This window comes from Mustela nivalis, assembly GCF_964662115.1.
Source record: "Mustela nivalis genome assembly, chromosome: 20".
NCBI classification, from domain to species: Eukaryota; Metazoa; Chordata; class Mammalia; order Carnivora; family Mustelidae; genus Mustela; species Mustela nivalis.
Window position 1 is genome coordinate 15,345,013 of NC_139039.1, and position 288,358 is coordinate 15,633,370.

General features: G+C 40.6%; 2 protein-coding genes and 1 long non-coding RNA gene across 12 annotated transcripts; 1 reads left to right on the forward strand and 2 right to left on the reverse strand.

Moving 5' to 3' along the window:
* Positions 1–27,682: 27,682 nt before the first annotated feature.
* On the reverse strand, positions 27,683–54,306 carry MTNR1A (melatonin receptor 1A; the record flags this gene model as incomplete). The annotated part of the gene is made up of 2 exons (XM_082715636.1): positions 27,683–28,551; positions 54,081–54,306. The coding sequence occupies 2 exons, from the start codon at positions 54,304–54,306 to the stop codon at positions 27,683–27,685; spliced, it is 1,095 nt and encodes a 364-aa protein (XP_082571762.1).
* Positions 54,307–71,937: 17,631 nt separating this feature from the next.
* FAT1 (FAT atypical cadherin 1) lies at positions 71,938–198,924 on the reverse strand. 10 transcript variants are annotated; one of them, XM_082715044.1, is made up of 30 exons: positions 198,063–198,921; positions 180,779–184,061; positions 143,241–143,555; positions 120,256–120,317; positions 116,643–116,972; positions 116,082–116,292; positions 114,868–114,936; positions 113,769–113,908; positions 109,166–109,441; positions 108,830–109,040; positions 99,515–103,582; positions 98,756–98,952; positions 96,138–96,291; positions 95,070–95,303; positions 93,682–94,071; positions 91,909–92,123; positions 91,518–91,655; positions 89,267–89,410; positions 88,500–88,697; positions 87,280–88,081; positions 87,013–87,144; positions 85,094–85,251; positions 83,999–84,461; positions 82,370–82,523; positions 82,149–82,259; positions 80,053–80,684; positions 78,691–78,828; positions 76,257–76,316; positions 74,167–74,202; positions 71,938–73,380 (listed from the first exon to the last, which is right to left on the reverse strand). In XM_082715044.1, exons 2-30 carry the CDS (start codon positions 184,041–184,043, stop codon positions 72,752–72,754), a joined length of 13,932 nt encoding a protein of 4,643 aa, XP_082571170.1. In that variant the 5' UTR covers positions 184,044–184,061; positions 198,063–198,921; the 3' UTR covers positions 71,938–72,751. The 10 variants fall into 10 exon arrangements, 9 of the variants coding, with proteins under 9 accessions (XP_082571170.1, XP_082571171.1, XP_082571172.1 ...); XM_082715045.1 differs by lacking the exon at positions 198,063–198,921 and adding an exon at positions 195,306–195,517; XM_082715046.1 differs by lacking the exon at positions 198,063–198,921 and adding an exon at positions 194,744–194,762.
* Positions 194,841–196,700, forward strand: LOC309855130. The gene is made up of 2 exons (XR_014306631.1): positions 194,841–194,943; positions 195,929–196,700. It is a non-coding gene; the product is annotated as an uncharacterized lncRNA (long non-coding RNA).
* Positions 198,925–288,358: the final 89,434 nt, after the last annotated feature.

Sequence of the window (288,358 nt, forward strand, 5' to 3'; positions counted from 1 at the left end):
AGTAGTCTATAGTAAGTTGATGGTTCCATAAGTTCAAACACAGTCTGAAAGTACTAAGTTTTTACTCCCCCCATGAACACATTTTATGTACATGATGTCATGTTTTAAATCTTTTTATTTTGTGCATCCCTTGACTAACTTTTATCAATATAATAGATTTTACTACCTTTGTGTTTTAACCTCCATACTGACTTTATAAGTAATTAATCTACTATCTTTGCTATATGTTTGCTTTTATCTGGGAAATTTTTTCCTTTCATACTTTTGGTTATTTTCTTTGCATGTAAATAATTTAACATGTATTATAAGGGTGGATTTGTGATGATGAACTCCTTTACCTTTTGTCTGAAAATTTCTTTACCTCCCCATTCTATTATGAATGATAATCTTGCCAGGTAGACTGTATTGTTATTTGAAGGTTTTCCTTTCAGCACTTTGAATATTTCATACCACTCCTTCTCATTTGCAGTTTCTGTTGAAAAATCAGCTGATGGTGTTACAAAGTTTTCCCTTTATGTAACTGTTTTCTTTTTTTTTTTTTTTCTCCCTGATTTTAAAATTAACATCTTACCAAGGCATTCTGCCATTTTAGTTATTATATGTCTTGATGTGGACTTCTTTGCATTCATCTTGTTAAGTAATTCTTTGTGTTTCCTGGACATGGCTGTCTGTTTCTTTCCCTATAGGGAATTTTTTAACTATTGTCTCTTCAAATAATTTTTCTGGCCCCCTCTGTCTGTTCTTTTATTGAGACTCCTGTAAGTTGAATATTATGCTTGCTGATGTCACAGAGTTTCTCTAACCTCTTTTCTTTTTTTATTAGTATTTGTTTGTTTAGCTCTTCAGCTTGACTGCTTTCCATTACCCTGTCTTCCAGATTGCCAATCCATTCTTCTTTATTCTCTAATCTGCTATTGATTTGCTCTAGTATATTTTTCATTTCAGTTTTTTAAATTCCTCAACTCTAGTTCTTTTTTATATTTTCTATCTCTTTGTTGAAATTCTCACGGTGTCCATCCACTCTTTTCTCAAGCCCAGTGAATATCTTGATGATCATTACTTTGAGTTCTGTATTAGGCACAATGCTTATATCCATTTCATTTAGCTCTTTCACTGTAATTTTGTGCTGTGTCTCAGGCTGTTACTTAGTATTCTGGCTTTGTAAGGATGGGGACTCAATTTCCTATTACCCTGTTGTTCTCCCAGAGCTAAGTCTCACTGTTTTTCAAAGCCAGACATGATGAAGACTCTGGTACAGGTCACCAGTTCTAGGAGTATATAGCCTGGTGTCTGATCCTCTTCTCCATGCTTATGGTATCCCTCCCATTTATGGTTAGTCACTCTGGGGTTTTGGTTCCCAACTACCTCTGCCAATCTTACCCCTTTCATTGTGGCCTAATCTATGATGAGCTCTGGAAGGTCTATTCTGCCAGTCTTCAGATCTTTTTCAGAATTAGTTGTATAGATGGAGCTCTTTTCTCCATGTGTCTGTGGGACAAGGTAAGCTCAGGATACTCCCACTCTGCCATCCTGCCTTAATTTCACCATGATAAAACATTTTTGGTTAAATAAAGTAGATATAAATAAATGAAGAGCAATATTATGTTATGATTAAGAGGACTCAATATTGTTAAACTTCTAGTTCTCAAGTGAATCCATAAGTTGAATTGCAAATCCAGTTGAAATGTCAGTAGGTTTTTTTGGGGTAGAAAATAGCAAACCGATCTAAAATTGGTATAGTCCTTATTTCGTGCCATATCCAAAATATAACTCAAAATGAATAATAGATCTAAATATAACACCTAAAATTATAACCTTTGGAAGAAAATGTAAGAAAACTCTCTGTGACTTATGTGAAACCCATTGGAATGTAAAATAATACAATAATTTTGGAAAGCAGTTTAGGCAGTTTATTTAAGTTATTTTAAAAAATTCCTATTTAAGTCAACTGTTCCTTTCCTGGGTGTTTCTATTCAAAGGAGCAAATAATTACAGGTTTAATTACATTTAATATTACATATGCTGTATGTTTGTACTCTAGAATATAATTAAACAGCAGAGAGAATATATAACAAAAATCAAAGATTGGCTATTTAACACAAAAGGCCTTGCTTTCTGCCTATCTCAGCTTTGACATAACTTTCTCACTAAGCTTAAACATTTCTAGCTTTTGATTTAAAGTGAGAGGCTTTCATCTCTAAAACAGGGCTCCCACCTTATTCATTTTTACATATTCAGAAATGTATTTTATCCCAGAATTCTTCCAAGGAGGAAAAGACAAAGAACAAGAAGCATCAAACAAGGAAAGGAAGAGAGTTCTCTTTTAATAAAGAAGTATATTCTTTCACTCTTAAGTACTGAGAGCAAGGATATCTCTTTTGCTCATCTTTATTTCCATGAGCAATCACTCTTCCTGTGAGAACCATATACTTGCTGTTGAAACATTTTGAGGGACATGTCAGTGAACTATGTTTAGAAAGGTAGTATGACTTATTAAGGTTAATATCTAGAAGCCTTTCATTCCTTAGGAAGCAAAAGAAGTGTTCTATCTCCTGACTGCAACCTACAGATTTTCCAAAAGACAGATAAGCACTGATAAATGGTCAGTTAGTCAACTAACAGCTTTTTTTATATGCTGAGTAGTGCAAGAGTTCTTTGAAAGAATGATATTTTTCAAAGATGTTGAAATCATATCACATTTGAAAGAACAGATATCCATTTTAATGGATAAAACCACAAGAGAAGGAAGAATGTAAACTCCATGAAGCAGGGCTTTACATTGTTCTCTGCTGTAACCCCAGTGCCTGGCACATGTTAAATAGTCCATAAATAGTCTATGATGTGAGTACAGGTAATGGTGCAGACAGAATTGGAGCTTCCATGCCCAGTGTCTTTAAATATAAAAAGATAGAGAATATACTTAATCCTCTGCCCCATAATTTTATGTTAATTATATCTACTCTAAATCTATAAACTTAAAAAAACACATTTTGATGGGTGATTTTATTATTCAACCTCTCATGCACAGTGCCAGGAAGAAAGCTGTCAGTTAGTATATTAGATAGGGGACTACAGAGAAGTAGGATGTATAGGATGATTAACTGTGTATCAACTTGAGTGGGCCAAGGTACCCAGATATTTGACCTCAATGTTTCTGTGAAAGCATCATGTTTGCATGAGACTAATATTTAGATCAGTAGACTTTGAAGAAAGCAGATGACCCTCCATAATGTGGGTGGGCCTCATCTGATCAGTTGAAGGCCTTAAAACCAAAGAGCGAGGTTTCCTGAAGAAGAAGGAATTCTGCAGCTTTACTGCAGAAAGCTTTGGGACTTGAACTGCAAATCAGCTCTTTCCTGGCTTCCAGCCTGCCTGCTGACCCTGCAGATCTGGGGCTTTCCACCTTCCATAATCACATGAGCCTATTCCTTATGATTAATATATTACCCCCTTCCCACCTACTTTATAAGTCAGGGTTCTTCGGAGTTTCTCTTCAGTTTCTCTGAAGAACACTGACTAACACAACGAGAGAGAGTGTGTGTGTGATTGATTTTGAATTGGCTCATGCAATCAAAGAGGCTGTCAAGTCCAAAATCTGAAGGATGGGTCAATAACCTACAGACCCAGAGAAGGTTTTATCTGCAGTTCAAGTCCAAAGGCAGTCTGCTGGAAGAATTCTTTCTCCTTGGGACAGTAAATTTTTTATTAAAGTCTTCCACAGATCAGATAAGGCTTACCCCACATTATGATGGCTATCAGCTCTATTAGGTCTACTGATTTAAATGTTAATTTTATTTTAAAAATACTTTCACACAAATAGCTAGAATAATGATTGACTTCATATCCGGGTACCATGATATAATGAGGTTGACACATAAAATTAACTATCACAGCACACATTTTTTACCTCTTTTAAAAAAAGTGCAATTAGGTGTCAAAGGCTGAAATCTGCTTTTTATAACATCTTATTCATTAGCACCTGAAGCCATATCATATAAACCTTGTCTGCCTAGACTTCAATTTTTTCCAAAGAACTTCATTACCATTCTAATCAGGTATGTTCTTCTCCAAACTCAGTAATTTGGTCTTTCAACACTTCCTTATCCATCACCCTGGGCTTTTCTACCCTGGAAATTCTTATCAGGAAATTAGAATATCTGTGTGCCTCTAAAGATTTAGCATCTAAATATGATAAAAATCACTATTTTCACATTTTCTCCACATGCCTTCCCATCTCTTTAAGTAATTCCAATAAAACCATCACAGATTGAAATCTATCATTGGAATCAGCTGCCTTCTTAATGTAATTGAAAGTTCTGGTTCAAAATGGCATCCAGCTAACATTCTCAAATCCTTTTTCATTTAACTTCTAACTAAAATGCCAAAAAAAAAGGCAGGGAGAAAGGTTGAAAATCACAACACAAAGTGGGCATCCTAATGTTTGATCGAGCAACATGTTAACAATAATCATGAAAAAAGGATGAAACTGAATTGAGAAGAATCCAAGTCAGAATTTAGCACATCATATAGAGAGGTTCACTCCATAAGAAATGGGCCACTTTGAAAAGCTGAAAGGTTTCTGTCTTCTAAAACTGAAGTATATGTAGCAATGGATCCAAGTTTCTAAAAAATAGAATTAATAAAAGCAGTCAAATTTACATCACCTTAGAAAGTTTCTTTATGAACTCTGCTATTGACGGAATTTATGTCCCCTAGAAATTCATGTGTTGAAATCCAAGGCCCCAAGGTGATGTTATGAAGAGGTAAGGGGCCTTGGGAGGTGATTAGGTTATGAGGTGGAGCCCTCAGAAATGGGATTCATGCTCTTGTAAAAAGATATAAAAGAACTTGAATTTTGTCTTTTTCTCTGCTGGTTAAAAAAAAATGTATTCCAGTTATTATGGCCTTATAACAAATTATATGAAAACTCAAATAGTAAAATATGACAACAGGAATTTAGGTCAGATTTTTAGAGAGGACAAAGCTAGAAAGGCTTGTCTTTGTTCCACAGTGTTTGTAGGTTCATCTGGAAGACACACAGGCTGAGGGCTAGAAACTTCCAAACGCTCTTTATTCACATGTCTGGAGATTGATGCTGGGGGCCTCAGTTGGGCTGTACTTGAGACTTTCCAGATGATCTCTCCACACAGTCTAGTTTGGATTTCCTCGCAACATGGTGGTTGGATTCTCAAGATCAAGTTGAGAGAGTGTGAGAGAAAGATGGTATCATTACTTTTGTCATAATTTGTCAAAACAGTTGCAAAATCTTGGTCAGAGGAAGGAAAATAGACTGTTTCTTTTTCTTTAACTTCCCTTCACCTATCCACCCCTTCCCCCAATCCCCGGTAATCATCAGTTCCTTTTTCTCAGTATTTATGAGTCTATTTCTATTTGTTTGTTTTGGTTTGGTTTTTAGATTGCACATATAAGTGAAATCATTTGAAATTTGTCTTTCTCTGCCTGACTTACTGAACTTCCCAAAATGCCCTCTAGGTCCATTAATGTTGTTGCAAATGACATGATCTCATTCTTTTTAAGGATAACATTCCATTGTATATGTATACCACATCTTTAACTATTCTTCTATCAGTGGACACCTGGGCTGCTTCCAGATCTTTGCCATTGTAAATAATGCAGCAATATACATGGACATGTATCTTTTTGAATTAGTGTTTTCATTTTCTTTGGGTAACTAGCCAATTGGGCAATTACTGGGTTATATGGTATTTCTATTTTTAATTTTTTAAAGAAGCCCCATATTGTTTTCCATAGGCTATACCAATTGGTATCCTACCAACAGCCCATAAGGGTTCCCCTTCTCCACATCCTCACCAACAACTATTATTTCTTATCTTTTTAACGGTTAGCTATTCAAACCACTGTGAGGTAATAGCTCATTGTGGTTTTGATTTGCATTTCCCTAATGATAGTGATATTGAGCATCTTTTCATCTCCTTTGATTATCTGTATATCTTCTTTGGAAAAATATCTATTCAGGTCCTCTGCCCATTTTTAAATCAGATTATTGTTATTTGTGTTGAGTTGTATGAATTCTTCACACATTTTGGATATTAACCCCTTATAAGATATATCATTTGCAAATATCTTCTCTCATTTAGTGGATTGCATTTTTGTTTCTTTTTCTTTTCTTTTCTTTCTTTTTTCTTTTTTTCTTTTTTGGTTGGTTGTTTCCTTTACTATGCAGAAGCTTTTTAGTTTGATGTAGTAGGTTCTGCCTCTTAATAGGAATGAAAAAATTATGAGAGAACATGTAGGACTAGAATTCTTGCTGTGATTTTTTTTTTGGGAAAATGCAACCTTCCACATAATCCATTATTAACCAAGAGGATAGATAAAGACATTTGGGGACATGCAGGAATTTTGAAAGTTTACCACAAATAGCTATTCTCTAAAACATAATTTCAAAAAGTCATTCATAGCAAAATACATGAATTAGGTCTAAGGAAAAAGAAGTTGGACATTTAAAAGAGGGGGGAAGGTAAGTTTAAAAAAAACAGTAAATGTACAGTAATGTCTAAATAATTGTTAAAACCAATAATCTGCAACTAAAATTCCAGATGATTTTAATGTAAACATGTTAGAGTTTTCCTTGATTGTTTTAACATGAATTTCAGATACTTATGGGAAAATAACATTAAACTATATGTTAGAAAATATAAGAGTGACTACTGGACAACACAGCATCATAATACAACAATAACAGGAGAAGCAGTGAAAATTGAATTAATCCAAATCAGCTAGAAAGGGGTTTGGGGAGTGGAAACAAACATGATGACCCTGCTTGGAACATTGCTGCAGAAGCCATGCCATCTGTCAAATAAGGTCTGTGGGCACCAGCAGAGGTTCCTGAGCTGTGTTTAGCAGTGATAGTGTTGACAAGAAATACAGTCAGGAGGCTGGGTTTCTACACCACATGCACAGTCTTCAGAATTCAGAGGAATTACATTCGAAAGGTGCCCTGGCTAGCAGTGGAATAAATAGCCTGTTGACAACCCATACCATCATCACTGTGTTTATTGTCATTTGGATTTTAAGAAGAAATGCCATCCCTGAAAACAAGATTATATGTACACATAAGTGGGAAAACACAACCAATTTCTGAAGACTATTATGAGAATGAGATGATTTTTTTAAAGTCTTGGGACAGGTAAGAAACACAGATGGTCATCATAATTTTTGTAGCCAGCCTCACAGTCTCTGAATTACAAGATTTCAGGAGTTTTTCTTTTTTTGCCTTCTTTCTAATTCACATAAGGAACACATCGTGCTCTGAGAAGGAATATAATAAAAAGACATAAATTGTAGGGAAGAAAAGAAACAGAGTAAGTCAAAGACATGGCAGGACAAGCTCAGATACTGGAGTGTTAATAATTTTAACATTGTTTACCTAAAATAGCCTTACCTGTCTCCTGGGCTTGTTTAGGGTTTAACAAGAAAAGACCATTTAGGTAGCTTTCTTTGTTCAAAGGTATCTAATTTTCTTTTTTCAGTTAGATGATTTATGGTCAATTTACTTTATTTCATAAAGGGCCCAAACTGCCTCTTGAAATTTAGGCTGTAGAAATAAATGCAGCTAGGTATTATGATAAAAGACTGACTTTGAAAGCACTTGGGAAGTAAACCATATTGATTATTATGGTAAAATGTCTTGTTTGATATATATCCCAGAAAGAGCCAGGCTGACATTACTGTATTACGTTCTTTTAGAGAAAGGCATTAGTTGAATTCCAGAGAAAGAAAGAGAGAAATGAGGAAAGAATATATGGCTGTAAATTGATAAACTTTTAACATTTCCTTTTGAGAACTCCGTGCAGACCTCTATCAACCTGTAATCCATCCACCTTATCTTTTCTTCTCATTCCCCATGGGAACTGTTCCAGGCTTTTTGCTGACTCACTATCCCATCAGCCTATCACTAAGGCTCATCAGGCTCTCTTTTCCTTCGGAATTCTCTCCCAGTCCAGCTTATTCTTCAAGGACTAGCAAAAACCTATCTCCTATATGAGTTTTTCCAGACCACTCAGGCTTTCTAACAATAAGGGACAGTTTGCAAGCGCACTCATTTTGCATTTGTATTAATTTGCTAGGACTTCCCCAACAAATACCACAAGCTGAGTGGCTTACACAACAGAAATTTATTTTCTCACAGCTCTGGAAGCTGGAAGTCCAAGAGCTAAGTGTCAGCATGGTTGATACTATTCTGAAGCCTCTCTCATTGGCTTGCAGATGGCCATCTTCTCACTGTGTCTCCATACAGCCTTCCTACTGTGTGTGTGTCTGTGTTTTAATCTCCTTTTCTTAAGGACACCTAATCATATTGGATTGGGTCTCCCTCCCCCAACAATCCTCTTTTACCTTAATTATCTCTTTAAAGGCACTATCTCCAAATAAAGTTGCATTCTGAGATATCGGGGGTTAGGGCTTCAACATAACGAATTAGGGGAGACACAATTCAGCCCATAATAGTTCTTTACTACACCTTGCCATTTCACCTTGCTGTTTTGTGTGGCTCCTAAATGTTTATATTCTGTATGATCCTTAAGAAGATGCAAAGCTTGAAGGACTAATATCAAACATTTGTTTCATTTTACCCTTGGCAGCACTTTGCACTAAGAAATGGACATCAGTGGGGCACCTGGGTGGCTCAGTGGGTTAACCCTCTTACTTCGGCTCAGGTCATGATCTCAAGGCCCTGAGATCGAGCCCTGCATTGGGCTCTCTGCTTGGCGGGGAGCCTGCTTCCCCCTCTTTCTCTCTGCCTGCCTCTCTGCCTACTTGTGATTTCTGTCAAATAAATAAAATATTAAAAAAAAAAAAAAGAAAAGAAATGGACATCAGTGCTTTTGGAAAGAATGGTTGGAGTTTTGGCTAGTTCCCAATTATTCCTTCAAATAATTGTCAGCTTTGGTGATGCTCTTCTTCTGTATTAATGTTGCCCCCTTTAGACCATTACTGACTCTGTGGGTGAGAATCATAGAATGGTGAGGGGGTGGGGAGTGGCCAGAGCTTTATCTGGAGGATGCAGAAATGAAAGAGGACGGTGCACTCATAGAGCAAAGAACTATTAGAATGGGTATATTTCTTGGTAGTGAAATCAGACTCACCAGTAATGATGTTCTCAATTGATTTTATCCTATCCTAGTCCCAAAAGTATCTAAAGAAGCTATCAAAGACAGCCAAGTTAATTTCTTAGAATGGAATTCCAAGATCTAGAGGAGGTCTTTTTTTTTTTTTTTAAAGATTTTATTTATTTATTTGACAGATAGAGATCACAAGTAGTCAGAGAGGCAGGCAGAGAGAGAGGAGGAAGCAGGCACCCTGCTGAGCAGAGAGCCCAATGCAGGGCTCGATCCCAGGACCCTGAGATCATGACCTGAGCCGAAGGCAGAGGCTTTAACCCACTGAGCCACCCAGGTGCCCCATTGAGGAGGTCTTTTTTAAGGTAAAGCTTTAAATGTTTATTTTTATTGTTCTTCTATAGTTTATTTCTGTTGGAAACTGAGGCCAGGAGACTTTAAGCAAAACCTTAACAATATTCTGTGGCTTATCTAGTAGGGTTTGGGTGATGGGGGCCACTTGGATAGGTCAGGAGCTGAGAAAATTTGGTGGTAGGTGTTCTCTCTTGGTCCCATTTTTCCATCTGACAAATTCCTATTCATTCTTCAGTCATCCAAAACCTTTAGCACACCTCTGTGTGGATTGTAGTTTAAAATCTGCAGCCCTTAGCAGATTATGAAATTCCAAGGGCAAGAACAGTCTTACTCATGGTCAAATGAACACAGTGGAATGATGGGACTCTGAAAAGGGTCAATGGATCAGTAAAAATAATTGATTAATGGTAGACTGCATTCTAGGGCAGAGCAACTCAACTGCTTAATCAGTTGCTGAATTATTTAAAATACAGAACACTTTCCTTTTAGTTACTTGGACATATTTCTAGATAATCTTAGATTGAGGTCCCATTCTATCTAATAAAATATACTTCTTTCAATTTCATATTATATTTACTACTAATGCCACTAAATATTTTATTAATATTCCAAGAAAAGCTCAGTGCCTTTATACACAACCTTGTCACCTACGGGTCCTTCTCTCAAAGTGTATAGAAGAATGCCTTCCTGTGGATCCTGCAGATACTCCAATTTTTATGCAGAATAGTAGAATAAGGTCAGGGACTCAGGAGTGTGACTGCTTGGTTTCCATCCCTGCCCCCATCACTTACTAGTTGTATGTCTCTGGTAAAATTACTTACACTTTCTGGCTCTCAACTTTTTCACAAGTAAAATGAGGATAAAAATAGCCATCCATGCCTCTTAGATTTGCTGTGAGAATTAACTGGCAGTAGATGGGACAGAGGCACCACTTTATTTATAAGGTGATTATTTAAAATGCCTGGTACTCAGCAAGCCATAACAATTCTGTCAGAGACCTTTTACATGGATGATAATCTATGTATACCCAAGCCTTAAGACTTTAGGCATCAGTTCCTCCTTGTTCCATGCCCAAAGAAGCCCTAACATTCTTTCTTCCCCAGAATCAGCTCTTGAGACCATAAATTGAGTTGGACAAGAACTCTACAAGTTCTAATTTCCTCATTCAGTACCTTGTTTCCTATCCTGCTCCCTTTCCTTCTTATCTTCATGGTTGTCTTGTTATGAAGCCTAGGAAGCCGCCTAGGATAGAAGGCGGTGTGAGGGTTGGGAGATAGGATAAGATAAGAGCAGGGACGTTTGCTTCAAAGTCCAGGAATTGCCAAGGGTCTCTTTAAGGCATTGCTCTTGCTTTTGATTCTCCCAGATTTAGGCCTGGGGTCTTACATCTATATTTTAACACTTCTTCTGTATTAACTGCCAAGAGAATACTTTCTGGATGATTTTTAAGGTAGAGCATAGTCACCATTTTATGTCAAATCTCTAAAGATATTTATCCTTACTTTTTTTTAAAGGAGCTTCATTGTGGGGTGTGTGTGTGTGTGTGTGTATATATGTGTAAATGGAATATTACACAGCCATAAAAAGGATGAAATCTTGCCACCTGTGACAAAATGGATGGATCTAGAAGGCATTATGCTAAGTAAAATGGGTCAGAGAAAGACAAATACTATGATTTCACTTAAATGTGGATCTAAAAAAAAATGAATAAACAAACAAAAAGCAGAATCAGTCCCATAAAAATAGAGCGCAAACTGATGGTTGCTGGTCTGTGGGGGTGAGATGTACAAAAAGGGTGACAGGGAGTAGGAGATATAGGAATATAGTTATAGGAGTATACGGTTATAGTAATAACTTAGAGGAATAAGTTACAGGAATAAAAGGCAGGGCATAGAGAATAGAGCTGATGATACTGTAGTAGCATCATATGGTAACAGATGGTAGCTACGGTAGCTACACTTGTAGGGAGCATAGCGTAACACACAGAGTTACTAAATCACTGAATTGTACACTGTTGTACATCTGAAACTCATATAACATTGTATGTCAACTATATTCAAATTTTTAAAACACACTGAAAAGAAAAGGAGCTTTAAAACCTGCGAACTTGGAAGGGCCAACCAGTGCTAACTGAATAAATAATGGCCTATTGAATTAAAATAATAAATTAAATTAAATCAATAAAAATTAATTTGATTTAATAAAATTAAAAATTAATAATGAAATTAAAATAATTTCATACAACATAAGTTCATTTAGATTTAAATTTTTTTCATATAGTATTTTATTTATTTATTTTTTTTTTCAATTTATTTATTTTCAGAAAAACAGTATTCATTATTTTTTCACCACACCCAGTGCTCCATGCAATCCGTGCCCTCCATAATACCCACCACCTGGTACCCCAACCTCCCACACCCCTGCCATTTCAAACCCCTCAGATTGTTTTTCAGAGTCCATAGTCTCTCATGATTCACCTCCCCTTCCAATTTACCCCGACTCCCTTCTCCTCTCTAACACCCCTTGTCCTCCATGATATTTGTTATGCTCCACAAATAGTTGAAACCATATGATAATTGACTCTCTCTGCTTGACTTATTTCACTCAGCATAATCTCTTCCAGTCCCGTCCATGTTGCTACAAAAGTTGGGTATTCATCCTTTCTGATGGAGGCATAATACTCCATAGTGTATATGGACCACATCTTCCTTATCCATTCGTCCGTTGAAGGGCATCTTGGTTCTTTCCATAGTTTGGCGACTGTGGCCATTGCTGCTATAAACATTGGGGTACACATGGCCCTTCTTTTCACGACATCTGTATCTTTGGGGTAAATACCCAGGAGTGCAATGGCAGTGTCATAGGGAAGTTCTATTTTTAATTTTTTGAGGCATCTCCACACTGTTCTCCTAAGAGGCTGCACCATCTTGCATTCCCACCAACAGTGTAAGAGGGTTCCCCTTTCTCCACATCCTCTCCAACACATGTTGTTTCCGGTTTTGTTAATTTTGGCCATTCTAACTGGTGTAAGGTGATATCTCAATGAGGTTTTAATTTGAATCTCCCTGAGGGCTAATGATGATGAACATTTTTTCATGTGTCTGATAGCCATTTGTATGTCTTCATTGGAGAAGTGTCTGTTCATATCTTCTGCCCATTTTTTGATATGTTTGCCTGTTTCGTGTGTGTTGAGTTTGAGGAGTTCATTATAGATCCTGGATATCAACCTTTTGTCTGTACTGTCATTTGCAAATATCTTCTCCCATTCCATGGGTTGCCTCTTTGTTTTTTTGACTGTTTCCTTTGCTGTGCAGAAGCTTTTGATTTTGATGAAGTCCCAAATGTTTATTTTCACTTTTGTTTCCTTTGCCTTTGGAGACATATCTTGAAAGAAGTTGCTGTGGCTGATATTGAAGAGATTACTGCCTATGTTCTCCTCTAGGATTCTGATGGATTCCTGTCTCACGTTGAGGTCTTTATCCATTTTGAGTTTATCTTTGTGTATGGTGTAAGAGAATGGTCGAGTTTCATTCTTCTACATATAGCTGTCCAGTTTTCCCAGCACCATTTATTGAAGAGACTATCTTTTTTCCACTGTATATTTTTTCCTTAAGAAATAGTTTTTATAAAGAGAAAAATTGACTCAACATTTCCTAGCAGAAAAAAAAATGCTTATATATTTTCAGTCCAAGAATCATGATCTAAGTGCTAAAAACAATAATAATGATCCTTCATATATGAACCCTTTATAGTTTCAAGATGTTTTTTCATAGTTGCCCTAATTAACACTGAACACTCCTTACACAGACAAGGCAGCTATCACTCTTGACATTTTGCAGATGACACAACTCTAGCTTAAGTTTACAGAGAATTAAATCCCAGGTCCTCTGACTCCTGATCCACTGTTCTTTCCAATAAATCATACTCAAGTGAGATAAAAAATGAAGTAAGATCAAGAAAAAATCTCATTAATGGCATCACTCCCCTCAAAGGTGAGATCCTAAGAACTCAATATGTAAGTAGTCTACTGGCACACAGACAAGAAAGGGCTTTTCGGAAGATCTTGAAAGAAACACTTTCCATTACACAGTTTCCTCCCACCTTGAAAAAATACAGGCTTCTAGTGACAATCATATCATTAGAAACATCTACCCTACTCCAATTGTCCATGGAAATTATAAGGTCATTAGAGAACATTGTGAATATTATCAGTGATTGCTTGAGTTGCAAAGTAAGAAATCATGTTGGGCTGCTTTGTGCTCTGGGGGATGGGGGGGCTCTTTATGAGGAGTCATTAGCTCAACAGAGTCCTTTCAGATAATACAAGACTTTAAAAGCCATGTGCACTCATATTGGTGAGGGGAAAAAACCCAGATGAATAACAAGCTAGGAAGAATGCAAGACAAGAAAATTTTCCTTTTTAAGAATTATCGATATATTTAAGAGTATCTTCACTTTTAAATTAGGAAGTGCAAAAATGTGTGATGTGTTTAGAAAAAAAAAATTATCTTTTGGAAACATCTTCATCTTTGCAACTAATGGAGCCTTTCTGAATATGGCCAGAGATGTATGTACTCAGACTTTTTATGTCATTTAATGTTTTTAAACAGACTTTTAAAATAAACATAATAATCATATTGAGTTCAAAACCACAAATTCAGGAAAACCAGCCAAAACATGAATCGTGCACAACCAACCTAGATGCTAGAGATATAGAAGCAAATAAGATACTCTCTTTCCCTTCCTGGAATTTGCAGGATTCTAGAAAGAAGACAGAAATAGAATAAGAAATTGGTGTTACTGACATTGGAGCTTGGTTAACAACCCAAAGTGTACAGGCTGCTATGGAAATCAAGGACGATTTCACAAGGAATAATGTCTAAGCTGAGACCCCCACCACCACCACAGGAGGGGTCTGATGACCTTTTGAAGATTGATGACTTTCCTGTGATTATTTTTAATCTTAGCCCTTTATTTTCTTCCAGCTATAACAGTGTGTATTGGAAAGAGCAGGTGGGCAGAGGACTAGCCAGAGATAGCATGGGCATGATGAGAAGCTGTAGACTCAGAGTGAGGGGTCCTGTACTTGACTCCCTTAAGATCAAGTACTTAGCCTGGTTTAAACAAATTTGGATATAGTTCTTTTTAAATATGACATAGCTTCGTTTCTAAGAGCGTTTGTTTGTTTGTTTGTTGGATTATCCCTCTCTCCATACATTTGTAGAAATGGGTCAGGGGGGTTTTGATTCGGTTTTGTCTCCAAAATAAGACATTTTTCACAGTTGTGTGCCAAAGCAACACTATTAAAACAAGGGGGTTTAATCTGCTGTCTTAACACAGCACAGTGACTTCTAACCTCTAGGCAGAATGCCTTTACAAGCACCAAAAGAACTTTCACAGTGAGAAATCAAAGAATCCACTATTTGAAAACAGCCATTAATTTAGTTAGCATATTTTTTAAAATCAAGAAATAGGGGGTCTATACCATTTCTCCTTGCTCTATGATTTGTCTGGTATTTGAAGCACATCTAGGAAGGAATTCAACTTTTCCTCACAAAATTGTTAATGTTTTATTTTTTATTGTGGAAAAATATAAAATTTTCCTTCTGAACCATTTTTAAGTATACAGTTGAGTGGTAAGTATGTTCACCTTGTCGTGCCATTATTCTCCAGGACTTTCTGTCTGGCCAAACTGAACCTCTGTACCCATCCAGCAACTCCCTACCCTCACCCACTGCCAACCACCCTTCTGCTTTCTGTCTCTATGAATTTGACTACTGTAGTAGTTGTATAACTTGAATCCTACAATACTTGTCTTTTTTTGTTTGTTTGTTTGTTTGTTTTTTACGATTTTATTGACTTATTTGACAGAGCTCACAAGTAGGCAGAGAGGCAGGCAGAGAGAGAGAGGGAAGCAGGCTCCCTGCTGAGCAGAGAGCCCGATACGGGACTCGATCCCAGGACCCTGAGATCATGACCTGAGCCAAAGGCAGAGGCTTTAACCCACTGAGCCACCCAGGCACCCCAATACTTGTCTTTTTATGTCTGGCTCATTTCACTTAGCTTAATGTTCTCAAGATTCACCCATGTTATAACATGAGTCAGAATCTCCTTCCTTCTTAAGGTTGAATGCCGTTTCCATTGTAGGTATAGACCACATTTTGTTTACCCATTCAAGTGAATACTGGGTTGCTTCCACCTTTTGGCTACTGTGAATAATGCTGCTGTGAACATGGGCATTTAATTATTTAGGACACCTACCCCAAAGTGGAATTGCTAGATCATATGGTAATTCTACTTTTAATTTTTTGAGGAACCACGGTCCTGTTTTCCACTGGAAAATTTCCAAGTAAAACTGTCAGTGAAAGTAGAGTTAATAAAAAGTATATGTATGTACATATTATATGCACAATTTTTTGAATAATTCTGTGGTCTCTAAATTATTCTAGAGGAATAATTAAATAAATTATATAAGACCCAAGCAATCATGTCTTTAGGGGGCACAGTCATTTAAGCAAATCCTACTTAAAAACAAAACAAAACAGGGGCACCTAGGTGGCTCAGTGGGTTAAAGCCTCTGCCTTCGGCTCAGGTCATGATCCCAGAGTCCTGGAATCGAGCCCTATATCGGGCTATCTGCTTAGCGGGGAGCCTTCTTCCCTCTCTCTCTCTGCCTGCCTCTAGGCCTACTTGTGACCTCTCTCTCTCTCTGTCAAATAAATAAAAAATATCTTAAAAAAAAACAAAAAACAAAACAGAATGCATGGATTCCAAGAACACTAAGATTCTCATGCAGATGAGTGGAACAGCAAAGGTGCCTGTTTGCTACACTGGGGGATTATACATGAGTGGGTTTCTTGGGAGGTGGAGATTGGTATGCAGGAAATCTTAAAGAAGTACAGTTAGAATCAATACCTCTGGGTAAATGAAAGAAGCAGTAATGTGCACTGAATTAAATTGCAGTGACATCACAACAAAGGCCTCAGACAACCCCACGGAAGGGGGATAGATCCGGGACAGGCCTTTTGAATTGGCTCAAGTTGGCCTAAGGGACCCAGCCTCTGTCCTCCGAGGACTTGGGCTGTTCTTTGGGAAGAAAGCATAATGACGGGTGAGGCACCTCTCCTTAGTCTATGGCATGGGCCCAAGAGAAAATCTGCTGAGAAGTGTCGGTTGCTACACTGCAGTCTCCTGATGGCAAGATGGTGGCGTCCACCTGACCTTAGGACTCAGTGAGTCTCAGTTCTTGACAAGCAGTTCTGGGGGCCTTGTCTCTGGAAGTTCCATGGGTAGGCTCCATCGTTACTGGGGATTAGCAACATGCCAGGAGCTCTTTTGCAAAAAGTATATAGTTTTGCCCTGGAGTTAGCACGGATATGCTCCAGACCCCAGGGGTCTAAATTGTAATTATCCTCCTGGGGCTGCCATAAACTACACACACACACACACACACACACACACACACAGTTGTTTTTTCCACACCTGCAGTACTTCTGCTGTGGTGTCTGCCAAGTTGTATGACCCTCCCAGCCTGGATCTGCTGGGGAGCCATTTTCTGCCCTAGAAACCACACCAAGCTGGCAGGCTTATTTATCAGCTTGTGTGTGGGGTAGAGTAGGGTTCCCAAGTATAAAGTGAGCTGTCTCCAGAAGTTGGAGTTGTGTTTTCTTCTTAGTGGTGAGAATTGAAAAGTGTAAATGTGGCTTGTATTATTGAGGGGATGTCCCAGCATGTATTGGACCACTGGACCACTAAAACCTTCCCTTCTGTGGTCCTCTGGCATGTGTGGCTCTTGTCCCACCACCCAGTGTGCTTGCCGTTTTGTGCTTACTTGGTCCAATTAACGTAATACATCAACAAAGAAGATTTAATAGACAGACGTGATGTTCTGTAGGATGTCCAAGTGATCCCAACCACCTAGATTATATTATGGGAGGGAGGGGAGATGATCCCTGGTTAATGCAACCTGTAAAACAGCTAATGCAAACTGTTTCTGATCCTTTTTTAGAGTAGGAATAGGGAAGTTTACATTGATTAGATTAGTGGTGACTGACCAGGTCCCTGAGCCATGTCACTCTGTTCCACCTTGAGCACAGCTGGTGCAATGGGCTACAACTAGAGTTTGTAGTAGTCCATTGTCATCTCCTTGAACCCAGCTGGCTTCTTGAAGGGTCTGGCTGGTGAGTTTAGGATATATTGTGCATTTCCTGCATCCTTTAGGTTTTTAAGGCTGGCTCTAATTTCTATTTTATCCAGAGAGTTCCTGACTTAAGAGAATTCAACCTAAGATTTATTGACTTTACAGGGGGGTTAAAATATTCAGTAGAAACTGTACTTCAATCTTTTGGCCTTTACCCAGGCTCCCAACATGCAATACAATCTTCACTCATGATGCTGAACTGCTGCTGTGAGCTGTGGCACCCAGTCACGAGAGTCAACAACCGATGTCCGTACAACCATTCTACATTGCTCAATCTTTCTATTTTTTACTTTCAGTACAGTATTCAATAAATTACATGAGTTTTTCAATACTTGATTATAAGTAGACTTCTGTGAGATGATTTTGCCTGACAGCAGGCTAATGTAAGTGTTCTGAGCACGCTGAAGGGCTCTGCACTTAACTATGCCTGACCTACTGACCTCACAGATCACATGTTCAGTAGTACGTATAGTAAACGCATTTTGGACATGCTATTTTTTCAACTTGTGGATTTTTTTGGATGTCACCCCATTGTAAGTTGAGGAGGATCTGTATTGTTTTGAATTAGTATTTTAGCTTAGGGGAGGAGGGTCATGGACTGTTTCAGAGTCATCTGTTTTTCTTTTCACACTATGATAGCTCTTCTCACTGACCAAGGGACCAGTGTTGGGTTTCTGGCAATTACAGAGTCTGTCCATTCCAGGTGTATGAGCAGAACAGAAAGAAATGACCACTTGGTACCCCCCCCAATATGTTCACCTCCCCCCAACATGAGCACTTAGGACCCTCTGATGACACATATAAATGTCAATATTTCCTTTTCCCCAGTGCACCACTGATGAAGTAAGTAATTACAGGTCCCTTTGGGAAAAGAATGGTAGAATCATTACCATATGTACCTGCTGAGGTGTTTCATGTTTGCTCCTCCCTAGAATTTAGACTCTCCTTTAGTCGGTGGGTTCAGAATCTGCGTATCATAGTGTGGAAATTGAACATGGCTTCTTGTTGAGGCAGCTCCCCTTCATCCATCTTCTAATTTCTTTTGATGTATAGATTGACCAATACTTTGGGTCATTTTAAACAAATCCATTTGTTACAAGTCATTGATAAATCTCTTAAGTCTCTCTTAATACTATTTTATTTTAATATTAAATTAATTTTTTATATTAATAAAAATAAAATTAATTTTATTTTATATTAATCTCTCTCTTTTTTTAAGATTTTATTTATTTATTTGACAGACAGAGATCACAAGTAGGCAGAGAGGCAGGCAGAGAGAGAGAGAGAGAGGGAAGCAGGCTTCCTGCGGAGCAGGGAGCCCGATGCGGGGCTCGATCCCAGGACCCTGAGATCATGACCCGAGCTGAAGGCAGCAGCCCAAACCACTGAGCCACCCAGGTGCCCCAATATCTCTCTTAATATAAAATGTTCCCCCACGCCTTTTTTTTCTTTCAATTACTTGCTAGAAATGGTATTTTCTTCTGTAAATTTTAGCGTATTTTGAATTTTGCTGATTGCTTCCTGTGATATTATTATGTGCACCTGTTCCATATATTTCCTGATAATTTCTAATTACATCAGATTTACTTTTGAGTTTTGGAAGACAAGACTACTTCATAGGTGATATTGTATATATTTAGTTGTCTCTTTATGATGTTAGCTGCTGTACTACCTACTAATTATGTGTTACCATGCCCTTCCATGACATGGTGAGCCCTTTGGAGAGCAAATACATTAGTATTCATCACTTTACCCCTACAACCTAGCATGGTTTCTCAAATACAATAGGTGCCCAATATTTCCTAAATGTTTAGTGAATCTAGGAACTGACAGTTCTGTTCAGCTCTAACTCTTTGTAGATCATTGGCAAGACAGTTAATTTTTAATGAATCGCATTTTCATTGTCTAAAAAATGAAAGGATTGATTTAAACCTGGCCTCAAAGTTTCCTTCAAAAATTATATGAAATGGTCAAGAATATAAACGACCTTGCGCCCACCAAAGGTTGTAAGAAGAAATAACGCACCCAGCCCATGAACACATACTAAGAAATACTGTTTTTCTCTTTTTAAAAAATCTTTTTACAGGAGTACATTTGCTAAGTAATGCAACAAATTTGGAATAGAATATAATTTGTTGGTGGCATCTATCAATCTGGGCCAAATAACATTCAATTAAATTAATCCCTTCTGTGGTGGGTAAGAATATACAAATACATGATCTGTGAACACATATGAATTAACAGTTTCATCTGATGTATTCTATTGCTTTTTTTGTTTCTCTCTACCATTATTTCTACTCTAAGCTTTATTAATTTCTTTCCTTCTGCTGGTCTTCGGTTTGTTTGTTGTTACTTTTCTAGCTCCATTAGGTGCAAGGTTAGGTTGTTTATTTGAGACTTTTCTTGCTTCTCAAGATAGGCCTGTATTACTAGTGTACACTTGCCTATTAGGCCCACTTTTACTGCATCCCAGAGGTTTTGAAATGTTGTTTTCATTTTCACTTTTTTCCATATACTTTTTTATTTCTTCTTTGATTTCCTCATTGACCCATTCATTGTTGAGTAGCACGTTATTTAACCCATGTATGTGTGGTCTCTACAGAATTTTTTCCTGGGAATGACTTATTTCATAGTTTTGTGGTCAGAAAGGATGCATTGTAGAACTTGATCTTCTTGCATTCGTTGACCTTTGTGTTTTGGGCTAATATGTGACCTATTCTGGAGAATGTTCTATGTGCTTTTGGAAAGAATGAGCATTCTACTGTTTTAGGATGGAATGCTCTGAATGTATCTGTTAAATCCATCCATTTCAGTGTGCCATTCAAAGCCATTATTTCCTGGTTGATGTTCTGTTTGGATGATCTATCTACTGTTTGTCGATGTAATGACGTAGACAATATATTATTTATTATTGTATGGTGTTCTTTGTCTCTTCTTACAGTCTTTGTTTCAAGGTGTATTTTGTTCAATATAAGTATTGCTACTCTGGCTTTCTTTTGACATCATTTGCATGACAGATGTTTCTCCATGCTTTCACTTTCAATCTGTAGTTGTCTTCAGGTCTAAAATGTGTCTTTTATATGCAGCATATAGACGGGTTTTGCTTTATTATCATTATTCAACCCTATGTCTTCTGATGGGAGTGTTTCATCCCTTTACATTCAAAGTGACTATTTTTTTTTTAAGATTTTATTTATTTATTTGACAGACAGAGATCACAAGTAGGCAGAGAGGCAGGCAGAGAGAGAGAGGGAAGCAGGCTCCCTGCTGAGCAGAGAGCCCGATGCGGGACTCGATCCCAGGACCCTGGGATCATGACCTGAGCCGAAGGCAGCGGCTTAACCCATGAGCCACCCAGGCGCCCTCAAAGTGACTATTGATAAATATGTACTTATTGCCGTTTTCTTATTGTTTTGTGGTTGTTTCTGAAGATTTTCTCTGATCCTTTCTTGTCTTCCTCTCTTTCATGTTTTGTTGATTATCTTGATTTATATATCTGGATTTCTTTCTCTTTATTCTACATAAATTTATTAGTGGGTTTGAAAGATGCTTACCATCTGTTTGTGTATAGCCTCTTCTGCATATAACAGACTATAGTAAGTTGGTGGTGATTCAAGTTTGAGCCCATTCCTCCCTTCTCTCCTCCTCACATTTTAGGTATATGTCATCATATTTTATATCCTTTTTTGTGAGTTCCTTGACTAACTTTTACAGAAATATTCATTTTTACTGCTTTTGTGTTTCCTATATCTATACTGTCACTTTTGGTCTCTCCTTTCCATTCAGAGTCCTATTTAATATCTCTTGCACAGTTCGTTTAGTGCCCACAACCTCCTTTATCTTTTGTTTGTCTAGGAAACTCTCTCTCCTTCTATTCTGAATGATTGCCTTCCTGGATAGAGTATTCTTGGTTATCGAGTCCTCCCACTCAACATTTTCAATATATCACAGCACTGTCTTCTGGCTTGCCTAATTTCTGTTGAAAAATCTCCTGCTAGCCTTATGGGTTTTCCCTTATAAGTTAAGGTCTTCTTTCCCATATAAGTTAAGGAGTACTTTTGCTGCTTTAAAATTTTTTTCTTTTTCACTGTATTTATAAATTTAATTACTGTATGTTTTGGTGTCTGTCTGCTTTTATTGTTTTTGTTGATTGGTCTCTGTTCCTCCTGGATCTGGATGTCTGTTTCCTTCCACAGAGTAATAAGTTTTTAGTTATTTCCTTCTTTGAGTAAGTTTTCTGTCTCTCTCTTCTCTCTTCTTCTGGGACTCCTATACAATGTAAGTTACTACATTTGATGGAGTCATTGAGTTCCCTAAGTCTATTCTCATTTTACATAATTCTTCTTTCTCTTTTTGTTTCACTAATTGCTTTCCATTACTCTGTCTTCTAAGTCACTAATTAGTTACTCAGCTTCTTCCATCCTTCTGTCCATTCTATCAAGTTGTGTTTCTCATTTCACTTAGTGTGTCCGTTGTCTCCACTATGTTACTAATGATCTATTTTAAAGGTCTCACTCATGTCTGCCACTCTTTCCTCAAGTCCACTGAGTATCCTCGTGATCATTGTTTTCATGTCTTTTTATATAAGGCATGTTCTTATATCTGTTCTGCTTAGATCTCTGGCCATGGCCTTGTCCTGTCCTTGTGGCTGGTGGTTGCATGCCAGTGCAGCCAGGGACATGCAGCTGAGCATGATATGCTGGTTTGGCTCATATTTAACTGTTTTGAATTATCTAGACATTTATTCTCTAGCTCAGTGGTCACAGAGTCAGTGAGGATATTACAGCTTCTTGGCACCAATACTCAAGAGTCCTTAGAGATTGGTTGAACTCATTTTGGAAACAGAAAGTTCAATTCATTTTTCTGTTCCAAACAAAACTATTTTTCCACCCTATGTTAAGAAACCAGATACATGTGCATCACTCATAGAAAGTCACAGTTCTGTCAGAAATTAGAGCACCCAATGAGCACAAGAAAAGACAGGATTGGTATCTAATATTTAAAAGCAACAATAATCAGGACGCCTGGGTGGCTCAGTTGGTTGAGCAGCTGCCTTCGGCTCAGGTCATGATCCCAGCGTCCTGGGATCGAGTCCCACATTGGGCTCCTTGCTCAGCGGGGAGCCTGCTTCTCCCTCTGCCTCTGCCTGCCATTCTGTCTGCCTGTGCTCGCTCTCTCCCCCTCTCTCTCTGATAAATAAATAAAATCTTTAAAAAACAAAAAGCAACAATAATCAATTGGTTTTGAAATGGGCATATTAATCATAGACTTTCTGTCACCACAACACAGAAATGTGTCCTTGTAATAAACTACTCCCTAGGCTCAGAGCATTATCACTAACAATGTAGCACAACATCTAAATAATCTTTTATACTTTAAAGCTGTGTACACTGTACATTCTCTTAAAAATCATCAACATTAAAGATAACACTAAAAACAGCCTATTGGCCAAAACACACAATATACACGGGTACACACAGACATCCATACATGAAATTGTCCTCCCAAGTTAAACTCTCTAATGGCAAAAAATACTGCTAAGTAATTGCTTTTATTAATTTAAGATGTTTCTATTCTAGAGAAGATAAATATTATAAACATGATTAAGGCTTATGATTCTAACATCATTGTATGTTCCTTTATGATTGATGTCCCATAGTTGAATTTAAATTTCTCTCTGCCACCTTAAAACCAGGTGATACACATGTGACTCTATTATCCTTTGGTGGTGGACAAGCATGCGTTGACCCCATATCCAATTAGAACATGTTCCAGTGGGGCACCTGGATGGCTCATTCATTAAGTGTCTGCCTTTGGCTTAGGTTATGATCTGAGGGTCCCTGGATCGAGCCTCTCATTGAGCTTCCTACTGGGTAGGAAGCCTGCTTCTCCTTCTCTCCCTCTTCCTGCTTGTGTTCCCTCTCTTGATGTGTCTCTCTCTGTCAAATAAATAAAATCTTAAAAAAAAAAAAAGACTATATCCCCAGCCTTTTAAGAATTTGGCACAGCTAAGATCATATTTCTCTAAACATTATAATTACTGGACAATCTCCTGGTACCCATTTAGTATGTTACTGAATTTTTACCATTTGTTACTGTTACATTATATGTACACTAAGATTTTGGTTAAATGTCCCACCATTTTGGCCTTTTCCTATATCTTACAAATCGAGTTTACATTCAGAGTTTGGTATTCCAAAGACCTCAGCTAAAATAAGAACTCACTTATCAGCAACATAAATATTAAATATGATTAAAGTCACTTTCTTTTCTTCTCTAGATTTTCACCAACACACAGTTTTAGGAGATTGACAGAAGTGATCAATATATGCCATTGTGGAGAACATAAAACATTTTGTACTGTACAAGATAATTTTTTTAATGGAGATTATTTTCTAAGTGTCAAAGTAGGGAAAAGTAAAAAGTGGGGAAAGGTAAATTATAAAAATTATTTTTAAAAAGAAAATGCTGCTTATGCTCAGGCAATTCTTAAATATAATAATTTAGTAATTTAAACTGACTAGAAATATAACTATTTTATTCCAAATATCTTTTCTTATTCACAATGAAATATTTGATGATGCATCAGAGACAGTCCAAAAAATGGTCAAAATTAGTATTCATTACATAACATTGAAGCTGAATTTGTTTACTCAATGAGCAATTATGGATTTAATATCCAAGAGTGGTTATTCTCTCATATTACTTGCCAGAATATTTAAAATCGGGTAGTTCTGCTTTGTGAGACAAAAAGTCATATTTATACATGGAAATGATTCAAACATAAACATTTGGAAAGGAAATATACAATAGAGTAGACAAACTAAAATTATTCCTCCCCCAATCTGTTATTAGTTTTAAACAAATAAAATCACATTTTATGTGATTATGTAGCTTACATAATAAAGTATAGGCAGTATGTTCCAAACTAATCTGTTCCAACAGGTATAAAAAATAAAATAACATATATTTAAAAGTGACATTATCTGGTGATGAAAAAAAAAATTCTACGTGACTTAAATTTTTTTTAAAAAAGAATACGATTGAGGCAGTCCTTCCAGTGTTAATATTCAAATGTTTTATTTAAATTAGGATGGTCAAATTCTTTGATCTCTCCACTTCAAATGGATGTTAGTGTAGGGACTTAAATTGCATAATGCTAACAATTGCACATAATTCTAGCAATTGATTTTGGAAAAGACAGTGATAGATGTTATGCTATTCTTACTCCAAATCAAATGGTCTTGTGTAGATTTTGCCTATCCAGAATTTCAGATTCCACTGAGTGCTTTGGAAAGAAAGGCGTTTCCCCCTGATGTTATCATAGATACTGTTTGCAGCCTTACAAAGCCTCCAGCCTATGCAGTGGAATCTAAGATACAGGCAAGTACAGATGTTCATAAAATTTGTAAATGTGCCACTCCAAATATTATTTCTTTTCATTTCTTTCAAGATTGTATTTATTTATTTGACAGACAGAGATCACAAGCATGCAGAACAGCAGGCAGAGGGGGGAGAGGGGAAGCAGGCTCCCTGCTGAGCAGAGAGCCCGATGTGGGGCTTGATCCCAGGACCCTGGGATCATGACCTGAGCCAAAGGCAGAGAGGCTTTAACCCACTGAGCCACCCAGATGCCCCATTTCTTCTCGTTTCTAACCCTCACATCACCACTAGAACTCTGATAGACAGAGGGAAGGCTAAAAAATTACTACATTGGTAAATAAATAACTCTGATAGATTAAAAAGGTTTAATTTAACAGAGGTTTATAGCTGATTAACACAACACAGCAAATGTCATTGAATTTGTTTCCTTGAATAAGGCAGCACATGTTCGACCATGCTACCCACATACCAATTTGTACTAAGCAACAGTCATTTGACAAATAGTAATCTCATAGTCTTGAAAGAGTTAATATTCCACGGTACAAAACAGTTTGTCCACTGGAAAACCAAGTACAACTGATTACATATTTGAATTTTGGAAGGGAAAAAAACATATCTAGCTAAGGACTTCCTGCTTATTAATATTATAGTGAGGAAGCCAGCAATAATATGTTGAATGTTTATAAAACTTCTACAGTGAGATTCCATTATGGAAATCTGAGAGTTTGACTTTGGTCTTCATGAGATGCTTTTTCATTGTCAATATTTTAATAGATAGTATTCTGGTGTAGGGAAGAACAACATTTCAAGACTTTGTTACATATCTGATTTTAAGGTGAGATCCTCTACTTGGCAGACAATTTTTAAAGGGCAGAGTTTCTATTAAGTATTTTTGCTATTGTATAAATTAAACAAAATTCTATAAAGAGCAAAAGAATATACAGTTAGCAACATAGTAGTTTATTCCCAGCATCAAGATAAAAGTATCCTGCATTTTAAAAAGTTTAGGTTAACATGGTAACTTTTTTAAGGTTTGGTTATCTGAAATTTGGAACATAGTTTTAAAAATTATCTATACTATTTAGTGTTGGTTCTGATTAGAACATTTACACATAAATGACTTGATGGGCAAAGTTTTAGAGAAAACTTACATACACACACACACATGCTTGCGCACGCATGCAGACCTTTCTCCCAGCCACAAACCATAATTTAGTGTTTCCCAAATATGCTTGATGAAAACCGTTATCAGAGGAACCTTGTAAAACATATGGTAGAACTTTCCAAGGTGATTCTGATCTAGATCTAGAGATATTCACAAATATATCCAGCTCACTTTTTACCTTGTATATATACACCTCTGCAAATCACCAACTCTTTCTACTATGTAATAGTTTTGTTGAAGAACTTGAAAACACAAGAAAACATGGCTCTAATTTCCTGTAAAGCATTCCAGTAACAAACTTGACAGTGTCCTAAATAGCGTTCTAGAGTAAACCAGAGCCATAGTTTCTGAAACCATACTTTATATGTGCACTTTTTCTTCTCCTAGACTTTTAGGATTATTAGGGCAATCAAATACTGAAATGAATTATTAAAGAGTATTGCTTCGAAATATCTATAAAAGAAAAAGTATCTGGGTTAAATATTTACTTGCCCCACTAGATTATCAATCTAGGACACATTCAGCATTGTATATAAGGATCTACAGCTCTTTGATCCTTTATCAGTTTTAACCAAACTGATTAGATGACTTCATAAATTAACAGATCAATTCAAAACAGTTTGTCAGTGTTAAAATAATACTTTTATTATAAAGAATATTATTATAACACTTCAGTGATAAAATAATAAAGCCAATGTCTAATAAAGTCAAGTAGAGCTTTATGTTTATGTTTGTTTTATGTTTTATATTTATGATAAAATAATAAAGCCAATGTCTAATAATAAAGTAGAGTTTTATGTTTCGCTATTGTTTTCAAATACTATAGTTATTGGCATCCAAACAAGAGTTCCGTCATATACTTAGCTTTTTATCTAGTTGAATGTGCAACTTTTAGTATTAATGGAAAGAGACCACATTCATGATCCTGACTGTAGTTACCCAATGCTACCAACTCCCAACTGGAAACTTTGTTGTGGTTGTTGCTATTATGTCAAGGTGTTCCCTGACTTATTTTCAGCCTTTCACTGTGTAATGAATCAATCATCTTACTTTTCTCTTTTTGTCCCATTTGCTTGTTTATAACTATGATACATCATTTGTTTTCCAATGAGAAAGCCTCAAAAAGTGGAGGAAAAAGCAATTCCTTTGTGATATTCATTTACAATAAAAGTCCGCACACTCTTTCTCTACTTGAATACATTTAGCAGTTTTAATTAAAATTACTGCCCTACCCTTGTCCCTGAACCACATTCTCGAATGAACTTGTAGCTCTCTGTACGTTCTGAATTTCTTTTCATAAGCAGAATTAGAGACTTATTCAAAAGGCTGATAACATATGAGCTCATAAACTAGAGGCAACCTCTTAAAGTGTGTGTTTTCTCAACTATGCTGTGTTTCTAGGCATCTGTCAAGAAGGAAGCAAACATGAAAATGAGTAAGACCTTGGGCAGTGTGTATATCTTGCCAGCAGAGCTTTGTCTTTTAAACAGAGTCCACTTTTATTAGGTTATTTTTGGTCATTAATGGAGAGGGTTTGCACTTAACCCTATGTGCTGCATCATTTGAAATATCCACAAAGAATATTCTGACTGAACACAGTGAGACTATAATCCTTCTGTATTCCTTTCTGAAATTTTTGTTCAGTAGCCCATATATGATTGCATTGAGGCAGCTGTTGAAATATGCCATGTAGTAACTGGCCACAAAGAGCCACTCTGGTATCCGGGGCCCCATCCTGGCAGGGTCTGAAGCCACAGCAAGACCAATAAAGTTGAGAGGAGCCCAGCAAATGGCAAAAAGGACAAAAACCACAAACATGGTGACAAAATTCCTGAAGTCCTGTGGTTTCATTTTGGGTTTATTGTTGGGTTTCACCCTCTGTCTGACCTGAAGAACCAGAATCCATATTCTTAGGTAACAGAAGATGACTATCGTCATGGGAACGATGAAATGGAAAACCACCACAGCTATGGTGTATGCTGAACTGATAGACTGTGCAAAGGTGCAGGAGTAGACCCTTGGGTCATACTGCAGGGTTCCGGTACGCAAGTTGGGCATGACCGCCACGAGCGTCAGCATCCATATCAGGAACACGTAGCAGAGGGAATTCTTGTTACTGTACAGCTTGTCATACTTGAGACTGTGGCAGATGTAGCAGTAACGGTTAACAGCAATTCCAGTGATATTGAAGACGGAGCCAATGACACTGAGGCCCATCAGGAAACCACTGATTTGGCAGTGCAGGTAGCCCAGGTTCCATCCATTGTTAAATATAGATGTCAGCACCAAGGGGTAGGGGTAAACAGCCACCACCAGGTCTGCAACTGCAAGGCTCACCACAAATATATTTCCTAAAAGAGAAAGGTTTAGAAAGTACAGGTTACCCCCAGTTTTATATGCATTGCATTGGTTTTCTTTCACAGTTCTTATTTTTTTAAAGAACTGTTTCTGCAACCCCATTAACCTGGCATCACAGTCACTGCCATGCATAATCCATGCATAATGATAGTACCCTCTTCATAAGGCTATGATGAGGCCAAGTTGAGGCATTCCACATCATCTGTCAAATAAGTGTTCAATGACTGTTGTTGGTTGTTGGTGTTCAATAACACTCTCACCTCAATCTAAAGGAAAAGGTAGAAATACTTCTAGATTTCATAAAGAACCCAAAGTATAAAAATTAAACCCTAAATATTTTCTGTGTTAATATAGTAACTCAACACATTTGAAAGTATAAAAACAAGGAACTCCAGTCAAATTTTGTAAGATCTCTGCAAGGATGTTCTTTGCTTTTGCAGCTCATTTGCCTTTGTTTCTTACTATTCCTTCTGCCTTCAATGGCTCTTCTCTCTAATTTTTAAAATGCTACCCATTTTCCCAAATCCAACTTAAATGGAAATGCTCCAAATCTTTACTTATTTGCCCAACTACAGGAAGACCTTCCTCCTTCGTAGGCTTTTATTTTATTTATTTTTTTTTTTAAAGATTTTATTTATTTATTTGACAGACAGAGATCGTAAGTAGGCAGAGAGGCAGGCAGAGAGAGAGAGGAGGAAGCAGGCTCCCTGCTGAGCAGAGAGCCCGATGCGGGGCTCGATCCTAGGACCCTGGGATCATGACCTGAGCTGAAGGCAGCGGCTTAACCACTGAGCCACCCAGGCGCCCTCGTAGGCTTTTAAATAACTTTATTTTATCACATTTAGTTGAGATTAAGTTGTAATAAATTACATTCAATAAAACCTTATTAACTGTATTTAATAGGTACTGGCTAAACAGGAAGGAACAGCCAGGGGTCCTATGATCCTCAAACTTAGAAAAACAAAATTAAAAGAGAGAGAAAGAAGTATAAGAGTATGTGTAGAAAAAGAGGCAGCAAGTAATGGAGTGAGCTAGGAAGAAGCAGGGAAGAACATTCCAGGTGGAGTAACTATATATTTTGCCTTTTATTATATTTATTTGTAAAGTTAGGTTTCCTTTATTTCTATACAGTAGTGCCCTAAGAGTGTGTCCTCCTTATAATAGGATCTTGAATAGTAGATCCTAGTCAAGACTTTTGCTCAACTGCTTGATGACAGATACTAAAATGTGATTTCCCAATATCTGAAATAAGACAACCTTTGTATTTTAGGTTCCTATTTAATTAATTTTATTCCTATTCCTCCAAAAATTGCAAAGAAGTGAAGTTAAAGAACGGTTGTGGCTAAAAAAAGGGAAGGTTTTGTCATAGAGGTAGGAATTTCAGATAAATTGCTGTAAAAACAATTTCTTTGAAAACTGGTTACATGAGGCCAAATTAAAGCAATAAAAACAAATTTATTTTTCCCCAAAGAACAATTTCAATCACCAGTGAAATATTTGAATTCCAAAGTGGGCTTGTTTTAATGAATTTTTAACTCAAAATGCATAATACTTTAAAAATATGTATAATATATGAAATTCAGCTACAAATTACCATCAGAGCAGCCCATTTTTACCCACAACATCACGATGACAAACCGACATAAATAGAGTTATTTTTAAAGAGCTTAAGTATAAGGTAATAAACAATGTCCTAGACTTCTTTCATAGCTTTACTCCTCTGCTCCATTTAGTTTAGAGCAATTATGCTTCTTTTTGTTCATGTCATTACATTAATTAAATCATTAGTTTAGTTTTCTTTGAACTAATCCCCTTTCACAAGTGTCTGGAGAAAGAAAAATTAAGCCATGGACTGTACGCAGATGTGGCTATCAGGTAGCTCAACTGGAAGCTTTGCCATATCTGCTAGGGGTGTGTGTGTGTGTGTGTGTGTGTGTATGTGTGTGAGAGAGAGATGGGGAGGAAGAGGAGTGATAACAGTAATTAAATAACTTCATCCTGATTGTACACATTATAAGATCATCTCTTCCATCTCAGCTCTACGTACCTCCAGAGAGACAGTGATCTATCCTTTTTACAGACACCCGACACTCCCTACAACCAGCTCAGCACTGCATTCTGAAACTCAGAATAATTCCTGTTAATGGCTAGCAAATTGCTTTTCTGTTGGATTCACTTCCACTCCTTACTGCAGAGCAATTATGGACTCCTAGGATGTTAAGATTGAGAGAAATATTAAGAATATGAGTGATCACACAGGGTAATTCCCACTTTTTAGACGTGAGGAAAACAGAAATACAGAGTTCATTTGGATGAAGTCATACAATTAATGCCAAGACAGCACCAGGGCTGTTTCTTTGTTATCATAGTGAAGGGGTAGGAGCACACACCTCTTGGAATGGGCACTGAGTGTGAAGATACTTGTGTGCTTACAAATACTCACCAAAAAGCAATCTCAGCAGAAGAGGGTTTGTTTTCATTTTGTTTTGTTAGCAGAAGAGGTTCTTAATGACACAGCTTGTGGACATTAATCTTTCCTTGGCCATCACTGTCCCTGACCAACAAGCTCAAAAAGTTATCATGCACCAGAAATAGAAGTTACAAATGGGCCCAGCCACATAGACTACAACTCGTGAAAATGATCTGCTTATAGCCACTGCTGTCCTGCTGAATCCCCAAACTGTCTAGAACAGAGACCAACACTGATATGCTGCCATTCTCAGAAATATCAGCCAGACAATGGTGGTAGATTGACCGCATTGGACCACTTCTGTCATCAAAGGGGGAGTACTTTGTTCTCGGTGGAATAGAAGCATATTCTGGGTATGAATTTGCCTTTCCTACCCTTAATTATTCACCAATCAGATATCCATAGAATCCCAAGGTGACTTTGTCTTTGTTTATGATAAAAAACATTGCTTCTGACTGAGTAACTGAATTTGTAGCAAAGGAAGCAAGGCATTGTGGTAGAATGGCTTATGAAGGTTTAGTTTCAGCATCAGCTGAATGAGCATAGGGTAATGTCACCCAGGGTGTAGTATGTGTTATAAATGAAGGACTGGATTCATAGATGAGATAATCAAGTGTGGAAATGGTCATTTTTCCTCTCAGAATTATGCTAGTGACACTCTAGCAAAGCATTTGTTTCCTGTCTCCACAACGAGTTCTGTCGTTCTCAAGTCTTGGTTTCCAAGAGAGGAATGTTCTTTACCAAGAGATATAATTGTGGTTTCCTTAAACTGGAAGTTGAGACTGCCACCTGGCTACTTTGGACTCCTCATTCCAGGAAATCCATAGACTGTGGGGTCACTGTCCCAAGTGAGGTGACTGATGCTGATTATCAAGGGAAAATTGGGTTGGGACTACACAGTAGGAGCCAGGATGGATATGTTTGCTATGCAGGAGCTCCCTCCCCTGAAGTGCCTTGGTACCACCATGCCCTGTGATAAAACCCAATGGAAGGGGCGCCTGGGTGGCTCAGTGGGTTAAGCCTCTCCCTTTGGCTCGATCATGATCTCAGGGTCCTGGGGTCGAACCCCACATCAGGCTCTCCGCTCGGCAGGGACCCTGCTTCCCCCCCTCTCTCTGCCTGCCTCTCTGCCTGCTTGTGATTGCTCTCTCCCTGTCAAATGAATAAATTTTTAAAATCTTAAAAAAAAAAAACCAAACCAATGGAAAATGAAGCATCCCAATTCAGGCAGGAATGCCAATGTGCTAGAGCCTTAGGAAGGAAGGTTTGAGTCACCTGGACAGACAAGAAATATATCTCCCCATCTAACATTATACAAAATTTGGGCCTTGAGTTTGTCTTCATAAGCATGTTTCTGTGGCTCTTGCTATCTTGTTCCTAATTCGGTAACAGTCGAATCTGTTTGATGATTTCACCTGAGGAGAATTCATTTCCTTGTGTGGACTCCCCTTAGTACTCTGGCCAGGGGTGCCCATTACCATGGCAAGCTGGCCTCTGGGTTATTTCTCACATCCTGTCTGTGTCATAGGCCTTTGAGTAGATGCTAGCAATACCTTTTCCAAGTGCCCTCTGCCAGGCTGGTGCACTTACTCCTGAATTTTGATGGGTGTTGGGTGCTTCCTTTTACTCACAGCTCCCTCTTCCAGGGAATTGCCCTCGGTTGAGTAGACAATGAGCGAAGAGTTGACAGTGGAGTATAAAAGCCCCGCCCCTTTGCCTTCAGCAGTTCCAACTTTGTGGTTGGACTTAAACCTAGAGTCCCCGGCTTGTTAGATCTGGCCAAGTCTAGGCTTCACCTGAGATCCCGTCTTTGCTTGACGCTTCCTCTGCCCTAGGCAGCTTCTCTTGTCCACTATAGGTTCCTCCTGAGAGCAATCCCTCAATAAAGCATGAGTAGCAAACCTGCCAGCTCCCTTTTAGGTTCTGTTTGTAGGCAACCTCACGTGGACCTTCAGCTCTGTGATGGGGTTAGGTGGTTTTCTAAAGTCTGCCACTTCTTAGGAAAAAAAAAAAAAAGAAGAAGAAGAAGAATTACTTACTCTGCTATCTGATAGAAAAAAACAAACTAACTAGCCACGTTGGGTTCAAATTCCAGACTTAAATCCTTTTTGGTCTTGTTCTTTATTCTTTTCATCCTTGCTATGTGTATGTATGCTCCCAACATCAAAACAACATGAGACTCTGTGCATGTGCACAGAAGTCTGTCTCCCTCTAAGACCTCTTGAGGTCCAGGACTCTGGAAGCACAGTATCTGGCACATTGCAGGTGCTCAGGAACAGTTTGCTAAATGAACGAATGTACCCGTAAGTCTCTATACTCCACTCATGCAAAGGTAGAAATTAGTTGCTTTTTTGTTCTTATTTGCCAGGATGTTGGTTGGAGAGGCAAAGTAACAGGCAATGTCTTGCACTCTTAAATTTTAAAGGACTATATTTGAGAAACTTGTCTTTGCAGATTGTTAGCGGCAATGCAGACCTTAAGTTTAGAAACAAACATATCTGCATTCAGATCCCGACTCTGACACTTGCTAAATGACCTTGGGTAAGTCATAGCTCCCCGGAGCCTTCATCTATTAATATGTAATAAATCAAGATAATAAGGACATGGTGAGAATTTGAGAGAGTGCATGGAACACCTCTGGCTCTGGATAAATACTCATTCCTTCTCTTCTGCCGTGATGGAAAGCGCATGTCAGGTTTCACAGAAGGCTCCTCCCCTTGTCAGAGAGCCCTTGCTGAGGCAACACGTCTGCAGGCAAGGACTCCTCCCCTAAGCCTTGTCATCTTGCAGAGCTCTCCTTTGGCAAATAAGCCTCCTTCTATCCTCCTGTCCTTCTGGCTATCAGCCCTTTCCTCTCCCTTCAAACAATCAGACAAGGCTGTGCCTCTGTTTCCGTCCCCCATGTTTTAAATTCACCTTCCTGTAACACCTAGGTTCTACTCATACCACATTGCTGAAACTTCTGTCTGGTCATCGGTGGCATTCTTGCTGAGCCTTCTCTCAGCCTTCATCCTCCTTAAAGTCCTGAAACATAATATCCTGTTCATGTAACACCTGTCCACATACTCCCACCTTGTGTGAATAGCGGAAGATACTATCCTGTGGTACCTGATCACATCTAGGAACCTCGCTGTGTTGCCTCCTTCAACCCACTTGCTTCCTTAGCTCTTTGGTCTCTTTGTCTCACTTTGTCTTCCCTGTCCTACTCCTTAACTTGGCTTGGCGGTGACTCCCTAATACTGTAAACATAGTTGACTGATGTGTTGTCTTGACTGTTCTGGTACTGTAGCATGTATGCAATTAAAGAGGCTAAGAAGACTTTATAAGAAACTAACACATAACCTCTTGCTCTAGTCCAGTTCTCAATCAATTTGTAGAAGTGTGAAATCCTGCCAGGAATTCTCATTATCTAGATCTGGTTACTCTTTTCTCATAAGGGTGGTTTAGGCAGATGCCTGTAATATGTAACCATCCACATTACAGCCAGATTGATTCAGCCTTTCCTCTGTAAGCTAAACACAAACTACTGATGTCATAGGGAGTTTGGGAAGATGGCAGAGTAGGAGAACCCTGAGCTCAGCCTGCACCGTGTTTGCAACTAGATACCATCCACATCCAAGTCAGTAAACCAGAGAGCGACCTCAAGACTGGTAGGACCAACTCCACAGCTAAATATGGAGAAGCTGCATCTGAAAGGGGATAAAGATCAGAAAGGCAGAGAGAGGCTACCTGCAGGAGGGAAGGAGCTGCGCATATGCAGAGGGCAGAGAAATGGGCCCTTGTGGCAGGGAGCTCACACAGGGACACCTAATCTCCCCTTTGGTTTTAAAACCAAAGGGGTTGAAAATCATAAGAGTTTGTAAAACCAGCGAGACTTGCAGCCCGGGGCTTAAAAGTCACCTTACTCAGCACTGGGGGAGCCGGGAGGGCAAGTGATAACCAGGTGGCTGCCCTTAAAGAGACAGCAGCCCATATGGAGAGGCGAAGTAACAATAGCAGTTTATACAACACTGGAGGCAAACGGGAGATAGCTCTGTTCATAATGATTTTGGAGCATGTTGAGGGATGTCTTTGAAAACAAAGAAGCTGCAAGTGCCATTTTCCTCCCTTGCCCCCCAGCATAAACACAGAGTCTCTATCATGAAAAGTTATCATTCAGAATAGTTCAGAATTTTCCCCAGACAAACAAAAGCTCAAGACCACTGAACCAGTCCTGCATGAAGTATTAAAGGGGACTCTTTCTTTTTTTTTCTTTTTTTTCTTTCTTTTCAGCATAACAGTATTCATTGTTTTTGCACCACACCCAGTGCTCCATGCAATACCTGCCCTCCCTAATACCCACCACCTTGTTCCAACCAACCTCCACCCCCCCCCAGCCCCTTCAAGACCCTCAGGTTGTTTTTCAGAGTCCATAGTCTCTCATGGTTCACCTCCCGCTTCCAATTTCCCTCAACTCCCTTCTCCTCTCCATCTCCCCATGTCCCCCATGTTATTTGTTATGCTCCACAAGTAAGTGAAACCATATGATAATTGACTCTCTCTGCTTGATTTATTTCACTCAGCATAATCTCTTCCAGTCCCGTCCATGTTGCTACAAAAGTTGGGTATTCATCCTTTCTGATGGAGACATAATACTCCATAGTGTATATGGACCACATCTTCCTTATCCATTCATCCGTTAAGGGGCATCTTGGTTCTTTCCACAGTTTGGCGACCGTGGCCATTGCTGCTATAAATATTGGGGTACAGATGGCCCTTCTTTTCACTACATCTGTATCTTTGGGGTAAATACCCAGTAGTGCAATGGCAGGGTCATAGGGAAGCTCTCTTTTTAACTTCTTAAGGAATCACCACACTGTCCTCCAAAGTGGCTGCACCAAAAGGGAACTCTTTCAATGGAAAGGAGAGACCCAAAGTAATAATGTAAAGGTAGGAAACACAAAAGCAGTAAAAAAGAATATTTCTGTAAAAAGTCAGTCAAGAAACAATAATGTATACCTAAAATGTGGGGAGGAGAGGAGAAACAAATAAGTTCAAACTTAAATGACCATCAACTTAATATGGATTGCTATATGGGGAAGAGGTTATATACAAACCTAATGGTAACCATATATCAAAAACCACTAATAAATATGCAATGAATAGAAGTAATCCAAATGTATCATTGAAGAAAATCAGCAAAACATAAAAGAGAGGAAGACAAGAAAGGATCAGAGAAAATCGTCAGAAACAACCCCAAAACAAGTGATAGCATGGCAATAAATACATATCTACCAATGATTACTTTGCATGTAAATGGACTAAACACTCCTGTCGAAGGAGAGTGACAGAGTCACAGAATGGATAAAAAGAAAAATAATAACCATCTACATGCTACCTCTAAGAGACTAATATAGACCTAAAGACACCTGCAGATTGAAAGTGAGGGGATAGAGAAACATCTATCAAGCACATGGATACCAAAAGAAAGCCAGAGTAACAATACTTATATTGGACAAAATAGACTTTAAAACAAAGACTGTAAGAAGAGAAAAAGAAGGAAACTATATAATAATAAAGAGGATAGACCACCAAGAAATGATAATCGTAAACATTTATGCACCCAACATAGAAGCACTAAAACAGTTAATGACAGACATCAGGAATTAATCAATAATAATACAATAATAGGGGACTTGAACACCGTGTTTACATCAATGGACAGATCATCTAAACAGAATTAACAAGGAAATGATGGCTTTGGATGACATGCAGGAAGAGATATGGATTTAACAGTTATATTCAGAACATTCATCCTAAAATAGCAGAATACACATTCTTTTCAAGACTTTCTTTTTCAAGACACATTCTTTTCAACATTATCCAGAATGGATCACATATTAGACCACAAAAGTAGCCTCACCAAATTCAAGAAGATCCAAGTCATACCATGCATCTTTTCTGACTGACCACAATGCAATGGAACTAGAAGTCAACCACCAGAAAAAATCCGGATAGACCACAAATGCATAGAGGTTAAATAACATGCTACTAAACAGTGAATGGGTAACCTGGAAATAAAAGAAGAAATAAGAAAATACATGGAAATAAATGAAAATGAAAACACAATGATCCAAAATCTCTGGGATGGAGCATATGTAGTTCTATGAGGGAAATTGATAGCAATACAAGTCCAGCACAAGAAGCAAGAAAAATTACCAATAAACAACCTAAAGGAGCTAGAAAAGAACAAACAAAACCTAAAGCCAGCAGAAGGAATGAAATAATAAAAATTAGAGCAGAAATCAAAGATACAGAAACAAACAAAACCACAGAGAAGATGAAACTAATAGGTGGTTCTTTGAGAAATCAATAAAATTGATGATGTACCTCTAGCCAGACTTACCAAGAAAAACAGAAAGAGGATTCAAAGAAAATCACAAATGAGAGAAGAGAAATAACAACCAACATGACAGAAAGACAATCAGAAGAGAATATTATGAAAAATTATATGCTAATAAATTGGACAAACTGCAAGAAATGGATAAATTCCTAGAAACACTGGAACTCCCAAAACTGAAACAGGAGGAAATAGAAAATTTAAACAGACTGATAACCAGCAAAGAAATTGAGAGTAATCAAAAAACTCTCCCAAAAAACAGAAGTCCAGGATCAGATGGCTTCATAGGTACATTCTACCAAACATTTAAAGAACAGTTCATACCTATTCCTATACTAGTCCAAAAAAAGAGAAAAGGAAGGAAAACTTCCAACTTCTCTCTATGGGACCAGCATTGCTTTGATACCAAAACCAGATAAAGACACTACTAAAAAAGAGAACTATAGGTCAGTATCCATAATGAACATAGGTGTAAAAATTCTCCATAAAATACTAGTAAACTGAATTCAGTAATACATTTAAAAAAATCATCCACCACAATGAAGTGGAATTTCTTCTTGGATTGCAAGGTGGTTCAACATTCACAAATCAAACAACGTGATACATCCCATCAACAGGTTAAATGATCAGAACCATACGAGCATTTCATTAGATGCAGAAAAATCATGTGAGAAAGTTCAACATCAATTCATGATTTAAAAAAAACCCTCAATGAAATAGGTTTAGAAAGAATACACCACAAGATGATAAAGTCCATCTATGAAAAACCCACAGTTAACATCATCCTTAATGGGGAAAAAGTGAGAGCTTTCCCCCTAAAGTCAGGAACAAGACAAGATGTCCACTCTCACCACTTTTGTTCAACATGGTACCAGAAGTCCTAGCCACAGAAATCAGACAACAAAAAGAAATAAAAGGAATCCAGATTGGTAAAGAAGTAAAACATTCACTATTTCCAGATGGCATGATACTCTGCTTTAGAAATAAAAATATATTCACCCATCTTAATTCTACCCAAATATTAAATAACAAAGAATAGACTTTCCCAGAACGTTGTATTTAAAGCACAATGAACTTTAAGTTTAGCAGTCCTGTAATCCTTACAGTATTAGTAGTGTCCTAAATTTAAAAGTGAGGAAATTAAGCAAGTAATTTGCCCAAGGTCACACCCACTGGATGACAGAGCCAGAATTTTATACCAGGTCCATTGGTCCCAGAACCCACATTATTCAAAGGGAACATATTGCCCCCAGAACTTGAGTCTGTAATAGAACTAATTTTCTAGAGATAGGAATGTTTTATTTATAAAGTGTTATATATAAAATAACTTTGTATATATATTGTATTTATATGTATTGTATTTTATAACCAATATAAAACATAACCTGTTTTGTAAATAGGCTTTTAAAAAAAACACTTACATGGTAAGGGGCACCTGTGTGGCTCAGTCGTTTAAGCAACCAACTCTGGATTTTGGCTCAGGTCATGATCTCAGGGTTGTGAGATCAAGCCCTGTGTCGGGCTCCACTCTCAGAGGGGAGTCTGCCTAAATTTCTCTCTCCCTCTGCCTCCCCCCAAAATAAATAAATAAATCTTTAAAAAAACCCAAAAAACAGTTTGTGTTGTAAAAGAATGTAATAATACCTATATACATGGCCCAAAAATGAAAATAGCTCAAGGTATTCTAAACACAAATATAGGAAATAATTAAAGGTAAACTAATAGGATGAATTAAATAACAAAGGTATACATGCAATTTAAATTATTTTTTAAAGATTTTCTTTATTTATTTGATAGAAAGATCACATGTCACAGGCAGAGAGGCAGGGGGGAGGGTGGGAAGAAAGCAGGCTCCCTGCTGAGCAGAGAGCCCGATGTGGGGCTCGATCCCAGGACCCTGAGATCATGACCTGAGCCGAGGCAGAGACTTAACCCACTGAACCACCCAGGTGCCCCTTAAAATTATTTTTTAATTGGAAAATGAAACTCTTAAAAGTAAAAACTAAAATTTAAGCCAAATCTTAAAATAAGAATGAATTAGCTGGAATAGTGTTTGTCTTGCCACAGAACTCTGTCTCCGGCTCCAAAATCATACTAGACCTGGCACAGAGGAGATATCCAACAGACATTTAAAAAAAAAGAAAAGAAAGGAATTAATGCATGAAGGATAAAAGCACATTATCCTTTTCAAGAAAACATAAGAAAAGAGTTTTATATTTTGAAGTGTGTTAAGAAAATTATAAAAGATATTTATCATCTTCCATTTAATAACTATGAGAGAAAATGTTTTAAAATTGAAGTTAGCAGGCTGGTAGTCAAATTTCCAAGGGGTATTTTTCCAGGCTGTATTACTTCCTTCATAGATGCAAAGCCAATGTATTGTTTGCCAATAGCTATGCTTTGTCTCCATTATTGACAATTTTTTTGAAGTTCTCTCCTTGATTCTGCCCCATGTGTGAAGTAGCTTTCATATTTCCTTATTTTTTTTTTACTTATTCTTTCACCTGATGTTAATACTAACATTTTATTTATGTATTTTTATTTTTTAAAAGATTTTATTTATTTATTTAACACACAGAGAAAGATCACAAGTAGTCAGAGAGGAAGGCACTGGGGGGGGGGGCAGGCTCCCTGCTGAGCAGAGATCCTCATGTGGAGCTTGATCCCAGGACTCTGAGATCATGACCTGAGCCAAAGGCAGATGCTCAACTGACTGAGCCACCCAGGCACCCCTATTCATATATTTAAATTTGAATTTTAGCTACACTACAAATAACTTATTTTAAAAATTATGTTAGTCACCATAGTTTTTGATGTAGTATTCCAAGATTCATTGTTTGCGTATAACACCCAGTGCTCCATGCAATATGTGCCCTCCTTAATACCCATCACTGGGCTAACCAATCTCCCCCACCCCCCTCCCTTCTAAAATCCTCAGTTTGTTTCCCGGAATCCATAGTCTCTTATGGTTCATCTCCTCCTCTGATTTCTCCCCCTTCATTTTTCCCTTCATTCTCTTAATGTCCTCCACGCTATTCCTTCTGTTCCATTAGTAAGTGAAACCATATGATAATTGACTTTCTCTGCTTGACTTATTTCACTCAGTATAATCTCCTCCAGTTCCATCCATGTTGATACAAATGCTGGGTATTCATCCAAGGTGGTAATCTCAGTGTGGTTTTGATTTGAATGTCCCGATGGCTAATGAGGATGAACATTTTTCCATGTGTCTGTTAGCCATTTGTATGTCTTCTTTGGAGAAGTGTCTTCACTTCTTCTGCCCATTTTTTGGCTTGATTATTTGTTTTTTGGGGTGTTGAGGTTGAGAAGTTCTTTATAGATCTTGGATATCAGCCCTTTGTCTGTAGCATCATTTGCAAATATCTTCTTCCATTCCGTGGGTTGCCTCTTTGTTTTGTTAACTATTTCCTTTGTTGTGCAGGAACTTTTAAAATTATTTTATTTTATTTTATTATTTTTTTTTAAGATTTTTTTTTTTTTTAATTGACAGAGAGAAATCACAAGTAGATGGAGAGGCAGGCAGAGAGAGAGAGAGAGAAAGGGAAGCAGGCTCCCTGCTGAGCAGAGAGCCCGATGCGGGACTCGATCCCAGGACCCCAAGATCATGACCTGAGCCGAAGGCAGCGGCTTAACCCACTGAGCCACCCAGGCGCCCAAAATTATTTTAAATTTTTTCATTTTCAATTGAAGTATAGTTGACATACAGTTTTAGATTCAGGTGCACAATATAGTGATTCAGCTTTCACATACATCACAAAACACTCACCAGGGTAAGTTTAGTTACCATCTGTCAGGCAGTGTCTTTTAAAACAACTGATGAGTACTTCATCTACCAACCAAGTTTTCAAATATATCTTGAAAAATTTTTCTGCTAAATAAGCATGTTTCTAGTCTTAAACATTTACAAATGCCTTAAATACAAAAGTCTTAAACAAATGCCATGTCTTATTTTTATTTGAAAAGAGAAGAATTTTAAGTGCCATGATTGAAAGTAATCTCTTTGAAACTAGGATCCATGTTTTACGCAAGCTTAGTATGTTGTCTTGTATTTTGACAAACCAACAATAATTTGCTGACAATTTCTATTCCATCTTATGCTGTAAGTATACAATAAATATTTATTTAAATAAATATTCAATCCAGTAAGCTCCAAAAGCACTCCAAGATCAGAGCAGGTAAGCGTCCTTTTAAGCCAGAAGCTCCACAACTCAAATTCAACCTAGGTAGCCTGAAAAAATATTCAGCATGAATATTTATTTTTTTTTCTTATTCTTTTCACTTTTTCTGAGACTGCATTCAATGTGATTGCCAAAGCGGATAGCTCTGCAGAAGAATAAATCCTAGAGAACCTCAACCAGGAAATCCAGAATTTTATTCCCCAATTGTAGCATCATTGAATTTCACTGAAATTTCTTGAGATGTCAATAGAGCTGTCACATGTCAGATCAACTTGGTTAGGCAACCTGTTTGAGAAATTCAGGATGCTGATTAAGGAAGTATCTTTAGACTCCTTAGGAGAGTCTAAAGTGGATGATAGCAGAATGGATGATACTGGTGATGCCATTTCTGAGCATGAACAACTGCCTCCTGAAAAGCAATTAATTGGGGCACCTGGGTGGCTGAGTCACTTGACAGTTGGACTCTTGATTTTGGTTCAGGTCATGACCTCAGGGTCCTGGGATCGAGCCCTGTGTCAGGCTCCACACTCAGTGGGGAGTCTACTTGAGATTCTCTCTCCCCTCGCCCCCGTCCTTGCCTGCTCACACATGCTCTTTCCTTCCCTTTCTCTAAATAAATAAATCTTAAAAAAAAAAAAAGTCAGTTAATTGCCTCTGGTAGCTTAGAAAATCCTGAGAGTGTATGTTTTTCATTTTTAGGAAATAGGGCATTTCTGCAAGCTAGGCAACTTAAAACTCCTTAGGAAAAGGAAAGAAAGTCAAGCTACCTTATGAAGACCTTAGTATTCACCTCAAATATTCCAATTATCTTTTTTTTTTTAAGGCCGCTAATAAAGAATGAGCAGAGCAAGGTCCAGAGACTATAGATATTTTTCAAAAGAGGTATTTTTTCAATGGAAAGTGTAGCTGACACACAGTGTTACATTGGTTTCTGGTGTACAGTATAGTGATTTGGCAGCTGTGTAAGTGATGCTGTGTTCACCACAAGTGTAGCTCCCATTTCTCCCCATACACTGTTACAGTACCATTGACTACACTCCCTATGCTGTACCTTTCATTCCCATCCTCTATTCATTCCATAACTGGACTCCTGTACTTCTCACTTCCCCATCCCCATCCTCTCTGACAACACAAGTTCTCTGTATTTTTGGGTCTTTTCTGTTTTGTTTTGTTTAGATTCCACATACAACTGAAATCATATGGTATTTGTCTTTAACTTATTTCACTTAGCATAATACCCCCTAGGTCCACCTGTGTTGTCACAAGTGGCAAGATCTCATTCTTTTTTATGACTAATATTGCATTGTGTGTGTGTGTGTGTGTGTGTGTGTGTGTGTGTGTGTATCCAGATACACTACATATTCTTTATCCATGCATTTGTCAATGGACACTTAGGTTGTTTCCACATCTCAGCTGTTGTAAATAACGTTGCAGTGAATATAAGGGTAGATATCTTTTCAGCTTGGTGTTTTTTGTGGAATTGCTGGATCTTATGGTAGTTCTATTTTTAAAGTTTCTGAGGAAACTCCACACTGTTTTCGATAGTGGCTTCACCAGTTTACATTCCCACCAACAGTGCACAAGGGTCCCTTTTCTCCACATCCTTGCCAATACTTGTTATTTCTTCTTTTTGATAATACCAATCCTAACAGGTATGAGGTGATAGCTCATTGTGGTTTTGATTTGCATTTTCTTGATGATGAGTGATGAGTGATGTTGAGCATCTTTTTATGTGTCTTTTGGGCATCTGGATGTCTTCTTTGGAAAAATGTGTGTTCAGTCAGATCTTCTGTCCATTTCTTATTCAGATTGTTTTTTTATGTTGAGTTGTATAAGTTCTTTATATTTTTTGGATATTAACTCCTTTTCAGATGTATCATCTGCAAATAACTTCTTGCATTTGAGTTTATTTTTGTATATAGTATAAGAAAGTGGTCCAGTTTCATTCTTTCGCATGTAGCTCTCCAGTTTCCTAGCACCATTTATTGAAGAGACTGTCTTTTCTCCACTGTATATTCTTGCCTCCTTTGTCATAAATTAATTGATCATATAAGTGTGGGTTTATTTCTGAGCTCTCTACTCTGCTCCATTGATTTATGTGTCTATACTTTTCTGGTTATTACTGCATGTATTATATCTTGAAATCCGGGATTGTGATACCTCTAGCTTTGTTCTTCTTTCTCAAGATTGCTTTGGCTTTCGGGACCTTTTGTGGTTCCATACACATTTCAGGATTATTTATTCTTATCTTGTGAAAAATACTATCGTGTGAAAAATACCTTAGCAAATACTATGGTGTTTTGCTAAGGATTGCATTGAATCTGTAGATTACTTTGGGTAGAATGGACAGCTTAGCAATATGAATCATGAGCCTGGAATATCTTTCTATTTGTGTCACCTTCAATTTCTTTAATCAATATTTTACAGTTTTTGAAGTGCATCTCTTCCATCTCAGTTAAGTTTTTTCCTAAGTATTTATTCTTTTTGGTGCAATTGTAACTAGACTTGTTTTCAATTCAGATATTTTTGGATATCAGATATTTTTAAAAACAGAGATAATATCAGATATTTTAAAAACAGAGCCATCAGATGTTAGTAAGAACTAAATGCAGGAGGTTTAATTTAGAACATTTTATCTTTGGTTAACTTTCAGATTTGACAAGAGAAAAGTTATTATGATAAGCTCCATCTTATCTGTAATTAATTTAATGCTAGAAACTGCTACTTTTTTTCCTTTTTCTTTTTTTAAAGATTTTTATTTATTTATTTGACAGAGACACAGTGAGAGAAGGAACACAAACAGGGAGACTAGGAGAGGAGGAAGCAGGCTTCCCACAGCAGGGAGCCTGATGCAGGGCTTGATCTCAGGACCCTGGGATCATGACCTGAGCCCAAGGTAGATGCTTAACGACTGAGCCACCCAGGCACCCTGAAAAATTGTTACTTTCTTATGAGATGAATCTTGGAGGATCCAAAGATCAGATCCAAATTTAATCATGTAGCCCTCCAAATCAGTGATGTATTTAGGAGTCTTAATCCACTGCCATAAGGTTTCCAAGCAATTCTGAGGATTGCTTTGGCAAATTTGGCAAAAATTTAGAGTTCGTTAATAATATACTACACAGACCAGAAAAAAAGGTCATGAAACTTTAAACAGTGGCTAAGAATGCAAGGGTAAAAAGTCAATAAAATGTCTTTAAAAATAAAAAATTGCCTGAATCAATAATTTCGAATCTTAGAAAGAGCTACAGGAGGAAAATGTCAACAGTACTGACAAGAACTCTGTCAGATTGAGGATTATATTAAACATTGATTTTGTTAGCTTGAAATCATTTTCCAAGTCTGTACATACAGTCAGGTCATAACTTTTTGAATGTCAACGTACTTGTCTGAGAAATTTCTCGTAGCTTCCAGAGCTGATTCATTTTAAATTAGAGAACAGCTTGGATATTGAAATTATCAGCCTCTCAAAGGTTGGATATTAAAACAGTCTTGAGTCACAGTCCTACTTGCTATGGAGAGAAAATGTTTATTATGAAAGGGAAAATTGTGACATCAGAGAATTTGTGTAATTTCCATAATGCCGTAAAAGAAATTTAGATCCTATATCTTTAGTTTCTGATTGATTTCACTTCTTACTGTTAATATTGTCCATTTACTTAAAAAAAATTAAAAAATTACATAAGAACTACTAATTATAGAATATATTAATAATGGGCGCCTGGGTGGCTCAGTGGGTTAAAGCCTCTGCCTTCAGCTCAGGTCATGATCACAGGGTCCTGGGATCGAGCCCCACATCGGGCTCCCTGCTCAGCGGGGAGCCTGCTTCCCCCTCTCTCTCTGCCTGCCTCTCTGCCTACTTGTGGTCTCTGTCTGTCGAATAAATAAATAAAATCTTTAAAAAAAAGAATATATTAATAATAACATTATAATGTCATTATTTCTGTGGTATTTTACCACTTCAAAGTCATTGGTTGAAGGACAGGTGGATGGATGGGCAAAATCTTAATCTATCCTCCTAGCAACCCTGTGAGACGGGTACTCCACTGGACAGATGGAGAAACTAAGGCTTGGAGAGATTGAGTAACTAGATCCCACACATAGCACAAATAAAAGTATTGCAGACATGAAAGACTCAGCCTGGGTCTGATTTTAATTCCTGTGCTCCTTGCACTGTCACACTGGGTGGGTCCCTGGAATAAGAAGTACTGATCATTTATCTGTGAATTTGGGGTTTTTAGTTTTCTTACATACCTGAGGAGGTTTTTAAAGGACAAAATAAACAAAATGTGGGACAGTGCTTTGAAAACTGAGAATTGCCCTATGTGCATAAATACAAAGCACCAGACATTCCAAACAGGAAGTTATTTTTCTGCTTCATCTACAGAAATCAGATCAAAATAGCTGTCTCTGAAAAGTAAACCACAGACTACAATTTCACCAATTTCCTACTTTAGTTTTCTCAAGCTTGAGAATGTTTCAGACACAAATCAATAAATTTTTAAAATAAAATCATAGGGTTGAAAAACTAAATTCCTTTAATTATTAGGATTAGGTTGATAAGGATGCTAAAAATACTCATAATTTCAAGTGGAAATGTTCACCAAAAGATGACCAGCTTTTGTAAAATCAGTTATGGATGGACCAGAACAATTAAAAAAAAAAAAAGACAAATTTTATCAAAAAAAGTTTAATATTTTCAATCATTACAGCAGAGTAGATCATTGGGGGGGAATATTGTCTGTTTCAATTGCCCATGTCCCAGAAGTTAGACCTTTGTTACAGTTCTATTGACCTTATAGCTGATGTCCATGGATATTAAGTGAATCACAGGAAAGCATCACTTTAAGAAGAGACTATAGGATGCAAAATGAATCTTTATGGAGAAAGATTTCTGAAAAGATAAACTGCCTCAGTAGAATTGTCCAAAATGCATTTTCTTTTTCTTTTGAGACTGGGGCAATTGGCGCATATACAGATGTTTTGTTTTATGTTTTCGGATGTAACGATCCCACGGAACACTGGTTTTCAATCGCCAGTAAATCATGTAACTAGCCACCTTTAGGACCTGGATAGAGACATCATGAGTTGATTTTGCAAGAGACATTGTCTGATTCTTTAATTTATAACGTGGTATAGGGCTTATCTTCCATCCACTTTTGAACACGTAAGTGAGAGGGATGTGCTCACTCCTGTGAACCCCCCTGTTCTTTAGATGTGTGTTACCACAAATGGAATGGCCAAGCTGGCAGCCAATTTAGGCTGTTCCTCCTAACAATGTAACCAAAATGTGGTTACATTTTGAAGGGGGCCCTGCTGACAGACCTAGAAGAACCTGACTCCAGTAATGCTCCGTGAGGAGGACTGTTCACTCGCACACACCACACATTAGCTCACCACCTGTGTCCCCAGCTCATCCCACCCGAACACACAAGAACATGCCTGAGTCACAGAGGACCAACCCATTGTTTCTGTGTAGTTGGTTTCTTCATTCTCTTCCAAGAAGGGAGAAATCTATATGGGAAATTTCTAAAACTTGTGTACATGTGTTAGGAAATAAAACAGGGAAACCAGATGTCATACAGAGGTCTTTTTCTCTAGTAGATATACGACAAGTGACCCAGGTAGTTTAGGACAAGTGAGGCACACTTTCACGAGGACACCGTTTCCTGGTGTCTGAAATCACTGCCTGTGTCTGTCATTGCACCCACAGTTCTTATACTTCACAGGGAGTTTACTAACCCTGTAAACACAAGGCTACCAGAATCGGAAAGGAATCACAGATTTTGCGCAGCCCCATCATTTTACTGATGTGAAAACAGTACAGGGAAATTGGGGGATGATTTAGCTACAATTGTAAATCCATTCTGTAAAGAAGAACTAGAGTTCGGTTCCTGGATCTATTCTCCTTGCAAGCTCCTCCTGGACGATCTGCTACATTTGTCCCCAGCACAGGAGCCCTGGACTGTGTGTGCGTACATGTGCTTGCATCTGTTTCCACCCCATCTCTGATGACTTGCCCCTGAGCTCTGTCCCGACATTTCTAAGTTAGGAAAGGAAACTTCCATCTGTCCCTTCCACACCACTCTTCCCCATTCCCACAGGATCCCATGAGGGTCAGAACTTAGAACTTGCTTTCAGGAACTCGTGAATATCAGATGACCCAGCAGTTCAGAAGACTATTTCAGTGGGCCAGCCCTGAAGCCAAGTGTCATATCATATATTCTTTTAAAACATTTATAAGTGAACTTCTAGAATATGTTTAAGTTCAGGGCTGTCTTTTTTGCTGATGCACAACAGACCCAGGAAACAGATACACATGTGACCTCTACTAAGGGATCAAACCTAATGATGATGATTAAACGGTACTGAAGAACAGGGAGTAAGAAATAAAGAGGAAGAAAAAAAGAGAAGGCAAAGGAATAAAAATGAAAGAAAAATGAAAGCCAGGAGACAGTGAACAGAATGGCCAAGGGCTCAGTCAAGGTAGCTGGGTCCCCTTCACTGAGACCCAGCCTGGAGTACTGGTGGACTGATGGTGAGAGTGGCCACGGGTCACGGAGAAGGCAGTGAGCCTCAGCCTTCAGTATCTGAGCAAGGACTACAGAGAGAGAAAGAGCCAAGTTCAGTACAGACAACCATCTGCTTGTGGAGAGTAGAGGAGGAAAATGGACATCGGTGGCCTTCCGTACTTAGACAAGGCATAAGTTCTAGTTCAAGTGGTGACTAATAATAATACTACTTCTATCAACAGCCTCATTTCATTTCTCTGAAGTGATGGTCACATGTATGTACATAAGGAAAAATACATTAAGCATGGTCTTTGAGTTGCGTACTCAATTGTGTGTCTTTTGCCTCGATTTAAAAACAGTCTTTTTTCAGTAGGCATGCACTCCTGAGACTGTAAGCATCTTAAAAACAGGCCTGGGGCATCCCAGGTTGAAACTCAGATCTCTGGGCCCTAAGTTCATGTCTCTTTGCAGCTTCTCTGAGTAGTAATGCAGAATGGAGAGAGAGAACATTCCATGTAGGCCTAAAAGAAACAAGTGCAAGCGGTCTTGCCGCCAACGAGTTATACTCAAGCCCGTCGTGCAGAGCTGATGCTCCATTCTTATAGCCATTCTGGGGAACTTCTTGATTTCAAAATAATAATAAACTCCTTTAGGTAGGTATCCTCCTAAAATCTTCTGGCCCTGTATTCTTAAACAGAACACAGTGGATGTGACTGGACCTTTCCTTGAATACTCAGGATCACAATGAATAAATACATTATTGAACTATATGTTTTCAGGAGCAGTTAATGGTGAGCAGTTATTTGCTTTATGACTTGCCTCCCAAAGATTGTGCTTGTTTAGTTTTTCTTTCTTTTCTTTTCTTTTCTTTTTTTTTTTTTTAAAGATCTTATTTATTTATTTGAGAGACGGAGATCACAGGTAGGCAGAGAAGCAGGCAGAGGGGCGGGGAAGCAGGCTCCCTGCTGAGCAGAGAGCCCGATGTGGGGCTCAATCCCAGAACCCTGGGATCATGACCTGAGCTGAAGGCAGAGGCTTCAACCCACTAAGCCACCCAGGCACCCCTGTGCTTGTTTAGTTTTTCAGACTAGCTTTTATTGAGTTTATTTCAACCCATGCTGTTTGCCGCATGTACTGTTCCTTTAAATGTATCAGTTATCTTCCTAATTTATGACATAGTCTGGACACTAGCCTCTCTCTGCAGGGTACTCTAAAAACCAATCAGCTCTGGGAGAAAGCCCACTATTTTTGGTTATTTTTATTTTTATTTATTGGCTATATTCTAGATAGGTTTGATTGCCAAATAATTGAATTTTGAATACACGAGATATGACCATACTCTAGCTTAATTTTTTAAGTAAAAGTTTTAGTTAAGCATGATGTATATAGAGCAAAGTACACAGATCATAAGTCTACAGTTCAGTTGTTTTTAACAGATTTCAACCAAAGAAAAGGTTCTTTGTGAATGTCTGGGTGGCTCCGTCAGTTAAGCATCTGACTCCTGATTTTGGTTCAGGTCATGATCTCAGGTTCCTGGTATTGAGGCCAAGGCCCAGCCTGACTTCAGGCTCCATGCTCAGTGGGGAATCTGCTTGAGATTCTCTCTTTCCCTCTCCCTCCGCCCTCCCCCTACACACACACACACACACACACACACACACACACACACACACACTCTGACTCTCTAAATTAAAGTTCTTTTGGGGACACATGTATGGCTCAGTCGGTTAAGCATTTGCCTTCAGCTCATGTCACGACCCCAGGGTCCATGCTCAGCAGGGAGCCTGCTTCTCCCTCTGCCTTCTTCTCCCCCTGCTGTGTTCTCTCTCTCTTTGATAAATTAATAAAATCTTTAGAAAAATAAAGTTGCTTTTAACATAGCTTTGTTAGATATACCTAGCAAAAAGAGCACATAACATTACCTACTTTGTCAGTTTCAAAGTATGCATCGTTTTCCGTATGCAAAGTATCCTTTCCCATATGTGTGAGGCTAAGAAATAGATACTTTCTGTATTTAACATACGTGTAAAATAGAGGTTAGATAACTGATTTCTCAGATCACAGAGTAGAGAGCAAGGATGGTAATCCTCGTGTGCCAGTGCAGGAATCTGCCCATTACTATTGCAATGAAATTTACTCAGAAGGAGCAAATAAGGTATCATCGATTCTAGTATCAAAATTTGGACAGGAGGGAGCAGACATTCTGCCAGCACCTAAGATCATGGTGGACGTTTGAAGCCTGTGTCTGCTCTGACAGACCAGGGTCCCTGATGTACAGCTGTTAAAGATCATGAATTTCTTCTCTGGGAAGTCGAATGTCAACGTGCTCTCTTGGCAGCAGTGTGGGGAGGGAGCGTGGGCATAAGTGACCCTGCCATTACACCAGATGGCCAAAAGAGAGCTCAAAGCTTAAGATGCCTTAGCATTCTTATTTCCTTATCTCATTTCTTCTATTTTCTTCTTTGCATCTTTTATCCTTAATGCCCACACAATAATGTAACTGAAAGGGAGGGATTGTACAATTGTAAGAACTTTGGATAAGCATCCCAAAACTCAAGTGAAAATCAGCTATTTCTCTTCCCTGTTTCAAATTACCATCCATTCTAGAAAGCCTCACATGGTTTGAGCTGGAACAGTGGTACATCTGAATAAAGAGTCCCAATTACATAAATATGAAAGTTCAAAAGCTTCACAAACTAAAACTCACTTCAAGTCTCCCCATTAGCTACAGAAAGGCGTTTATAGACTGCCCTGCTGAAAAATTGCTTAGCACCTGAACAGAATACAAAATACAAAGTTGCATAGAAGGTGCATTTCTTCTAACTCGTTTTCATAAAACAGCAGAAGTAGAATTATTTCGGGCATGTGAATATTTTTTGAGAGGAAAGTTCCTGCAAGCTTCAAACTTGCCAAGTGTTGCACTTGTTGCTACTAACAAAGCAGAATGAGCTCTAGGGGCAAGCTCTGTGAATTTTATGCCCCACTCCACCACTTAAAGGATGCCTTCAGTTCCTCCTTTGTAGAAGAGACTAACAGTGGCATCTCTCACCACAGGGCTTCCCTGAGAACTCGGTTCACATAGCCTTCAGAACTGTGTCTGGCCCACAGACAACTGCTTTTAGTGCCAGAAGGGAAAGAGACTCTTTTTTGTTTGTTTTCACAAGGGAACAAAGGAATGCAACAGACAGGTCAAAGCAAAAGTCCTATTATCAAACCCTTATCCAAGGAACCAAAATAATCAGTAGTGCAACACAGAGATTACAAAGCAGATTAACCTGTCATAACGGAGTCAGCTTCCCCGGACCCCAGAGATAGAAGGGACAGACTTCTAGACTGTCAAGAAATCAGCCACGATGAGAAAGCAGCCTTCCCCCACAGCTTCTCTCCTGGGATGAGACAGATAATTCTTCTTAATTTTTTTTTTAAGATTTTATTTTTGAGTAGTCTTTACACTCATCATGGGCCTTGACCCCAACAACCCCAAGATCAAGAGTCTCACGTTCCATCCACGGAGCCAGTCACGTGCCCCAAGACAGATAATTCTTCTACCATGCTCCTAGCACTGCATTCTCTCAAACCCTTCTTTATTCCCCCATCCAATTTATTTAAATTAAACCAAAAGCAAAAATGACTCACCCATTTTTCTCATCCTCCTGTCCCCCCCCACCGACCCTCTGGCAACCATCAGTCTATATCTATGAGCTTGTTTGTTTATTTATTTATTTATTTATTTATTTAAGATCTCACATCTAAGAGAGATCATATGGTATTGGTCTTTCTCTGACTTAATTCACTTAGCGTAATACCCTAAAGGTTTATCCATGTTGTCAAAATGGCAAGATTTCATTCATACATACAAATATGTGTATAACTTCTTTATATATGTATTCGTGTGTGTGTGTGTGTGTGTGTGCGCGCGCGCGCGCAACATTTCCTTTATGCATTCATCTGTTAGACGCTTAGGCTGTTTCCATATCTTGGCTACTGTAAATAATGCTACAATGAACATGGGGGTGCAGATACCTTTTTGAGTTGGTGTTCTTGTTCTCTTTTAATAAATACCTAGAAGTGGAGCTGCTGGAATACATGGTAGTCCTGTTTTTAATTTTTTGAGGAACTTCCAAACTGTTCCACAGTGGCTGCCCCAGTCTGCATTCCAACAATTTACAACAGTGCACAGGGTTCCCTTTTCTCTCCACATCCTCACCAACACGTTATTACTTCTTTTTGATGATAGCAGTCTGGTGGGTGTGAGGTGGTATCTTATGGTTTTGATTTTTATTTCCCTGATGATAAGTGAGGTTGAGCATCCTGTTATGTACATGTTGGCTATTCAGATGTCTTCTTTAAAAAAAAAAAAATTGTCTATTCAGGTCCACTGGGTAGCTCAGTTGGTTGAGTGGCCAAATCCTGATTTTGGCTCAGGTCCTGATCTCAGAGTCCTGGGACTGAGACCCCAAGTTCTCTACACTTAGACACAGAGTCTGCTCAAAGATTCTCTCTCCCTCTCCTGCTGCCCCCCCTCCCCCATTCAAGCTTGCTCGCTCACTCACTCTCTCTCTAAAACAAAAAAAATTCTCATTCAGATCTGCCCATTTTTCAATCAGATTTTTTTTCACTACTGAGATGTTTGACTTCTGTATATATTTTAAGTATTAGCCCCTTATCAAATGTGATTTGCAAATATTTCCTCCCATTCAGCAGTTTGCCTTTTTCATTTTGTTGATGATTTCCTTTCCTGGGCAGAAACTTTTCACTTTGGTGTGGTTTCCACTTCTTTATTTTTACTTTTGTTGCTTTGGCTTTTTTTCAAAAAAGCATCATGTAGACTGTGTCAAGGAACTCACTGCCTGTGGTTCTTCAAAAAGTCTCTTTTTGAAGGCAGAATTCCTCTAGTTTAAGCCAATCATATATGAAATGAGGTTATTCAATGGACTAACTCAAATTCAGTTCATGGTATCAGGTGATAATCAAGTTACTTCTTAAACTACTCACTGTCCCAAGCATTAAAATGAAAAGGGGTCCCTCCCTGGAGAGAGCTAAAGAAAATCACAGCATTGATCAACTACTCTATTAGAGCATTTTTCCTTCCCCTCCTCTGCCCACCTCCAAAATGTCAGCTTCTAAATAAAGAAGTAGGCACTTAATCTAAAGATTTGAACATCCAGTGTCCTCTGGAAAATCATCCCAAGAGAAAGCTTCATTTCATTGCTTGGAGGATAAAGCAAGATTAATTAACTCAAACACAAAATTAGCTTGAGTAGCATATTATATGTAAGTATACTCTTTACTGTAACATTTCCTGTTTTAAAATGGAAACTTGTTTAACTTGGAGGAATAGGAATCATGTGTAGGAAGCTTGGAAGTCCTTTTAAATTGCATGCTAAAAACTGAAAACTACTCCAGGACAACAAAACTAAAGAAAAGCTTCTCATTTCACAAGCTTATTATTTTCTCCTATTTTCACAAAGGTGGGGAGAGATTATCTGAAAAAACCAAGCAACTGATAAGTTCATTGATCTGATTCGGCAGGACTTCAGGAGGAACTTTCTGCATCCTGCATCTGATGTGTCTCAATCCAGTAAACCTCACAAATTGACCACTGTGCAGTGGGGCTTTCCCCCAAAGTAAAGAGAACCTGACTTGGGCAAAGTGTTTTACCCCTTAGGGACTTAAGATTTTTTGTTTCATTGTGAGGGGTGGGGAGGAGGGAGAAAAAGGAAAAAACCAAAACAAAACAAATTAAAAAAAAAAAAAAACAAACCCAAAACTTACACAGGCAGGTTAAAGGAAAAGTAAATTGACAGGACTTCTCTGTCCGGTGGGAAAAAACTCAAGTCACCTTTTTTAGAAAAAGCTAATTGACGGCTAATGAGGGGACTGTGTTCTGCAAAGGGGACAGAAAGGGGAGAGGCGGCCGCCGGGTGGACGTAGTGGGCTGCCCGGCCCCGGGAGCCCCTACCTGCGTTCCTCAGCTTCTTGTTCCGATACACGGACAGGATGACCAGGAGGTTGCCCAGGACGTCCACCACGATGGTGAAGATGAGGATGAAGGCAAGGGTGCAGGCCACCCAGGAGGGTCGCGGCCCTGCGTCCTCCCCGCCTCCCGGGGCCCGCTGAGAGGCATTGAGCAGCGAGCTGTCATTGCCCTTCGGGGTCCCGCCCGGCGCACCCCACAGCCCGGCCATCGCACCCTCCGAGTGCAGGGCCACCCACTCCACCACGGCTAATGGCTCCTCCTGGTGCCACTCCCCATCGCAAGTGCTCTTTTCCCACGACCCCTGGCTCCGCCAGCTCCCTGCAGCGGGACTCCGCACCTGCACCTGCACCTCCAGCCCCGCCCGGTGACACCTGGCATCCGCCGGGAGGCTCCTCGGCCCCGGGGCTCCCGGTGCAGTCCCCGCAGCCTGTGCCAACAGCGCCCCCGTGCGGCGGGCCTGCACCGCGCCGTCTGCGCTCTCGCCAGGCCGCGCGCCCAGAGGAGCTAGAGTGGGAAGAAACCAAGGAACTTTCTCAGGGAGGTATCGCACCATTCCTGGAAGAGAAATCGCTTCCCTCACTCCCCCCACACCCGCTCCCGACCCACAGAGTGAGGCGGCCAGCCACAATTTTCATATTCTTCCCCCAAAAGCTACTTTTCTTTTGATATTTCCTGAACACGGTCCTTAAAATTTTAGTGTATCAACTATATTTCAATTAAAAATAAATTTTCCAATTTAAAAATTCCAAGTTCTTGTCCTCCACCTCTCTGCATGCCTCGGGTTGCTGGCCCAGGTAATCAGAGGGAGAACGAAGACACTTGAAAATGTCGGCTTGAAATGACAGAATGTGCCACTGAGAAGCTGATGCAAAGCATCTCTAAACTTGTCATTTCAATTTCAAATGTCAGTGGATTGAGTAGTTTCAAAGTAGCCACAGTCTTGCTTCACACCCTACACAGGCGGCTACTCTCTGGCCGATTTCTTCGAGGAGCAGTACAGATCCCAGAGACCTCCAGCCGCCACACCCTGCTGCTCTCCCTGAGGACATTCCGGCTTCTGTGGGGCCCGAGCTCACCCTATAGCTCCTCCTCCTCTCCTTCCTCCCCTCCAGGTTTTTTTTATGAACTGAAGATATTTTTCATAGGAACACCAACACATTCATCTGTTTGTAATACTGTACACATTAATCCAATGCATGTATTCAGGTAAATAAAAGACCCCATAAGATCAATAAAAAAAACTAGTACTTCTATATGCAAATTTGATATAAATGACGCTCTTTAATTTTGTATTTGTGAGTGGAGGTGAATGAGTTTTTTTAGAGCCCCGCTCTGGAACTGAAGTTTATTTTACTTTTCATTTACAATGCTCTCTCTCTCTCTTTTTTAAATAATAGCTTTATAGAGATACATTTCACATGCTGTACAATTCACCCATTGTTGAATTCAGAGTATGTGACCGTCATCAGAATCAGTTTTAGAACATTTTCATTAACTCTTCCACCCCCCTGGCCAAATTCAGTCTCTATTGGCTGTTACTCCCCAGCCCTCGCTGCCCTAGAAAACCATTTTCTGTTTCAATAGACTTGCCTATTCTGGACACTGTATATAAATAACTGCAAAATATGCGGTACTTTGGGACAAGCATCTTTCACTAAGATGTTTTCAAGGTTTGTAGACCGTGAAGCATCTGTTGATATGCCCTCTTGTTTATTGTCATGTGAGAATTCCATTGTATCGATATGGCACATTTGTTTATCCATCAGATGAGGGACGTTTGGGTTCTTTCTACTTCTTCTACATGGAATGTTAGTTTTGCCATCTTGTGAACTTTATATGGTGGGTCCATACATATGTAAATGTTTGCTTTTATGTCCAACTTCTTCTGTTCAATATTAATTGGTGAGATTGGGGGCATCTGGCTGCCTCCGCAGAGCACGTGACTCTTGATTTTGAGGTTGTAAGTTCCAGCCCTCTGTAGTCACCCTATAGCTCTTAAAAAGTTTCACTTGATCCCTGAAGGTGTCTAGGAAATCTGCAACCTCAGTATATAACTACCAGCCACCAGCTGCTGGAAATCATTCCAAAAGAATCTGAAGTGTGGCAAGCCGAGTACAGTCTGGAACTTTTCAGTAAAGCAGCCAAAGACTGGTAGGATATGTCCCAAGGAAATAAATAAATCCCCACCTACCCAAGGGTATCCAGCTTCTACTTTCCCTTTTAGATCTCTCCTGTATACATGCCTGAGCAGGAAAGTCCTGGGTAAAATCAATTCCCTTGCATTAGTGAACGTACTTGTTCTGGAAATTCTTTATGTACGTGGCTCTATGCTCAAACATAGTCCTTACCTTCTAAATGGCAGCGTGGGTTGGGGGTGCAGATGTGAGATGCAGAAGTGAAATGCAGAGTCCACAAAAAAGGAGGGCATGGAGGAAGGAATTTAGAAATGAATACATACATTAAATGACTGAATAAGAGGGTTTTTAATTAATAAACTTTACTTTTTAGAACAATTTTAGGCTTACAGCAAAATTGAGAGAAATTACGGGGAGTTCCCGTATATGCTCCTCCCCACACCTGCACAGTCTCCCCTGCGCACTAGATCCCACTCCATGGTGGTGCATCTGTTACATTCTGTGAACCCACACGATTCATCATTGTTGTCCAAAGTCATAGTTCACATCAGGGTTCGTTACGGGTGTTCTGCATTCTGTGGGTTTGGACAGGTGTATCGATGACATGTATCCGCTGTCATAATACGTCCACTGACTAAGAATCCTTTGTGTTCTGCCTGTTTTTCCCACCCTCTCCTCATCCCTCAGAACCAATGACCTTTTTAGTGTCTCCACAGTTTTTGGCATTTCCTGAATGTCCTCTGGTTGGTATCACACAGTATCGGGTCTTGTTAGTTTGGCTTCTTTCACTTAGTAATCTACTTCTGAGTTTCCTCAGTGCCTTTGCATGGCTTAATAGCTCATTCTTTTTAGTCCTGAAAAATATGCCATTGTCTGGATGTACCATAGTTTATTTATCTGTTCACCTAGTGGAGACCATCTTCATTGCTTCCAAGTTTTGGCAATGAAGAATGAACCTGCTCTAAATATCCATTGTTGTGTGGCTATAAGTTTTCAGCTCCTTTGGGTAAATACCAAGCTGCACCATTGCCAGAGTGTATGTTAAGAGTATGTTTAGTTTTGTAAGAAACCACCAAACTGTCTACCGAACTGGCTGTACTATTTTTGCAACCCCCGCACCTCACCCCCAAGTGATAAATCCACATCTCCATCAGCATTTGGCGTTGTCAGTGTTCCAGATTTGGACCATTCTAGCAGTAGCGGTATCTTACGTTCTTTTAATTTGCAGTTCCCCAGTGATACATGATGTTGAAAATATTTTCATATGTTGACCTGTCATCTGTATGTCTTCATTGATAAGGTCTTTTGCCCATTTTTTGTAACACATTTTTGGTTTTCTCACTGTTTTCAGTATTCTTTGTGTATTTTAGGCGACGACCCTTAATCAGATGAGTCTTTTGCAAATATTTTCTTCCAGTCTGTGGCTTGTCTTCTTATTCTTGTCACATAGTTGTTCACAGAGCAGAAATTTTTTTATTTTATTAACATGTACCTTATCAATTATTTCTTTCATGGATTATGTCTTTGGTGTTGTATCCAATAAGTCACCTCCATATCCAAGGCCATCGAGGTATTCTTCCACATTATCTACAAGAAGGCTTAGCATTTTGCATCTTACATTGAGATCTGTAATCCATTTGAGTTGATTTTGTGAAAGGCATAAAGTCTGTTGTATTGGCAGGTGAAAAGGCTATTTTTGTTCAGTTGTATCTCACTTTTGCTCCTTCTCAAAGATTATTGATTGTATTTGTGAATCTATTTCTGGGATTGCTGTCCTGTTCCATTGATGTACTTGTCTGTTCTTTCACAAATACCACACTATCCTGATTACTGTAGCTCTATGGTGAGTCTTAAAGTCAGATAAGTACCATTCCTCTGACTTCATTCTTCTCAGTTAATACTCAGTTGGCTTTCTATCTTTTGCCTCTCCATATAAATGTTAGAATTGATGTATCCACAGACATAAAACAAAATCCACATTGCATTGAATCTATAGATAAAGGTGGGAAACTGACATCTTAACAATACTGAGTTTTCTAAAGTACAAACACAGACCATGTCTCCATCATTTTTTAAGTTCTCCTTGGATACCTCTCAGCAGAATTTTACAATTTTTCTCATATAGATGTACATTTTTTTTAAGATTTGTACCTAAGGATTTCTTTTTTTTTTTTTAAGATTTTATTTATTTATTTGACATAGAGAGCAATCACAGGTAGACAGAGAGGCAGACAGAGAGAGAGGAGGAAGCAGGCTCCCTGCTGAGCAGAGAGACTGATGTGGGGCTTGGTCCCAGGACCCCAAGATCATGACCTGAGCCAAAGGCAGAGGCTTTAACCCACTGAGCCACCTAGGCACCCCAGGATTTCTTTTTTTAAGGGCACTAATAAAAATGATAAAGTATTTTTTTTTATTTCCAATTTTGCATGTTCATTACTGGTTGTGGGAAAGCAGTCTAACCTTGGAGTCTGTAACCTTGTTATAACCACTTATTAGTTCCAGACATTTTGTGTGTGTGTGTGTGTATTCTTTTGACTTTTCTACATAGGCGATCATATCATCTGTGAAAAAGACAGTTTTATGTCTTCCTTCCCAATTCATATACCTCTTATTTCCTTTTATTATCTTACTGGATTAACTATGATTTCTAGTATGATGTTGAAAAGCAATGGTAAGAGGTCACATCCTCGCATTGTTCCTGATCATAGTGGAAAACTTCAGGCTACTTACCATTAAGTATGATGTTAGCTATAGTTTTTTTGTAAATGTTCTTTATCAAGTAGAGAAAGTCCCCTCTGTTTATAATTTACTGAGACTTTTTATCATTAATAGATCGGATTTTGTCAGATTCTTTTTCTGCATCTATTGATATGATTGATGGTTTTTTTTTTTAGCTTATCGATGTGGCAGACTACATTAATTGATTTTCAGATATTGAACCAGGCTAGTATACCTGAGATTTATTACATATATATGCTATAAATTACCCTCCTCTAAGCATTCCTTTCAGCATATTTCACAAATTTTGATGTTTTCCTTTTCATTTGCAATTATTTTTAATTGCTCTTAGGATTTCTTCTTTGACTCATGTGTTATTTAGAAAGGTACTATTTAATCTCCAAGCATTTGGAGATTTTCCACCTGTCTTTCAGTTATTAACATCTGTTTTAATTTCACTATGGTCTGAGAGCAGATAATGTATAATTCCTATTCTTTTAAGTTTGTTAAGGTGTGTTTTATGATCTTGGTCTAACTTGGTAAGCTTTCCCCCTGTACCTGAGAAGAATATGTAATGTGCTCTTATTGGATGATGTAGTCTGTAGATGTCAATTATATCTAGTTGATTAATTGTGCTCTTAAGTTCAATAATGTCCTCACTGATTTTCTGCATGCTGGATTTGTCCATTTCTGACAGAAAAAATGTTAATGTCTCCCACTCTAATAGTAGATTCATCTATTTCTCTAGTTTTGTCAGTTTATGCCTCATGAATTTTGAGACTCTGTTGTTGGGTGCATACATGTTAAGCATTGTTATTTCTTCTGGACAGTTGAACCCTTTATCATTACATAATGCTCCTCCTTACCCCTCAAAAGTCTGAAGTCAGCTTTAAAATTAATATAGCTACTCCTGTTTCCTTTTGATTAGTGTTAGCATGATATATCTTTAACCCTTTAATTTTGATCTATATATGTCCTTATATTTAATGTGGGCTTTTTTTTTTTTTTTTATCCTCTCTGGCAGTCTCTTTTAAGTGGTATGATTTAGACCATATGTGTTCAAGGTAATTATTGATACAGTTGGATTAATAGCTACCCTACTCATATGGTCTTTCTAGTTTTTTGCATTTGTCCTTTGTTCCTACTTTGTCATTTGCTATTTTTTTCTGTCTTTTGTTTTAGTTGAACACTTTATATGATTTCATTTTCTCCTTTCTTAGTATCACTGCTGCTGCTGCTCCTTTTTTTTTTTTTTTTTTTTTACTTTTTTGTGGTTTTCCAAGAGTTCGCAGTGTACACTTATAACTAATCCTTGGAGTGCCTGGGTGGCTCAGTAGGTAAAGCATCTGCCTTCGGCTCAGGTCATGATCTCAGGGTCCTGAGATTCAGCCCCATGTCCAGCTCCCTGCTCAGTGGGAGTCTGCTGCTTCTTCTCCCTCTACCTGTTATGCTTTCTCACTCTTTCTCTGTCTCAAATAAAAAAATAAAATCTTTAAGCAGAGTAACCAATCCAAAGTCCACTTTCAAATAACATGATACCACTTCTGGGTAGTATAAGTACTTTATAATAAGAAAATATTTCTAATTTCTCTCTCCCATCCTTTGTAACATTGCTGTCATTCATTTCATTTAGATATAGGCATACCTAAGTATGTATATGTACATAAGCATGCATAATCAAATACATTGTTGCTCTTATTATTTTGAACAAACTGTAATCTGCTAGATGAATTAAGAATAAGAAAAAAAGGTTGTTATTTTACCTTTATTCATTCTTGGATACTCTTCTCTTCTTTGGGTAGATCCAAGTTTCTGACCTATATATATTAAAGAATGTCTTTCAACTTTTCTTTTTCTTTCTTTTTTTTTTTTTTAAGATTTTATTTATTTATTTACAGAGATCACAAGTAGGCGGGGGTGGGGTGGGGTGGGAGCAGGCTCCCCACTGAGCAGAGAGCCTGATATGGGGCTCGATCCCAGGACCCTGAGATCATGACCTGAGCTGAAGGCGGATGCTTTAACCCACTGAGCCACCCAGGTGCCCCTTTCAACTTTTCTTATAAGGCAAGTCTATTGGCAATAAATTCCCACAATCTTTGTTTGTCTGAGAAAGTCTTTCTTTTGCCTTTGCCTTTTAAGAATAATACCTCAGGGTACAGAATTCTAGGTTGGTGGTTTTTTCCTCTCAACACATCTGATATTTCCCTGTACTCTCTGCTTACATGGTTTCTGAAAAGTCAGATGTAATTGTTGTACTTGCTCCTCTATAGGCAAGGCATTTTTTCCTTCTTTTTATCTTAAATTTCTGCAGTTTGAATATAATATGCCTAGATATTTTGGGCAAGTTTGTTGTTGTTATTGTTTGCTTGTTTGTTGCTGGGGGTAGGGGAGTGGAGTTTGTGGGGCGGCTGTTGCACTTACCCTGCTTGCTGTTCTCCAGGTTTCCTGGATCTATAGTTTGGTGTTTGACTTTAATTTGGGATAAGTCTCAGTCATTATTGCTTCAGGTATTATTTCTGTTCCTTTCTGTCTTTCTTTTCTTTCTGATATTCTCATTACATGTATGTTATGCTTTTTGCAGGTATCTTACAGTTCTTGGACATTCTGGGTTTTTTCAGGATTTTTTCTCTTTGCTTTTCCATTTTAGAATTTTCTCTTTTCATATCCTCAAACTCAGAGAAACTTTCTTCGGCCATGTCTAGTCTACTAATGACCCCATCATGGACATTCTCCTCTTCTATTACAGAGTTTTTGACAGCGTTTCTTTTCTATTCTTTCTTAGAATTTCCATAGCTCTGCCTACATTATCCATCTGTTCTTACATGTTGCCTCCTTTATCCATTAAAGGCCTCATATTAATCAGAGTTTTAAAATATTCCGATCTGATAATTCCAGCATTCCTACTGTCACTGACTCTGTTTCTGATGCATCTTCACTTCAAGCTGGTTTTACCTTTTAGTATGCCTTGTAATTTTTTCTTCCAAGGTGCACGTGATCTATTTTTATTCAATAGAGAAAAGGAACTGTGGTAAATATGCCTTTAGTATATAGCAGGAAGGTGTGGGGGGAGAGAAGTGTTCCATAGGTCTCTGATTAAGACTGTTACGGAGCCTGTGCCCCTGAACTGTGAACTTCACTAATGTTTCTGTCCCCCCCAACCCTTTTGTGGGACAGGATGGCTGGGAGGGATTGAGGACTCGTATTTCCTTTCTCCCACATAGAAGTCTAGAGCTGACTGGAGTGGGTATTTCTCTCCCCCCTCCCAGTTAGGTAAGGCTTTGATAAACCCCCAGCAGCTTAGAATCTGGGTAAACAGTTTCTCTTGAGGGCAGATCTTATTAAGAAGAATAGAATGCTCTGGACTCTTTCAAAATGTTTTTTCCCCCTCTGCCTGCTGAAAGCAGTAGAGAATTTTCTGTGATACTCTCTGTGAGGGCCTAGAAGGGCTTCTCATGGTAAACTCACAGAAACGTGAGGGCCCTCTCTAATTGAGTCCTTCCAGGGTTTTTAACTCTCAGACTTGTCCACACTGAGCCTCTACTAATTCAGTTACAGTTCAGATTTCCCTGTCACAGCTGGTGGGTTTCTGCTCTGCTGAGTTGTGATTCTCTGTATCTAATGTCTCTCTCTTCAGTTTTTGGTGTATTAGTGTGCCTGTGCCCTCACTTCTCTTATGGCTCTAGGAAGAGTTGCTGATTTCTCGTCTTGTTTAGATTTTTACCTTGCAGTTAGAATGGAGTGGTGACTTCTAAGGTCCTTATATGCCAGGAATAAATACGTATTTACAAAAATAGTTTATTATGGTCAAATGGGGTTAATTCCAGAAACCAAGGGTTTGTAGAGCATAAAATATATTAATATAAATTACTGTATATATAGATCAAAGGAGATAAACCACCTGATCATATTTATACATGTTAAAATGGTATTTTATTTTATTTTCTTGTTATGTTTTAAAGATTTTATGTATTTATTTGACAGAAAGGAAGTACAAGCAGGGGGAGCAGCAGGCAGAGGGAGAAGCAGGTAGAGGGAGGGGCAGACTCCCGCTGAGCAGGAAGCCCGATGTAGGACTTCATCTCAGGACTCTGGGATCATGACCTGAGCCGAAGGCAGCCACTTTAACTGACTGAGCCACCCAGGCACCCTAAAATGGTATTTTAGAATTCCCTATCCATTCCCAATTTTTAAAAGTTTCTATAACTTTAGTAAGAGCAGAGTGAATACTATAAAGAATATTTCAAAATAATTCTCTTTAACTTAAAAGAGAAATGCGAGAGTTATTTTCCTTTAAGTCGGGAAGAAGTAATGCCTGCTAATATCACACCTACTTAGCATTGTGGTAGGTGTTTCTGAGAATGAAACGATATTAAAAGAGAAAAATGTAAAAATCAATATTTGCAGAAAGGAGTATATGTACTTTCTTAAATTCCAGGAAAAATGAGAGCACCTAATGAGAAGGTCTGATACATAATAGCAATCAATGTAGAATTACTAGAAACTGGCTTCATCAGCAATGTGCAGGGCAATGTGTAAAGAAATTTAAAAAAAAAATAAATACCTCAAAACTTCACTGAGTATCTTGAAAGAAAACACAAAGGGAGAGACAAACCATGCTCCTGGATTGAAAGCTTGAAAATTAATTTCCCAAATACTTTTTGCCAGCCCAACAAAAATAACAATAGCATTAAAAAAAAAAAATCATGAAGTTCCTTGAAAGAATGTGTAGAAAAAAGGATTTGAATAAATGAGGGGGAGAGGGTATTAGTTGCCAATGTTAAACCATCCATGAAAAGTTACAATAACTGTGGGGCACCCGGGGGGGCATAGTGGGTTAAGCCTCTGCCTTTGGCTCAAATCATCATCTCAGGGTCTGGGATGGAGCCCTGCATTGGGCTCTCTCCTCAACAGGGTGCCTGCTTCCCCCCATCTCTCTGCTACTTGTGATCAATATGTCAAATAAATAAATAAAATCTTTAAAAAAATTACAATAACTGAAATCATGTCAACATTAACAATTGAAGATAACACAAGATCAAGTTTTGATGATTTCCCATCAGTGAAGGAAGGTTACATTATAAAAGCAAAGATTCATTTAAGAAAATGTAGGTAAAAAATATATGTATATAGGTTAAAAAATAAAATAAAATGTAGGTAAATACTTCTGTAACTTTGGTGTGAAAAGAACTCCGGCATGAAAAAGAGGATAGGACAGACAGCACTCATAACCATAGAAGGAACAGTAGTAGCTACTGTATGCTGCATACTCAACACGTCCCAGTTCTGGGATAAGTATTCTCCGTGCATTCTCCCACACAATCTGCTAGTGGTCCTAAAAGGTTGGGTATGGCTGGGAGTATTTTATGGACGAGAGACTGGTGGCTCTAGAAGGTCATGTGATGCACCAAAGGGCCACAGCAGGTAAGGGATAGAGGCAGGAATTGCACTGTGGCCCCTCGGGCTCCTGAGAGGTGGTGTTTCTCAGCCAGGATAGATTTGACTGCACAAAAGTTAAAAGTTCTTCTCCTTTTTTTTTTTTTTTTTTTTTTAAAGTGCCATCAACAAGTAAAAGCCAGTTTAGACCAGGGAAATGATTTGCGGCCTATCATATAGAATATCAATGCCCTTCATTATGTAGAGGATTTTTTTTCAAATAAGAAAAATGATAGAAATATATTTTAAGGACATAATTAGAGAATTAAAAACTAAAACCTATATGCAACTTCTCATTGAGAAAATAAAAACCAAATGTATGGGAAGTTACCATTATAGTTACCAGCTATCACTTTTAAAAACATTAAGAGGAATGGTAGGTCCAAGTGTGATAAAAAAAATATATACATATTGAAATCTGAGAAAAATTCCTGTGCACTACATAAAAGTCTTAAAACTGCATATTCATTTGACCTAATAATTCCACTGGTAGAAAATAGTGTATGGACACGTGGTTGTGCCTCACAGCATTGTCTGTGAGATTTAAAACCTAAACCTCCTATAATTGGGGTTTGGTAAATCAGTATAATCAATAGGTGAATAGAGCAGCGCAGATGGCTGTCTCCCACCAAGGGGATGGGTGATGGGGGAGGGGGAGAGTGCATATGGAAATCTTCACAGTCTTTCTGGCTGGGAATGAGGGAAGGGAATAGGAAAACCATAAATAGGCAAAGAATGGGAAATTCCCCAAGAGGAAGGAGCCAGAGGGGGGATTCCCCAGACTCTGACTGCCCCTGTCAGAAAGTGAGTGGTGTCTAAACCCACACATATAAGGAGTACACTCAAAGCAGTCCTATAGACAAGGGCTAACTCAGACTGGAGTGGCCACCCTTCAACGATGCCCTTTGCTCCTTGACCTTCTTGACCTTGGCCTTTCCAGCCTTGACCTTCCTAACCATTCTTTCCCTCAGCCAGGGCGTCTAATCCAGCCTCCAACCCATGAACTTTCTCTCATTCCTCAAACATCCTATTGTCGGGGACCGCCTCCGGCCGGGAAAGTCCCCGCCATTACAAGATGGCGCTTGGCTCACTGACAGCAAAACAGCTGCAAGTAAACAAGGAACGTTCTGGTGAAGCCTGCCTAAAGGAGGACATAGTCATTGGCTGTTTCAAATTTAATCAGCATAGTAACAGCACTCTCATTGGCTCTCCCCATTGCTTGGCCCCTTATTGGTCACCCTGCCGCATATAAGCTAAGGAAGTTGATGGAATGAAGCATTAACACCATACCAGGCTGATTGTCGTTCTTGCGGGCCAAGGGCGACACCTATTACCCACTTCCTGTTTTCCATACGTTCCTTCTGCATGGAATGCTCCTTCCACACTCTTCTCTGGAATCGCTTTGCTTTCCCCATGAAGTCAGGTCCCACATCTTGCTTCTCCTTTCCTCCTCAGTGCTCCTGCAGGTCACAGTATGCCCTTTATCCTAATACTTACAAGCCACACGTACCTCTTTTCTTGCTGGAGTCCCACCACATGGCTGGGAAGCTTGGGCGGGGGGCTTGTTCTCAGTTGCATCCCCAGGACTGAGCATAGCATCTGGGCTACAGTAGACACCAACAATTTTTTGTTGAATAAAATGAGAGAATAAATGATTCCATTATTGCCTGCTGGCTTTAAGCTGATGTAATTTCCATGAAATTATGTCTTTCATCATATTTGGAAACTTCTAATTTATCAGAAAAAACATTGCTATTTGTCAGACTAATGGATTTTTAATGCATTTGTCACCCTCAAGTCATGAGACATTTTCTCTGTTTCTTCCGTTAATAAAAAGGAGAAGTATATTTTTTCAAAGAATTTTTATGTTGCATTATAATAGAGGAGTTAATATGGATTTTATTTGCTGGCCTGCTTTAAGAAGAACATTATAGTTAGGTACTCGAAAAGTTTGTAAAACAACACAAGAATTTAAATTTTATTTAGAGTATATATATTTTCACCAAATGTAAATGTATCCTAATTTCAAGAGCTAAATATACCATTAAAGAAATACTTTGTTTTTTACCATTACTTTATACAATTTACAAAGTTTCATTTCATACTAAGATGAGAAAGATTGCTTGCAGAAGAAAATAGTTCAAGGGATATTAAGAATAGTGGACATTTTCCTGGTGATACATGTAAAAATACACTGCAGAATCATAAGTACATGCACCGTGGCAGGGGTTATAAAATATATGTGCCCATGATTTTGGCTGGAAATCAGTGAAGTAAAGGGACAGATACGTGCTTATATGAGAACAGACCACCTGGAATTGGAATTGGCGAGTGAGGGGCTGATTTGGCCAGAAAGTCCTGAGACTTCCCTCTTGGCTCAGGGACCCCATGTGTGGACCCCTGGGGTAGCTATGGTCTGAGGCACCATACCTTTGTGTTTCTTGGGTCTTCAGGAGACATGCTGAGAAGGCAGAAGAATGCCAGTCAGTTCGTGATCAAGTTCCAAAGTATGTATTGTGACATTTCCAGTAGCAGGGATGAAGGGGAAACTGCATAGAACTAAAAATGACTGCTATTTCAGCACTGACATAGTCTAGAGTGCTTTAGGAGTTGGGAGAAAGAGGGTTCAACTTCGCAGTTCAGTTTTTAGTCAATATACATTGCTGCATGGAACACAACCCTTGACCACACTGAAATTTGTTTTTCCTCAAAGGCTACATGACCGCTCATTAGCAAGTTTTGCCCACTTTTATGTGTGCAGGGTATAGCAGAGGGTAGGCTAGACCAGTGTTTGTTAATGCAACCCAGGAGATAATTTAAACCGAATGAATGAATGAATGAATGGATGAATGAATATATGGAAGGAAGGATGGAAGGGAAGAAGGAAGGATGGATAGAAGGACGGCGGACGTACAGACGGAGACAAGAGACAGTGTGAGGAGGGGCACCTGAGCCTCAGGAGCACTACAGTTTGAATCCCAGGTGAACGGAGAGGATACTTTACTTTGTTAAATGAAGCAGGTGGAAAAATAAGACGCGGGGTGGCAAGCTATAAATGTGACCCCAAACACTCATCTCATTACTAAGAGTGGGGACTTAGTCTTGCCCATCCTTCACCGAATGGCAAACACAATGCTTCTGGCCTTCACTGACTAGAGCAGATACTCAGAAACAACTTCTGGATGAATGAGCAGCAAAATTGGCATTTTTTTTTAAAAAGATTTTACTTATTTATTTGACAGACAGAGATCCCAAGTAGGCAGAGAGGCAAGCAGAGAGAGAGGGGAAGCAGGCTCCCTGCTGAGCAGAGAGCCCAATGTGGGGCTCGATCCCAGGACCCTGAGATCATGACCTGAGCTGAAGGCAGAGGCTTAACCCACTGAGCCACCCAGCGCCCAAAACTGGCATCTTGAGACTTTACCTGGCCCCACGGCGTCCAGTCTCCAGCGTGGAATGCTCTGACTTCGTAGAAAACAATGCAGATGCAAATGGCCCAAACTCTCTTGGATTCGAGGTCCTTAGTCAAATCTAATCTAGGTTAGGAAGCTTCTTTGAATTAGAGCATGTTCTATAAAGGCACTAAGTCAACGAAACTTTCAGGGATGCCTGGTGGCCCAGTTAGTTAAGCATCTTGATTTTGGCTCAGGTTCTCAGGGTTGTGAGCTTGAGCCTGCGTGAGACTCTGCGCTGGGCATGGATTCTTTCTCCTCCTCTCCTTCTGCTCTCCCCCCCCCCAAATATGAAACTTACATATGACACATCTTTTTTTTTTTTTTTTTAAGATTTTATTTATTTATTTGTCAGAGAGAGAGTGAATGAGAGCGAGCACAGGCAGACAGAGTGGAAGGAAGAGTCAGAGGGAGAAGCAGGCTCCCTGCGGAGCAAGGAGCCCGATGTGGGACTCGATCCCAGGACGCTGGGAAGCCGAAGGCAGCCGCTTAACCAACTGAGCCACCCAGGCGTCCCTACATATGACACATCTTAAAAATAAGCTATTAAAATACCTGTTTGAAGACTGGGGTGGCAGTGAGGGAGGAAAGAGTACAGCAGCGAAAGCATTTGGTGAACATCTACTTTGCGCCAGAATGCTGGTGAGGACTTGTGCGTGTGCAGGCCGGTTCGCTTCAGTGATGCTTCAGAGGGAAGGCTGGGGATGGAGCTTTGAGACCAGAGTCAGGGCGCTGGATTTCAGTCCCAACACGGACCTGTGGAGTGACCTTCAGAAAATGATCTCTGAAAGTGGGAATGGTTTCCTGATCTGGAAAGTGGGCGTGCTAAAGGGGAGGGGGTCACTGGATAGATTCAAAGAGTTACTAACTGCAGAATGGAAGGTAAGCAGGTCTCCTGAGAAGCCTCATTTCGATCGCTGGTTTGATTCCGCGGAGCTCCTGTGTGGCACTGACGGCTCACACCTCCTTTTCAAAGGAAGCACCTAAATAAAAGTTGGTTCTTCATCATACAGCTAATGAGCGGCAGGACACAGCTTAGAACTTTGAGGTCTGTGGCTCAAAAGCCAGCAGTTTCCACCTGCCACCGATGCCAGAAGGCACAAGAGTTCGCAAGTGTACCCCGAGAAACCACAGTTTTAAAAAGGAGCCCTCCTGCGAACGGAGTTAAACTGAACCCGAAACTATGCAGAGCTACCTTAGCAGGGGTGCAGACTGCGGTCTGAGCCGGTCCTGGAATGCCCTGTTTCCCCGAGGCAGGGCATTCGGGGAAGCAGGGCACCTGCCAGGTGGGGTAGCAAGTCTTGGTGGGCTCTGCCCTCAGACCCCGCAGGCTGAATGGGGCTTTACCGCTTGCCAGCTTCGCAGCAGACAGATGTCTGTTTCTCTTACATAAACTGAACGATGACAAGAGATGAATGAGATCCTCCCCCGTCCCCCTACATGGGGGTTGTAAGGGTTATGTAGCCACAGCTCTTAAAGCATGGTGCAGACACAGGTGTTCGCTGCTGCTCTTAATAAAGAAGAAACTGAGCTCTGACACTCATGAGGAGGGTAGCTCCAGAACCCCAGTGTGACTCAAAACTATGGCACAGAAATTAAAGGTCAGTCCACTGTTTCCAATGACCAGAGGGTATTTTTGAATCTTTTTCAAAACTTTTTAAATCTTGGGAAATTCCCCATTAGAAGTAAAAACTTAGCATTTGAGATCATTATTAGAAACAATCTCAGTCCAGTAAGAACTTTTAGTTGGAGAACCTTTGTGCATTTTACACATGTGGTTTAAAGAAATTTTAGTGAGGTCTACAAATAAATTTTATTTTTTTCCACCCTATCTTAAAGCCTCTACTGAAAGTATACTTACCCTTGAAAGAAGGGAAAGGCTCAATTAAGGTAATTACCTAAAAACACAAATCACAAGAGCATCATTGAAAAACGTTTGCCGTCTTCATTGGCAGGGACTAATATTCCGTATCTGGCGAGGAGGTGGGGCTGTGCTTCTCAGTCTCTGACAGGCCTGAAGAGGCGGACACAGCATCGGGGTGGATGAGGGTTTGTTCCTCCTCCTGTATTCTTCCTGTATCCTAAACTGTTAGGTGGTACTTACAAACATTACAATGAATTGAAGCAACCATCATTAGACATTATGAGAATTTCTCTTTACTCCTTGAGACAACTGGGTAATGGCTCTGGTTTAGAACCACTGAGCTATCTGTCATGTCTCCTAGAGACCCTGCTCTCGTAGCTCTTTGTTAGATCTATTAGGTCCAATGACAATTGCATTCAAACGTTACACATTTTCTGTGTCTAGCATCCTTTGAAAACCTAGCCTCTTCTAGAGCCACACTTTCTGACAGCATGGGGACAAGCGCACTCATTCCCTAAGGGTTCACATAAGTAGGGGTTTTCTTGGGGGAAAGAAAAATACTTGTCCTTTCCAAGTGGCTCATTCTGTTTGCAGTAGAGGCAGTGAACTGCTGTGAAGAAATGAAATTGTGAAAAATAACTGGCTCTCAGCTGGTGCACTAATTGAAACTGAACCTAATGCTTCTGATGAAGAGTGATCATTAAGTCCACGCCAGTCTGCAAATCAGAACGAGCAGCCCACGTGGACCTTCAGAAGGTTACAGAGCGGAGCCAGTGGGCTGGGAGAAGGCAGAGGTGGCGCGGAGGGGAATCTGGAACTGGAGCAAGGCTGAGGGTGGTGGATGGGCGCTGGGGTAGTTTTCCAGGTCTGATTACAACCTAACTGCTAAATTTCTGTGAAGTTACTGAAAACTCCATAGGAATTCAATCTAATTTTGTGAAGATGATCCAGTTCCTGACTACTTTATTTTTCACAGAAACCAACTCAGAGCAGGAGGAGACAGAGCAGGATTTCCCAGAGTTCTACCAAAGCTTCCTTGCATCCAGATGCTCACTGTGCAGCCCTCAGGGCGGCAGGGAGGAGCCTGGGCCTCACCGCACGCAGCGCAGCGCAGCGCACACCTGTGGTTTTCAGCAGCCTCCCCTCCCCCCCACCACTGTGTATATGCCGTGACGGGGAGCAGACAAGGTAGGGGTTTTTGTCTTTTTGTGAACAATCACATACAGTAGGTGACCAAAAAATTCTTTTGGATAAATTAATGAAATGGCTTCAGATTTTGAAAAGTAAAAGAAAAATTAAGGCAACTGTTTCAGAAAAAGGGAAAGTAGCAAGGTAATTGGAAATAAACATCATGTACTACACTTAGTGCAGCAGTGAGTGTTACCACCACCAGAACAGTGCGAACCCTATATGTGCATTAATCCGAAAGTCAGGGTTTAACTACAAGGAGGTGGGTTAATAGTTACAAGGCCTTCCTTGAACGTCACGCTGCATTAGTACACAATTCCTAAAAAAATTAGTGACCCCAGAAGCAATACAGAGACCTAAACATATGAACAGGGAAACAGGAAACTGCTCAGAGTTGCACCTGGATACAGCAGAAGGTATGACATGAGGGTGCTGTTTCTCCGTTATCACAGCCAGCTCTGATGTTTAGACTTTGCACCTGATCTCCTCTGGTAAAGCAAAGAAGGCATTTACTTCATGTACTTAAAGGAAAAACGTAGCTTTCTGAAGTTCTGAGAGCGCCTGAATCTGTCCTGCGTGTCATAGGACAGAGGGCAGGTAATAAGTACCGATTTCACTGTATCCACATGGCAAATAGCTTCTTGGTTTCAGACTAAATCATACACAAGTAGGTGTTTCTCGATTACAGAAGATAAAATGCTTTGTACTTCGTTTTTGATAAAGTCAGAGGGGAAGACCATAGGAGCCTTTAAATGATACCCAACAAATACTGAGAAAATGTATAAAGGAAAGTTTTCTTAAAGTTTTAGTTGGAAAACACATAAAAGAGCAGGGTCTTGGGCCTACACCTGGAACTCTGAGCAGGCTCCAGTGGCCGTGTACTGCCACCTAGTGGCTACATCTGTAAGTACCACCTGGTTTGGCATCTGGGCCCTTCACACCGAAGGCCCCAAAAACCTAAGGTCTCTACACCCGTCCGCGTTCTTTGTCAACTCCTCTTTAAATCCTAAACAAGGGCCTAAACACAGGAAAAACAGGCAGTAACGCTACAGTATTTTATTAATAATTTATTGTCAGTAAGAAAGACTGGCTAATGGTAGTTTTCAGTAAAAACCTTTACATGACTGTTGCATCACAAATATACAGACACTATAAAAACTGTGTCGTGATGGTTTTGGTTCTAAACAGGTAAGCAGAAGGTCCCCATTACACTTTCCAGTAATGAAAAATGTTTATAATTCTAAAATACAGTAACTCATTTAAGACATGTCCATGTGGAAGATCTTTCCTCCTCCTATGTACAGCGAGAACTCAAAGACTATATTGAAATGTCTTAATGAAATGTCGTACTTCAGTGGAAGAGGACAGATAATGAAACCCTGGTTATATTAAAAAATCAGGGTGCTAGGTAATGACGCTAACACCACCAAATTTCGGTCAAAAACAAATGCACCAAGTATTTGGAAAAACCTAGTTAAAACTATAAGAAATCAAATCTGTACATAAAATTTACAAAAAAAAATTAAAATAATCAAATCTATATAAATACATGAATCATGCTAACAAGGTGATAGGACTGATTTTTTGTTTCATTATTTTAACAGACACATGTAAATGCAGACAGAGGTTTGGAAATGGCACGGCCAAAGGAAACCTCCTCCCGTTACAGTAGGTTCGGACACCGGAAATGGCTAACTTGTCCAGAGGTGCGTGACTCAGTGCAGCCATGCCCATCGTAGCTCACCCAAAAAGACGAAAAGGAAAGAAAAGCGCTGAAGCACTGCTGCGGAGAACGATGCGGAAGATCACGTACAGAACCAGCTCCAGGTTCGGTCGGGTCCAGGCACTTTGGGGGGAGGCTGAGCGTCACACCTGCGTGTGTTGCTGCGCATCCAGCGGGGGCACCGTCACCTCCTCGAAGTGACCGTCCTCCCCGCTCTCGTAGTCACTCATCATGACCTCCGACTCCACGTCACAGCACGCCGACACGTCAGAGCAGGAGGCCGTGGAGGCGTACACGGACAGGGGCATGGTTTCTGCGGGAGGGGCTTCAAAGTTTCTGGGGTACCCCGGAGGGAAGGGGGCATAGGGTTCTCTGCACGGACTGTTCTCGCCGGCGCCTGGTTTTTGAGGTTCAGACATATCGACGGGGTAGAAATTGGGCAGATACTGATTCAAGTGGAACCTCTGCCGGTTTCGCGAGGAGGAGCCCAGACTGCCCGCGGCGGGCATGTCTCTGGGAGGGTGTATGGACTCGAACTGGTCGCTGAATTCCGGAGGCAAGGGCGGCAGTTCGTCAGGGGCGGGGAAGTCTTCTGGTGGCGGTGGGAAATCGCTCTCGATGTCATAGCCTCCGGGGTAATAGTCTGTGTCGATGGCATTCGGATCTGCTGAGTAGAGTGGGGTCTGCTCGTCAATGACCTCGTAATTGGGAAATTCTTGTATATCTGGCAGAGGAACGCTCGGCATCCAATCCGACGTATCCCAGTGATAGCCTTGGTAGGAAAGAGAACAGATTTCAGTTTCTTTCCTCCCTGCTATCTGTGCCATCGCACAAAGAGCTCAGCGTAGAACAAGCGCGAGGGCGTCCCACGGGTTCCTCCCTGCGGAATCCGCTGCTCGATGCTTTGAGGGCCTCCCGCTGCCCCCCTCACCCCGACTGAGTTTTGATAACTCTCTGAACTAAGCTCTAGTTCCAAAAGGGGGACCGAGAGTTTCACGTGGGTGCCTGACTTTCAAGGAAAGCAAACAAGTCTGAACAGAAGCAGTGTGCCGGCATCTGAAGGACAGGTACTTTCCAACAAGCGCTTCCCAACAGCCCTTCAGGACCCACTGCTCTATCCAAAGGGGATCAGCTCAGGCTCAGGACACAGTGACATGCTAACATTACAAAAGAAAATTCCTTTATAGACATTAATAAAGGTACGTAACAAAGCATGCTTCCAAATCAAGCAAAATGCAACCCAAAACTGAAAAATAGCCCAAGTTTGGATCGATTACAACACCCAGTTTTTGTTACATTTACAAGGACAAAGAATCATTTTGGACTATAATTTTTTTTAGAAACCCCCCGATATGGGGATGCTCCCTCCGCCCTGGAGATTACGGGACTCCTCGGACACGCAGGCGAGGCGACAGGTTTAGAATGCAGCACAGACAGCTCTGGACTCAGTTACTGCGGCATCCACGGAGCAGACAAGTGAAGCAAGTCAGCCGTGGGGGCAAACCTTTACCAATTTTTTTTAGTGAGTATCAATGAACAACTGGCATGCATAAGTCACCTCTTGATTTGCTGAGGTCAGGAGCAGCCAAAGACTCTTTTGGTGGCAGAGTAGAGAGAAAAGAAAATATTTATAATTAAAACAGAAAGATGACTGGAAAGGCAATCACGATCAGTACATAACACAATGCCCACTGTCTATCAAGGCCCATGCAGCCATGGACCAGCCTCGGAGCCGTGCTCCCCAGAAGGTCCGAATGGCTGAGAAATGCACGCGGCACAAATGAAATGGGACGGGGAGGAGAGGAAAAGACTGGGATGATGAACTCTGCCGGGAGCTCCGCAGGAGTTTACTTTCTTTTTCTTTTTTCTGGCTATCGGAACCTGAATGCACCCAATTTGGTTAGGAATAGTCTATAAGCCCCAATAGCACGTAAATTGAGAGGGAACTTAAAGGACACCTTCGTGATACTGAACAGTATGATGACACAATCCAAATACATCTAAGACACACTTCACAGCACAGTACAGCCCTCAAAGGTACGTTACATTCAGACAAATCCACTATTGCAGGAACTCATGAATGGACAGAAGAAACTCTCTACAAACCCTGCCCATTCTGAACGTGACTCGATCTTCCCATTGTTCCCTTGTCCCGGGAGAGAGCATGGGCTGTGCTGACTCCTGCCCACACCCCAGAGCTGCAAAGCCACTCGCTCCTTCACGACTCCGGGTTCGTACACAGAACTCCAGCATGGAGGCCGCAGGCCCCAAAAGATGTAAATCCCACTTTAGTAAGGCCCCGGCCCTGGGCAGGTTGCTTACCCTGGCTAAACTTCAAGTTCTTATCTTTGAAAGGCAAGTGGAAATCCCTTTAATAGAAGGATTAAATCAGATAATGTAGGTCGAGCCCAAACTCTTAGCTGTTGTCATGATTCTTATTCTTGGAAAGTAGTAATCACAGTAGAAATAGGGTCATTTCAGAGCTTTTCTGAATGCTTTCCATGCATTGTACAATTGTTCCCGAAAACCCATGTAATAAATAAAGAAATCTGGAGCAAAGAGGACCTGACTGGTGGTTCTCTTCTAGGAATTTAAAGCTAAAAGTGAACCACCATGGTGACGCTAAAAAATAAGCCAGTATTTAGTCAATGTGTAACTACAGAATTGTTTCTAAAGTCTACAAAAATGTAATTTCTTGAAGAGAGAACTTGACCACCTGTTACTCCAGAGGCACTAGATTCTTAAAATGCTCAAGCAAGCGGTCAACTTTAAATACAGTTTCTATTACTTTTCAGTGAAGGAGAACCCATGAAAGAATGGTTTTAAGTTCTGCTTTCTAAAATTCCATCCATATTTATAACTAAAATCCACGAGACAAAATACAGATCACAGTACCTGTTCCTGGGGAAGTTACAAGCTTCCGCCTGGCCTGCCCTATCCTGAAACCATCCTCTCAACTCAATCTTAAAAACACACCTCTCTTCCCAAAGACAATCCCCTAAGGGTAATGCACTCTTGATTGTGTAGAGAAAGGCAAATTCTAAGCCCTCCTGGAGATGGGATTTACAATTTAAAAGCTACTAGGCTGTGCAATTTACATGTGATTACTCCTACTTCAGTGCATTAATAAAGGGCTTATTTAAAGAAACGTTAGGTGCTGATCAATGCCCTTTCAGAGAATTTTAAACAGAGATAAAGCTTCATATTAATTTTCACTACACCATATAATGAAAAGAATTACTTTCTGCCATGTTCTATCATTATCCTTAATCACACTCAGGTAATTATAAAAGCTGTGTGTTAGTGTTATTCCTATGAAGAAGATTGAAAAAAAGAAATGTTCAGCTAGAATGTAACTACTAAGCCTCTTAATACCATGTCATGTAAAGCCAAGCTGTCAAGATCCCACAGGTCACTTCTGATGTCTATATAAATTCACGACGAGTGGCAAAGAGTGACAAAGACGTAACATTACGTAAGGATATTTTTGCAACATATCTGGATTACGAATATACATACACCCCATGCACAAAAGTACTCAACCCCCTCAAAACCACACTTTTTTTATACACTACAACAGGCGAAAGCACAGGATTCGCTGTGGCAGGGACTATAAACACAAACACAGCACACGTATTGTGACTATACCTTCTTCATTCACCGTGTCAACGACAGCGTTGACAAGGTGGATTACAGTCACTATGGAAGCTTGTAAAAAGGTACAAAAGGAGTAAATTAGGAAAACCTTCAGTTAGAAAATAGTGCATGAAATAGGATTTCTTTATATAATTTCTACTTCCTAATTTAAAAATGTGAAAACTTTAACATAACACGTAATATAATTATGCATGAGCCCTGTACTCTTGCTATTATGTATCTTAGATATCTTTCTAGTCCAGCTATACGCAGTCGTTGTTAATCAAAGGGCTAAAGTAAGCACACTATACTGTAATTTAAGACATATTTTAGCTCTAAGTTTTCTCACTTGCAGATCTAGTCATGACAAAACAATCCTTATTTAAACATCTCATGGGCATAAGACTTCACATTTAAACAGTAAAGTGCTTGCTAAGCCAATTTTCTGGGTTTATTTAATGAATTTGTACCTTCCAAGAAAAATTTAGTATTACATAATAAGATTAAATATGTAATATAAATACAAAACTGGCTTTAATTCTGTTCTATATACTCCCAACTACAAATTTCTTATCTTTTTTTTGCAGACGGGCTAACAGCTGGGGAGCTAACATACCAGCAGAGAAATGCAGACTGTCTGCCTGGCTGTTTCCTAGGTAAATTCCCTTTTATTTATAGATCAGATTGTTTTAAAGCATCTACGCCAAGATAAACATGTGTGCATGTAGTAAGCTGAACAATGGCCCTCCAAGATGTCCCCATCTAATCCTGGGAGACGGTGAATATGTTAGCATCCCTGGCAAAGGGACTGACTTTGCTTGTATGATTAAAGGTCTGGAGATGGGGAGATTTTCCTACATGGTCTGTAGTGGGTGGAGGGAGTGAGGACTACAGAAGAATGGCCAAGGAGAGAGGCAATGTTGTCTTTGCAAGGAGACCATCTTCTAGAAGCCGGGAAAGGTCAGGGAGGTTCTCCTCTAGAGGGGGCAGAAACACAGTGCCCTGCCAACACTTTCATGTGAGCCCACTGACCTACGGTGAGATTTCTAAACTACAGAACTGTAAGATGATAAATTTACCTTGTGTTTAGCCACCACCTTTGTGGGGATCTGTTATGAAAGCCTCAGAAAACTAAAAATATAATTTAAGTCCACGTTTTTTATCTGGACTTTCTGACTGATAAAAATTAAGATACAAACACTCCTGGATATGTCTTCTTTCTCATGCTAAATTTTCCAGCAATTAACTTTTGTAACTGATGGGCCACAGTTTATTAAAAGCCGTTAGCAGTATTAAGAAGAATGATGTTCTGAGGAAAACACTGACAAGATTCTGAAATTTATTTATGAAGAGCATTTGAGGAACCAAAATGTAAATTACATAAACTGGCAACACTAATGTTTTAAATTAAGCCTAATGGAAAAAAGAATTCATTCTGTTGGTTTAATAAGCAAAGCTATGCTCATAGACTCCGTCACTAAGTAATAAGTAATAAACACAGGTGGACTCTGATCTGACACATAAGATGCTTGAAATCATATGAATGGAGTAAACTGGCCATCTTTACTTTGGGAAAAGACTGAAATATATTATGAACTATTACTCTGGGTTTAGAAATTAATAATAATGGGTTAGTTCTTTCCACCAAATATTTGAAATGGCTAAACACATTACATTTTTATGCAAAAAAAAAAGTCAAACTTACTAATTCTGAGCTGCAAAAATTTCCACTAACAACTATTTTATTACTGAATATTGACCATTTTCTCTCCTGCTCTGTGTTATCATGGCAAAGCTGTTACAGATGCAGTTTACCTAGAGAAATCAGATCAACAGAACTGGCATCAAAGATCCCACTGTCAAATTTTCTTCATTAGAAATATAATCAGACTTACTAGCAGTCTCTTAAACTGTTCTCTCAGTCAGTACGCTCTGATCCAAATGGGAGCTGGGGCCGCAGGGGAGTTGGTGGAAGAGACAAATAAAACCTTGTAATAGTGAAGGAGCTCCCGGAGCTGAACATTCCGACTACCCCATCGCCTCCCAGGGGTGCAGCAGGAGGAGGGTGGGTGGGGGGCTGTGGTCAAGAAAGCTGCTGCAAGCATTTTTTTAAAACCCCACAAAACCTCTACAACATTTACTATTGTGGGGGGGAAAAAAAACCCAACAATCAGAAAAAATCTTTCAGTTAAGTGTATTTTCTTCCCTACTTCCGACAGGCTGCTGCAGTTCAAAGACCTGTCCCATTAGGAAGGTCTGAAATACTCTGCCCGCTGCAGACGCTCATGCAAGTTGTACAAGGGGCTGTGCACTGGTGGTCCCGAGTGGGACGTGAACAGTCGCAGCCTCCACAAGCGCCCCGGGCACACCCACGACACTCCACACGCAATGCCACGCCCACAGCGTGGCAAGCAAGCCTGCGCCGCGTTTCAGACTGTTCACTCACCATTGTCATCGCAGGACTCGGACTGGAAGGAGCTGAGGGACTGCACCTCTGACAGGCTCTCCCGGGCGCTGTATGGATGCGAAGGCTTTTCCTCCAGGGGTTTCTTGGACAGGCAGGGATCGAGGTCCACAACTTTAGCTAAAAGGAAAAGGACAATGGTCAGCTCCAGGAGGGTGAGGCCTCCGCTCAGCTCGCTGCTGTGTCCTCACACAGGGCAAGCACACCCGAACGCTGCCTGAGCCTGCCGGCCTACAGGCACAACCGAAAGAAAACGGGGGAAGCGACTAAAAAACTGAAAACCTTCAAACCTGCAGGTATTCCCGCAGATTCCCAGAACAGAAAAAGTCTCCACAAACCTAACTGCGGAGATCATGAGACAGTATGGGGAATTAAAACCTCCTCTTATAAAAGACACATACAGAGGCGCCTGGGTGGCTCAGTGGGTTGAGCCGCTGCCTTCGGCTCGGGTCATGATCTCAGGGTCCTGGGATCGAGTCCTGAATCGGGCTTTCTGCTCAGCAGGGAGCCTGCTTCCTCCTCTCTCTCTGCCTGCCTCTCTGCCTACTTGTGATCTCTCTCTGTCAAATAAATAAAATTTTTAAAAAAAGACACATACAGCCATTTTTAAAGCATCAAATGATACAGACTGCTGTTATAAACACTATGCTTCTCTTTTTAAAACATCCATCATACAGGGGTGCCTGGATGGCTCAGTGGGTTAAAGCCTCTGCCTTCAGCTCATTATCTCAGGGTCCTGGGATCAAGCCCTGCGTCCAGCTCTCTGCTCAGCGGGGAGCCTGCTTACCTCTCTACCTGCCTCTCTGTCTGCCAAATAAAATCTTTAAAAAAACATTCCATCAGGGGCGCCTGGGTGGCTCAGTGGTTTAAGCCTCTGCCTTCAGCTCAGGTCATGATCTCAGGGTCCTGGGATCAAGCCCCACGTCGGGCTCTCTGCTCGGCGGGGAGCCTGCTTCCCCCCCTCTCTCTGCCTGCCTCTCTGCCTACTTATGATCTCTCTCTGTCAAATAATTAAATAAATAAAATCTTAAAAAAAAAATCCATCATACAAATACTCTTCCTAATTTGTCCTAATAAGCCCCCCAAATCCTGAGAGCCCATATCTATCCAAGAAAGAGCTGCTCTCTCCTGAATATTAGTATGAGGTCCTTGATTGACAGACCACCACGGCTCTCGGCCACGACAAGCATCTCACATCACACCCCCAGGTCTGGGAGCCCGAGCGCACTGATCCCTGCTGTGGGCTCCAGCACGTGACCGGGCCCACCGGCTGCTTTAGCAGAAGGTACAAGGTCACAGTTCAGCTCAGTGACATTTGATGCAGGTGCAAAGGGCCACGCTTACTGTCGTAGTCGAAGTCCCAGCTGGGCTTCTGTATGGAGTCACTGTCCGACGGGGAGTTGGAGGGCGGCGGGGGCGGCAAGTTTGGAGCCACGCTGCAGACGGCCACGGCTTTCCGGTGTCCGTGCACGGCTTCGGGGTTGAAGGTGCTGAACTCCGGATGCTCCGGGATGGCAGATCCTTCAAAGGAATTGCGGTCCAGGTTGTTCCTCGAGTCGCTTGGAATGCTTGGAGTGTAGGAGATAGGACGGACAGGCACCTGGGGTGGTATGTCTGAGTAAATGTTCTTATTGAGCTTGGCATCAAAATACGGTCTTTGCAAGAAAGCGGCGCTGGGGCCCAGGTGCTTGTCTTCGGGTTCGGCCTGATGTTTCTTCTTCCGACTGACTATCTTGCGGCAGAGGACAAACAGCCCCACCAGCAGGAAGATCCCCGTTACAAACACGAGAATGCCTATGCCCTCGGCCAGGCCGATGTTCCACGGAGTGGACACGTACTGATTGGGCATGGCGTCCTCGCAGTGTCGGCCCCGGTACTCACGGCTGCAGTTGCAGTGGTAGGAGCCGTGCGTGTTCTCACACAGCGCCCCGTTGCGACAGGGGCTGGCGGCACACTCGTCAACGTCACTCTGACACCTGCCAAGAGCGAGGACAGACACTTGCCACACAAGTCCCTAGTTCCCAGAGCCCAGGGACTGAACACAAACACAACAGCATGAGTAACCACCAAAAAAACGCTACCAACAAGTTATTACAACGAAAAAACCCCTCATGGAGTAATTAGTCACGTGAGTCTACACGGGGTCCCTCGGGGAGAGATGCAGGACATCACTCTGTATGTAACTGATGCCACAGATGATTAACCCAAACCCACCGGCTAAGCGTTCAGTCTGCGTCTCATTCTCTTTGTTCAGAATGCACACTGGATAAATGGCCTGCTGGCAACTGTTCTGAAAGGCTAGCTTAAATCTCTAAGAAAATCTTCCTGTTTAGAAATAGGATGGTTGCAGAAAACATGTGAAAGATTAGAAATTTTCCATTTTAAAACAGTTCTCCTGCTGAAAACCTCCCACAGCCCCTCACCTGAGTACTCCCAGGCTGCTCCACCCCTCTGCCTTTCCACACGGGGGCAGATGTGCCCGACGCTTCTCAAAGCCTCCCCACTTTTATAAAATATATCTACTGCCCTTCCCTGTACTCAACTGCCAGTCAATAGTGGAGACATTTTTGTCAAATAAATTATCAACTGACTGGAATTAGGAAAGTCAGTTTAAGAACTAAGACCACAGGGTGCCTGGGTGGCTCATCGTTAAGTGTCTGTCTTCAGCTCAGGGTCATGATCCCAGGGTCCCAGGATCAAGCCCCTCATGAGGCTCCCTGCTCAGTGGGAAGCCTGCTTCTCCCTCTCCCACTCCCCATTCTTGTGTTCCCTCTCTCAGTCAAATAAAATCTTAAAAAGGAACTAAGACCATGTGACTGATGGCAAAACTCACTACTACAACCACCGCTGAAGCAGAAGCGTAGGCAGACGCCCACAGGCCGCCGGCCCTCACAGCCTGCACACAGGACGGGGCACACCTCAGTGAGGCGGGAGGCACTGACAGACAATGTGCAGTTACTTGGTAAACCGAACAGTGACCGGGCATGCGGGAACTAACACGCCTGCTGCTTTCAAGGTGTACCACGAGCCCCCCTGGGCCCCATTTTTCTCCCCCAGAAAGCAGCTGCTAGATACTAGATAGACGTGAGTTATGACATATTCTGAAGAGGGGTCACTGCTGTCCCACTGCAAAGACAGGTAACAACTCCGGGTGCATCTGCCGTAACAGAATTACTACCGCTCCCCACACGGGTCCTGCCTGCGAGCACCTTGTGCGTGAAGACCTCTCGAGGACGGAAGTAGGCATTTTCAAGCACGACGTTGCAGTTACCTGCTCCGTCTTTTCAAGAGTGAAAGGATAACAGCGGCCAAGACCTCAGGGTGTAGAACGTGAGATTCTAAAGCAGCGCTGCCCCACATGAACAGAGCTCTGCTACGTCTGCGAATGGATGTGACAAGACGGAGAGGTGCAAACACAGGTGCTAGAAGAAGCCAGTTACCTTTCTCCCCTAAAACCCGAATCACACTGGCAGACCGCACCATCCAAACTGTCAAAGCACGTGCCCCCGTTCTTGCAGGGCTCATCCTTGCAGTAGGGGCTAAGCTGGCACCTGCGGGGGGAGAGGGACAGAGGCATCAGTGTCACACTTGTACTGCAAAGGACACAACAGGGAACAAAAGGAGGCATTTCCAGGACTCTCACCCCGAGAGCTACACTGACCTCTGACCGGTGTATAAGCCTCTGCACTGACACACAAAGTCCCCGTTGTCCACGATGCATGTGCCGCCGTAAAGACACGGGTTGGAGGAGCACGGGTTAACGCTCAGCTCACAGGACGCCCCAACGTACAGGGCACTGCACTTGCAGTAATAACCTGTAGGTGCGAGAGGGGAAAAAAAAGCTCATTCAATAACTCAAAATATCTTAGTATAATACTGGTTTTTACTTTTAAGAGAAGCCCTCGTTAACAACCGCGAGACCCGCAGAAGTTCGTACAGTTCCCGTTCTCTCTGGGTACAGTGTCGTCTGTATCAACAATCTCTCACTTCTGCTGTTGGTAAAACCAAACCAGAAGAGCTGCACAGAGAACCCATAATTAGCTTCAGTTAATCAGAACTTGTGGGCCAAGGACAGACAGCAAAGAAAGTCCCTTCTTTGAGTGACCATGCGGACTGAGAGCACTTCCGGCCGAACACATCCCCGTTTGTCCGCAGCTCCCAGACTTTTAAAGGCTGCGATAGTAATGTGAAAGCCCTCGGGAGACTATGAACTACCATCGGGGAAAGGGACTGTCACATGTGTCCAAACGAGCATAAAGAATGTCAGATTTCTTGCAAAGACTGTGACATGGGACAGCTCATGTGGTAGACTTTTTCCAACTGTCCCTGGGGCAGGACTGCACTTCCCCGCTGCCGCTGAAGGTGGGCACGGCTGTGAGAGCTTCTCTAGCCAAAGACGCGCTACTCTGAGCCCGAAGCTTTATGAGCCTGTGTGTGGCACCACGCTCTCATCCTCCTGCTGCTATAGGGATCACGGTAGCCCGTTTCAAGAAAATGCTTCTCAGCCCCATCCCTGAGTCAAGGAGGATGGTGTCCCTGCTGACCTGACGTGGGCATGGAACATGAGCACAGGATAAACCTTCACGCGGCATCCTTTGGTGGGGATAGCCTGGCCTGTTCTTTGCATGCATAGGGTATGCACAAACATGTCCCCAAAATAACACAAAGCCAAATCCTCTGAAATCCCACTGAAGCGCCATTCTCATTTTTGCTTCATTCATCACACACAGCTCTACTGATCAGGCACTGTGACTGTCCTGTCCTTTCACAGCATTACTGGGAAGGGGACAAAAAGGGGCCAGGTTAACAAAATGCCACGGAGTCCTCTACTACTCTACTACTACTTCGGGACAGGACTGGTTATACTCCAAGAGGGTTCGAGGCATTCTGAAAAACCAAACCCCATCTGTAGCAAGGCTAGCAGTCCCTACATGCTGAGCCATCAGACCTAGGGGGCCCTCCGGAAGGAAAGAGTGCACAGTTCTGAGTCCCGGTGGGTCAGCACCGATGTGACTGGAAGAAGACTGTGCAAAATAAATACCACAGGGAAGAGGACAGAGTCAGCTGTGGTTCACCAGTGCTTACTGGTGCGGAACAAGGAGGAGGTTCTGCAGCCTGACTGGGGGGGAACCCTCCTGAGTCCAGCCCTGCTCTGGTTTCCCTCAGTTCCAACACTGACTGCAGGATCCGACACCATCGTTCGCATGGGAAGGGGAAGCAGAAAGACCTGAGGCTCTTCTCAAGTGTCTCCACGTGTAGCGCTCTGAAGATGACTAGTGCCGAGGCCTACCTCCAGCAGGAGACGGGTGGCAAATGCCTCCATTCTGGCAAGGGTTGCTGGAGCAGTCTTCGGTAGCTGTTAGTAAGCACCCAGGAGAGACGTCCACCCATTCTTCAATGTGTGCATAGCTTCTCGGTTTGTTGTTCAGAGGGAGCTCCTGCCCGTTCAAATAGATGGAGTCCATACAGCCCCGGAAACCATTCCCGACTTGGGGGCTTCTCCCGTGCCTGGTGCCTTGCTGACGGATGTGGCCACCGAAAAACACATGGTTATCCAGGTTTAGGGTTTTCAGGGTCCCGGGGGCTGTGCCTGATGCAGTATGAACTTGGTCTAGAACCAACCTAGCATAGTTTCCATTCACTTCTAGAGACACGGCATGCCACAGCCCATCGTTGACTTGAATGCTCTGAACAGACACGATGCCAGGACCACTTCCACAGTCAAACTTGTACTGCAGCCTTCCATTATGAATCTGTGTCAAAGACAATTACCATTCACATTACTCTTACAGGACCGTCCACGAGGAACTGGTCAAACATCCAAAGGAGAGGTACATTTAGTGACTGAAGGGAAAAGTGAGTGAGACTGCCTTTAAGCACTGCAGAACACACACTCGTCTCATCAGTGCCCGGAGTAAAAATGAACCTAACACAAGTTCAAGTGCCAAGTGCACCTCCGAAAAGCATCATGGAAATCACCCACAATTAGCTGTTAACCGAATAACAACCAAAAATAGCATCAGGTAAAATCAAAAGTGAATTAAATGCATTAAAAAAAAAAGACGATGATTAGCACTATTTAAGCAGTTACGAATGCTCTCTATAAACTGTCTCTGTAACATTAGTAAGATGTAATACCACTGAGAGTTTGAATGTTAACTGTCACGTGACCTATAGATGCTGTGAGAAACAGAAGTCAATCTCTGTATTATGGAAGAGCAAAAAGAGCTTTTTAGCCCCAACGTCAAAAACTTAAGAGAGGTATCAAGGAACTATTTAAATGTGGAATAAAACCATGTCCCTTAATTTTTTTTCCCCCAAAATGGACAACATGAACATAAAACAGAATTTCGTGTTTTTAAAGTCTTCAGGTACAAAAACGTACCTCTAAGATGCTGTAGTCGGTCCCGCGGGCATACATCACAACCGCGTGAGCAGAGTAGGTTCTGAGCCTCATGGTCAGCTTCATCTCCAGTCTGTTTTCATTTTCCATTAGACGGTATTTCACAAAGCTGTTTCCAGTAAATGTGACCGATGAACTCCCTGAATCATGAAGAGGAAAACATGAATCAGAACCAAGTTGAAGCATATTTATAAAAGTGAGATTTCCCCCCAACAGTGATCCAAGTTTTTATCTAAGGTTACAACATTATAAAACTCAATTCAACGGAAAATGTTTATTTGCTTTAATAAAAAGCACAGCATAACTGGATTTCTTTTGGAAGAGAACTGGTCTACTATATCAGAGAGAAACCAATTCTATAACAATGAAAGATCTAAGTATAAAAAGGTTCAGTACAAAATTATTAGGAGACAACTGAGGAGAATAGTCACACAGCCATGGTGGTCTGGGGAAACTTTTCACGCAAAGTATAATCCCCAGGCTCCAAAAATGATGAATATCACTCTGCAGAGGTAGTAATGGTTATGTAAAATTACACAGAACTGACAAAAATTAAATTTCAAAATGACAAGAGACACTTTAAACAAATCAAAACACCAGTAACAGACAGTGGGATGGAGGTAACATTCACGCTCACAACACACAGAATGTTCTAAACACTGAAAACATGACACAGATAACCCCGACAGGCAAGTAAAGCATAGGAACAGGCCAGTCCAGAGAGGAAATGCTAGGAGGAGTAAATAAAACTTTCACAGGAAGCTGGAGCAATGCAAACTAAAACAACTAGCTATCATTTCATGCCTACTGGATGGGGGAACTTGTTTTTTAATTGAAAACCTTATACTGACAAGAGAATGGACAGACGGTCACAAAGGACTGTAAGTAAGGAACTGGTGTGACTTTCTGGGAAACTAACATAATAGAAATATTTAAAAATTAAAAGTGTAGTTAATCTTTGACATAGTAAATCCTAGTTTTTAGAAAGCACCAATAAAGGCTCTATGTATAAAGTACTTTTTAAAAAAATTAAAGTACAATTAACATACAATGTTGTATTAGTTTCAGAACTACAACGGAATGACCCAATAATTCTGTCCATTCTCAGTGCGTCACCATGATTAAGTGTAGAAAAGGATTTGTTGTTGTTTTTTTTTTTTTTTTTAAAGAATTTTACTTATTTGACAGAGTGAGAGGAGGAGAGAGAGCACAAGTGGGGGGAGCAGCAGAGGGACAGGGGGAAGCGGGTTGCCTGCTGAGCAGGGATCCTGAGATCATGACCTGAGCCGAAGGCAGCGGCTTAACCCACTGGGCCACCCAGGGGCCCCCAAAGGATTCGTTTTAACACGAGAAAACATCTTCACAACCTCAAGCTCATTTATAATTAAGGACAAAGCTGACCCAAAACAATCCAGCCCCTCAGAAGCATTAGGTTTATGGGCATGGACTTGGGAAGATGCCCACAACACATGTTAAGCCACAGAAAACCAAGCAGGAGACTGTGAGAGGTGGGGAGTCCAGTTTTTCTTTTTCTTTTTTTTTTTTAGTAAAGAGAATGTGGGGAAAACCACTCTGAGTATGTACTCGTGGGACTGTGAGAGGTGGGGAGTCCAGTTTTTCTTTTTCTTTTTTTTTTTAGTAAAGAGAATGTGGGGAAAACCACTCTGAGTATGTACTCGTGGGACTGTGATGTCGGCACGAGCAGTCAGAGGGAAGGAAGGGCGTCGCTAGTAACTCAGCGGTACACACAGAGAACGGAGAAGTGACTACGGCTCTCGATTCGTCTTAAGCCCGACTTGTTATAATCAATGCGCTTTACATCTGTCAACTCCAATAAAGAGAAGGATGGCAAGAAAAAGTGACTTCTATGTAAGAAGCATGCTTCATCACTGAACTCTTACCCGGGCACGGGCCAAACTTGCCACCCGGGCAGACGCAGGAGTGTCTGTTGTCTCCTGGATCCGGGACACACTCCGATCCCTCAGGGCACGGACTGTCTTCACATCCACGATGGACAAGTGGGCATTTTCCCTCTTTGTTTAAAAAACAGAGAGGGAGGGGAAGCTCATTAACAGGAATTTCAGGAAAACAGTCGTTACTGTGTAGACTTCGAAGGCTGCCCGTGGAATGACCTGGACCCCCCGCTGTCAGGGACTTGTATGTGTTACCTGTGCAGAGACACACGGCTGTTCGGTGGTGGCGCGGGGTCACAAAACTCAGTCTGGCCGTGCTATGCGTTGACATGACGTTTTCATCCATGGTCACCTTCTCGTCACAGAATTTCCACGGGCAATCCAGTCCTGCACAGAGCTTCTGGAATACGTCCAGTATCCTGACACCAATGATTTCTTCAATATCCGTCACGGAAGAATTAACCTTGTGCAGGAGCTGCTTGGTTGAAATGGGGGCGCTACCCGAGTTCTCCACGAAAAGCAGGACCTCCAGATGTGGGGGAGGCTCAGAGGGCTGCAAACTGACCATCTGTACGTCGTTCCTCCTCACCCCCAAGATGTTCCGTAAAGCCCGCTGGAAGTTGCGCCAGTAGTCCCCAACAAACTCCTCCGGAGTGAGATTGGCGAAGCGCAGTGTGATGCTGTGGTTCAGCATCTCCTGGGTCACCTGCCGGATGTGCACAGTGATGTCTGCCCCCGTCGTAAATCTCCCATCGGTGACGCTGACGTTGAGGAGGTACTGCCCCACATCCAGCTTTTTGTGGGCTATCAGCTTACCGCCGGTGCGGGAAACAGAGAAGAGCTTGTCCATTTGGGGATCCAGACTGTAGGTTAAAGTGTCATACACATCTTGGTCTGTGGCGTGAATCTTCCCAATGACGCCACCTGAGTATTCCTCTCCAAAAGCCGTAATGAAAATCTCTAGTGGCAAGATCGCAGGTGGATAGACGCTCTCCTCAATGACCCGGATGTCAACATATGTCAAAGATGACAACGGAGGCTTTCCATTATCTGCCACCTGTGAGGAAATTAAAACAAACAAACAAAAAACCCCAAAACTCCTTTGTCTTTGTTTACAATTTCTTACTAAAATATATTCACACTGTTCATGTTTCAAAAAATTACCAATGACCAGATACTTATTTCTCTACATAAGAAGCCTAGCTAGGAAAAGGAAAAATATTTCTTCACAGCCTTTTTGCTAACTCGTAAGGAAGCTTAGCTCTGTCAAGGTCTATGAAGTGACCAAATGAATAAATGAGACCCCCTCAATGTACACTGGGATCAAAACAAAGGTATGGCAAAGAAATAAAAACAAATAAAAAACCCCCACAATTCTCATTTTGTTTTCTCATGAAACGTAAGCTGTTCACACAGGAGACAGCTTCCAAAGGGGCTCTCCTCTAGGAATCCACAACAAAATCAGACCTTCATACCTTCACGTGCAGGAGGTAATGATCCTTCTCCTTCCTCTTTACGGCAGCGGACGTCAGCAGGACCCCTTGCTGGTTCACTTCGAAGGCCCCGTCCTCGTTCCCACTCACGACAGTGAAGAAGAAGGGCGGGCCATTGTGCGAGGAGTCCCTGTCGGTCACAACCAGCTGCAGCACGCTGAAGCCCACCGGCTTATTCTCCTGCAGGACACAAGGACCAAAAGACACAAGACTTTCAACAAGACCGGATCTATATGGTACAAGACACAGGCAGGTTTTCTGTAACACGAAGTAAACAGAACACAAAGCGCTGCTGTGTCCCACCGGACAGGACAGAGAAGAAGGGGTGAGGGTGGGGCAGTGATGTGGAGGGGGAGGGGCAAAGGGGGCGGTGGGGGCTGGGGGAGGGCACGCGTGAGAGGAGAGGATGCACGGGCAGAAGTGCGAGGGGGATGGAGTCGGGGAGTCGGGGAGGCGGAACACGGAAGACGTGGATGAGAGTCTCGGACACTTCTCCAATACAGGACAACAGAAAATAAGATTAAGGATCAAGCCAGTGAGAATGTCTTAAAAAGCACAAAAAGAGAGAAAAGTTTAGCTCCATCTTGAAAACACTCATTCTGTAATACTGACAGACGGATTTTACTCTCCCTGTTTTTCTAAATCGTTGTTTTTGGAAAAGAAAGCTGTTTCCAACAAACTGAGGCCGAAAGAAGAGCTCACTTCCAAAGGCAGGAGTTCGATGAGCCCTCTAGCATCCCCGAGACTACCTGGATGATGACGCTGTAGTTTTCCCTGGAGAAGACCGGGGCGTTGTCGTTGACATCCGACACGTCGATGTTCACGGTGGTCGTGTTGACCCGGGGCGGACTGCCGTTGTCAGACGCTTGAACTGTCAGTGTGTAACCTGAAATCTGTTCAGACACAAGAGAAAAAGAACACATGTCCACTTCACAAAGCCCAAACACGGGGTTTCATCAGACGCGGACTGGCAGCCCGGAAGGGCAGACCGGAGTAACCGTCCTCACGTGCTGTGTCTCGTATGCGGGCAATTCTCCGAGCGACGACAAGCACGCTGCAAAGACCTACACATCCGAGTGTGCGCTCAACAGAAGCGACCACTGGTGGTTAGAGTCTCTGATGCACGCTAGACCTTCTCATTCCGTGAAAGCATTCCCACTTTAATAAATAACAGATTAATGGAACTTGTAACAGAGAAGTAATACAATGAGAGAAACGGAACAGAGCCGGAAGGCTGCTGCACTCGAAGTAAGAGGGATGGCAGCTTTCTCTAAGGCCCAAATGGGACCGTCTGCCGGAAGCCGAGGGAAGCGGTCTTCTGGCCCCAAGGGTTTCCTCATCTTCAACACCTCAGGACACTCCAGATCACCCTCCCCATCCCTTTTACACTCAGATTACAGTCCCTGTCCAAATCCCCTAGGGTGAGTTCTTTGTGACCCCCCTCCCTACAAAGGAAACTACGTCAAGTGAGGTGGATTCCGTTCGAGGGCAGGCCCCGTGAAGCTCTCTTCCAGAGGGAGAGGTGGAAGATGCCAGAAGTGGGCTAAACCCCAGAGTATGTTCTGCAGAACAGGAGTCCTGGAGGGTGCCCCAACAGGAAAGGGCAAACGGCCTGGGACATACCACACGCCTTTGTCCTGAACATCAGCACATTAAAGGAGCAGACAGGCGCGTCCGTCACAAACACTCCTATCTGTTCAGCCAGCAGCACGGCAACCATAAGCCTAACATCGGGCTTCCTAAGCTCTTGCAAAGTCCCTGCTCAACAGTAACAGGTCACAGAAGGAATGGAAGAACTGAGACTTGAACGAGGTAGCTCATCACTGTATTCCCAGATCCCTCTCATCTTAGCTCTACCCGCTAGTGTTCTGAAACTATACTCCACTGTCACCAATGTCCTTTTAATTCACTTCTGGACTTTGGGACCTCTCCAGGCAGCTCCCTGAGTGTGTGAGAGGAGGGACAGAGGGACGGAGGGACAGCCTGGCGTTGCTCATACGAACTCACTACGTCAAGCTGCTTCTATCATCCTCTTCAGAGGCTCGAGCCGTATCTGTATTTCCAGCTTTCACATTTCTTAAGTTTGAGTAAAATCTCCAAATACTGGCTGAAAATTTCTCCTCACATAAGCCACTCTCCTCTAAAACTCAACACATCAAACCCCACAGGCCACTGCCTCTCCTCTCGGAGGGCAGTCCCCAGGCCCAGGTGGCGAACGACAACCGCCGTCTCGGACGCGGCTGCCTCCCACGCAGGGCCTTATCTGAGCTGTGCAGATTCGGATTTCTCCCTCACGGAGCCTCCACAGTTGTCTTCTCACTTGCTCGTCGGCACCTGCCAACCGGGCTGCTGTTGCGTCATGGTAGAGTACTGGGGGCTGGTCTGCCCGCCTCGCTGGCACCACTCACACCGACCGCGGCACTCACCTTCCCACTGGTCTCCTTCGAGAGTTACACCAGGCTCGCAACTGCTCACTAACTCCCGCTGCTTGCGGCATCCAGTCTGAGCCTCGGATGTGTTCCTCGCACACCATTCTACTGCGTCCCTCACTTCTTGGTAGGATTCCTCTACTCCAATACAGCCCAATACAGTCACCTGAATACTACACACACCCTCCTGTCCCCGTGCCTCGGTTGACGAAGTTCCTCACAGGGCCTCCCCTTCTCTCAACGACCATGGTTTTCTGAAGTCTCTGCCATTATTGAAAACCTAGTGACTAGCTCCATGAAGTGTCTCCAAACAATGGAGCCAAGAGTAGTTTCTTCCTGAAGATAAGCCTTTATTATTTAAACTTCTATCCGTATGAAACACATCTCTTACACTCTCGAGATTTCCCTACTGGAATTGCTTTTCAAGTGTTTGTACCTTGCTTGTCAGTGCCTGAACAAGGCTGGTTCTACCCTTCCCATACTTCCCATCATGTGACAGATGTGAGCACAAGAACTTGTACGTACGGATTTGGTGATTTGTAAACAATTTAAACCAAACTTTTGCACATACCGTTTCCCGGTCCAGAAGCTTGGTCACTTTCACTTCTCCCCTGGTAGGGTCAATCGTAAACGGACTTCCTTGGTTACCATCTATAATCGAATAGCGGATGTGGCTGTTTGAAGGTCCATCGGTGTCATCAGCCATAACCTAGAAAACATCAGACTCCTGCTTAGGAGACAGCTAAGGAAGGGGCAGGGGTCTACTAAGCCCATTTCTGGTATCAATAGCTAGCTGTTATAAAGCAGTAATTTACAACAGACTTAATAACTGACTGGGATAACAAAAGACATTTCCACATCTTCCAATTATTTTTGAGTAAGGCCACAACAAAAATAACAAAAAAAATTCCTCCGAAATTTCCTCCAAAGATCCAGAAGAACATAGTAGAGAAGAGACACACCGTGATGACGGACTGCTCGAGAAGGGCGTCTTCACTGATCACTGCCGTGTAGGTGTCTTGGCTGAACACAGGGGAGTTGTCATTGATATCAGTTACATTAATGTTCACGGTTGCAACATCACTTAAGGAAGGCGTGCCTCCGTCAGTGGCCTCGACAGTCAGGTAATATTCATGAGAGCTTTCATAATCCAGATTCTCAATGATAAATATGGCCCCTAAATGGAAAACAAAATGACTTTCAGGACTTTTAAGTGCTACCGCTTCCTTCCATGGTGACGGGAACACACTTCTACACAAACCATTTCTGCCCCAAAAGTTTGCTTATTATTTATGTAGGTTTTCTAGTATCTTAACTCAGCAATTACAAATTATAAATCTGCCCACTCATGGATGCTCATTTATTTCTCTGTGGTATTTAAATTGCTTCCCTAGTCAACACTACCCACATCCCACTAGAAAGTGATTATATCTCTTCTCTCTTCCAAAACACAGTTTACTATAGACATCTCTCTAATAACATAAAAAGGAAAAAGAATTCTACTCTTCAGCTTTTATTTTCCCTTTCCTTCTCATAGATGTTTTCCTTTTAAAGAAATGTACATCTTTTTTTTAATCTCCAGAATAACTATTCACATCCTGCCCCTCCCCCAAATCACTTTTTGATTTAACAATTCCTTTAACACCCCACTTCTTCAGGGTGACTGGGTGGCTCAGTCGGTTAAGCAGCTGCCTTTAGCTCAGGTCATGATCCCGGAGTCCTGGGACTGAGTTCCATCCACATCAGGCTCCTAGCTCCATGGGGAGTCGACTTCTCCCTCTGACCTTCTCCCCTCTCATGCTCTCAAATAAATAAATAAAAATCTTTAAAAAAAACAAAACCCAAAACAACACCCTTCTTTATAGACCATCCTAGGAAGGAGCCCTAAAAACAGTAATTCTTTGATATGCATTAAAAATCCATTTTTAGGGTGCCTGGGTAGCTCAGTGGGTTAAGCCTTTGCCTTTGGCTCAGGTCATGATCTCAGGGTCCTGGGATCAAGCCCCACATCGGGCTCTCTGCTCAGCGGGGAGCCTGCTTCCCTTCTGTCTCTGCCTGCCTCTCTGCCTACCTGTGATCTCTCTCTGTCAAATAAATAAAATCTTTAAAAAAAAAGTTTTTAAACAGCATCATCACACTCCTACTCTTCATCTCAGTCACACACAATTAAATATGGTTTGAAAGGAGTGACTTTTTACAAGGTTTGAAGACTTACAGCGGATTCAGACCACGGTTAACAAGACAACAAAAGTGTTTACACAGCAAGAGTCACTAGCTGCTTCCACTCTCGACCTTGCTGATAGCTGCCACTCAGTTTGATTCAAGGACTTCGACTATTCTATATAACTAACATAATGAAAACGTCAATTTTAATGAATCATCAGATGCCCCCTGTGGAAACTAAGATCAAAGAGGTCGAAACCACTGTTTTGCCTAAGAAGCTACTTTCACGTGGGAGAGAGCAAGGGACTAGCACGCAAGGTCCTTTTCTGTCTTCTACTCTTTACCGTTATGCCATCCTGACTGCATCACTAGAGTGGGCTTCTTTAATTTTTCACTTAAAGGTCTAAACCACTCTGAATCCCACTTAAAGTAACAACACAAAGAAAACTCAAGTTTTATCTTTTCAGAGTAGCCACAGCCGATTTCTGATCTCTTTGTAGCAGGTAAAGTGCTGGGGGAGCAAGCCTTTGGGGCAGAATCAAGGGCCTCCTCTCATTCACCGGGTAGGTCACCTGTTTTAGAATCTATGCTGAATTTTCCATGTTCATTTCCACTTATTATCGAGTAGGTGATTTCTGCATTTGCTTCAATATCCCGGCTGGCCGCATACACTTGAAGAACTTCTGTTCCGATGAGAATGTCCTCGGACACGGTGGCACCATATTCACGGTATTCGAACACAGGTGGGTTGTCATTTATGTCCAAAACCGACACAACGACAGTGCTCGTTGCAGTCAACCTCCTCGGCAAACCTTGATCCGTGGCTTTCAAAGTCAGGGTGTACACGGCCTGCTGTTCTCTATCCAAGGGCTTTTCTAACTGAATGATTCCAGATAATTCATTAATGGAGAACTGCCCATCAGCCGAGTCGATGAGTGAGTAGGAGATCTTCTGATTCAGTCCTGGTGATACATGACCATATGTGAGACTTTTATTTGAGAAATTTAAATTTTCTGAGAAAACATGCAGCGTATTTTTAAAAGGGAAAACACTCATACGCATTACTTAGACATTCTTATGACTATCGCCTTTAAAAAGCAAATGTTTTCATTAACAATTTACTAACTTAAACATGATTTCATAGTCACCTGGCTTTTTAAGACGATACTCTATAGGAATGTATATTAGAATACCCAGCAGCGCTTTTAAAATGAAGTCAAAGATCTGAGAAGCAACATTTTTGTTATTGCTCTAATTCTTCAGTACTAGTCTGACTTAAGAAATTATTTTTATTCTCTGCTATGCAAATGTTATAAACATGTGTCCTAGAGGATTGTACTCTCTATAAAATTATGGGAGGTCTGTTAAACTATACCAATGTAACATTTGCTTCTGTTCTGCTTCCATATTAACATCTCTATGGTACTAATGGTTTATTCACAACATAACACCTCAGTTCATTAATTCAAATGGATATACAAAGATCTGTTAATATAGTCACTAACCATAATTTTAGGGACACCACAGATGTCCTACAATAGTTAAGTACATGGGGCACAATTTGGGGACTTCAAATATTCATTAAAAAATGAATTCATGGGTGGCTCAGTGAGTTAAGCCTCTGCCTTCAGCTCAGGTCGTGATCCCACAGTCCTGGGATCAAGCCCCACATCAGGCTCTCTGCTCGGCAGGGAGCCTGCTTTCTCCTCTCTCTGTCTGCCTCTCTGCCTGCTTGTGATCTCTCGCTCTGTCAAATAAATAAATAAAATCTTTAAAAAAAAATTCATTATTCTAAAGATTCCATTCCAATTTTAAAGCTGAGAAATAAAATAATACAAGTTATTCGATATGCCCAAGGTGAGGTTAAGTCAAAGAGGCTGAATTTGGGATGTGTTCTGGACAGAGGTCCCTGTAATCCTTGAGCACATCTTAAAGCCAAAAAGCATCACCTAGACAGTACCTGCGTCTGCGTCCGTGGCCTGCACCCTGGTCAGCAGCGTCCCAGGCTCTGTGTTCTCAAACACGGTGATGGCGTATAGGTCGGCGGAGAACTCGGGGGCATTATCGTTCACGTCTTCTAACGTGAGCACAAGATTAGCCTGACAGAATCGGCCCCCTCCGTCTGTGGCCTTGACCAGGAGGTTATAAATTGCTTGCTCCTCACGATCAAGAGGGGCTAATGTTTTCAGTTCACCTAAAAACAAACAAAAGTAAACGGACTCATTTGAAATGTTAAGATGCGAACTGCAAATGCACATCTTACCATTTCTCCCCCTTTTCTCTTACGATGACAGAACTGGGGAGGCACAGTGGTATCAGTGACAGGAGTCAACAGCTGCAGGAGCCCAGGGAGAGCTAGGTTTCCAGACCCTGCCGCCTGCCAGCTCTTCAACTCACAAAGATTAAAATTCGAGGCCAGCGCCTCTCAGATTATACATAATATCACAAAAACAGAAGAAGAAGAAAAAAAAGCACTACTTAATTTACCAAATCTAAAATATTTTTAAATTGACTCATAGCTTCATATGTTTACAATTAGTTCTGGGGCGGGGGAAGCTGCCAGAAAATTGTAATTTTAACAAAATACAAATTATAAGAGGGAAAACACTTTTAGAAGATTTAAATACAAATAGAATACTACTAATCATTTTAAGAAGTATGCTAAATAATTTATGTCCACGGATTGAAGAAAACAAACTATATACAAAATAAAGCAGAAAGTTTGAGAGATCCTTCAATTTTTGAACTATTTTTTAAAAAAACAAGTTGATACTAATCTCAATTTTAAATCCTTGGTTCAAGTAGGTGATGTTGTTAATTTTTTAAAATCTTTAAATCTTTTTTTTTAATCTCAAATTTTACACAGTAAATTGCTGTGTAGATTTTTAAAAGATGCCAATTTTGTAGTATCAGAGTACATTTTATAGGAACAGAATGTAATTTCAAATTTTACATGGGACCTAAAATCACCCGGATATAGGAGAGGACTTTATTGGAACATAGTTAATTTTGCAAAGCCCGTCTTTACCTGTGTCTGGATTTAGTTTGAATTTTTCTGCGCCTGGACCAAACAACGTGTAAGTCATGTCTGCGTTGGAGCGGATGTCCGCATCTGTAGCGGACACCTGCAGGATCAGCTTCCCAGGAAAGGCGTCTTCTGGAATCGTGTCCGAGTATAAAGTCTACAACGATTTTAAGTAATGTCGTGAACATAAAACATGAAGGGTTAACATGACTTCCAAGAGAATAATGGGAAAAAAATCATTTAACTTTGGTCACAGAAAACATGGGACATGACGGAATTTAAAATCCAAGGAGCTTTGAAAACTATTTTTCTTTTAAAACAAAACAGAGTCGTGTAACAAGTAACTCCTCTCTCTCACTGAGAGAGTCTAACCTGACATTTACGCACAGAAATCTGAATACTTGACATCTCTGAGTTGGGTTCATGTTCAACTTAAGTTCTTATAAGAAAACATAAGTAGTATTCCATATTTATCCAAAAACTGTAGAGTAAATGCCTGTTACATCATGTCTACTTCTTTTCAATACAGGAAATTCATTAGTTGCAATCGTTCCCAACACATGACCAGCTATAATTGCAGCTGAGACACCAGTGATCCCCATGTCATGAGGGAAAACAGAGAATCCCCAAGGTCCGGGGGGCGGGGGCTCTGGGGCTCTTCTCCTCCACCCCTCCCTTCCCAGCTGACCGAACTCTAACATAATGAATGGTTAGTTCCACTTCCAACTAATCAGAAACTTCCACCATAAACCAAAGCATAAGACAAACCGGTTAAGATTTTGTTGACTTTTCTCTCTTAATGTGAGCTCAGTTTTAGGTAAACGACATTTTATGGCTCATGAAACAGGATATTTTGCAATACTGATGATTTCAAATGATCTAATGTCCTAATTTTATTATTTCCAAAGATGACAAGGCATTGTATCCAAGTCATATGCCAAGTATTTAAAAAAAAAAAAAAAAAAAAAAAAGAGGCAAGCAAGCAAGCAAGCCAGCAAAACACATTTATTTTCTGTAAGACACACAGACATCCTCCGCTCCCCCGCCACCAACCCACTCAAAACGCTGCTGCCAGAAAGTCCGCATGTGGACTGAACTCTTCATTCCTCTGCAGCGCCCTTCCCTCCTGATGGCACTGTACTGTCCGGAGAACGGCTCTGTCCCCTTCCACTGCTGCGACACTGCCCCAGCTCCTGTGCCCCTCTTCAAGGCCACTGTCCCCCACTGTCCCTCACTCCCCCAGCCTTCCCTTTATCTGCCACTCTTCATCCTTCCTCGGACTCCCCTCTTTCTTCACTGGCCAAATCCGTGTGTGTGTTCACACACACCCTCTCTGGAGTCCGGCGTCCGTCCACCTCAGTACACAAAGCCCGTGGTCTCCAAGCCAGTCTCCAAGTCCCAAAGTCCCAATCCACATCTCCCTCCTCTGCTTGGCCACCAAAGCTCCACTCGCTGGCCTGCCTCCTAAAAATCGTCTCCTCCTGGGCTCTCAGTAACACTGCCCGTATGGTTCCCTCCACCCGCCTCTGCTTCCTCCTCCCTCTCCCCAGGAAATACCCCTGCGGACTCTCGGTCCCTTTTTGTTATTATCCTCTCAAGTGGATTCCAATGTTAGTTCACGGTAGAAACTGTCAAGTTTACATCTGTCCCGAGTCCCCATCTTCAGTCTTACTGTCTCTCTCAACGTCTACAAAACCTATTCCAGACTGTCCCACTACCTCACACCAAGTCCGACCTGGACACAACACGCTTCCTTTTAGACCAATGCCACCCTATGCTGCATCTTTGGTCTCTCTCCCTCTTCTTGTAGCAAACAGCAGTCACTCCTGATCCGACACATCTGCCGGGCTGTCCCACGCAGGCAGCACCTAGGACACCGGCTTGTCCTTCTTCTCCCTTGGCCCCCTCTGCCTACCCCCCAACCCGGGCTCTCACGTGATCACCTACGTGCACCTGATCCCAACACACTCATCGTCTTTAAGGAACTCTTCCTTCACGTCATCGCCACCTTCCAAGTACAAATGGGGGAGGAGTCCCGACCCCCATGCTTATCTGAGCACCACGTCCCCGAGGTGGAGCTGCTGCTCCCTCCCCGGCTGCAGGGAGCACGGCCGCTCCAGGCCTCCCCCACGGCCCCGACGGGAGTGGCTCCTCTCCAGTGCACTTGTTCTCCTAAGTCAACGGGCTCTACCGCTGTAGCAAAACCCTCATCTGCCTCTTCATTTCTCAGGTGTGTGCGAGAGCAGGTGCCGCCCAAAACCAACTTATGAAAGCAAAATGGAACTTTGCAGATGAACTACTGCTCGGGTGTCTTCCCAGAATAATCGCATCCCCCAAGACAGGGAATGAAAATTTCTCAGAGCTTGTTTAGAGTTAAACTGTAATCCTGCCCATGATTTCCAGTGTTTTTGAATGAGACTTTGAAACGACTTAGCATTCCCCCAAATAGTTCTGGAGCCACTCCAGTTCCTGCTCCACTGAACACTCACCTTCGCTTAAACCGTCAGAGGTTATAATGTGAAACGCATCTGAATCACACCCAGCATCCCATGACAGTCCTACTCAGAGGGTGAACAAGGAATCATAATATAGAAATTCATAATATAGGGAGAACAGCCCACCTTTTCACAGACTGGACTGTTGTCATTTGCATCAAGAACTTTCACTTCAACTATGGCTTTGGATGAGAAGGTCCCATCAGTTGCTGTGATGGTCAGAAGATAATTGTCCCTTTTTTCCCTGTCTAGAGGTTTCTTCACATAGACCTTCCATTCATTCTGTATGTTTTCAATAGCAAACTGTCCCAAAGGATCTCCTCCTATTAAATCAATGGAAGAAAAGGACAGTCAAGTTTATTGAAATAAGGAACGATCTAAGTAACAGGAGAAAGAAACTGCTCAAATATATATATAATGTTATACATTATAACAGGAATTTTTACATTTTTACAAGAATCACTTTAAAAAAAAAACTATTACATTTAAATTTGGTATATTAGGTTTCCGACTTACCACCCCTTCCCCAAATCACGGCATTAAAACGTGTACTGAAAAACAGTATTAAGCTAAGTAAAAATGCAAAGCCTACTAAACAATACTTCAGCCTATGCTGAAGCTATAGTTAATTATAATGTATCTGTCATATGCTAATTCAACAGAATGAATCATAAAAATCAAAAACAGTCAAATGAAACAAGTGTTCACTTTCCTCAGGCAGAGAACTTGAAATGTAGCTTAACAGATGTTATTTCTACTTATTTCAGATATAACGTTACTAAAATCATCCCCATAACTCCCCATTTTCCCAAAACATGCACTTCAAAATGTGTACCTCTAGCACAATTTATTTTTAACTTACACCCTCGCATTGAAATATTTTACCTGTGATGTAATATGTAACTTGTCTGTTAATCTCCTCAGAATCAGCATCCGTGGTACTTAAGATGGCGATGACACCGCCTGGGGGATCATCTTCACTCACAGTCCCCTTATAAATCTCTGCCGTGAACTGCGGGGGGCTGTCATTGACGTCAGTGACTGTAACATCCACAATGGCTGTGGAGGACAGCTGAACCTTCTCACCGTGATCTGAGGCAACCACTCGAATCTGGTAATTGCCTCTCTCCTCATGGTCAAGTTCCTTCAGGGTCGTAATCCAGCCTGTCTCCACATTAATGGCAAAAGATTCGATGACTTCTACACTTTGTGACTGATCTAGACTGTACATGACTTGGCCATTGGTTCCCGAATCGAGATCGGATGCCCGGATCTGGATGACTCTACTTCCCCCTGGCAGGTTTTCAACAATAAATGCCTCATACGGGTTCGACTCTAACACAGGGCTGTTATCATTGGCATCTTTCACTTGGATGCTGACATCCACAGAAGCCACCACTTCGTAGTCCTCATGAGTGCACTTGGCAAGTACAGAAAACTGGTACCACTTAGTTGTCTCATGATCAAGACTCTTCTCCAGTTTCAGTCTGCCACTCTGCCTGTCGATCACAAAGAACTCATCCCTGTTACTTTCGGGAGTATTCCCTTTGACTAGGCTGTAAAGAATGGTCCCACTATGTTCTGCTCGGATGAGATCAATCTCTGTCCCAATAGGCATATCTTCTGAAACCGTGTAGGTGTAAAATGGCTCTGAAAATTTTGGAAGTTGTATTTCTGGTGGAAGTATTTTTACATAGACAGGGACAACAGATTCTCTGGATGGAGACCCACTATCCACAGCTCTCACGAAGAAAGTGAAGAACTCATTTTCCAAGCCAATTAAGCTTTCTTTTGTAGTTATTACACCAGAGAGCTTGTTAATTTCCAAATTCTCTTTGACACTTTCAGAATCTGCTTCGATGGCATAGGTGACATCAGCATTGGATCCCTCATCAGCATCACTTGCAAGAACTTTAATGACTGATGTCCCTTTGGGAGCGCTGGAGCCAATGTCCACTTCATACCTGGTTGCTCGAAACTGGGGTGCATTGTCATTGTCATCTGTAAGGATGACGTTAATGGTGCAGAAGGCAACCTTTCCTCCAGCATCCTTAGCCATTAAACGAACCGCGATCACTTTCTCCGCTGGGGTTTCTCGATCGAGTTTCTCCAGAGTGAATATCTGTCCTCTCTCATTTGTGTAAAATCTGTCTTTGGCAAAGTCATTGACAATATGGTAAGTAATGTGACCGTAAATACCAGAATCCCCATCGGTTGCTTTGACCTCAATCACCAGGGTGTGTACGGGAGCATTTTCAGCTAACTCCACTTCATATTCGCTCTGAAGGAAAACAGGGCTGTGCAGATTGCCTCCAATTACAGTTATGTGAACCTGAGCCGAACCCCTAAAAACTCCATCGGAAACAGAAACGTTAAGACTGTAAAACGGCTTCAAGGTGTGCCGGCGCAGGTTTGAGAGTGTGATAATCCCCGTCTCACTGTCCATGACAAAATTCTTCTGGTCGTTGCCAGACAGAATGGAATAGTCCAACTTGTCTACGTCTGAACTGTCTGCGTCATAGGCTTTGACACAGGTCACGAAATGCCCGTGGCTGGCATGCTCGCTAATTCTGGCCTCGTAAATCTGCTGGTCAAACAGCGGCGGATTATCGTTGAGGTCTGTGACCTCCACGGTGACGATGACATCACTGCTCAGGGGGGGCATACCACTATCCACAGCCCTCACAAAAATCCTGTGTTGCTGGAACTGCTCATAATCCAAAGTCCTGACGAGCGAAATGAGGCCAGTGCTGCTGTCGATGTGGAAATGATCATGGCTTCTGCTGTGATTCCCGAACATGTGGTAGGAAATTCCTCTGTTGGGTTCGGAATCTGAATCGGTCGCTCTGACTTGAACGACAGACGTGCCGATGACGGACGCCTCCGACAGTGCTGTGGCGTAAGCCTGCTGACTGAAGACGGGGGCGTTATCATTGACGTCTTCCACGATGATGTCGACAAACACCTCGGCATGGGCGCCGGTCAGGGAGTCGGTCGCTCGGATGCTCAGCTTATACGCTGGGTGCGACTCAAAGTCCAGAGGAGCTATGACACTTAGGACCCCGGTGTTGAAATTAATGGTAAACTGGCCGAAGGGATCTCCATCGGTGATGCTGTAGAACACTTTCAAGCCTTCCGGACTGTTGGCTTGTACGTGGACGACCGGACTGTGCAGCTGGATGTTCTCTGGCACCTCGGCGCTGTAAAAGGGTTTCTCAAACACAGGCATGGCTTTATTCATAACAGTGATGGGCACGATCACTTCAGCGGAAAAGGCTGGGTTCCCTCCATCTTTTGCGACCACTGTGATGAGGTATTCTTTATTTAAAGTGTCAGGTTCAAATTGCTTTTTCAGGGAAATTTCGCCTGAGGCTCCAATCTGAAAATGTTCGTGGTGCTCCTTCAGGTAGTAATTCACCTCCCCATTTCTGCCGCTGTCTCGGTCCACGGCGGTAACGTAGCGAATCACGTGGCCCACCACGGTGTCCACTTTGACAACGGCATAGTAAGGGAGGTTGATAAACACTGGTGCATTGTCGTTCTGGTCTTCTATGGTGACCTTGACGACAACGTGGGCCACTGCCGAAGGCTTCTGTTCTTGGGTCACTTCTACCACCACATCAAATGCCTCCTGCTGTTCGCGATCGAATGGTATGCCCGTGGTTGACAGCACGCCTGAAGTCCGGCTTATCTTAAATCTGCGGTCTGGGTTGAGGATCTGATAAAACAAGGGCTCATTGATGGGGTTCCCAATGGCAGTGATGACAGCTAACGTTCTGGCTTCAGTGGAATTCTCTTTCACTACTGCAGAGTAGAAATCCCGGGTAAACTTGAGCTGGCTTTCTTTGCTTTCTTTCACGTTAATTTTCACAGAGGTAAAGCTTACAAATCTGCCGTCAGAAGCTCTCACGGTTAACTCGTACCGGCTCCTTAACTGAGCTGTGTTCTGTACAGTTATAGTCCCTGTCTGGTGGTCCATAGAAAACTTCTCCCCAATGTTGCCTTCGGTGATGGAGTACATCAACTGTGAGAATGCACTTGAATCGGCATCTGTGGCATTTACTGTGATGACTTTGACTCCTCTGTATGTTGGCAGCAAGAGAGATGCTTCGTATAACGATCTGGAGAACACAGGAGGGCAATCATTAATGTCGATTACACGGATGGTCACGTTAGCCGCATACGCAGCAAATAAACGCGGTGTACCCATGTCGTGCACTTGTACGGTAAAGTGGAAAGTACTTGTTTCTTCATAGTCCAAACTCAGCATGGTATGAATAGCACCAGTGCTAGAATCAATAGCAAAGTATTTGTGTACAGATGGTTCAACAATGTGATAAACGAGCAAAGCATTAGATTCTTTATCAGCATCGGTTGCTCGAATCACTAACGGGATGTTCTTGTCAGTTAGCACCACACTGTTGATTGAAGCTGATTCGCTAACGAGTCCCGTATACTCTGCCTGCATAAAGACGGGCAAGTTGTCATTTTCATCTTGCAGGTGCACCAGAACAGTTGTGTTAGTAGACAAACCAGCCATGTTAGTTCCTTGGATGATCAATGTGTAAATGGGCAAAGTTTCAAAATCCAGGGCTTTCTGAGTGATGATACTTCCAGAATGTGGATTAATATCAAAAGCATCGGCTACATTTCCATCTTTTATTTCATACACCACTGATGACTGACTGTGGGCTGTGACCATCCCGACGAAACTCCCAATGCTGACAGTTTCACTGATTTCCACAGAATATTCTTTTGATGTAAACTTAGGAGAGGCATTGTCCGCAATCGTGACAAAGATATGCACAGAAGTTATTTCACTCATAGGTGGACTGCCTTGATCTGTAGCTTTTACCATTAAGTCATATTCCACTTGGCTGTTTCGATCTAACTCTTTGGCAGTTTTTATAGAGCCCAAGACGGGATCAATTGTGAAAGAATTTCCAATATTTCCTGGGGGTGTGTGAAAAAAAAACATGTTAGAGAAAAATAAGGACCAATACAAGTCACAGTTGGAGATACAGAGATAAAGCTATCCTCAGAAGTGATATTCTAAAATGAAACAGAAATTCAGGAGTTATCAATATTTGAATGGAACTCATTTCATTTTTAGCCACCTATAATACAGTAGATTTTTCTGAGTTTTGTCCATAAAGTATGAAAAGCAAGAAACAGAAGAAAGATTACTCTATAACCTAAAGCCAGAACTCAACTTGCTATTGGTTGAGCCAGATACTTGTTGTGGAATGTATGGTTATCCTTTTGTAAGGTAAGGTAAGAATTTTCCATCAGTCCCCAAAAAACCCTTTGGAACATACTTCTGGTTTCAGCATGTATCTCCTCTAAGTTCTCAAGATTCTTATTCATTATGAAAGGGAAGACGTCAATTCACTAAGAAAAACTTTAACAAGCTTCAAGAGAGTTGTCCCTTATTTTAAATATTCAGGAAATTGATGAATTACCTTGTGTATAATCTGCCCCACTATGAGGCTTCAAAGATTTCAGTCCTACTCCCTTCTTAATCTTTTCCGCGTGAATCTGCCCTCTGTGTCCCTGGTTCTCTCTACTGGGGGCGATCTCGCCTAGATGGACAGGCAGCCATGTCTAGACACATTTTTGGTTATCACTACCTAGAGTGTGCTGCTAACACCCGCTGAGTAGAGACCAGGGATGCTGTTAAACATCCTACAATGCACGGACAGCTCCCATAAGAAAGGATTTTTTGCTCCCAAGTATCAGTAGTGCTGAGAGAACAAACCGCCCCCCCACCCCCACCAGAACAGACTGTGTTCCTTGCTTCTCTTTGAACCTTTTCTAGCTATACTGTATACATATATTTAGCTTCAAATGCAATTCCGTAACAGTTCTCAGTTTTGTATCATCACCGAGATCTTTCTGGAGACACCAGCAGTTTACTGAAGTTTAGCAGTTTACATCTCTGGATAGATTCAGGCAGTGCGGTGGGGTCCTCAGATCGATCCATCCACCCACACTTCATGCCTTTTCTGTTTCACACCAGGGTCCAGAATCCATTATCCAAGCCACAGAACTGCATTTATTTTCCCCAAATGAACTATTACACTTCCCCACAACAAAGCTGACTTGCCCCTTAACTGCTTTTTTAAGTTTTGTTTTCCTCTAGGTTTGCAACTGTGCGGGGTACACTTCAGAGGCCAGAACAACTTACCGAGTGATGTGCAAACCGGGAGACTGACCGAGCACCCCTTTCCCCACGTCACTACTAGTCAACACTTCCTCTGTAGCCTTCATTTCCTTCTTTTAATAGGTTTTCCCAAAATCCATGATACCATCTTTTCTGAGGCCAGATCCAGTCTGGTTTTCATTAAGCCTGCCTGGCTCCGCGTCTAGGCACCGCCGTCTGCAACACAGCAGAGGCCCAGGCTGTCTTCAGGCCCCCAAGTTCCAAGCTGAACCCTCATGCACAAATGGGGTCACACTGCCTCTACCACACCTCGCAGACCTCTAATTTCTTCCTGTCTGCATTTATGAATCAACAATCCCAGATTCTCACGTTGTGCTTTAGCCAGTCACCGAAACTCCAAGGACCTCTTTCCTCCTACGTGGGCATCACCCCATCTTTCAAAAGCATGACCGGTGGCCTGGGACTGGTAGGGTGACCATGAAAACCTGTGGACGATGGTTTTCACCTGCACCCCTCAGGCTATCCTATGTCTGTACTAACAGCAGCCGACCTACCACAGTTTACATTTAACCGTCTCATCCCTCTCTTATTTTATACAGTGAAACCTTAAAGCTTCAAACACGCAAGGCCCTCCAGAGCGGAATAAATACATATTCTACCTGCGCTAAAGCAAGCTGGTGGCGTTATTAGAACTTGCCATCTTCTGCACAAAGTACTCGCTGCCCTCCGGCCTTGCTAGCTCCTCACACCTCAACCGGGAAAGCACATGCTCACTGCAGCATGACTGTATTTGGGGGGTCCTTTCTGGAACTGTCTTCCCTACCTATTCTCATTGCTTCTTCATTCATTCATTCAGGTTTTACCCAAATGTTCCTCTGCTCAGAGAATGCGATGGTGAAGCCTCCCTTTACCTCCCTAATCAGAACGGCTGTTTCTGCCCTCATACCCTCTTCTTTTCTTTATAGCACATATTGCAACCTTCTTATTCATTCTCCCTCTAGGACATAAGTCCCCATTTAAGCATGGCTTGTTTTACTATTTATCATCTGTGCTTAGAAAAATGCCTGACACATAGGAGATACTCAGTAAGTGTTGAAGTTGTTGTATGGAAAGATAAGGCACTATTTTTATCTGATTTTGTTTTCCTGCGTTTTACTTCTATCATCTCCAGCAACGACTTGTTAGATTAAGCACTACAGTTGAAAGTATTAACAAAAAAAAGGTCTACTAATCGGAAATTCCTGAGAAATTTTTACCAGCATGTAAAATTCAGGAACATTACTACCTGGAGTATTATCTTAACAAGAGGCTAAACAGGAACCCAGGCAGTCAATTAGCAGACAGCTCCTGCATACATCTCCACTGTGGCAGAACTCCTTGGGTTTGCAGATGAGCAAGCAACATGTTCCTGTGGCAGAACACGAAGGGCCGCTGAGTGGCTTACGCAGACCCCTGTCTGACCTAGTAACAGCTACATCAGATACTGAGACACACACGCAGTATTTGTAAGGGAACTCCTAGCACAAGCAGCAGAGTCTGCACCAGCTTGGGGGCTTAGGCGTTCACTTTAGCTGAAGATACTGGTGATTTCTAAATAGTCTTAGATTATTGTTTGAAGAAGGCGATTATCCAAACGTGAATCTGTACTCATTAGCAAGGACTGTACTACACACATACACCCCAAAGGGCATGTCAGAGCTGTGCACAAAAATCCATTTCTCCCCGCTGGGCACACGCTGCGGATGCTCAGTAAAGTGCTGCCTGCCTGACCACTGGCGGCCTCGAGTAGGAAACCTCCAGTTTCTATTGCAATTATATTTAACCTAACTTTGGGGAAGGAAATCAATTCTAGTTATTAAGTTCAATTACTGACTGTCTTTTATTTCTAGGCATTGTGACAGTTTTGAAGTTACAATAATTTACCTAAAAAAAAAAAAAAAAAAAGAAAACACCAAACAATCCAGAGTATGGCCCTGATTGTCTCTAAACACACAAGTCAATTGTTACGGAAAATTTCCTTTAATTAATTCTTTTCCCTAAAGACTCCTAATCAGACCAAACTCTTTGCTCAATAAATTGCTGCTAATTAAACATGCAGTGTTACAGCCTGAATCTATAACTAGTTTTTTGAACTTTACGAAATGTAATCTGACATCAATGAGAAGCAGGTGAATATAATAAGTAACTTAAATGAAAGGAGGTACGACCATTTTACATTTCCTATTATTCCAACAGATTCACATACACACGCTTCTGCATTTTAATGGTAGCTACTGCCTACAAATGCTTTTTGTATTACCAAATCTAGAAAGATTATCTTCTTAGGAGTCCAAATTCTGTATTGAAATAGGTCCTTGGTATCATCTATTCTTTGAGGGGAGATAGAGTTCCATTCTTGGAATACCAAATTACTAATCCCATCAGTCATTACAAGCATTTCAAGAATGTACATGCCTTCAGTCAGGCACCAACAATCATATTTTAACCACCCAGTTGTTGAAAATTATGTGAAAGCTAAGGGAAAAGTTTAACATTTTCTCCTACACAAACCCAGGCGGTTTGTCTATGAGAAAATTATTTTGCTGAACTGTTCAGGCATGCACAAATGGAATGCACTGTTTTTGTTTTGTTTTGTTTTGTTTTTAACAGCTAAATTTCTAAAGAAGTGGAAAAACCTGCATCTTTGTTCAAGGCGCTAACTATACTACATTTGAATCCTGAACCCCAGGGAAGTATAGAAAATCTTATTTTGTAATTGACTAAATTTGGTTGTTTTCAGTGAAACAAATGAGGCTTCAAATGTATTAAGAAATAAAAATAGTTTAGTCACATAAAATACATCGATTGTTTTTTTTTTTTTAATTACTCTTCACGCTCAGGTTTTGACTATATGACCTAGAACTGATGCCTCTACCAATTCTAATGTGTAGGAAAGGCACAATTTTTAAATATGCAGAGGAACGGACTTATGCAAATCAAGTTAAGTGCACAATATTCTAAAATCATTGTAAAGACAAAAGAATGAGAGAGACTATATTCTTTGCACTAACGATTACCTTGAGAAACATGGAAAAATGGAAGGAGGCTTCTTGATCCTTCATCACATACTCACTGCATGTGGCACGAGTAGGGAAGGTCCCCAAACAAAATGAATTCTGACTGTACAAATCATATGCTCTAAAGCAGATCCCTATTTCAATCAGAAGCTTCCTTTTTGCATGAACATATACAACTGCGGACCAATGATGGCCTCTACCTACATCCCACTCCTAGCACGGCACTTGACACAGATAACAGGCTTCATCAGTCCATGGAATGAGGAGAGGAAAGACTATGACTAGCATCATAAAAGAGAAGAGAGAACAAAACATTTTACTTTGATCCTCTTTGTATCTACCAGCAAGACTCGGGATCTCTTGCCCGATCATATGAAGAAGAAATGTTCAAGGCCTTCCTTGCCCAACTCTCCAAAAGACTTATTGCGCTTTTCAACATCTCAACTTTGGGGGGCCTACATAACAACCCAATTCCATGAAGGAAACCAAACTGTTAAAGATTCAGGAGGGTGAAAGGGGCAGAAAAGCTAACCCTGGAAGGGGCAGCGGAGGAACGACACCCAGCACTCTGTCATGGAAATTCCTACTATGCCCAAGAGAAAATGCTCTGACTAAAAGTGAAATCACTGAAGCCAGTGGTTTCTTAAGAGTGTTTCACAGTTAACAAGTATTATAAAGGAAAATGTTGTATGGTTAAAAAAAATTGTGGAAATATCGAATTGAATCAAATACAGCTTTCTTCACTCTGGAACTTCTCAGAGCCTTGAACTATGCTAATAATGTGAATCTTTTTATTTAACGTAAGACTTTTTGCTTTCTATTGAGTTAAAAGCTTAAAAAAAGGTCTTCTTTCTCCTAACAAGAAAAATGGTAGCTAAAGATTAATTTAAGCAATTTTTACGGCAATACACAAATGTTTCTACATACAGAACTAGTTTTAGAAAATAAATGTACTTTTTAATCTGAGTGCTCCAAAAATACCTGATTCGATGGAATACAGCACTTCAGCATTCTTCCCTTTGTCCTTGTCCAGAGCTGTAACCTGCAACACAACTGAGCCGACAGCCGCTGATTCATAAACCCGCCCTTCATAGGAGGAACTCGTGAACCAGGGGGCGTGGTCGTTTGTGTCGCTGACATTAACAACAATCCGAGCAAAGTTTCGCTTTACAGGGACATCTTGATCCCGCACCTGAAAGAATCAATAGGTTATCAGTGCTGTCGGAGGTTTCCCGGTCGTTGATTCAAGATCACTCGGAAAGACGTGAAACCCTTCAGAAAACAAACGGTGGCCAATGAATGAGCAGAAAGCCATACCATGACTGTAAGAATGTGCTGGTGGATGGCTTCATGATCAAGTGTTTCAGAAGTCGAGAGAGAGCCTGTTGCAGGGTCAAGACGAAATTTCTTGAGACTCAGTGGATCAATGCTGCTCTGCAGAGTATAAATCAGCTTGTTTTTTTCATCCTTATCCATTGCACTGATTTGCAAAATTTCTGTTTCTGGCACTGTGTCTTCAGGAATAACAACTTCATACTTTGATGTAGAAAACTGAGGACGGTGGTCATTTGTATCTATTACTTTGATGAATACCTATTAAGGACATAAAGACTCACATTACAGTAATATCCTTAACTGTGATATTTTATTATTTACCGAATCAAGGGGAAACATGAGATGCACATTGAAAAAAAAAACCTTTTTTTTAGCAAATGAAACAATGAGAAATAAAAGAAACAAAAATCTAGAATAAAAAAAATCTTTAAAATTTTCCATTGATATATTACCCAGATCTGTAAAATAATGAAGACCTTTCTAATTTCTTGAAACTAACTTTGAAGGGCAAATGTAACATCCTTCAAACGCTTCTTTCTGACTGCACACTTCATTTCTCTCAGGTCTCCACAGGAGAGAGATTTCTAGAATACTCATGTCAGGATAACACAGAATTTACTTCAGCAGGATTTACAGAAGATAATTTCCTCTATCAGATCTGAATCTGCAGCTACCAAGCAAACGAGGGGACTATGGTACTAAATACCGTATTCAAATTTCTTGTTCTAATTATTGAGACTCCAAATTCCTACCAATAAATTAGAAATGTGCTTTAAAAATCTTTACTACATTTTTACAATCACAAAACCTACAAATAAATAGTAAACCCATTCATTTCCTAAAAGCACTTTAAATACACTAAAGATAAGCTCTCTTAAATACCTCAACACAGAATAACAACCTTAAAGGGGGAAAAAAGCCAATACTGAAAAAAACTCAGCTGAATTTAAAAAAATATGTTTTTTTTTTTTTACTTTAACGCTAAGAGGATTAATTTTCAGACGGAAAAGATGTGTGTGGAGATAAGGCATAGTGAAAATCACTACTGACTACAAAGATGGTTTATGGTTACAAACAAGAAATCTGAGCTTCGTTGGCACGTGTGGAATAAAGAGGTTTGCTAGTCCTGACGGCCCAGGAGGCCGCAGTGTCAGGAATGCACAGGTGAAGCTATTATCCACCCCGGTGCAGGCATATGAGCTGCAGGTCTTTCCATGACGATTATACCAGCGTTCTCATAAAACACGACAACATCAGTGATGGATTTGTAACATTACACTTTATATACATATTAAATGCATTTGCTAAACCCAAGAAAGGTTTTATGTGGAAGTTACATAAACATTTAAAACCACAGACCGTTTTTAAAGGTCGACGATGATCCACAAGCGATGGTTTTATAATTTCTCTAAGTTTAATCATTACATATTCATTTCCACTGTACATTTACATAGTACTTTTCTAATGGAGTATTGGGTAGAGGTAGTTGATTCCTGCTCTCAAGTCAATTAGTCACAACTCGGTAGGAACAAGGAAGGTAAAAACCACCAATTCTGATACAGCGATTCAAAGGAAGCACACTCACAGAGCCCTTATCCACACAGCACGCACCCCCACGTTACCAGGGAGCAAGTACAATGAACGTACAGCAGTCCCTGCCCTCGGGAAGCTCTCAGGCTCGGCCGGTGAGGTCGTACGCACTCCGCGAACAATCAGGCTGCACATGTTACCAAGCGAGTTATCAAGGAAGCCTTTAGGAGTCCCGAGATGGCGAGGGACATTCTGAAAGCTTTTAAGGAGAAGGTAAGGCTTTGCTTGCATAGGTCTTAGGTTGGTAATCAATATTTACTAGGATGGGGCTTGGGGGGGGGGAGACCTTGGTCAGAGACAGGAAGGCAAGAAGTGGCATCAAACACCCTATCTCCTCGACACTAGAGAGAAGGACTTGGAACTAAGGGATGGTAAGAGCGGGGAGAAGGTGGCATCCAGTGTGCAGAGCCTGGACTCGCAGGCAGAGGCTGGAGAGCTACAGGTCGCGTAGGCCCTAACCAGCTGATCAGAGGAAATTCACCTTTACCGCCTCTTCCCAACTGAGCAGACCCCTGCAGTAGTGGGCACAGCCAGGTGAACCGCAGGGACAGAGGATGGAGACAGGGAGGGGACTGAGGTGTCCAGCAGCAAGTGCACACTAGCACGGCTGCGACCTCACTTACCCCTCAGAGGGCCTTGTGAGGACAAAATCACTATGTCCCTTTCCCGGTGACAAATGGAAGCCAAGAGGGTTACAGCCACTTGCCCAGGGACAGGGTAAGAGGCAGAGCCAACATTCAAACCAATCGACCTGTGCATAATGCTGATGCTCAAGAGAAACAGAAGGAAACATAAAAGCAAAGCTATTTCAAAGAAGAAAAAAAAAGCCGTAACTGGATTTGGTTAAGTAATCTTGAGATAGGAGTAAAGTGAAGCAACTTGAGTGGATATTGGTCAGATCCCAAACAGCAAACAGCAGGACAGGAACGCAAGGAGCAGTGCTGTTTCAGCAGAGCATTGGGACCCCCCACCTCCCCTCTGCTGCTGATGCACCGTGGCCACGCGACAGTGCTCCCCAAACCTCCGACCTGCATGCAGCGACGTCCGCCCTGGTGCTTCCAGAGTTTTACCTACAAGCCCAAATCTACCCTGTCCTCCCGTTCCTCAGCGATCCAGTTCTCATCTCCGTGTCACCCTCCACGTGCGTTTGCTGCTCCGTTCTCATCCCTGTTTGGATAGCCCTGTCCTGGGCCCACGTGGAAACTGAAACCTAATTACTGCCTGTCCCCTTGGTCCTGTACCTTCACAGGGGAGTCTGGGCTCTGGGACCATATCTTTGAGACTCAGACTCCCCTTTCCTGCCAGCAAATCATGAGGATATTATCAAGACTCCCTGAAAATAACTCAAAAGAAGTTTTTAGGTATAAAGGCAGCACTACAACTTAAGAGATTTGTGTCGCTGGGAAGACTGCAATTTATTTCCTGGGTTTTACAGGAAATTTTAGTCAATCGACTTCACATTTCATATGAAGTTTTTAATGGTACTTGCTAAAAACTGCAATTATTTGGGAAGGGGCATACTGCTACTCATTCATTTATGTCACAAGCAATAAATGCTACAGGTAAATAGATCGTCTTCATTAATGAGAATGGTTGGCACGGACGGCCACTGCTACTGCTTCTTAAGTTCCTTTTGCTGGATTTCCACTTAGTAGATTATTTGAACTGGTCCACGTAGTTATACTCTTTAAATCTTTCAAAATTCATCCTGTTAAGTTTATTACAACTCCATGTTTTTATTCTCATTTTCATGCTCTAAAGTTTAATTTCTATAATGAGAATGGTTACTGACAGAAATGAAATTTTAATACTGTACTAAAACTTTTACATAACAATCTCAAAATGACCCCAAAGCATGGTACATATGTCAATTTTAAATACACTAAAAATCACAACCATGTGGAGAAAGAAGGTCTTTTTCATAACTGGCTCTGAATCATCTACTCATTTATTAATTAAAAATACATCACAGACTTTTATTCTTCAGCGCAACTAAATGATGTAGCAGACGATCTCTCTCATTTGAGATTTAAATTAGTATCATCTAAAGATAAAAAACTGGAATTCGGAAGCATTTTCTCTCCTAATATTTAATTTCTTCCTTTGTCTTTTAGGACACAGCAGATATACATGTAAATCTTAGCTTCCACCATCCTAAGGTGAGCTCAACGAGGTTAGGACTGTTTCCCAGTATTCAGTTTCTTGAACAATACCTTCCACAACAAATGTTCAACAAATTCTCACAGAGCCTACACTAAGAATCAAAGAGAATTTAAGGTATAGGATTTTAACATTTAAAATTTGAAAACCAGGGCGCCTGGGTGGCTCAGTGGGTTAAGCTGCTGCCTTCGGCTCAGGTCATGATCTCAGGGTCCTGGGATCAAGTCCCGCATCGGGCTCTCTGCTCTCTCTCTCTCTGCCCGCCTCTCTGCCTACTTGTGATCTCTCTCTGTCAAATAAATAAAATAAAAAATCTTTAAATTTGAAATCCCAATAATCTGGCCATCTCTTAAATCACCACGTAGGAACAAATAAAGATGTTAAAGTGATTACAAGAACAATTCTATCAACCATTTTATACAACCCTCGTTAAAATAGCCAAAAGGGGAAAGAATTTAAAAAGTGATTTAGAACATGATTAATCACTTTAATGAGCTTTAACGAAAAGGACTTGGACACATTCATCCTCAAGAGCGATACAATTTATACTAATGCTGTTCAAAAGTCAGTATAAAATTGAAAGATCATGATAATCAAAAGTGGGTAGTTGTTTCTAAGTCTTCTTTCAGAATTTCCAAAACTGGTTAATTACAGTCCAAACCTACATTTTCTTTCCCTAAATACAAATCCTTGGTGTGCATCTATGTAAGCCCTATCAATACGGTAGCTGTACTTGGGAGTCTTAGAGAACAGAATCACGTGGCCTGCGCACCCTAAAATCAGAAGGTCATTAGCAGCCCACCTCTGACGAACGCATCATCAGTGATTCACTTACCTGCGTGAGGATAGCGGTGGTTCCGTCTGTAGCTTCAACTGTGAGGTTATAGCTTGATTTCTGTTCCGCATCAAGAGGTTTGGCAACAATGATGGTCCCAGTGCCCTTGTCCACATCAAAGTGGCTGTCGTAGTTGCCACCTAGTTTAAGTTAGGACATACAGAAAAGTATGAAAACCTCTCACTTCTTTTGTGGCTAATTCTTCATGACAGAGGGGGGAAAAAACCCCACTTCTGATATACTGCTCAAGGTGATCCCAAGAAGCCTTCATTTTGGAAGACAAGAAAAGGGCCAATTAAAAAGACAGTGCCTACTAACGCAAACTTGAGCCCGAACTGTCAAGGGAAGCTACTGAGAGGAAAGCAAGAAAGCAACTCTGAAGGCAGAAAAACACTGCTAATGTTGCCAATGAGTTACTTTCCATTCGCTTTTTCGGGGATTCTGGATAGGTCTTTAATTTATATAACCCAGTAGCTATATATCAAACATCCTTTACTGAACAGAGTCAGCCATTCAAATGCTTAATTACTCAAAAAAGATTCGTGATGCCTGAAGCACACTGCCCTAAAAAGTGAACTATTAAAAACAAATGTTAACTCTGAGAAAAATCATGGCAGTTAACATCAATTAGTTCTGCCTCTTATACACTTAAAAAGACATTTTCCTCATTGTTGCCAAACACAAAGCTTAATGAATCAAGTTTCTGTGCTGCTGACATCAAATGCATTCCCAGTTACGTTCTAGGTAGAACTCTTCCCACATCCACTGAACCGGAGATACTCTTATCAATGAAGTGATATGGAATGAAAATATAGTCTTAATGTCACGATGAGGTTCTACTACTAAATCTTACCAAAAAGTAAAATGACACGCACATTAAAACAAACCAAAAAACTTCAGTGAAATCTAAAACTAAGGATGATTTTGGGATGTCTTAGAAGTCAGCATGATGTGTGCAACTGGAATGGGTGACCATGGGCGCGCCATGAAAACACGGGGCAATGGAAAACAGTCACTAGAAATAAAAAAGGTTTTAAAAACCGATGCTTTTCTTTTAGATCCCATAATCTAAGGCAAATTATGGGATCTCAGCAGATACCTTCTGCTGTACAGTTCGGGTCACAAGTCATCTGAAAGATGGAAAACACTTCTCTAGCGAGTGTGTCTCCTGGCACAGCCACAAAGAAGCAAGCAAGCATGGAAGGCAAGCACAGAACAAGGAAGAGCGTCAATCAGACCAGTTCCAACGGCGGCCAGCGTCACACACAGCCCAGTCAGGGCCTGGCTCATCTGGAAGTGTGACAGGAGTTAACAGGGAGCCAACAAACGACTCTGATTGTAGTTCACTGTGAAAATCATGTTTCTTCTTTAAAACTGAAAGTGAGGGTTTTGGAGGTGTGGATGACCTCAACGATTTCATACAACGCCCGGAGCTGGGGACGCAGCCGAACCGCGTGCTGAGGGAAATGAAGAGGTGAAGCCCGCGCCGCCCACGTCGCAGCCGCCTCACATGCTGACACGACATTTCGTGGGAGGGTGGCTATGGGCTGAAAGAGGGAAGCAGGGATCTGCGGGACCAACTGGAGAGGAGTCACAACCCATACTTATGCTTTTCAAGATCCTGATGATTAATAGCACATGAGGAAATACCATTGAAAAAACAAAGATGTCAAAGTTTAAGGTGAATTTCTTTCCTATGTACAAGAGAGTAAGGGAACACGTTCTCTGTCTAAACTCAATTAAATGAAAAACAAAAAACTCAAATAGGCATATAACCTTTATTTTAGGGTCAATGAACCTCCTGAACCCTGCTTCCCACATTCCCAAAATGTGGTAAATAAAACACAGAAGGCCACAGATGGCATTCTCATTTTTAAGTTATACAATTAAATTTGTTAACATTATTCCCTATAAATACTGACATGTGACAGTCACAGTTATTTTAAGCATTCAAACCATATTCGCTAAAAATAGCAATGTGCCATATGTTATGTAACAAGAAGGAAAATTAAAAAGTTGTGCTTTTGGACCACAACATTCAGGTTTCTAACTCCTTCATGCACTTCTGAAAACCTTATTTTAACATTAAGGGTATGGTACATGCATGGCAGCAATTTTAAACAAGTTCAGAACACGGCTAGGTGTTATAAAACCTTTTGTGATCAAAATACTACAATTTAAGACAAATTCTCCACTTCTAAGTCTCACTTAATAATTTTAAATCCAGAGATATATACAAAAATCAGAAAACCAAAGATAGGTTCTCCTCAGTGTAACCTATGCAGGGACAAAAAAACTCTGAGGAAGACTCACCAATGATGTCAAACCAAAGAGGCGTGCCAGGAGGCTCCACAGAGATCACGCCAATCATGTGAGCCACTGGATCGCTTTCCATGACAGTGAAGGAAAAAAATGGTTCTTCAAATGAAATTGGCTCCACTGATGGCTTGGGTTTGGAGATCCATTCAATATGGAGTCGAGTGGTTGATGACTTTTGGGGGCGACCATTATCAACTGCCTTAATCTATAAAATATAAGCAGAGGGGACGGAGGGAGCAAATTAGAAGTTACATCCCACAACCGAAGCACAGACTGGTTTGGTCTCAAACTGAGCCAATTTCAAACACTTCGTTTCTGTATTTGCATATTCCCCGTGTATAAGCCTTGATCCAAAAGAGTGACCTCTTCATGCCACACTCAACATACATAGTAACTGGAGTGATGGCTGATAATGGAAACCCGAAGCAAGATTTCCCAACTGGACACACACACTGAGGCCCCTTCTTGAAGAGAGAGAAAGTTTTCAGAGAAGTGACATTAAGACCAGATGAACCAAAGTTATGTGAGAAATTCAAAGATGAGATCCTAACTTACTGAAAGAATATCATATTCTCCAGCTCCAGAAAACTTCTTGGATGAAACCACTCCGGTTTTGGGCTCAATAAAAAATTTGCCATGTTCATTTCCATCTTCAATGCTGTAAGAGATTTCCGCATTGGGACCTTCATCTTTGTCTGTCGCTATAACACGATAGATGGGCTCCCGCTTGGCATTTCTTTCTCGTTCTGGTCTTTCCCGCTCTGGGAGCCTGATTTTGTAGAACTTCTGCAGGAACTGAGGTTTGTTATCATTTTCATCAAGGATTTTCACAATCACTCTTGCAATAGTGGATTTGGGGGGAATACCGTTGTCAGTCACAGTAACCTGTTTTTGAAAGGTAACAGATCAACAAATGTTTTTAAATATAACTATATAAAAAGTGACTCTCTTCCTAATTAATGATAAGCCACATTTGCACAGACCTGCAGAGTTCACACACACTATGATGCACACCATGTTCTCTCCTTTGACAAGAGCCCGTGAGGAGGCAAGATGATGATGTGTCCTGTTCCAAACAGGGATGGGGGAGCGACAAGGGCCCAGTAATAGGCTCTTTCCTCCCCACACCACCTCTCCCTGCACTACCGCACCTATAACATGAATGTTGCCAAAATGGGAAGCTATCAAAAAGAGCTTATTTTAAAAAAAAAAAAAAAAAAAACAACTTATTTTTATGCCAAGAAAAGATACATGAAGATTTTGCTTTTAAATAGAGTCCAGTGACAAATAACATACACTCCATGCACTTAAAAATCAAATCTCCACATATTGCATTAAAAACCTTCATTTTTAGGCCTCAACAATAAAGCAAGCTAAATCTTCAATTTAAAATATATGTGAAGGAGCATGCCTTTTAATACTAGCTGTCATCATTTTGTTCTGACTCTTTTCTCGTTCAGAAGTCCTCCACGTTTAGGAACAGCAGATATAAAAATTTCCACTTATTAAGTAAGATTTTCAGTAAGAACAATGTGAAGTAATGGTCATTCTCATTATTCATGTACTCAGCTGAGGAACAGAAATCGGAGTCTTTTCCCCCCGAACCAAATGTCCACTTTTACTTTGCTGTGGACATTAAAAGCAATGGCCTTAGGAATAGCTATTTTTCTCTCACCACATCCTCCAAAAATAATGGTTGAAATACTAAAAATATTAAAGTATACTGAAGTTTTCTGTGGAACTGTTTTGTTAGGTTTTTAAAAAGCTTGGTGAATATAAATCCTGTTGTTTATAGAAGCGTAAATATATCCTAATGGTACTTGCCAAGAATATTTAAGGAGTTGCTTAAAGTACATGATTTACAATCCCACACTCTAAAAATAAAACAAAATATACACTTACTATTAATTTTAATCTCTCAAAACACTCCCTTTTGATCAGTTCTCATATGGTCTTTAGGGACAAGAAAAAAATCAAAGAGAAATATAAGTGGGCACTATGTTTGTGGTAATCATACCAAAATGTTAAGGCTGGGTTTAATAATCAAAAGCCAGTAACATGGGGTGCCTGGGTGGCTCAGTGGGTTAAGCCACTGCCTTCGGCTCAGGTCATGATCTCAGGGTCCTGGGATCGAGTCCCACATCAGGCTCTCTGCTCAGCAGGGAGCCTGCTTCCTCCTCTCTCTCTCTGCCTGCCTCTCTGCCTACTTGTGATCTCTCTCTGTCAAATAAATAAATAAAATCTTAAAAAAAAAAAAAAAAAAGCCAGTAACACAGTTTTTTAACATGGGATAGGGAAAAAAAAAACCTCTTCTTTAAGACCGTCAAATCAATGCCAGTGTTGGCCCTCAAATCCACCACCAAAAAGGATTACAGAAAACATACAAGGTATGTAGGTCACAAACCATTACAAAGGCTTATTTCCCATCAACATCTTCATATTATCTACGAAGTCCTAAGTATCTTGTACTTGTTCCCATCCAGCCTTGGACTTTACTATAAAAAGGTGGCTTTGGAGGGAGGGACACGGCAGACAGGTGTCCACTGTAGTTCTAACCAGGGTGCGGCCGCAGCAAGATGTGAATGCCTGGGACCTGCCACCCTGGAAAGCAGGCCACCTGCTTCCTTTCTTAGGGAACCACAGTCTCATTCTCAAACACTGTAGGGACTGAATCAAAATTCTGAACTCTGATCTAACAGAAGGAAAATGAATTTAAGGGAACTGTACGACCTAAGACTAACACTCAGATGTAACACATGAAGAGATTTACGAACTATAGGGAGATCTGGGAGCGCAGTCAGTTAGGCATCCCACTCCTGATTTCAGCTCCGGTCACGATCTGGGGGTCCTGGGATTGAGCTCCATGTGGGGGTCGGGGCTCAGCAGGGAGTCTGCTTGAAGATTCTCTCTCCCTCCACCCCTCCCACTGTTCACATGCTCTGTCCCTCCCGCTCTTGCTCTCAAAATAAATTTAAAATCTTAAAAAAATAACAATAATAATTACTAACTGTAATGGTGGCTGTGAAACCACATTTTCTAGACAGGATATTCACAAGCACACACACACACTACAGAGCTATAAAAAGTATTTTCCTGACAAAGAAATTTGGGCAAGGATAAAATGAAATTAAGCAGGCAGCATTATGAATAGCGATAATATAAAATGGGAGACATGAGTATTAATAAAAACAATCAACCACCGTTCAGGCCTTTCCCAAGCACGCGCACTGGAAGAATGGAGGACTCGTGTGGGTATCTCACAGGTCAACAAGCACTCAGTCTTCCCCAGCTCCAATGACCAACATTGGCTTTAACGTGTGGTAGTGGTTACCATACGAAACCTCTACGTGTGGTAGAAACCTTTCTACGTGTGGTAGAAAGTCAGCAGAGGTTACGTGTCCGCTCTGCTCAGTTTTCCTCTCCAAGAGAAACTCTCCCAACTGCCCCTTCTCAGCTTCTTCCTGACCTAGAGGCCCTGGCACCCAGCAATCGCCTGTGGCCTCACCTCCACATGACCCTCTACCTTCCTCCTCCTATCCCTGCTCCTGCAAGGTGCCTACCATCCACCAGCACGCCAGTGTAGGACAAGCCGCGTGTCTTTCAGGGACTAGACATTTTAAATTACCCATGAAAACAAGAAGCCTGTCAGAAGAGATCATTTTAGAAAAGCACACATCAGTCTTTAATCTTTTATTTCAGAAATGTTTAAAAATCACAAAACTTTCTCCAGTTCAGTTTAAAATGCAAAAACAATGCAATTATTTGAGAACAACACAAAAACCAGAAACAAACCACAGTTGAATGAGATCAATTAATATCATATAAATATCCTGGAAACAGAATACTAAGGAAAAAGATGTAGAAGGCATAAAGAAAAAGTATGTCTTATGTAAATGAAAAGGCAATGTAAATACTATTGTTTCCAGTTTGTTTGCTCTATATGTACGCACAAAAATTAGAAAAGAACTTACACAGTGATCTTGTTTTGGGGAGAGACGGATTTAAGGGGACATGAACTACACTAAAAAATGTTTCCTTTCCCCTTTTCTTTTAGTAATGACCAGAAGCTAATACAACAAAATCATAACACTTATGAATATTAATGTGAACAAGAATGCTTTCCCATATTTCCAAATCTCTTAAATAATTAAAATAAAGAAATGCTTACTTCTAATATATGTTCATCTTGCTGCTCTCGGTCTAGTTTCCTTGATGTCGTTGTGATAAGACCTATCAAATGAAAACAGTTCATTAATCCTTATGGATAAAACCAATTACAAAATACTGTCATTGAAACCACACTGAGTATAAGTCTGAGCAAATCTTTGGATTCCCAAGGGAAAAAAATGATTAATCCAGGTTCAATTATTTTATTTACAAACAATATACTTTCTCATTTTAATGATTCTTCAACAGCGGATAAATGACAGAGGATGAAGAAAATGGCAAAATTGAAATCAGTTACATTTTTTTGTTTGTTCAGTGGTTTGAATAAACATTTTGTCAGTAGAGATTTTTAAAAACTAAGATGAAGTTACCCAGGATTTCAAACTCCTCTAACTGCTGCAGTGATGATTAAGAACTAACAGAAAAATCTTCCATAACTGTATTAAATAGGACCACTAGAAAATCTAATGTTGACTACGATTTATTATCTTTAAATCATTTACCCTCAGAAGTGAAGAACGGTTATAAAAGTAATGTAATTTTCCAGGAAATACTGTTCAAGTATCAATTTCCAGTGAAAGAAAAAACATAAGTGATCCTCAAAGAAACCCTATATTCTTTGTTTCTTTGATCTTTCTATCAAACTAGAAAATCTATAGTTTCAATCTCTCTCTAGAACTTTAATCAAAGTTGGCTGAACTGTCAACACACATTGGATCGTGGAAGACCATTAAAACTGATTAAATATATTCTGTACTTCACCAAACACAAAATTCCCAACTGCTAAAATATCTGCTGCAGCCTGTGCTGAATGACTCTGATGTCGATCTGAAGCTCAGGTGAAACCTTACATAGCAAGACAACTGCAAGGACCCTTCTCCTGCCCAGCTTTTTGTGTGCCCCCACCCACCACAAGGAAATACTTCAAATAATTTATATTTAAGAACAGACTTTATTGCTATAATTGATTTTCCCCTATTAACCTAACTAATTTCACACAACTACCAATTAAAGGCTATTCGAAATGCTTCTCTAAAATTTGTAAGATTTGTAAATTTCATGTAATTTGAAGGTTTTTTTTTTTCTCAAATAGTTAGGAAGGATCTCAATCAACATTATCTTCCCCACAATTCAACGAAGCAATGCGCTCTTGTTAATAAGAACAAAAGACTATATTGTAGACCAGAATCGGGGGGGGGGGGGGGTTCCCAAACCATACTTCTAGATTAAAAGGGGTTCCAGGAAATGCTTTAGAATGCTTAATGGTGTGAAAACACTGCTTAATGTGGCAGGGGTTTGATTTTCATTAGTAAAAACCTTTTAAAATTAATCCCTCTTTTTTCGTATCAAAAGTCTACAGTTTCTGATTGTAATTTTACATAGTTCAAGAAGGACAGGAAATCACTGTGATTAGTCCCATCTAACTGCCCTAGTGTGCCCTTCAGAAAGTTGTTATCAGTGGTGACACTGCAAGGGCAACACCTTAGCATGGTCACAGCAGAAGAGTGTCCTACTTCCATAGAACATAATCATTCCTTGCACGAATATCTGTTAGCAAATAAGCTTCCATAGCAAATAAATAACTCCGTTAGCAAATAACATTCGCGACTGTCCAGTTTCCTTACAGCACACCAGACAGCTCACAACGGATGTGCCTGCCTCCCTGCTACTAACTCAACAAAGACAAAAAGCAAACCTAGGTTACTTGCACTCTCCACGTTTCAAATTAATTCTCCTTTGTTAAAGCAAATGGAACATTAATTTCATTCGAGTACAATGAATTCTAATGTTCCTTCTACACATTTTCTTAGCCTGGTCACTGCTAGCCAGTCCTTCGCCTCTTAGCTTGGACACCACTTCTGATGCCTGCCCTGACAGGTACAGCCTGGCGTCCTGCTGCGGAGTTCAGGGCTCTGAGGTTTGCTCCACCATAACACACCCCCCAGGACTACAGGCACTCATCTCACGGTCTTCAAGAGGACAAGAGACTCTGCCCTCCTTGTCCATCTTGGTTATCCTGCTCTACTTCCGTTGGCCTAAAAAAATACGTAAATGTGTGAACACAAGAATTCTTTAAACCCAGAAAACAGCGGCATTAAAAATAGGTATCTGAGTGACACAGATGCCTAAACTACACCTGGAAATAATGACACACATTCAAGGCTTATACGCGTGCCAGCAGAAGACCACTTATCATGCATCTGGAGACGGTGTGCCAGGCGGGCCCTGGGACAGTGGCGGACACGGAGAGACACAGGTCCCAAGTGCAGGTGAGCAGCAGATCTAGACCCGAGCTAACCGGTACGGGAGCCACCGGCCTTGTGTGGCAACTGGAAGTTAAGTTCCATATAAAATTGCTCATGAAAACAAGACATTTCAGACTGACAAGATGACCTTTCTTTCTAGATTCACAGCACTCCTGCCGAAATAAATCCTACCAAAAGTGCCTCAGTGCTTTCTTTTCCTAATACCACCCACCTGGGGTGCGGTGGGGGGGCTGCGCTTGGGGAGTGGGATGGTGGCAAGAGGTGCTGCGCCCCCTAAGTGAAGGGGAAAATTCATGCTTCTTGTGGAATTTGCATACAAGATGAACCCTGACCAGAAAACAGTTTCCTAATGAAGCAGGACAAGGTGAGGAAAATTGCAGATAGTCCCAGGAGGTACCCTTTACCTTAGAGCAGTGGAGAAAACCCGGAGCTACCCAAATCCACCGTGGTCTGACCACACCGACTCGGCGGTGGAACTCCTTATCCATCTCCTCACGCTCACTGCCCCCGGAATCCGGTACCTCTCAGTCCTGCCAATCCTGCTGCCTGGCCTACTTGACAAACACCTGTGTCAAAAGATGGACCCAAAGTGTACTTTTCCTACATACCCAGGACGTATTATTAACCCTGTATGTATTAAATAGCCTAATAAGTATATCCATTTCTTTCATTTTAAACAGTTGTGCTCATCTGTAATGTTTATTACAAAATCCCAGGAGGACATATATTTAACAGAAACAGCACGGATTATAGAAACAGCAGGATACCTCAGAGCTAGAGAGAAATCTTCAAGATTATTGAGCTCAGCTGCCTGAGTCAAAGAGAAGTGAAACTGTCTCAAGGCCACCAGCAACTCATTATCAGAGCCGGGATTAGAGCTCAGTTTTCCCGAGGCTCAGATGAGAGTGTGTGGGATTTCTTTTCCTCCCCATCACCCTATGCTGCATAATTTCCTGCACTTTGCTATTTCAAGTCTCCACAAACTCTGAACTGTGACTTACATACAGTTTAACACCACACACACACACACACACACACACACCAGCAAGAGTTCATCATTATTCATTTAGTAGGTCAAAAAAGCAAGTGAGAAAGTAAAACAGAGTGGACAAAAGCAAGAAGTTTATGTAGGTGCTTGCCTTTTGTAATTCTGTGCCTTATCTTTTCTGCACAGCACTATTAAATTAAAAATGGAAATGAAAGAAAGTTTCTCTCCTTGGCATAGAAAAACACCTCACTATGCAGACCAATACTATTATAAATAAAGGCGAACTGAGGTAGCAACTACATTACATTCTCACCCAGTAGCAGCTACCAATTTACCCCACATATGTAGGTAAAACTAAGAAACCAACATTTCCTGTGTTTGAGGATCATTAAAAAAAACTCTTCATAGGGGCACCTGGGTGGCTCAGTGGGTTAAAGCCTCTGCCTTCAGCTCAGGTCATGATCCCAGGGTCCTGGAATCAGGCCCCACATCCGGCTCTCTGCTCAGTGGGGAGCCTGCTTCCTCCTCTCTCTCTTCCTGCCTCTCTGCCTACTTGTGATCTCTGTCTGTCAAATAAATAAATAAAATCTTGAAAAAAACAACAACACACAAAAAAACCTCTTCATAGCTTTCCAAGGCCGTATTAGAATTTAGAGGAGAATCCTTGTAAGAAAAGAATGTTAGATTAACTGTTTCCCTATAAAACTTTACTCTTTGACATTCCTTTACATCAATACCAAAAACTACCTCCAAACTTCCCAAAGAGATCAAACGGACGCGGCAAAGCAGGTAGCACAGAAAAGCGAGCATCAGAGGATCAGCAGGTGAGGACTGCGGGAGACAGTACGCAACGGCGGGGCTGTGTTTCGGTGTCCTGTCAAGTGTTCTGCGCACTGCTCTAAGAACGCAGACATGCGTAAGACAGAGTCTTGTTTCCAAGAAACAAGGGTGAATGCAAAGGCCACATTCAGGAAACAATATGGAAGTTAGACTAGAGTGGAGGGTTCATACAGAACACAGGGGGAGAGCTCTGTATTCCAAGAAAGCTTGAACTTGGCAGGATGATGAGACACCTATCGTCTAGCCATCTACTGTTTCGGCAGACGACCAGCGCGTTGCCCAACATGCAAGTGAGGCCACCCAGGACCCACCAGCCCCAGCGCCAGCCAGCCAGGGGACCACCATTGCATGAAAGATCCATCAAGCCTGGAGAAACCAGAACCACCAAGCAGAATCCTCCACTCAATGTGCTTGTTTTCAAGCCACTAAATTTCTGGGACAGTTTGCTACACAGCAAGAGCCAAATCATGCATCCAATGACCTCATCTCCAATTGTTACCTGACTTACTACATGCCAACGTATTGTGCTGGAGATTTAAGTCCATTACCTCATTTAATCCTGATGTATATAAATGGTGGTACCTGTATCATAAAAAGTAAATTCTAACACTTTTACAGGCTCAGAGAGATGAAATTGCTTACTCAAGGTCTTTCAACAAGATGGGGAGTTGGAAGTTCAATACTCCCGGGGCATCAGAGTCTGAAGTCTACAGTAAGAATGAGAGAAATGTGGAGAGGGACTGAAAGATCTATCTGGGTCTATTAAAAAATGGTCTGAAACGTCAGGGCTGCGGATATAACTAGACAACAGCCAGAGAAGGAGGGGGAAAAAATTCTGAATAGGATTAAGGTCCAACCACAATGAGAGAGCAAATACTGGTGATCAGTAATAGGAGTTTTTAGAGAAACAAAATGGGGTGGTGGGAGGGAAGAGTCTTGGTTTCAGAGGCAAAGAAGTATGGCCTTGAGTTCACCTTGCTTGGCAGGAAATTTACTTTGAACCATTTTCCAATTACTCTACTTGAGAATAAGCAGAGGAAGGGGAAAGGCCAAGGAAGGGGGAGGAAAGTCTACTCACCTAATTCACATTTCCCATTACTCTGATTGTTTTCCTCTAACCCCTGCAACTGTTTTGGCTTTTGCATCCTTTTGCTCATTTTATAATAGTGCACGAACTATAGCAACATACATTGTAGAAAAACACGTGTCCAGCAGAACTTTCTGTGATAAATGCTTCAATGTGTACTGTCCACTATGACAGCCCCCCAACTTATGTGGCCATTAAGCACTGGAAATGTGGCTGAATTTTTAAGTTAACTTAAATCATTTAAATAGTCACAAGTCATTTCTGCTCTTTTAGGGAAGATCCAATTTTCAAAGGATCCCTGTCAAAACCAAAAAATGACACCTACATCCTCAAAATCTTTTTCTGTGGTTAGAATCTGAAGCAGTCTTCAATGGCAAATATATTTGCTATCAAAATCTACGTTCTGTAAATATCTGTCTGAAAGAGTGAAAACCAAACGTGTCCAAGATTCGGACATGCTGCTGGCTCCACAACGCTCCCTTCCCTACACTGTCCCTTTCCCCCAGTCTCCTTTCTCACTGGGCTCAGGTGGGGACGAAGAAACCTGGTCCTGGCTGGTAGTTTACAGCCTCACTCAAACACCTAAAAATCAAGAGCCTCTGTGATTAAACACTTTGGGGAGGGGGGGAAAAAAAAATCAATATTCTACCAACCTATATTTTTGGTTTCTGATGATTTCTAAGAACTAAAAATTAACCAAGGACATGTGTGTTCATGAACAGTGATGACGCTGTCATAGGCTTAGGAACTGAAAGTCACCCACTTGTTCAGTCCATTTTAAGTTATTCAACCTATTTTTTTCAGAACGTTGTCCTCCAACATGGCACTCCGAGACACACATGTAAAAGCCTAGGACAAGGCCCACGTCCTCAAAGGTGTGCAATTCATTTAAGGAAATAGCTCTCAGACCTAAAAGGTATACACAACTATTAAACTATGGTCTCGGGGCGCCTGGGTGGCTCAGTGAAAGCCTCTGTTTTCAGCTCAGGTCATGATCTCAGGGTCCTGGGATGGAGCCCCACATTGGCCTCTCTGCTCAGCAGGGAGCCTGCTTCCTCCTCTCTCCCTCTCTGCCTGCCTCTCTGCCTACTTGTGATCTCTGCCTGTCAAATAATAAAATGTTAAAAATTAAAAAAAAACCCCACTATGGTCTCATAGCTCACTTTTTAGGCAATGCTAATGGTGTGCTTCTGAGGATCCCACTCTGGGCTAAGCACTTTATAGAGGTGAATAATCACAGCAACACCACAGGGGAGCTACTAACAAACTATCTTAAGGTATTTGAGGCTTTTGAGGGAGTAAAGTCACAAGACTAGTAAGCGGGCAAAGCAAAGATGTGACCCTAAGTCCATATGACCCCAGAGCCCAAACTCTTAGCTCACACAAATAACTCTCGAATGTGTAGATCATAATTGCATATTTAATATGTATAATGACCCAACCACAAAATTATTCAGTGAAGACACAGGAGTTTCCTACATTATCTAGGGTTACCTCTAAGCAGCCAGTCTAGTGGATGTCCTCAAGACTCCGTATCCTTTCCACAATGCTTTACTAATCACGATTCTATTGTGAGGAGCCCTTGACTATAGTCATGCAATTTAGGTCTATTACTTTCAACCGTTTGCTCCACTGATTTTGCTGAAACACTTTAATATATATTCTGTTCTTTACTAAGTTTAAGAACTTTTATTGTGGCGTATTTGGTAGTAAAACAAGTATTTAGTTTAAGACTTAGGCATCTTCAGTGAGGACAAGGTGATTTCTCACATGGAGTTGTTACGATCTGGAAGTGGGATTGCTACCTTTCTACTTTCAATCCCTCCCTTAGCAAGGATTGCTCCCAGGACATTCAATGTGCTTTAATAATCAGCAACAGTCAGGACAATTACAATAAAACCATAATACCCCAGTGAGTAGGCAATAAAAACAACATCGCTCAAGCCAAGTGTCAGACAAATGTTATAAAAACTAAAAGGGTAAAATATGTATCTATGACACGTAATATGCGTACACACCTTCATAAAAGGCTAAACCTCAAATTACTAGTGGGTGACCTCTGAGAAATGGAACGAGAGAGCCAAAGGAAGAGGAGAAGAAAAGGTACTTTCATGTTTTACTTAATACAGTTCTTTACTGGAAATCTTTTATTTTTAACAAGTACATTGTTTAAAGAAATTTAAACATGAAAATAGTTTAAAAATCAGCGTGAAAAGACGAAAGTGTTTATTGATTGAAAACTAATCTTAGGCTGGAAGGACTTAAATAAAGGATTTTCTTTTTAAATCTGGAGTCTCTAGCCACATATATAATAAAAAATTAAGACTTAGAAATATGATAGTAGTATATCTTTTACCATTTTTTTCAATACTACTTCTTTTCATACAGAGAGGGGAGAGGCCAGAGGGTAGAGGGACAGGGAGAATCTGAAGCGGCCTCCACACCCAGTGAGGAGCCGGATGCATCGGGCTCAATCCCGTGACTCATGAGATCATGACCGGAGCCCAAATAGAGAGTCGGAGGCTCAAGCCACTGTGCCAACGTGCCCCTCTAACATGTTTTTTAACATTAAATTTTAAAATTTAATGAAATATGTCACATGTTCTAAAATGTACTTACTGTAAAAACTAAGCTTGCTAGAGCCAAAGAGTGTTTGAAAAGGAACAGGAAGCAGGCTCTCTCCTAAACCACTCTGTTTGAGAGCCACACATGAGCTAAGTCTTCTTTTTAATTAATATATAAAATATGCAATATAATACTGTATATCAGTTGTATCTTTAATATATTATTTTTCGTGTTCTTTCTTCCTCCATAGTAAAACAGTGAAATACAAAAATGCCTAAATATTTTTCAGTAACCCTATTAATAACTACCTTAATGACTATAAAATGTAAAGTCCTAATTAGAAAGTTGTTTCAACTAAAAACCAAGACAGAAAAAAACCTTTTATTTTGAATAAACCGAAACAATTTCTTGCTGCATTCCACCCTCCTCACCTTTTTTAATCTTCCTCGCTGCTCTTTTAAGAGTTCATTAAACAAGCACCACAAGCCTCAGGGTACCATGAGAATAATAAGAAAAAAAAGTTTCAAAAACCATTTACCCAGTAAAATATTCTTTGTCAGAAAAAAATTTACCTGTGCTTTTCCTACATTTGCCATAATGATCTTTTCCAGTTTAACCATAATGACCTCTCATTCCTCTGACATACATTATAGGTTAAGAAAAAAAAAAACAAAACAGTAAAATGCCTACTACCAGGAAAAATTAACATTAACTCTACAAAATAAATAGAGAAGATATGAGAGGTCAGAAGTTAAACAAAAGCATTTCAGAACTTTATGGGGTATGTATTTTAAATTCTGGGCTCCTGAATGATTTTTTTTTTTCTTTTTTAAATGTCCATGATGCACTACAGCCTGCTCTAAGTTCATTAAGCTACTAAAGAACTATAAGGACTAATCACACGTATGGAGCATCAGGGAGGAAACACAATTAGTGCTTACTTTCATTTTTAAAATGAAGTATTAAAGCCAGGCAAACAGTGAGACAGGGAAGCAGAAGACAGTAACCGTATAATGCCATGTAGCACACGCCTGTCTCTCAGTAAACGGCTTCCCGTGGGACACTGTATCTGACAGATTTGTTCCCGACCAGCTTTAGGGAAAGGGAAATGTGGGTGCCTGGGTGGCTCAGTAAGTTAAGCATCTGTCTTTGGCTCAGATATTAATCCCAGGGTCCTGGGATTGAGTCCTGCACTGGGCTCTGTGCTCAGGGGAGTCTGCTTCTCTCTCTCCCTCCTGCTTGTGCTGTGTCTAATAAATTAAATTAAAAAAAAAAGAAAGAAAAAGAAAATGAAAATGTTCTCAGGTCAAGGCTGATGACTGTAATTTACAAAGATCCCAGCTTGAGCCCTGAGGACTACCATGCGGTAGACAGAGGGAGGGAACCTACACCAAAGACAGCATTTCTCTGTTCAAAACTTTAAAGACTCTCCTTCCAACAGGTGAAATGAAAATCATATGAATTCCACCATTTTTTAAATCTTTGTCAACTGTAAAGTGACTCTTAAGCAGGAACCACAGGTACCATGTGTGGTTCTAGGACTGGATATAGGAAATGAATATGGGTTGGTCCTGGCCCTCAAGCCCTAAGCCAAGACTGAATGCCCACCCAAAACAGGAAGACAAGCACTTGTGCTGACAAGGCAGAGAGGACTGGCCAGGAAGCTGAGCTTCGCTACCCCAGCTCCATTCTAAAAATACAGATCACCTCCCAGGCCAAGAGAGAACTTTCCATTTTTCCTAGACTTATCACTCAACATCCATCCCCTTGGAGCGTCAGACTATGAGCTCAGAGGCACTCTGAAGGACCGCGCCGTCTTTATTTAGGTGGTGTTCGAAGAACATGTGTAACCGCAGCCTGTCGAGAGCCCCTCCGGCAGCTGTGGCCATCTGAGCGGCTACTGTTCATCACTGCGGTCCTGGTGCCGGCAGGATTAGGCTGAGAGCCAGAAATGGCATTCTATTCATAGGCTGTCAAGGCTGCAAAGGCCCTCGGTGCTCACTCAACTCAAGTTTTCAGAGTCCCAGGGAAAACCCTTATAAAATGAATCAAACGACCAATCTAAAGTCACACACAGGCAGTGGCTGGCTGGGAATTTATACCCTGACGTCTCCAAGACGTCTCCAAATCTCTACTGGCTTTAATGCTTTTTACTGGCTGTTTCTCGTTGAAACCTCATGGTATTAAAACCTAAGGTAAACACAAGATCAAAAGCCCAGTGCTATTCACTGGGAATTGCCCCGACGTTCCTGTGAATGTCAGATACAGCAGAGGTAGAGAGGGAAAGAGTCCATCTCATAAGGCTCACATCATGTTGACAAAAAAAGTCCCATAAATGGAAAATCTTAAAATACAGGTCTGTAACACATGGAAAAAAATCAAACAAACAAACAAACAAACCAGAATACCCCTTATTAAAACTTAATCTTAATGGGGCGCCTGGGTGGCTCAGTGGGTTAAGCCTCTGCCTTCGGCTCAGATCATGATCCCAGAGTCCTGGGATCGAACCCCGAATCGGGCTCTCTGTTCAGTGGGGAGCCTGCTTCCGCCACCTCCAGCCTGCCTCTCTGCCTACTTATGATCTGTCAAATAAATAAATAAAATCTTAAAAAAAATAAAAAACAAACTTATACTAAGGACTTAAGATGAACAGATTTTAGGAGTATCTACTTCAACGTGGGCAAAAAAGGCAGTGAATACAACCTTACTTCAGTCTCTTTTTTCATTTCACTATAAAATAAAAAAATAAACTCGGGGAACAGGTAAGAAAAAAATCTAAAGATTCTTCTTTAAAATATCTGCTCCTTTGGCAAAAGACTACACATTGGTAAACTTTTTCCCCCTCCTTAAATAAATTCCTGCTTCTGTAAAGTGACTGGCCCTTTATTTCCTTCCTTTGTGGTTATCAAATGGTACCGGAAACCCTTGGAAGTTGTTTGCAGCTGTAGCTACTTCCTATTGCACTTTGTTCGGCCTCCTGTTCCAGCCACATAAAATGCCATTGGCTTTGAGAAGAAGAAGATAAAAACAAAACAAAACAGTGGCCGTGTGCTACTGGACTAAAACACAGATGAGTACCCAGCTTACCTGCAAACCTGGGAGTCACAGAATTTCAAGTCTTTACCACACGTTAGGGATTACTACACATCAACTATACACATACACAGGCATATATATGTACCTAATTTATATAAACAGCACCAAATCTATCTGTAATCAAATAAATCTGTCTCATCCTGAATTTAAAATAATTCTACATTAAATAGTCCATCCTACATATAAATAAATGAATGAAAAACAGGGCCCTGTATAAAGCTGTCCTCTACAAAGCACAAGCCGTCATCTGGTACTTGGGGCCATGAATATCTTAACTCAGAATGAGGGAAAGGAAACAAAAACGGAGGAAGTATTCAAGATTTGATACGTAAACATAATAGTCAATTGTGAGAGCTGGAATTTCAAGCTCTGAAGTACTTCTAACAGGACACGGCAGCATCAAAAAAAAAAAAAAAGTGTGAAAATCTCAAAACCTGGAAATATTTTCTAATGAGAAATAGGCTTTTTTTCCCCCACAGAGGAGATCTCATAATCTGTCATCAACTTGCTAAATCGTACCTGAGACTTTGACCGTGATAACAAATATCCTAACTACTATTCTTTGAAAAATAATTTTAATAACACAGAGAAGAAAAACACAGATTCTGTTTGTAAGTATTCATTGCTTAGCAATGGGAAAGATTCTCAAGTTTTACTTGATCAAATAGTCTACCCTGAGAAACAAATCAACAACTTAACTAGTCCAACTAGTAAATACATCAACGTATCAGGAGCCAGAAATCTACCTCAACTGGATTTTGTTCGGCTTGCAAGCTAAGAATGGCTTCTACCATTCTTAAAGGGTTGGGGGAAGAAAAAGAACCCACAAGAAGAATATATTGAGACACATGAAAAATACATGAAACTCTAATTTCAATGTCCATAAATAAAGTTTTATTGGAACCCAGCCGTGCCCATTCATTTCCATTCTGTCTAAGGTTGCTTTCACTCAGTGACAGACTGGATGGTCTACAAAGCCTAAAATATTTACTCCCTCGCCCTTTACAGAAAAAGTTTAACATCCCCTGCAATACATGGTTAATGAAACTAAGTTTAAACATCTAGTGTTATTTAGAAACTTCATGCCTTTCAGTCTAAAAATATCACAGAAGTAAGATCAGCCTCAAAACCAACCATTATGTCATGCAGGAATTCCTCAATACAAAGAACAGAGAAGTTACAGAAAAACTGGCTCCAAAGCACATTTACGTCCCAAACCCCAGGCCACAGCAAGTGAACGAGTGAACATGGGAGGGACTGTGCTTCCAAAAGCAGCAGTTAGGGGAGATGTGCCTTTCTGGTGTCAACCCCCAGGTGTCTTTACCTCTCTGAAGTCGTGGGATGATGTGTGAAATGGGAAAAACACACATGGGAAAGGCAGCCGACTCCTGGTACTGTTTGCACTCTCTGGCCGTCTCACAGGGCTCCTTCTCAAGAAGTATGTGAGGCTCCCTATAACCTCTAAAGCACAAGGCACCTAACACATAATGAGCTACACTCATCACTGGCCCCTCTGACTTCTAACGAAAGTTTTGTCCCGGCTTGATCTAAAAGTGAGGTCAAGGGATGGTGGCAGGGTGGAAGAGGGGTCCAGGAAAGATCAGAGAACAGCACAGAAGGGGGCAAAAGAAGGGAAGCCACAGTTTGCTGGTTTCTCTTTGGCGGTCTTTTTCAAGCTCAAAGCTAAAAGGCAACAGGCATGAGAGAGCCTGATGGAAATCAGCCCAAAGAGAGAGAAGCAGCAGGACTTACAAGATTCAAACTGTGGTTTGTGCTCCAGATCCAATAATGAGATGAGATCAACCTCCAAAAGACCTGAGATTTTAGCTCTACAGAATTGATAAAGGAAACGCTAAGAAAATAGCCAAAAGCCTCAAACTCTTTTTTTTAAACCATTTAAAATTCCAAACAGATCCAACACCTATCAAAGAGCCTAAATCCTTCTATTATGCACATGTAGACATACAGTAATTACATAAGCTCACATGCATATATTAAAAAATAATGCCTCTAGTTTTACTTAACAAACTTTTCTGATGCATTTATTTTTAACCATAAAAATTGTTCTCAATAAATAAAATAAAATCTTTAAAAAAAAAAAATTGTTCTCAGTTTATTTGTTCCCAACAGGAAGACGCATATCAGCAGATGAGAAGATCTAAAAAACATATTTACTAGACAGCGTAAAACCACTGGATCAGCAAAATGGGTGTTGAAATTGATGTGGATATGCACATATATTCCTATAACAATGTGGCAAAGTCCATCCATAAATAAAACCACTTTCCTAAAGCGCAGCATCACCTACTACAGATAAGAGAAAACCCAAGAGAAGTATCACTATGTGTCTTATGCTGGTACCTGTTTAGAAAAAGGAGAAAAAAATAATAGGACTTCTTGGTTGTATAGAAGGGAAAGAAACTGCAAACACTAGTTTCCTCTAGATGTTTCAAAATGTAGATTTTATCAGTCAAGTATGATGAGGCCAAAAAGTCAAGAGACCACGGTCACTGAAGAGGTCATCTATTACAATTCCCAGAGAGAGGACACACCAGGCCACACCATACCACAGGGCGGGCACCCAGGGACCCACCACATGGGCCAGGAGGAAGAAGGAAGGAGGAGAAAGCATGGGCAAGAGATTCTGTTGCGGGTTCTACAAAATAAACAAAGCAGCACCAGCAGGTCAACTGGCTGGTTTCAATTATTTCAGTGGGCTCTGGAGCAGAGAGGGCTGCCTGGAACCTGAGCCTGGGAGATGAAGGCAGGTGGAGAGAAAGGGCTCGGGTACAGTGCAGCTCTGTGAAGAAGGGATTCCAAGCAGGGCTCTGGATGGGCTACTGTGCATATGAAAAGTGGATCGTTTGCTTTCTCTAAAGCTGGCTAGTCCGTGGGGGAGTCTCTGCCCAGGTCAGGGGGGGCCCTAGACACGAGAGCATCAAAGACATAGAAAATATGACATAGTTAACATACTAATAAAGGAAACAGAATGTCTACGGAATTTAAAAGGAACAAAAATTTTCACTGGATTTTTTTGGGTACCTTCTGAATTTTGTACTCTGAATGCATTACCCATTTCTAACCAGTAATTTAGGAAGTAGGTTATACACACACAGGCATGCATGCAAGCACAGACACTCAAACACACATCTGCTTTCCATTCTTAGTAAACAGAACACAGAGAGAATGACTGGTACCAGCCAGAACTTGAGAATCACCATTCTGGGCATTAGATACAATACTGTGATGCAATTTTGTGGACCAAAGTGTACAGTGATCTGTATCTCTACAAACTCTAGAAACATACCCCAAATGTTGCTAAGTTTCTGCTTAAGATAAATCTAGAAACTCAATTTTCACTCCTTAAAACACACACACACGGCTAAGAAGACTCCTACTACTTATTACATGAGATTTAATTTAAAGGTACAGACATATTTATGGCAGTTCTAAATTAAGTAAGCCATTTTTCCCCCCAATTAAAAAGCAATAGTTGAACTTCCACTTCCAGCCAGGGGATCAGATTTACCCTCCACCAGGAAATATACAAACAAAACAGACAAAATAAATGAAGTAAAGGTTTATGGGAACACCAGGTATCAAACAAAGACAGCAAGCCATCCCTGAGATGGGAAACAAACAAGGCAAGACCTACAAACATTCCAGCTTACAGCCTCAAGACAGTTTCTAGACGACTGTCCACGCCCAGAGGAAAGGGGCGAGAAATGGAGGTACAGATCCGCAGGAAGACTTAATCTCAAATGTTCCCAGTAGCTCTATTTGCAGCAGCCATAAAGTGCAAGGACACAAATGCCCATCAACAGGTGACTGGGTAAATTATAGTGTGTCTCTGCAAAGGATATTCAGCAATAAAAAGAAACGTACTTTTGGTACTCACTCCCACATGCATGAATCTCAAATATGCTAAATCCAAGACACTTAACCAAGAAAAAAAGAGTATACATTCTCTTTACCTAGTCTATTTACCTAAAGCTTTAGGAAATGCACACTCATACACAGTGACCCAAAGCAGATGAGCGGTTGCATGGGGATGGGGGCAAGGTTGGGGCGAGGGTTATAGAAAGATACAAGGAGGCCAGGGAATCTTCTGGAAGAGTCAGACGCATTCACTGCTTGCGTGTGGGAATGGTTTCATAGTTGTATTGCTATGCCAAAATTTATCGAATGGCTGACTTTAAATGTGTGTCAGTTAGACTTCAGTGTAACTTTAAAAAAAAAAGAGCACTTCTTGCTTCGTATCCAAAACTTGAAAATACCAAATAAACAGATGAGAGACTATAACTTTGGTCTTTTCTAAAGCACACCCATGCACAAAAGTAACACTTCAAAATTATGTGCTGATTATGAAAGTAGCCTTTCACTCCTCAGAAGTAAAATTGTTAACAATGAATATAAAGACATTTTGCTCTGCTCGGGTGGTTTCCGTTTCCTGAGGCTACTCGTAAATCATGAAACCTGTGAGGTGCACACTAGTTCCTTTTGTTCAGGACCCCCTTCTTCACTGTCCTTGACACAAGAAGCCATGAAGGGTCTGCAGGAGCTAGGGCTGCCGAGGCTCAGACAATCTAACATTCTCTGCTCTTGTCTGTCTCCCACAAGCAATGGCAGGATTTAAGTTAAAAGAAGCAAATTTAACAAAGTCTCTTGAAGACAGAGAACTGACTGTTGCCAGAGGAAAGGTGGGGGTCAATTTGGGGTGGGGGGGGAGTGAATTTACTCTGAAATTGGACATATTCAAACAAAACATGTTACATAAATTCATGGCGTCAAAGAAGTGTGTGTGTCAGCAAAGGAAAACAGAGCAAGTCTCTTCTGCTTATTCATCCTGGGAAAGAAAAGCTCTGCCCTCCTACTTAACGTAAAAACCATCCGAGATGGGACGCCTGGGTGGCTCAGTTGGTTAAGCCGCTGCCTTCGGCTCAGGTCATGATCCCAGGGTCCTGGGATCGAGTCCCATGTGGGGCTTCTTGCTCAGCAGGGAGCCTGCTTCTCTCTCTGCCTCTGCCTACTTGTGCTTTCTCCCTCTCTGACAAATAAATAAATATATAAAGTCTTTAAATTAAAAAAAAAAAGAACCATCTGAGATGCAGAAGACAATTCCTGGTATCATAATCAAGCGTGCGCGCACACACGCACACACACACAAACAAACAAAAAAAAACAACCAACAACTTCAGAAGATTTAAAAAAAAAAATTCAGGGGCGCCTGGGTGGCTCAGTGGGTTAGGCCGCTGCCTTCGGCTCAGGTCATGATCCCAGGGTCCTGGGATCGAGTCCCGCATCGGGCTCTCTGCTCAGCAGGGAGCCTGCTTCCCTCTCTCTCTCTCTCTGCCTGCCTCTCTACTTGTGATTTCTGTCAAATAAATAAATAAAATCTTAAAAAAAAAATTCAAAAATGTTGATTCAAACGTGCTATTTGAACCTAAAATTCAGAGTATCAAATCCAGTCCTAGGAACGGTTTTTTTTTGTTTTGTTTTGCTTTTCAAAAAAATATTTGTCCTACTCTGACAAAAGGAGAAAAAAAGCACTGCGGACACATTCCCTTCCTCTCCAAAATGAGTTGGTGAGGTCATCTGATTCAGATGTTATCAAAAGTTCCGAAGAATTACAGCCACATTCTTGAAAATAGGTCATTATTTATAAAAATAGCATAAATACTGGGATGCCTGGGTGGCCCAGTTGGTTAAGCATCTGCTTTTGTCTCAGGTCATGACCCCCGGGTCCTGGGACTGAGTCCTGCATTGGGCTCTCTGCTCGGCAGGGTGTCTGCTTCTCCCTCTGCCTAGGGTTCCCCCTGTTGGTGATCTCTCATTCTAACAAATAAATAAATAAAATCTTAAAAGAAATTTAAAAAAAAAACCACAAAAAAACCCACCATACATCTTGTCTTTGAGCTGTTGTTCTGGTTTGAAGGTTTTCCAGCACGCGCAGCCACTCTCCCACACACTGCTCTAACTTCATCGTGTGGCTGCTAGTCATTATCACCATCAAAGTGCCCCCCACCAGGACAAGCACCCCGTACCTCTTCTCCAGCCACCCATTTCCCCACCTTCAAAACCAGCGCAGTAACCTGTTCCGGGGGCCTCATCCTCCTAACTACACTTACCCCATCACTCTGTTTCTCACCTCCTCCGGAGGTGTCCATCTGAGCTTGGGGCCACGCTATCCAGTACCCCACAGGTTCCCCTTTGCCATTTCACTCATGCAGATGAACTTTCAAAGCATCTCTTAAGGTGCTGTATACAGAAGAGAGGCTCAGGAAGGACTCGATGGAAAAACAAATGACTTGGGACACCTGGGTGGCTCAGTTGGTTGAGCAGCTGCCTTCAGCTCAGGTCATGATCCCAGCATCCTGGGATCGAGTCCCGCATCGGGCTCCTTGCTCGGCAGGGAGCCTGCTTCTCCCTCTGCCTCTGTCTGCCTGTGCTCGCTCTCTCTCTCTAATAAATAAATAAAATCTTAAAAAAAAAAAAAAAAAAAACAAATGACTTGAATAACAATGAATTTAGGCTTTCTTGAGTCTGTTGCACATTCTGATATATCACCAGGGTCCTAAACTGATGTTTACCACTAAGGAGCAGGTAGATTCATTTTATTCCATCAAGTGTGTTTATCCTGCATCAACCTACCAAAACCTTGATTATCTTATGCACAGTGAACAGGGCAAATGTAGCCCGTGCAAATGGAAGGGGCAGAGACCTCTCTCCCATGAATGATTCTGAGTGGTCTGCACTGTGTGTAGACGTCCCTCAACAGGCGTGCAAAAACTCATCACTAATCACAAGACGGAAGGACCTGGAAGCAGTTTTCCCCACGATCCCAGAGGTGAGAGCCTCACTGCCGCCCAGATCTCTGGATTTCCAGCCCAGTGACTTTCTCACTCAGCCATTAATTATTTAGGAACATGATTTAGGGTCTCCAGGTGGTGTTATGGTCGGTAAATCAGGGGAACTTCATTCTACTAGACTCTTTCATCAGCTTCCACAATCTGGCCTCCAATAATACCGATCTACCCATTAAAAACAGGTCTGCTTTGAACGTTCTGAGCAAGATGTATACTTTAAAGCACTGCAGTTTGGGCCCTGAGGATCAGGCTCAAAGTTTCTGCTGAGTTGGGAGAACAGAATCATCTGGAGACAGGCCTTGCAAAGTTAGATTTAACCTTTAGTAATGTCCGAGCTAAAATACACTTACTTCCTGATCTTTAGAGACTTTACTCAACTTGTAAAATGGTTAGACTCTTTTACTAACCATGCAGTTTGTAATATATTTCACAACAAAAACATCCTTGTGTTCTAACTATAGTTATTCCCCACTATTATCTATCTTCAACTCATAAAGAAATAAAGTCTCCTTGTAGTCCTCAATTTGCTCCTGCCGTGCCGACAGCGGGATGCACAGCTTTCCACCCACGGGCTCCGGAGCAAGCCGTGGACTCCCGGAAGGGGTCTATTCTCCCTGAAGATCAAGAAGTCTCTGCAGACAGCCCACCTAAGAGCTGTCAGGAATGAGAGCCGTAAGAGGAAGCCGCAATGCCACATTAATCACATTTCCGCGAGACACACCCGCAGAGCAGTGGAGCGGTCATTTCGGAGGCCCGGAGAGAAGCAAGGTTTCGAAGCAGCTCTAACCGACACCAGCAATTTCAGCGTCTTTCTTCTTCTCCTTAATTACACACTGTGCCCAGACCCAGAGTCCTGGCTCAGAGATTCACAAAGACATTTACTGCTCGTTTGTTTGCCTGTCTCTGCCCAGAGGACTCACCCTAATCTAAGAGAGAGAAAACAAGACAAAAAGGAAAGCATTTTAAAGTCGAATTCATGGAACAACTGTAAAATCAGGGGTAGTTCTATTCCTGAATCATCACCTCAAAGGTTTAACTTCTAGATTTCTTGTCTCCCAGTTTGACTCCAAAATCCTGTGAAATTTTTATAAACTTATCTTTTTTCTTTGATGTTTCATAGTGCCTTCTAATTTTTTGGCTTCATTTTCTTTCATTTTACTTCACCAAAACGAAGCTGAACTTGGTTACCACTTGTGCGGTGAATAACCAGTCCGCAACTAGGCTGCTTCAACAAGCCTCTGGTGAATCATTTACAGATGTGAATGCCAGTCTCCACGTCTCCACGTCCCTGTATAATCTCTTATTCCAGCCCTCCTCCCAGCGCTTCCAAACAACTCTCAGATCCCCCTTCTCTCTTCTGTAATTAAATTCGTAGACGGCTCAATTATTCTTTTCAATTTATTTTTCGGTCTTCATTCTGTTTCATCACGGTAAGTGTACTCTTTAATCCCTGTCACCTGTTTCACACATTCCCCACCCCCCCACACACACCTGCCTGCCCTCAAGGAACCATCCATTTGTTCTCTATAATTAAAAGTCTGTTTTTTGGTTTATCTCTCTCTGGCTCTTTTTTTTCTTTGCTTATTTGTTTTTTTCCCCTTAAGTTCCTCATACGAGATAGTACAGTATTTGTCTTTATCTGTCAGACTTACTATATATACTATATATACTCTCTAGCTCCATCCATGTTGTTGTTGCATATGGCAAGATTTCATTTTTCTTAACAGTTGAATAATATTCCTGTGTGTGTGTGTGTGTGTGTGTGTATACATATCACTTCTTCATCTGCTTGCCTATGGATGAACAACTGAGTGGATTCTGTTGTTTGGCTATTGTAAATAATGCTGCTGTAAACATTGGGATGCAGGTTTCCCTCTGAATTAGTGTTTTTGTATTTTTTGGGTAACACCCAGTAGTGCAATCGCTGGGTCATAGGACAGTTCTATTTTTTTTAACTTTTATTTTTAAAGATTTTATTTTCAGAAAGAGAAAAAGAGCACACAAGTGGGTTTTGGGGCGGGGGCAAGTAGAGGGTGAGGCAGGCTCCCTGCTGAGCAAGGAAGCCTGAGCAACACTGATCCCAGGACTCTGGAATCATGACCTGAGTGGACGGCAGATGCCCAACTGACTGAGCCACCCAGGTGTCCCTGTGTTTTTTTTTTTTTTTTTTCGTTTTTTAACTTTCTGAGGAAACCTCCATACTGTTTTCTAGAGTGGCTGCACAGTTTGCATTCCCACCAACAGTGCAGGAGGGTTCCTTTTTCTCCACATCCCCGCCATCACCTGTTGTTTCCTGTTTAGCCAATCTGACAGATGTGAGGTGAGGTATCATTGTAGTTTTGAACTGTATCTCCCTCATGAGGAGTGAGGTTGACCATCTACTCATGGATCTGTTGGCCATCTGGATGTCTTCTTTGGAGAAATGTCTGTTCACGTCTTCTGCTCATTTTTAAACTGGATTACTTGTTTTGGGGATTTTGGATACTAGCCCTTTATCAGCTATGTGATTCGTAGAGATCTTCTCCTATTCTTTAGGTTGCCTTTTCGTTTGGTTTCCTTTGCTGTGCAAATGCTGTCTATTTGATGCAGTCCCAACAGATTAGTTTTGCTTTTATTTCCCTTGCCTCGGGAGACATATCTAGAAAAAAGCTGCTATGGCCAATGTCAAAGAGGTTACTGCCTGTGTTCTCCTCTAGGACTTTTATGGTTTCAGGTCTCACATTTAGGTCTTTCATCCATTTTGAATTTATTTTTGTCTGTGCTATAAGCAAGTGGTCCAGTTTCATTCTTCTGTGTGTGGTTGTCCAGTTTCCTGACCCCAATTTTTGAAAAGACTGTCTTTTCTTCACTGGGTGTTCTTTCCTGCTTTGTCAAAGATTAATTGATCATACAGCTGTAGGTTTATCTCTAGGTTTTCTACTCTGCTCCACTGATGCATGTGTCTGTTTTTGCACCAGTACCATACAGCTTTGTAATAGAACTGAAGTCTGAAATTGTGATGCCTCCAGCTTTCCTTCTCTTTTTCAAGACTGCTTTTCTTATTCAGGATCATCTATGTTTCCATACAAATTTTAGGACTGTTTGTACTACCTCTATGATAAATGCTGTTGGTACTTTGAAAGGGACTGCATTAAATGTGCAGACTGGTTTGGGTAAATAGACATTTTAACAGTATTTGTTCTTCCCATTCATGATCATAGGATATCTTTCTATTTCTTTGTGTCATCTTCAATTTCTTTCATTAGTTTTTTATAGTTTTCAGAGTATAGGTCTTTTATCTCTTTGATTAGGTTTATCCCTAGGTATCCTATTATTTTGAGTGCCATTGTAAACAGGATTGTTTTCTTATTTTTTTTCTTTTTCCTGCTTCCTTACTGGTGTATAGAAATGCAACAGATTTCTATACATTGATTTTGTACCTTGTGACTTTGCTAAATTCATTTACTAGTTCTAGCAGTTTTCTGGTGGAATCTTTAGGTTTTTCTGTATATGTCATCAGCAAATATGAGAGTTTTACTTTCTGGTACCCATCTAGATGCCTTGTATTATTCTTTTTTGTTATCTGATTGCTGTGGCTAGGACTTTTAATACTATGCTGAGTAGATATGGTGAGGGTGGACATCCCTGTCTTGTTCCTGACCTTAGTAGGGGAAAAGCTCTTACTTTTTCACGATTAAGAATGATATAAGCTTTCATATAAGGCCTTTATTATGTTAAGGGATGTTCCCTCAAAACTTTGTTGTTGTTGTTGTTTTTAACTTTGTTTTTTTGTTTGTTTAACTTTGTTTTTAACTTTGCAGGTTTTTTATTATGAACGGATGTTGTACTTTGTCAGCTCAATCATTCTTAAATCATTTAAATTTTTTTAGAAAGAGTGTGCATGCATAGTGGGGAGGGGCAAAAAGAGAATCTCATGCAGATTCTCGATAAATCTTGCACTTAAGTTTACTTTCAACAATCAGGACGGACTCTATGAATGACAAGAGGTTTTAAAAAAATCAATATTTTAACTTTTTTTTTTTTTAAAGAGAAAAAACATGCACACTGATTTCTACCCAGTATCTTTGTACAGCAGCTTTGGTACAGAGATACTAACCTCAAGCTTCTTTCTATCTCAAGAATTGCTTGAAGAGTTGCCAAGAGTTCGACAAAGAACATTACAAAGAAAAAGGGGGAGGCAGCAAAGACTGGTAAGGAAGTAGGGAATACCTCCTTAATTCTGATTTTTGTATATTACTTCCTTAATGTATGAAATAGACAACCCAGTAACTAAACACACCAACTCCCCTAGAATTATGAAAAAGACAGAATTAGCAAAGACATGACCGGGGAATGTACATGCATTTCAGTCAATCTCCCTCTTCAGAATTTTCTGTTAACCAGATTCTACTGAAAAGTACCGCATCACTGAAACATCCCTATGTTCATAGGCCAGTGATCTATCTGATAAGTTTTCTTTCCTACAAATAAACTGTCCTCTCAATGTCATACGGCGATTCTGCCTTAACTGTGATCAAGAAGTCAAAGAGTATGATATAAATGGTTGTTACAGGGAAGCTATGTGTTGGGGTGGGGGGGGTGAGAGACAGAGAGAGAGAAAGAGAGAAATGAAGCAAGATTGGAGGAAAAAAATCAGAGGTGCTGTCAAATGTAAAAGAACAAAGATTAAAAGTTGATAAGGATTTTGGAAGAGGATTTTGGAGTCGAGGAACTCTCCACTTACAAGCAGGCGGGAAACAACCTGGGGAAATCAGGAAAACTTGATGCGTCAGTTCAAAAAAGTAACTGCTCCCAATTTGAAAAACGTTTAATCTTGATCCCCTCTAGGTTGTAGAGTCATGGCACTGCTTTATGAAAAAATGCTAAAACCACACAGAAAAATACTATGAATTGTGAAATAAATTCCTTTGATAATTCTTCATAAAATGCAGACTTCAGAAAATTGGAATACTTAGCAGCAGTAGAATTTGCAGGAAGTTTAAGACAGACCACTAACTTAGGAGCTATTATTAAAACACTGTATTTGTTTTTTTCCCCTTAAGTAAAATTCTACTAATGAGCAAAGCGATAAAGTAAGCTCTATAAAGACAACTTCAAAGGGGATAAAGAAAAACATTTGGACTTAATTCTCATCTGGAAATAAAGCCTTGTTCTGAATAACTCAAGAGGGAAATGATTTATCAAAATAAAGAAACGTGGTAAATTTAGAAAATTCTTAACTTCCCCGTATCAAGAAGTGTAAGCATAAACATTTCACACAATACCATTACCACATACCTGTTTTAGGATGTATTGAAAAAAATCCTTGTGGATTTCCACTCGTTATTTTGTACATCAGCTTGTCATTAGAGCTAGAATCTGGATCAAATGCCTCTATTTGCACCACAGATACATCCTTGGGAGAATTTTCTATTACTTCTGGATAATAAACAGGCTCTGACGTCTGTGGTGCGTTGTCATTGACATCCTCAACCTCTATGTAGATCTCGATAAACGAAGAGAGAGGCACGACACCCCGATCCGCTGCATAGACCGTGAGCCAGTAGTGGGAGGTGGACTCCCGGTCCAGTCGCTCTGAAGTCTCTATGACACCTGTAAAGAAAGACGACGACACGTCAACAACAATGGACCCAGGGTCAACCCAAATAACAATTTTCATTTCTCAAGGGCTTATGTGTCGCTTACAGCTGAGAGACCTTGGACAAGTTGCCTAACATCATTGTGCCTCTGTTTCTTCCTAGAACATGGAACGCATGTTTACAGGTTGATTAAATGAGTGAATAGACATATTAACAATCAGAAGAGTGCTTGGCAAATAGTATCAGCTGTAAAAGTGTTCGTCGTTATTAGTGTTAGGGGTCAGGCACTATGCAGAACACTCTATGAAGAATGTGTCATTTAAGTCTCGAGAAAAGCAGTGAGATGGGCACTAAGAGATCAGCTAATGGCCCGACACTCTGTGCTTCCGAAGATGAAATTTGCAGGTTTTCCTGGAGGTCCATCAGGGACCTCTAAATCAAAAAGCCGTGTCCCAGATCAGAGTCCCCATGGCCTAGCAGCCCCTGCTTCCCACACTGCATTCCCATGGCCACCGCCAGAGTTGAGATACGGAGGCTGCAGCGATGCTGCTCCACACATGGCAGTCTGGTCTACACACCCTGCAGAGCACGACCCCTCCAAGTCCCGAATAAAGGTCTGCTCAAGTCTCTTGTGTACAGAATGAAACCGTTTAATCCCCTTAAGCTAATGGCAAGACAACCAGTGTGCTAAATAAAGTGTCCCAGGACAAAGTAAGATCCCCAAGGGCAGAGGTCACATCCTTCTTGAGTACCAGGACAGCACCTGACCCAGGGCCAATAATATTAAATGAACAAACACGAACAGATGCCTTAACTGAAGTTGGTACAGAAAGTCCCTCCACTGGGACCCAAACTACAACACATTTCCTACTAAATTAACCAGTAAAAGGTGAATTACGGGATTACGAAGAAGCGGGTTAACATGTCTGTCATGTTCTGGCCCAGCCACTAAAGCCAGTCAAAACCTTACTTCATCCCAGGATTAACCACTTCCAGGGTGATGATAAAATGAAAGTATCCATTACTCTTGGGCAAATCCCACCTTTTTATTCAATTTATCCTGTTATCCTGTCCTTTGGCTTTCCCAAAATATATCACGGTATTTTTTTCCTTGTGCATTAATCATTCTGAATGAATGCTACTTTTGGGGTTTCAACACTATGGTCCAGGTTGGACTTTGGAAATTCTACAACTCTAGCATTACAGGTGTCCCACTTAATGCAAAATAGTACAGGAAAAAGAACAAACGTCAATTTAATCTGCACTGAGAAATGAAACAGTATTTATCTCAACCAAACATAAATCTGTATGTGTTACTTTTTGATCACTGCATAAATGTAAATCTTTGCTTATGTGAAGTAATTAAAATCTCAAAAACTCATTTGTTTTGAATGTCACATCATTATATCGAACATTTCCCAAAGGTTTATAAGTTATAAATACCAAACTTAACTAAATATTAAAATATGAAATAAATGATCATGAAATGAGTACTGCTATTCAGAAAGCATACTTAGTTCCAACTGTTTCATTAAGTCTTATTAGCAAATGCCCAAAATGGATCTGTAATACTCCTAGAAATAATGAACAAAGCCTCACAACTCTTAAATAAAAAGGAGCTAACTGGTTTCCCTGTGCAACAGAGGTAATGGTCAGAAAAGCTCAACATGTTTTCCTTTTTGTCTGTACCAAACATAGTCTATGCATACCCAATCTGTTCACTAAATTAGTAAAGTTCTACTTGTCTTTACCCTGAAAGAACAGCGTCCTTAGTGACCAAGGAAAAATAATCTCTAGTTTCTCCTTTCATTGGCCCCATCAATGGATACACAGAAGTCAGGGAATAACAGAACGCTCTCTCTATTAGGATTGCATATTAATAAATGAGTGTGCATATGTTCCTCTGTGTTCTGCCATTAAAATGGAACATAATTCATTTGACAGGAGAAGTGTTAGCAAATCTCAGGAAGACAGCTACATGGTGCTGTATTCACTTCTTTCTGGTTCTAATACTCAAATCATTCATGCTGCTACTGACTTTTTAAAATTGTGTCTCACTAAATGTGATCTGTAGGCATTTAATGACAATGATCACTACAGAAACAAGTCTGCTCAGTGCTTACTATGTGCCAGGCCCTATGATAATGGTCCCACACATACTACCTTATTTAGCCGTTATAGCCAACCTGACTCCACATGTGGCCTTATTATATCCATACCACAGATGAAAACCTCAGATTAAGAGATGAGGACCTTTCCCAGAGTCATAATAAATGTCAGAGCCAGAGTTCAAACTCCACGAATCTCTAACATCAGTGCCATCAGTCTGTGGTAGTTTGACAAAGTGTAATAAACAAAATTTAATGTGAAAACTCTAAACAGACAAGAGTGAAACCTCTTACTCATTTGTTTACACATCAGGATTCAGATGCAAATGTCCATTTGCATATAATAGCTTTCTCCAGTTTCAAGGTAGAAGAAAGAAAAAGAAAAAATATATTTGCATTTTATAAATAAGTATAATATAAAATGCAAATACAAGGTTTAAATCACAGACAAAAGTAGGTATTTCTTTTCCATCAGGTTCTGCTTCAAATCTAGTCTGTGAGCACCCAGACTGTAGTGTTCCAAGACGCCTTCTGCTGTGAGCTATCCTTCTCCCCCTAGAGGACCAATGATCCCCTTCTTTGCATGACCTCCTAGCCACCATTAGGAGGGGGAATTTTCCAAATCTCAGGTAACTTCCAGATATTACTAAACATTAAAAGTTAGAGAGAAGGGGGCCTGGGTGGCTCAGTCAGTGAAGCATCTGCCTTCTCCTCAGGTCCTGGGATCGAGCCCTGCACCAGGCTCCCTGCTCAGCTGGGAGCCTGTTTCTCCCTCTCCCTCTCCCTCTTACCCCTGGGTGTGCTTGCTCACTCTGTCAAATAAACAAATGGAATATTTTTTAAAAAGAAAGAAAAGAAACAGCCCCGGTCAAGGGTTCGAGGTAGAAGTGGGATCTGAGATGATCTGACTGCAGAACTCAGGATCTTCACCACAGGCTATACTGACACGATCAGGCCCAGGGTTGCGGTTACAACCCCAAAGCACCAAGGACACTGGTGGCCACCAGGAGAGGCTACAAGTTTTCAATTGATTAAGTAATGGCCCTCCCCACACTTAAAGGATATTCAAAGAGAAGATTCAAGGCCTCCACTTGGTCAACAGACGTTCAGGGGCAGTGCCCAAGTACTATTCTAACCACTGATTCGAATTCTAAGCACTATTTTAAAAGCAGAAGGTAGGTGGGAAAAGACTACATGTATGCAAAGCTATTTTATGTTCTGCTTCTTCATCCGTCTGCTCAGTCGCGAGATGCATCCACGGAAGTCTCCCAGGCAGGAACTTGTGGAGCAGGCATAAAGCACCGCAATGAGTTCCACCGGGAACCTAGGAAGAACGGACTGCACTGGTCCAGGACCGGCTACTGCCTAATACAGCAAGAAAGACGGAGCAGATCTAGCCATGGTGACCTCAAAAATCAACAACAGTAGACCAGCAACCCTTCAGCAATCCAACAGTGCAACTCCCTTGTTTTTACAGAAAGGTGGAAGGATTTGCCACGGGCAGGAAGCTGAGCAGGTAGAGTTCAGAATCCAGAATGAGGCACCGCCTCGGTCAGCCGCTCGTCACAACTGTTCATTCTTTACAGGGGTCCTGGCCTCTGAGATGACCCTCAGACCCACTGTCAGGAAGCCTGACCACAAGCAGGGTCCACTCTTACAGTCACGGTGTCCACCGTCCTACCCATGCTCCCAGTCCTTCCGGGAACACAATCAGTATGGACACACGGATGTCTTCTGCAACCTTCATTCATTCACAAAAGAGAAATCTTCAAAATTCCACATGGGGACTTCTAGTTAGTTCCTTTGACACTGGTAAGCAGTAGCTAAGGTTCCCAGCCGGCCGAGGAAATGAATCTATGGTTTATTCTCAAAACCACCTCACTCCTCCTTCTCCCATGAACCCGCTTCCCATAACCACTTCCAATAACCAGCTTCCAAGAACCACTGATTCCGCACTACGTTATAAATTCCCTTTTCCTGAAACAATTCGCAAAGGAACCATCAACAATTACAAATATTCAAACTCCAGTGTTTAAGGTACTTTTCATTAACACATACCACAGTAAAACCGTACTGATGGGCACATACAGACACCGGCACACTAACTCTTCCCTGTGGTCTTCCTCGTGTCTTCAGGCTTCTTCCCTTCTTTCTCTGCCATCTCTCCTCTATTTTTTGATTCTGCTTTCACTTCCTGAGAGAGCAACAATGCACGCAACCAGATGTAAACCCAGGCTGTTAGAGTGGGAGGTGGGAGCCCAGAGCTTCCCCAGCAGTCCCTCCAGCCAGAGGAGGAGTGACCAGTGCTCCAAGAGAAAGTAACAGTGAGAAAGGCAACATGAGAACAACACCTTTCTACTGATCATGAGGTTCTGGTACACAAGCAGTGGGTAAAGTGGGGTGCTGCTCTGGGATTTTGGGATGTATATTTTGAGCATGGAGACAAGTTTAGACAAGCCTGTTATATGCAACACTCAGCAATGTTACAAGGAATCATTCCTTTGCTTTAATGAAACATGACGGAGGCAATAAATGACCTGGCTTCCAACCTCAAGAGTACAATGAAGACATTTTCAAGAAAGGTTGTTAATAAGCTGAAAAGTTAGAAAGAAGCCGGAAATCTGGAGCTATTGAAGTAAAAATATTTATCATTCCAAACATACTCTCCAGGATTTCAAAGCCACCACCAGATGTCACTATGGAAACTGACTTTAAATGTGCATACAGTGGAACAGCAAGACTGAAAGGGGAAATAAATACAATGTAATTGTTCAAAGAGCTTGACCAGTGTGGCTGAAAATGGAGCTCACGGCAAAAGGTCTTTTTGGAAGATTCACGCCTGACCATAAATAATTATTAGACACTGATGCTGTCTTTCCATAGTCTGATTATTCCAAGGTCACAGGGTACAGTATCAGTTGCTCAAGTAAATGACCCAAAAGTAGAGAAAGGTTTCCAAGAATAAGTAATTCCTACTATCCACCCCTGACGGCTAATGATGTTAACCCGAATATCGTCCTTGAATAGCAAAGGCCAGCATGTCCTCCAGCTGACACAGGTGGATCAGAATGCTTTCAACACACTCATTTTTAAGGCAAAAGTAAAATTATACGTAGCCACTATACTGCCAAAAGTATTTTAACTAACTCAAATTTCCATGGCCACAGAACATCTTTCTTTCTGGAATTTTCCTATTTTCTTTGTTCAACAGGTCTTGGCCCCTTATCAAGCCCCAGTGCCAGAGGTTTCAACAAAACCTTGCTGCTATTTCAGATTCTGCAGCAACTCCAGCTCAAAAATACGTATCAGCAGTGGCCTAGCAACATAAATTTGCAAACTTTACTCTCCTTTCTGGTAATCATGCCACATTTATTTATTTATTTATGTTTAAACTTCTCTGGAACCAAACTTAGGACCGCCTCTTCAGTCAATCAGGAGAAAAACTTAAACACGAAAAGTAACTGTGTATAGTACTTTTCCTACAGGGAAGAAACAACTGACTACTTCTTCCTCCAGTTCTGTAGTCTCATACACAGAATAACTCTTCTGGAGTTAAATGTTTTCCCAAATATAAAAATAATACTTACTCTAAAAAAATTTTTTTCAACAATATACACTTTAAAAGAATAGATACCTTCTACACACTAGAGATGCAGTATCTGTCTATAATTAATCCATAAATAGTTACTCAATTTTTTCCTGCTAATTAGGGAAAAAACAGAAGTCCCACAGTTGTCACACTCAATATTAATGTGTTATGAAATAAATTTTTAAAAGTAGACTATAAGCTCCCTCTTAAATGCAAACCCTCAAGGGCAGACATGTTTTGTTTAGGGCTTGGTAACCGTAGGAGCTTGTTAAGCATGTGTTGTTGATAAAAGGATGTCCATCACCAACCAGGTAATTCAGAGAAACAGTCACAGCAAAGAGGAGTCCAGGAGGCAGGACTCAATGTAATGGACCAAGGTGCACAAGATCCTGGACCAGAAAAAGAACATTAAGAAAAAGCTAAGGAAATCTGAATGAACTATGGGCTCAATAAAGTACTGATAAGAATATATCGATGTGTGTTCATTAATTATAACAAACAGACACACTAATGTATGATGTTACTAGGGTGAATCGTATGTTACATAGGGGCACTATAGGAACTCTGTACTATCCATTCAATTTTCCTTTTAACCTATTTGTTTCCTTCTTTAAGTGATAAAATTGTTCTAAATTTGTTTTTATCTGATTTTCATTATGTACTAAATTTTATATACATAAAATTATAAACTGTATTTTACAATTTTAAATTTAAATTTATATATATATATAAGATATATATATATATGTAAATCAATTTTTTTTAAAGTAAGCTCTACACTCAACATGGGGCCTGAACTCACGACCCCGAGATTAAGAGTTAAAAGCTCTACTCCATGCTTTTGATAATAAAAAGAAAGGTCAAAATCAGTAAGATGAATCAAATACATAGCACCCTCCATGGGCCAAGCAAACTGCTGGGCAGTATATGGGCACACTACTCAGTTCAACAGATAGCTCTTTGCCCTCTTACAGCTAAAGACCGAGTAAGTCATGCTGTAAACGTCTTTCTCCAGTTTAACTAAAGACAGTGTACTGATTATTACCATGACTTGATCTTTCAAAACCAATGACTTGCTGTGTCATTTGATGGGAAGCCACTTGTAAGTGGAAACATAGCAAGTTCCATGAAATGTTACTGATACTGCTGATACTATTATTACCAAAAATACATATTTAGAGCTCATGATACGCCAAATACTAAACACTTCTCATACGGGAATTAACTTCATCTTTCCAGCAACTCTAAGAAGTGAGGTAATAGGACCAACCATATTTCACAAGAGATGAAACAGTGTCAACAACTTGCCCAAAGTCACCGTTTGCTCTTGGTGGAACTGGGATTCAATCCCACAGACGGGCTTCAGAGAATCACACCGCAGCACCTCCCAGTCTCTGGCTGTGTCCTCTAATTAGAGAGAAGCATGAAAGCAACTGAACACAGCTTGCAGTTTCCAGAGAAAAACTCCTGGCTACAGTGGAATGTAAAAAATGTAATGACCAGATGGAAAACATTGTTTCTGCTGTCTTCTTGACATTTGGGGATCTAGGTAAAGTATCTGAGGCTACAGAAACCTTGTTGTTCTGTGCCATTAAGACAGTAAGCACATTTCATAGTTTCAGGAGAAAAAGGAAACCATTTTAATACATAATAGTATATATATGAAAAGGCTTAAAAAAAAAAAAAAAAGGTATGAATGGGGTCCCTTGGGTGCCTCAGTGGGTTAAGCGTCTGCTTTCAGCTCAGGTCATGATCCGGGAGTCCTGGGAATAAGGCCCACATCAGGGTCCCTGCTCAGCCGAGAGCCTGCTTCTCCCTCTCCCCACTGCTTGTGCTTACTCTCTCTCAAATAAATAAAATCTTAAAAAAAAAAAAATTGTGTATATTCATGACATACAAAAATGTCAGTAATATACAAGTTAAGAAAACAAATGAAAAACCTTTATAGTATATAAAGTATTACTTTGGTTTTTGTTTAGTTCTGTTCTAAAAATAAAAACCACACAAACACATAATTACATGTGCAGGGAGGTGGGGAGGCATATAAATAAACACGATGATGGAGGGACAATTAAGAAAAATCAACCCACGAACCAATTTTTTTAATCCTTAAATTTCTTTAACAATGAATTTTAAGCCCTATTTAAAATGCACATGATAAAAAGACAAACCGTTAAGTACCAGCAGTCCTTTAAAAGTTTTGCTAGTATCACCTTCACATTTTATTTTCCCTTTCTATTTTTACATATACACTTTCTTTCCAAGTATTTATCTGTTCCATTTAATATAAACAGATGTGTAACAATGGACAATGTGACAGCAGCAACAACTAAAATTCTAAAGTATTTATATGTCAAACAACTGTATTACAAGTTTAAGGTCTAGGAAATTCTGTAATTATACAGCCCAGAGTTAGGTCACAAATTAATGATTAAAGGGAAAGTGTTTTATGCCGTAACTGCCAATCTGTTTTTTCATTATTTAAACTGCCTATTTAAATCATCTTAATTAAAATGTAGATCTACCAACTCTTTCAATTAAAACTGTTGCAATAGCTTTAAAATTAGCTGAGGAAGCTTTCTGACTTGCAAACTTACTAAAACATATTAAGTTCATAATCAGATTTTAAGCATCATGTTTCAAGTCCAGGGATTTCTTCAGCTTTGCAGAGAGTCATTCCCATGGCAAGCTCTGCTAAACCATGTTTTCATGCCTTGTTGAGAAGCGATTTCAAGTTCTGATTTCCAAGTCAGAATCATTAATATTGTTAATGAGGGCTTTCATGGATAAGCTCTCTTTAAGAGGATCATCCTTAGATATCAAAAGTAACATCTGAATACACATTAAATGGATAAAACTACATACATAAAACAGCCTCTGGAGGCATTAGAATTCAAAGGCTATATTTCACATACTTAAGGAAATGTTTCTAGTGGTTTGCTGTGTATGTTAGATGCTGTCAATGTTGATTATTTTTTCCACATTATATTTACTGGATGCACATTGAGCAAATGCTACATGCCATATTATTTAAGATTTTATTTATTTAGAGCGGGGGAGTAGGGGGAAAGGCAGAGAGACAGAGAGAGAGAGAGAGAGAGAGAGAGAATGAATCCCAAGCAGACTTTGTACTAGGTGTGGAACCCAACTTGGGGCTCTTTCCCAGGACCCTGAGATCATGACCTGAGCTGAAATCAAGAGTCGGACACATCACCTACTGAGCCATATAGGTGCCCCGAACCGTATTATTCAATCCTCACAATTACTCTGTAAGTTTGGTGGTCTTTCCTCATGTTCCAGATGCAGGGGTTTTGAGCTGAAAAGTCACTTGTTCAAAGTTGTTTATTCACCATCATAACAGAATACATTAATCAATGAATTAGCGAATTCCCTTACCAGTTACCTATCTTATCACAGCACTTATATTCAATAACTTGTTTAAGCTTCAAAAGTTAAATTGCCTTAAATTACCCAACTAGCTGCAGAGAAGAAAGAATCCAAAATGTGGCCTACTACTAGCTCCAGAGCCCAAACTCCTAAGCACCCGGGTGCTTTCCTTGACTTTTCTTATTCCTATGGGGTAGCAGAGCTGTGACTCAACAGGAAGGTCTGACTCTCAAGTTTGGCTATTTTCTTGTAAGCCTGTGTAGGTGATCTTCCTTAATCTACCGCTATCAACGAAAAGAAAAATTGACACATAACAAAAGATTACCAGCATTTGCCCATGGAAGAAGGAAGTATAGGACTTAAAGTATAAACCCAACTAAACGTGGGCCAAACAGATCCCTACACAAAGTAAGAATCTCATCTGACTACGTTTAGGATAAAAAAGGAAAAAGGACATGATAGCATTCAACACTGTTCCAGATTCAGAAAGTTACTATACACAGCTGACCTCTGAACAACACGGGTTTGAAACGCACAGCTCCCCACTTACAAGTGGTTCTTTCTCAACAAATGCGCTCTAGTGCTATAAATCTAGGTTCTCCTCCTTATGATTTTCTTAACATTTTCTTTTCTCTAGGTTACTTTACTATAAGAAAGCCATATAGAATACGTGTAGCACACCAAGTACGTGTTAAATGGATTATGTTACTGGTAAAGCCTCTGGTCAACAGTAGACTATCAGTAGTTAAGCTCTGGGGGAGGCAGGTTATCTTCAATTTTCAACTGCCAGGAGGCTGGGGATGCAGCACTCCTAAGCCCCACATTGTTCGGGGGTGAACTGGGTTCTTCCTATCGTTCTGCCAACATAAAAATTCAGACTGGATTTATATTACATGAAATCTAATAGGTGGTATATAAGGCGTTATATAATACTGAAGATCACTGTGAGGTCATAATTGAACTGTGAATGCAGTTAATAACTTGAAAATACTGAGTGGTGGGCAGTAGATCCAAAATGCTGAAGGTTAAGCCATCTAAATAAGTTTGGTATCAGATAAAAACTGGTATTTTAAGGAATACCCCTCTTCGGAAAAGAAATCTCAGTGGCTTTTTAATCTATCCCAAAATGTAAGAAACAATTTTTTTAAAAAAACTGTATCTTGGGGACGCCTGGGTGGCTCAGTTGGTTAAGCAGCTGCCTTCGGCTCAGGTCATGATCCCAGCGTCCTGGGATCGAGTCCCACGTCGGGCTCCTTGCTTGGCAGGGAGCCTGCTTCTCCCTCTGCCTCTGCCTGCTATTCTGTCTGCCTGTGCTCTCTCTCCACCCCCCCCTCTGATAAATAAATAAAATCTTAAAAAAAAAAAAAAAACTGTATCTTGTAACACCCTCTTCATTAAAAAGGACTTTGATGTTGCTTATAGTGGTCTAGATCTTCCTAGAGATTAATGTTGAAATTGGCATTACTGACTGACACTTTCTTTAATTCATTCAACAGAGTTCCTACATTTTTTTAAACCTGCATGTATAAAAGATGAATCCAAAGTGTCCTCAACAGAACTTAAGAAATGTCAGCAACTAGAGTGAAGAGTGATGGACAGGTTTCCATAAGCCAGTGGAACAACTGCCCGAAACATTTGTATTGCAAAGTATGTTTTAGCTTGAAGAAGACAAGGCGCTATTCAACGATTAAAATGTCAGTTGCAATGAGGAAGCCTCATGCCAAAATCCTTCCAGCACTCCCTGGCTAAAGAAGGAAAGGAATGAGCTCCCGCTGCTACCATCGAGGATTACGCGGGCCACTGTATAAACACAGCTCTTTCCAAAAGAGACAGTTGTCTCCCAAGTCCTAGAATGCATCAGGCTGGTAGAAGAGCAAGTTTTCCTTTTTCTAACGTTTGTTTAGGCTGCCTATAAAACAGATTCTAAACACAGAAAACTGCACCTATTTCTTTTTCTTAAAATAAAACCTAAGACTCACGTGGTTCAGCTCTGCCCAAAGGTAGGTGCGTTTCACATGAACTGAACACCACCAGCTGAAGCAAATACAAATCTCCCCTCCCTTTCCTATCCATTCTAAAGTCACATTTTCCCTCACTTTCGATAAAAAAAGAAAAAAAGTTCTGTATTAAATTCTATTTTAACTCCAAAGCAGTTTTTAAATTTTAAAAATTCAAATTATTTTACAAATTTAAAAGGTGCAATTTAGAGGCAATATTAACTTTAAAGATTTACTCTGCTGCCAAACCCAGTACCTTTAAGAACTCAGAAACTCACGTTATGCCTCAATTTCCTCATATATGAAAAAGAGGAAAACAAGATGTATAAGATGTATTATAAGGACCAAGAGATTAGCATAGAAATAAAGGTAATTAATACTAATAACCTATTGTGATGCTTGAGAAACTCAAAGTCAAGATTGAAGACGACTCTTACCAGAAGTGTAACACTTAATTCCTAACCTCTGTCCTACAAGGATGCTACTATCAGTCCAGGGAGTAAACTGGCTAACAGAAACTACATTATGACAAAGTAGTATCTGGAACAGAACTACGAGAATCACTTAAGAACCAGGTGACCAAAATACTCCTAAGTGTTCTGAACTGAATCCTGCAGAACCAAAGAAATTTAGACCACTGTGGCAACACTTTCAACAGACATAAATAATTTCCACTGAAGGTATAAAAAACACGTTATGTGTGCACACCATGCATTAATGCATTTCCTGAAGCGTCTTTGAGATCTGTTATTAACTCTCCCCCAAGCCCCAATAACGTATAGAATGACTTTTATGAGACACTATTAAGTCCCAATTTCAAATATGGCATGATAGTCAAAACCAGGAAGAATCAAATTAGATATGTCTGGAGCAAAGAAAGTACATGTCTGTCTTTGCCCCACGTACTATCTCCTTCCCCACTTATTTTCATCAAATTCTGATCAAATTTCAGGAAGGTTCTGACAGTCGTCATAGATTTATGAGTTAAAACTAACCAAGTTCAACAGAAGTCATTGCTAGAATATACTGTGATCACTAAAAAAAAATTATTTGAAGCACAAGCCTTTTATCTATATATAGTTAACCCTTAGTGACCATATGTGGGAAATTATTAGCATCACATGGAGATGAGACACATCTGAGTGCCCCCTTAACTAAAACCTGGGAAGAAAAACCCAAGACCCACTCAGATACAAGAATATAAATCATATACTCCCCAAGATTTCTCTCAAAAAACTTTAAGTGTCTCTAACTCGCAGTGTTTTATGACCTGTATGTGCAAAGACTTTTTTTTTTAATTAAAAAAAAAAATACATGCTTCTGAGAGAAAAGAACTGGCTTTTAATGATTTCCTTTATACATAGTTAAAAACAGCACTCCCATCCAAGGGTTTTTATCCAAAAGAAAAAAAAAGTCTATTACCAAAGGGGAAAATTGGTTTGGCAAACCATCAGAACTGACAAGCGTGGAAAGAAAAAGAAAGACTTTTCCTTGCTTTCTGCTTGTTACTAGAATGATTACCTGCTATCACAGGGGTCCCCAAGGAGCCAAGTGTAAAGCCTGGACTGGGAAATAAAATGAACAAGAGGGCTTGCAGGACAGTAAGACATCAGTGGTAAGGGGGAAAAAAAAAAAGAAAAGAAAGCGGAGCATCTACCACAAAATCGGAGGGAGACAAGCTGCTGGTACCCCTCCCCTGTAAGGCAGGGCTACTCCCTTCCCTGGGACTGACCGCCCTGACTCCGCATGACTGGCTCCTGCCTTTCTCACCTACCTCATCTCAGCTTCTAGCCACACAGGCCTGATCATATTTTGGGGGCTGTTCTTCCTAGGATCAAAAATTGCCCTAAAAGGCTGGCTCTCCACTCTCCACTCTGTCATTCAAGTCCCAGCTCACACTGCCTCCTTAGAAGTCCTTCCTTGACAAGACCGGTTCAAAGAAGGTCTCATCAGTAGCCTACAGAAAACCACCATCGTGCTGCCCTGTTTAATGTTCTCCATGGCACTTCTAAGCTGAATGTGTGTGTTTGCATCTTCTTTGGCATGTGTTTAATCAGCGGTCTCCTCTTTCTAGAAAGCCAGCCCCACAGAGTCCACAGGATTATGTGTGTACCTTGTATGGTGCAGAAACCCCAGCACCCACATGCCAGTGTGTGGAAGGCAGTTGCTAAATGGTCACTGGCAAAACAATAAAAAATAAACATAAATAAAGAAATGGTTGTCAACAAGTGAATGAACGAAGAAATTCATCAAGGCCTTTTTTCACTGTCTGAAATCTTGCTTCTGTGAAATTCTCCCAAAGTTTCACTTGCAAAGGCCACTGGGGACTTCCCCAAAGTCCTCATCCCTTGGGGAGCCAAGCAGGAGCTGAGAGTGCTGCCGCACAGACTCTCGGGCCACAAAGATGGTCCTCCCTCTCCTGTTCTCCATCCCCACAATCTCCTGCCAGGCTTCTAGAAGAGTCCAATAAACTGGTTCTACTCCCAAACAAGATCACGGATCCACCAAAGATCATGAGGGCTTGTTATCTGGTTCCTCATTCTCTCTGCTCACCCTTTAGAGTTATTAATCCTGCTAGCAATCAGAGAGTCCCTCTGAAGATGGTCATATTCCCTCAGTAACACCCAAAATCTTCACTGAAAAAAAATTTTAATATAATTTAAATAAAATTTAACAAAATATTGCATATAGAATTTAATAAAACTGTATTTTCCTGTTGTTTTCAAGAGTTACAGCACAGTAAAATGACTATTTAATTAATTCAACTAAGCTAACACACACGCATTCCATGATTCACTTAAGCAAATAATTGAATAAGCAAATTAATAGTTTAGTAAAATACTGATATATACTTACCTTCTTAAGAAAATACGCTAAAATTAATGTTTATTTTTATTTAAAAATGTATTAAATCTAGGAGTGCCCAGGCAGCTCAGTCAGCTAAGAGGTCATGATCCTAGAGTTGAGGCCCGTGTAGGGCTGCTTCCTGTTCAGCCTAGAGTCTGCTTCTCCCTCTGCCCCTTCCAACCTCCCCCCACTCTCCGCACCTGTGGCCTCTCTTTTGCATGTTTTTTTCTTGCTCTCAAATAAAATCCTTAAGGAAAAAAAAAATGAATGCATTAAATCTATAAGAAATTCTTCATTCCGTAGAGCCTTATCTACTCCACTCAGGTCGTTAGAACCATGGGTATTTGACAATAATAAACTAGATCATCTCCTTCAAAAAAAAATAATAATTTTTAAAAGATGTTTTTAATTACATTTTTTTTTAAAGTCTGCGATCTGGACTGAACCCTCTCTCCAATTACACTCTCCCCACCCCAGATGGGAGGTTCTACCACACAGAGTATTCAGTGCTTTGTGCTGGACACTGGAATGACTCTATAGAAAGGCCAGAGTGTTTTTGCAAATTTCCTGCTGATGCTCATACAAGACTCACTGACTACTGTTAACTGTGCTTTGTCCCGAGAAAAAGGTGCCTGCCCTCCACACCTGAACATTCCAATGCACAGAACGTAGAACTGACACTTGGCCTCTTTCCAACAGGATGAAATAACTACAAAACTTCTTAGGAAACTTTCAATAATTACCATGTATTTTCCAGAGCAATCAATATTTCTTTTCACAAGTCAATGACTGTATGTTAATCATCAGTTTGGGGTTAGCAAGGGGAAAAAGAAATGAGGAACACAGGTCCCTTTACCCCATCACTATTAATCCCTTCACCTCACCAGTATGAACTGCAGCAAGTGACGCTTTCAGATACATAATTTAAATAGGGTAACAAAACAAAAATGTAGCAAATCTAAACTTAAAGGGTAACCCTCCAGATAGTGTAACATAGTAAATATAAGAGGTGCTCAGTTCTGTGTTCAGTTGGACTAACTGAAAATGTTAATCTCTTATTGTTTTTGGCAACTTTCTTTATTCCAAAAATCAAGTCATAAATTTCAGGAATTCGGCAAGCAAAGCCCCATCTGTGCATGAAACACTGTATCTAAAAAGAAGAAAAATCAACCAGTGTCCTAATCCCTTGGGAAAAAAATAGAGACAGCCAAAGTCTCGAAACCAAAATGACTGAGAAGTAACCAAGCAGCATACACCCTTCTCATGTGGCCTGTGATTCACCTCACCTTTCTTTCAGTCCTTGAAGGGCATTCCAAGGGCATCAGCCTTAGATGAAACAAAGCATTCCAAAAAGGCACGGGCATTCACATGAAGCACTTTTCACAGGGACAGCAAGAACAAGCCTTACATTTCATGAATGAATAAGCTGTAATGAAGCATTTCTGTCTGTCCTTAAATAAAATTTCAAATAGCTGATGGCGCGTGGGATGGCAATCAGAGAGCGTTAAATGACCACGACGATGAGAAAACTAATAGGAAAGCCAAACTTCCCTATGTTTTAGTTAGAACATAAATTATATGAAGACCTAGAATTTTACTTCAATTGAAAACTCTTCACTGAGATGTTCTTTAAATCACAGATTGACAACCAACAAACAGAGGTCTGGGGTTGCTTCAGAGCGTCTAGTTATTCCTCAAGTAAGGACTATTCATTTAAAAAAAAAAAATGTTTTTAACTTCAGTTAACTTTGCCTTTGAATACATCTCAGAGGTTCTTTTAACTTTCTGAAGGATTTAGCCAGTCATTTCCAACCTGAATAATGCTTTCTATATATGGGATTCTGTAATTAACACAGATCTCTGATTTCCATAAAGCCAACCTACATTTGGTTACTTTAAAAAACAGGGAAAACTTTGTTAACTTCTGCAAGAAACTACTTTACTCCCTCCAACTTAGGTAAGAAGCATGGTACTCTCTCCTAAAAAAAGAACACAAAGGCAGACCCTGTTCTGTCTGGTAGGTAGGCTGCACCATCAACACATCCAAGTTCACCGGATGTATTTGTAGACAGGGGTCCATTTCTAAGCAACCAGGCTGGAGGAATCTGCTGCTATAAGGAAATCTACTTCCCTTAGTTAAACAGTCTAATTGTAATGTCACAAAAAACCAAAATTAATCAAATCCCTACTCTAAATTCTTTGACTCTCTGACTCACTTTTAACAATCCCTAAAGCTTGAATTCAAATATGTACAGGAAGTAAGCACTGGAAGCACTGGGGAAAAAAAGCCCTAAAGAGCTGTAATCAACCAACTGTTCCATTAAAACAGACAACCACTGTCTGGTTTAGAAAAATAATGGATTTCTTACTTCCAGATGATTAAAGATGCATCCATTCAGTACGGCTGCCATTAGAATGAGTCCCCCAAGGCAAGTAAGGCAGAAAGTTTGTGTACCATAATTATTTGTGAATTTTCTTCCCCACCCAAATTTGGAAGAAACCGTGTAGATAGAGATTTTTTTTGTCTCCATACCTCCTCCCATCTTCATCATTTTACCAGTGAATTGGACTCTAAAATATCAGTTTTTGTAAGTTACTGCAATTTTAAGTATGCAATATGAAGCAAACTAAAATAAAATATTAGTGGATTTCTCAATGAAGATTCTTTTTTCCCAAGGGCTCAATAAAATTACCTCAGTATATTGAAATCAATGTATTAACCTCATAATATCTGGGCCTATAATTTTAATATTTAACTGAGATTCATTGCCTAAATCATCAAAAGTTCCTTTTTTTTTTTTTAAGCTGTTATTTGCCCAATTACGTTTTGAATAGAAACCTGTGTGTTTTACCTGCTTCATACTCTTTCCTGGGTCCTTCCTTAATAGCTGTCAAGAATTGCTTATTGCCCGATAAAAGATCTTTGATAATTTGTTCTGAAATCATCCCATGAATAAGATAATTTGTCTCAATTCAATCACTGTACTGCTGAGTACATATATTAGCTATGGACTTGGGTCATATCAATTCACAAGGACCACTTAGGGAAGAAAAAGATAAGAAACTGTATTCTTGGTTGTAACAGTAAAAATTACTTTTTTTAAATTACTTTACTCTAGTTGACATGCTCATTGTATTTTAGTTTCACACGTACAACAGTGACTTGACAATTTCTATGCTTACCACATTAAGTGCAGTCACTGTCACCATTCAACACTGTTACAATATCACTTGACTATATTCCTTATGCTGCACTTTTCATCTCCATGACTAATTTTATAACTGGACGTGTGTACCTCTTTACCTCATTTTTAATCCCATTTATTATTTGGAAACCCTCACAGCAGCTCAAATTAGAAATTCATACTAAACAGAGGCTTTTATGAATAGTAGCTAACCGAGTGAAATAAAAAGCCTCCAGTTTTAGAGGTCCTCCCCAAAGGACCTTTCTCTGGCACACATGAGACACCTTTTTTTTTTTTTTTAAGACAAGTTAAAGAAATAAGCCCTATGACATCACCGCCCCTCCCATAAAAGCTAGGAAATCAGAATATGGTCTCAAAAAGCTGGTTGTTGTTTTTTTTTTAAGATTTTATTTATTTATTTGACAGATCACAAGTAGGCAGAGAGAGGCAGGCAGGGGTGGGGGGGGGGAGCAGGCTCCCTGCTGAGCAGAGAGCCCATGTGGGGCTCAATCCCAGGACCCTGGGATCATGACCTGAGCCGAAGGCAGAGGCTTTAACCCACTGAGCCACCCAGGCACCCCAAAAGCTGGTTTATAAAAAAATAAGAATTTTCAAACACATAACCAGACACATAACTAACAACCACCATTTCAATTATGACAGTTCCCTGAATGAAGCAAGTTTTCTCACCAAAAATACTGGCCCCTTTCTGGTTTCTTATTTTTAAATCTAAACAGTGTCAGCAAGAATGCAGAGAGATGAATATTCTCAAACTGCTAATGAGACTTTTGTTTCTGGATAAAAATGCAGCAATTTGTCTTGTATCAGAAAGCTTTTTAAATTTTTATTTTCTCTGACCTGGTAATTCTGCTTCCTGAAATTTATGTGAAGGCAAAACAGAAACACACCAACAAGGAAACAATTTAAATGTTCTAAATTGGCTATTATTCTAGATAATAAAGTTTTTCTCTCTCTGATGACATTCCATATAATCAAGAATCACGTTCCGTAAGAATACTTAAGAATCCTAAAAAGCTGTGGATATGTTAAAAGGATGTCAACATTATATATCCACCATGTATTTACTTTTTATTTTTTAATCTAGTATCTGGAGCTGTAGGGTGTGTGTGTGTGTGTACAGTACACACAATTTAACAAAACTTCTTAAAATTCTACTGTCCAGAGCACCCTAGAAGTTTCTTCCTTCTTTATAATAGTCTACATTTTCCCAGACTTCTACAGTGGTGATATATTGTTTTATTGGAAAATAAAGCTCATTAAAAAAATATTTTTTTAATTTGACTGAGATCACAAATAGGCAGAGAGGCAGGCAGAGAGAGAGAGAGAGGAAGGGAAGCAGGCTCCCTGCTGAGCAGAGAACCCGATGCGGAGCTTGATCCCAGGACCCTGGGATCCTGACCTGAGCCGAAGGCAGAGGCTTTAACCCACTGAGCCACCCAGGCGCCCCTAAAGCTCATTTTAGAATGTGGGTTAGGTCTCTGCCCATTTTGCCCAAATGCCTGAACAGAAAATCAACTCTTCAAAGAAAAAAAGTCAACATTATATAATCATTTTCAAACTCCCCTTCCATGACCTTTAATGGGACTTCTAAAGCTAACAGACTCCCCAGCAGGAAATAAAGCTGCTGCGGAAGGGATGCACCCGCAGAGACAGGGCAGGGCAAGCTGTCAGTGGCTTTGGCAACAATTTCCTTTTATTATTCCTTCGCTCCCAAGTGCTTTTCAATTCCAGGAGAAGCCTGAGGAAGTTAATAGGTCCTTAATACGTGCTCTGCTGCCCGAACAGATTCCTGTTCAGAAGGTAATAGTTGCGACCCCCACTGGGCCCTTTCACACGGGCTTTAGCAAATCCTCCCCGCAGTGAGGTGGCCCCAGGGCATCTCTGTTTTCTGCAGACCAGGCTGTGACCTAATCAATGAGGTCCCCAGCAAGACAATCCCTACATTCAACAGTTCTGAAGAAACGAACAGGGATGGGGAAAGAGTTCAGGCTTTACCGAGGAATGCTATTTACCTGTCACAGTGATGGTTCACCCGACAGGGGTTTAAGGGGGAAAAAAAAAAGGAAGAAAGAATAAAAAGAAAAAACCTCCAGGCATTTCAGCAGATTTCTGGCCAGCAGCACAAAATAAACATATTTACTTAAGCTTCATTCACAACTTTTGATGTGAAACCATGGAAGCCCAAATGGAAACAGGTAGATCTGTGATCTCCAAGGGCAGGAGTGCAAGGACATAGTAGATTTTAACAGTCTGTGTCCATTAAAATGCCAATAAAAATGGTCATGACTAGAATAAATACGACTGCAAAAGTCATTTCGGTGTTCACGTCCCAAAATTTACACAGAAAATTCCAAAATCTAAAAATATGACTTTTTAACTCAGAAAAGGACAACATCAAAACAACACAAAGAGAAGTTTACGTAAGAGGGACGTCTCTTGACTGGCCATATTTCCAAAGAGAAGTATAAAAAATAAGGGCTTTGAATTACTTATACAAGGTTAATAATTCTGTAAACCCACAAGAACTTATTTGTTAATGACTGAAGGCTGCTTTCACTTGGAAATGGCAGACAGCATCTAATCAATTCTTTTGGAAAATAACTGCAAATCTGTCTTGAGACACCATACTTTCAAAGAAAGATTTATATCTCATAGGTCAAATCAAATTAGATTTTCTACCAATCCCAAATACGCCTGCAAAAAAAGCAGTATGAATAGGCAAATTAAATAACAGATGTATATCCTGGAAAACAAAAAAGGCACTTGATTCACTCAGAATTTTATAAAAGCTATCACTGGACAATTTTTAATTGAAAACAAAATTCTAATTTGAAATTAACTGTTAGGTTGTTTTAAGACATCCATTAACACAAAGCAAGAGAAAGCCCGAGTCAAGTGATTACAAAATGAGTTTCCATCTGCCTCTGACACTAGTTTAACATCACAAGAATTGCTTTACTGTAATATTTTAAAAGCCATGCCAGGATCTAGGCCATCAGCATCTTTGACAAAGAAATTTTCTGCAACACCAGCATAATGTGTTTCTAACATCCTCAGTGAATGCCATTAGAAGAGGGTATCTGCCTCCCACCAGCACTGAACTCAACGTGCAAAATCACTTAACCCTTTCCACCTCCCCATCCTGCAAGGGCACGCCAGCCAGTCTTGCCAGAAGGGACAGACCACGAGGGCCACCACCTCACCCAGGTGACTGCACCTCGCTTTACATCCACAAATATTCTTTAAAGTGGCTGAATTCTACACAGATCTCTAAACCTCTGCTGTGGTAATGGACACTGGAAAGGAGGGGTGTTCCTAAATGCAAGATACACACTGATTTAAAGATGTCACGTGAATACAAGAATGTAAAAGATCTCATTAGTACTTTTCTATGTTGATTTCAGATTGAAATGACCCTCTTCCATCTGCAGGATTAAATAAAATTTATTAATAAAATTAACTTCATCTGTTTCCTCTTTAGTGTGGTGACTACAATATTTAAAATTACATATGTAGACGGTATTACTGAGCAGTGCTGCTTTAATGTGTTAGCACAACTCCTTTGGAGATTTGAAAAATAAAAAGCAAAAGTAAACACTGGCAGAATTTATACAATTGTGCTAATATAAACTGAAAATCAGCTCACGTTTTCACATGGATACTCATATCTAACTAACAGAATCTAAACAATGGAATACTTCCAATAAACGGTTTTATGGTACATTCTGGAACAGGAAGTGTTTTGTTGTGTTTCTTTTCATGTATACAGGTTGTACGGTTTAGGTACCTATAATTCAGGATCATCTCTAATTCCAAAACAGAATTTATGACTGTCACTCTCTAAGATCAGTGGTCTTCTGTAGACCATATTCAAGATTCACTATTTATTATTATTAAAGTATCAAATTTTAGGTCAGCACCTCTAGATTAGGTTTCTCATGAAACCTACATTTCTGTTATAGAATCTCTATTTCATTCCATGAAAGAATTTTACTTTTTTAAGATTTATCTGAGAGAGCATGTGCACACGGCAGGGAGGGAGAGAATCTTTACACAGACTCCTAAGCCCAGGGCAGAGCTCAAGCAGGATCCTGACATCATGACCTGAGCAGAAACCAAGAGCTGGTCACTTAACTGACTGAGCCACCCAGGCAACCCGCCATGAGAGTTTATTAGAAACTTGACCGTTTGAATAATGATCACTGAACTCTCTTAGGCAGTAAACAACGGCAAACACTTACGCTTTACTGAGGTGGCTTGTTTTTCTCATCTCTAACAATGATTTTCACTTGCTTGTTTTTCTAATGTCTTTGAGGTAAAAAAAAAAAATACTAACTGGGGTTTCCTCACATCTTCTCTAAATGAACCCTGTGAAAAATACAAGTTTCCTTTTCTATATACAGATCAATGTGTTCAAAGACATTAACTCTTCCAAAATTCCCAGACAGAAACATTAGAATATTTAGTGCAGCAGTATAACTAGGAATTTCTGTTTCAAATCGTGATTTCTATTTCAACTCATCATGGAGCCTAATTTCCTATTTATTCTGTTGCAAATATGTCCCCTAACAAATCTCATATAAGCCAAATTTAACATAACAGTAAGCAGCACTACAAAATACATCTTTATTTTTAATACATTGCCATTGAAGCTGAAACTCAGCAGAGAGAACAGGGATGTGTACGAAGCCCCAAGACACCAAAGCAACACGTGTCCTCCCCTCTATTCCCGCTTCTATCTTCACTTTCACGTTCCCCAAATCTTCCACCTCCTTCTCATGCCATTTCCCCCACATCTTTCCTCCTCTAAGAAAAAGCAATAAATGAGTGAAAGAATTTGTGACAAATTCATTAGCAAGAAAGGTGGTATTAATGAGCAAAAATAAGATACGGAAGCAGAAAGCCACGGTGGAGAACTCCCTGCTGCCTTCTACTCCTCAACCCACCTCTTCCTTCGGCATTAAAATGAGGGTCAAGAACTGGGATCCTCCCAGGAGGCAAGAAACTTAAGAACTCTTTGTGATCGAAACTGAAATAGAGAAGGAAGAGAGGGATAGTATCTAGGTATCTTCAGACCGCATGCAATCCTCCTGGTATCTCTTAAAGATCTAGCTTAAGTAGAAACGTATTAAAAATAACTTGAAAAAGTACTTTAATACTAGTAAATGTTTTAACAGCATTAAGAATCTGAATATATAGCTGAGTAAGGTATAAAATTTTTAAGACACCACAGATATTTTCCCAATTTTCAAAAGCCTTTAAATTCTTGTGCACATTTTCTTTTTTTTTAAAGATTTTATTTATTTGATAGGCAGAGATCACAAGTAGGCAGAGAGGCAAGCAGAGAGAGGGGAGGAAGCAGGCTTCCTGCTGAGCAGAGAGCCCGATGTGGGGCTTGATCCCAGGACCCTGGGATCATGACCTGAGTTGAAGGCAGAGGCTTTAACCCACTGAGCCACCCAGGCGCCCCAAGAATCTGAATATATAGCTGAGTAAGGTATAAATTTTTTAAGACACCACAGATATTTTCCCAATTTTCAAAAGCCTTTAAATTCTTGTGCACATTTTCTATCCAAAGGGAATGTCCTCATCAACGGGGGAAAATAAAATCTGATAAAGTATCTCTACAGTACACTAAAAAATGAATCCCAAACTTTGCAACTCCTCCCATCAAGACGGGCAGCCTATTTTCTTACCTGCTGAATCACCTTATGTGGACAACAGGATGGGGGAAAGGAATATGTAGGAGTTCTGAACCTAGGCCACGAGATCTAGCTACTTCTCTCATCTAGCTCTTGGAAGACTGACATCCAGGCTAGGCAGCTGAACAATGACAGACACAGGCCCCAGGAGCCCCTGCCTGCAGCCAACATCCAGCCAACTCCCAGAGCCAAGCCACCAAGCTTATCAGCAAGGGACCTTATGGGAACAAATCCAGCCTGAAACTAGCAGAGGACAAAGCCGGCGTGGGTGCGTGGGTCCAGCCCAAATTGCCAACCAAATGAACTGTAACCCAAATAAATGGTGGCTGTTTAAAGCTGCTACATTTTAGGGCAGTTTATTTCCCAAAATAATACAATTCTCTATAATGTCCTCCACAGTGCTTATTATCAGCCCATATGTAATAAAAGTTACAACTGAGCTTTGAACATCTTTGCACTTGACCCACCACATTTTCTAATCTCCCTCATCTAATCTAGAACCCAGAACCATTTGTGTAAAACTCACCTGTTCTCAGATGTCCAATGTGCATCCTCAAACAGATCTCTACCCAAATATGCAGAGAGAACTTCCACAAAGGTTTTCAGACCTTCCTTTAGTCATCCAAAGAATTCTTTATAAATTAGAAAAACAGAATTAACCTAAGAAGCCACTGCTGTCTATTCACATGGATGAAAGGTTCAAAGAATTAGAGGCCAGGGTAACAAAGGCAGACCAAGGCCAAGCAAGAGTTTTTAAAAAAATTTGCTATTCAGATGCATTCCTTTATGTGAGAAAAATATTCTTAGTTTTCACATACTTTATTCTCCTTCAAACAGCCTCATCACTGGATTTCCCTTAATTCAACTAGGCTTTAAAAGAAGGTCTGCTTATCTGTAAATAGCACCCCATCAGCAGAAACAACCAAAGACTTAAAATAAACACAAATAGCTTTTTAAAAGGTTACATTTATACCGCTCAATTTAATCCAGGAAATGGACAGTTTCAAAGACTCTGTGAATCTCTAGAGGTAATTACTTCTTTGAAGCTTTAAGAAATTCACCAATAGTGATAATAACAAAAATAAATCCTACTGAGAGTCTTTCAAAAGTCGAAAATTTTGCCATATCATGTATAATGTAAATGGATATTCATCTACTATACTTAGAAGTAGGGGCAACTGGGTTACTCGGGCGGTTGGGCAGCTGCCTTTGGCTCAGGTCATGATCCCAGGGTTCTGGGACTGAGTCCCACATCAGGCTCTCTGCTCAGCCAGGAGTCTGCTTCTCTTACTGCTGAATCACTTTATGCAGATGACAACAAACTCCCCTCCAGCTCTCGCAAGCACACCTGTGCACTGCTCTCTCTCTCTCAAGTAAGAGGATAAATAAAATCTTAAAAAAAGGAAGTAGTATTTTCCATTCCAGGGGATGCTAGAGGCAATAGCCCACTCCACAGTCCAAGAAAACAGCAAGGCCTCACCCACTATTATGCACCTGAAAAGTCACAGATTTTAAGATTTCTAACTCTAGGCTTTGGTACTCAATCTGACATATTAAGTTGTTTCCTCACAGAATGAAATATAAACAAAAGGAAACTGCACTGCTACTGAAGTGTTATGGGTGTTGTTGTAATTTTCTTGTTTTTAGCTACTTCAGAGGTACAGAACGAGAGGGCATTTGAAAGGGAAGAGCAGGTTTACTGCATTGAAGGAATAGGCAGTCCTCAGGCACGTACGACACTTCCACTGGATACAGAAAGGAAATTCTAATTGGGAGTAGAGAACAAATTTAAAACGTCTTTCCCAGTAATAGTTACTTATGGGTTTCCTTTTAATATTCTGGAATAATCGAACTCACGTTCAAATTGGACCCATTCGTCAAGTTCTAGCTGGGGGCCTCCCACGCATGCGCCAGGAACAGTTCCAGGCACCAGCAATCTAGAGCAAAACAAAACAAAGTCCCTGCCTATGCTCATAAGGCTTAGATTATGAAAGATAATGACCAAAACAGATTTTTAATATGCTAAAATCATTCCTGACATACACTACATGTAAAACACCACTGAAAAAATTATGAGCCTTAATTTATAAAACTTTATATTCTGTAGATGTGATGATCCTTAGTTTGACTTATTTTAAGAATCAACAGCACTGAGCTAATTAAAACCAAACATGGGTATTATTCATGTTCATGCTTTCCTAATCAATCAGCTTTCATCTTCTACATGAGGCTCACACACTATCTAGAAAAGATACTTCTGAAAAAGAAAAAAAAAGTATTGAGATCAAGCCTTTAAAAGAAACTGAGTTCTATTCTGATGCTTCACCCAATAAACTAACTCAGTATTACACAGCAAATTCATCTTTTTTCCATTAAAAATGTAAACACCTTCAGCTGAGCAAAAGATCAAAAGAACAACACTATGTGACAAACTTTTCCTGGGTTTATCAAAAGATGAACATCACTGAGTAAGTATTTACTAAATACCAGCTTTGTGCCTAGCACTGTCAGAAGACAAAGATGTACGGGACTGCCTGATGTCAAGCAGCTTTAAGAGTAAAGGTGCAAATAAAAATATTAAGAATTAAAAGCAAATGAATTTCAGAGGAACTTTTAACTAAGAATTTACAGTGGGACTGCTTTAAAACACTTTAAAGTTGACTCAACTTTAAAGTCCTTTTCCAAAGAGCTGTTCTTGCTTTCAACTAACCAAATGTCTTCAACTTACAAAATAGAAAACTTCCTGAAAGATTCCAGAATAACTGTTTACAAAGACTCATCTCCATGGGTCAAAAAACATACTGACTTGAAGGGATAGGAGTATAATTCGCAGATCAGAACATTTTGCCACATATACATCTATTCCAACTGTCACTGTAAAGTTGTTCACCGCTCCTTTTACAATAGGAGAAAACCTTTTAATTATGAGAAGAGCAACTGTTAACAATAGGCATTATTTTCCATTTTTTTCTTTTGTACAGAATAAGGGACTCTTGACACAAAACTAAAATGGTTTATTAATTCCCAAATGCTCTGATTTTTTAAGTCCATTTAAAAAAATCCAGTCTGTGAAGAAAGTTAACGTTATGATTAGAAGTCTGACAGATTATTCTACCTTAATAAATAAAAGCATGCTAGCGGAGCAGCAGAGGGTTTCCATGGTAAACTGCCAACACAAGAGATCAGATCCTGGCCTAGAGGGCTGCTTCACTTAAAAATAGATGTATTGTTAAAAAAAAAAAAAAAAGATATATTGTGTATTGTGTGTACTGCAATTATTTTAGTATAATTGTCTTGTCACTTACACAGGAGACCAGACTGATGACACAGGTTTGTAAAGAACTACAGGCCACAGCATCATTTGAAGGTGACAGAGTGCTCTGAATCAAATCAAGCACACACACAAGTACACAGGAAAGTGGCTGCTACTCATCTACCGTACAGTGGATCTACGTTATTTATAAAATAGCAATGACACCTACATGTTAGACTAGAAGCCATGAAGTGTATACAAATAGGTGCAGGCTGTTGAGCCTTTTTCAAATGCACGTCACTAAGACAGTCATTGTCGTCATTACCATTACCATCACCACCACCAGCACCACCACCAGCACCAGCATGACCACCAGCACTACCACCACCATTCTCACTGCTATCTGATTCTCCTTCAAGAGAACTCGTGAGGACTGGCAGCCCTGGAACTCCCAGAACAGAGAGATAGAAAACCAGAAATCCCGGGACATAAAGATTCAGCTCTTCACGAGCCTCCCGCTACGACAACCTAATTGCAGTCTCTGAAGACAGAATGTATAGTTTCCCACAGATTTTCAGAGGTTTTTAGGATGTCAAAACTATTAAGAACCAGTGCCTGGAAGTCTAGAAACGGACAGGAGATAAAGGAAAGGTTTCCGTCAACCTTATGAGCACCATCATTCATAGGGTACAATTGGTTGGTTTGTTGTGCAAACAAGGGCTACACTTGGCCCTGTCGGCCACTGTGCTTAGGAGAGGCTAGAAGAGGAGACAAGACGACTCTGTCCTTGAGTTCTGGGAGACAGACAGACAGAGATAAATAACACCCTGACATGTGACAGAAGAACATACAGAAAGTGCTCCTGGAACAAAGCAGACTACCTGTTCCCAGAGAGGCAACAATGGCTCGAGAGGCCGAGGCCGACCTAACCGAGGTGTACTGGGTGCCTCTTTTCTGAGTCCAGTGGTTCAAGATTTAGCATCCACACACACAAGAAGCTCACAATTTAGAGGAAAAAGGACAAATACATATTCAAACGAGAGTGATACTTATAGTAATATATATTAAAAAAAAAAAGACATACAAAAAAAGAAGAAAAATGAGCGAAGGCTTGTCAGGAGAGATTTATTATGCAGTCAGGGTTAGTAAGAGCCCGTCTAGGGGTCAACGTGTCACCCAAAGGCAGGGAGACAGGACACAATGGGGCAGAGCGGGGCGGGGAGGGCCTGGCTCCATCTGGCTGAAGTACAGGAGGCGTGCGGGAGCCAAGGAGAGAACACGGACTAGTGGCAGGGGGAGGCATGTCAGCCTGCACTAAAAACTTTGGGCTTTATGTAAGGGAGACACCAAATGGTTTTAAGAAAGATCTGATGAGAGACAGAAGGCCTCTGTTTCAAAAATTAGGTCTGTATTACCACAAAACCCTCAAAGCCCACTTCAAACCACATCAATCTTTATTATACCACTACACACACACACACACACACACACACACACACACACACACAGACTGCAAAATTCAATGGCACGAGGTCAGTACGTACCATCATCCCCATCACTCATCGTATCTTTAGAATTTCACACAGGCCCTACATGAACACAGCATATTACCGTCTAATTTTACTCACGAATTATTGGGATGATCTAGGGAGATAACTTAGTAAAAGAACTTGAAAACAGTGCTGGCTCACAACAAGCATCCAATTAATGGGACCTCTCATTATATACAGATGATGACAGAAAAAGCTCAGGCACCTGGGTGGCTCAGTCAGGTAAGCCACTGCCTTTGGCTCAGGTCATGGTCCTGGAGTCCCGGGATCGAGTACCACATCAGGCCCCCTGCTCAGTGGGGCGTCTGCTTCTCCCACTGACCCTCTCCCCTCTCAAGCTTTTTCTCTCTCAAATAAATAAAATCTTTAAAAAAAGAAAAAGTTCATCAGCAATCAAAAGATAATATGGTTAAATAATCACAAATGAGAAATAATTCTTAAGAAACTACAGAAGCTGCTAGGTAACTTTTTCAAAAAAAGAAGAAAAAAATCATTGAGGCTGAAACTAAAAAGATGACAATCCTGACGAATCTCTTTGGACAGGTCGGCTCACTCAGCCACGCAGAGGCCCCGCCAGGCAGCAGGTTCCACACCCTCCTCAGTTTTTCCGGAGCGGCCACCGTGTCACCCGCAAGGCAGCTTCACTGGGCAGGCTGCCCCAGCAAGCGCACGTGTGAGGAGTTCCCTGGACCTCCTGTCACTGCCGTTACACCGGGGACCTGCCAATTCAGCAAGTACAGGCATGTGCCTGTGAAGAGGAAGCTTTCCAAGCCCATTTATTCCCGGGAACAAAGATATGAAAGACTGTGCTTCATGGCATGCTGTCTTGGGCAGGATACACTATTTATAACCAACATTGCTTGACTTTTTTTAAAAAGTGCCATGAAGGTAACTGCAAACACACTGTTGATGCAAATACACTTGTATGTTGTATGCAACAGTATACAACATACAAGCAAACAGATAATAAAATCTTGACAAATCCAGGCTTATGAATGAAAATAACCCACAAACTGGGACGCCTGGGTGGCTGGGTCGGTTAAGCTGCTGCCTTCAGCTCAGGTCATGATCCCAGGGACCTGGGATCAAGTCCTGCATTGGGCTCCCACATCGGGCTCCCTATCCAGCAGGGAGCCTGCTTCTCTCTCTGCCTCTGCCTGCCACTCTGCCTGCTTATGCTCTCTGACAAAAAATTTTTTAAAATCTTAAAAAAAAAACCCCACAAAATCAAAACAACAGGAACTCAATGGTTAAAAACCAAAATCCAACAAGGGACAAAACACTAAAATGTTTTAAGACCCACTCAATTTTCATAATTGGGCAAGGTAGGCAATAGGAGGAAAAACAAAAACAAAAATAAACAGGCCAGATATTAGCCGAGCATTAGATGTCTATACACAGAGGCCACTCAACAAGTTATGAACAGTCAAGTCTTCAGCAAGTCTTAGAACATAAAAATGGTCCCTTGCCAAGAGGGCTTAGAAGGAGAACAAGTTCACTGGCACAAACCAGATGGCCACGGAGGACAGATGCTGAAGCCAAGACCTGCATTGAGGACAAGGCCAGAGAACAAGGACTACCAGGACCGTGACTCAGTGGAGAAGTGGTGGGCTGTTAAGTTAACGTCAGCTATTCATTCTGTGGGTTAAAAATAATTTTAAAGGTTAGCCAGGACCCTAACAACCACCTAAAACATTGTTTCAATGAGAAAAAGCTCCAATTAACATCCTGTACAGTTCACACCAGCAGCATTTGTATTTATGAGATGACTGGACCTTCACAATTACAAACCAGATCTGTCTTCACTAAGGAAAACTCACTGTCTGTACTCAGCACGAGTCCCCCACTACTAACCACTTCACTGGAATAATCTTAAATTGCTTAAATGCCACCCTACATATTTCTAAAATCCTGTTCACTTCAATGCTAAAGACCAATACAACAGCTTGAGAAGAAAGGATGGAAGAAGACTGTTAGAGTCAATACTCCTTCAAGACCAGTCTCAAATCTAGCATTCAGGTCTCCAGCCAGCTCCTCTCAACCCAGTTCAGCCCAGAATCCCACCCCACTAGTTTTGGGGGGCAATTGGGTGGTTCACCATTAAGTGTCTGCCTTCAGCTCAGGTCATGATCTCAGCGTCCTGGGATCCAGCCCCACATCAGGCTCCCTGCCTCTCCCTATGCCCCTCCCACTGTGCTCTCATAAATAAATCTTCAACTACTGGTTTTCAAATGGGCTCCCTGAGGGCATCTCCAGATCACTCTGTAAAGGGTGAGAGGCAGTGAAGTGCAGTGTTGGCAGGCCAGCTGGTTCTGCCACTTAGTACCCACGTGGTCCTAAGCAAGTGACTTCACTTCTCTGTGAATGTCCCCTCACCAGTAACACGGGGATAGCTATCTATCTGGTAGTTGTGACAACTAAATTAATGGAAACACACAGAGTGCTTGGAACAGCCGCCAGTGGTGACAGTGTCTGTGGTTTATTCTAGAACGCCCTTCATCCTTACCATCATCATCATCACCGAAAGCACAGAGCATATTTTCAGTTGTTTCTACTCCATCCTGGATCTGGCCCTTACACATCCTTTAGGATTATATAAAGGCAATGCAGAGCTCCCCCCACATTCTGTAGAATACCACCTGTATCTCAGCCCCGAGAGATTTACAACACAACTCCTCCCCCAACCAGTACTCAGTCAGGACCTCAAGCACCAACTTGCTCAGTATCATACAAATAACTAAAGAGAAGCAGATCCTGTTTTCTCTCAAAACAAAATGAACTTCTTTAGGATTCCTAATTAGATTCTATTTTCACCTTAACATCCTCCAGCTTCAGAGGAGGAACCTAATCCTGACAGAAATGACATGCCCTCCCTGCCTGGACGCAGACGCAGACGCACGCGCGCATGCGCGCGCACACACACACACACACACACACACACACACACACACGGGCGTGCGCGCAGACCATTACTCCTAAACCCAGCAACAGCACATTATCATCACATAATTCCTGCCAAGCTCTGATTTTCAATCTCACTGTGGCTAAGAAGTCAGTTTCTTTTCTGTTCAACTTCCTGAGGAAGAGAACAAAAAGAACAAGACAGGAGCCACTGCATAGGAGACAGGAGATGCCCACACCAAAGCCCTTCTGGCGACAAATCTGCGGACTCCGTCACGCGGCCTCCCCCCAGTCCCTGTTCCAGTCCCTGCTGCCAGACACTCTAGACACAGCCCCAGCAGCGGGAACAGGTCCCTCCACACACACCACACTCCTCAGGGCTGCCCAGCTGTTAGGCACTCTTACAGACTTTTTGGTCCCAACACTTGAGGTCATTAATATCATTCTTTGCATTCTATGTCCTGTTATGCCAGCAGGCCCTAAGAAAAAAGCCTAGGTCCTTGGCTGTATGCATGATACTCTACTTTAAGTTGGGAAAGTGTTTTGTTTTGTTTTAACTGGAGTAATTAAGATTCAGACTTCTGCCAGATCAGAAAGAAGCCCCGGAAACATCTGCCCTCTCACTGAGGTCAACAATAAGGTTAACCTGGATTGAGCGGTGCCTGGGTGGCTCAGTGGGTCGAGCCTCTGCCTTGGGCTCAGGTCATGATCTCAGGGTCCTGGGATCGGGCCCCCGCATCAGGCTCTCTGCTCAGCGTGGGGCCTGCTTCTCCCTCCCTCTCTCTCTCTCTCTGTCTGCCTCCCTGCCTATTTGTGATGTCTCTCTGTCAAATAAATAAATCAATCTTTAAAAAAAAAAAAAAAGTTAGCCTGGATTGAAATTCCCTTCTGGTCCCACTATACAAATCTGTTCATTCTGTGTCCCCTAACCAAGGAGAGCCAGAGCCAGTCCCCAGATGGGTAATCCAGGAACCGAGCAGTAGCTAACACTCCCTCATGGTGTGAATGTAACCATGGACTCTTGTGCCTATTTTCCCTCCCATACTTCGTGAATGGTGATATCTTGTTGCAACAGCTGTACTTCCATATTAATTCTTCCCATGTCTTTTCACCGAAATGTAAATTTCAATTCTGAAACCACAATTGGGATTCTAAGAGCAACATGGCATTAGTAAGTTTAGAAACTTGTAAGTTTAGAAAATTGCTCTTATCTTAATGAAAAACATGGTTTCCCTAAATAAGTAGAGAAGTACAAGTGGAAAAGGGCAACCCTCTTACTGGGATGCATTATACTAACAGCCAAAAACTGTACCAAAGTACTCTAGACCAATGAAAACATACTTAAGGCAACTTATTACAATACATACATCAGGGGACTAGACCCCAATTACCAACAATTAAAAAAAAGAAATCTTTTGGCCAAGCATGTTTCTAGACATTACCTTACGTTAAAGGCTAACAAGAAGCTGCACCTTTTTACTGATACTCAAGTAATAGTTAACTTGATGTGTGCCTATCGGCCAGGAACACCAAGCTGAATTTATTCCCTAAATCTGCAAGAGGGATCCTCCAGATTCTGTTCTGCTCAACTCTAAAACTGACAACAAAACAACTGGGCACATACGTGAACTGAAAATGGGGGTGAATGCTGAGAAGCAAAAAGTCAGACAAATAAAAATCTAAATGTGAAATTACACATGCTTCAGCGATCTTCCACTAACATTTGTTAAATCTGCTTTATGACCAGCCCTGTAGATTTTTCAGGAGACAAAGGGAGGGGGTGATTTTAATAAGAGCCCTGGAGATTGGCTCTCTAACATGACCTATTTCCCAAAATCATTTTCACCGAACCTCCAAACCCAAGACAGACGAGCCATCATGTGGGCACGGATTTGTCAGGACAGTTCACCAACATCCAGAGGCCACTCCAGGGAAAGCATGTGACACAGTGAGAGATTATCAGAGGAGTCAAATGACAATCACCCCCACACAGGGATTCCATTCACCTCCTTGCAAAGCCAATTAGCAAAATATGTACAAAATGCAGAGCTAACAGGACTGTACATTTGCCTACATATTTTAGATAGTTCATAGAATTTCTAGTTAAAAAACTACTTTTCAGGGGATGTTTCAAATTTAAGTTTTTTTTTTTTTTAAAGAACAGGACCATAAAAATAGTAAGAACTAAATTCAGATTGCTAATTATATTCTCTGTTCTATGAAAAGAATGCAAATGATACACCTATTTGACAATGCTGAAATAGGTCCAATACCCAGAAAACTTACTTATATTACTCAACCAACACTATAGTTTAAAGTTAAGTCAAAGGCAAAAAGCAAACAGTTAAGTGGGCAAGTTCATGGTCCTGCACAGGCCCTTCCTTGGCAATTAGCCCAGTATAACATGTTACACTAGAAAACAAAGTAACAGCATGAAAGAAACAGGCAATGAACAACTTCTGAAGTTCTAGAAAGGTGTTATGAAAGCTGACCTGAGCCAGGCCATCTTCAACTCATGCTGAATTTAGTCAACTCATGCTGACTTCACAGGACCCCCGCCTGTGTTCCTGAACTTCTACTTTTCTTCATCTGACGGGTACCTCTCCACAAGGAATTTGTTAGACAAACCCCCAAAAAAGAACATACCTAATTTTACCCCCCAAAAAGAACATACCTAATTTTACTATTTCTACTGCACCAAACATTGACTTTTCCTGAAAGAATTCTGTACCACGCCAACTGTCTTGCCAAGAATCTCTAAAATAACTTGGGCTGATAATTCTATTGCCAAAAACACATCTTACAATGTGTAACAGGCCAATGTGTAAATACTACTCAATAATTTTGATTCAATTCCAGAAAAAGATAAACAATCTACTGTGTTATTAAGTACTCTTTTCTGTAAAGTCAAAGACTACACAACAGATGACAAAGAATTTCCAACTTCGCCCCTTCAAATCTCAGTATTTATAGAGATACTCCACGGTTTCTTACACACTCACCAGCCCCACCGCCCAGTCTCACTTCCTCCCCTCAGCCCCCTCTAAGTAAGCTCTGACACTGCCATTCAGCTCTGAAAATTACTACAGATTTCAGAACACAGACCTGTTTGGTTGGTTGTTTCCCCTTTTTTACTGGTTATAAGAATATCCCAATCTCTTATTAAATTTATAGGCAAAAAAAAATACTCATTTCTAAATGAGTCTTTAAAAAGCAACAAAAGTGGTGCCTGGGGTAGCTCAGTGGGTTAAGTGGCTAACTCTTGACTCCAGCTTGGGGAGCCCCACACCAGGCTCTGTGCTGAGCATGGAGCCCACCTGAGGTTCTCTCTCCCTCGCCCCTGTTCGTATATGTGCTCTTGATCTCTTTAAAAAATAATACATACACACATAAAAAGCAATGTAAAAATACTCTTTCCCCTTGAAAGAAAAAACCCAAAAAGCAGTGCTCACATAATTTAAGTCATCAGGTAATGTAAAGTAAAACTATGGTTCTATTTTCTGTCTCAACTTTTACTTGTACCAATTCTTTTTAGGCTTTCAAGAGCAAAAAGGAAAAAAGGGGGAAAAAAAAGGTAGGAATAATGGTCCTTGGGAAATTCACAAACATAGTCATTGTTTCAGCTGCAGTTCTTAAATTTTGGATATTCTCGCATGTACCTGAAAATTCAAGTTAATAATGGATAGTATGAATATATATATACATATATATATATATGTATTGGATAGTATGAATATATATATATATATATATATATATATACACACACACACACACACACACACACACAAATTTCTCTTTAGGTGAGTGACTAAAAGAAAACAGCATAACCAACAGCCGTCAGTTAAACTATTATTTAAAAATCTGGCTCTAGTAGCCATCTTCTGTCCCCAGGGGTGAGCACCTCATCTCAGCTGGGCCACTGGAGACCCACACTGAGCACCAACCCTACTCCCCTGTCCCTGTGTCATCCCCCCGACCCTGCCCCCGCAGTCCCACCTCTGCTCCAACAAGATGAGAGACGTGATGGTGAACCAGGAGAAGCTGCGCATCGGTGGGAGAAGACATGCTCGTCAAAAGAAGGTGGTTCACAGAACAGCTACAGCAGATGATTAAAAAAAAAAAACCTTCCATTTTGCTTGAAGAAGTTAGAGGGAAACACGATTTCCAGTATGAAAGGAGGGACTGTGCTCAGAAATCAAGGAGCAGGGATGCGGCAGGCCTCCCCAGCAGAAAACACTCGCTGTGTCCACGCTGATACATAGTTAAGACAGAAACACTACCCAGCATCTCAAAGCAACTAGGTGTAGATGGTCTGACCAGTCCACGAAGACGGGCAGCCGCTCTGCCCACACAACCTGCAGATAGCAAAGCCCCACTTACTGCTGGAGACCAAGGTAACAGGGACATTCCAGATCGTGTGCCAGTTAAGAACAAAGCAAAGCGAAAGGAGTCAACTTCTAAAGAAGACAGAACCTGAAGAAGTTACTGACAGTGGCTATCATGTATGAGCACTCCTTTTTAAAATGTGGTTCTGGGGTCCGATAAAATCTAGAGCCCAGTATTTCTAAGTCCAAGCCCCATGGACACTGCAGCTCTTTTCAGTTTTTGCTTAGACACAATTCATTCTTTGCAGCTAATTATGCTGAAGAAGCTGGGAATAATGTTTGAAACAGGCTAATAAAATTCTTTGCCTAGTATACAGTTTTATTTTTTAGGCCATGGACACTAATTTGTACACAAAAGCAAAGTGGTTTATAGAAAGCTAATCATTGCCCCAACATACAGCTGACAATCTCATGGAATCTGATTATACTGCCATTTATAATCTTTAATGTAAAAAAAAAAAAAAATGTGGTGTTTTATACATTACACTGAAATTTAAAGTTAAAAAAAAAAAGAAAAAGTAAATCTCTAGAAACTAAAAGAGTAAGTAAAAAATGAAAAATAAATAAAAATCTGGTATTTTCGAAGAGTGGCATATAATCCATAGATACAGTTAACACAGGTGAGTGGTATATGACTCATTAGAAAAAGAATCCCTTTAATAAGCAAAAGTACATTAAAATATAATAGCCTCTAAAATAACTGATTTCTAGGATAATTACATGCTTCTTGTACTTTATACATATTAGATGTACACATGGTTGGTGGGGTGGGTGTTAAGAATAGAATTAACTTATGGTATTACTGAATATAAACTTGAATTTTCAGTGTATTAAGAAAAGCATCTTTTTTAGAATGGATATGTTCACAAAGGAAACATCAAGGAGATTAATAAACTGAACTCCATCTAGGGCAGTTCACCTAGCACTGTGATTACTACCCAGTTTCCTTCTATTTCCACTATCATTCTCAGAGGACGTTCAAAGCCAAAATAATCACTAATTTACTCATATGTCAGTTTAACACTTAATGAGTAGTTTCTACATGCCTGGTACCTCTTGCTAGGGCTAAGGACAGAAAACACAGGCGCTAAAAGCCTCTCCTGGAAGGTGGTACGGGGCTGATTGTGTCCCCCCAAATTCATGCATTCAAGTCCCAATTCCCAGTACCTCAGAATGTGATTTGGAGAAAAGAACTTAAAAGAGAGAAATAAAATGAGGTCATCAGGTGGTCCCTAATCCAACGGGACTGGTGTCCTATATGAGAGCAGGACCCAGACACACACAGGGAAGACAGAGGGAGAAGACAAGCCAAGGAGAAAGACTCCAAGAAAACCATGCCCACACCTCCAACTCCGACTTCTAGCCTCCCAAACTGCGACAACCACCAGTGTCTGTGGTTTAAGCCACCCCATCTGTGCACTCTGCTATGGCAAGCCCTCTCCCTCAGGGAGACGGACCCATAACTCCAGTGTCTTGTGAAAAGCAGCTACATTAGAGATCTGCACAAAGTACGAAACAATACACACTCTAGCCTATACTGGCTATCTTGGATATTCTGGTTTTAGGCTCTTACTCCAGGTGGAAGAGTCCCATAACAAAGCATTCCTACCATCTCTAAGACGCAAACAGACTCTCTAACACATGCTGGGCAGACTTCACACGTTATTTTACTTTATCACCCATTCATCTTGCAGCCATTTTGAGTGTCCCCATCTCAGAGAAGACGTCCGTCGCAGTTAAATAACAAACTTGTCAAGATCACCCTGAAAAGAGCCAAGTTCCCTCCATGCAACACAGCCCTGCTCTGCTTCTGATCCTCAAAAAAAACCTGGAGGACCTCCTAAGGATAGCAGCCCGCATCATGGAAGTTTCAGCAGAGCCTGCTCTGTGCACTGCGTTGTCTCCTAGGGGTACAGTAATCTCTGAGAGGTGTGCTAGGTAGTGCGAGGGGCTGTTGTAAGTCTGCAAAGAGTCTGGAAGGGTTTCTCAAAGTTACAGCAAAACCACAACCATGCCTCTGATAATACAGAACACAAACTAAAAGATCAGTATCAGTGGTGATGATGACAATTTTCTCCTGGTTTCTTTTTGTTTTGTTTTCTTTCATTTTTTTGTTTGTTTGTTGGACTCATTTTATGCCACGTCATTCAGGTTCCTTAATTCCAAACTCAATGCTTACTACACAGAGAGACACCTATAAAAGGACAAAAAGCATGCAGTGTGTACGCTGACAGAGGTCAACGGTAAAGCAGCTAGCACCGGGCAGAAATTTCCTTTAGGAAAACCAGAGCAGTAAGAACGTATTTACCTGTTTCTTCATCTATTTTGAAAACACCAACACCAGAACCATCTCTAATCGAATAGCGGATCTCCCCATCTCGTCCTGTGTCCTCATCATGAGCAGATACTGTCAATATGGAGGAGCCAATAGGGACATCTTCTTTCACAACACCCTTTTCCACGAAGCTGGAAAACACTGGTGGGTGTAAGTTCTCGTTCACATCAATGACCTCCACTTCAACATAGCAAGTGGAAGACAGAGAAACTGGCTTCCCTTTGTCTTTGGCCCTCACGGTGAGATTATACACTTGCTTCTTCTCAAAGTCCAAATGGTGAACAATTCTGACTGCTCCGCTGAGTTTATCCACATCAAAGTGTCCTTCTCCATGGTCCAGAAGACTGTATCTCACTTGACTAGACTGGCCTAAGTCAGGATCATAGGCCTCCAACCACATGATTATGGTTCCTTCTGGAAGGTCCTCTCGAACTTTCACACGGTAATTAGGGGGGATGAATCTAGGTGGGTTGTCATTAACATCCTCTAATGATACCTTCAAAAGCACAGTGGAAAGCAACTGGGGCTCTTCCCGGGCTTGATCTCTGGCCTCAATCTTTAAGTAATGCACATGCTGTACTTCCCGATCCAAAGGGTACACGATTTTAACAACTCCCGTCGTGCTGTCAATGGAAAATTTATCTGTGTCTGTAAGAATAGAGTAGGTCACATGTCCATTGGGCCCTAAATCTTTATCTGTGGCTTCAACCTGGATGATTTCACTATTCAGCTCCCTGTCTTCGCTCACTTCAACAAAATAGCTCTCCTGCAAAAACTCTGGGGGATTATCATTGGCATCCAGAACTCTGATGTCTAGGAGACGCCACGCGGCCTTCTGTGGTATACCAAGGTCAGAGACTGTAATGTTCAGGGTGTACTTGTCTGTTGTTTCACGGTCAAGCGGTGATAAAATTTTTAGCATTCCAGTTTCCATGTCAATAATGAAGCAACTATCCTCATTTCCTCCAGAAATAGCATAGACCAGTTTTCCATTGAAGCCAGTGTCAAGGTCAGTAGCATTCATGAAAATTACGTTGGAACCCACTGGATGGTTTTCTTTTACTTCAATGCCAGTTGGAAGGGTACTTCTGAACTGAGGCGCATGCGCGTTGACAGAGTGGGAATCGAAGAAAATATCCTCGACCTCTCCCTGACTGTGTAACTTATTTGCCTGCAGGAGCTTCTCCGCCAGCATTTTGGCAACGCCGGTCTCTTCACACTGCAAGTGCACTGGCTTGCGCCTGGCAGCCACAGTTAGGTTGATGTATAAAGGGGTGGCGAAATTTTCTCCATCTGTAGCTGTGATTCTCAGGCTCTGAAAGGACACCCTGGTCCCTACGCCATCCAGGAGCGACTGCTTCAGGGACAACACCCCAGAGTTGGGATTTAAGCTAAACAGATCTAGTTCATTTCCGGCTTCAATCTGATATTGGACCAACTGAAGTTCGTCGGCATCGATGGCGGAGACGGTGGTTATCTGCTCCCCGACACCTAGATCCCTGGGAATCGTTCCCTCACAGTTGATTTTCTCAAACAAGGGTGTGTTGTCATTCAAGTTATTCAGAGTCACCGTGGCAAGGACTTCAACTTCCCGGCGGTACGGCAAGCCCCAGTCTGATGCTCGGATCCTCAGAGTATAAACTCGAGGCATCAGTTCATAGTCCAAGTCTTCTGAAGTGCTCACAGCACCAGTGAAATGGTTAATGACAAATGGCACGTGATTTAAGTTGGCAATGCTGTAGGTCACATAGCCGTTCTCACCCTCATCAGGGTCTACCGCACTCACGCTCAAGACCGTCGTCCCAATGGGCACATTCTCATCAAAAGAGGCTTTGTAAGCAGTCTGGGTAAATTCAGGGGGATTGCTATTCGCACTTAAGACTTTAACCAAGACCCTGGTGGAGGCTCTTCTGTCACTTGTTGTTACCTCGAGTTCAAAATGGGACGCCTGCTGTCTTTTAATTGGTTCTAAAATGGAAATGAGACCAGTGTTGTGATTTAAACTGAATTTAGCTTTTCCGGGTGTACTTTTAAAAACATACTTCAAATGAGAGTAACTAGGCGTGACTTTCACCATGACCACAGGGGTATTGGAAGGAGCAAATTCACTGATCTCTGCTCTATAAACATCTTTTTCAAACTTGACCGGGCCGGCTTTGAACTGCGGAGAAGTCACACGAATGACTTTTACGGAAGAGAACTGGGGAGGAGTCCCTTTATCTTTCGCCTGCAGTGTCAGATTATAGCCAAAAGGATGACTGTCCCAGTCGATGGCACCCACTGCTTTGACTTTATATTCTTTGCTCCCTGGGGAGGACCTCACTGTTCTAAACTGTTGAAGGAGGTCGCCGGCCACAATGCTTAAGGAAGCTATTTCCCCATTGGGACCCTGATCACAGTCCTCCACGGTCAGGATGGCGTACGTTGGGTCCTTGTCCAGCTCTGACGGGGACAGCGTCACTGCAGTTATGACAGGGGCACACCCGTTGGCCTGCTCCACGTGGACGGTCAGCTTGGCCATGCTGCTGATACCACTGCTTCCGTAGAGTTTCATCCCACGGTCCACAGCTAGAATCTCCATTTCATAAAGCCTGGTCTCTGCATAATCGAGTCTACCCGTTAAAACTACCACACCGCTGGTTGGGTGAATTGCAAACATGTCTGTTCGGTCTTTGAAACTGTAGTAAAACTCTCCATTGGTTCCTATGTCTGCATCTGTGGCGCTGACTCTTGCAATGCTGGTCCTTATAGCTGTGTTTTCAGGCAAGGAAACGCTGTAAGAGGTGGGTGAGAACAGAGGTCTCAAGTCATTTGTATCCAGCACTTGTACCCTGACCTTTGCTCGGGCTTCAGCGTTAGTATTTTTTTCAACCGCTTTGACTATGAGGGTGTAATGGTCTTTCACTTCTCTATTCAGAATAGCTGTATTTCCTCCTTTGGTCCTTATTCTTAAAAAGCAAAAGTCCCCAAGAATGTACTCTTCAGCTTTGAAAAGGTTTTCGTTGTCTCCGGAGACAATTTTGTACCGTAACTCCCACGATGGATTTGTAAGGTAAATACCCATCTTCACAGGATGCCCCACATAGGTTTTCGCTGCCGAGTTCTCGTGCACCGTGACATTGTACTGGAAATGTGTAAACTGGAGAGGCATCTGGGCAAATGTTTGGCTTCCGTCACCATCTTCAAAATGCTGGAGGAGGAGGAGGAGAAGCGGAAGCAAGACCAGGGGTCTCCCCATCGCTTAACCCTCAGGAACCTAAAACAGAACAAAGAAGTAAGAATCAAGACCTCAAAGAAATGAAACAATGTAAATTTGTTCTGTTAGTTTGTCTGGGAACTTACAACTTAATAAAGTATTGTACATCTGTATGAAATGTAAATAAATGTAATAGTTATTAGGTTTTTCACTGTTTTCCAGGTATCAATACCTCTAACTTGTCTGGAATTACTAGGTTTAGGACAATATTTTTCTCATACTTTGATGACTCAAGTTAAAGAATTGTAAGGCATGTCAAAGACTGCCAACTGTTAACAACTAAGTTGTATTCTGATATTTAAATCTTCAAGACAAATATAACCAATTGTTAACAAAGGGAGACATCAAACATTTTTTAGGTTTACTCATACACAATAAATTTAATGCCCCAAAGCTCACAAATTTAATGCCACTATAGTACCCTAAGCTCAAGAAGTTTTGAGCAATTTAGAACAAAAACTCTAAAAGGTGGTTTCCTATGACCTCCCATAATGACATAATGTAATCTCCTTTCAAAATTTATCCTGAAATTATTTCTTTATAAGAGTAATTAAGTTCACTCCCTACAAAATTTAAGGGTTTATTGTCTTGCTTAGCACTACATTAACTACTTAAGGATATTAAAATAATTATAAAATAATTACATTGTTTTGATACTGAGGTCACTTCTAAAACAACATGAGTCAAAAAAAGAGTCCACTTACAAATGGGAAACCAGCAGCTTAATGTCAAAGAGAACTTTTCCTAAGTCAGCAAAGCAAATTTCACCAACCACGTCAGTGTTTTCTCACCAATGCTGTCAACGACCAGTGTTCACTACTGAATACCAGACATGCACATATGCACACAGCTAAAGCATCTAAGCTAAACACATGGAGAGGGCCCAATCAAGGCAGCAAGAAGGGAGGCGCTGTAGGCAGGCGCTCTTCCATCTCAGAGGGTGAGGTGGAAGGCAAGGAGGCATTTGAGACAGGACTGCCTTTAACGCAGGAAGGTAGGAACGCCACTGGGCTGGCCTACTGGGTGGGCAGAACAATTATTTTCAGACTGACTGCTCCTCTACATGCCAACAAATTCACCTTGCAAATCAAGGGAGCCTCACAAAACATCCCAGTACTCAGCAGAGGGCAAGACTGCACCTTGGTGAAGGAACTCTCAGATGAAGATGCACGGAATGGGAGCCCCACCCAAACGTGAAAGCACCCGGGGACCGGAGTGCGGGTTCAAAGGCCAGCTGAAATTAGCACAGCACCATTAATTTACAGTAGCTTAACTGCACCACTGCCAACTTTGCCCCATTAGTCATTTTAGGAGGAGGAAAAAAAAGAGCCCTGATATGCGCAAAGCAGTAAGCAGCTTCACTGATACTGAATTACGCTGCAGCTGGGCACCCTACCTTGTTCTTTAGCTGCCCTGCCATATCCTCGGCCAATCAAGTCAGGAGATTACGTAGATTTTTGGCTTCCAGGAGAACAATCATCATTTAAACAAAGCATGAAAACGATATTCTCCCCAATCTCTTCAACTGGTCAACAGTTCTAATATCCAGGGAAATTTTAATTATGTAATGATCCAATGATTTTATCAAAACAAGGGAAAACTTCAACTTAATCTACAGGTATTGGGAATCTGCTATCATGTAAAGTACGTGGAACTAAAGGTCATTTCCTGATCCTGAGGCATTTACAAACTAGGAACAATATGTGTGTGTGCGTGTATATATGTGTATATAAATATATGTATAGAAAATGCTTTTGGAAACACTTAAAAAGCTGATGTTTAACAAGCACTGTCTTTTGTTATACAAGATCTAATACTGCTATCTACTTTACAACAAGGTATTATGCCAGGATTCTACTGTAAACAATTATTTTTGCTATATTCTACATATAAAATATTATACAGCCATTAAAAGGAGTAAGACAGCACTCTACATGTTGCTCTATGGAGACCATCCAGATATGTTAACTGGCAAAATGAAACTGACCCCATTTATGTTTGTAAAAAGGGAGAGGAGATGAATTGTGTGTGTAAGACATGAATGTGCTGAAAAATGAACAGAAAAATTCTGGACGGATAAAAAAATAAACTGCCAACAGTGGTAACTTCTGGAGAATGGGCAGCTGAGGGGGAATGTTCATGCTCCACTTTCATTCTTCTATCTGAATTTTTTAGCTCATGTCCATGGTGTCTGTATCAATCATTTACTCCCCTCACCAATTCCTTGATTCATTCAGCAACTATGTAATGAACACCTGCTATGGGCTAGGAGTTAGTTCTGGATGCTGGGGATACAAAAGTGAGCCAAACTGGCCACAAAGCCTCATGGAAGACAGGTTTCCTGGTGAGAAACAAGCATAGAGTATATCACATGCTGATGAGGAGGCAGGAAGCAGGAAAACAAAGAAGGGCAAGCAACGGTGGTCAGGAACCTGAAGGGAAAGAGAAAACCCTAGATTCAAAAGGCCCAGGATGCATTTTAGGATGTTTTGTATTATCCTGGTCTCTACCCGACTAAGAGCCTGTTGGATCTCGTCCATCTCACTCCACACTCCCCCATCCGAAAAAAGTTTCTAGACACGGCCAATGTTCCTTGGGGCTCCAAATCACCTCCAGCAGAGAAGCAGGAGTTAGAGAAACAGCAGAGACCACTGAGACTGGGGCACATTGGTTGGGGGCTGGGCAGTAAGGGAGATTTTTTTTTTCTAAAAATTTTTAATTTTAGAAGCATTTTTAGGTTTGCAGAAAAGTTACAAAGATAGTTTCCCCTATCGTTAACATCTCACATTATTATGGTACACTAGTCACAACTAGTGTTGTGTGTACACTAGTTACAACTAGTGAACTAGTACTGATACACTGTTATTAGCCAGTTAGAAAACCACTGCACTAATAGAAGTGACAGGCCTTGGTGGCTTAGCCTAGAAATGCCAATACTAGAGGTGAGGAGCAGCAGTTAAATTCTGGATGAATAGGAGGGACAGGGTGGGGGGCAGGGGAGGGAGCAAGAGGAGAGAGAGGGGACAAGGGAGACAGGTACCAAGATTCCAAGGACTGGGTGCTGAGCATGGAGAAAGGAGCTGCCAGGCCCTCCGAGAGGCACAGGATCTAGTGATTAAGATCAGGAGTTCAGTCCTGGAAAGTTAAAGTGGAAATGCCCACTGTTACCCAACTAATGATTTCAAGTGGGCAGGGAGATGTGTGGGAGAGGTCCAGCCTGGAGACAAAAATTTGAGAGTTGCCTGAAAATACAGAAGATGCTATTTAAAACCCAAAACTGAATCAGATCACCCAGGGAGAGAGCACAGATGGGGAAGCAAAGAAAACCAAGCCCTGATGCTCCCCAAGATGTGGAGGACAGAGGAGAAGTACCAGCACAGGAGACGGGCCACAGTCGCTGACGTAGTAGGAAACGGCGGCGCGGTGAAGACAGGACAGGTCCAACAGTCTCTGAAGAGCTGAAGCCCAACATCACAACTTGGAAATGACCCATCAACACTGGCTGGCCCCACGCTGCTGCCTGACCCCAGATGCCTTCTCAGGGGAGACCCAACACATCACTTCACTGATTCTGTCCTCCCTCCACGGCCGCTCAGCCACTCGGGCTCCGCCCGCACCACTCCACTCTCACAGCCCCTTTCCTGAGCCTGGACCACCTTCCTCAACCAGCTCTCCTCAGGGACACCTCAAAGCCGAGGACACCTGATGGACCACACCCATCACAGAAACCTTTCCACCCCGGAACCAACTCACAGACCTGGCTGACAGAATGCCGCTGTGAAAAAAAAAAAAAAAAAAAAAAAAAAAAAAAAAGAATGCCGCTGTGATTACAATCAATTGTTAAAGGCAATCCTTTGGGTCAGGAGAAGAAAAAAATCCATTTTTAAGTACTCCTACTTACTGTTAACCTTTAATAACGTAACCCAGAACCATGAACTCAGGTTCTGCTATAAAATGCCACGACCCAAGAAATGGTGGCCGTTCCTCTGCGCCAAACAAATCACAAGGTTGAAGGGGAAAAGGAAAAAAACCCATAAAAAGATACTAGTATCATTTCATCTGAAAAGTACATTACCTAGAGTTCAGGCTCATGAAAACTACTATGATTTTAGCTGAAAACTATATTTTGATATTTGGAAAGTGATCATACTCCTTGAACTCACAGTAAGTTAGCAGTTCTGCTATGCATTTTCCAAAGTGAAAACCAAGCGTGTTTACCTAGTTCAGCCCTTACAGAAAAGAACCTCAGGTCCACAGCTGAAAAATCTTTAGCATAGATTTCTGAAAATCCATAAATAAGAGAGAAAGATCATTTTTCTAGTAGAAATCAGATATTAACATGCTCATATTTCTTCATTCAGGAGACCTTCACGTCAAGTATTCTGAGTCAATGACTGTGACGGCACGTTCTTCACAAAACAGAACACAGCCCGGGCGCTGAGAACGTAACTGCATCAATTCAAATACTTAGGTCTAAGTGAAGATTCATATGCTCCTGAGACAGGATTAGGCGGTTGCAGCACTACACATGCATAAATTCTATAAAATGCTGTACATTTATTACTTAGAGACCCCAATTCTTAATAGCCTGTTAGTCCTCCACACCATAGGGAAACAGTATCAATTCCACGCGTGGTGACAAAAATACACAAAAATATTCACATGAAGAACTCTGTGTTCTCCCTCCCTGTGCTCTCTCCCACACACTCCCATTTTGTATCAGCAGCAGTAAGAGCGTCACTGGAGTTGAACTTATTACGGAAATTCAGAGCTTAATGCTCAGTTTGAACAGTGTCACATTTTTAAAAAAGTATTTTTGAAGATGTCTAAACTGCAGGGAAGATACCTACATTTTCAAAGAAAAATGTCACAAAGATGTCAAAGAGAACATGAAATGTAAGTGACTCTTGTTTTTTTAAAAATATAATATATTAAATAAACATTTAATGGCCTCTAAAATCATTTAATAAGAGTCAGAAAAAAGACTGTATCCTATAAGGAAGTCTGTTAATACAGCTATGACCAATGTGCAGCTTCATAACAGAGACAAGAGAAAAAAAAATCATTTTCCTAATAAATTATAATAGCCATGAACAGAACTCTTAAAAGTTTTTATTGTTATACTGAAAAAATTAATGGGTGGGTCCTTTATTTTCTAGCTGCATTCCAGATTTTTTTAAGCCTTGTTAAGGCATCTGTCAGTAACAATGGGGGTGGAGGGCCCAGCTATGATGTAGAACAGAAGAGCAGCCTTAGGCTCGGTATGTGTCACTTAACTGCTTCTGGTAATTCTGCATGTTGTTAGTTCTGATTGGAGCTGCAATAAGCCTGATTACTCTCGCAAAGACATGATTTAGATATTGCCTTCAAACGATCAACAACTGATTCCCATCTACCTCTGAGCAGTCTCCAAACTACTAATACTGACAGCTGAGAACCCCAAGTCTCTCCCCTCAGCACCTCAGAACTCTTCTTCAGGACTTAAAACCTTAAGAAAGTTAGAGACCTCCTAATGTTTACGTAGCCTCCAAATAAAATCTGCTACGTGATTTACCTCCTGTATGAATCTATAAGCCATGTCTACGGGTATCTCAAGAGGATGGTCTCTGGCTGTTTCTAACTACTGTGTCATAAAAGAAGTCAGGAGAACGCCGGTGGCATACACATTTCTGGCTGCTCTAGGGATGCCTCGCTCTTCACTTCTCTCTTCTTTCTACAGACATGACGTGACCACTACCTGTTACTCACCTCCAACCACTTTCTCCTCACCCACGCTCCAGGGCAAACGTTGCTCAGAGAGGCTCCATAAACACAGTTTACCCCCTGTGATTTAGATCATTTCACCTAATGTATTTTTTTCTGCAAACAGGAATCACGTAAATGTCACATTGTCAGGGTAGCCAGTAATTAACACTGGCCACTTCCTTTACTCCCAAATTAGTAAAGTTTACTGGCCAAATTATAATTAGAGTTATTTTCAGAGGTATGTACAGGCATTTCACTAAATAGATCAGAAATGTGAATAGTTCCCTGTATGGTAAGAAAATGCAAAATCTGCGGGGAAGAGTCCCTCCTATTCTTCTCCTTAAAATGCTCCCTTCCCCTATTCTCCCTTCTTCCCACCTCTTAGCAAAGATGGGATCCACCCCAGCTACAAATAAAGACACCCTGTAAGGCCAAAACATTCTGCCTTTTCTGAAGCTCCTCTCTAAATGATCACTCCCTCTCAAGCATCACACTGAAATAAGTGCCGTTCTCAAAAGGCCCCTTTGTATACACACACACCCCTTCATCCCTTCTGGAAAATAAACTTCATTCAAACCTTCCCCTCCTTCAAACTCACACCTTGGGTTTCACTTTCTTGTTCAGAGGAAGTTCTAAAACTGAACGGGCTCTGGGCTACCTTGACTTCTGCCTCTTATAAAGACCATTTCTCCCCCTCAACGCTCTCCAGGGCCTCACAAACAGCTTCTCCTGGTGTCACAAGCCAATGGCAAATCAGATGCCCTTTTCTCAGCACTTGCTGACTCAAGGTCACACAACTCACACCCTCCCTGATACCATGGTGTCCTTCATGCGTCACAGACGACCTAAAACATGGCAATCCGCAGCACAACACGTGAATGACACTATGTTGTCCTGATTCTCTTCAACACTCTTTTGCCTTCAAGTTTGTCATTATAAACTTGTCCTTCCAACTGTTGGCACAAGGTATTATCCTCAAAGACCTCACCCACTACCTCACTTTGGAATCCCACATTCCAGCCTTACCTCCCTTAAGAGCAGGAACACCTTCCTGAGATACCATCAGACCTGCGGGGACCGAGCCTTTCACCCACTCCCAATTGCAAAACACCAGCCATTGCACTCGATTATTCCACTGCACTATTTCTACGCCAGTGAAGAGTTTCACCACTTCCCAAACCACTCAGGTTTGCAACCGAGGAAATCAAGAAAAAACAGGCTGGCAGACATTAAAAACTGTGATCTTGCCCAGGCTTTGTCCCTAACCAACTCTGTGGGTTGAAGGAAGTTACCTAATCCTTGGATTCCATTTCTCTATTCGCAAAGCTAGAGATTGTACTAAAATCTTCACAGCCTCCTCCCTCCAGGGAGATACTTCTCTCCTCCCCACCCCGCCCCGACCACTTCCCTCTGTCTCGCCCAGGCGCTCTCATTGTCTGTCTGTCTGTCTCTCTCTCTCTCTCTCTCTCTCACTCACACACACACACCCCTTTTATTTCTAATTACCAAACCTTCCTATCTAAAGTTATCGAGACTGGACTTTCCTCCCTCAATTTCTGAAAACTGTTCCCTTTCTATTTCTGCTGCTGCCTCCTAGTTCTTGTATTTGCTCAGGCACAGCATTTCCTAGCTTCCCAGTATTCCAATTTTCTGGCCCCCGTACTACTTGGCCTATCAACCACAATCTCACAAAAACTTGTTTGCGACATTAGTCCCTAGTCTACGAATACTCAGTGTTTCCTCTTAGCCTGCTTATTAAGTGTATTCTTCTTAGCCTTGTATTAAAGACCTCTGATAATTTTACTTCTACCTACTTGACTAATTGAATCTCAAATTAGCTTACTTTCTATTTCAAACCAAAAAGGCAGACTTCCCACAGGCTGGGAACAACCAAGCTGTCCAGAGCACATGACACCACCTGGTGGTGAGGGTTCTAAACTTAAAAACTCTCCACCCCACCTTCTTATATAAAAGATAAGCTAATCATTGTTTTTTTCTGCCCTTTATCCCTCACATTTAGTTATTGTCACCTGTCTTCTACATTTCTTTCTTTCCTTCCCTTTTAACGCCTGCTCCATTAAAAAAAAAACTATCCCTCCTGTCTATAAAACATCGTAAGCCCAAATCATAGATTTTCTATTTTCTCCTTGTGCCAAAAAAAAGAAAAAAAAAGTATAAGTCATAAATCATATAAAAACAGAATCGAAGAGACATCTATAATCCACCAACCCTTTTCCTAACAATAACAAATCATGTCACAACTAGGGTTTCTAAGATCTGCTTTGCACGTGTCATTTAGAGTCCTTGCATTATTCCCTTCTGATTCACTCTTCCCCCCAGAACTCACCCTAATATCAACCTCTCCGTCCCTGCCCAGCTCACCAAGATGCTCGGATGAACTACCGTGTTTTTATCACAGTGGATATAACCAACTGCTTATTTGTCCTTCTCCCCCACAGGACTGTAAGCTCTGTGAGGGCAGAAAATGTGATCTGTTCACCCTGTATCCTGTGTCTGGCCCAGTGTTTGGCACAGAGGAGATCCACAGTTGCTGAGTTCATAAATGCATGGAGACTGGGAGGCAGGGGTCAAGTAGGGGACGGAAGGGAAGGAGGGATAACATCGGAAAATGCACATCCATCCTTCTGAAAATCCTGGTGCAACCACCACCAGGCCAGTAACAGCAGTGCAGATGGCTGCCCCAGAGATGGCTCTGATTTCTAGCAGCTGAGAAAGAGGTCACCACCCACCTCAGAATGCTTCCAAACCTGCTATAGCAGATGCCAGATCAGTTTCTGCGATGCAGAGCTTATCCTGAAACTCTCTGCTTGAATAGTCTATGAAGGGGAAAGTTTCTATTCTGCCTCATTTTCCTAAATAGTTCACAAAAAGACACTGAACTATAGATATATATCCACACATAGAATAACCTTTTGGGATTAAACAAGAATTTGGGCAATACATTTAAATCTGGGACTTAAAGAAAGGTAAGCTTTTTTTTTCTTTTTTTAATGTTTAAAATGTGAAATATACAGATTCTTCCTCTGATGGACTACATTTGAAATCAGAAGACAAAATAGCAATGTACAGATCTTAAACGAATAACTTGGATCACTCATTTCAAAAACTCCTTTTCAGTGCCTAAGGAAAAACTAACACTTGCAAATTGACCAATTAAGTGAGACAAAAAAAAAAAAGTTTGGCTTCACCATTTATACAATTGGTCAAAAGAAAGCTTACCTACTGCAATTTCCCACTCATAAAGATTAAACAGACACCTAGCCTTACGGCTTCCTGTTATTAAGTCAGGTCCTTTAGGCCACAAATTAAGCCACTGAGACAACATTTAATGCAACAATAATGCACTAATTTGATTCAGTTTACTGAGTCTATGTAAAATCAGCCAAACTGGGGTGGAAAACAGGTGGTGGCAGACTTGACAGTGAGGTTAAATGACCGTTAAGATCCCTTTCACTTCTAACATTCAAAGAAATAACTGCTTCAGTGGTGGCTCAAAAGCTAAGTCTACAGAGATACACAAGAGAGGCAGGGGAGCAAGGGACGGAAAACAGTATTAGTTTACACATAATTTTCAGATTCCCCTTTGGCACCTGTCCACAACATGGATTAAATGATCTATTAACATGATGATAACCCACTGGGGGAACTTCTAGTGACTAATTAAAAGATACGAGGAATATACAGGTGGCCTGAATGCTTTTATTAAGTCCTCTAACAATCCTGCTTCCTCTCAGAGTCACAAAAGAATGTGGCTCATTTAAGATGTTCCTTTTTAAAGAAATGGGTACACAAATGCATACTGTATTCAAGTCAAACCTTACTCTGAGCTTGTTAAATACCATGTTTAGCTTAATGAGAGTTATGTCAACTGTTGTTCTTTTAAAAATTATGCAATACTTTAAATATTTTTAAATCCATCTTAAGGTTTGATAGTACCATAAGAACAGAGGAATAATAATTCTAGTTGTGGAACCAGAGCCGTTCTTTTAAAACCCAAAGATAAAGCCAAATATATTTCATGTATATTAACCTATACAACTGCAGAAACACATTTTCATGAATAACTGTTAACAACTGGACACGATGGATAACAACCACAACTCTAAAAATTGAAAAGAATACTACCATAAGCTAGTTTTAACACGTGCACCTACCTATCTCCAACTATGGAACTCATGTCTGAACGGACCAAGCCTTAAGAAGCTGCCTTTATTAAAGATAAACAAATGAAGATCATTTGCCTTTTACATTTTTTCCCGATTTTAATATTCATTGTAAATATCTAATAAAAAAGGAAAATAAAATCCACTCTACCAAGCACCAGAGTGGTTTAACAAAAGCCACTTAATGAAACCGTACTTCAAACACATACAAAAAAAAAAAAAAAAAAAAGCTTAAGTGCATAAAAAATGTTTTGAGTTTACTTTCCTAAAGCATACAATTGCGTCCTTGTTTTCAAAGCTCTGCAACTCACATCACTGGGAACAAAAAAATCTCACGGAGACAACAGAAAGTTAGCTTCCTAGAAGAAAGCACTGCGAGTAAGGGAAAGCAGTGAAGAATGAGAATCCCTTCTTTAAAAAACAAAACAAAACAAAAAAAACCTTACAAGTTTCTCTTCTAGGAAAAAAAAAAAAAAACAACTAAGAAGCAGCACACTTTTGCAAAGGTTTAGTCCCCGCAAGTTACCAATCGCACCTATTCTATCTACATTGAACCAGTTAGTACTTAACCCTCAGGGCAGCGATCCCTCGGGGCACAAAACATCTGAGAGAACTCCGGGACTCCATTTCAAAGATCCCATCTCTTTGGCTACCGGCCTCTCCTTTCATCTCACCTACGCCGGGACTCTCATAAATTGGAAGAATTAACCTAGGGGCGAGATCAGTTAAGCCATTAGCAGGCACCAGAGTTACCGGGGAGAGCGCGCGGGGCGCGACGGTGAAGTTTCCGAGCTCCAGGGCGCAGCGGAAGTCCTCGCCCTCCCGCCGCCCGGGAGCCCCGCGCCGCGGCCGCCGCCGCCGCTTTGATTTCCAGCAATGGCTCCAGCAGCGGACCCGCGCCGCCCCCGGGCCGCCGCCGCCACAGCCCGCAGCCGGCTCGCGGCGGCACTCGGGTAGGTAATTACCATTCGGCGCACGTTGCAAATTATCCCCCTCCCACCCCTCCGCGCCCACGTCCTCCCCGCCGCCGGAATCCCGAGCCCGTCCCGAACTTTCCAAGCCGGCCGGCGCCGCGGCACTGCACCACCTTCCCGCGGAGCTTGCTTTCATCCCTTCTCCCCGAGCGCCGTCCGGGGCTGGACAGCGAGGGAACAAGCACCCAAGGAGCCTAAAGTCCGCCACCCCGAAGCAGCAAGTTGCATGCCTCCTGGGCGCAGACGGCTCCGCCCCGGCCGCGCACCGGCAGCCCCGGCGCCTCGCTGCGCCCCCCGGTCACCCGGCCCTCCAGCCCCAACTTCGTTTCTATCAAACTTACAGCAAAGTTGGCCCCAAGTGGCGGCGGCACTCTCGGGGACGCGCGTCTCGTCGCCTCAGCGCGCCCCCGAGCGGGAGCCGGGTCCTCCGGGGGCTTCGCTGGGCGGGCGGGTCCGCATGGTGGCGGCGGCCCTCCCTCGCTCCCCGCGCGCCCCGCTCCGAGGCCGCTGCTCGCCGTCCGCCACCCGCTGCGCGGCCGCCCTGCTCGGCACCGGCGCCTCACGCGCCCGGCGCGGAATATATCCCTCCGCCCGCAGCCACGCCCGCGAGCGCCGGCGCTCGTTTCTCCCGCGCGGAAACTCGATCTGACTTTCCCTGGCGGCCAGACTCTGAGCTCGCGGGTCCCGGGCAGCGACTCCCCGCCGCGGGTCAGTGATCCCCTGCCGCTAGAGCGGCTCCCTCCTCCGAGGAGACAAGCGAGTGCCCAGGGTGCTCCTGCGACACTCCGAGGAACGGTGTGGGGCTTGCTGTAGTGCGGCCGTTGGTTATGGCTAGTACACAGATTTGTGCAGGGAATGAGTATGGAATATTTCCTGCTAGGAAAGGGGAAACAGTTTAGCTTTAAAAAGAGGCGGGGGGGGGGGGGCAGCTAAGGCTAATAAGGCTTCCCCCGGCTCCCTTTAGATTCTCTAGAACCTTCGGAGAATTCCTAAATCTGCATTTCAAAGCCTCTGTTCTGGGTCTACAATTGCTCGGTGGAATAAAATCTTACAAAAGGTCTCAAAAGGAATGCAGTCGGATCGGATCTACTTCCTTCTTCGGTCTACACGAAGATCCAGGGAAAATGAAAGCGCTTCCTCCGCCACTTCATGGTGCAGAGCTAGTTAAATAACCTCCCCGACCCGGGTTCCGAACCCCAACGCCGGCCTCTTCCGGCAGACACCCCAAGACTCCCACGTCTGCGGGACAAAAGGCTGCTGTGTCGCCTCGTGCGCGTTCCCAGCCGGCAAGTCCACCGCACAAACTGTGAACCCAGTCTAACGTGGAACTACAAGTTCCCTAGGGAGAAGAGGAAGCCCCGGGCGCTGGACGCCCCCCCCCCACCTCGGGGAAGCCCCCCTTCCAACCCACGCCAGAGCGAGCAGTCTGGGGTCCGGGGACTGTGGGCCCATCCTCAGCGCCGGCAAACCTCCAGACGCAGGCTCCGCACAGCTGAGCCTCGGCCGAAGCCCGGGGTGCCCCTAGGCATTGGAAAACAGCCCAGAGAAGAGGGCGGACATGACCTCGGAAAGTTTGTGGGACTCGAACATTTAACACTGTGAAGACAAAGAGATCTGATTTCCCCGGAACCGGTGGAGGGGGCTGCTGGGGGAGCTGCGAGGCAGATGCGGGCGGGTGAGTCTAGGGTTAAAGAGAGAATTTCCTTGGTTCAAAGTTAATGCAGTCTCTTTTTAAACCATCCCAAAGAATGTGCTTGAAAAAATAAAGGTGTCCTGCAGGTAATGGCTGGGAAGCAAAGATAATGCCTGCAGAATGAATGTGCCGAGCCGTAGTACTAAGAGTATGTGCCGTATTCCCTGCGCATTATTTGGAATACAGAAATCCACACACCCAGAAAACACCATTCTCCAAACCCTTGGCCATGGCCACAAATGCGCATAGTGCTCCTAGAGTTACAGGTCAATTTTATACTTCGAACACGTAGAAAATATGTGACCTGATCTCCGAGCTCTACCGGCTTGCGCCCCTTGCTGAATTCTAACTCTCAACAAATCAAGTCACACAAGAACGCCAACAGTTTGCTGGCGGAGGGAGGTAGAATTGGAAGGGAAAGAATAGTTAAAAAGTAAAAAGACATCATCCCGTAACATAAAATCACAAGATGTCTTAAATGGCACAAAAGAACTCCTGAAAAAAAAAACTACCATTCATTAGTAAGTAAAAACCCTCACTCGAGCTAAAAACATCTGCTTGGGAATCCCGATTTTTCAGGCTCACTGCGAAACCTAACTGCCTGGAAGAAGTTGCACTTTTTCGCCACAGGAACAGCCGAGAGCCAGAGATGGAGATTTCAGACCCTAGCGCTGCCGCGTTTTTCTGCTCTTTTAGCCCTAACGAAATAGAGATGCCTTTTTGCCACCATCGAATTACCTTCACAAGAAAGAAAAATGTAGTTCAAGCTCCACGTTTGTCCTTTCGGTCGTTGGCCCTCCCTAACCCTGTCCCCAAAGGCTTTTGGAAATTAGGGGAATAGGGGACGGTTCCAGGAAAAAAAAAAAAAAAAACCGCTTTCCTCGGGTACGGCCTCTCCAACCAGTCCACCCAAGCTAGTATTTGAAAATTAGATAGCGAACGGGCTGGGGTGGGTGGTGAGTGAAGGCTGGGAGCTCACGCCCACGTCCCTGGAGCGCCCGGCAGGTCCAAGTTCTCGGTCCGCGCGGAACCCAGCAGAGATCGCGCGCCTTGCCGGGTGCCCGGACTAGAGGGCGCTGCGCCACTGCAGATAGCGCGGCCCCAAGTTGCGCCCTCCCTGGGCACCATTTCTATAATAAGTTACATTCAAAATAATGCACAAACAGTATAGCTTTTCAAGTTCTTTTTGAACAGTGCTGTGCATGTATTTTATGAATTCCAAAACCTGTGCAGACTGATCTTTCCATTCCCGAGCCATGTACAACCAGAGGGGTGTGCAGCTCGCTAGGAAGAGCCTGTAGGATGCACACGCTTCCGTGCACTAGCTCAGGGCCAAACACCCCACGTAATTTCATTTACGTTTTAAACTTAAATACAAAAGGCTTACACTAAACGAAGAACTCACCAGTCCAGCCGCTCGAGTCCTTGGGTGCTGGCTTTAAAGTCCTCGGCAGCTCCGTGATCCCCACGCAATTTGGGTATTTGTTAAAAGCCGTATCTGAAGTACCAACTTTGCCTCCCTCGGATCTTCAGCATGTCCCCAACGAGAGTGCGATCCGCCCGCGCTGCCGGGACCCAGGTGGCCACATCTCCGGAGGCTCCCGTCCTGGGTGGAAAGTTGAGCACTAAGAGGAGGCGAAATGAGAGTGCGCAGGGGCTACGGAAAGGGGCCGAGGAGAAGCCAAGTTTGTCAGGACATGTCCAGGCAGCAAGCCGCCCGAGTTTAGGAGTTGCGGCCGAGAACTGCGGCGGATCGCTGCCTTTTCCCCCACTCCCTCCCTCTTGGAGACGGTGGGGGAGGGGAGCTGACGTCAGCGCCCCGCCTCACCCCCCGCCCCGCGGCGCGGACGGGATTCTCCTGCGGGGTCCGCCTCCCCGACAGTAGCTACGAGCGAGCACCCGGCTGGGGCGGCCTCCCCTGCCGCAGCGCTGTGTACCCAGAGGCGCGTATCCCTCTCCACCGTGCGGCGTCTCCCCCGCTCCGCCGAGCGCTGGCGTTCCTCGCACTCAACACCGGAGCGGCCCCGGAGCCCCGCGCACCTCTCTGGTGTTCTTTCTTGCAGGCCCCCTCCCGCAGCGTTTTCCCACGCGTCGAACTGCAGGTGATGCTCTTCCTCTTCTGCAGCTGAAATTCGTCGCGACGTGTCGCCTGCCGGGTTTTTGCAGGGCGGAAGCAAGCACAGTCTCTGCAGACTGGCCTGGACGACTTGTACTTTGTAGCCCTCCAACTTCTGGATGTGATGTATTTTAAATAATTCTTGTGCTCTAGCGCTGTTTGTGGTCTTTGTGTTGAAAATCACAGAGCCATATTTTAATTTTCAAATGCTTTCCAAACGCGCCTACGTTTTTACACGGTACTCCGAAACGTAGAAGGTTCCGGGGGTGTGGGTGAGAGATGGAGGAGGAGCCAATTTTTAATGTGTCTTACAAATCATACATAGTGATAGGGGCCAAGACACAAATCAGTTGTCTAGTCGTAATGTAGACTAAGACAAATGCAAACATTATTGAAATTCAATTTATAAATGAACGCATCGTTTTTATGTAGGCGTCCAGACTCCAGGAAAAATATCTACTGTGGAGTGTGTGTGTGTGTGTGTGTGTGTGTGTTTTAATGCCGCTAAAGTACCAAAATAAAATCAGAAGAGATCAGCGTGAAATTCCCAGGGAGCCATTTCTGTGAGTTGACACTGTCCACAGAAGGCTGGCATTAAAATTCAGAGAACCCTGGAAAGGGTGAGGGCGCTGGGAGCAGGTTCTATCAGTACATTTGCAGCCATTGATGTAAATCTGGTCTGTTGAGCTGGTCCTTCTCTTTGCTGGGTAAAGAGCAAAACCCTGAGGACACAGGAAACAAGGCAAGGAGTTAAACAGTTACCAGACAAGGAATATTAAATGTTGGAGTAGTGTGTATGAGGAAGTCGTGTAACCTCTCTAAATTTCAGTTTCCTCATCTGTGATAAGGAATCATATTTATTTCACACGGTAAAAATGCATTCGTGTATTTATCCATTCAAAAAAAAATTACTGAATGCCATGTATTTGCCAGGAAGAAAACATTCATTGATGCGGGCAACACTTTCACTGAGCATCATCTAAAATGTCTGGCAGGCACACCAGCTGTCAGTCAGTAGCCCTTTTCTTACCCTCCCTATCCTTTGCGGTGGGTCAGCTTTCTCATTTCTAAAATTTGGAAGAGTAAAAGGGAAGTTATCACAAGTAATTCAAGATAGGTTTTGATTTAGAAGGGAGGAGAGGGCAGTGAGGAGCTAGGAGACAGAGATTTGGGGGAAAGGACCTTAGGGGCCTCTGCAGACCAGAGGGCAGCCAGAAGGTGCAAGATTCCTGAGGAGGGAGGGGGCAATCAAAAGAAGACTGGTTTGGGAGGCCAGCCTGTCAGTGCAGCGGACACACTTCTCAGGCTTCACTATTTCAAGTAGACAGGCTCGCTCCTTTTATGTTAATAGTTGAAGTTAGAAATTGACCACATAGTACAAGTTCTTATTAATGAGGCACATACATTTTTTCCCATGATGCTACTGTGCAAGTCAATTTGATCTTTAGAGTCACCATAGGTAAATCAAAGTATTTCCATTTTTTTTAAAGAAAAAACAAACAAAAGGAACTTATCTAGAATTGATGGTACCAATCAAAATAGCTATTTTTAAAAACAAAGGGAGAGGGGCAGAAAACTCTTTAACAACCCCCAAACCTGCATGCTCTATCCAAGACCATAGGTATTACTAGGTAGATACACAAGTAGATACACAGCCACAAGTGGTTGTTTAAGTTAATTTAAAATTCAGTTATTTTTGTCTCACTGGCTACATTTCAAGTATATGATGTCAGCTTGTGGCTAGTGGCTACCTTTTGTTCAGGGCCGATGAAAGAATATTTTTGTCATGACAGAGAATTCTATTGGACAGTATTATTATAGACTTTGCTATTGTTTTTGGAACGCTACATCAAGTATTATAGTTTTTCATGGACCCAATATTGAGTCACTTCCAAAGTAAAACAAAAACAAACCAAAAAAAACCCAACCAGAATTATAGAAGGATTTGCTCATTCTGCAAGTATTTATCAAATACCAACAAAATGCTATGAGAAATTATAAAGGACTCGAATTTTAATGAGTTAGATAGGTTTAGTGATTAAGAGATATTAACACAGCCTAACATGGACTTTTAGTTGTTTGCTTTCATTGCCAAACACTAAAACCAGAGAAAATCACTAAACTTAAAGCAGAAAAGAATTCTAAAACACTTCTAGTTCTAGTCCTAGGATCAAATAATTCCAAGTAGTCTGACTGACTTCTCTGTTCCTAGTCCCTGCTCGCACATCCATCTACCTGAGCTCCCTTTCTGCCTACACTTCCTGGAGGTAACACCCTCTTCCGCCCTCTCCGCTTCCCCAGCTTTGGCATTATTTTACTCTTTGCATTCAAATACAGCTCTCCTCTGGGATCTGCTTGTACTCTCCAAGGGGTCCATTAGAACGGACAACTACTCGATCTGATAAGAATCAGTAGTGGTTAACTAGAAGTGTGAATATGTTAATATTCCTAGTCCCTTCCAAGTGCCTTGTATCAAGGGCTTTCTTAAAGCTAAAACTTAATGGCAAAATTTTATTCTAATGGTGAAATTCCAGATGCCATGGCCAGTTGGGCAAATATTTGGAAGCATTACAGATCACTTATGGGATGGCTATTAAAAAAAAAAGTGTGCCTTCATTTTAGGAATAAATACATAGAAGAATAGGCTGGTTGTGAACATTCTGTCCCTACAAAAATAAAATCAACATCCCCAAGTGGTTTGGAAAGGGATCTTGCTGGATAAATAGAATTCTTACGATGTTTACTCAGCTCTGTGACTGAAGGATCCCAAGTCTACCTCTTTGAACAATAAGCAATGAATCTTTTCAGAAAATGTTAAAACACTTTCTCCACAAAGGTAAGGGAAAGAACACTGCACTCAAGGTCAGTAGATTTGGTTTGAGTCTAGTCTTTGCCATAAAATCTAATGCTGGGTTATTACTGAATTTGGGAGTCTCGCTTTCCTTTATAAAGGTGCATTTCTAAGAACACCGGGGCGGAGGGGGGGGCGGGGGACTCCCTTGACAGTTGTGAGATACCAATAAACAGTGTTGATAATGACTATAATATCAGTATTCTCCTCAAATTTCTCACCCTGTCACTTCATTCCAGCTATGAGGCTTTCTAGACCCAGTAGTAAAAAGTAACCTTGATTTGGGACACCTGGGTGGCTCAGTTGGTTAAGCGGCTGCCTTCAGCTCAGGTCATGATCCTGGGGTCCTGGGATTGAGTCCGCATCGGGCTCCTTGCTTGGTGGGGAGCCTGCTTCTCTCTCTCCCTCTGCCTGCTTGTGCCCTCTCTCTGTCTCTGTCAAATAAATAAATAAAATCTTAAAAAAAAAAAAAAAAAAAAAGACAGAAAGAAAAAGTAACCTTGATTTGAAGCCAATTTTGCCCCAGACTCTGTTTTATAAAGTCTTTATGAAGCCATAAAGACTTCTTTATATGTATCATCTCCTGTAATTCTTAGGAAACTCTACATGGTATTAATAATTAATACTCTACTACCTTTTTCCAGATGAGAAACTAAAGTTTGGGTAGATTAGGTAATACTCTTTATCAATTTAATACACTAATTCCTATACCCTTTACCTCACTTGAGCCCTTTATGAACCAAGGTGGTTGTTATGGTTTGAGAAGCAACCTAAGAGAAGCACAAAAATCTATCAAATGATGACTGGAGGAAGATGTTCCTTTGTAGCAGCTACATAAAGTATGAAGAAGAAATTGTTTAAAAGTGGGTCCTTTGGGGCACCTGGGTGGCTCAGATGGTTAAGTGTCTTCTCCCGTAGTGATCTCCAGGTGCTGGGATGGAGCCCCATTGGGGCTCCCAGCTCAGCAGGGAGTCTGCTTCTCCCTCTCCCCCTGCTCATGCTCTCTGTATATCTTTCTCAAATGAATAAATAAAACCTTTTAAAAATAATAATAAAATAAAAGTGAGATCACAGAATGAGAGCATCACTGATGGGCTTTAGGAGTATCTCTATGTAATACACCCATTATTTGCTTGGCTTTCCTAAGCAATAATGTGTAAAAAGTCTCTTCTCTTCTCCTCTCTTTGGCTTTCCTATTTTCTAGATAGATATACATACTCTTAAACACATTTTGATTCAAAATCATTGTCTGACTCTTAACTTGTTTAGTCTGAACAACAGAGAAATACACACAAATGGTTCTCAATGAATTCTGGTAAGGACTATCTCACAGGACCTCCTGATCAGCATTTCAGTTTATACTTCACTTTTCCTTTTCTTGATCTGCAACCACAAGTGTGTCCTTTCTTTCTTTTTTACTTTCCTATATGATAATGTGGGAAATTCCATCTACAGATACTTGTGGACCATTACAATCCCATCACCTTTTCCTGGTAGAATTTTTTTGGTCATAAAAGCTAATATGAGACTGAAAGAATCCCATTTGGGAAATGGGAATTGTAATAGTCCCCCCAAATCCTTTCTCTAAAAAATGATCTATCTAAGCCCATGGGGTAGTTCTGTAGCCTTGGTCATAGGTATGTGGACCGACCGCAGCCAATGAGATATTAGAGAAAGTTTGCCAGAGGCTTCTGGAAAAAAAAAAATGTTCTACCTCCTACCATAAGGAGACATTATGTCATGTCTTTCTTTAGACAATGTCAGATTAGAAATTCATGGCTGGGACTATTATAGTTATCCTACTTGCTGAGGATGAGACCTAAACCAGGGAAGGCAAATAAAATTCCCAATGACATTGAATCAACCATCTTTGAAGGCCATCTTAACTCAAGATTTCTTTAATGAGAGATCATAAATTTCCATCTTATTTAATCTGGATTGTGTCAGGATTTGGTGTGCTTACACCTGACATCATCTCCCACAGCTAGATAATCCTCTTTAAAATATAGTAGGAATTGTTTGGAAAAAATAAGTGGATGTTCCTCCCCAACTCCTTGATCAATAAGAATTCAGCCTGACTCTAATGACAAGATGGAAGGGCTTCTGGATATTTTTCCTTAATGGTGAGAAAGAAGTTTTAAGATACAAAATGATTCAATCTTGCACACTGTCCATTTTTCTACCATGAGGAAGATGAATATAAGGATATGAAATTTTATCTATTCAACTAAAAGTTTTTCCTTCATTCTTACTGTTCTTTCCTTGCAAGTGCCAAAATCTTTTTAGCATGTTTCCCAATATCTTTGTAATGAACACCCAGAAGTAATTTCCTAGAATCTACAGTGAATGTTAACAAAACTAGGATTTCAAATAATTATCAGAGGATAAAACAGTCAGCTGTATTGCCCACTAGCAGTAAATCCATGACATTTGGAATTTGTATCTATTTGTTCCTCTGATTGCCAATACCCCAATGCCAAGCCCCAAAGTGAAATCAGTTTATATTCACCATGGCCCACTCTGTCCACACTTTGCCCTTTAATGAAATGGAATCATTAAAAAAATTTTTTTTTAATTAGCATGTGCTATGGTTGAAGATACGGTGATCTTTAAGTCAGCTTTATTGTTTTATATGTGTAGGAAAGGAGATAGTCTGCCTCTGCCCCTTTCCTAAGCAGCAATGTGTAAAAAAGCCTTTTCTCTTCTCTGTAAGTAGACAAATAACAAAGCAATCTTTGTAAGGTAAGGGGAGTGAGAGAGGAATCTGGCCAAATGAATGGGGCAGGATTCTTGCTGAAGGCAGCCAAGATGTGATCCAATATTACCTGGGAGATGGTGGGGATGACGACATTTGATCACATATCCAAGGTGGGGGATTCTGACTAAGCCAACTTAACAGATTTCTTGCTACAACTGAATGTTGCTGGCCTGACAAGGACAGATATCAAGGTCAAAGCCTAGAGGGCTTAAAGAAGCCTTTCTAGAGTTTGGCCCAGGAGAGTCTTTGTCAGTACCAGGCTCCTTCTGTTCTTTCTACTCTCCTGTAATCATTTTTCCTGAATCAAGCAAAGAAAAGAGAGGAATAACTGTTAGTAATCGGGCCTCTAAGACCTTCTGAATCTCAGCTGTAATGTTTGCAGGTTAACATTATTAGTCTGTGTCACTGGTTTATAAAAATGCCAGACTGTTTGAAGAGGTTGAGATAGTGCCTAAACGTATGAAAGCAAAGTACTAGAGAAGAAAGGAGTTAAAAGTCAAAGGATCTAAGGGATAATTTTGCCTCTAACATTTACTGGCAAGATACTGAGCTTCATACATCGCGATGTGATTTACTGGACTACAAGATGGGCCCCCATGATCTCCATTCAGACTTTCACTTTTTTGTGCATGTAATCTCCTCCCACATCTTACCAACCAGGGTCTGTGACCGTAGAAAAAGCCTTTGTGATGGTATGCCACCTCTGAGATTAGGTGATAAAAGACAATGAGCTCTCTTTGTCTCTTTTTTTCATTATTTGCTCTGGGGCAAGCTCCAAACCCTCATAGTGAAGAACACTTCTTCCAACACCCACAATTCCAACCAACCTGGAACCAACCAACTTGGAACGCCAAAGCTGAGGTCGATCCACCAGCCCCAGTCAAACCTTCAGAGACGTGCAGCCCCTGGAGATAGCTTGATTGCAGACTCATGACTGACCCTGAGCTAGATCACCCAATGACGCTGCTCCCAGACTCCTACTCCATAGAAACTACGTGAGATAATAAATGTTTGTTATTTTAAAGTGCTATGTTGGGGAGACTTTGTTGCTCAGCAACAGGTAAAGAAATTTGGAAAAATGGCTTCCTACCAAGAACACAGTGAGGACTCTGTATTATCATGGATGAGAAAACCTTAAAGTATACGTGAATGTTAGAGCCATGCAAATATAGTGGGAGAACATGTCTAGAACACCACTATCCAAAAGAACTTTATGTGCAGGTAGGAATGTTCAATCTCTGCCCTTCTGTATGTGCTGAGTACTTGACATATGGCTAGTGCAAAATGAGGGATTGGATTTTTTTATTTATTTTGAATCATTTAAATTTAAATAGTCATAGGTGGCTAATGGCTATCATTTTGGATAGAACAGGTCTAGAGGTTTCTAATCCAATCCAACAAATGACTATTCTTTTTTTTTTTTAAGATTTTATTTATTTATTTACTTATTTATTTATTTGACAGACAGAGATCATAAGTAGGCAGAGACACAGGCAGAGAGAGCGATGGGGAAGCAGGCTCCCTGGTGAGCAGAGAGCCCAATGCGGGGCTCAAAAAAAGCCAAAGGCAGAGGCTGTAACCACTGAGCCACCCAGGTGTCCCAGCAACAAATGACTATTCTAAAAAAGAGTCAAAAAGAACCCAATATATAAAAATCACAAGCATGCTCTCTTTACCAGTTATGACTTTCTAAAGAAAGACTTGTGTTTTTATGAAGTTCAGAAATTATGGGTTGAGTTTAAGTAATATTTCCTTCCTTGCAGGAAAAGAAATAATGCATTTTGTAAAACTGGGTTTTTTGAGACCTCAGATTTCCCCTTGTGTGTATGTATGCAATTTATTAAACATGAAATTATCGACTCAATGGACTGGCTCACACAACTGGCTAATTTGCGTGGTCGATTGAAAAGGCATGCAATGAACCAAATGTGCCCACTGTTACTTTAACTACACAGGGCACTGCTGATTCACCTACCTGATGGGTGAGGAAGAGGTAATGACCTGAGTGTTTCTTGGCACCACTTTATTTAGTGAGGTCGTTTGGTAATTATGAGACTCCAAATGCCAAAACAACTACTGTAAGTTACTTGCAATGATAGTTAAATCTAACGAGAGATAGACTTAAGTGTATACAAGGTCGTATTAGTTGGGGCTTGTAGGACGCCATGCATGTAATGTTGTTAGTAGGGCAGGAATGTTCATCTGGATTTTCTTATTCTTTCTAAATGACATATGTTGAATTGTGCTCTGTAATAAAGCTGATGTCATTTAAATGTTGACTGTATCCTTAACATAAAATCCCTTCTCATGTCAGATCATGCCTTATCGCCTCAAGCTTGCAGTCCACGGCTACTCCTGACACTGAGACAGGATGAAGGCAAGTGGTTATCCCCCTCCATGGAGAAAAGTAAAATTAGATTCTTAGCTCAAACTATGCACAAAAGTTTTCCCTTGATGAATTAAAAATGTAAGGCTCTAAGGCCAACTAAAAATATTTAGAAGAAAATATAAGAAAAAAAATTATTTGCGACTATGGAAGGATTTACTAGATAAGGCAGACCATGTTCTAACCATGAAAGAAAAGACTGAAAAATTCAATTCATAAAAATTAAGAACCTCTGTTTATCAAAGACACCACTTTATTTCTTTATCTATTTATTTGAATTTATTTACTTGAGAGAGAGAGGGACACAAGGATAGGGAGAGAAAATCTCAAGCAGATCCATGCAGAGCACAAAGCCCAACTCTGGGCTTAATCTCATGACCCTGAGATTATAACTTGAGCCAGAACCAAGAGTCTGACGCTTAACTGACTACACCACCCAGGCACCCCAAAAGACATCATTTTATTATCTACTTATTTATTTTTAAGGATTTTATTGATTTATTTGGGGGGGCATGAATGCGGGAGGGGAAGAAAGAGAGGGATAAGCAGACTTCCTGCTGAGCAGGGAGCCCCACATGTGGCTCTATCCCAAGACCAGGAGATCATGACCTGAGATGAAGTCAGATGCTCAACCAACTGAGTCACTGAGGTGCCCCCAAAAGACATCATTTTAAAAAGTGTAAATGCAATCCACGGGTTGGGATGATGTTCATTAAATAAATATAATTAACAAAAAAATTAGCATTTTTACTATAAAGAAGCCCTACAAATCAAAAACAAAAAGACTCAATAGAAAAATAAAATAGATTCAATAGAATAATGGGGAAGATCACAAACCTGTAATTTGGAAGAAGACATGAATAATGATTATACTGGTAGTGGGTAAATCGTGGCTTGCAAAATATCTTTCCATGTCTGGTGTGCCTGGATGGCTCAGTGGGTTCAGCCTCTCCGTCAAATAAATAAATAAAATCTTGGAAAAAAAAATATTTCCATGTCCTAATCCCTAAAACCCGTGAATGTGACCTTTTTGGAAAAATAGTCTTTGCCAATATAATAAAATGAAGAATCTTGATCTTTTCAATCAACCTTGATCATTCAGGTGAGCCTAAATCCAGTGGCCAGTGGATTTATAAGACATTTGGGTGAGAGACGCATGGAGCTAAAGACCACAGGAAGGCAAAGGCAGAGATTGGGCCCATGCAGCCACAAACCAAGGAATGCCTGGTGCTACCAGAAACTGGAAGGTGCAAAGAAGAATCCTTCCTGAGAGTCATCAGAAGGAGCACAACATGACCAACACCTTGATATTGGACTTCTAGACTCCAGAACCATGGGAGAATACATTTTTGTTGTTTCAAGTCACCCAGTAATGGTAATTTGTAAAAGACAGCCTTCAGAAACTAATACGGTGCATAAGAGAGAAACTTGCATTCGTTATTAGAGAAATATAAGTTAGGTCCTCAGTGTAATACCCTTATAGACAAACCATATTGGCAAAAATTAAGACATCTGATCGTATCCAAGGTGATGAAGCTATGGTTCAACAGGAACGCTCATATGATACTGGTAGGATTCTAAATTGGTGCATGTATGTTGCAGAACAACTGAGTCTTGCCTTGTGAAGATGAATCTACACATATCCTCCTAATTAAGCTATTCCACCACTAGGTTTAACACACCCCAAAGGCGCTCTAAAACACACACCCAAGAGATACGTATAAGAAAATTTTCAGTTGTTTTTTTTTTTTAAGATTTCATATTTAAACAATCTCTACACCCCATGTGGGGCTCGAACTCACAACCCTGAGATCAAGAGTCGAACGAAGGGTCCATCAAATAAGCCCGCCAGGTGCCCCCCCCCAAATTTATAGCAGTTTTTTTCATACTGACAAAAAGCTGGAAACCATACACATAACAAGAGTATGCAACATGCTAATGAAAAAATAATTTGCAGCATGTTCACAGGGATTTTCACAGGGAGAAATGAATGTGCTATTGTTACATGTAACAATATTTATTGTAATAACATGAATGATTTTTAGGGCATATGGAGGGAGAAATAGAAATAGCAGAAAATTTGTTCAAAATCCAGCAAAGCTAAATAAGATGTTGCTTAGGAAAATATGTGTAAGATACCATATATACATATATATATATATTTTAAATGTTCATGGCTATTTGAGAGAAGGCTGGTGGATGAGATGGGGAGATATATTCTGATACAGAATATTCGAGTCCTGAGATGGAGGAATGAGTTCCTAGATGATTATATTTGTTCTGTGTTTATTAACTTAAACATTTTATGTAAGCTCTTCTTAAAAATATATTACTATTAAAAATACGTAATACCGGGGCACCTGGGTGGTTCAGTGGGTTAAAGCCTCTGCCTTTGGCTCCGGTCATGATCTCAGGGTCCTGGGATCGAGCCCTGCGTCAGGCTCTCTGCTTGGCGGGGAGCCTGCTTCCTCCTCTCTCTATGCCTGCCTCTCCCCCTACTTGTGAGCTTTGTCTGTCAAATAAATAAATAAAATCTTAAAAAAAAAAAAAACTTAATACCAAAATGAAATAAGCAAAGGAAAATGCTATGATACTCAGTGCTACGTAGAGAGCATCTGTAACCCAAAGCCATCAGCATGTCTGTTGAATATCTATTGAGAGGTATTTGGAGAAATGGAAGGTTAGCAAGAATGAGTATAACCTCAAATTTAGAAATGGAGAGAAATAATAAAATGACCCTGTGCGCATGTGTTGAAGTGAGAAGAGGCTGTTAGAGTAGGTAGTAGGGAAATGGGCCATAGCTTAGAAGAAGGGAGACAGGACTACCTAGATAAAAGTCTGACCCATCACAAAAAGCTTTCCTAGACACTAAAAATCTTAAAAGTCATGCTTTGAGTAAAGATGAATTAGTGGGATCAAGAGGCCGAAGCTACCAGTTATTCTTAGGGAAAAAACAAAGTTGCAGAATATACAGCTAGGATATCTGCCTTGGTCTTCTAGCCAGAGTACAGATGTAACCTCGTAACTTGACCTTGTGTCAGCTGTTTTAAATGAGTGTGTGTGAAGATGAGCAGAGTTCAGTTTTTTAACCTGTGTGCTTCGGTCTTTGGTACAAAACCTCAGGGCCTAACAAGCTTTGCACGTTCACTTATTGGCTGTAGGGAATTATCTTATTTGAAGTGTGCCATCTGTTTCCAGTTGGGACCCTAACTGATACAAGCAGGCCTATTAATTATCTCTCTCAAACCAGCTGTTGGCAACCCTGGGAGTGGTTTCCTGGCTCCATACACTATTTGCCTATATTCTTTGTAAACAAAGGTGTCCGTATAGAGCATTGATTCTCAAAAGTGTGGTCTCCTACCAGCAGCACCAACCTTACCTGGGAATTTGTTAGAAATGCAAAGTGTGGCTTCACCCAAGACCTACCGAGTCCAAACCTCTGGTAGTGCGCCAAGCAATCCGCTTCAATAAACCTTTCAGTTGATTCCAATATGTGTTAAAGCATGCGAACTATGAACCTACGGGAATCACAACGGATACAGCAGCATCTGCAGCCAACAGCAACTGAACGTCTATTTTTAAAATAAAAGCTGTATATGTCTATAGCATGATGCTTCGATAAACATGCACATAGAAAAAGGATTACTAAAGTTAAACCAGTCAACATACCCAGCTCCTCGGGGCTCCTGGGTGGCTCAGCGGCTTAAGTGTCTACCTTAGGCTCAGGTCATGATCTTGGGGTCCAGGGATGGAGCCCTGCGTGGACCCCTGCTCCATGGGGAGTCTGCTTCTACCTCTCCTTCTGCTCTCCCCACTCCCCTCAAGCTCACTCTTTTGCACTCTGTGTCTCTTTCAAATAAAATCTTAAGAAGAACAAAAAATAGCCATCTCCTCACATAATTACCTTTTTTGTGTGTGCATCCTAAGAGCACCTTCTGAGATCTACTGTCTGAGCAGATCTCTGCTGTACAATACAGTACTATTAGCTGTGGTCATCCTGGTGTACACTAAATATCTAGAATTTATTCCTCCCACAAACTTAAACTTTATACCCTTTGACTAATATCTCCCCATTTCTTCATCTCCCCACCTCTGCTAACTATTGTTCTACTCTGCTTCTATAATTTCGACTTTTTGTAGATTCCACACCTAAGTGAGATCATACAGTATTTTTCTTTCTGTGTCTGGCTTATTTCACTTAGCATAATTATCTTCCAGGTTCATCCATATTGTTGCAAATGGCAGGATCTCCTTTTTAAAGACTGAATAATATTCCTCTATATTTAAACCACCATTTCTTTATCCATTTATCTACCTATCAAAGGGGACTAAAGCTGTTCCATATCTTGGCTGTTGCAAATAACGTTGCAGTAAACATGGGCATGCAGATATCCCTTGGAGGTATTGGTTTAATTTCCTTTGGCTATCTGCCTAGAAGAGGGATTGCTGAATCATATGGTGGTTCTATTTTTAATTTTTATGGAGAGAAACCTCCATACTGTTTTCCATAGTGGCTGTACCAATTTACATTCCCACCAACAGTGACCAAGGGCTCCTCTTTTTCTCCACATCCTCACTTCATTTATCTTCTGTCTTTTCGATAATGACCATCCTAACAAGTGGGAAGTGATCTCTCATTGTGGTTTTGATTTGCATTTCCCTGGTGATGAGTGATGTTGAACATCTTTTCATGTGTCTGCTGGCCATCTGGATGTCTTCTTTGAAAAAAATGTCTATTCAAGTCTTCTGTCCACATTTTTTAACCATCTTATTCTTATTATCATTATTATTCTGGCTTTGCAGTTATATGAGTTCCTTATATATTTTGGATACTAACCCCTTATCAGATATATGGCTGGCAAATATCTTCTCCCATTCTTTAGGCTGCCTTCTCATCTTGTTGTTTTCTTTGACATGCAGAAGCTTTTTAGTTTGACGTAGCCCCTGTTTATTTTTGCTTTTGTTGCTTGTACTCTTCAGGTCATATCCAAAAATTCATAGATAAGAATGTCAAGGAGTTTCCCCCGTATATTACAAGGAGTTTGGACCCATTCTGGGTCTTATGTTTAAGTGTTCAACCCATCGGGAGTACATTTTTGTGTTTGATAGAAGATAAGATCTAATTTCATTCTTTTTCTTATAGATATTTAGTTTTCTCAGCACCATTTACTGGAGAGACTCTCTTTTAAACCCCACTGTATATTTTAGATGTCCATGTTGAAAATTGGTTAACACTGGGGCACCTGGCTGGGTCAATTGAGCACGTGACTCTTGATCTCAGGGCTGTGGGCTCGAGCCCCATGTTGGCTATGGAGATTGCTTAAAAATAAAATTAATAAAAAAGAGCTAACACTGTGTGCTTGGGTTTATTTCTGGGCTTTCTACTCTGTTCCATTGATCTGTTTTTGTGCAAGTACCATAGTGTTTTGATTACTATTAATTTATTATATAATATAACCTGAAGGGAGGAGGGAAGAGGGGTGCTCCTAGAAAACAGAAGACAAGAGTCAGGTTTAGCCACCTTGAGAAAGAAGTGACTTGCCTTTGAAGGAGACAGGCAACCCAAGGTAACCACACAGGAAGGGAAACAGGGGATAAGTACCCTGACTTCATAGCTTCCCTCCCCTAATTTCCATCTGAGCTCCTCAGATGGAAACCAAAGAGCAAGGAAGGCCATTGATATAATCCACAAGGCCCAATCTCCAAGACAGAGAGCCAAGTATAGAAGGGTAGCACGTAGAGGGGCAAGTGAAAGACATTAGGTTCCTGCCAACTCACATCCCCTACTTAGCAGCCCTAACTGCAAGTGAAAGTTGACGGAGAGATGATGGGACCAGAGACAGGCAACACACGTTTGGGGTTCTTGTCTCAATTTTCTGCCATATGTCAGGAAACAGCACAGTCTGAGTCTGGCCGATGGGCATTTATGGAATTCTCCAACACTGCAGAGGTAGAAGACGTTAGAAGGGAAGCTTAGATACCAGGAGAAACACATTCTCTCTAGATTAATATGTGGGGTGAGTCTCAGGGGACCATTACGCCATCGTGTTCAGTGACTCAAGGCTATTCCGACAATGTCCCAAATAGATTACTTTATTGGAGATTAATGAACTGAAGGATCCTCTTGAAGACAGTTGTGTTAATGGGATCATCCTCTAATTCTACAGCTCATACCGTCCCCAAATTTCATAGTGAGTAGGAAAAACAAAACAAAACAATTTCAGTGTGTGATAATTACTCTCCTTGCAATAACAGGGCAGAGGCAGGCCAGAGTCTAGTAGCTCCAGCTCAGGGAAGAACTTGCTAGCTTATTGGATGTTTACTATTTTTTTTTTAAGATTTTATTTCTTTAGTTGAGATAGAGAAAGAGAGGGTGGAAGGAGGAGCAGAGGAAAAGGGACTGAAGCAGGCTTTCCACTGAGCAGGGAGCCCGATGCCGGGCTCTATTCCAAGACCCTGGGATCATGACCTGAACTAAGCAGACCCTTAACCAACTGAGCCACCCAGGTGCCCTGGACATTTACTATGTTAATTTTATGAACTGGTTATTACTAAACATAAAGCTGTGATGGTGGGGAGAAAAATGCCTCTTATCTTACAGCAGGATTTACTACTGGAGAGGGGCCTTCCAGGGACCTCAGCTCCCCCTTCTACATTTCAGTACATCGTGGAGAAGCGACAATCCAACAGTGTGAGTGGATGACATCATTGTGTCTGGGAGACCATTATGAGAGCTCACGGAATGGTTCTCTAAAGTCCTATACATCTTAGATAATAACTAGAAATGATCCTACGAAAAAGTAGTTTTGTCATGACCTCATAAATCACTTATAGCCTAATATTCCAAGATTGCTACCAGTACCACCTGGTCAGCTCCGAGGAAGTATGATCTTTTAGGGGTTCAATATTTAATGTTTACTGCACAGCGCATAGCACCTATGCAGAAAACCTATCAAAAAATCAAAAACCTCAATGCTCAATCTTTAGTTTGATGAAAGTTACTAGTTATTCATTTTTAACATTTCTTGATTTTTTTTTTTTGGAAAGCCTCCTTAATCATGTCATTTAATGACTCTCTGAGGTAAAGTGCATTTTGATTAAATAGTCTGCCATAAAATGCGTTTACATTGTGCTTCATTTGGCACTGACTCCCTGATATCATATTGCGTGGATATGAAATGAAAGGTTCTGGAAATGAATACTTTGACTACAGAAGCTAAAGTAACTGGCTTACCTCTGTTTATTTTTTTATTTTTCTTTTTTGGGCTTGTACATTTGTCATCTGTGGTCTGTTTATATTCACTGTGAAGAGACAGTGAAGATATAGGTTTCTAAATTTTGTCTGGAATAAAGGAGAGATATATAATATATATAAAGATATTTACATAACATATATGCGGTTATATATTAAAAATTATATATTAAAATATATATAATAATTATGTATTAACTATATATTTAAAATTATATATTATATCTATTTAAGATGTAAGTTATATCTTATACAATGATATAAGGATTGTATTGTATATTATGCATATATATTTATAAAGATACCCATTTTCCCAGAAATGTTCTACTTCTGAAATGTCTTATTTAAGTAAAAATGTATATAATTTGCCTTTATACTATGTGTATGTATTTTGGACAGGTTTAGCTATGGGAATGTATTCTGGACTACCTTCAGGTCCAGATACTTCCTATTGAATAGTGATTTTTTAACAGTATTTTTTAATGGTGCTTTTATTTTAGTGCATGTTTTAAAAATACTAAGTGTTTCCATTAAGAGTGCTAACTTTTTGGTAGACTTTAGTCTACCAATTCAAGTAAACCCATTTCTGAAAATCTTCAGGATGCCCTGAAACTCTTTCTTTGTAAGTTTAATGTTTTTTGGAAATGGACGAAAAGCTCGTTTTTGAATTCCATCATAAAGGCAACTTCTATTCGGTATTGCATTTTATTTTAACCCTTGTCTGCCCAACTTCCGTGTCACAACTCACCATGGGAAGCAAAAGTCTTATTAATATTAATAACAGCAGTGTTTAGATTGCTGAGCATCTGCTTTCCCGGTGCTGTCCCTGACAGGCCTCATGCAGAGGACACAGTGACTCTGATCGTTGATACTTCTTGAGAAAGGACAAGGCAGACACACCATCCAGGAGCGTGGCCACGAATCCTTGGCGTTTTTCATGAAGCAGCTTTTTCATAGCAAATTATGCTACTGTGATCATTATCTTGGCATGCTGCCTTAATTCACTCTTGGACAAGATTCCACAGCCAAATGTAGAGAGCTAATTTGAATGCTTTTCATTCAACTTTAAAAAGTGGTGAATGTTTTTACACATTTTATGAACTTACCTACCAATTACCTTTATTTTAGGCTCAGATTTGACCCTTTGGTTGGCTAAACTCGTGCTGCACTTTCCATGTGCGAAAACTCCTTTTTTAAACGCACTTAACCCAGTCATTATTCTTTGAAAGTTCATGGAAAAATTGTTTTTGCTTAAGTATACAAGTGATACAGAGGAAAGAACATGGGATTTAGGCTGCCGCTTGTAACGTGAGACAAGTTATTTCACGGCTCAGAGCCTTAGTTTTCCTATCTAAACACTTACATGATAATATTTAGCCAATAGATTATTGAAATAACATGTGTAAGTACCTGAAAAAGTCTGAAACGTACCATGTCCTCAAATATAGGTTTCCACTTTCTCCCTTTTATAAAATGCATTTGTTATATATTAACTGTTGTAAAATGTACTCAAATTCTATTTATTTGAGCAATAACCTAAAAGTCTGTTTTATATCTTTAAAAAGCATAGATTAGAAAATTGTTATATAGGGAATTTTATCTCCCAGCATAATACAACTCTTTATGCTGAACTCTAATACGCTTTCTTCCAAAGATTTGGGTCTTTAAACTATCTTTAGCCCTGTTATCAGTATTTCAGATAGGGCCATTTGGATGCAAATTAGCCAGAAAATGAACTCTGGTAGAAGTATTCATTTAGAGACCAATATTGTAGTACTCTGATCCAAAGAACTTCCTCACAAAATGGGATCACACAAAGGTCAGTTGTAATAAAACAAAGGCATAAATCAAAGTAGAACCTTCCTATAAATCAACAGCAATACACTCCCTTATGACATCAATCAAGATTATTTATAAATATGTCGATAAATAGTGTACCATCTCTTGGTTTCTCTTCATGTTTTCATAGTTTATACAATTTGAATACTTGTTAATGTAACCCATAATGTGAAAGAGAATCCCATTGTTTAACAAACACCCATCCATTCACCTACCCTAAGGAAAGTAAAGATAAACTCCTCTAGGAATTTAATTACTGGTAATTCTTTATTGTTCTGTGCTGGTGGTTCTCAAACTTTATCAGGCATCAGAGCCAGGACGAGCTGATTGAAACACAAGATTGCCAGACCGCACCCGCAGATCTTCCATTCAGCAGGTGGTGTCCGGGCCTGAGAATCTGCATTTCCAGCAGGTTAGGGGTAGTGAGGAGGCTGCTCTCGCTCAGGCTTGTAGCACAGGCAAGGGAACGAGCCCCGCCCCTTGTTTTCTTCTTCTTCTTCTTTTTTTTTTTTTTTTAAAGATTTTATTTATTTCCTCGACATCAGAGATCACAACTAGGCAGAGCAGCAGGCACAGAGAGAGGGGGAAGCAGGCTCCCCGCTGAGCGGAGAGGCAGATGCGGGGGCTCGATCCAAGGACCCTGAGATCATGAGCTGAGCTGAAGGCAGAGGCTTAACCCCCTGAGCCACCCAGGCGCCCCTCCTCTTCCTTTTCTGCGGGCTCTCTTGCCCCAGTCTTAGAACGGAGCTGGAGCCAGACCGCTGTCCCACTGATAGAAAAATAAGTGTTTTGTGTTGTGAGCCTCTGAGATTTAGGGGTTGTTATCCCAACAAAAGCTGGCCAATGCGTACCCGTTTGTTGTGGCGTTGTTTTACCAGGGGCATTAGGAAATGGTCTAACGATTCTTTAAAAAGAATAAATAAATTGTAGACTATTCAGAGTGGAGTAAAAGTTAAATTGAATGAACAATCGCCTTCTCTACAAATATGTAAATCTTAAAAACAAGGTTTAAAAAGAAGCCACGCTGCACAAAGCTACATATAGCATAATACAATTTATAGAAATTTTAGAAAATGCCAAATAGGATTCCATGTTCCATATAGATATATCTGTAGTGGAACTAGTGTAAGGTGACTAGAATAATAAATTCCAAATTCAGAAAATTGGTTATTTCTCAGAGAAGAGTGAATAGAAAGATACCGAGTGGCAAAGAATAGAGAGCTTCTCCTAGATCTATAGTTTTGTTCCTCAAAAAAAAAAAAAAAAAAAAAGGCAGAATAAATGTCAAATATAGCAGATACACTGTTCTACCTGCTTTGCTTTATGATTGGAGTTGTTGGGCACAACAAAAAGTATCTTTTAAAGAACAGTGCTTTCCTTTAGTGCTGTTTTATTGACAGCTCCTTGGGTCCAGCAGCTTTAGGCGTGTGGTTGATGAGTGAGGCTGGGATTTTGGGATTCTCAGATTAAAAAACTGACACAATAGAAATAAGCAGTTCAGACTATTCGCAGGTTGGGCCTTGTATGTTAAACATGGACAGATACCAAGCCGTGGAGTGTCAATAAGCATTCAGGACCTGTTATTTCCTTTTTCTTGAATGCCGTTTCACTTACTTGGTTGGAAAATTTGATTTGATTTGAATTCAGTAGAAATGCTCGACTAGGCTTTGAGAGATTGCACTGGAAGCCCAATTTCCCCTCATTTGTTTTAAGTGAAGACAAGAAAAGAGAACTACTGGGGTGGGCGTGATTATTGCTCACCCACTCCTTCAGCCACTCCTTCCCTTCCCTTAAGGAGGAAGGGGGTATAGCGTTGCCTTCAAAACCCTGCAGCATGGGTGGCTGGGTGGCTCATTGGGTTAAGGCCTCTGCCTTGGGCTTGGGTCATGATCCCAGAGTCCTGGGATCGAGTCCCACATTGGGCTTTCTGCTTAGCGGGGAGCCTACTTCCCTGCCTCTCTGCTTACTTGTGATCTCTATCTGTCAAATAAATAAATAAAATCTTTAAAAACAAAACAAAAAAACCCACTCTACAGCATGTCAGAATAATCCGGAGAGCTCCCGGGAAGCACAATTTTCCAGGCCCCACCTCAGATGCTACCAAATCTGGATTTTCCAAATATAAGGCAGAGAATCTTTATGTATTTTTTTTTTCTTTCTTTTTGAAAGCTTCCTCCAGTTGCTATTACCTTCAAGGGATCACAATCCCCCAAGTCTCTACCAACTGAGTTTCTCTTCTGGATTTGCTCCTCACTGCTGGATACTATCCATTTTCTCTGTTGTTATAAAGCAGTAAGCAGGTGTTAAAAACAGAGCAAACCAGGAAATGCAAAAGTATTAACAAAAGTAATAACATTATATAAAAATTGATTTGCACAAGTATTATAAACTTATAAGGGAGAAGAGCAACCCAGTTGCAGAGTTACCCTACTGAGCCTTGGATTTTGATTTTCATTTACAAGTTGTCATGTATGAAAGATTTTCTCACAGCTGTGCTAAGAGTATTTGTGTTCCCGGGGTGTAAATGCCTTCTACCCAAAGTATGTACCACAACTCCGACTCAAGGTGGAGGATATGGATATGCAAAGTTTGGGAGAACTTTATTTTGGCAACTGATATCATTCAAACTGAAATATTGTAATGATAACATTTTACTGGTTTTCTTTTCAAAATCTCTGTGCTCTCAGCTGACCATGCTTTGCTGGCATTTATTAAAATATTAATATGTTTTTACCATTCAAACCTCTATGCTGACTCTTTCTTGATGTGCGTAAGTGTTGCAACTCAGGGAAGCAAGCGTAAAAATAAAACAGAGAAGCAGCAGAAAAAGGAGGGAAATAAATACAAGATAGTATATCGCCAATTAGCCTCAGTTCTACTAGAAAACACAGCTGGTTGTCTGGTCATGAGGGCTGGCTTCTGAGAGGTTATATGGCACTACTGCATCTTGGAACAATGTCAATGAGGAGGAAGGGGAAGGAATTTGCCAACTCCTTCCCTTTGCCCTTCGTAGGTTGGTCAGAGTTCCCCTGAGTTCCTGGTTCTCTTACCAAGGCCATTCAAGGAGCCTGGGTAGCAGAGCCGCAGGACACAAGGCAAACTTGTGAGCAGGTGCAGATTACGGCACCACTGTGTGAAGCCGGCAGCCTCGAGGCCTGCTAAGTGAGCAGGGGCACTTGAGTGATGACCGAGAAAGTCCAGGTGGGAGGGTCTGAGGCATGAGGTAAGGCGCTGTGGGGTCGGTCGTGCCCGAGTGACTTGGAAGACTGGGAGCAGCTGCTGCAGTGAGCCTAACTAGGCAGCGCCGGGCCTCCACCACGCAGCTGGTGATGAAACTCACCGCGCCTGTCCTCACCCAAGCCTCTCGGCGCTTTAACACTGGCTTGGCCTTCTTGGACTGTCTTTAGTAGCACTGAGCCAAAACCTCACAGCCAAGCAAATCCAGGGAGGCACATAAGCGGGGTCTGCTACACCAGATCTGCAGGGCCAGCAGCAGAGAAGATGATTCTGGGGCATCTTGTGTCAGAAAGTAAGGAGGCTGCCACAGCCAGGTCTTGCCAAAAGGACACAGGGGCCAACTGGAGAGAGTCTGTTGGCCAAAGACATGATAATTTCAGCAGCAAAAAGAAGAGCAATGGATTGCAACACATCAAGTATATAAAATAAAAATTCCCAAGTTAATAGTGATACTCCAAAAAAATTAACTGTGGTTACCAGAGGCAGGGGTGGGGGGTGGTGGAGTGGGTGAGGTTGGTCAAAGGTAAAACCACAGTTGTGAGATAAATAAGAACTGGGGACATAAGGAACAACATGACTACAGTTAATGCTGCTATGTCGTACAGCTGAAAGTTGTTGAGAGGGTAGATCCTAAAAGCTCTCATCGCAAGAAGAAAAGACTTGGAAATATGTGAGGTAATGAGTTTGGATGAGAGTTACTGTGATAAATGCATGTCATTTTGCAATACAAGCCTGTCAAGCCATTATGCTGTACATTTCAAATTTATTCAGTGCGATATATCACTTATGTCTCAATAAAACCGAAAATAAATAAGGGAATTAACTAATAAATAAAATGCAGAAGAAATAATAGAATTTGAGAATGTTCATTTTGCAAACTTTAATAAAAAAATGGATCTAGGCAGTAAAAAACACAGGCTCCTGAAATCGTTAAGTAGAAACTTAGAGGGAAAACTTTATAAGGGACGGAGCAGCCTGATAATCTCTGAACCCACGGATCAGTCTTATCACTAAAAATGGAACAGAACAGACAACCAGATATTAAGTATCTCCTATGTAGTATTGTATCTCAAAAATTGAACCTGAATCTAATTAAGCATTTTGATCCACCAATTTATAAGAAGCCTGAGGGAAAAAGGAACATATAAACAGATACTTTGAGGATGAAATCTGCCAAATTGAGAATAAGGGAAATAGAAAAACCCATTTTTCAACAAACAAATGGCATAAAGAAAATGAGAGTGGGGACAGGAAGACAGTACATATCTAAAGAGGCTTAGAAAACATGTCAAGCAAATACCATCTTAGGATCTTATTTGGACTTTGATCCCAACAAACCAACTTTAAAATACATCTTAAAAAAAAAAATCTGGGAAAATCAAACACAAACTGGGTGTTGGGTGATATTAAGGCTTTGCTGATAATTTGTTGACTGTGAGCATGAAACTATAAGTATGTTTTTTGGTTTTTAGAAAGTCCTTATCTGCTAGGTATATGTAACTATTTCTGTGGGTGAAATGATATGGTGACTGGAATTTGCTTTAAAAAAAAAATCCAGAAGAGGGCGAAAAGAAATGGGGAAAGATAAATAAGAAAATATGAACAAAATGTGGCTGGCTTGTTGAACCAAGGTGGGAACACCGGGCATTCATTCTATTGCAGTCTCTTCTTTCGTGTACGTTTGTAAATGTCTATAATAAGAGACTAAAAAATTAAAATACATGAACAAGTTCTTTTTAAACAAACATACAGACTTCCCAGTTGATTCCAATGAACCAGCCGGCTTTGGGAATCATTTGGATAGAGAGGGCCTTGGAAGGAAGGAGAGGCAAGTGTAGAGAAGCTGAAACAGCACCCCTCTCCCCCGGCCACTGTCCCCAGGTGCTTGCCTACTTCCTGTGACAGCTCTCCCGGGGTCAGGTAGCAAGTCATTCTCAAGGACTCACAATCTCAGTGATGAGAAGACAGTGCAAAAGAATTCAAGATGTTTGGTGGGAGAGCTAGTGGTTCTATTAAAATTCCTTCTCAGATATAAGAAAAAGATTAATGAGTGTTCATATTTAGCTCCTACTTCCATGAGAAAGCCTGTGGAAAAGCATCTATGGTAAGTAATCTGGAAAATAAATCAAATTAGTCGCTGTTGAGCTGGCATTACAATCCAAAATAAGATATATTTTGTTGTTGTTGTTGTTGAGTGGCTTAGCTTGAGGGTAGAAGTTTATGGTGGATTTTTATGACACAAAATTTACTATTTATTATTTCAGAGTTTGTTTAGTTCATACTCTAGTATAATTCTATGGAAATAGCCCTGAACTGGATGTCTTGAGACCCAAGTTTTGATTCTGGATTTTGCCCTGACAAGCTTGTGACTTTCTTCAGTTTACTCTCTCTGAGGCTTAATTTTCTCATTTCTAAACCAAACAGGTCTGGGGTCCTTCCAAGCTTTAAAGTTCAATTTGTGAATAAATTCCTCATTCCTCAAGGAATCTATTTTGTAGAAATGCTCTTATTGTATCTTACCAATGATGATGCGTATTGAGTGCAAAATTTTTATAATGGTTAGAGAAATCCAATTTCCCTAATGTTTCATTTCTCATATTCATTCCTCATATAATTGAATTAAGTATTTTTTAAGGTTGGGAATTTAGATTATTTACAGTTTGTTTTCACAAATAATACCAATTTCAACATTCTTATGTAGACCTTAGATGTTTCCTTAGAAAATAATTTTATCCTGGAATTGTTGCGTCAAAGTATGTGAATATTTTCAAGAGCTTCTCACTACTAATCTGTAAAAAAGAGGAGATTTCACAAAATCATTACCAATGCTTACCGTTATCATTTTAAAAGACTTTCTTCTGGGGTGCCTGGGTGGCTCAGTGGGTTAAGCCTCTGCCTCTGGTTCAGGTCATGGAGGGTCCTGGGATCGAGCCCTGCCTCGGGCTTTCTGCTCATGGGGAGCCCGCTTCCCCCCTGTCTCTCTGACTACTTGTGTTCTCTCTCGCTGTCAAATAAATAAATAAATAAATAAATAAATGAAATCTTTAAAAAAAAAAGTTTTTCTTCCTCTAAAAGCAATTAAAAATTCTAATAAAATCTAGCTTAAAAAAATGTACTCATTCCTTTCCACGCACTGTTTCATTTACTCCTAACAACAAACTTGTACCACAAGTAGTTTTATTATTTGTACTCAACAGATGTAGAAATAGAATTAAAGAGAGTAAAAATCTGATAAAACAGATTCTCAATAGATGCTGAACAATGAAAGTTTAGGGGTGCTCCAATTTTTATTCTCACAGAAATATCCAGTCATTGACTTTTCATGCATGGTAGTGTTCATTTTTAGTCGTTGAGACTCAACGGATTAGACATTTGAAGTCTTTTGAAGCTCTGAAACATTAAAAAAATTGGATTTCTCTAACCATTATAAAAATTTTGCATCTCAATACGAACCCTCATTTGTAAGACACAATAAGAACATTTCACAAAACAGATTCTTTTCCATCTGGATTTGTGTGCACACACGTGTACAAAAGTAAATGTCTTAAAATTTCAGGGGAATCAAGTGAATCAATAGTATGTATTAGCTCTAAGATGTCTCAAAAAATAAGTGAAAGTTCTCTAAATTTAAAAAGATGAAACTCATTCATGTAACAAATATTTAGTAAGCTTTTACTATGGGCCTCTTTATTCCAAGTGACTCTGAACCTTTAGTGTGTCTCAAGAGCTACCTGGACAAGAGTGGGGTCAGCTCTCATGGAGGCGCCGTGGGATAGAGCCTGGCGTCCAGGTTCATTGTCCTTTAGACCACACACAATGCATTTTGTCCCTGTGAGGCGCATCCCGGCATCCACAAGAAAGCTCGAAATACCAGACCATCTGTGGTCTAGAACAGAACCTTACACATGATACAGGTATGCTGTGAGTCAACACTGAATTAAAGATAGCATGAAGATTTGCTTCTTGAGGAAAAAAGCGGCCAAATCAAAGGCCATTCTAGCAGGTGGGATTTCAGATGGAAATATACAAATCATGTTATTATCATAAGGGCAATGCATATCTGGTTCTTTGTGGCTTTTCTTGTGCCAAACCAAACCTGTGCTGTTCTAAAGATTTGATTTCCTCAGTGACAGTGAGAGTAAAGATACTTGTTTCTCACTTTATACACTTTTTTTTTTTTTTTTTTTTTTTTTTGGTTTCTGTTAACAATCATGGCTGAGCATCGACTGTGACTATTTTTTTAAGAAAGTATCAGTGACTGGCTGCATGGGCTGATTCTAGAGATGATTGCTTTCTTTCTTTTTTAAAGGTTTTATTTATTTGACAGAGAGAGTGAAAACAGGGGGAATGGCAGGCAGAGGGGAAAAGGGAGAAGCAAGCTCCCCACTGAGCTGGAAGACCAAAGTAAAGTTCGATTCCAGGACCGTGGGATCACGAACCAAACCAAAGGCAGCCACTTAACCCACTGAGCCACCCAGGCACCACAAGAGATGATGGCTTTCTAGGCAGCTTTCACGCAGCTGCCCCTGTGGCTAGCACCAGGTGCACCTGGAATAAAAGAAATAGTGTCTCTAACCTTGAGGAAGTCACCACCTCACTGGCATCCAGTCCCCTGTGGATGAGACACAATGAAAGGACGCTTTTTGCAATGTTTTATTTCATGCTTGTGAAAGCACTTTGGTTCTGTTATCTCCTTTGATTTTTAATGTCAATTCTTTTTTCTTTAAAGATTTGTTTACTTATTTATTTGTCAGAGAGAGAGATGAGAGAGAGAGACAGAGAAAGAGAGCACAAGTAGGGGGAGTGGCAGGCAGAGGGAGAAGCAGACTCCTCACTGAGCAAAAAGCCTGATGTGGGACTTGATCTCAGGACCGTGGGATCATGCCCCAGGCTGAAGGCAGACACTTAACCAACTGAGCCACCCAAGTGTCCCCTTAATGTCAATTCTTGAATGACAGTTGCAGGCAAGTGTAAGCTGAAATCTTATGTGGAAGATGATCCAACCTCATTTTTTTTTTTTTTGTGATAGCATTTTCCTGCAGAGAATTAACGTCACAGAAGGAATAGAAGAACACCGTGAAGCCAGCACTGGCTTACACATTATGGGAGCAGTGTACAGTTACAACACTGACATTGTTGGCTAAAAAAAATCCTGAAATGCTTGGTGGGGGAGACTTCTTTCATGCTAATGTCACCTATTAAGCTTTTGGATTCCTTGTTGAACCAGAGGGGAACTTTGAGGGCTGTTAAAATGACAGGCGTGCTACTCTGTTTTAAGTTGTATGACCAAGAAAATTATGTCTTTACAAAACCAGTTTTCTAATTTACAGTGCATTTTAATAAGCATAATTCAGTTATTTAACTCCCAGTAACACAGAACAGAAAGTAACACTGTAGGTGGCTGATTAATAATTTGTTTATCTTTAGTAACTAACCATGTCACCATGGGAAGATGTTCTGAAAGAAACAGCATATTCAAAACAGACTTCCTTGGCTATGTCATTTCTTTGGGATAGGTCATTTTTCAAAGTGTTTATATGAAAGCTTTAAAAAATGTGCTACCTATCCCAGTGGTATTTGTACCACATATTTAATGCAATTTATATAAATGGTTAAGGATGGAAAATTATCAACTCAACAACTGTTTAAGGAAATTTCTTTCCTGTTATCATCTGCTATATTGAAGTTTCTTCCTATACAGTTTCTTCCAAAGCATATTAAAGTCTGAATGTCTTTTTGAACATTGTTTAGATCTTCAGACTTTAATATGTTTTGGAAGAAACTATATAGGCCCAGGTCATTTCCTTTTAAATTTCTCAAAGTTATTCCAGATTTTCTATTGAGTTAGCAATAAACATGTTATTATTTTGTCTTGTGCCATCATGTCTGCCTAACTGATGTGTTCCCAACCCCTCACAAGTTGCTGGGTGCATCAAATCTTTTTTCTGGTGATACATACTATTTAGTAGAAGGTTTGTTCTTTCTTAAAGGAAGCAACCCCGGTCAGTGTCCTCACTAAGATGATTTAGGTAAACTTATTGACAAGAAAGACCATATTTTATAAATATTTATAAAATATTCCAAATATTTAACCACTGATAAGTCTAGGATACTGACCAATCAGAATAGACCTGAGCCATAAAGCTGAACAAAGTCCAGCAGGGCCCTTTAGCGACAGATGTGAACCCTTTGGTTGTGGGATCCTGAGAAAGTGGGAGGAGTGGTGAGCCAAGCGAGAGGCAGAGGAGGGAGGGGAAGCTCGTAGGGGGGCTTGTAACAGTGACTACACGCCAAGGGTCTGAACGTTTGACATTTTGGGACCAATGATTCTTTGTTTTTGGGAGCTGTGCTATCCATTGTAGAAGGCATAACTGTGTCTCTGGTTTCTATCCACTAGGTTCCATTGTCACTTCGCCCTCAGCCGTGGCAACCAGAAATATCTCCGGATATTGTCAAACATCTCCCGGGAGGCAAAATCACCCTAGCTGAAAACCACCGTTTTTTATGCCATCTGGTATGGAAATATTTTAATATATTAAAAACTGTTACATTCACACCATCACCCACAGTGTCTTGAACTGTTGCCTGCCTCGTGGTGCTTAACAGAGATTTGATGAACAGACAGATGACTCATGCGAGTAGTTAAACCAGTGGGAATAACCTTAGAGGAAAGGTCGACTCACAAGTTGTCTCTTGTGCTTTGAGTGCGGGTACATCTTGATTTACGACTAAACAGGTGTTCAGCGAGACCCTTCAACATGGCCACCACAGCACTGGGGAGGCTTCTGGAGCGTGAGGCCGGGGTGCGCTGTCTGCAATTCTTCTCCCTCTGTACACTCTGGGCTCTTTCCCCCGCTGTCCTGGTTGTCACTGACATGCAGGTAGAGTCTACATGTGTACCTCTATGCCTCATCCTCTTTCTGAACGTAAGCAGTATTTCTTCCAGCCTTGTGCGTATTAGACCCTACGCATGACACCTAGACAACTGACCTCAGCTTTTGCCTCCCTTCCCTATATCCATACAAACTCCATGTCCTGCTTTGCTTAAATGAATTAATTAGGTCATTATTGCCTCCCTCAGGTGGTGATTTAGAAAGAATACACACTCTCTCTCTCTCTCACAACTCCTACCTGCAAACGATAATCACCAAGTCCACTAAACCCACCAAACAGCCTGGATTTTCTTCTCTTCTCTTATTCGCTGCCCATTGGAATTCGTTCTTGTCTCTCCGGACTGGTCTTGCAGGCTCTGGTGTGTTCTCTCTCAAATTCAAGCTTCACACTGCCTTTGGTGTCATCTCTCTAAATGGCAACTTAAGGCCAATTAAAATGCTTCTGTTTTCTAAAGGATAACATTGAAGCTCTTCTGCCAAGCTTTCTAGACCCGGCCTCTGCTGTCTCAGAGCTTTCAACGTGGCCTTTCCTGCTCTCGAAAATCTGAGCAGCTGTCAATTCCCTGTGACTCTAGGGTCCACTTCTTCCTTTGATCTGCAATGTCCTCTTGACCCTTTGTCACTAAACCAATGCCAAATAAATCCTTTAGTTCAGGTGATACCTCTTCTGGGCGGTCTTTCTTCAATTGCTTATCCTGGACTCAGAGGCTCTTTGGTTTACTGTACTCTGAGGCCTCCTAAATTGTAGCATTATCATCCTGGGTTGAAATAATCCGTTTAACTATTATATGGTTTATCACTCGGGCTGAGACTATGTCTTATGCATCTTTATATCCTTAGTTGCTGCCATAGGGGCTTAAGAAATGCTTCTGGTATGATCTCAATGCCGGAAGAAAGGAAAAAGCTAGATAAAGAGAAAAAAAAAAAAAAAAAAAGACTGGAAGGATAGTCATGTAACAATGCCAGACTCTATAGTTTTAACATTTTATAGGAACTTCCTGCCACCTCGGCCAAAAGAAGTGTCAGTGTGAGGCTTACCCACGTTACCACGACACACAGAAAACACAGTCGCTTTGCAAACCTGGGGAAGGCTGGAAAGAAATGAGGTGAAGGGGGAGAAAGGGAAGAAGGAAACAGCAGCAATAATCAAAGCATAAACTTGGTTAATCGTATCACAGTAAACCCAAACCTATAACCCTACTTCTAGCGAGAAAAATTTAAAAAGCAGAACGCAAGTCCAACTGTAAGAGTTCTGTTCACTTCCTTTGTACATTGTGAACAATGTCCACCCGTCCCTTCTCACCATCCTGCATGCCCAGGATCAACCTTACTGAAATAAAAATTAAGTTTTGCAATTTTTTTTCCTGCTGTTTTCAAGGACTCAGGCTCAATTGAGGACATAAGGCTAGCAGATGGCATAGTTTTAAAGAAGTTATAATATTTGGGTTGAAATTCCCTACTCTGTTAATTATGGCCCTGAAGACTTCTTGTCACAAAAGCAAAATTTTACAACCCCTTGACATTAAGAATGTCGATACTCGGGCCCTAGTGCAGCTGCCTGTGCATGAGGCCAACAGATGGGTGTAGTGTTTTTAAAGAAATCAAAGGCCGTGTTGCTAAGGTTTAAATTCTCTAATCCAGTCACCGAGGCTCTGTTAGCTCACTGCATGAAAAGAGGGCTGCTGCTTCCTCATGTGAAGAACCTACTGGCTCTGTGGGGCCTTTCCTGCCCCAGCCCAGCTTCCTACTTGGAGCCACTGGGAGAAGAAGGTTAAGAAGCCATAACGAACTCAATTAGCGCATCATGGAAGACATTCCCTGGGTTGGCTCATTACCATGAGCCCACCCTCACCTGACGCTTGTCTGGAGGAACACTTAGGAGTGGGGATAAAGACAACAATGTGGAAACGCCACGCATTACCATATTTCCACATTGTTTCTAGAACATGGCATTACATTCGCAACTCAACGGGGAATCTACTTATAGTCCGCCAGCAAATAACAAGAAAAGCGCTGCAGACCCTTTTATTTACAGCAGTCTCGTAGAAGAAACATTTCCATGCAGTCCTCGTGCAAGTTAGACTAAGCTTGAGGAATATCACAAAATATGGGATGCTGAATATAGAATCGGAATGTCTGCCACCTACAGGAAGCCCAACTGAATGGCCAGAGAAGCCAAGATTTTGCTTCAGCAACATGGTGTGGTGGGAAAAGCCTACTTTTTCAACCAGTCTGGCCTCAGCTCAGATCAGGGTTCTGGCACATACCAGCCATGTGACTTTAAGGGAATCACTCCATCTCCTGACCCCTGGGGTTTATTCATATGTAACACTGGAGAAATCCTGCCTCCCTGGCAGATCTTGCTGGGCTTGAGAATTTGAGTTTAAGGTATTATAGCTCATTAGCTGGGGCTGCTTCTTGATGAAGATTCAGTTCCCTGTCTTTCAAAGGCCCAATGGGTGGCCCTAAGGCCTTAACCGCAACTTCTGCTTCACATCTCCTCTTCCTCGGCATTGGACCAGAAATGCAGTCATTTTCCTGTTCTTTTTCACCCCTGGTTCTGTAGGGTGGGGTATGGTACGCTCTTCTGCACTGGAGGGGTGTTTTGGATGTGACCATCTATTTTTTATTTTCCGTCTTGAAGGAAGTGACAAATACCCAAGGTATGAATTTTACTTATTTAGAAGAAGATAACGTTTCCCCGCCCAACACACTGATATTACATTTTGAAGGGATGAAACAACAAGTGTTGGTGAGGACATGGAGGAAAAGGAACCCTCAGGCCCTACTGGTGGGAATGCACACTGGTACAGCTGTGGAAAAATATACGGAGGTTCCTCAAAAAGTTAAAAATACAACTAGACTATGATCTAGGAATTGCATATTGGGTATTGATCCAAGGATATAAAAAGACTAATTAGAAGGGACATATGCAACCCTACATTTATAGCAGTATCATTTACAACAGTCAAATTATGGAAGCAGCCCAAGCATCCAGTGACAGATGAATGAATAAAGAGGATAATGGAATATTATTCAGCCATAAAAAATGAAATCTTGCCATTTGCAAAAATATGGATGGAGCTAGAGAGGATAATGCTAAGCAAAATAAGTCAATCAGAGAAATACAGATACTGCATGATTTCATTCTTATGTGGAAATTAAGAGACAAAACAAATGAACAAAAAGAGAGAGAGAAAGAAACAAATCAAGAAATAGACTCTTAACTATAGAGAACTGATGGTTGCCAGAGGGGAGGTGGATGGGGACATGGGGGAAATAGGTGATGGGGATTAAGGAGTGCACTTGTCTTAAGGAACACTGGGTATTGTATGGAAGTGTTTAATCACTATATCGGACAGCTAAAACACACTATGTTGACTATACTGGAATTAAACCAAAAACATTTAAAACATTTTTTTTTAAGATTTTATTTATTTATTTGATAGAGAGAAATCACAAGTAGATGGAGAGGCAGGCAGAGAGAGAGAGAGAAGGAAGCAGGCTCCCTGCCGAGCAGAGAGCCCGATGCGGGACTCGATCCCAGGACCCTGTGATCATGACCCGAGCCGAAGGCAGTGGCTCAACCCACTGAGCCACCCAGGCGCCCCTAAAACATTTTTTTTAAAAGATTTTATTCACTTATTTGACAGACAGAGATCACAAGTAGGCAGAGAGAGAGAGGAGAAAGCAGGCTCCCCGAGGAGTGGAGAGCCCGATGCGGGGCTCAATCCCAGGACCCTGAGCCAAATCATGACCTGAGCCAAAGGCAAAGGCTTTAACCCACTGAGCCACCCAGGCGCCCCTAAAACATTTCTTATGGAATGAAAAAACTAGCTATGAAAGAAGTCTGAAAACATTAAAAACCACAGATATTCTTGGGATGAGTATGGATATTAAAAAATTAAATAAACAATAAATTAAAAATTAAATAATAAATATTTAAAATATTAATTGAACATTGGATTCATGGGTGTGGATTCATGGGTATTAACTGGGACTCTAACACATATTGACGGAAGAACCTCCTCATGGCAGACATACCAATACTGGACTGCCTGCCAAGTGGTTCCAACATTTGTGGGTGGCCAAATGCAGTTTGTTTTAGTTAATGAGGTGAAGTACAGTGTGGGGGTGAGGGGGAGAAGAATTAGGGAAATCCTTTGTTCTTACTGATTCTAGAAGAACAAGCTGCAGCAAGCCCCATTTGTTCTTTCCAAGAGTAAGTTTATACTTGAGTAGGGTTGAGAGAGAATCAATTTCTATTAGTCACCCAATGAGGGGAGGCTGTGGGATTGACTCTGGGGGCTTGGTTTAAGGAAGAGGGGTCAGAAGCCTCATTTCTGTTGACTCTTGTGAACTGATTACCAGCAAGATCTGCTCTCCGGACACAGCTCCCTCTCCCTGTGGAATTACCGAACTCACGCCTCTTGTGCCCATTTTGTCCCTAGAGGATGGAAAACCAAATGCAGTTCTCTTAACTTACACACAAATCTAATTTAATCTTGGCTTTATACCTCAGCATCTTCTCATTCCTATTCCACCAAATCTGCTGTCAAGGTCTAATGCTTGAACATCCTTAACGAAGACACATTATTATTATTAATTGTTAGGCACCCATTACCCCCTCTGGGTTGCATTTCTCCTCCTCTGTCACCCCTTAGTCCCAGAGCACCTGTTCTCCACTGCCAGTTTCTGGAAACAATCTGAGCTCAGCAGTGCATAATTTAATTTGAATTTTAAAGTTAGAGGGGATCAGAGGCACTTGAATACCATGCACAGGGTCTTTTTGTGAAAAGCAAGTCTCGCCCCTCTGTTAATGGAATGTTAGGCATTAGCAAGCTGTATGGAAAGGTTTTTATATTGGGGTGGTGAGAAAGAGTGGGTGAGAAAATGGTATCTCCTGACTAATGAAGTGACTGAACACAGATTTAGTAAACATTGGGATGCATGGTTTGATGAACACAATTATCGATGAACACAATTATCGTGAGAAGACAGTAAGATCGAACTTAGCCTTTCCGAATGATCTTCTGGGAAAATTCAGAATGGGGAATGAATGGCATGCGATATGCCCAGACTTGTTCTATCAAAAAGATACCATCACCGACGATGTACATTCCTCCTTCCCTAAATTTACATCTGTTTCCTTTCTCCCCATCTTTCCTTGTCTTCAAAATCCTCCATTTAGAACCAAACCCCAGCCTTGAAATATTTTTTTTCTTAGTTGTACAGAGAAAAGTTTGTTCTGAGTTTGATGCGGTGACCTCTGCATGTGCTACCTTTATTCAGTCACGTACTGGGTGTTCCAAGAAAGAGCTTTCTTTGAGATCTCTACAGGAAATCGATTGTAAAAATATCAAGTGTTCTACTGAGGCTCATTCCCCTTGGGTGTGGCCTTGCCAGTTCCAGCAAGTGTCAAAGATAAATAAAGATCTGCTTCCCTAACTGTCCTTTCATGGGAGGAGGCAATAAGAGAAGCAGCAACAGTATTAACTAAATAATAAACGGCTGCTCACTGAAGGCCTCCCAGGTGCCAGGCACTGTTCTAAGCACTTCCTGTGAATAAATGCATTTACTCTGCATGACGATCCTATGGGAAGGTACTCGTTCGTTCCTCCTAAGGGACAACACTGAGGCCTGTGCCTATCATCCACTTGTCTAAGGAGGTGGCAGGTTATGTGTTGTGCCTTTGGCCTAGCTCAAGAAGAGTTGCCTGGCAAACAAGTGCCAACACCACCCCCTACAGGGATCTTCTACCAGAGGGTGACCCGGAGGCCGGAGACCAACGTGGATTTGCAGACAATTTAATTTAATCCTCTTCATGGGCACTGAACACATCTTTTTTCCTACAAAGAACAATGGATTAAAGGAACTAAACGAGGGAAGTTAAATCAGATCCAAACATCTCACAAAATAATCAAATACCGAACATGACCTATTGAAGGCCAAATATGTCCATAATTAATACTAAATGAATGTCTGCAACACATTTCTGAAGTATGCTTTGTTTTACTAGCCACCGTAATTGGATTCAATTCAGTGATTCACTTAACTTTTTCCTTAAAGAATGGAATTGATGTGTTGAGGAATTGATGTGTGTTCTAATGATTGTTTTTGCTTAGCCTGTTGCTATTAAAAACCAAGTTATGGAACAAAATATTTAGTAAAGAGCACGTCCTACATATTTTATTATAAACTGAACCCACTCCATTTCCCCATGCACTCGTACTCTGTGCTGCTATAGAAAGTCTGTGTTTTGACCTTGGGAAATCTGGCCTCCACTTGTATAACTTTGCTCAGTAGGAGGGGGCAGCTGAAGTCACCGCATGTTGGCCCGACTCAGATGAGCGAGCAGGTACAGGTGGAATTCGGAATTATGGGTTGAAGTGAGCAAGGATTTGTGAAAGACTTTAAAGCTTTAAAGCTGAAGATTGGGCCTTCTCTTTATCACAGCTGAAGAATGAAATTCTCTTAGCAAAAACACATATGAGTGATAAGATAATTTAGGTTGACGTCTCCCACCAGCCTCACCTTCTACCTTTGAAGTCTGAAAGCAAAGAAAAACTGGCCAATTGTGAATCATGACTTAATTATTCATTAGGTATATGATATATGTCAAAGAAAGGGATTAAAAATGTTTGATGTAGGGGCGCCTGGGTGGCTCAGTCAGTTAAGCATCTGTGTTTGGCTCAGGTCGTGATCTCAAGGTCATGGGATCGAGTTCCGCATTGGGCTTCTTGCTCAACAGGGAGCCTCCTTCTCCCTCTCCCTCTGCTGTTCCCCCTGCTTGTGCTTGCTCTCTCTCTCTCTCTCTCTGTCAACTAATAAATAAAACTTTAAAAAATTTTAAAAGAATAAAAAATGTTTGCTGTATTCTGCCTGAGAGACAAATATTACTATGGGGTATTTATTATCAGGTAGAGAAGACAAAACAGGTAGCAGTCCTATGTTCTAGGCTACGGAAAGCAAAGGATGAAAGTAAGTATTGTCTCTTACAGACTGAGCAATGCTTTGGGATACGTTATTTGTACTCCTCTGCTAAGCAGGGGGCTGCCAAATGTTGTATGAAACCTAAAGACGATGGTGGGTTACCAACCTTTGCCCTTTCTGATTTTTCCTCAACATCTGGAACATTTACCAGGGTATAGTTTCTCCTTGCAGATGAACTTGAAATTCCCACTGTTCAAGTTTAGGCCAATGGAGATAAATCAGAACCCACTTTGAAAAGAATAGGAATATGGCTCAAAATACTATCCCGATAAGCACCCACTGATATGTCAGCCTGGATTCTGACTGTCAGATCAGCGGCTGGGATCCTCGCACCCAGTGCCGCAGGGGAGGGACCTCTTGGAGAAAGCTGGTCTCACGCTGCAGGAAGCCCGCGGGCAGGGCATCTCACCCCACTGTCTCAGCATCGCTGTGAGGTAGTGCTGTCACTCCGTGGGCCTCGAAGGCAAAGCACTGACCCAAAGAGGATTATTCCCGAGCCTTAAGATCTAATGGAATTTACCTTGCTTGGGATCCATCTCCCTTGGGTTCTGTTTCCCCCTTTGAAATGGGAATGTCTGTCCTATACCTCCCCCACCTTTGCATTGTGGGGGCACGTGATTTGTCTGGTTTCACAGGTTCACAGCTGGAGAGGAATTTTGCCTCAAGGATCCTATCTCAAGTCTCCTCCATATGGGACTCAGATGATATTTAAATGAGGCTTTGGATCCTAGGCTTAAAGGGGCTCCTGGAATGGGTTAAGTCTTCTGGGGCTTTTGGGATGAAATGAGTGCATTTCACATGAGAAGACAAGAATCTGGGAAGAGCAGGGGCTGAATTCTAGGCACTGAATTGTGCCCCCCCATATTCATGTGTCGAATCCCTAATTCCCAATGTGATGATATTTGAAGATGGGACATTTAGAAGGGAATGAAGTTTAGATGAGGTCATGAGATTGGGGCCCTGATAAGAAGAGACATCAGGGGACTTGCTTCCCATCATTTTCTCCCCACCATCTGCCAGGATATTGGTCTTGCATTTCCCAGCCTCCAGAGCTGTGAGAAAGAAGTATTGCTTAAGCCACCCAGCCTATGGCGATTGGTTATAGCATCCAGAGCTGACTAAGACAGCAGGCTTCGTAGCTTTAGGCCTTAAAGACCCGGGATCATGTTAGCATTTTAAACCTAATAATTATGACTATAATAGTAATGGCCAACATTAACTGGGTGCTTACTGCATTCCAAGTGGGGGTGTAGCTGTGGGAAAGTCTCTAGACCTGGACTTGGTGGAGCCTTCCTGCAAGGACTCTGGGAGACACGGAAATGGGGCCATCTATAGGAAGCAAGGTGTTGAACTGTGATTTCAGCTGCGTCACAATTTCCATAGGGTAGGGACAGATTGTACTGTGTTTCAGAAGAAAAGAAAAAAGTTTTGAGATCCAAAATAATTACATGTTGACTTAATCACTAATCTTGATGAAAATTTCATTTAAACTATGTGATTTCCATTTCAGGTATGATAAAAATGAAGTAGGTCTCCCTGCATGACTTGTGAATAATAAGCTTTTGAGTACCAATAATTTGACAGCAATGGGCTGAACAGAATAAGCGTTTTGATCTCTAATCAGAGAAATGAACACCTGGGAGAATAAGAATAGAAAGTCGTTGTAGGATCCACATTTCCAGAGAATGTAACTGCTTAGGAGGAAGAAAAAAACCAACCTAAAAGTTGCTAAGAATCAGTGTTTGTCTGGTAGATAAAGAATTGCTTTAGAATTCCTAGCCTTTAATTTTCTATTTTCTATAAAAGTGTCATTTTTAAAGCAAACAATGGAAAAACGAGAAAAGTTGGAAAATTTTCAACCCAGGCAGAGGGAAGCAAGCATCCTTTGTTTTGCTGTAATGTTTTAAAACCATCTGGATATATTCTCCAAATAAAGGAGAAGTAGAGAGGGTGATATTAAGAAAACATAAATCAACCCTGAAGTATGTAATTATTGTGAAGTAGGACTTTCCCTTAAAACTTTGCTGAAAAAAATATAAGAAATAGTAAATACTTCTAAATTATTTATGCTCTCCTAATATGCTCTGACTTTCCATCTCTGCTTTTAGATTTGATTTTATACTGTTTATTTTTATTTACTGGATTATGGGATAATGAGCACTATTATCATTGCACAAGTGACTCAGCTCTCTGTTGATGACCAGGGCACACTTCAACATTTTTAAGAAAGGCTCAGTGGATAAAGTTGGAAGTGCTAAGCATCCTGTTACTACCTAGGACTTCAACACCCCCAAGCATGCCCGGCTCCCAATACATGTGGATGCCTGAGGGCTTTTTAGCAGGGGTTGGTGGTAATTGTTGTCTCTGTCAACTCTGTGAATTTGTGTGGGGCTGGTCTGGCCGCAGCTTTGCCTCAAACCTCTATCCCGCCCAAGGAGTGGGGCTGGGGACTCCAGAAAAGAAGTCTGTTAAGGAGGGTTGTGCTGTGTGGTGTTGAGGCATATCTGAGTCCCAGCCTATGTCATCACATATAAACTAAGATGGCTAGCCATTTCCACTCTCTCGTATGGTTTTTTTGTTTTGTTTTGTTTTGTTTTTGTTTTTTCCTTTTAAGAAGGAGAAACTATTTTTGAGCTTTTATGTAGCTGGTACAGATTTGTTCTAAAAAAAATGTAGCACATTAGATGCAGTCATTTCATCCTGCTACTAATGATTAGGATGAATCACTACATGATTGACAGAACTCCATGGCCTGTTTTTTCATTCTGAGACCGTCAGGGTTAACTCGGCCTAATCATGTTTGTTTTCTGTACCATCACGGTCTGGTTGGCCCTTTGTCCTCTCCTGTTCCGTCTTCTTTTTGATGTGCTTGTGCGTGCTTGTGGAACGGGCTGTGAGGCTCAGGACCGCACTGCTTCCCTTCACGCTCAGCGTGCCTGCGCCCTGCGGAATGACAGGCCTTCATTTGCGCCCTCTGCGTGCCCTCACTCTCTTTGCCCCTACCCGGATCCTAATGGGAAGTGGCCTCAAATCCCTGCATTCAAGTTCATTGAAAGCTTTGTTTCTCTTCTGTAATCAAGGCATTCAGTCTCTCATTGATCAATCTACAGACCAACCAAGCGATTGAGAAAAAAAATTCGTCTTTGTTCTCAAAGGTTCACAGTGTTTGGAAACTACCAAACAGGTGGTAGACACTTTCACTAACAAACGACAGAGCACCTGCCTAGGGTTGGGGATGGCGGAGGATAAGGATATGTTAAGGCCACCCTGGGCCCCGCCTCTGGCTGAAGAGAAGCCAGAAAGCACACAGACCCCTGATCAGTAAATGATGGGGATACTAGCATTTACCTTCTCAGGGACCAGATCATGTTAGGAGCCTTGGTTAAGATCCCTTATCTGGACCATCCTGATTCTCATTCCTGCCCCCACCCCTGTGGGGAGAGACTGTGGCGTGCACTAACTAATATGATCTAAATAGATCCTTTCATCTAGATGGGAAGAAGCTATTAAAACATATCTATAAAAGCACTGGATTCAGAAAAATCAAGGGTGTAGTACACTCTGTGATAGAGGGAATTTTGACCTTGGAAATTGTCCTATGGTTCACCTAATTATTTTGGGATATTTTATTATTAAGATTTTATTTATTATTTGAGAGAAAGAGAGAGAGTATGTGTGCACAAGAAGGGGGAGGAGCTGAAGCAGACTACCCCTCTAAGTGGGAAGCCAGATATGGGGCTCCATCTCAGGACCCTCAGATGTGGGGCTCGATCCCGGGATCCGGGATCATGACCTGAGCCAAAGGTAGTCGATTAACTGACTGAACCACCCAGTGCTCCTGTTTGGGGATATTTTAAAGACTAGTCCTATCGTGAATTGACTTTGACCATTAAATGGCATGATTAAAAGTAGACAACCAGAGATACTTCAATACCTTTAGCTTTGGCCCCTAACCAGGAAAATTACTTATTCCTTTCTCCAAAAAGGTATCGCTTGCCCTCCATTTCTGCTCTCCTTCTTTCCTGAACGCTGGATTGTGGGTGTGGCATTGATTCAAAGGCAGGCGAGGTAATGCCCTGAGGCAGCTGTTCTTAATCTGCTGTCTTCAGACCTCTTGGGATCCCCGAGACATTTTCAGTGGGTCCACGTTGCCAAAACTCTTTCAGTAATAATACTAGGATGCTATTTGCCTTATCTACTGATCCACAGAAGAAAAATGATAGTTTCATTAAAAAACATCCTTGATGAAGCAGTCACACACAGCAATGAATATTGTTAAATCAAGGACTTCGAGTTCATAAGTTTAATAGTATGTGTGAGGAAATGAAAAGTATGCCCAACACACCTGTGCATGCTGGGGTAGGACCGTCTTGAAGCAAATCACTTCTGCAACCGTTGAGTTGAGAACTGAACCATTCACTTTTTTTTCTAATGTCACACCATTTTCACTTGGAAAAACAACTGGCAGACATACCATGGTTATTCAGACTTGGGTACTTGGCAGACATTTTCTTGAAAATGAATGAAGAAAGCTTATGGCTTCAAGAAAAAACAACTAACAGTGTTTGTTGCCAGAGATAAGATTCAAGTTTTAAAGAAAAGAAAAAAGAGAATTGGAAAAATTGGATCTGCCTCTGTGATAGCTTCCTAATGTTTAAAGAATTTTCTAATGAGATTTGGTCGTGATGTTCATAAATGTTGTTTAATGTTGTGTAATAAAGTGTTCTAATAATCAAAAGATACGCACAATTCAGTGAACTGATATTTGCCAAATGATGAATTTGATGTTATGAAATAATTCATGTGGAAAAATATCAAAGTGAAAGTTGGAACAGTGGATTCTCATGTGACAAGAGTATGAAAACTACATTAATACTGTTTTGGGCTCCACATTGCAGCCAACCTTTAATAAAATACCACTTGTCAAGTTGTGGTGTAGTATTAAATAAACCTACCCATAATTATTTGAGAGGTCTTTTAAAATGCTCCTCCTTTTTACAGTTATAGGACTGTGAAAATGGATTTCTTTCACAGACTTCAGCCAACATAACACATTACAACAGACAGAGTGCCGAAGCAGATATGAGAATCCAATAGGTTTCTGCTAAGCAGATCTCTCATCGAAGAGATTGGCAAAATGTAAAATAATGTTACTCTTCTCACTCAACTTTACTTTCAGTTTTGGAAAATACACTTATTTTTCATTAAAATCTATCTTATTTATGTTAAACATGATGATTTCATTGTCTGTGGTAAGCTGAATAATGGCCGCCTAAAGATAGCTACACCGTAATCGCTGGAACCTGTACGTAGGTTCCTTCAGAGCCGAATTTACAGATGTGATTGAATTAAGGATCTTGAGAATGGGAGAGGCTGTGGTTATATGGATGGACACATAATCACTAGGGTACTTACATGAGGGAGACAGGAAGGCCAGGAGCAAGGAAAGGAGCCATAATGAAGGAACTGGAGATTGCAGTGATGTACCTTGTAAATGGAGGAAAAGCCATCATCCACGTGATGCAGGCAGCCTCTGATGCTGCAAAAGGCAAGGGGATGGATTCTCCTTGGAAGCTTCCAGAAGTAATGCTGCCCAGCCAAGATGTCCGTTTCACTCATGGCTTCCAGAACTATAAGAAAGTAAACGTATTGTTTTAAGTCCCTACTTTGCCGTAATTTGTTACAGCAGAAATAGGAAAAGAATAAAATGTTATTTTTCAAAGAATTAAATAAATACTTAAGACATTTCTTAGTTTTCATTTCGCAGGTGCTAAACACTGATGGATATGATGCATACAAACAAAAGCTCTTTGGAGTCCCAGGAATTTTCCAAAAGTGTAAAGCATTCTGAGGACAAAAATTTGGGGAATTGTTGTGCTAAGAAATGGCAGAGCACCAAGATGGAAGAAATATGAATCCCTGAATGAATGTGCAAGCTCAGTTGGCTTGCCAGCCTGGACTGTCGGCCCGTCTCTGGATTGCTATTTGTGTAAGAGATAAACTATCTTAGTTAAATTACTGCACTTGGGGTCTCTGAGTAACAGCAATCCAGCTGATACTTCAATAACTAAAGTTTTCCTTGTTTTCTTCTAAGTGCAGAATCCCATTTAAAAACCAATTATAATTGATTTCACAAGGATTTTTAATTTTCATCTGATCTTTAATTTAAAAAATGGCCCAAATAAAATGAGATAGTTTTAGAAAAATTTATCCTTTCCCTATTAAAATCTGTTTCTTGCTAATACTGAGACATTATTTTCTCAGCTTTAGAGGGAAAAAAAAAATCTTTAATATGATTTTCCTAATCCTTAGAATGAGATGAGAACTTCTACCAGCAATTATTCGTATGATCACGTGCTGTTGAGTTTTTCGTTCATCCTTGCTATTCTTTGGAACTATCAGCAAACTAAAGTCTTTTTGAGAAATTAAAATAATGATGCTTATAATTTTGCCTCTGAAAGTATCTTGATTTTTTTTTTTTTTTAATTTCTAATCACCTGATAAGGCAGGTTGGGAAGATGTTATTAACTCGTGGTAAGTGAGGATAGAATAGGAATACAGAAAAAGTAAGAGACTTGAGTCAAATGCCAGAAGTATCTCCCGGCAGAGTCACCCAAAAACGAATTTTATGCAGATGTACTAAAAGAGCACAGTTTTGTTGATAACATACAACTGGGTATTTTCAGAATATTTGGTAGGTTATTAACTGGTAACTGTTTGAATTAGAAATAGCTGGTTTCCAAATAGCTTTTTAAATGTGGAACCCCCATCTTATCAAAATTCCATAGGCAGTGAATATAGTTAATAACCATTAGAATAACAATTTAAGCACAGTAACAAATATTATCACAGTATCCTCAATTGTGTTGTTTACCTAAGAAAAGACTTGAGGTCCAGAAGTTTTAAGTGAATAACATGAAACCCAAAAAAGTTACATCAATAAAGTAAAAATAAGCTAGAAGACTTAAATAGTTAGAAAGACCACCAAGTCTGTATATATAAAAGGAAGCAGTGAGAGTAGACAAGATGTCACATAACTTTGTGAGAAAAAGCTAAGATATTCAAAACAACAACGTCAGAACGAACTTGCATATATTCACATGGCACATGGCATTATGATTATTTTCTTCTGACAGAAATAAATTATATAAATAGGACATCAAAAGGAGTATGTAGCTTTGATCTCATTTCTAATTAATTTCACCCAGAGAATTTTCAGATCACATAAGTGTGGGATAGTAAGTGTTACTTATGTAAATAATTAATAAGCATCTATGATCTATTGGGCTTTTATCTGTCCTTCCAAAGGGGAAAGTTAGCTACAGTGCAGCCAGTAAGAAATAAACTCATCATTTAACTCTCTTTTCTAGGCTTATTTCTTTACAACTTGGAGAAATTTCCTCAGAAGCAAAGCCATTTCCATAATCTTGTTTAGAAGATCATTTTCTAGAGCACAAGCTACAACTAAGTGTTCCTTTCTAAACATAAGAGAGGCAAGGAATTTTTGTTTGCCACCAACATCTGAGCTCTTCTTTTTCCTTAGAGATAGAATCATAGCTTGTAACTGCCCAGCAAGGGACATCATTTTCTAAGCCCCCAACAATGAGGTGTGTCCATGGGACCATAGGATGTAGCAAAGGAATGTGAATGGAAGTGAGGTCTTTACCACCAACTAATTTCCTAAAGAGGAAATTTTTGTTCCTGGACAGCTGTTGATGCCACCTTGAAAACCATGTGTTAAAGATGGCGAGCTGTGGACACCTTGGGTCCCTGAATGACTGTGCGGAACCTCCCTCTGACAAAGAACACTCACCTCACACTAATGAGAAAGAGAAATAAGCTTCTTTGTCGCTTAAGCCCCTTGCTAATGCACTGCTGAAGAAATTAAATGGAATCAGATGGATTTTAAATTCTTTCTAATCCTTAGCTATACTTTATAAGCTCTAATCAGTCTAATTCTGCTTCTGTGAAACATGTGAAATAGACCTATAGAATTGGATCTTGGGGCACCTGGGTGGCTCAGTGGGTTAGAGCCTCTGCCTTCAGCTCAGCTCATGATCCTGGGGTCCTGGGACCCAGGGATCGAGCCCCACATCGGGCTCTCTGCTCAGCGGGGAGCCTGCTTCCCCTTCTCTCTCTCTGCCTGCCTATCTACTTGTAATCTCTCTCTGTCAAATAAATAAATAAAATCTTAAAAAAAAAAAAAGAATTGGATCTTGGTGATTTTCACTGTTTGGTGTCAAATGTTTTGGGAGGGGTAAGAATAAAAATTGGAGCCCTTCTTTTTTTTTTTTTAGAAAACAGGCTCCAAGGTGGTCTTCAACTCACGACCACGAGATCAAGACCTGAGCTGAGATCAGGAGTCGAACACTTAACTGACTGAGTCACCCAAGCATCCCTAGAGCTATTCTTTATACATCCTCAAATTCTCTCCACTTCCAGATTTCTCTGTTGGAGCCCCTGGGTGGCTCAGTCATTGACCCTTCTGCTCGGGTCATGTTCCCCATCAGGCTCCTGGGATCAAGTTCCCCATCAGGCTCCCTGCTCCATGGAAGGTCTGCTTCTCCCTCTCTCACTCCCCCTGCTTGTGTTTCCTCTCTCACTGTGTCTTTCTCTGTCAAGTAAATAAATAAAATCTTAAAAAAAAAAAAAAAAGATGTCTCTCTATATGCCCTCTTTCTACATTCTTTTCACTGAAAATCTTTATCTAATGCCCTTCAAGCACTGGCTCATATGGTTTTCTTCCTCTGTCTTGGTTATCATATTTTTTTTCCTTTGGTCTTTTCCTCTATGCACTGAGATATATTGGGTCTTCCATATACTATAAAGCATTTTTCTTTTAGTTGTAACTCTTATTTCAAGTTATCACCTTATCTTTTTCTGTTCCTCTACTTCCCCCTTTTGTCCCACTAAGTCTTTCTCAAAATTCCTTAAAGAATATATATAATCCTTTGTTTCCCAGTTTCATATGACTAGTTTTCCATTATATTCTTATACAAAAACTTCTTTCTTTACTCACTACACATGAATCCAATTTTGTCTTTGTTAATGTTATTCTAAGGATGTGTATGATACTGACTGATATTATCTTTTTATTCTACTTCTTTGACCATTCCTCTGAAACTTCTACTTTGTCTCGTCTCCACCTGGTTCAGCAAGTGTCTGTAACTCCTAAAACCTGTCCTTTAACTTCTCTTTCTCCCTCTTGACTATCATCTACCACTATAGATTGTCTTATGCGGGTGAACCTCCATCTATTATGTATTGGTTTTGTGTATTTATGTGGATGACTTAGCAGCAACTCAAGCTCAACATTCTCCAAAGAGTAATCACCTTCCTCTCACGCAGATCACCTCTTATCCTGATGGCTACATTTCTGCTCATGGTTACATTGCCTATCCCATACTCAGGCTTGATATTTCACAATACATTTTTAACAAGTCTCTCCCTTTTTGTTCCCAACATTTAGCTACCTGCTGTGTCTTTTGTCTTGTCTTTTTGTTTCTACTTTTGAAATAATCTTCCTGTTCATTCCTTTGTTGACCTGCCCCACTAATACTCTAATACAAGTTCAAATTCTTATTTTTCCTAGGCTTTTGTGATATTCTCCTCATCTCTAAACCTTTTGTCTTTCTGTCTCATTCATATGCCACTGTCACAATAATTTTCCTGGTGTGCAAAACTCAGCATATCATTTTTCTCAATAAAAAAATCTCTACTAGGGGCATCTGGGTGGCTCACTGGGTTAAAGCCTCTACCTTCAACTCAGGTCATGATCCCAGGGTCCTGGGATCAAGCCCCACGTCGGGCTGTCTGCTCAGCAGGGAGCCTGCTTCCTTCTCTCTCTCTGCCTGCTTCTATGTGATCTCCGTCTGTCAAATAAATTAATAAAATCTTAGAAAAAAAAATCTCTACTAGCTCCCCATTGCTTATGTTTTATTTAACAACTTAATTAACATATTAAATGTATTATTAAATGAAGTGAAGATTTTTGTTGCATTACAAGATCCTTTGCATTCTGATTTTAAGGCGCCTTCTAATCCCATTTTGTACAAGATGTAACCCATAGGCCAGACAAACTGATCTCTCGATCTCTCCCTGATAAGTCCTGCCCTTTCCCACCTCTGTGGCTTTCCTTATGTAATTGTCTTTCCTGGAATGCTACTAGCCTTGTCTACATTGGACAAATTCCTACTCCATCTTCAGGCTCAGCTTTAATGCTACCTCTATCAACAGAGGAAATAGTACCCTTGTCTAAACACTATAGGAAACCATTCTCATGTCACCCTTTGATGCTGGTGGAGCTCTTGTCATTTGGGGCAGAAGAAATAAGAGGATAAATGAAGTGTAACAATAGCTTCAGTTTCAGCTCATCCACTGGGCGAGCGGGTTATTTAACCTTCCGAGTCCATTTTCCCATCTATGAAAGGCAGATAAAAATATCTATTCTACTTCAGGATTTCTCAGAGGATCCTATTAGACCATGTATGGGATAGACTTTGGCAAATTATTAAAACCTTATAAACATTACTTGTTAATATTATGATTATCTATTATTAGAATCTAACTTCTCCAAATATTTTTTTTAAAGATTTTATTTATTTATTTGACAGACAGAGATCACAAGTAGGCAGAGAGGCAGGCAGAGAGAGAGGAGGAAGCAGGCTCCCTGCTGAGCAGAGAGCCCGATGCGGGGCTCGATCCCAGGACTCTGGGATTATGACCTGAGCTGAAGGCAGAGGCTTTAACCCACTGAGCCACGCAGGCACCCCTTCTCCAAATATTTTTAAGCTTCTCAGAAATAGGATTAATATGTGGCCTCTTTCTTCTCCCCTGATATAATTGCCAGGGTGAACTTGTACATAGAATTTGCTTAATAGGTTATTTGTTGAACAGCAACAACAATAAAAACAAACCTAGAATTAAAAGGAGAACTGAAAATTAATGTAAAACATTCAAATGGTCTGCCTATATAATAAAAATTCTACACCTGGATGTGATGACACAAAGTTTTTATTTGACAAGTCATGTTATTTATATTGTTTAAGATTCAAAAGGACTATACGCATTAGTCTGCAGAATAAGGAAAAGAAGTAGACACAAGTGTATTTCTCAAGTATTAAAATACCCCTGAATACTTTCGAATGATTTTCCTCATCTCTAAAACAAAACAAAACAAAAAACCCGAAAAAACAAAACAAAAAACAAAACCCAAAGATTTAATGTAGGTAGAAATGCCACAAACGAACATGCCAATTTCTTTAGAACATTAGGTGGATGGTATTCATTATTTGCAGGCAAATCCGTGCCAGTGAAATCATCAGGCAAGCATTTGTTGATATCACACAGTGATTTGTATAAATCAAAACAAGAAAACCTCTGTTCAGACAATAAATTCCTCTGGAGGTTGATTAGAAAAAGAAAATTTTTAAAGAGGATTAGAAGATAATTTTCAGCAGGAGGCCCATAACATATAAAAACATAGTCATTACCATTCTCTGGGGATGAATAAGAGTTAGACAAACTAGAAGAAACAAGGCATTCTGATCTCTGCTAAAGGGCTTCAAAATTAAGAGCCAGAACCATCTTATTGGAGATGGAGTGCTTTGTGTATAACTGTCTTACCAGTAGATTTATTTCAAAGAAAACAATGAATAGATTCATATATCCTCAAATGAGAAAAAAAAATATTTTTGTCCACAAGAGCATATATTATTATAAGCAACTTAGAACTTTCACTATATTTTTATAACAAAAAGAACTGTGTCTAACACTTGAAACTGAGGCTAGATGGATGACTATTGATTTATACATAAGTCTTTCAAATGGCGGTAAGGTTGGCATTCTCCCCCACTTCTCGCTCACCCCTACCCCTCAATCTTCCTTCCCCGATGGACAAAAGATGGTCAAAGCAGACACCCACAGACTCCCCTTTGTGCACCCATCAGGAATGTTGTTTATGAAAACCTCACCTGCTCCTTGGGTCTGGGTGAGGTTGCTCCAATGTGCAGGGCCCCCTGTACTCCTTAAACATTCTTCCGGTGTTCTGTACCAGGTTTGGAATTCTCTGGAATCGCTTCTGCGAATTGCGGTTAACAAGGTCCCTGCATTATTCCCCTGGGTGTTTCTCTAATTTTATCCTCCAGATTAGCAGCACCAAAAACACAGATGAGAAAGAGCAGCTGGACCTTCCCCAGTGGTTCCAAAAGAGGTGCCTTGCAACAGATTTTCAAGGCAAAATGTTGACCTACGTTGACATAACCATTGTTCAAAATATAGTGAAAGGAGGTTAGAGGAAAAAATGTGAACATGACTCTGGAATCTGCATAGAAAGGAGTTTTGGTTGTTATCTTTTTATATATGCAGACTGCTAATGTAGGTCCATCTCACCCCCCCTCCCTGGGCACGAGGGACTAGCAAGGGCTCACTCCCTAACCTGGGCACATTACTCTGCTATTAGATTCTCACTTGCTCTCTGAGCAATTCTACCTTTCTATCATGTGTCTCTAGGCGCCCAGTCCCCTGATGTGTGGCTATACTTTATGTTCGGAAGGGCCGAGGGGAGGAGTGGCAGTTTCCTTAAGCAACACTGAATGTAATTCTCCAGGTTCCAAGCAAATGACAAACCTAAACGCTCAGTGGGCACAGGCTGTGCTGGTGAGCATGATTTGGCCTTAAACAACCAGTACATCCCTCTCCTTTCCCTTCCTAGACTTGTTTGAGGAGTTCTTTTTCCTTCTTTCTTTCTTTCTTTTTTGGGTTGGTGATGTTGTGAACTTCCTAACTGCACGTCGTATCCCAGATCCCATGCAAGGCTGCCTCCGGGTTTGGACCTTCTATCACACACTCATTTGGTCGTTTATGCCTCTGCTCCAATATTTGGTGGAAACTTCGTTCACGAACAGAAATAGAGTATTTCATGTCATTCAGAAGAATGTTTTTGGCACATTTAGACTCAAAATAACATTCTACTTGGAGAAAAATGCATACATAGGTACACACAGACCCCTGAAACGTTTCATATATTTTAATACAAGCTTCTTTATTTTCTGGCTTTGAAGTTAATATATTCCAATTCTTAGGGGATAAAAAAATGTGGCAGGGTCATTCTTGATGTTCCATTTGGAAACTTTTCTCCACTTAATGTACTGGCTCAGATCTGTCAGTCATTCATTTCTTTGTTCAACAAGTGTGTGTTTTTCTACCGCCTAGTAAGGGGCAAATACTAGACCCTTGCAGGTTTGGGGACAAGGGGGTTGGCCTCGGAGTGAGAAGCCATGGTCTAGAAGACATTAGCTGGGCTGTGGGGGACTCATAGCTTAACAGAACTTAAGAGAGCAAAGAGATGGGCATGTAAATAATTAATTTTACCTCAACTCATTAAGTGTTGCAATAAAAGTAGATATAAAGTCCTGAGGCAGTAATTACCAGGGACTGTGTCTCAAGGAAGCAGGAAATGCCTCAGAGACTAGCCTCATAATTATGATGCTTCTGCTGTACTTTGTACCATTGTTTAAGATTTATGCCCAATCTAACACCATATGACCTATTCTTTTTACTTGCTCGTGGCTCTGCTTGGGGAAGATGATGAAGGGAAAGAAGTAGAAATTACTTCAGCTACCTTTCTGCCCAAGGACAGCAGCCCTGACTTATTTTTGTAAACTTTCTGATGACATGTCCTGCTGAAGAGAAATTTTATGCTTGGGGAGGTGGTTGGAGATGAGGCCCAGGGTTCAGTGCGGGGATCCTGAATCCCTCCGCATGGGCCAAGGGTTATCCTGGGGAAGTAGAGAAGAGAACATGTTCCTTGAAGGCAGAGAACGTTCACCTGGTAAATCCTTTATTACTCCCTTTAGGACTCGTTTGTGTGTCTGCTGTCTCTCTCAGGTGACTGCCTCAGAGTGACAACAGGTGGGCTGTCCTCTTGGTGGAATTAGAAACTTGCAAACAGGCATCAATTCATCTTTTATGGGGGTTTCTGGGTTTTTTGGGTTTCTTTTCGTTGGTTTCTTGTTTTTGGTTTTTGTTGTTGTTGTTGTTGTTACCATTTCTTAGGCTCTGATGTTTCCTAAAGTAGTCTTTACAAAATATTCTTCCTATCCAGATATACCTTACACGAGGCCTCAGACACAGCAATGCACACCAATTCACATTGGTGAATCCTGAAGGATTCAATCCATCAGTATTATCTTTTGCTGAAGAGATCCCCTTTTGATGTCAGCATAAACTACCCATATTTTGGGTGGTAAGACAGAAATATCATTTTGCAAACAAATTCTAGAAAGACTCTTTCTTTCTTGTCTCCCTTCTGATCAGAATGTGGTCACACATCTGCTAGCCAGGCCCCAGGGCTTTTTACTAACTCTCTTAAGTGATTTCCAGGGCAAAGCACAGGGATGAATTTTTCTTGCATTTGATTCTCAGCAATTTTAACACCTTTCCTAGCTTGCTGGGATTTTTTTCACCTCTGGAAGATTAAAAGGTTTGTTTTCCCCTACAGAGGACAAACGTTTATCTTTTTTTTTTTCTTTTTTTTTAGCCTTCCATTTGTCATTCAATACATTTTCAATCTTTCCTCGATCATTCCAAATTGTTTATTTTCCCCCCAATAGAAGAGAAATGCCATTCCCTGTTGGTCTTGTTGAAGCCTGTCCCTCTTCCTGCTCACAGTACCTCAATTGTTACGAGAGGTTTGCGTTCCTACATGTCTTTTTTGAATCACAGACCGCAGTATTTAACTCGGGAAGATCATTGCTGTCGCTGTGCAGGAAATGGAGAACATTAGTGAAATTCCTTTCATTAAAAGAGCACATAAAAAAGGAACAGCATATCATTTTCATTTAATTATCTGAACACAGAGATTGTTCACTTACAAAGCCAAACAGAAGGCCTTTCAAAAAACTGTTGTTTCCATGAACCTGTATTTGATTTCCTTTGGCTCATGTATGACATCTCAAGTTAGAATGGGTTGGTTGTCAACTTGCTGATCTATTTTGCATTGTCTTGGTGCTTTTTAGTTATTGGCTCAAAATATCTTTTTTTTTTTTTTTTTAAGATTTTATTTATTTATTTGACAGATCCCAAGTAGGAAGAGAGGCAGGCAGAGAGAAAGGAGGAAACAGGCTCCCCGCTGAGCAGAGAGCCTGATGTGGGATTCAATGTGGGGCTCAATCAAAGGACCCTGAGATCATGACCTCAGCCAAAGGCAGAGGCTTAACCCACTGAGCCACCCAGGCGCCCCTGGCTCAAAATATCTTTTACTCCTTACATATTTTGAAATTTTTCAAGGTAGACTTAGCATCGAAATACTAGAAAACTCTGTATCCATTTCTTTTCTCTCTGTATTCCATCGCTTCGTTGTCTGTCCACCGTTTCAGTGACATGTTTCAAAGGAAGTTCAAAAGGCATTTAATTTCCTTTCTTAGATGCTCAGGATTAACTCTATAATGATAATTAATTTTGGTCTTTTCTTATCTGAATTTTTAAATGGTGTTTTGTTAGTCACCATACAGCACATCATTAGGTTTTGATATAGTAATTAAAGTAACCTGCTAAGAAACAAACTGCAGGAGATACTATTATGTTGTTTTTACCTTTTCCTCCTTCTACTTACTATGATACACATTACATGTGGTGATACACAAAGCAGCTAGTTGGAGGTCAGTCCCTATTACTTCCATAGATGCTGCCAGAGGTTAGCAACTGTGACAAAGAGAGTATTTCCATTTCCACCAACTCTTCCAGCCACAACTCTGAATTGCTTTCCGGTAGCAGGTTTCAATGTAGTTACATAGCTGTGTTACAGTTAGTAAAAATGATATCACTCCTCCGCTGATGGTGCCAGTACGGCAAATGTTTTGAATGTAAAGGAGATGAAAAATTATATTTAAAGATCCTCAGAGAGCTGTTTTGTGTGAAAGGAAGAAAATAGTTCTGTTTATGGCCAACACAGATTCTGGGAGAGAATGCTTCCTCATTTCAGACTGGATTTTGACACCCCCTTTTCTCTCATTATCTCCAGTTTGCTTTCCCTTCCCCATGAATATTTGTCTGGGGTCCTGTCCTATTCTCTGAAGCTCCAGGTAAGCACATTATGGCTAGATTACTTGATAAACTAACTTCATTGTTAATATTAATGACTCAGCTTGTTTTCCATACAATGTCTGCCTTTAAAAAAAAAAAAAAATTTTAGGGTCCCTGGGTGGCTCAGTAGGTTAAGCGTCTGCCTTCGGCTCAGGTCATGATCTCAGGGTCCTAGGATCGAGCCCCACATCAGGCTCTCTGCTCAGCAGGGAGCCTGCTTCCCCCTCTTTCTCTCTCTGCCTGCCTCTCTGCCTGCTTGTGATTGCTCTCTGTCAAATAAATAAATGAAATCTTTTAAAAAAAAAAGATTTATTTATTTGAGAGCAAGAGAAAAAGAGAGAGAGTGTGTGTGCATTTGTAGGAAGGGGCAGAGAGAATCTTTAAGCAGATTCACTATGAGCGTGGAGCCTGATGCAGGGCTTAATCCCACAACCCTGGATTTAGTCCCACAACTCTGAGTTCATAACCCTGTGGTCACCACTTGAGTGGAAACCAAGAGTATGATGCTTAACCAACTGAGGCCCCCAAGTGCCCCACAATATCTGCCTTGATTCAGGGTTTCAAATCAGAGGAATGATCAATAAGAGAATATCAGACACACATATCTAGGTATTCCTATTTAAATATTTGCAGGATCTTTAAAACTTTAAAAGGAATAAGTAATTCAGCATTGGAAGAAACTCCTTCCTACTGTTTCTAGGGACTGCCACAGCCTAGTGTGTGGCAGTCTTAGTCACTCACATTTATTCACCCCAGAGCTTTTGCTTCTACTTTGTGTCTAGTACTTTATGAGTTATAGAGCAATGAATAAGGCAATAAGCTCAAAAAAGCGAGGTTTTTCCACCCTCATATGTCAGAGGCCAGAGGTATCATGGAGAACTCAAGCTCTTTTTACTGTTCTATCTATCATCACAATGTGAGTTTCTTCCTCACAATCCTAAAATGCTGGGATGTCTTCCATTCAGACATCATGGGTCCAAGGAGAAAGGAAAGAGAAAGACAAAGCGGAGGGCAAAAGCCAAAGGCACATGCCAATTGAGTCTTTCTCTTTAAAAAAATCATTTTTTTAAGTCCTACTAGGAGACGCAATGGCCTCTTAGGACCAGAAGTAAACCACATGACCTCTGCTGCACAGAAGGTGAGCATTTGGGCTGGTCACCTTGCTGTATGAACACCATCTAGGTTCTGTTATTATGAAATATGGGGAGAGTGAATTCCACATCAGAAAGTAGCCATGTTACCACAGGAATCTAACCAGCTTGAGAGCCTGGGAAGGCCAGTCTTACAAGTAGTAGTATCACAAATACTACATGAAGAAGTGGCCAGACCAAAGCAAGAGTGAAGTTCAAGCTGAAAGAACACTCTGGAATGAAGGTTAAATACTAGGATGGCTTGGAGCTTGGTACCTCAAAGAGTGTAAAGAAAAACACATTGAAAATAATGCTGGTGGCAAGAGAGGAACATAACTCTCTATGAAGACTAGTAGGAGAAACAAAGGTCTCCTTTCAAGCAGCACTAGAACTTTTATTTTTATTTTTTTTTTTTTTAGATTTTATTTATTTATTTGACAGAGAGAAATCACAAGTAGTCAGAGAGGCAGGCAGAGAGAGAGAGAGGGAAGCAGGCTCCCTGCTGAGCAGAGAGCCCGATGCGGGACTCGATCCCAGGACCCTGAGATCATGACCTGAGCCGAAGGCAGCGGCTTAACCCACTGAGCCACCCAGGCGCCCGAGCACTAGAACTTTTAGAGTTGAATCTGTGAGCACTGGAAAGTACTAACGTACTTTAATGAAGAATTGGTTTCACGAGTTTTGCATTTTTCAGAACACTTTGGGTTTTTCCAATGGTGAGTAATGAGGACAGAAGGGAATATGAAGCACCAGTTTTCCTCAACAGAGGAAAGAGCTGGTGTTAGCCTGGACTAAGCTAGAAGCAGGGAAATGGAGAGTGGTAGAATCCTGTAGAATGACAGGACTTGGTGACTGTTTTGGTATGGTGTGTAACAGACAGAGGGGACTTGTGAGAAAGAATGAAGAGCCCAGGACAATGCTTAGGTTATTGACCCAGCAACAGAGTGATGGTGATGTGTGCTGAGCCGGGGAATGCAGCCTTTGGGAGAGAGTAGACAACTATGAGTTCCATCTTAAACTCTGGTGCTTGAGGTATCTGCTGAGCATTCAAGGGGAGTTCTTTAAGATACAGATGGATATTATGGTCTAGAATTCAAGACAGAGCTCCAAACTTGGGTTAGAATATTTTGAATATAAAGATTATAACTGAACCCATGGGAACAGATAAGATTGTTCTAGAAGACTGGGTTGAGTGAGAAGCTCAAGACAGAACTCCTTGGAGTTTGGATGGAGGAAACATTAAAGAAGGTGGCTGGAGGGACTATGGTAAGTTGAAAAGGCAACTCCAAAGGGAGGACAGAGGTGTTAGAGAGTTTCCAAAAGGATAATGTAACAGCATCTTGTTCTGATGCCGCAGGAGTTTCAGGAATCAGCCGGCACTATGGACCAAGCCAAGTAAAGAAATTTGCCTCACTAGGGCTAACTCAGGGAGCATTCAGGCCAACACACTTTGTGCTCATCCAAGTAGAACACTGAAGACAGCAAGTGCATTTACATATCTCAAAGTTCCATCACTGAGGAGAGAGGTGGGTCCTCAGGGAAGCTCTGAAGGACTTGAGCAAAGATCATGTCTCATGCCTTTGGTCTGCTCTTTCTCTTTCCTTAGCTCCGGTGGCCTCCCTGCTCCCCTTCCAGCTCCTATTTTGTGTTTAGCGACAGAAATTTCTCTCAATTAAAATAAGACAGGCTCTAATTACAGTTATTTACTCTTTGTAGAAAGTGTGTTTATGCCAACATGTTATTTTCTAGGCTTAAAAAAAAAAACCCTTAAATTCTAATTGAACAATAAGATTCATTTTATTTTAAATCTGTAAATGAGAACTGCAGATTATTGGGACAGTGGAAGCTTAGAAAACAATCTTTCAAAGAATGCACAGGTGATCAGGTAAGAACATTTGATAAATGTTCCCTCCCCTTCCTCAGTCTCCTCACTTGCCTAAAGAGGATGATCTCTGCATACAGGTCCTGGGGGGTTAGTGCTAAAGGCTTGGGACATGTCTGCCAGCCTTGGCTATATTTTTAAGCTATCCCTATAGACTGTTCCCTTCTTGCTTCTCCACTCTGGTTTTACCACCCTGCCTCTATCCCTCTGCCTCAAGATTCCCTAATGCCAAGAGACCATTCTCTTGGGGTCCTTCTCCTCTTTCTACCCTGCTGGCCACTGGCCAGGATTTCGCACCCTCCAAGCCAGGAGACTGGACTACTGCCCAAAGGGTGTGTCAGTTGTGTGTGACAGAGAGACATTGGATGGGGACTTATGGCCCTTTATAAAACATGAAGAATCTCAGCCTGGTTGGGGGGAGCATTTCGATATGACACCCCATGTGGAGAGTTGTAATTTCAGTTACTGAGAAATTACACTGGAAGATTTTGCCTATTTACATGTGGATAACTTGTGTGTGTATGTGTGTGAGTGGGGAAAATGGGAGCTAGGATGGGGTGAATGGGACGGGCTGGTGCCAGGTTGACCAAGCTAAATAAATTAAAAAAAAATACATGGTTTCAGATTTTACATATTAGACTCAGATTTCAGACATTGGAATATGGGGGGAAATGCCTAAAACTCTGGTTCATGTTAAATTTTAATTTTTGTCATTAATGTGAACCCTTTTTATGCCTAATAATTATATAGTATAAGAAGAAGGCATATCCTATTGTATAGACAAGGATATGTAAGCATATTTGACATATATGAATTGAATACACATGCATATATACATCTTTGGCCAGTTAAGAAATTCTGTATCAGCTGCCCCCTTCTCTTTATTTCCTCAGCAATTTCCTTGAGCCACATCATTTTTAAATAGCTAACTTCTATGGCATTATATATGGAGGGCTCCAGAGCAAATATTCTATCCCCTGGTAATAGGTCCATAAGCACGGAGTTGCATTATTAAAGTGCTGCTGTCACTTTTTTTAAACAAAGATGCTTGAAAACCAATATAATAAAATTCTTTGTTGTCACCTCAAACAACCTAAATGAGACATAATTGATAATATAGAAGGAATGCAGAGGAATTTTCTTCTCTTCTACAGAATGGTGGCCATGGAGGGGACCACCTTTATTTTTTTCTGAAAGCCAGTCTTTCAACAGCATTCATCTGCGATGATAAATTTCAGGCTTACACCAACAAAGAGAGTACAGAGAGAAAAATGAAACCCTTTGCCAGAGCAAGGCTGGGCAGCTGTTATTTTTTGGTTAGGGATATTAGAGTTTAAAGAAAGTGCCCCTTAAGGAATGGAAAGCTTCTATATACAATCTTTACAGAAGAAAGTCCTATGGAAAAACCTACTGGTAGGATCCTAACAGATGTAGAAACAGAGGAGGAGGACCTATGACCTAATATAGCTTCACAATCCAGCAGGGTGCAAAATCACCCCACCTTCTCCCATTTTCCTTTCAAAAGTCATTTATTTCTATGTTTGTCTTTTCAAATAATGCTGTGACAGGTCCTGACCTTGAATCGCTCAACCTGAGATCTGCAACTTCTCTCCTGGAGGGGCTGCTTCTCTTCATTCCCATGGGGCCCAGAACCAAAGCTTCGGCCTGTCGAACCTCTGGTGCTTTCAGAATGTGCAGATTTCCGACCCCCTGTCCAGCATTCTGATTTCACAGATCTGAGATGAACACAGGAAGCTGCATGTTTAATAAACAAATCAGTGAATTTTCATACAGGGGGTTTAGGGAATCCCACCAAGTAAACACTGCCCTAGGCTAAGCTTGTTATTAATTAGTTATTGTCAACTAAAAACATTTCTTCACTAGAGATGAGAAACAAAACCCAAACTTAAAGCTTCAGGGAAAATTGCAAATTGACAATTACTTTCTTGAGTATTGTTTTGACCCCAAATTTCAAGACCACCATCCCAGATAGTATTATTCTCATAGAATAATCAAACATTTAAGTTCTTTATTTCACTTTGAAAGAATTTTAGAAAGGTTAATTATCAACAGGCGAGACCTGAAGTTTCTGTAGATTCCGTTTGTGCCTTTTTGCTCTAGCTCCAAACCCAACACACTCAAGTGATGTTCAGAATTCTGTCTCTGAAATTCCACAACGTCTTGGCAGCAGGTGCCCTTAATTATTTACTGAGGCTGAGTTCCTGAAAGTGGAATTTCTGGATCAGAAATGTTTAATTTAAATGTTTAATCTAAAGGCTTTGTATGTATAGCCAGATCAGAATATGAAGAAGTCATCATCATCATGAAATCAAACATATGAATGCTTACAATGTGCAAGGTGCTGCATTTGAATTTTTACTATGACATTAAAATTTAATTTTACCATCATATCCATTTTAAAGATGGTTTTTAAAAAATGAGACCTAAAGGACTAAAGAAATTGGCCAATTTCACATATGCAGGAAGTAAGAAAACCAGAACTGGGACTTAGGTCTTCCTGAGTCCAAACTCTTGTTGCTAACCATTAGGCAATGCTGCCTTTTGAAAGGTTGTGCTAACGGACACTCACACTAGAAGCGTATGAGAATTCCCATGTCCCTATACCCTAGTCAGCTTTGGATATTACTTTTCTATTTAAATTGCCAGTTCAGTGGGAACAATTACTGGTTTAAGGAATGAACTATTTTTTTTAATAGTAGTTCTAGAATTCAAGTTATACCCATCTACAGAGATTAATTCCTCCCCCTCAAATTTCCTACTGTGCAGTTGCCCTAGAAGGCCAGATGCTAGTCTTCAAATACTTGGTGGTAAAATGGTTCTCAGACCCTTTTGGGGCCATGTTTAGTTGAACTAAGTTCCATGGTGGGACTGGGAGTGATGGTGATGTGCCTGTCACTGATTATGTGACTTTAATTGAAGAATGGTGATTGGTTTTACTATAATCTATTTACATATGACTTCTGAGCTCAATTTCTCCCCACACGGATTTGATAGTGTTTTGAATCTTTGAGAACTTAATAAATCGGACAATTCAAAAGAAAACAAAAGGACTGATTTTAGTTAAATGAAAAGAGGAAATAAATATAGCAGGTGTAGGGTTATGATAGAAGCCAAGTTCTAAATTTAGCTGAGTTCTTGACAAAGGAAACAGAAAATGTTCTGTAGTTCCCATTGGCCTTCCCAAATGGAAGCACACAGGTTTTTCTGGAGAGCAAGCTTTCTGGCTCTAAAATAAAGCCTATGGCATAAGTGTCCTTTGGTGGCACAGTGGGTTAAGGGTCCTACTCTTGGTTTTTGTCTCAGGCCCTGATCAAGTTGTCAGATCAAGGCCTGTGTGGGGCTCCGTGCTTAGAGTCTACTTGGAGTTTCTCTCTCCCTCTCCCTCTGCCCCTCCCCTGCATGTGCATGCACACTCATGCTTTGTCAAATAAATGAATCATTAAAAACAAATAAAAATAAAGAATACTAGATAAAATAATGGATGATGGCTTCAGGCAACAGTGTTGTAACAAAAGATCTTCAAAGGAATACTTTTCATATGTGATGCAAAAGAGATGCACTTTTTAATAAAACCATACTTGTCAAAATTGTCTTCTAAAAGTTTAAGAAAATGGGGTGACAACCTACTGCAAGTGGGAAATAATGACCCCAATGACTCAATTTCTACATGATTTAATACTATCAGTTTTCTCATGCATGAATGCATAGTATTTCACAATCTAAGCTCTTCTTGGTTATTGAGTAAGACACTGAAAATTATCTTAATATGGGCCATTCATGTTTCAAAACATATTAACTCTTGAAGCTTTTAGATGTACCTGAGTGTTGAAAATTCACAGCTTTTTCTCTAATCACAACAAGCTTGTAACTTCTGTTTGGAATCCCTCCAAAAAAGCCCTTACCATACAGAGCTATTCTTGGGGACAATACAACAGAAGTATATTATCTAAGCATAGGTCTAAGGTTATTTATATTTTTCCAAAGCCTAAATTTGTTATTAACACAATCAGAATTAGAGTGCTGGCAGTCACCATTTTAGTTAATTTCCAAAGTGGTTTAAGCATGATTATTTTGAAGAATCAGGCATACCTTCCTTAAAATATAAGGTTGAAAACTTTTGACCTAGTATTTCTGCTTTGGGATATTATTTCTATTCAAAATGTGGGGAAATTTTTTATTTTTAGTAGTGCTATATGGAACATGAGACATCATGAGGCCTGAATGTCCTCCTGATGGCATGGAAACATTTTTAATATGGTACCCTGGAGTACATAGCTCTTGCTTATGGTTTAGAGAATGCTTCCAATAGAAGCTCCTTGAGGAAGGTAATTTTGTGTGTTCTTTTCCATATCCCCAGTCAGAAGTGCTCATTATGCTTTCATGTGCACTCAATAAATATTTGCAGGATGAATGTGTATTTAGTCATTTATTAACTAAGTCTTAGTCAGCTAAACTTAAGTAAGTACCTGGCATTGTTCTAAGTACTTTAGACATGTTAACTCTTCCAATTCTCACAACAAAACCATGAGGTAGTTACAACTATTGTCTTCATTTTACAAATAAGGACAGAGTGACCCATGCAGTTAGAGAACATGTTCAGGGTTACAGAGCTCTAAGTGTTTCGGCTGGCATTAGAACTCATGCGATTTATTTCCACTGTCCATGCTCTTAACAACTATTGCCTAGTTTAATGATGTATATTAAAATGGTAGTTTGAAAGAAGGGACAACTATTCTAATATTTTAATTTGGCTTGTTGGGTGGACTGTAAAATATTCCTCCTTATCAGAACAAATGACAAGATTCCTTCTCTATGTCCAATGTATGGCTTGTCATGAAGGACCAGAGAATGATTTTAAAAAGCTGAGTTGGCAGACACCTGTGTGGCTCAGTCAATTAAGCATCTGCTTTTGGCTCAGGTCATGATCCCAGGGTCCTGGGATTGAGTCCCACATTGGGCTCCCTGCTTAGTGGAGAGCTTCTTGCTTCTCTCTCTCCCTCTGTCCACTCCACCCCACCCAGCCCCTGCTCTCTTACACTCTGTCTCTTTCTCTCTCTCAAATACATAAAAATAAAGTTTAAAAAAAAAAAGCTGAGTTGGTTAGCTGAAACTGTTTGAAATAATATGTTAATATAATCTGTTTACACAATTCCTCTTTCACAGTTGCCTGGAGGTAAAAATAAGGTTACTACAGTAGAAGCAAAATAGAGTTTCACTGACATTCTAGCCTTCCTCTATGGAAATCCCAACCAGCTCAAATTCTACCCCCAAATAGTTTTGAGATTCCTTTGGGGATGTTTTGGTGAAATACCATGATTTGCTCGATTTTTTTTTTTTTTTCCTGGACGATTCTTCCTTTTTGTTGTGATTAATTCTGCTAAGGGGGTATGCCTGAGTGGTCCTTTCTAAGGGTCTCTGAGTAAAAAGCTTCTCCTGGATTTCCTGGGACTGGTGGGGCTAGCTGCCTCCTTCAGTTCACTGAGCTCTCAATTCTGACACTCTTAAGATGAACCACACTCTTACAAAAATGATTAAAATAGTATTGTCTAGTAGTGATTTTGTTCTTAAAGGGATTGTAATTCATGGCTCTTTTGGATTTCATTCAGTTTTCTTGCAGCTCCTCTTCCTAGAACGTAAGCCTGGTGCCCCTGTACTCAAGAACATGTAAGAGACAGAACAAAAGGACCAATTGTGCTCAGAATCACCTCTACAATGCACTCTGCTGTTCTTTCACTAAACATGTGTATCCTAATGTCCCCCTTAAGATGAATATATTTCGGAGCGCCGGGGTGGCTCAGTGGGTTAAAGCCTCTGCCTTCCACTCAGGTCATGATCCCAGGGTCCTGGGATCGTGTCCCGTATCGGGCTCTCTGCTCAGTGGGGAGCCTGCTTCCGCCTCTCTCTCTGCTGCCTCTCTGCCTACTTGTGATCTCTGTCTGTCAAATAAATAAATACAATCTTTAAAAAAAAAAAAAAAGATGAATATATTTCAAGGAATCTCCCTGCCTGTTATTTCAATAGAGCCCTGCCAGGTTGACCTGACTAGTCTTCCAGATATGCCCGGACATGTCGAATACTAGGTTTAACACAACTCAGGTTCAAACTGGATTTCATACTCACTAAGATAAAAATGACTACATTTTGCAGATAGTCTTTTTAGATTATTCCTGGTGGTGTCCCCTTCAACTTGAAATGGAGGTTAAGTTTGCCCTCCAGAAAGTTAAGCTGTAAGATCAATTCCTTAACTGATCATCTTGCATCATGGGAGAAAGGACAGTGACTTTGGGGTCTGTAAGACTGTCACTAGGTTAAGGGTGCTAGTGTATCTAAGGGAAGAGTAGCAAGATATGACCCAAGAGAGGTTGTGCACGATGGGAAGCCTAGAGAAATGAAAGTTGAATAAGCAGATGATGGCAGAGCCACGGCCACTCTCAGAGGGACAAAGTACTTCAACTATTTCTATGCTAATCATAAGAACATTCCTAATAGAACAAGTTGCAAAATGTCCTTCTGTGCAGACTATTTGAATTCCATTGGCAACACCATCCTACTTGCAAGAATGATGAATCGGATTATCATGCCTAATGCCATGAAATATTTAATTCAGTTACTTTCCCTTGTTCTGATTCATGTACTTTAATATTACAACTTTTCCTACTGCGACTACTACTGATTCTTTTGAATGCTTAATGTTTGACAGTATTCAAGTACTTTTCTCATTTAATCTTCTGATCATCCCTCTGAAGAAGGTGACGATCATTGTCATGAAGAACTGGGTGAAGAAACTGAGGTTTCAAGGTGTGAGTACAGATTTGTCTGACTGGGTTCAGTCTCTACCCTGAGATTTGACTTCAACAGGTGTCTGTCACAGGAAAATAAGGGAAGGCCAATGGGGCATTAATTTGTCTTATATAATAACTAAATTCTCCTTTGAGGATCAAGTGAATTACAAGCACCAAACATCAAACACTGTATATTCTCATTTAGGCCAAATACTTGCCTGCATTTTCAAAACACAAGATTTTATTACCTTTTAATAAAATCAGATTTTTTTTTTAGTTACAAGTTTTGTTTCTCAGATATTATTTATTGTTTTAATAATGGTAGAAAAATGTACAGAGTATAAAATAATCCAAAGCGATTTACTATTGAAATTGTACCAATGGATCTAGGATTTATTGTTTTCATCCCCTAAAGTCCACATTTTTCTATTCTTTGGCTTATGGTTCCTTTCTGCCTCCACACACTTCATGATTATGTTGCTTTTAGTTCCTGTACAAGGTTAAAATTGATTTTTCAGAACTTCCAATAACAATTTATAAAGGCTATAACCCCAACGGTGGCATTTCCAGGCGAAGTGCTTAGCTTATATCTGTTAATTTAATATCACAAACTTCTTTCTTTAGCACAATAATTTATTTCTTAACAGAGGATGTGTGAAGGACAAAAAGTGGGCTAAGTTAAATGGTACTATTTCTGCCAAAGTGTTCTTGAGACATTGACATTATATATGGAATGTAATAGCTACGATCATTAACTCAGGAGAGCTTTGATGTTGAAGGTAGACCTCTCACTACTACAGACTTAACATTTACACCATGCTCCTTCTCCAAAATTCAGAATTCTTTATTGAATTCCATATCCACAGTTTACAAACAATAGTGTTAGTAAACAACAGTGTTTAATAATATAACAATAGCATTTTAGATTTGCTCTTTCATATGCGATATGTGACCTCGAGCATGTGACTTGTAAATTTTTAGTGTTTCTTTGGTAATCTTTTTCTTTGAGGTCACTGGGCTATGCTCACTGTCCTTATTTTAACATCTTGAAAGGCTCCATACAGACTGAACTGCTTTTCTAATCCTGTCTATTGCTCAATACTGGTATAATGAAAGACGTTAGGAAAACCCAGTGCAAGAAGAGTCTTATCTCTAGATTCCCAGTGTTTTTCTCCTCTTTCTTTTTTTACATTTTAAAAAAAGATTTATGTATTTATTTTTGAGAGAGCAGGGGGAGGGACATAGGGAGAGGGAGAGAGAATCTTAAGCAGACTCTGCCCTGAACATGGAGCTAAGATGGGGCTTGATCTTATGACCCTGAGATCAGGATCTGAGCCGAAACCAAGTCTCAGTTGCTTAACTAACTGTGCCACCCACACAGCCCCACATTTGTGTGTGTGTGTGTGTGTGTGTATATACATATACATAATGTGTGCATTTAACATATAACGTATTATTGGTTTCAGGAGTACAGGTCTGGGATTCATCAGTCTTAGAGAATTCACAGCACTTACCACAGCACATACTCTTCCCAATGTCCATCACTCTGCACCCTATTTCTCCGGCCCGCCTCCCCTCCAGCCACCCTCGGTTTGTTTCCTGAGGGTAAGAGTCTCCGATGCTTTGTCTCCCTCTCAGGGTTCGTCCTGTTTCATTTTTCCCTCCCTTCCCCTAAGATCCTCTGTCTTGTTTCTCAAATTCCTCTTATCAGTGAGATCATATGATAATTGGCTTTCTCTGACTGACTTATTTTGCTTAGCCTAATACCCTCTAGTTCAATCACATCTAAATGGCAAGATTTCATTTTATTGATGGCTGCATAATATCCCATTGTGTGTGTATATATATATATATATATATATATATATACACACACACCACATTTTCTTTATATATTCATCTGTTGGTGGACATCTAGGCTCTATTCATGGTTTGGCTATTTCGGACATTGCTGCTATAAACATTGGGTGCATGTGCCCCTTCGAGTCACTACATTTATATCTTTAGGGTAAATACCCAGTAGTGCAATTGTTGGGTTGTAGGGTAGCTCCATTTTCAACTTTTTGAGGAATCCCTATATACTGTTTTCTAGAGTGGCTATACCAGCTTGCATTCCCACCAACAGTGTAGGAGAGTTCCCTTTTCTTCACTCCTCACCAATACTGGTCCTTTCCTGACTTGTTAATTTTAGCCATTTTGACTGGTGCAAGGTGGTATCTCACTGTGGTTTTGATTTGTATTTCTCTGATGCCAAGTGATGTTAAGCACTTTCTCAAATGTCTGTTGGCCATTTGGATGTCTTTTTTGTAGAAATGTCTGTTTATGTCTTCTGCCCATTTCTTGATTGGATTTGTTCTTTGGGTGTTGAGTTTGATAAGATTCCCAATGTTTTCAATCATGCTGTACCACCAATGTTTTGTTTTGTTTTGTTTTGTTTTCCCTTTTAGCATGTTGTTATATAGGGTAATATTTTTCTTCAATTTTTTGAAAAAGATTTTATTTATTTATTTGACAGAAAGATCACAAGTAGGAAGGCAGAGAGAGAGGGGAAGCAGGATCCCTGCTGAGCAGAGAGCCCAATGTGGGACTCGATCCCAGGACCCTGGGATCATGACCTGAGCCAAAGGCAGAGGCTTTAACCTACTGAGCCACCCAGGCACCCCCCACAATAACTGTTTTTATGATCAACTAATATGATGGCTTAGAAACATTGTAGCAATGACCAATATTAAAGTAGTTTTTGGACTTAAATCCTAAGGGAAAATTTCTGAACTCCCTGGCAGTGTTATTAAAAGATATTCATAATCATGCTTTTCTTTTTTCTTTTCTTTTCTTTCTTTCTTTCTTTCTTTCTTTCTTTCTTTCTTTCTTTCTTTCTTTCTTTCTTCTTTTTTCTTTCTTTCTTTCTTTCTTTCTTTCTTTCTTTCTTTCTTTCTTTCTAAAACATTGCTCTGAGTCTCTATTGTTTCAGTGTAAGTACTGGTTTGAAGTCATTGTAGGTCAGAACTCACTGTGGTATTCACAATGCATAGGACCTGGCCCTTGCTGTCATGTGACATGGTAGGTTTTAAAAGAATATCAGCTGTAGGTAGACTTGGGTTCACCTGAAAACAAGATCATTGATGTTCTAGAATCAAGTATTATGTACTGCCAGCACTTTTCCTCCTGAATGTATTTAAGAAAGGCCATTTAAAAATGTTTATTAGGAGCCTCTCAAAGAAGGCTATAGCATTATTAAGCCCCAAAGACATTAGGTCTGTTTTATTATTTGCCAAGAATATGAGCAACATTCTAAAATAAATATTACAATATGCTCAGAAATTTTTGCAAGTCTTCTGAACTTTAAGCTAAGTGTGAGGGTTTTATGAAAGCTTAGTGAGTTGGCTGTGTTAGTTATTTAGCCTGGAGCAATGGAGAGACATGTAAATAAGAAACTAACTCTTAATTCTAGGGAATAAGCCTTTTTAAAAATAAGATATTCTTGCCCACTTTTGTACTCTCATTAAGTTTTCCTTGAATTCTTTGGTCTTCCCTCCCTTCCTCTCTCCTAATTACTAAATGAGGTAAAGACATCACCAACCCATTCTGAAGTGAGAAGAATTAGTATAATATGGTGGATTTTAAATAAGGTTATCATTTTTCTTTTTGAAATACTGTTCTTTATTCTGAAATTGTGCCCTTCCCACTATTTTGATATTAGAACATTCTTCTGAAATATGGTTGCTGTTCTAATGATTTTTTTTTTTTTTTTGAGAGAGAGAGAGAGAGTATGTGTGCATGCAGGGGGCTTGGGGTGGGCGGAGGGAGAGAGAAAATCTTAAGCAGAGTCTATGCCCAATGTAGAGCCCAACCTGGGGCTCCATCTCACAACCCTGAGATCACAACATGAGCTGAAATCAAAAGTCAAATGCTTAATTGACTGAGGGACCCAGGTGCCTCGATTTTTCCTTTTGAAAGAAAAAAAAAATTCTTACTGGGTAAAAGTTTTAAAGATTGATGATGCTATGTTAATCCCAAAATTTATATTTATATTTGAAAGTTTATCAATTTATGAAGTTGAAAGTTGGCAACTTACTATAGACACAATCTGTTGTGTCCGTATTTCTCTGAAAGGGAACACACTTAGCAACAGATTTTAGAAATGCTTTCACGAATACGACAGATGATTTTTCACATCAACTAGGTGATGAGTCATCACCTGTCAAGTTTCTACCTGACCATTATCTTTTATCTAACATCTACCCTCACTACACCTCTAATACATCATGGCTTTAGAACTTTTATGTTTACCCTGAAGACAGTCACCACTTGGGTCAAAATCCAAGAAAAGAAGACTACTGGATCTGTTTCGTCTTGTGGTTCTCATCTCATTTCAGGGTGTGATTTACAAATGATGCTGCTTAAGGCTGGATGGGGTCTGAAGATACAACATTAAGAGATGTTTTTAATATCTTTTCCCAATTTCTAAATAATTGTTTGAATATGACTAAAACAGAGTTTGAGGACTGCATCACAAAGTTTAGTTTTGAGTTGTGGTTTAAAATGAGTTGAGGGGCGCCTGGGTGGCTCAGTGGGTTAAGCAGCTGCCTTCGGCTCAGGTCATGATCTCAGGGTCCTGGGATCGAGTCCCGCGTCGGGCTCTCTGCTCAGCGGGGAGCCTGCTTCCTTCTCTCACTCTCCATCTGCCTGCCTCTCTGCCTACTTGTGATCTCTGTCTGTCAAATAAATAAAATCTTAAAAAAAAATAAAAAAAAATAGAATGAGTTGAGGATATATTTTTCTCTACAGTTTTCATTAGAAGATCACTTGGTAAATCTCACCATCTAACCAAGATAAATGGGGATTTTTAGTCCCAAATAGCCCACTAAGCTGATATTAGATCTTTTCTCCACCTAGCTGTTGAGTGTAATGTACAATGGAATAGATACAATATGTCGTTTTGCCAAATGCTAGTTATGGAAAAGGACTAAAGGTAGAATGAGTTTATAAAGACTGGATAAAGAAATGTTATTTTCTTTTTTTAAAGACTTATTTATTCATTTAGAGAGCATGGGGTGGGAGGGGCAAAGGGACCAGGAAAGACAGAATCTCAAGCCGACTTGAGACTCCACTGAGCCTGGAGCTGAAAATGGGGCTTGATCTCATGATCTTAAGATCATAACCTGAGCTAAAACCAAGAGCTAGAGGCTTAATCACCTGTGCCACCCAGGTGCCCCAAGAATGTTATTTTCAAATATGAAAAGTAACTCCTAAATATAACAGGTAGAAGGGGGCTATCATCCAAGGTATCAAAAAGTATAAAAAGATTATTTTGTTATATACCACTATGCCTTACACATGAAAGGCAATAAATATCTTTGAATGATTGAATGAATTGTTTCTATCAGTTTTATTTACCATCACAAAATATACCAAACTGTATAATATAAAATCATACATTATTCAATACGAATTTATAATTTGTCAAACACTTAAAAGTCCATAGAGAATCAAAGAAAGCATTATATAAAACCTATATTGTAAACCATTTTAAAGTTATTTTATTACTAGAGTTAAGTCACATATAATTTCATATTCACCTTAATTTTTATCCATAGATAATACTTTAAAAAAAGCAATAAGGAAAAACGAATTTTGAAATGAATTTACAATAATTTTATATAGTCTAGGTACTGGCAAATGTTGTCTTTCAATTTTTTTTTTAAACACATTTTAAGCTCTGTGTCTAGTTACCATAAATCACATAACAATATATAGAACTAAGTTTTAAAACCTGAGGCAGTTTATTACTGTGTTAAGTTATGGCATGGAAGAAAGAAGCCCTGAGGTCTAGTCCTGCCTTTTCCTCTATGAAGTAAGGAAACTGGATTATAACATCTTTAGCTTTATATGTATATATTTTAAGATTTATCTATTTTAGAGAGACAGAGCACAAGAGCATAAGAGCGTGTGTGTGGGGGGGGGGGAAGGGGCAGAGGAAGAAAGAAAGAGAGAATCCCACCAAGCAGACTCCCTGCTGAGGGCAGGGCCTGATGTGGGGCTCAATCCCAGAACCCGAGATCATGACCTGAGCTGAAATTGAGTCAGGCGCATAACCAACTGAGCCACCCAGGCCCCCCTGCAACTTTATATTTCTATTTAAGAAAGACATTCCAAACATAAGCTGAAAGGGTAGTAAAAATTAGCCAAAGGTTCATTTAAAAATATGAATGTTAAATCAAAACTACAATAAGATACCACCTCACACCAGTCAGAATGGATAAAATTAACAAGACAGAAAATAACAAATATTGGCAAGGATACAGAGAAAGGGGAACCCTCTTACACTATTGGTGGGAATGCAAGCTGGTACAGCCACTCTGGAAAACAGCATGGAGGTTCCTCAAGAAGTTCTCCTATGATCCAGCAATTGCACTACTAGGTATTTACCCCAAAGACACAAATATAGTGAACCGAAGGGGTACCTGCACCCCAATGTTCATAACAGCAATGTTCCCAATAGCCAAACTATGGACAGAGCCTAGACGTCCATCAACAGATGAATGGATAAAGAAAATGTGATCCATATCTACGGTGGAATATTACTCAGCCATCATAAAGGATGAATACCTACCATTTACATTGATATGGATGGAACTGGAGGATATTACGTTGATTTAAATAGGTCAACCAGAGAAAGATAGTTGTCATATGGTTTATATGGTTTCATTACTACGTGGAACATAAAAAAAAAACCAGCATGGAAGACCATAGGGGAAGTGAGGGAAAACAGAATGGGAAGTCAGCAGAGAGGGAGAAAAACCATGAAAGACTATTAACTACAGAAACAGGGCTGCAGGAAGAACAGTGGATGGGGGATGGGGTAACTGGGTGATGGGCATTAAGGAGGGCACATGATGTAGTGAGCACTGGGTGTTATATGGAACTGACAAGTTACTGAACATTCCACCTGACACTAATGCTGTACTATAAGTTGACTAACTGAATTTAAACAAAAACCAAAATATGACTCTTATTCAATATCTTTTGAACAATTTGATTAAATCCTTTCCATCTCAAGTTTGGCACCTCCTCCCTATTCCTTGTCTAATTTGCACAAAAATTCACTTAGAGTTTTTTAAGGAACCGGTAGGATTTTGTATTTTGTATTTTGAATATGATGACATGTGTACCCTCCCAAAGCACAGGGACTGTACCACACTTTGTTCCGCTTTGTAATCCACATGATGCCTGGCGTTGTGTCTTACACCAAACGCTAAGCAAACACTTATTAAATAATTGATTGAACTATTACAGGAGGTATTAGCCAGAGATTTGCTGGACAAGCTACAGCATTCAAATTATTCATTCATTCATTCATTCATTCATCATTCATTCAACAAATACTTGCTGAAGGTTTACTGTGCACCCGACGCTGGGCTGGGGGCTAAAGAGAGAAGGGTAAATCGAGTTGCTGGAAGTATGAGATCTCGTAAAACCACAGGCTGACATTTAATAAATAAATTACCATACAGTGTGATACAGCAATAGCAGAGTGGGTGATAGTATATAGATGACAGGAAAGGGTCCTTGGGCGAGAGAGTGTTATCTCTGAGCTAGGTGGTAGAGGATTCCTATGTGTTTGTGAGGTAGACTCTGTGTGCTTGCAGGGTGGGTGTGGGTGTGTGTACAGATTCCAGGGTAAGAGAATGAGCTGGGCCTGCAGAGAGGTGAGGAACAGCGCATGTCTGGGGCAGGCTTGGTGGAGGCGAGGTATACAGCGCCGAGGCTGGGAAGAGGGTGGGGACAGATGAGTCTGAGTGGTGGTGGGCAGAGGGACAACTGTAGGTGATGGAGAGACAACGATAGGCTTTAAACGGGGAAAGTACCCATCACTCTGCTGGCTCTGTAGAGGACGGTTTGGGGTCGAAGAGAGTCCCAAAGAAGGAAGACCCACATCTAAGCCCGGGTGAGAGATCCTAAGGGCCAGAGCGCCGCTGGCTTCGAGGTGGTGGAGGGCAGCGGATGGCTACCTAGCTGCTTATCGCTCTGACACAAAGAACTTTAGATTTTCACTTGCCTTAACTCATATGGGTTTGTTCTTGTTTTTTTTTTTTTTTTTCTAGAAAAACATTTGAAACCTAGACAATAAAAATTATGACCAAGAAGATGAGGAGAGAATCCAAAAGTTACGCTCACGGGAGAGAAAAAAATTGAAGAAAGAAAGGCATGACTATATCCCTGCTAATGAGTAGAACCTGTAGGACATGGTGAAAAGGTTTCCTTTTATGTGTCTATGTGTCAAATCTGTCATACCAGAACATTTCTGAAAGAATTCAAAAGGTACCTCTTCAGCTGAGTTCACTTGATTAGATAGGAACTGAATTATCAAGGTCTCCGTATTTCTTTGTGAGTGTGTGCGGTTATTATGGGATTATTTCACCCTGTGACTGTATAGGGCTGCATCCCTCAAACACCTGTCCTCTGAGAGGGGGCAGTGATCCTCACACAGTGGGGAAGCTTTATCGAGAGCAGGCTGATAGAGGCTGGGGTTAATAGTTGTGTGACTTTGGAGATAAAATCTAAGGGTGGGATGGGGAGTACAGAGCCAGTGGCTGCTCTCTGTTGGTGTTTCCTGCATAGAGAAATCTTACCCCTCCTGGGCAGAGGGGCAGAGAAATCTACCCCACCTGGGGAAGGAATGGCGAAGGGATGGAGCTCAGTGCCATTGAACTTCAGGGAAACTGATGCAGAGGAGACCCAGAATAAGTTATCTGAATAAAATTTAGGTAGAGTATTTGAAGGATTCTATTTGAAGAACAAAATACAAATCATACTGGGAATGTGCAGATAAACACAAATCCTTTATGTCTAGAGCTTTATTAAACAAACCTAAATAGGTGTTTTTTTTTTAAAGTAACTGTTTATTACTGCTAGCCAGATAGTGAATTCTTTTTTTATGTAAGCTACTACCAGAACTAATTCTATACCAAAATAAATGACTTTTGTCTGTTAGTTTTACTTATCACTAATCATTAGAAAGACTAGTTATAAGGAGGCACCTTATTTTACACGGTATCCCACATATATTTCTAACTTTTTATTATGGAAATTTTAAATATCTACAAAAGTAGACACAGCGCAATAACCCCAAAGTACCTATCATCCAAGGTCAACATTCATGACCTCATCATAACCTTGCTTCCTCTTACCCTCTTAGCCTTTCTCTTACTATTTTAAAAATTTTTTACTTTTAATCAGTTTTTCTCCCTTTATTGTTTTAAAGCAAATCCTAAACATTTTATCTTTTTTGCTTCAACATTTCAGCATGTATCTCTAAAGATGGGGATTCTTCAAACAAACAAACAAACAAACAAACCTAGCTAGAGTAGACTTCTCACTCTTCAACATTAACAGAAATTCTTTCACTGTCTCTCTAGCCTAGGCTCAAATTTGTAACTCTCTCTTATTATCTCTGTAATTATCACTTAATACTTAATAATAAGTCTGTCGTGAACGGACTTTTCATTGTTTGAGTCAGGACCCAAATAAGACACACACGTGCAGTTGCCTAATAGATTTAAGACTTTATTAATCTATAGGTTCCACTTCACCTCACTATTTTTCTTGGGTATATTTATTTAGTTAGGGCCCTGGGTCATAATCTTACTGTTTCTCCCAATCCAGATTTTGGAAGTTGTCGCCCCATCATGTGACTAAACATGTTTCTTTGCACTCTGTATTTTCTGTAAGTTGGTAATTACACCTAGAGGTTAGATCAGATCCAGGTCAATATTTTTATTATTATTGTTTATTTTTTGGCTGGATTTCTTCATGGATGAAGTTGTGTTTTTTTCATTAGGAGGTTTATTGTCTTATAATGTTAACAGCTGTTGATACACATAGCTAGATCTTCACATACATATTTTAATTTTGAAAGTTTTGAAATAGAAACTATTCAAATGGATTTTCTGAACAACCAAGATTTGTTGAGAGAGAATAGGGAAGTGTCGCCTGAGATTAACAACAACAACAACAAAAAACCTCTAAAAAAACCGTGAATGCAAATAATTCCTAATGATCCCATCAAAGGTTTGTTTCATTTATCCAAATTATATGCCATGGATCAGCAAGCACCTTGACAAGGAAACTTCTTTATGTGGGATATAAATCACCAATTGCTTCCTTATTTAAAAACTGGATGATGATCACAGCTCTGTGACTCCATAAATTTGAGTTCTAATATTATGCAGAAGAACATAAAACCTGTTTATGCATTATAATGCAGCAATAATGTATCTTTTCGCAATCATTGGCATAACTAAATCTACTAACTTGCCTATAGCATGCATAATGACAAGTTTGCAAAATGATCAGAATTTTAAATTTTAATTCACCTGCAATCCAAATCCCCACAGCAATTAAAGAGAAAACCACACATATCAAGCCAACGAATGCCTTTAACTGAATAAGACACAATTTACAGGGAGAGTGTTTTCATAAGCCCGTTGAGGCTACAGCAAAACTAGAGTCCAACAAATATAATTGTATATTAAAGTAAGTCCTGATTGAAATGATTTGCTTCTGCATCTTCTTTAAAATAAAGATTTACAGAAGTTCAACAAAAAGCATAATGTTAGTTTGGGCTGCCCAAGGGGTTATTTTCCCATGTTTCTGGTTACTTCTATGGAAGCAACAGTGAAGTGAAGAGTCGAGATATTTATCTGCCCCGGAACGGGCAAATTTTTTTCTACAAATGTCCAGGTAGTAAATATTTTAGGCTTTGTGGACCATCTGATCTCTGATGCAACTACTCAGCTATGCTACCATAGCAGGAAACAATCTTAGACAATATGTCAATAAATGAACATGTGTTCCAATAAAACTTTATTTACAAAAAACAGGCAGTAGGCCTTGTTTGGCCTGTGCATCACAGTCTCTTGACCCCTAATCTGGATAATTCAAGGCAAATCTTACTGCTAATTGAAGAAAATATTTTTTTCTTCCTCTAAATAATTGAGGTTGGCTGCCTACACTAATTGAGTTCAACAAAAAAGTAGCTTAACTCTCCCCTTCATTTGATATGTGTAGGCACAGGTTTTGTTATATTTTTAAAGCAAGTCCTTTGAGAAGGCCAGCCACCTGTCTGAGTTTATTAGAATTAGTGAGGGATAAGAATGGATCGTCCTGTGTAGAACAAAAGAAATCTGTCAGAAGGAGGTTCAATACTTAATGGGGGCATTGTACATTTTTACTTGATTTTATAAAGCAACCACTTCAAAGTTGAAGACCAAAGAAAACTTGAACATCGGAAAAGAGAGAGAGAGGAAAGGATTTTATTTGTCAGGGTCAGAAATCAATCATTAACTATAACATTAAACATGAACTTTGCATTCCTGTTACTTCAAATAACAATAACAACAAAAACCTCACAATCCACTTAAAGTTGGCAACTCACTTTAAAGAAGCTGTATGAATTGTTTCATTGTCTTGAAATTAAAAATGTTCACTCTATCTTTAATTTGTTTATAATTAACTTCTGTTATAACACTGATTATGCAATTGTACAAAATAATAATTCCTTGCAAAGAGGTCCTACAATCTTAAGGGTTTTAAAATAGCACACTTTTAATATGCTTTATAAGCCCAAATGAATATATTCCATAGAGCAAAGATGATTTATTTTAGTCTGAAATTTAAATAAAATGTGTCTATAATTTGTCTTGATCTTTCCAGGATTAATTTTCGGATGAATTTAGTAGAACTTAAAGTTGCATTTTATTGTATTTTAAAATTCATAGAGGAGCCTAATGAGAACCTTAAAAGTGACTTTTAAGTTGTGATCAGTTGAGATGCACTGAAACATAGAGATCTAGAAGGAACTTAGATTCCTTAGCATGAAGTGATTGTTTTCTTTGCTCGGGCGCACAAATACTTGTTTCCAAAGGACATTTTCTGGCAGTTGTCCAACTTGTTTTGCTAATGTTAAAAAGATAATTCACAAACATTCAATAAATTATCTAACTCTTGCCATTTGCACTTTCGTTAATTCTATGAAGTGTCAAGTAAGACTGCTCCACGGTCCACAGGCATTATGTTCTGGCTCAAGGGAAAATTCAACTTTTGAAACATAAGGAAAGATTTTACAGTATGTGTCTTTTCTTTCAAATGAGGCTTGACATTTGAAAACTTTAAGATTGAGGACACAGATAAGTGATCTTTTTACATACAGAAGGAAGGAAAGGAATTGGTAAACAAGCTTATAACTGCTGTTTATAAAATCTGCTAATGATCCTGCTAATGGGAGACAGATTAAGGAATGTATTTTCCACGGATTTATCTCCCGTAGCAGCTACAGTGAAGAACTACGATTTTGGCATTCCGTTCCCAAAACAGTCTTTGTAATGGGGGGAAAAAAAAAGGCAACACAGATTGCACAGGGATGGACACTGTGTGTTAATGAGTTAATGATATTTACATATTCATAGAGAGGGTCTTTAAACTATTTTAGCACAAACTTGAGATTGGATATAAAATCAGTGTTTTGAATGTAATGATGAAACTATAAATAGGGACCGTGTCCCCAGTACTCATTCTCGACTGTGTGCTTCTGAGGTCATCTCAGCAAGGCTTGTTTTGAGGGAATTTCTGGCTGCACTGTGCTCATTTGTAGTCTTAGATCTGATGACCTTTAAATTTATGACCTCCTCCATAATCTTCTTCAGCTTTGGAGGAAAAAGAGATGGGTCAATAGAGTTTTAATTACACAATTCCTGGCATTGACTTTGTTAGTAGAACACAGACTCCACAGTACATAATGCAATCTAGTCCTCTTTTACATTTATTTGCATTATGTTCTGCCCTAGAATGGTACCAACGGAAGAAATACGGTTTTTAGAGCAGTATGACGAGAGATGGCTCATCTACTCATGAAGTCTGAGAATGTCCTTGTGCATCTGTGTTTTTGTGAAAGCACATTTCCCATATAAGGATACATCGTGGTTTTTTAAAGAAACGTATAAAGCGGTTTCTGGAAAATTGAGCACATGATGTTATCTATAGGGCCGCTATCACTCTGATATTTTGTTGGGAATATCTGTTTAGGTTGCAAGCGTTTCTGGTTTCACTACATTGTTACATACAAGTGAATCAGTAAGTTCTGACCCTGTGAAAGTTGATGCATCCCTGAGAGGAGGAATTCTGACAGTGTGTCAACAAGTTCTCACAGATCCAGATCAAGCCAACTACAAGGGGGATAACAAAATCCTTTCATGATGTTACGAATGGATGATTTTCAGTTAGAGGCTTTTAGTTGAGGATTACAGTGCCAGGCAAAAAATGACTAAGTTGAAATGCTTTGGAGAAAAACTCTCATCTCTGTGTTGTCATTTGCCTTCTAGACATTCTCCAACAGGTTTGGCCATGGGCTGGGATTTCCTGTAAAATTCAAAGGGGTTTAAAGGAATGTCTTACGGGGTAATAGGAGTACCTGCCACAAGAACCCATCTTTGGGGAAGGAAGAATTATGAGAGGTTTTTACCAAGTGAGGAGGAACTAAGAGCAAGGCAATGACATCGTGGCTTGGAATAAGTGGTTGGCTTTGGTAGATAAAAACCTCAGGTATTGCTTTTGGAAAAACTTGTTCCTGATGAATTTGTTCCCCCTTGGAATAGTTTAGGTTGTAAGTCAGTTCTCTGGATAACTGGGTTGTGTCTACATAGTTGGGGATTCTTTGTAGAATTTAAGTCAATTTGGTTACGTATTATTTAGTTTTTGAAAACTCTTTATTGTAGCCCCACAAACAGAAGTGCACATTTTCTGAATGGATACGGCTTACAAATGGTCCCAATTGTCACTATGGTGTCCAGCCTCCACATCAAGAAACATAACGTTACCAGCCTCTGGAAGCTCTGCTTATGTTTCTTTCCAGATACGTCTCCCACTCCTAAGCTTACCACTATTCCTTATTCCTCAGTTATAGATGACTTGATTTTTCCTAACTCTGTATAACTTGAATCATAGAGAATATATTCTTTTGGGTCAGGCTTTTTGTTTGACGTTGTATTTGTTAGATTTACTAGGACTAGTTTTAGATTGTTAATGTTCATTGTGTATTTTGTTGTGTGACTATATCGCAAATTATTTATCCATTCCACTGTTTTGTGGATAGTTCCCAGGTTTAATGATTAGGAATAGTGCTGCTATTGGACATTAAAGTACATGTTTTTTGGTGCCTGTGTCTATGCATTTTTCTTGTATATATTTTTGCCTTAAAAAGTACACTTTGTTATAGTTTTTTAAAAGTATTTGCCAACTCCAATACTCAGATCATCTGTTGATCTGCATCTATTCGTTTACTCTTTTCCTCTTGATTATTGGTCATATTTTCTTGGCTCTTGCACGCTTAGTAACTTCTGATTTTTATGCTGTAATTTATAATTAAAAGGCACACAGAAGGTCCCAATGGCCTTGTCTTCCACCAAAGGGCAGGCAGATAGAGAGTAAAGGGAACATCACCTTAATCCAATCAGAGATTGCACTGGGCTAGGGCTGAACGGGTTGCAGTGTTAGTAAAGACTAGTGACATCTTGCTTGCTTGGATTTCTTGAATGTGGTTCTATGATATTTTGATTGAAAGACCATTCGTCAACCTTCCTTTCAGTCTTTCCTTAAAGACTGCAAGAGATCCAGCTCTGTGCTTCCTCTGAAATTCCTCAGTCCAGTTCCCAAGCCACATTTCCCGGGAAACTTGGAGAAATAGCCAAAATCTTCAGGCCACGACTGATCCTTATACTTGAGGTATAAGGTGCCTTATACTTGAGGCACCTTCCCCTGGCAGGTGTGCTCACGAAGCCCTGTGAAACTTCAGGAATGCTCGTTCTGCCTTTTAGGAGTTACAGTCCTGGCCCTACAACCTCTTACAAAACCATGTTGTCCTCTAGCACTATAATAACTGCTAAATGCTTTTCTGGTTTCTCTTTTCCAAGCTCAGTAGCTCTAATCAGACCCAACGCTACACTCAACCTAAGCCTAAAACTAGTAAATGCCTGACTGTCACTGGATATCCTTATTATATTTCCATCCCCCTGAAATTTTAGCTGGTTTACTCTTTGTTGTTTCCACAGCTCTCCGATGGCTTTACAAACCTATTATTCTTAAATGTATCTTTCTTTTTCTACTTTGGCAGCATAGAAACGTTGGCCCCTCACGACCTCCTATATCTCAGAAATGGAGGTCAAGTATATTCATTTTAATTATAGGTTGTCATATAGAATTCTTGCTATTTTACAGAGTAAGTACATTATCTCAATTTGTATTCTCACTGGAATTCTATGAATTAAGCAGATGTGCATCAGTCTTTCTATTTTATGGATTAGGGACTAAGGTCCAATAAATTAAATCTCTTGTGAAAGATCAATCTGCCAAGGGGCAGAGAAGTACCTTTTATCTTTTAATTCCCTAAAGTTCAGTGCTATTTGCTGCACTCCACAATTATTTTTAACTCATAAATACAAACACAGTCACAAATACTTCCACAGACATTTACATATCAAACACAGATTTGAGACCAGTAGGATATTTTTATACGTCGTTTTTAAGATTTGATACCAGTGGGGGAAAAACAAACACAACTGGAAAATGATATACATGGGGGGGTTTATAGGACACTAAAAACTATAAACCCTTCACCCCCCAAATTCATCCTGCCCTGTCATGGGGTAATGCTTGAAATGTCATCATTTTGACTTTAAACCTTTGGGTAAATAGAATCTTCCCGAGATTCCCTGTCAAAACAGAGATATTCCTGTTTTGTATTGTTTTGTTTTGTTTTGATCATGAGGAGAATGAAACTTTCAGAGGATGGAAACATGCCGTAAGAAGTGAGCCAGAGTGGGGGCGCCTGGGTGGTTCAGTGGGTTAAAGCCTCTGCCTTCGGCTCAGGTCATAATCTCAGGGTCCTGGGATCGAGCCCTGCCTCAGGCCTGCCTCTCTGCCTGCTTGTGATCTCTGTCTGTCAAATAAATAAATAAAATCTTAAAAAAATATAAATAAATAAAAAAGAAGAGAGCCAGAGTGCTGAAGTGTACAAAACTGAAAAGAATGGATGACGCACGGACGGATAACCTGTTCATCTCAGAAAGCCTACACAGCGCAGGTGAACTGCAAACAGCGGGATGGTCAGAGACCAGTATGGTGAGGGGTCGGTTAACCATAAAATGGTAAGTGCCACAGGTGAAAGAAACATCCTGTAGTACAAGAGGGAGAATAACAGACTGAAAGTCGGATGGTGCGGACCTATCTGCTTGGGCTCACGGTATGAATAGCATTAGAGGGCAGCAGCTTTTGGTTCAATGCTGTCCCCCAATCTTCCCATTACCTTTTGTTCATCGGTGTTTCCTCTCTGCCTCTTGAAAACATTTGCGCTTATAACCCTTGACTAGTTAAATCATTTTATTTTATAGATGAGATCCTGAGCCTGGAAAGTGGCATAGCTAGCTTAATGAAGCATGTCCTTCTTGTCATTATTCTCAGAAAGCACCTCCTCATATTAGTTCAAAACCTATTCATCATGAGTTTACCCAGTGGTTATTTCTCTGCACAATGTGCTTTTTTCTTTTTTTAAATACTTTTCTTTCCACTAGACTGTCTCTTCCTTCCCCCACCCATAAAAGAACAGACATTTTTGCTTCAGGTGATTGATATAAGGCCAATGGGTAGAAAATATGAAGCAGATTTCAGCCTACCTATAATAATTAACACTCTATAAATTTCAGTTGTCTCAAAAGGGAACAGTGGTTTTGAAATAACACACACTCTGTCATTGGAAGTGTCCAAGCCAAGGTTAGGGATACTGAAGAAGGAATTCCTATATTGGATGGAAGTTTGACTTCTCGATCTCTAAATTGCCTTCCAATTTAAGAAACATATGTAAGTCCTCATCTGGATCTATAGCCTCTGTAAATTTGGCATCGGTATATCTACATTGGAATCCATCTCTAGTTCCAGAACTACATCTTTAACCATTATAGCTCTGTGTCTATCTCTATGGGACATAAAACATATAAACTTGTTTATGCATCACATATTCGTTTAATATATAAATGTATCCCGTATTTACTGTGAATAATACAGCATTTTTGGTGCTGTTGAGGATACAACCGTGGACCAAAACAGTGTTGTTGCCAGAAGTAGCCACGGCCAGTGAGATTGTTTAGGATTAAAGGACACAATTTTGGAATAAACTAGCAGTGATAGAAGTTGAGGATTCTCTTCGACATCTTTGATTTAATCTGTGAGTTTACAAAACATTCCCATGGAATATTTCCTAGGGTTTAGATCTCTATCCAAAGCCGTCAGAGGCCTTGTATTCTATGAAGTTGTGTTAACATAAGCAAACCATCGCTGGGTCTGGGCGGAGATTGCAACCATTGAACTGGATGAAAAGAAGGGTCCTTTCCAGAGATTTTGTATTTATGTAAGCAAAGAAATTTAAAGGAGTTTAATATTTTGGTTTTTTTCTCTTCTCTTTTTCCTTGTGAAAGAGATAAACAAAACACTTTTTGTTCCATTATAAAATTGTAACTAATGAAATGTTTGGAGACCCATAAGGCTAGACAATATGGCAAGGCTTGAGTTCTTAGAAAACTTCATTTCTTTAAGTAAAAATACACACACACAGGGAAGAGTTTGCAAACTTCCTATAATTTGGAAACAACTACTTTCTTGGCTCAAAATTTCAATAGTTTGTTTTCCTACAACTAATGTGACAGATTGAAATGGAGAAAAGAAAAGTAGAAAGAGATGGTATTAATCCTCTGGTTTGAAACCTTCAGGAACTCAAAGGCTTTGGAATGTAATACAAAGTTCTAGATTGTTTTACTACTTTCTTATAGGAAAAGTACTTTCTGGGGAAGAAAACAAACTTTTTGCCTCACGAGACATCATTCCTTTTCCAAATACTTATAAATATCAGCAAATTTCTTTCTAACATCTTGCCCATGTAGGATTTTTAGATTGTAATATTTCTATGAGGTGGGGTTAAGTCAGTGTATCTAAGAATCCGTTGCCAAATCTGAGGTTGTGAATAATTACTGCTATGATATATTTAAGAGTTTTATAGTTTTAGTTTTTATATTTAGATTGTATCTATTTTGAGTTAATTTTTCCATATGATGTGAAGTACGGGTCCAACTTCATTATTCTAGGAAGGGATATCCAGTAGTATTCTATCACTTAGTATCTTATTGGGAAAGAAAACTAAATTATTGACCTATCAGAAAGCCATTCCTTTTCTAAAAACCAGTAATTATTAACAAATGTCTTTCTAATATGGCTGCTACATGTAAGACTCCTATACCATGATAAGCTTTTTTTTTTTTTTTTTTTTTTTTTTTTTTTAAAGATTTTATTTTATTTATTTGACAGAGAGAAATCACAAGTAGACAGAGAGGCAGGCAGAGAGAGAGAGGGAAGCAGGCTCCTTGCTGAGCAGAGAGCCCGATGCGGGACTCGATCCAGGACCCTGAGATCATGACCTGAGCCGAAGGCAGCGGCTTAATCCACTGAGCCACCCAGGCGCCCCTACCATGATAAGCTTTTAAAGAAGAATGCTTGAGTTATAAATGTTGAAATGTGAACTCGCCTTCTATCAGTTGAGAGGCTAGTACATTTCAGGATATGTAATAAGTTAGCAGTATTTAATAATTATTTGTTAAAGGAGAATTGTTGGTGAGGTGAAATGTACTGAGAGGATATGTCTTGTTTTTTAATTCAAAACCAAATTGCTACCACGCATTTCTATGACAACAAGGAAGTTACTGAACAATCGTGAGCTTAGTTTTCTCATCTGTCAGATAAGGACAACAGTATCTATCTCTTATGATGTGCTATCATGATTAAATGTGATAATATATGTAAAACTGCCTTGAAAAAATAAGAACTCAATAAAAATTTATTAGAATTGACTTGGTTCTAAGATGAATTCATTTTGGGAATGTATATATTCTTTTCCTAGAGCTGCTTTACTGAGGTACAATTATTATCATAAATGCACCCTTGGACATTAAATTGCAGATATTGAAAGTGTACCATTTGATACATTATGATGTATGCATATATCCATGAAAGGCTCACCGCAGTTAAGATCGTGAACACATGCATTACCCACAATAGTGTCCTGTCTCTGTAGTCACTCTTTCCTGCTCCTGCTGGTTCTTCCTTTCCTAGGCAACCACTGATCTCTGATCTGCTACTATAGATTAGTGCACAGGTTCCAGAGTTTTCTATAAATGAAATAGGCAATATGTATTCTTTTCTGTCTGGTTCCTTTCACTTAGTATAATGATGCTGAGACTCACGCTTACAGTTGAGTGTGTCAGTAGCTCACTTATTTTTATTACTGTGTGTGTTCCACTGCATAGATATGCCACAGTTTGTATGTTTATTAACCCGTGGATGGACACTTCGTGTGGTTCCATTTTGGGGGTACTAAAAATAAAGATGTAGGAAGGAGGAATGAGTAGGTGAAGCACAGAGGATATTTAAGGCAGTGAAACTGCTTGAAATGATACTATAATGGTGGCTATATAGCATAATAAATTTGTCTAAACCCATAGAATGTACAATACCAGGAGTGAAAGCTAATGTAAACTGTGGACTGTGGGTGATGATCATGGGTCAATGTAGGTTCATTAACTGTAACAAATACATCACTCTGGTAGGGATGTACATAATGGGGGAAGCTACCTTTCACTCAATACCTAAACCTAAGCCTAAAATTGCTCTAAAATATTAAGTCTAGGGTGGCTCAGTGGGTTAAAGCCTCTGCCTTTGGCTCAGGTCATGATCCCAGAGTCCTGGGATTGAGCCCCACATCGGGCGCTCTGCTTATCGGGGAGCCTGCTTCCCTGCACCCCTCCAACCCCTGCTGCCTCTGCCTGCCTCTCTGCCTACTTCTGATCTCTGTCTGTCAAATACATAAATGAAATCTTAAAAAATAAATAAATAAAATATTAAGTCTATTAAAAAAATTTGAAACATCCATGCACAGGTTTTTATATGAATATACAAATTCAGTTCTCTTAAGTAAACACTTAGGTATAGGACAGCTGCAACATATGGCATGTATATATTTAACTTTTTAGAAAACTGCAAAAATGTTTTATGAAGTAGTTGTACTATTTTTATTTCCACCAATCATGTGTAAGTTCCAGTTGCTCCATAGCCTCACTCTCCCTTGGAATGGTCAGTCTTTTAAGTTTTACTCATTCTAATTCTATCAGTGGGTTTTTTCCCCCCATTGGATTTTAATGTGCACTTCCCTAGTGATTAACGATACTGAGTACTGAGTTTTTACTTATCTGTTTGCCATTTGTACACTTTTGGTGAAGTGTCTGTTGAAACTCTTTACCCAGTTTTTATTTGGTTTTGTTTTCCTGCTGAGTTTCGAGAATTCTTCCTACAGTCCAGATACAAGTTCTTTATCAGATATATGTTTGGCCAATAATTTTTCTCCTAGTTTGTGGCTTGTCTTTTTGTTCTCTCTCTTTAAAAAAAAAAATATATATATATATAATTTATTTATTTGCCAGAGATCACAAGTAGGCAGAGAGGCAGGCAGAGAAGGTAGAGAGAGAGAGAGATTGAGAGAGAGAGAGAAAGGGAAGTAGGCTCCCCGCTGAGCAGAGAGCCCGATGTGGGGCTCCATCCCAGGACCCTGGGATCATGACCTGAGCCAAAGGCAGAGGCTTAACCCACTGAGCCACCCAGGCGCCCCACTTTTTGTTCTCTTAATGGTCCCAGCAAAGAACAGAAATTTTTAATATTAATGTGGTTAAATATGCCACATATTGTTTTTTGTTGTCATTGTTCTTGTTAGTTTTTTTTGTTTTTTTTTTTCTTTTGGTGTTGCATCTAAGCAATTTTTGTCTAGCCTAAGATCACAAATATTAAGTTTCTTGTAGGAGTTTTCTAGGTTTTACATTTAGGTATATGATCTGTTTGATTTCTTATACGTGATAAAAGGTACACATCAACATTTATTTTGTTGCACATTTGTTTCCAATTATTCTGGTACTGTTTGACTTCTTTCTTCTCTGTATGGTTTTTGCATCTTTCTCAAAAATTAGTTGTCTATCTAAAAGGCTATTTCTGGACTCTATCCTGTTCTACTGATCTACTTATCTACCTTGAAGCCAGTAACAGTGTGCCTTGATAACTGTGGCTTTTAATAAGTCCTGAAATTAGTAGTGTAGATCTAGTTTTGTTCTTTTTTCAAAGTTGTTTTGAATTTCAAAGATCCTTTGAATTTCTGTATACATTTTTGCACCAGCTTGTGTTTGTTTTTCCCAGATTATGCTCAATCTATGCTTCTATTTATTAAGACTCAAATCTTAATACTAGGTCTTTTGACCCATAGAACAGTACATGGAACAGTGCTTAGGTTTTCTTTATTTTTCTCAGCAGTGTTTCTAGTTTTCATTGTATGGGTATTTAACCCCAGGTGTTTCACATTTTTGATGCTACTGTTAATGGTATTCCTTGTTAAATTTCAGTTTCCAATTGTTCATGACTAACCTATAGATGTAACATTGACTTTTGTATATTGATCTGGTGTCCTGCAAACTTGCTAAAATCATTTATTACTTCTAGTAGCTCTTTTGTGAATTTTCTACATAGACAATTTTGTCATTTGCAAATAAAGACAGTTTTATTTCTTTCTGTCCAATCTGGATGCATTTTATTTGTTTTTGTTTGTTTGTTTGTTTGTTTGTTTGTTTTTTTAAATATAGCACTGGCTGGGACCTCTAGTTCAATGTTGAATAGAAATGGTGAGAAAAGATGACCCTGATATAAAGTTCTTTGTGTTTCTTGAGCTTTGTGTTTACTGAACTCCTTGAAACTGTGGTTTTATAGTTATAATCAAATCTGGAAATATTTGACTATTATTTCTTCAAATATTGTTTTTTGTTTCCCTCTTTTCTCTCTTTTCCCTCAAGGATGCGTGTGAAACATGTATCAGGCTTTTTGATGTTGTCCCACAGTTCATCGATGCTCTTTCATTTAACTGTCCTTTTTTTTCCCCCAATATTGCTTTTTCTTCAAGTTCTTAATATTTTCTTCTGCAATGTCTTGTCTGTTGTTATTCCCAATCAGTGTATTTTCTAAAGTCCCTTCCCCTGCTTCCCCTACTAAGGCAATATCCTTCTGAGTATTCTACCCAATGCTTGGAATTATGTTTCCCAGTATGGTTAGTAGAACAGGAACTACTTTTTTCTCTATGTGAAAGTCTGGACGTGTTCCCTTCAATCCTTCTAATGGTTTCTCCCCTCTCCTTGGTGTGCTTTGGTCACTGATCAGTGTTCTCCTGGACACTCAAAGGGGGTCTCCACCAATCTCCAAAATCTTCTCTCTCTTAGGCTTCTGTGCAAAAGATACACCTTGCAAAATTATTCACACTTTATAAACCAGGGGTCAGCCAACTTTTTCTATAAGGGGACCAGATGGTACATATTTTAGGTTTTGCAGGCCATATGGTCTCCATTGCGACTACTGATTCTGCCATTAAGACATTAAAGCACTTATAGTATGTAAATGAGGGCATGGCTATGGTCCCATAAAACTTCATACATAAAAGCATGTGGCAGGCCAGATTTAGCTTGTGGGCCTCAGTTTATTGACTAATGACTGCCTTTTGGATTTTGTTTTATTTTGTTTTTGTAGTTACTATCTCTTGGATGGAATTTAAGACAGAAAAACTCATTCCATATTCAAAGTAGAAAGAAGAGTATAGTGCTATTGAGAATGTTCGGATGGTGTCTGCTGACACTTGGATTCATTACTTTCGTCTTCTGTTTTTGGAATGCTAAGCAGTGTATCGTTTGATTCTGACATTTAAGCTAATTGCTCTTTAATGTACATTTGACATATGAGGCAACATATTGCAATCTAAAAATAATTAAGATAAATCATTTGCTTATATTGCTGTGGAGAAGACAAACTATGTTCCATCTCCCTCCGTCATAGCGTCTGAACCAGAGGATGATGCTGCAGTCAAGACAGAGAAGGGGTACTTGCTGCTCCTGCCACACCTCGGCGTCTCTGCACAGTAACCAGGACCAGCATGTGGCAGCTTCCAGAATGCTCTCTCTGTCATCGGACAACCTCTCCAGATGGGGCTGCATTCCAGGCTTTGCTCTCCCAAATTCCTCTGGAGTGCTTTGGCAGACAGCCAGCATGCTCAGAAGGATTAGATTCTGCTCCCTTCCTCCTCCACACTGCCCCACCCCCCAGAGGATTTCCCTCTTGAAGTTTAAAAGACTGACTCCAACCAGCAGGTCCAATAAGTGGGCCTATTTGTAAGTTGAATACCTTGGGAATTAGGCTGCACAAATAGGTCACAGTTGAATATGTAGCATGTGCAAATGGACTTTTCTCTTTGGGGCGGGTGGTGGGAAACCCTCATGGTGTTCTCTAGGGGAATTATACCATCATATAACAACTGTCCCACGGGTATCATACATGCTTGAGGGGAACAGATCATTTGTTTCTATGGGCACCCCACTTTTAGTTATAAAGTTAACCGATCATATTTCAAAAGCATGTTATAATATATGTTCTTGAAAGGAAACCTTTTCTCTATGCTAAGCAAGGAACGGTTTCCAACTTTATTCTACATGATTACATATTATGAAATCAAAAGTCTATCTGTTATTTCTATACAAAGCCAATTTGTTCATTCTTTATAAATACAGATTTTTGGCAAGCTCTCAAATAAAATGCACGTGCCATTTTTCTATACTGTAACTTTTCAAAAAGAGGTCCATTCTATGAACAGATTTACCACATTTAATTAAATATGCATTTATTTAACACATGTTATATATAATGTGTCTTTGCTAGAAAGTAAGCTTTATGATATCTAGAAATATGTGTGTCCTCTTTATCACTGTATCCTTAATGGCTAGAGTAACTTGATACACAGTTATATCACTAAATGTTTATGCAGTAAATGAGTGAATGGATATAACTGACCCTCCTGGGTGGGGTGACTGAAAAACTACTGGAATGATAAAAGGTAAATATGTTTACAGAAAACAGTAACTTCATTTTTATAGTGCTTAAAGGTGGGGGTCTTCTCTGTTGAGGAGAGCTTAACAACGCAGTGGAGTCTCCCAAGAAGGTCTTTGATGGCAAGACATTTTATAGAGAACATCAGAGAAAACAGTTCTATTTCTAGAACAATCCTTTTTGTTGTTATTGTTACTAGTTTCTATCTATATTGAGCTGTGGTTAGAAAATATAGTTTGTATTATAGTGGTTCTTTGCAATTTGTTTTATGAATCAATTTTTGCCTGCCTCTGCAAAATGGATTTCTATCCACCCTCTACCTTACCCTGTCAATGATGCTGTGGGCTTTCTGCGTTCTGGTTTTTGGCAGGGATCTCAGATCTTCTACAGACATGAAACCAAAGTTCAAGGCCCCCGGAAACTGGTATATGCTTGTCTAGGACTGTTTTCACTTCATTTCTGATCATATAGTTGCTTCTTATTTTTTTCCCTGAACTCAGCCATTCATACGTAAGGGAATATGAATATTTCACACAGCATTTTCATCAGGTTCACAATGGAATCTCCAGATCTCTTGGTGAAATATTGTGAGATACAGACATCCTTTCTCAAGGTTAAAGTTCTTTCTTCCCATGTCTTTAGGGCCAGGAAGAAGGGGTAAAAAGTGAGAAAGTGAGTCATAAGCCCTCGGTTTGGGCATCACTATCTATTCCACTGGAACAAGGTTTGATCATGGTAGAGGTTGATAAGGCAGGAAGCTGGAAGACAGACATTTTGTCCTGAGATTGTGATATATCTTAAACTAATTAAAACTTCTTGATTGTGTCCTAATGGTCAGCTATCTCCTGTGCAGAATAGGAGTGAGGATAGAGCCACGGATTTCCAACTTGCCTTGCAATGTTTAATGTCGAGCAAAGTGCCATTTTAAAAATAATCTTAGAATTCCATCAAATTTTATCACCTTTATTCTTTGTTGGGACTAAGAATTTAAGTTGTTTACTGTAACATATTATACACGCTATCTTTTTATTCATGTGAAATAATATAGTCTATTACTATGATTTACCGTTTTACTTAGAGCCATTACATTGCAGTGACAATAAACAGATATTGTTCTTGTCTTCCAGAAATGGTGACAGTGCAAGTTGAGCTGATATTGAACCATTATCACTATAGACCAGGCTGTATGGGTAGTATACTTTGTGTATATTAACATATTCATTTTTATGCCCTTTGTTTGCAAATTTTCATATACCTTTCCCAGTGTGTATGTGTACTTATTTTCTAAGTTGATACATGAATAATAAACAAAGATGACAGTAGCATAGTCAGAAAGCAATGAAAGTCCTTAGGAATTTTAGAAAAACATATAGTTTACATTTTGCTACTAAAGGTGTAAGAGAAAGATACTGGAAGACTGATACAGCAGGAGTTAATAAACCCAAATTTTAGCAACTCAGCAACTACCACTCCTCTATAATACAGATTTTGCATGCACAGTTCAAGTGGCTTAAGTTTCATTATTTAGTTGTTACTTAGTTGTTATTCCTATGAGAGAGTGAGTCATGAAATTTCTGTTTCCATCATACTTAACTCAGAATTTCAGGCAGTTTTATGAAACCTACATACTTTTATGATATTTTACCTCCTTTTTCCTTACTGTTTACCTTGGTGAGTGTTTAAAGCTGCTTAACTTACTGCCACGTAATCAAGTTCATCTTAAGGCTGAGGCAGGTAACAAGTTGCCAACCATATTATTTTTAAGGGCTTTATAGAAATGATCTAAACCCTATAGCATTAAAAAAAAAAAAATCACACAGACCAAGAATCCAGGCACTGGAGTATGTGAGGAAGAGCTTGGGATTGGTGTCCTGAGTACACTGGCTAGTCACATCAACTTGTAGGTCAAAGAAGGTGAAATGCCAATTATATACAGTTCTCCCTAATCTTATCTATGCAATGCTGGCATATTTCTGAACCTCACGAACTTCAGTTTTATCCACTTCAGTGATGAAGTAGCTCTGCACGGAAGATGATTGTCAGGTATAAACAAAGTAGTATATTTTATTGGCTTTAAACCATAAAGCACTATAAATATATGCATTATGCATTTTGTAGAGTATTGTGGATTCTAACTTATTACATTTTCCCTTTAACCCCTATGATTTTAATTTTATCTGGAAATTACCCTTATATGGGTTGGAAGATAAAGAAATGTGAGAATATTGGAAAAGTAAAGGTTAAGATCACACAATCAAGGGAGATGAAAAGGTCACTTTTTAGGAAGGAAAAAAATTAACAGTATCTGTGAAATTTTGTTTTTTTGAGATTTTAAAATAAATTTTAGAAGTGATGGGCTGTTCTTTAAACAACGGGTTCTCTTCATTATCATTATCATGACATCCTTACCCTTAGCTTCATTCACAGGTAAAAATAATTTAAAAATAACAGAAATAAAAATAAAAAATAATAAAGTATTTCCTGAAAATAGTAAAAATAAACTAAAGTAGACTCCTTCATTAACAATGTGAATTCTTGATTTGGTGGAATGAAGGAATTCTCCAAAAAGATGTACTAAGAACCAATAGGTTTTCTAGAACTCACTTATGGGAGAGTTGCTATAGAGGTCTCGCTTTCCCCTTGCAAGAGGAGGTCTCTGCCCAACATCTGGCAACAGGGTACAATAAAACTGTTCACATCCAGGCTCTGAGATACTTATGGATGAGTATTAACAGGATTTTGATATTGTTATAGAAACTAAGGCAAAAGTAGAAATTCATCAAATGCAGGTAGGTAAGTATTCTTGAAAAAAAAAAAATATATATATATATATGCCCAATGCATACGCATGCAACAACACTGCTCATTTCCAAATTTGCCAAAATGAAGCAAACTACAATCTGGAAAACGTATTGAACTCCATGTGTTTCCCATACATTAGCAAGTCTGAAACAATTCCTTTGTGTTAAACCAAAAAATGCCTGTCAGGAAAGCAAGGAAGTATCTGCCCCCTCACAGGGCTGGAGGAAAAGGCCGCATGAGCACAGAAGCTGACGGGGTTGTTTACAGAGTCTCAGACTGGTGGGCAACTCCCCAGGGGAGAGGAGCCAGGGAGGGGAATGGCAGCAGACCATAAAGAAGAGTCCTGTCTGTCACGATGGAAGCCAGCTGGCACACTGAGGGAGCCCGGAGCTCAGGCTGCTCCCAGGCATGGTGGGTGTCTTCGATTGTGATGTCACAGCTGCCTTGGGCATCACAAATTCCCAATTTCATGCTTTTTATGAATAATGGCTCAGTGGTTAGTACCCAGCCAGAGGAATTCAAAATAAAAAATGTTTTGCTGCTTCTGACACTTCTTAAGAGAACCACAGAAAGGAGAATTTTATGTATCCTTCAGTCAATGCATTGTCTACTAATATACCTCATAGGAGTCTGAGAAAAAATTCAAATGGTTTTCGGAACATAGATCTGAGGGTCTTGAGATTTGAGGGTTTTGAATATGTTAAACTGACATTTCTAGTATTTTCCCAAGAAAGCCCAAAATGGGCACACAATACATAAAGATTAGAAATCATATTCAATTATTTCAACTTGCTTGTATATTATAAACATATATGAATATATGCATGTACACATTCATATACAATGGAGTATTGATAAACATATACAATTTTAATTAGCCCCTCTGATATTATCAGTAACATATTGTCTGTTGCCCCTCAAAGATTTTGTTAAAAGATAAACAGAAGAAGAATCCTATAATAAATATGAGTTTTATGACTTGTTTATCCTTAATTTAAAGGTAGTGTAGGTAAGAAACAACCTTTGGAGTCAGAAAGAATGGAGTTTGAATTTCAGCACTACCATTTTATAGTAATAATGAAAACAAATTGAGTTAATATTTATAGAATGCTTACTACATACAGGGTGCTCTGTACCAGGCATTAGCTACTACATTATTTATTATCTATAGAATATTATTTATCATCCTTACAGCAAACCTATGAGGTAAATGATTGGAAAATGTATCTGCTTTTATAGCTACATCTTCTAGCTCCTCAAAGATTTCTCAATTTATACCTCTGGGCCCCGTATTTCTCTCAGTTTCCAAGCTTCCACATCTGCTTGGCTGACAGAAGTCCCAGCATTCTGTCATATGCAAATCAAATGCTCAATTTGTCAACTCCCCCTGCTTGCATCGAATTAGTGCCCCATGCTGCCAACTTCCTTATTTTTATGGCACTTGCCTTATTTTAATGAAATGTTACTCGTCCCCTACATGGGATTTTGCCCTTTCCCTTTCCCTAAATATTCATTCAGTCCAAGTTGCCAATGTGTCTTTTCATCTTGATGCTCTCTTTTCAATTCCTACTGCTCTCAGGCTTGGTTGTGGACATCAGCTAAATGCATTGTTTTGCATGGAAATGTTGCCACATCTACTGCATTCACTTTTCCACTCATTTCTCTCTTCCCAAACGTTCAGTACCTATAGCCTTAACTTTACACTTAACTGATGCTGACAACAGGAGCAGTCCCGGAGGACTTCCAGCCTATGCTGTCCCCTGCCCTTGCCTATACAGCACACCTGCATACTCTGCTTCCTATCCCAAATTGACAGAGATGTTGCTGGAGAAGGTAAAGTAGTCCTCACAGAGAGAGCTATTACCCAATCACAACACGTGTGAAATAGCTTATATGGCAAAAAGTAATTTCACAGATGAAATTAAGGCTATAAACTTCAATGGAGGGAGATTACTCTGGACTTGACCCCTTAAAAGCAGAGAAGTTACTCTGCCTGAAGGAGAGTATGGAAAGATGAAGCAGAAATATGGTAGGAAAAGGTAATGGAATTCAACGTCTGAGAAGGACTCCATATGTTGTTGCTGGATAACACAGAGGGGGCAACATGACAAGGAATGCCTATGAATTTAAGGAGTTGAGTCTCCTGACTGTCAGCCAGGAAGGAAATGGAGATCTTAGTCATAGAACCACAAGGCACTTAGTTCTGCCAACAACTTGAATGAGCTAGGAAGTAGATTCTCTCCCACAGTCTCCATATTAAAGCCAACTCTAGCCAGCACTTTGATTTTGGCCTTGTGATATTCTGAGCAAAAGACTCAGCCATATTCTCCCAATCCCCACACACTCTGACCTACAGAACTTTAGAGATGATCAATTTGTGTTGCTTGAAGCTGAAAGCCTGTGGTAATTTGTTTTAATACTTGGAGAAAACTAATGCAGGTCCCACTTCTGTTTACTTACTCAACGATCTTGAATGCCACAGTCCTTCCTTCCCTCTTTATTATCATCAGCTTTTCATTTCATTCTAATCAGCATATGAAATGACATTTTATATTCCATCTTAAAACAAACAAATCTCCCTTGGGTTTACTTTCCCCTCCAGCTACTGTTTTATTCCTCTATTCTCTC

Coding starts and splice junctions, on each gene's coding strand:
- FAT1 (XM_082715044.1), bottom strand. CDS start 184,043: ATGGGGAGACCCCTGGTCTTGCTTCCGCTTCTCCTCCTCCTCCTCCAG. Junction 120,318..143,240: donor TTCAATACATCCTAAAACAG/GTATGTGGTAAT, acceptor TTCATTTGATAG/GTCTTATCACAACGACATCA. Junction 80,685..82,148: donor TCGGGTTTTAGGGGAGAAAG/GTAACTGGCTTC, acceptor CGCTCTTGGCAG/GTGTCAGAGTGACGTTGACG.